This window comes from Suillus paluster (assembly GCF_016628075.1).
Source record: "Suillus paluster strain FC165 chromosome Unknown EDB91scaffold_23, whole genome shotgun sequence".
Taxonomy (NCBI): Eukaryota; Fungi; Basidiomycota; class Agaricomycetes; order Boletales; family Suillaceae; genus Suillus; species Suillus paluster.
This window is the reverse complement of record NW_024537583.1, coordinates 1-246121: the sequence shown is the minus strand read 5'-3', so window position 1 is coordinate 246121 and position 246121 is coordinate 1. Positions and strand designations below refer to the sequence as shown.

The 246121-nt window shown below is 48.5% G+C and overlaps 76 protein-coding genes and 1 non-coding gene across 77 annotated transcripts; 36 read left to right on the top strand and 41 right to left on the bottom strand.

Moving 5' to 3' along the window:
- Positions 1–2800: 2800 nt before the first annotated feature.
- EDB91DRAFT_1052473 (uncharacterized protein) lies at positions 2801–3148 on the bottom strand (the record flags this gene model as incomplete). Its single annotated transcript, XM_041313681.1, has 1 exon — positions 2801–3148. One exon carries the CDS (start codon positions 3146–3148, stop codon positions 2801–2803), a length of 348 nt encoding a protein of 115 aa, XP_041177607.1.
- Positions 3149–5104: 1956 nt separating this feature from the next.
- EDB91DRAFT_1237140 (uncharacterized protein) lies at positions 5105–9023 on the top strand (the record flags this gene model as incomplete). Its single annotated transcript, XM_041321549.1, has 12 exons — positions 5105–5369; positions 5494–5594; positions 5632–6016; positions 6071–6211; positions 6321–6549; positions 6663–6732; positions 6825–6961; positions 7021–7117; positions 7260–7689; positions 7772–7943; positions 8013–8658; positions 8826–9023. 12 exons carry the CDS (start codon positions 5105–5107, stop codon positions 9021–9023), a joined length of 2871 nt encoding a protein of 956 aa, XP_041177606.1.
- A 674-nt stretch (positions 9024–9697) lies between these two features.
- On the top strand, positions 9698–11122 carry EDB91DRAFT_1052476 (uncharacterized protein; the record flags this gene model as incomplete). Its single annotated transcript, XM_041313682.1, has 2 exons — positions 9698–10083; positions 10111–11122. 2 exons carry the CDS (start codon positions 9698–9700, stop codon positions 11120–11122), a joined length of 1398 nt encoding a protein of 465 aa, XP_041177605.1.
- Positions 11123–11800: 678 nt separating this feature from the next.
- Positions 11801–12835, bottom strand: EDB91DRAFT_1130690 (uncharacterized protein). Its single transcript, XM_041318615.1, has 5 exons — positions 12814–12835; positions 12709–12750; positions 12479–12626; positions 12176–12416; positions 11801–12112 (listed from the first exon to the last, which is right to left on the bottom strand). Exons 4-5 carry the CDS (start codon positions 12407–12409, stop codon positions 11957–11959), a joined length of 390 nt encoding a protein of 129 aa, XP_041177604.1. The 5' UTR covers positions 12410–12416; positions 12479–12626; positions 12709–12750; positions 12814–12835; the 3' UTR covers positions 11801–11956.
- Positions 12836–13669: 834 nt separating this feature from the next.
- On the bottom strand, positions 13670–16249 carry EDB91DRAFT_331019 (Alpha/Beta hydrolase protein). Its single transcript, XM_041326882.1, has 5 exons — positions 15894–16249; positions 15664–15843; positions 15513–15614; positions 15372–15460; positions 13670–15318 (listed from the first exon to the last, which is right to left on the bottom strand). The coding sequence occupies exons 1-5, from the start codon at positions 16091–16093 to the stop codon at positions 13850–13852; spliced, it is 2040 nt and encodes a 679-aa protein (XP_041177603.1). The 5' UTR covers positions 16094–16249; the 3' UTR covers positions 13670–13849.
- Positions 16250–17706: 1457 nt separating this feature from the next.
- Positions 17707–19101, top strand: EDB91DRAFT_1130660 (uncharacterized protein). Its single transcript, XM_041318614.1, has 5 exons — positions 17707–18028; positions 18083–18119; positions 18167–18363; positions 18423–18619; positions 18671–19101. The coding sequence occupies exons 3-5, from the start codon at positions 18177–18179 to the stop codon at positions 18911–18913; spliced, it is 627 nt and encodes a 208-aa protein (XP_041177602.1). The 5' UTR covers positions 17707–18028; positions 18083–18119; positions 18167–18176; the 3' UTR covers positions 18914–19101.
- Positions 19102–21988: 2887 nt separating this feature from the next.
- On the top strand, positions 21989–23561 carry EDB91DRAFT_330879 (uncharacterized protein). The gene is made up of 8 exons (XM_041326881.1): positions 21989–22021; positions 22074–22189; positions 22246–22368; positions 22422–22463; positions 22518–22554; positions 22605–22801; positions 22861–23057; positions 23109–23561. Exons 2-8 carry the CDS (start codon positions 22156–22158, stop codon positions 23424–23426), a joined length of 948 nt encoding a protein of 315 aa, XP_041177601.1. The 5' UTR covers positions 21989–22021; positions 22074–22155; the 3' UTR covers positions 23427–23561.
- A 2231-nt stretch (positions 23562–25792) lies between these two features.
- On the top strand, positions 25793–28780 carry EDB91DRAFT_1346809 (Alpha/Beta hydrolase protein). Its single transcript, XM_041325896.1, has 17 exons — positions 25793–26117; positions 26192–26471; positions 26529–26632; positions 26684–26742; positions 26807–26861; positions 26913–27143; positions 27196–27217; positions 27268–27339; positions 27390–27471; positions 27527–27737; positions 27789–27820; positions 27875–28105; positions 28166–28186; positions 28244–28251; positions 28301–28430; positions 28491–28512; positions 28569–28780. The coding sequence occupies exons 2-17, from the start codon at positions 26270–26272 to the stop codon at positions 28617–28619; spliced, it is 1533 nt and encodes a 510-aa protein (XP_041177600.1). The 5' UTR covers positions 25793–26117; positions 26192–26269; the 3' UTR covers positions 28620–28780.
- Positions 28781–28786: 6 nt separating this feature from the next.
- On the top strand, positions 28787–29595 carry EDB91DRAFT_1130614 (6-O-methylguanine DNA methyltransferase). The gene is given in 6 exon segments (XM_041318613.1): positions 28787–28912; positions 28980–29016; positions 29043–29044; positions 29067–29072; positions 29089–29205; positions 29259–29595. 6 exon segments carry the CDS (start codon positions 28801–28803, stop codon positions 29501–29503), a joined length of 519 nt encoding a protein of 172 aa, XP_041177599.1. The 5' UTR covers positions 28787–28800; the 3' UTR covers positions 29504–29595.
- A 727-nt stretch (positions 29596–30322) lies between these two features.
- EDB91DRAFT_1130613 (uncharacterized protein) lies at positions 30323–31318 on the bottom strand. Its single transcript, XM_041318612.1, has 2 exons — positions 30797–31318; positions 30323–30733 (listed from the first exon to the last, which is right to left on the bottom strand). The coding sequence occupies exons 1-2, from the start codon at positions 31274–31276 to the stop codon at positions 30659–30661; spliced, it is 555 nt and encodes a 184-aa protein (XP_041177598.1). The 5' UTR covers positions 31277–31318; the 3' UTR covers positions 30323–30658.
- A 2763-nt stretch (positions 31319–34081) lies between these two features.
- On the bottom strand, positions 34082–35480 carry EDB91DRAFT_1081748 (uncharacterized protein; the record flags this gene model as incomplete). Its single annotated transcript, XM_041315410.1, has 8 exons — positions 34082–34090; positions 34144–34257; positions 34574–34650; positions 34676–34677; positions 34727–35011; positions 35128–35275; positions 35332–35354; positions 35398–35480. 8 exons carry the CDS (start codon positions 35478–35480, stop codon positions 34082–34084), a joined length of 741 nt encoding a protein of 246 aa, XP_041177597.1.
- A 4962-nt stretch (positions 35481–40442) lies between these two features.
- Positions 40443–42572, bottom strand: EDB91DRAFT_1130597 (glycoside hydrolase family 18 protein). The gene is made up of 7 exons (XM_041318611.1): positions 42091–42572; positions 41945–42038; positions 41749–41894; positions 41485–41693; positions 41006–41433; positions 40891–40951; positions 40443–40841 (listed from the first exon to the last, which is right to left on the bottom strand). Exons 1-7 carry the CDS (start codon positions 42345–42347, stop codon positions 40720–40722), a joined length of 1317 nt encoding a protein of 438 aa, XP_041177596.1. The 5' UTR covers positions 42348–42572; the 3' UTR covers positions 40443–40719.
- An 882-nt stretch (positions 42573–43454) lies between these two features.
- EDB91DRAFT_1130594 (uncharacterized protein) lies at positions 43455–44520 on the bottom strand. Its single transcript, XM_041318610.1, has 3 exons — positions 44450–44520; positions 44278–44392; positions 43455–44228 (listed from the first exon to the last, which is right to left on the bottom strand). The coding sequence occupies exons 1-3, from the start codon at positions 44491–44493 to the stop codon at positions 43896–43898; spliced, it is 492 nt and encodes a 163-aa protein (XP_041177595.1). The 5' UTR covers positions 44494–44520; the 3' UTR covers positions 43455–43895.
- Positions 44521–44628: 108 nt separating this feature from the next.
- On the top strand, positions 44629–45647 carry EDB91DRAFT_1052511 (signal recognition particle, SRP19 subunit; the record flags this gene model as incomplete). Its single annotated transcript, XM_041313684.1, has 3 exons — positions 44629–44894; positions 44949–45196; positions 45253–45647. The coding sequence occupies 3 exons, from the start codon at positions 44629–44631 to the stop codon at positions 45645–45647; spliced, it is 909 nt and encodes a 302-aa protein (XP_041177594.1).
- A 1027-nt stretch (positions 45648–46674) lies between these two features.
- EDB91DRAFT_1052552 (uncharacterized protein) lies at positions 46675–47815 on the top strand (the record flags this gene model as incomplete). Its single annotated transcript, XM_041313687.1, has 3 exons — positions 46675–46755; positions 46812–46987; positions 47035–47815. 3 exons carry the CDS (start codon positions 46675–46677, stop codon positions 47813–47815), a joined length of 1038 nt encoding a protein of 345 aa, XP_041177593.1.
- A 904-nt stretch (positions 47816–48719) lies between these two features.
- Positions 48720–49933, bottom strand: EDB91DRAFT_1248016 (kinase-like domain-containing protein; the record flags this gene model as incomplete). The annotated part of the gene is made up of 6 exons (XM_041322879.1): positions 48720–48935; positions 48998–49216; positions 49266–49318; positions 49372–49402; positions 49458–49703; positions 49754–49933. 6 exons carry the CDS (start codon positions 49931–49933, stop codon positions 48720–48722), a joined length of 945 nt encoding a protein of 314 aa, XP_041177592.1.
- Positions 49934–51322: 1389 nt separating this feature from the next.
- On the bottom strand, positions 51323–52516 carry EDB91DRAFT_1248015 (kinase-like domain-containing protein; the record flags this gene model as incomplete). The annotated part of the gene is made up of 6 exons (XM_041322878.1): positions 51323–51538; positions 51585–51800; positions 51850–51917; positions 51971–52001; positions 52059–52307; positions 52358–52516. The coding sequence occupies 6 exons, from the start codon at positions 52514–52516 to the stop codon at positions 51323–51325; spliced, it is 939 nt and encodes a 312-aa protein (XP_041177591.1).
- An 883-nt stretch (positions 52517–53399) lies between these two features.
- On the top strand, positions 53400–54289 carry EDB91DRAFT_1237134 (bucentaur or craniofacial development-domain-containing protein; the record flags this gene model as incomplete). The annotated part of the gene is made up of 4 exons (XM_041321548.1): positions 53400–53472; positions 53526–53613; positions 53672–53800; positions 53851–54289. The coding sequence occupies 4 exons, from the start codon at positions 53400–53402 to the stop codon at positions 54287–54289; spliced, it is 729 nt and encodes a 242-aa protein (XP_041177590.1).
- Positions 54290–54359: 70 nt separating this feature from the next.
- EDB91DRAFT_1130575 (uncharacterized protein) lies at positions 54360–57052 on the bottom strand. Its single transcript, XM_041318609.1, has 6 exons — positions 56671–57052; positions 56429–56605; positions 55473–56377; positions 55043–55423; positions 54619–54995; positions 54360–54562 (listed from the first exon to the last, which is right to left on the bottom strand). The coding sequence occupies exons 1-6, from the start codon at positions 56843–56845 to the stop codon at positions 54499–54501; spliced, it is 2079 nt and encodes a 692-aa protein (XP_041177589.1). The 5' UTR covers positions 56846–57052; the 3' UTR covers positions 54360–54498.
- A 344-nt stretch (positions 57053–57396) lies between these two features.
- EDB91DRAFT_1130572 (S-adenosyl-L-methionine-dependent methyltransferase) lies at positions 57397–58987 on the top strand. Its single transcript, XM_041318608.1, has 6 exons — positions 57397–57737; positions 57795–57916; positions 57971–58319; positions 58371–58470; positions 58566–58638; positions 58686–58987. Exons 1-6 carry the CDS (start codon positions 57688–57690, stop codon positions 58724–58726), a joined length of 735 nt encoding a protein of 244 aa, XP_041177588.1. The 5' UTR covers positions 57397–57687; the 3' UTR covers positions 58727–58987.
- Positions 58988–59778: 791 nt separating this feature from the next.
- Positions 59779–60355, top strand: EDB91DRAFT_1248012 (uncharacterized protein; the record flags this gene model as incomplete). Its single annotated transcript, XM_041322877.1, has 3 exons — positions 59779–59950; positions 60001–60114; positions 60165–60355. 3 exons carry the CDS (start codon positions 59779–59781, stop codon positions 60353–60355), a joined length of 477 nt encoding a protein of 158 aa, XP_041177587.1.
- Positions 60356–64899: 4544 nt separating this feature from the next.
- Positions 64900–66566, bottom strand: EDB91DRAFT_330028 (uncharacterized protein). Its single transcript, XM_041326880.1, has 7 exons — positions 66301–66566; positions 66120–66242; positions 66019–66063; positions 65925–65967; positions 65681–65877; positions 65431–65627; positions 64900–65379 (listed from the first exon to the last, which is right to left on the bottom strand). The coding sequence occupies exons 1-7, from the start codon at positions 66341–66343 to the stop codon at positions 65029–65031; spliced, it is 999 nt and encodes a 332-aa protein (XP_041177586.1). The 5' UTR covers positions 66344–66566; the 3' UTR covers positions 64900–65028.
- Positions 66567–67639: 1073 nt separating this feature from the next.
- Positions 67640–71426, bottom strand: EDB91DRAFT_1130545 (peptidase C19, ubiquitin carboxyl-terminal hydrolase 2). The gene is made up of 5 exons (XM_041318607.1): positions 71076–71426; positions 70775–71019; positions 70610–70724; positions 68097–70559; positions 67640–68036 (listed from the first exon to the last, which is right to left on the bottom strand). Exons 1-5 carry the CDS (start codon positions 71214–71216, stop codon positions 67827–67829), a joined length of 3174 nt encoding a protein of 1057 aa, XP_041177585.1. The 5' UTR covers positions 71217–71426; the 3' UTR covers positions 67640–67826.
- A 4-nt stretch (positions 71427–71430) lies between these two features.
- Positions 71431–72989, bottom strand: EDB91DRAFT_1130544 (pyridoxal phosphate-dependent transferase). Its single transcript, XM_041318606.1, has 3 exons — positions 72362–72989; positions 72050–72309; positions 71431–71994 (listed from the first exon to the last, which is right to left on the bottom strand). The coding sequence occupies exons 1-3, from the start codon at positions 72887–72889 to the stop codon at positions 71541–71543; spliced, it is 1242 nt and encodes a 413-aa protein (XP_041177584.1). The 5' UTR covers positions 72890–72989; the 3' UTR covers positions 71431–71540.
- EDB91DRAFT_1130542 (WD40-repeat-containing domain protein) lies at positions 72986–74374 on the bottom strand. The gene is made up of 5 exons (XM_041318605.1): positions 74311–74374; positions 73842–74255; positions 73698–73786; positions 73307–73645; positions 72986–73257 (listed from the first exon to the last, which is right to left on the bottom strand). The coding sequence occupies exons 1-5, from the start codon at positions 74357–74359 to the stop codon at positions 73081–73083; spliced, it is 1068 nt and encodes a 355-aa protein (XP_041177583.1). The 5' UTR covers positions 74360–74374; the 3' UTR covers positions 72986–73080.
- A 1406-nt stretch (positions 74375–75780) lies between these two features.
- EDB91DRAFT_1248008 (glycoside hydrolase family 5 protein) lies at positions 75781–77387 on the top strand (the record flags this gene model as incomplete). The annotated part of the gene is made up of 9 exons (XM_041322876.1): positions 75781–75898; positions 75952–76020; positions 76069–76286; positions 76337–76434; positions 76484–76586; positions 76646–76725; positions 76778–76948; positions 77000–77175; positions 77230–77387. 9 exons carry the CDS (start codon positions 75781–75783, stop codon positions 77385–77387), a joined length of 1191 nt encoding a protein of 396 aa, XP_041177582.1.
- Positions 77388–78509: 1122 nt separating this feature from the next.
- Positions 78510–78815, top strand: EDB91DRAFT_1052580 (uncharacterized protein; the record flags this gene model as incomplete). The annotated part of the gene is made up of 1 exon (XM_041313689.1): positions 78510–78815. A coding segment is annotated over one exon (306 nt), but the record flags the coding sequence as incomplete, so codon positions are not given.
- Positions 78816–80745: 1930 nt separating this feature from the next.
- On the top strand, positions 80746–81878 carry EDB91DRAFT_1130530 (uncharacterized protein). Its single transcript, XM_041318604.1, has one exon. It carries the CDS (start codon positions 81027–81029, stop codon positions 81636–81638), a length of 612 nt encoding a protein of 203 aa, XP_041177580.1. The 5' UTR covers positions 80746–81026; the 3' UTR covers positions 81639–81878.
- Positions 81879–81890: 12 nt separating this feature from the next.
- On the bottom strand, positions 81891–84041 carry EDB91DRAFT_1237127 (cytochrome P450; the record flags this gene model as incomplete). The annotated part of the gene is made up of 14 exons (XM_041321547.1): positions 81891–82080; positions 82128–82157; positions 82207–82329; positions 82379–82425; positions 82475–82509; positions 82564–82650; positions 82704–82806; positions 82857–82982; positions 83034–83283; positions 83332–83457; positions 83513–83649; positions 83701–83797; positions 83857–83924; positions 83964–84041. 14 exons carry the CDS (start codon positions 84039–84041, stop codon positions 81891–81893), a joined length of 1497 nt encoding a protein of 498 aa, XP_041177579.1.
- A 2108-nt stretch (positions 84042–86149) lies between these two features.
- EDB91DRAFT_1248004 (uncharacterized protein) lies at positions 86150–87033 on the bottom strand (the record flags this gene model as incomplete). The annotated part of the gene is made up of 3 exons (XM_041322875.1): positions 86150–86384; positions 86435–86915; positions 86952–87033. 3 exons carry the CDS (start codon positions 87031–87033, stop codon positions 86150–86152), a joined length of 798 nt encoding a protein of 265 aa, XP_041177578.1.
- A 759-nt stretch (positions 87034–87792) lies between these two features.
- On the top strand, positions 87793–89753 carry EDB91DRAFT_329692 (WD40-repeat-containing domain protein). Its single transcript, XM_041326879.1, has 7 exons — positions 87793–88015; positions 88080–88140; positions 88192–88461; positions 88511–88861; positions 88915–89228; positions 89282–89317; positions 89382–89753. The coding sequence occupies exons 1-7, from the start codon at positions 87912–87914 to the stop codon at positions 89536–89538; spliced, it is 1293 nt and encodes a 430-aa protein (XP_041177577.1). The 5' UTR covers positions 87793–87911; the 3' UTR covers positions 89539–89753.
- Positions 89754–89846: 93 nt separating this feature from the next.
- On the top strand, positions 89847–91471 carry EDB91DRAFT_1280849 (uncharacterized protein; the record flags this gene model as incomplete). The annotated part of the gene is made up of 7 exons (XM_041324729.1): positions 89847–89915; positions 90006–90114; positions 90245–90289; positions 90351–90425; positions 90481–90560; positions 90613–91118; positions 91174–91471. The coding sequence occupies 7 exons, from the start codon at positions 89847–89849 to the stop codon at positions 91307–91309; spliced, it is 1020 nt and encodes a 339-aa protein (XP_041177576.1). The 3' UTR covers positions 91310–91471.
- Positions 91472–92010: 539 nt separating this feature from the next.
- On the bottom strand, positions 92011–92569 carry EDB91DRAFT_1248001 (uncharacterized protein; the record flags this gene model as incomplete). The annotated part of the gene is made up of 3 exons (XM_041322874.1): positions 92011–92307; positions 92357–92449; positions 92486–92569. The coding sequence occupies 3 exons, from the start codon at positions 92567–92569 to the stop codon at positions 92011–92013; spliced, it is 474 nt and encodes a 157-aa protein (XP_041177575.1).
- A 2389-nt stretch (positions 92570–94958) lies between these two features.
- EDB91DRAFT_329604 (uncharacterized protein) lies at positions 94959–95782 on the bottom strand. The gene is made up of 3 exons (XM_041326878.1): positions 95466–95782; positions 95346–95408; positions 94959–95290 (listed from the first exon to the last, which is right to left on the bottom strand). The coding sequence occupies exons 1-3, from the start codon at positions 95625–95627 to the stop codon at positions 94994–94996; spliced, it is 522 nt and encodes a 173-aa protein (XP_041177574.1). The 5' UTR covers positions 95628–95782; the 3' UTR covers positions 94959–94993.
- Positions 95783–96907: 1125 nt separating this feature from the next.
- On the top strand, positions 96908–99554 carry EDB91DRAFT_1130457 (CTP synthase N-terminus-domain-containing protein). The gene is made up of 12 exons (XM_041318603.1): positions 96908–97137; positions 97190–97297; positions 97351–97487; positions 97541–97573; positions 97627–97728; positions 97780–97974; positions 98022–98281; positions 98333–98465; positions 98514–98602; positions 98659–98816; positions 98864–99166; positions 99217–99554. Exons 1-12 carry the CDS (start codon positions 96945–96947, stop codon positions 99471–99473), a joined length of 1968 nt encoding a protein of 655 aa, XP_041177573.1. The 5' UTR covers positions 96908–96944; the 3' UTR covers positions 99474–99554.
- Positions 99555–102333, bottom strand: EDB91DRAFT_1130455 (P-loop containing nucleoside triphosphate hydrolase protein). Its single transcript, XM_041318602.1, has 3 exons — positions 102152–102333; positions 101351–102096; positions 99555–101296 (listed from the first exon to the last, which is right to left on the bottom strand). The coding sequence occupies exons 1-3, from the start codon at positions 102264–102266 to the stop codon at positions 99647–99649; spliced, it is 2511 nt and encodes an 836-aa protein (XP_041177572.1). The 5' UTR covers positions 102267–102333; the 3' UTR covers positions 99555–99646.
- An 85-nt stretch (positions 102334–102418) lies between these two features.
- EDB91DRAFT_1130453 (uncharacterized protein) lies at positions 102419–109029 on the top strand. The gene is made up of 19 exons (XM_041318601.1): positions 102419–102913; positions 102971–103487; positions 103536–103736; positions 103786–103902; positions 103954–104177; positions 104225–104606; positions 104660–104958; positions 105005–105323; positions 105373–105754; positions 105802–106490; positions 106547–106926; positions 106983–107136; positions 107208–107311; positions 107362–107661; positions 107713–107872; positions 107920–108356; positions 108411–108499; positions 108547–108631; positions 108680–109029. The coding sequence occupies exons 1-19, from the start codon at positions 102533–102535 to the stop codon at positions 108734–108736; spliced, it is 5277 nt and encodes a 1758-aa protein (XP_041177571.1). The 5' UTR covers positions 102419–102532; the 3' UTR covers positions 108737–109029.
- Positions 109030–110482: 1453 nt separating this feature from the next.
- On the top strand, positions 110483–110989 carry EDB91DRAFT_1052557 (uncharacterized protein; the record flags this gene model as incomplete). Its single annotated transcript, XM_041313688.1, has 2 exons — positions 110483–110645; positions 110709–110989. The coding sequence occupies 2 exons, from the start codon at positions 110483–110485 to the stop codon at positions 110987–110989; spliced, it is 444 nt and encodes a 147-aa protein (XP_041177570.1).
- Positions 110990–111156: 167 nt separating this feature from the next.
- On the bottom strand, positions 111157–112953 carry EDB91DRAFT_1222299 (platelet-activating factor acetylhydrolase; the record flags this gene model as incomplete). Its single annotated transcript, XM_041320922.1, has 6 exons — positions 112551–112953; positions 112426–112499; positions 112234–112373; positions 111750–112175; positions 111636–111702; positions 111157–111587 (listed from the first exon to the last, which is right to left on the bottom strand). The coding sequence occupies exons 1-6, from the start codon at positions 112838–112840 to the stop codon at positions 111157–111159; spliced, it is 1428 nt and encodes a 475-aa protein (XP_041177569.1). The 5' UTR covers positions 112841–112953.
- Positions 112954–113323: 370 nt separating this feature from the next.
- EDB91DRAFT_1130436 (uncharacterized protein) lies at positions 113324–113727 on the bottom strand (the record flags this gene model as incomplete). The annotated part of the gene is made up of 2 exons (XM_041318600.1): positions 113324–113528; positions 113607–113727. Coding segments are annotated over 2 exons (216 nt in total), but the record flags the coding sequence as incomplete, so codon positions are not given.
- Positions 113728–113733: 6 nt separating this feature from the next.
- EDB91DRAFT_1081724 (uncharacterized protein) lies at positions 113734–114828 on the top strand (the record flags this gene model as incomplete). Its single annotated transcript, XM_041315409.1, has 9 exons — positions 113734–113771; positions 113828–113917; positions 113970–113992; positions 114050–114083; positions 114147–114216; positions 114273–114323; positions 114376–114448; positions 114504–114565; positions 114604–114828. The coding sequence occupies 9 exons, from the start codon at positions 113734–113736 to the stop codon at positions 114826–114828; spliced, it is 666 nt and encodes a 221-aa protein (XP_041177567.1).
- Positions 114829–116849: 2021 nt separating this feature from the next.
- EDB91DRAFT_1081723 (uncharacterized protein) lies at positions 116850–118362 on the top strand (the record flags this gene model as incomplete). The annotated part of the gene is made up of 7 exons (XM_041315408.1): positions 116850–116908; positions 116962–117068; positions 117120–117215; positions 117335–117448; positions 117583–117656; positions 117715–117897; positions 118006–118362. The coding sequence occupies 7 exons, from the start codon at positions 116850–116852 to the stop codon at positions 118360–118362; spliced, it is 990 nt and encodes a 329-aa protein (XP_041177566.1).
- A 3111-nt stretch (positions 118363–121473) lies between these two features.
- Positions 121474–122514, top strand: EDB91DRAFT_329093 (uncharacterized protein). The gene is made up of 2 exons (XM_041326876.1): positions 121474–121549; positions 121598–122514. Exon 2 carries the CDS (start codon positions 121635–121637, stop codon positions 122352–122354), a length of 720 nt encoding a protein of 239 aa, XP_041177565.1. The 5' UTR covers positions 121474–121549; positions 121598–121634; the 3' UTR covers positions 122355–122514.
- EDB91DRAFT_329159 (uncharacterized protein) lies at positions 122495–123348 on the top strand. The gene is made up of 2 exons (XM_041326877.1): positions 122495–122568; positions 122627–123348. The coding sequence occupies exon 2, from the start codon at positions 122733–122735 to the stop codon at positions 123231–123233; it is 501 nt and encodes a 166-aa protein (XP_041177564.1). The 5' UTR covers positions 122495–122568; positions 122627–122732; the 3' UTR covers positions 123234–123348.
- A 199-nt stretch (positions 123349–123547) lies between these two features.
- Positions 123548–126317, bottom strand: EDB91DRAFT_1130412 (cytosine-purine permease). Its single transcript, XM_041318599.1, has 12 exons — positions 126000–126317; positions 125847–125936; positions 125703–125786; positions 125625–125648; positions 125514–125573; positions 125301–125457; positions 125223–125254; positions 124959–125171; positions 124864–124909; positions 124535–124812; positions 124422–124483; positions 123548–124366 (listed from the first exon to the last, which is right to left on the bottom strand). The coding sequence occupies exons 1-12, from the start codon at positions 126155–126157 to the stop codon at positions 124023–124025; spliced, it is 1548 nt and encodes a 515-aa protein (XP_041177563.1). The 5' UTR covers positions 126158–126317; the 3' UTR covers positions 123548–124022.
- A 1801-nt stretch (positions 126318–128118) lies between these two features.
- On the bottom strand, positions 128119–130268 carry EDB91DRAFT_1237120 (purine-cytosine permease; the record flags this gene model as incomplete). The annotated part of the gene is made up of 12 exons (XM_041321546.1): positions 128119–128394; positions 128441–128463; positions 128520–128581; positions 128637–128962; positions 129081–129267; positions 129325–129356; positions 129403–129559; positions 129608–129667; positions 129719–129742; positions 129794–129877; positions 129938–130027; positions 130093–130268. The coding sequence occupies 12 exons, from the start codon at positions 130266–130268 to the stop codon at positions 128119–128121; spliced, it is 1497 nt and encodes a 498-aa protein (XP_041177562.1).
- Positions 130269–131247: 979 nt separating this feature from the next.
- Positions 131248–134408, bottom strand: EDB91DRAFT_1237119 (uncharacterized protein; the record flags this gene model as incomplete). The annotated part of the gene is given in 11 exon segments (XM_041321545.1): positions 131248–131322; positions 131377–131672; positions 131851–131931; positions 132073–132192; positions 132242–132302; positions 132379–132438; positions 132458–132775; positions 132825–133489; positions 133545–133715; positions 133763–133814; positions 133842–134408. The coding sequence occupies 11 exon segments, from the start codon at positions 134406–134408 to the stop codon at positions 131248–131250; spliced, it is 2466 nt and encodes an 821-aa protein (XP_041177561.1).
- Positions 134409–135083: 675 nt separating this feature from the next.
- Positions 135084–136124, bottom strand: EDB91DRAFT_1052491 (Der1-like family-domain-containing protein; the record flags this gene model as incomplete). The annotated part of the gene is made up of 5 exons (XM_041313683.1): positions 135084–135557; positions 135615–135705; positions 135758–135797; positions 135862–135895; positions 135972–136124. The coding sequence occupies 5 exons, from the start codon at positions 136122–136124 to the stop codon at positions 135084–135086; spliced, it is 792 nt and encodes a 263-aa protein (XP_041177560.1).
- A 14495-nt stretch (positions 136125–150619) lies between these two features.
- EDB91DRAFT_1130369 (uncharacterized protein) lies at positions 150620–153115 on the bottom strand. Its single transcript, XM_041318598.1, has 7 exons — positions 152901–153115; positions 152468–152840; positions 152231–152418; positions 152068–152180; positions 151761–152019; positions 151597–151705; positions 150620–151565 (listed from the first exon to the last, which is right to left on the bottom strand). The coding sequence occupies exons 1-7, from the start codon at positions 152947–152949 to the stop codon at positions 150821–150823; spliced, it is 1836 nt and encodes a 611-aa protein (XP_041177559.1). The 5' UTR covers positions 152950–153115; the 3' UTR covers positions 150620–150820.
- A 112-nt stretch (positions 153116–153227) lies between these two features.
- Positions 153228–153494, bottom strand: EDB91DRAFT_1130367 (uncharacterized protein; the record flags this gene model as incomplete). Its single annotated transcript, XM_041318597.1, has 1 exon — positions 153228–153494. A coding segment is annotated over one exon (217 nt), but the record flags the coding sequence as incomplete, so codon positions are not given.
- Positions 153495–153516: 22 nt separating this feature from the next.
- Positions 153517–155911, bottom strand: EDB91DRAFT_328571 (uncharacterized protein). Its single transcript, XM_041326875.1, has 5 exons — positions 155325–155911; positions 155029–155261; positions 154865–154977; positions 154580–154817; positions 153517–154527 (listed from the first exon to the last, which is right to left on the bottom strand). Exons 1-5 carry the CDS (start codon positions 155579–155581, stop codon positions 153626–153628), a joined length of 1743 nt encoding a protein of 580 aa, XP_041177557.1. The 5' UTR covers positions 155582–155911; the 3' UTR covers positions 153517–153625.
- Positions 155912–156577: 666 nt separating this feature from the next.
- EDB91DRAFT_t65 lies at positions 156578–156660 on the top strand. Its single transcript has one exon. It is a non-coding gene; the product is annotated as a tRNA-Asp (tRNA).
- A 356-nt stretch (positions 156661–157016) lies between these two features.
- EDB91DRAFT_1130360 (cyclin-like protein) lies at positions 157017–159539 on the bottom strand. Its single transcript, XM_041318596.1, has 5 exons — positions 159421–159539; positions 158462–159355; positions 157868–158407; positions 157674–157811; positions 157017–157621 (listed from the first exon to the last, which is right to left on the bottom strand). Exons 1-5 carry the CDS (start codon positions 159436–159438, stop codon positions 157472–157474), a joined length of 1740 nt encoding a protein of 579 aa, XP_041177556.1. The 5' UTR covers positions 159439–159539; the 3' UTR covers positions 157017–157471.
- Positions 159540–160262: 723 nt separating this feature from the next.
- Positions 160263–162670, bottom strand: EDB91DRAFT_328447 (uncharacterized protein). Its single transcript, XM_041326873.1, has 5 exons — positions 161593–162670; positions 161478–161543; positions 161137–161427; positions 160907–161083; positions 160263–160856 (listed from the first exon to the last, which is right to left on the bottom strand). Exons 1-5 carry the CDS (start codon positions 162491–162493, stop codon positions 160471–160473), a joined length of 1821 nt encoding a protein of 606 aa, XP_041177555.1. The 5' UTR covers positions 162494–162670; the 3' UTR covers positions 160263–160470.
- A 2966-nt stretch (positions 162671–165636) lies between these two features.
- EDB91DRAFT_328480 (MFS general substrate transporter) lies at positions 165637–168015 on the top strand. Its single transcript, XM_041326874.1, has 13 exons — positions 165637–165771; positions 165830–166037; positions 166093–166116; positions 166168–166192; positions 166247–166302; positions 166369–166390; positions 166438–166760; positions 166810–166873; positions 166926–167052; positions 167110–167241; positions 167293–167401; positions 167450–167637; positions 167687–168015. Exons 2-13 carry the CDS (start codon positions 165838–165840, stop codon positions 167764–167766), a joined length of 1350 nt encoding a protein of 449 aa, XP_041177554.1. The 5' UTR covers positions 165637–165771; positions 165830–165837; the 3' UTR covers positions 167767–168015.
- Positions 168016–168503: 488 nt separating this feature from the next.
- EDB91DRAFT_1081715 (uncharacterized protein) lies at positions 168504–169678 on the bottom strand (the record flags this gene model as incomplete). The annotated part of the gene is made up of 4 exons (XM_041315407.1): positions 168504–168561; positions 168611–168908; positions 169081–169338; positions 169564–169678. The coding sequence occupies 4 exons, from the start codon at positions 169676–169678 to the stop codon at positions 168504–168506; spliced, it is 729 nt and encodes a 242-aa protein (XP_041177553.1).
- A 1569-nt stretch (positions 169679–171247) lies between these two features.
- EDB91DRAFT_1247977 (MFS general substrate transporter) lies at positions 171248–173192 on the top strand (the record flags this gene model as incomplete). Its single annotated transcript, XM_041322873.1, has 12 exons — positions 171248–171447; positions 171509–171532; positions 171587–171611; positions 171664–171719; positions 171786–171807; positions 171855–172177; positions 172227–172290; positions 172341–172467; positions 172535–172666; positions 172719–172827; positions 172876–173063; positions 173113–173192. The coding sequence occupies 12 exons, from the start codon at positions 171248–171250 to the stop codon at positions 173190–173192; spliced, it is 1350 nt and encodes a 449-aa protein (XP_041177552.1).
- A 1197-nt stretch (positions 173193–174389) lies between these two features.
- Positions 174390–175254, top strand: EDB91DRAFT_1247976 (WD40-repeat-containing domain protein; the record flags this gene model as incomplete). The annotated part of the gene is made up of 5 exons (XM_041322872.1): positions 174390–174770; positions 174832–174858; positions 174907–174945; positions 174994–175062; positions 175120–175254. The coding sequence occupies 5 exons, from the start codon at positions 174390–174392 to the stop codon at positions 175252–175254; spliced, it is 651 nt and encodes a 216-aa protein (XP_041177551.1).
- A 1036-nt stretch (positions 175255–176290) lies between these two features.
- Positions 176291–177736, bottom strand: EDB91DRAFT_1052675 (NADP-dependent oxidoreductase domain-containing protein; the record flags this gene model as incomplete). Its single annotated transcript, XM_041313691.1, has 9 exons — positions 176291–176455; positions 176513–176669; positions 176722–176771; positions 176823–177042; positions 177091–177122; positions 177170–177194; positions 177253–177419; positions 177476–177565; positions 177620–177736. The coding sequence occupies 9 exons, from the start codon at positions 177734–177736 to the stop codon at positions 176291–176293; spliced, it is 1023 nt and encodes a 340-aa protein (XP_041177550.1).
- Positions 177737–184655: 6919 nt separating this feature from the next.
- On the bottom strand, positions 184656–188393 carry EDB91DRAFT_1222267 (26S proteasome regulatory complex non-ATPase subcomplex Rpn1 subunit). The gene is made up of 13 exons (XM_041320921.1): positions 188214–188393; positions 188103–188159; positions 187884–188048; positions 187395–187837; positions 187185–187343; positions 186900–187132; positions 186701–186850; positions 186544–186650; positions 186114–186492; positions 185705–186060; positions 185260–185650; positions 185086–185204; positions 184656–185027 (listed from the first exon to the last, which is right to left on the bottom strand). Exons 1-13 carry the CDS (start codon positions 188334–188336, stop codon positions 184827–184829), a joined length of 2883 nt encoding a protein of 960 aa, XP_041177549.1. The 5' UTR covers positions 188337–188393; the 3' UTR covers positions 184656–184826.
- A 2963-nt stretch (positions 188394–191356) lies between these two features.
- On the top strand, positions 191357–192653 carry EDB91DRAFT_327957 (uncharacterized protein). The gene is made up of 4 exons (XM_041326872.1): positions 191357–191649; positions 191708–192102; positions 192152–192275; positions 192326–192653. Exons 1-4 carry the CDS (start codon positions 191521–191523, stop codon positions 192617–192619), a joined length of 942 nt encoding a protein of 313 aa, XP_041177548.1. The 5' UTR covers positions 191357–191520; the 3' UTR covers positions 192620–192653.
- A 5228-nt stretch (positions 192654–197881) lies between these two features.
- EDB91DRAFT_1280734 (S-adenosyl-L-methionine-dependent methyltransferase) lies at positions 197882–201189 on the top strand. The gene is made up of 14 exons (XM_041324728.1): positions 197882–198081; positions 198130–198234; positions 198292–198397; positions 198447–198518; positions 198570–198602; positions 198650–199005; positions 199053–199183; positions 199233–199449; positions 199505–199600; positions 199648–199938; positions 199995–200359; positions 200409–200460; positions 200512–200589; positions 200647–201189. The coding sequence occupies exons 1-14, from the start codon at positions 197936–197938 to the stop codon at positions 200828–200830; spliced, it is 2232 nt and encodes a 743-aa protein (XP_041177547.1). The 5' UTR covers positions 197882–197935; the 3' UTR covers positions 200831–201189.
- Positions 201190–201871: 682 nt separating this feature from the next.
- On the top strand, positions 201872–205557 carry EDB91DRAFT_1222260 (uncharacterized protein). The gene is made up of 4 exons (XM_041320920.1): positions 201872–201999; positions 202049–202445; positions 202507–203277; positions 204629–205557. Exons 2-4 carry the CDS (start codon positions 202288–202290, stop codon positions 205374–205376), a joined length of 1677 nt encoding a protein of 558 aa, XP_041177546.1. The 5' UTR covers positions 201872–201999; positions 202049–202287; the 3' UTR covers positions 205377–205557.
- A 601-nt stretch (positions 205558–206158) lies between these two features.
- Positions 206159–208008, bottom strand: EDB91DRAFT_327735 (P-loop containing nucleoside triphosphate hydrolase protein). Its single transcript, XM_041326871.1, has 4 exons — positions 207736–208008; positions 207441–207687; positions 207001–207391; positions 206159–206944 (listed from the first exon to the last, which is right to left on the bottom strand). The coding sequence occupies exons 2-4, from the start codon at positions 207679–207681 to the stop codon at positions 206167–206169; spliced, it is 1410 nt and encodes a 469-aa protein (XP_041177545.1). The 5' UTR covers positions 207682–207687; positions 207736–208008; the 3' UTR covers positions 206159–206166.
- Positions 208009–209563: 1555 nt separating this feature from the next.
- Positions 209564–210806, bottom strand: EDB91DRAFT_327732 (P-loop containing nucleoside triphosphate hydrolase protein). Its single transcript, XM_041326870.1, has 3 exons — positions 210672–210806; positions 209810–210606; positions 209564–209748 (listed from the first exon to the last, which is right to left on the bottom strand). Exons 1-2 carry the CDS (start codon positions 210680–210682, stop codon positions 209835–209837), a joined length of 783 nt encoding a protein of 260 aa, XP_041177544.1. The 5' UTR covers positions 210683–210806; the 3' UTR covers positions 209564–209748; positions 209810–209834.
- Positions 210807–213076: 2270 nt separating this feature from the next.
- On the bottom strand, positions 213077–214046 carry EDB91DRAFT_1237112 (ribonuclease H-like domain-containing protein; the record flags this gene model as incomplete). The annotated part of the gene is made up of 6 exons (XM_041321544.1): positions 213077–213192; positions 213248–213455; positions 213513–213617; positions 213668–213811; positions 213882–213907; positions 213935–214046. The coding sequence occupies 6 exons, from the start codon at positions 214044–214046 to the stop codon at positions 213077–213079; spliced, it is 711 nt and encodes a 236-aa protein (XP_041177543.1).
- A 1987-nt stretch (positions 214047–216033) lies between these two features.
- EDB91DRAFT_1247965 (uncharacterized protein) lies at positions 216034–217133 on the bottom strand (the record flags this gene model as incomplete). Its single annotated transcript, XM_041322871.1, has 6 exons — positions 216034–216197; positions 216251–216452; positions 216507–216584; positions 216726–216845; positions 216898–216936; positions 216993–217133. The coding sequence occupies 6 exons, from the start codon at positions 217131–217133 to the stop codon at positions 216034–216036; spliced, it is 744 nt and encodes a 247-aa protein (XP_041177542.1).
- A 1816-nt stretch (positions 217134–218949) lies between these two features.
- Positions 218950–219780, top strand: EDB91DRAFT_1280678 (uncharacterized protein). Its single transcript, XM_041324727.1, has 3 exons — positions 218950–219321; positions 219371–219428; positions 219464–219780. Exons 1-3 carry the CDS (start codon positions 219032–219034, stop codon positions 219758–219760), a joined length of 645 nt encoding a protein of 214 aa, XP_041177541.1. The 5' UTR covers positions 218950–219031; the 3' UTR covers positions 219761–219780.
- Positions 219781–219835: 55 nt separating this feature from the next.
- On the top strand, positions 219836–220277 carry EDB91DRAFT_1130256 (uncharacterized protein). Its single transcript, XM_041318595.1, has one exon. It carries the CDS (start codon positions 219898–219900, stop codon positions 220231–220233), a length of 336 nt encoding a protein of 111 aa, XP_041177540.1. The 5' UTR covers positions 219836–219897; the 3' UTR covers positions 220234–220277.
- A 1277-nt stretch (positions 220278–221554) lies between these two features.
- On the top strand, positions 221555–222673 carry EDB91DRAFT_327629 (P-loop containing nucleoside triphosphate hydrolase protein). The gene is made up of 2 exons (XM_041326869.1): positions 221555–221734; positions 221786–222673. Exons 1-2 carry the CDS (start codon positions 221724–221726, stop codon positions 222564–222566), a joined length of 792 nt encoding a protein of 263 aa, XP_041177539.1. The 5' UTR covers positions 221555–221723; the 3' UTR covers positions 222567–222673.
- A 148-nt stretch (positions 222674–222821) lies between these two features.
- Positions 222822–224969, bottom strand: EDB91DRAFT_327619 (P-loop containing nucleoside triphosphate hydrolase protein). The gene is made up of 4 exons (XM_041326868.1): positions 224598–224969; positions 224306–224549; positions 223848–224256; positions 222822–223793 (listed from the first exon to the last, which is right to left on the bottom strand). Exons 1-4 carry the CDS (start codon positions 224604–224606, stop codon positions 223007–223009), a joined length of 1449 nt encoding a protein of 482 aa, XP_041177538.1. The 5' UTR covers positions 224607–224969; the 3' UTR covers positions 222822–223006.
- Positions 224970–225815: 846 nt separating this feature from the next.
- Positions 225816–230180, bottom strand: EDB91DRAFT_1201658 (DNA mismatch repair protein). Its single transcript, XM_041320666.1, has 25 exons — positions 230071–230180; positions 229680–230011; positions 229416–229628; positions 229223–229364; positions 229085–229171; positions 228854–229035; positions 228677–228794; positions 228563–228624; positions 228406–228513; positions 228262–228354; positions 228063–228200; positions 227887–228009; positions 227668–227839; positions 227547–227610; positions 227437–227498; positions 227287–227382; positions 227212–227235; positions 227127–227167; positions 226907–227074; positions 226805–226850; positions 226707–226752; positions 226478–226656; positions 226350–226417; positions 226258–226300; positions 225816–226203 (listed from the first exon to the last, which is right to left on the bottom strand). The coding sequence occupies exons 1-25, from the start codon at positions 230114–230116 to the stop codon at positions 225971–225973; spliced, it is 2886 nt and encodes a 961-aa protein (XP_041177537.1). The 5' UTR covers positions 230117–230180; the 3' UTR covers positions 225816–225970.
- Positions 230181–230279: 99 nt separating this feature from the next.
- EDB91DRAFT_1336260 (CHAT domain-containing protein) lies at positions 230280–233943 on the top strand (the record flags this gene model as incomplete). Its single annotated transcript, XM_041325532.1, has 5 exons — positions 230280–230359; positions 230417–230839; positions 230866–233306; positions 233469–233633; positions 233665–233943. Exons 2-5 carry the CDS (start codon positions 230551–230553, stop codon positions 233941–233943), a joined length of 3174 nt encoding a protein of 1057 aa, XP_041177536.1. The 5' UTR covers positions 230280–230359; positions 230417–230550.
- Positions 233944–234497: 554 nt separating this feature from the next.
- On the top strand, positions 234498–235465 carry EDB91DRAFT_1052742 (polyubiquitin; the record flags this gene model as incomplete). The annotated part of the gene is made up of 2 exons (XM_041313693.1): positions 234498–234601; positions 234652–235465. The coding sequence occupies 2 exons, from the start codon at positions 234498–234500 to the stop codon at positions 235463–235465; spliced, it is 918 nt and encodes a 305-aa protein (XP_041177535.1).
- Positions 235466–235471: 6 nt separating this feature from the next.
- EDB91DRAFT_1130225 (exocyst complex component Sec5-domain-containing protein) lies at positions 235472–238774 on the bottom strand (the record flags this gene model as incomplete). Its single annotated transcript, XM_041318594.1, has 12 exons — positions 235472–236040; positions 236095–236273; positions 236326–236467; positions 236523–236639; positions 236695–237041; positions 237095–237416; positions 237472–237602; positions 237661–237780; positions 237830–237948; positions 238003–238387; positions 238441–238521; positions 238579–238774. The coding sequence occupies 12 exons, from the start codon at positions 238772–238774 to the stop codon at positions 235717–235719; spliced, it is 2463 nt and encodes an 820-aa protein (XP_041177534.1). The 3' UTR covers positions 235472–235716.
- Positions 238579–239255, bottom strand: EDB91DRAFT_1130218 (uncharacterized protein). Its single transcript, XM_041318593.1, has 3 exons — positions 239061–239255; positions 238905–239012; positions 238579–238856 (listed from the first exon to the last, which is right to left on the bottom strand). The coding sequence occupies exons 1-3, from the start codon at positions 239132–239134 to the stop codon at positions 238823–238825; spliced, it is 216 nt and encodes a 71-aa protein (XP_041177533.1). The 5' UTR covers positions 239135–239255; the 3' UTR covers positions 238579–238822.
- A 6314-nt stretch (positions 239256–245569) lies between these two features.
- On the top strand, positions 245570–245978 carry EDB91DRAFT_1016548 (uncharacterized protein; the record flags this gene model as incomplete). The annotated part of the gene is made up of 2 exons (XM_041312492.1): positions 245570–245659; positions 245718–245978. Coding segments are annotated over 2 exons (351 nt in total), but the record flags the coding sequence as incomplete, so codon positions are not given.
- Positions 245979–246121: the final 143 nt, after the last annotated feature.

The window sequence follows — 246121 nt, the reverse complement described above, 5'->3', positions numbered from 1 at the left end:
CATGGGGATGTTTGGATCATGCTGCAACACTTTAGTTGCCATATTAATCTATTATTTGGAAAGGATAGCCCTCACCTGCACCAGCGGCAGTGCCATTTACAGATCGGCTTCCTGTCATGTGCTGTGAGCTTGGGTTCATCATACTGCTTGAAGGCCCACTTTAATTTTGTTGGAGCACGGCCTGATTTGACCTTCATGTCCTCCACTTCTTCGTCTACAGATGTATCACCATCTTTTGTCATAGTATGCTATGGACATGTTAGCAAACCACAAGATGGTATTGTTATACTCATATCACCTTCTTTTTCACTGCTTGTCCCTTTCCAGGCTGTGAATTTCATTTCTGTTAGTAGAAGCATGATTTTATACATAAGTTACCACATCTTCGTCAGTTGAGTCATCAATGTCTGAAGTCAGATGATTCTTTGGAGGCTGGTAGTCATGATCATCCTTGTCACTATCTAGCAAATATTTGAACATACTAACACTATATAAAAGACGTACTTACCTTCTTGTTGTGGCCTCTTAATCCTGAGTATGAGTTTCTTGGAGCTCGTTGTGCCTTTGTTTTGGGCCTCTTTTACTAATTGGGTTTGCATGCTGCTGGCAGCTGCTTTGCTTGTAACAGCAGTCTTCCGAAGTGTTGGAACTCTGATAGAACAACTCTAAGTCAGTGACAGCTCAGCCCAAGTGAACAATGGTAGTATGTTTACACTTTGTAGATTAGATTCAACAATGTCTCTATCCAAGCTTGTAGGAGAGTAAGGCCATCATTTACCTTGATCCTAGGAACTCGAGCAAAGTGTGATGCAAAGCTGTGTGCAAGCTTCAGTCCATACTCGCCACGTACAATGAGCTTCTTTTCTCATCATCATTACATTGAAATGCCCATTCCCATGAGCGATTAAAAGAGTAAAACGGCCCCTCTTCCTCATCAACATCAAAATCACAAAGATGTGTGGCAAGAGGGCTATCCTCTGTTCCTTCTGGCACAGTCAATGGCAGGCCTGTGATTGCATTTGAAGGTCAGCAAGAAGCTGATCAGTGCTGCGGCTGCCAGATATGGCCATGTTTTTGATTTGAAGTGCAAAAGTTGCAGCATGTTTCCGATTCTGCCAAATTTTGGTGTGTGGGAAATTTATAGATAAACTGTACAGTTCAAACTTCACATTGTACGTGGTCAATCTGTCTCTTTGTTCATGTTCCTAGGCCACCAATGTTCAACTGTAGGTATTCAGAATATGGATAAATACAGTGACCATAATGTATTGTATTCATAATGTATTGTAACATATTCACCCATATTCCTCATGACTGGGAATACAGGGCCTGGGTATTATATTCAGAGTATTTGAATATAATCCAAATAATAGTCAATCATATTCAATATTGTGGACAGCACTGGTACCACTTGCTCATAGCTCTCCAACTTGTTGTCTACCAGCAGATTACTACCTGATTCATCAGCGCTATAGCCAAGAGGGACAGATGATTCACCCAATGCAATGTGCTGCAGAAAAATATTCATGGAAACATTGCTAGGATTGAGCTCAACATCTGCCACATGTGTGAAAGGTGGCTCTGCTTCCTTGTCAGCCTTGGGAGTTTTATATTGACCTGTTTTGATACAATCCCAAGTCATGGTGTTGTTTTTCTGCACATCACACAGTGCATGAAGAGCCTCACGACTGGTGAGGCTTGCAAAAGAGAGGTTAAATGCCATACCAGCCTTGCACTGAAAGAATGACTAAGTGTTTCAACATCAGTGAGAAAAATGGGGACAATGTGAGTGAGATACTTGTTTGACTATGTTGGGCTTGTTAATAGCATGGTAACCATTGATGAGCCAGCATAAAGATCTATCATGGAGAGTGGGTAATGTTGTGTCCAGTTGGATGACATGTGCAGCTTTATCTTCCTTCAGTAACAACAATGACTCCATCAGGAAAACATTGAGTCCCTTATCTCATCCTTAACGCAACTTATTTGCCTTTTTTTGCAAAATAAGGAGAATCATGTGAAACTTTTGTTCCTTAGAATAAGCAGAAAATAAGAAGATCCTCGTCCTTAGGACAAGGACCTCATCCTTAAGACAAGGAGATTGACAACTTAAGACAGTTAAGACAGGAAAAGCAGTCAAAAGGTACTATTAGCATGACAGAAAATGAATTAACAAGTAGCTTAAGGAGTGAGTCCAAGGAAAGTAAGTGCAGTGACTATAAATAATAAGGAAGTGCCACCAGTCCAATAATGTGCATAAGAATATTTGAGAGGGGGTATACTGCACAGGTGTCGTCTAAAAGCTGTTGCCAGTCAGTTCAAACATAACTCGTTTGCAACGGAATATAGGTAGTAGAGATTGAGGGGGAATGATATGACAATGATATTATAATCCTGTTGCAACATGTCAGCAATGTAGCCACACCAAAATAATAAAAATAAAAATACAGAATTGAATGTGAGACCGTGGATTGACCGGAGGCAGAGAAGCTTCAACACCAGGCACAGAAAACTCAGATGATGCACCACTGTGGCATGGGCACTTCATAAAAGGAGTTGCCCGTGCAATAATCTCCTTGACTCATGACTGTGGCAACTCCTTCAGCCTTTCCATGTATGTGATTGTGTCTGTCTCCCAGTTCCCAGCAGAGAAGGCAGTTCCAGTATTACTCATCCTGTTTGTTGACTCATTGAACGTGAGTTTGATCTTGTGGTTTTTTTTTGTTGTTGTTGGAGGGAAGCAAATGACTTTTGGACACCAAGATGAGCACATGCTCGGCCTGCAAACATTAGCTACTGCTCAGAAAACATCAACCAGACTCACGGCTGCAGTCATCAATGCAAGTGCAGTCTCGTAACAAGGCATTCCAGACTCCAGGGTGTCAATCTTCTGGTTTCCAGCAATCACGTTTAAATGTGCAGTGAAGATGCACAAGATATACTCTGATAAAAAGGCTCCAGGATGGTCTTCATTGTCAGGGTCCTCATAGACGAAGCATGAATCCTCAAGTTGATTGACAGCGAATTCTTTGTGGGCAGCTTGCGTTTGGTACTCTGGCTTCGAGGCAAAGAAGGCCATCAAAACTGTGATTGCTGTTGAACCAAAGGAGGCCCTCCACTCGTGAATCCTCTGTAATGCCTGAACCATGGGGAGTTAGGTACCATCTCTAAATGTGAAAGGAAGCTCACCAGTTCATAGCTATAATCACCAACTTCAAAATCATGCGGTCTCCAGTTTACACCAGCTATCGTGATTCCGAGGTATATCTCATACAGTGCATTGGAAAGTTCATCCTCTGGGATGGTCCAGGGGTAGCTGGAGTTGCCGACCTAGTACATGAGCGCTGGAATGAGTTTCCCTCTCCAAACCTTGAGGACGTCATTTGGTAGGTGAGCATTCTTAGGCTTTTCTTTCTTCAAGTTGATCGATCCTGCCTTGTTAGTAGAACTTGTGGGAATGGGACTGCTATCCTTGGTCTTTATGCACTTTGTAACTGTTGTGTTATCAGAGACATCTATGAACATCTATCATATGGTGTGGTGTCACTTGGTATCTCACTGGTCAAAAGATAACACTCACAGTTGTCATAGAGCAAACAGCAACCTCCACACCATCACTGTCCTTCATGTTTACATCACCATCATGGATTCCAATGTCCTCATTGTCGCTATTGGCCTCTGGATCATCAAGAATTTCTAGAACCTCTTCAGTGGCAAATCCCATTTTCTCCACATCTGAGTCTGGATCCATGGCTGAGAATGCCTGTTTCCTCCCCTTTTGCGTGCTCTTGACTTTCTGATGCATGTGTACAATGTCCTGGCTCAAGTCATCAGTGGGGACCCCAAAGTTGGTGATTTACTCACTTTCCCACCCCTTCATCTACGAGGCTCATACTCCTCAGGTGTATCATCTAACTCAAAGTCAATTGCATCTCCATGATTCATAACTAGTAAGAAATTTATTTTTAGTGCATGCATGTTGTCTTGACAAGCAAGGCTTACAGGAGGTATGGATGCTACTAGGTGGCGCTGATGGTTTGACCTGAGGCTTCAAGGCAACTTTGTCAGCCCAGTTCTCAATGATGCCTTCGGATGTGTCCAGTTGTTTGGAACTTTGGCTGATTGAGTCAAGCAAGCATATGAAGTCGAAGTAATAGAGTGTGAGTTCTGATAGAAGCAATAGCATCATGGTTCAAAAATAGCAACTTACAGCAATTTGCTGATGTCCCTGCTGACAGTGCTTCCAACACATGTCTCACTGGCGCTCCCATCAGATATGGAGACACCGAAATTCAACACTTTGCAGTTTGCTACAACACTCTCTCTAGATGTGAGTCATAAACCTGCATGCCTTTTCTGCCCTGTAGTACCCTGAGTAGCTGACTTGGTTTGAACAGCTGTGCGAGTCAGTGTCCACTTCAAGTAAGTATGTCTCTTATACTACAAACTACATGGTGTGCTTACTCGGTTTCATATCTCCTGGATGTTCTGTGCTTTGGTTGGGTGCACAAGGCTTCTGAATCGGCCTTGGTCTAACAAGTCTTGGAGGGCCTAAAAGTTGAGCTTGTTGCTGGAGGGCCATTGCATCCTCCTGCATGGCAGTCCTGATATGTGATTTTTCTGCTGCAGCAGCCTTGGTCTCTTTCTGGTCTTGTTTTTGTTTTCTCTCAGCAGCAATCACCTCCTTTGGGTGCTGCTATTGGTTTGCATTGCAAAGCAGGTCTCCGGGATGTTTATCCACATTACTGGCACGGGTTACAGGGCGCTGAGACATAGATGTGAGGGCTTGAATGAATGACAAGAAAAGAGTGTTTGGGCTGTTAGTGAAGAAAGAGTTTGAAAGGTGGGCAGTGTTTCTCATCAGTTTTGAGCTTTATTGCGCTCAATCTGACCCTAGAGCCAATTCACACAGTCTAATGCATTCCGCATTCAACTTGGTCCTTCCAAACTTTAACTTCGTGATATTTACACTGCCTCGTACTAAATATTCTTTGTGTCGATCAAAACTTTCAGTATGGTACCATCCCACTTGCATTCACCACTTCCCCACCCTTGCTTCAATAAAATTGTTTGGCTCTGATGTCAGTTCCCTGGTTGCAGTTGCATGTTCAAGAACAAGGCTGGCCTGACAAAGCGCACACACACGAAGCACCCAGAACTGCTATGCAATCGCCAGTCATATCACCAAGCAGCACCCACTGGCAGAGTCGGTCCAGCCAATCCTGAGCCGAGAGCTGATCATGAACATTGGGATTTTGATGTACCTAACCCTGACGATGAATTTGAAAATCCAGATGGCTTTGCACCAGCTTGCAATCACCAGGATTTTGATGGGCCCAACCCCAATGCCGAAGTTGAGCATCAAAATGGTTTTTAGCCTGAGGGTGGAAGTTGGGTAGAACTGGGACCTCTTTTTCGAGCTTTTCATGCCCATCTCACTGGTAAGCACTGTTGTTGTCAGCAGACGTGTTTGAAACCAAACCCTTCACTCAGGACTTAAATGTGATGCCGAGGGTAATTTTATCGATCAGAATGTGCCTCCACAACCCCAAACTGATGCACCACCAAATGATTGGACCCCATATGAAAACCGAGTCACGTTTGAAACTGCCAAATATTTTTTCCAAGCAGAATCAGACATCTGCAAAACAAATTGACACTCTCCTTGACTTGTGGGCTGCAACATTGATTAAGCACGGTGACGCTCCACTGTTCACAAGTCATCGTGACCTATATGACACAATTGATGCGACACCACTTGGTGATGTTCCATGGGAGACATTCTCCATGTCCTACACTGGCACCAAACCACTGCATGACATACCTCCATGGATGAATGCAACATATGATGTCTGGTTTTGCAACCCTCATCTCCTTTTGCATGGCTTGCTCAGGAACCCTGACTTTGACAGGGAAATGGAATATGTCCCATATCAGGATTACACTCTGGAAGATAAGCGCTGCTTCAAGAACTTTTTCTCAGGCAACTGGGCATCGAACCAAGCTGTACGTGCTTGTACATCTGTCACTGATGTAGAAAACTGATGGCACTGCATGTTATTTACTTAAGATACTATTTCTCAAAACAAAGAGACTCATGGATCGAATTTTATGCTGCTAATCATAGGCAGCAACAAGACAACAGTTTTGGTGGCCACAGGGCACACCGAATACCACCCTCTCTATATGTCAGTAGGCAACATTTTTAACAGTACATGATGTGCACATCGCAATGGTGTGGTTTTGGTGGGCTTTGTCGCCATACCAAAAAGTAAGCTGTTTGTTATGTCTCTGTCCTTACTGACTCACTTTTTATATAGCTACAAAGGAACACGCTGGCGATACAGATTATCGCAACTTTCGATGGCAAATGTTCCATTGCTCGCTTGCCAGAATCTTCAAGGCCATCAAACCATACATGAACACCCCTGACATTGTTTGCTTCCCTGACAGTCATTTTCGCAGAGTCATATATGAACTGGGTCCATACATTGCAGATTATCCAGAGCAGGTCTTGTTGTCTGGGGTAGTCCAGGGATGGTGTCCAAAGTACCTGCTCAATGACAACTGACTTGACTTGATGCTGACTATTATAGGTGCCTTGCTAACCACAGAGACTTAGACGGAGATTGACCGTGCTTGCACTGGTGCAAAAAACACAGAGAACTCCTTGCTGAAGAGCTTGAGTATGGAAAGTTATGGGAGGAATATGGTATTGTTGGTGACCTTATGGTGAGTCTAATTGCTATGATTCGCATCTTAATATCTCACTTTTATTTATTCAGCCCTTTACAAATGATTTCCCTTGAGCAGATATCCATGAGTTGATTTCCCCAGACATTCTGCACCAGATTATTAAAGGCGCTTTCAAGGATCATCTGGTGGATTGGGTGGAGTCTTATCTAAAGAACACACTTAGTACTTTGCATGGCATGCAGGTTATGGATGACATTGACAATAGGTAAGAGACTCCCAGTTTTGTTCATTTCATCACTAATAGTATGTCCTCTATCATCACAGGATAGCAGTCATTGCTCCTTTTGCAGGTTTACAACAATTTCCTGAAGGACATGGATTCAAACAATGGACTGGTGACGACTCAAAAGCATTAATGAAGGTGTGTTACCTTTTCCCTCATTTTTTGTACATCCTCTACTCTAGCTCTAGTCATTCATACCCTGTTACTACTTCCCTTCTTTCTCTTCTCTCTCACTATAAGTCATGCCAGACACCAGGATATAAGCTGACCTACTAATCAGGTCTACCTGCCTGCTATCAGGGGCCATGTCCCCGAAGATGTAGTGCGCACCTTCAGTGCATTCCTCGACTTTTGCTATATTGTCCAGCATGACACACTCACTGAGGACAACCTTCTACAACTTCAGGATACCCTTGATCAGTTCCACCAGTACCAGGAGATATTCAAGACAACTGGTGTCATGCTGTCATTCTCGCTGCCATGGCAGCATTCATTAAACCATTACTCACTCCTTATCCAACTATTTGGGGCCCCCAATGGGCTTTGTTCTTCCATTACAGAGTCAAAGCACGTCAAGGCTGTCAAGGAGCCCTGGCGCCGCTCGAGCCAATACAAAGCACTTGGGCAGATGTTGCTCACAAATCAACATCTCGACAAATTGGTGGCTACACGCACAGATTTCCAGGCACATGGAATGTTTAGGGGCTCATGTCTGTCTGAAGCTTTGCACAAGCTTCAAAGTCATAGGTGATTTCAATATTATTTATTGAAGTATTCTCATATTCTACACAGGTCACATAGACTCTGATGACAATGACAACAATCAAGTGCCTGTTCTCAAAGACAGGTCTGGGTATCTGAATGTCAATGAACCCAAACATAGATCTGCTGAGGGTGAAGTTGGCGAAACAGTTGATGGACCTACAGTGGAGGCTCATGTTGAGCTTGCAGCAACACCTCATGAGTCTGCCCCTACTCTGTTTCAGTCTTACTAGTACTGACTTGGATGCTACTTGTTCATAGGTTGTACAAGGAATGTGCGTGCACTCAGTGACGAGCTTGAGCTCCCCAATTTTCCACAAATGATCCAGCAGTTCCTCCATGATCAAGTGCATGCTGCCAACCCTGACCCTCCTGTGTTTGACCCCACCACAGCACTATTGTTCTTGTGGAAAGTCTCAAATTTCAATTCTACAGCAGCATCATTCTACGCCCCCAGTGACCTTAGCAGCACTGGAGGCATGCGACACGAACATATCTGGGCAGTACCATCTTGGTGTGGAGGTGCTCCACGGCATGATTGTGTCATTGTTAACATGAACACTGGCACTGATCTTATGAATGGCCTTCCAGTTGCACGAGTGCTCTGTTTTTTTTCTTTCAACAATCGCACATCATTTTTTCAATGTGCTGTCGTTCATTGGTTCTCCCATGTCCTTGAAGAACGTGATCCAGACACAGGGATGTATGTTGTTTCACCCTCGACACTTGACGCTGTCGGCACACCAGACATCTCCATAATTCATATTGATTGCATCTTCCATGCAGCACATCTTATTCCAGTATATGGCTCAAACTTCTTGCCTCATGCAATTGCTACACATGACTCCTACAATGTCTTCCGATCTTATTTCATCAACAAATATGCTGATCACCACGCATTTGAGATCACTTGCATGGTGCAACAGGCGGCATTGGCACACTCAAGTGCTTGTCGCCACTTGATCCTGGCAATACAGGTGCATTTTTAAATCTATCTATCTATGTACATTACTTACAGCTATTTTCATGTGTTTTTCAATGCTAACATTTACACTCATTCATGGCGCATGACTATTTTTTTCAGGCTTCACCCCTCATGCACCCTCTTGCACCACCACTGCTCTACCTGCACCTTCCCAACTCTTGTGAAGAGATCTCGTCCGTGGTCCTCCTCAAGATGAAGGAGACTGCTGAGTCCTACTTGAGCTATACCTTCAGCAATGCCACACCCTGTACCATCTGCACATTTGTAATATCTACTCCCCCACCAACTCTCTGTTAAGGTTGTGCTCAAGGGAAGAGTAACTCAGAGGGCTTGGCTTCAGCTTGTGCGCTGCACCCCTTACCTGAGTACATGCCCTTAATTTCTGAGAGGTAGAAGGAAAGTCCAATGGAAGTCCGGGTAAGTCCAGAGATCAGATGCAGGGGGAGTTCGGCGGAACTCCAGAAGGCTAGGAGTGAATAGAGTAAGGCTACTTCGGACAAGTCCGGAGTAAAAACGGAACAGAGATAGACTACCATAAGGTAGAGCCGGAGATGTAGTCTTAAGGAATAACCCTAAGACTCGGAGATTGACAAGAGATCAGACTCAAGTCCAGGGAAGCAGGAATGAGCAGGAACTAAGATGATATTCGAACTGAGGAGTACCAGAGTTTTACAGGAGTTTATATACTGTAGGTATCATGTAAGTAATCAGTCAGCAAAGTAAAAGCTATGCCTGAAGCATATGGAAAGTCTATTAGTAAGTGTATAACGGATTAAAGAAATGAAGTCAGAAATGAAGTGCAGACGGATAGATCAGTAAGCAAAGCAGAATGGTATACAACCAGTAGCCAGAGAGCAGTATTCTAAAAGGAGATAGGTGTGAGTATGGAGATGAAAATGGAGCGCCAGGCGGACAACAGGACAGAGACCCAGGCTTTTGTAGGGGAGATCCAGGATTCCAGGTCCAGAGGTATGGGATATGACACTCTCCCAGTTTTACTACTTCCGGTATACACCCGTGTTCAAGGACTTCTTCGTCCCACCAGCACCACTTCATCCCCCATAGCTGTCCAAGAGGATGAACAACAGCACATTCTGGAATTCATCACTTCTTCATGGTCTGATAATGCACACATGTCCTTATGCATCTCTGGTACACCTGGAACTGGCAAGACCACGCTTGTCAACTCTGTCCTGTGTTTATTGGAGGCGTCTGAGGGCATGTCCAACCGGAGAGTGATATCTATTAATTGCATGGCCTTGACTGGGGTCAATGCCCTCTGGGATCATCTTTGTGAAGAGTTGTCCCACACAAGCACTTCTAAGAATGGTGCAAAACCTTGCAAAGCCAAGGGTAAGTAAGCAGTCGAGAAGGCATTCTCTAGTTCAAATAATAAGTGGTGTGTACTGTCACTACTGCTCATCTCGTTATCTGACCTTGGTACCAGCATTCTCGTGCTTGATGAACTCGATCATATTGTATCTTCAAATCAGACACTTTCATCAATTTTCTCCCTCTCACAACACCTCCCATCCACCCTCTGCATTATCGGGATTGCAAACACGCATACCCTCACATCTTCCTTGGCACAGTTGTCTATTTGTGAAGCTTCCAGCGCCCTCACTCTTCACTTCGGCATGTACTCCTCCCAGCAACTTCTTCAGGTGCTGCAAGCACGTCTGTCACCTCTCTATGATACTCTAGAATGCCCACAAGCAACAGAGCAAGTCAAAAAGTTTCTTCCTACTTCAACCTTGACTCTCCTCATGAAGAAAATTGCATCACAAACTGGTGATGTTCGAGCATTGTTGTTCGAGGTCCTTTGGGGCACAATAGACCTGGCCGTCACAGGTTCAAAGGTCCAAGATGCAGATACAAATCCTCTTGCCACTCCACCTCTCATTGTTAAACCGGATCACATTCTTGCGGCCCTGAAGGTGTATCTACCTTTCACTGGCAGTGGTTGCTCCTCCACTTCCTTGATGCCATCCTCTGCCAGTAGTGAAACCGCGTCCAAGGTCTGTAATCTTGGCCTGCAAGCCAGACTAGCCCTCCTATGCATGCTTCTTGCATCAAAGCGGATGGAGGCAACTTTATTGCTGTCCTTGTCTGCCACCTCGATGCCTACCAAGTCCCCTGTGAAGCGCACAAGCTCTGCATCAGCAAATCACTTTGCCTCTGTGGGCTCTGTACAGCTCTGTACAGAAGGGACCAAGCTATGGCCAGCCATTTTTTGGTGGTGGGAAAAAAAGTGTTTTGCTGATGTGCTGTTTCTCAAAGAACTCCTGGGCTTGATGTCGCACAGCTCCACCGTCACCATCCCCATGCATATACTGTGCATATGGGTGCAAGTAGCACTCTCAATACCCATGGGTTTACCCATGCTAATGCCGTGACACTCGACTTGTCTTGTACTTCCTTAGAACTCCTTAGAAATCACATCCACCTTAAAAACAGTTATTCAAAAGTTCACTAAGTAGAAGAATAATGCCTTGGGCATCCTTAAACATGCTTATCCACCTTACTGAGTTGCCCAAGGAAATTAAGGGCCGAAAAGGGATTCGACGTTTTCCTGATGTCTGTACAGAGATTCACAGAGTGAGGTGCTACTGTGATGAACTGGCTAATTGTACAGCTGTAAGCATGCGCTTACGCTGATTGGACACCGCGCTGCATTTGTCTGTGTTTGGCTGCTGATGTTGATTCATTATATATAACTCATCGCTGATGTACCTGTATCTTATCTCTTACCGTACCGCCGAATCCCATAAGCTCATCCACGTTATCTCTGTCCGATTGCCTGTTAGTGTTTGCCGTCTACTGTGACGGCGTTCCAACAGCGCTGCACAAAGCCGAGTAGTTTACTGATGTGCGTTACTTGACCAGAGGCGGCGATGTGTACAGTGGACGATTATTTCCCCACAAATTGAAGTGGTTTTATTGGTCGCTTTAGTGAGTGGTTTGCACGCAGTGACAAGACAAGGAACACCTATGATCTGCCTCGGTGCTATGCGTATGCTCGTTGCGCTCTCGCCGGTCGCAAGTGTGGAGTGCAACGAAAAACGAAACCTTGCGTGCACGAGACCACGAGCATAGGATTGAGTGATGGCCTATGGAAAGACCACTATCGAAAGTACGCCAAATCAACTGTCTGCGAAATTAGGTTTTCTGCCTAATTTCTAACTCGACCACAATCAATACCAGGCTCTTTGACTCCTAATCCATTTCCTTTACAATAGTCCACTGTTTACCCCACCGACATACCCGTATGAAGCAGTGCAGGCTGGGATGCCAAGGTTGTAAGGGTCATTTCCAGGTTGGCACTTGGAGTTAATTCCCGCATACGGAAAACATATGTCGCTGGGGCCTGATGAAAGTGCCCAATCCTGGAATTTTCCAAACATCGGTGGGTGAGTATGCATGTACTGCTGTGAGAGACAATTACTTACGTTCGGCGGATTGTATGAGCACTCTGTGAATGTTCCCGGATTTGCAACAGAAGGGTAAAAGCACGAGATGGTGTCGCCTGAGCACGTCCAGTAGTTGAGACATGCATCCCCTTGCGATATACTGATACTCTCGTAATCGCAATTAGGGCAGGCCTCGCATTCGGCGTCCACTCCCGTGCTGAGCGCAAAGAGGTTGTAAATGATCAAGGCCGCGGCTAGTACAAGACGAGTCATGTTTGCACTGACGTGTTAATCGTTAGATTTAGCCCCAATTGAAAGCGGATTGCGGTCAGGAAAACATACACGGTGTGGTTGTTTTAATTGCTCACCAATTCTTTGGCTAGGGACAGTCGCTCTTATATGTCGTCAACAAGTTGCTTCAGGCACGATTAGGGATGTTGTGAGATCCCATAAATGTCGCGTTCCGTGTCATATGATCCACGGTGTGGGTCTGTTCGAATGACATTAGTGTGATCACTTTCTTTGCCTACCCATGCACATCATAGTTGTTCACAGTCTTTTTGCTCACCCACCGATTTTGGGGTCAAATTAACACATTGCCTTCACATGAATTTCCAGTGCCCACAAAGTAGATATCCAGCAACCACACAGTCAACGAGCCGACATGAAATACTCACATATACTTGCAACAGGTCAGACTCACCGAAATACATATCGTCTCACAAGTGTGATTAGTTCCTCTTCAAATCAGGAAGGGAGAAGTAATCGTCATCCCGGTCACCCTCGCCGAGTGCGTCCATGTGCATGAGAGTTCGATAAGTAAGAGCTTAGAGTCAACTTGAATGAACTTCAACACGATGGCGGAGGTTGGGCGGAAGTGCAACGCGTGACGCAACTTGATGCCGAGCCAGTACGCTCGTGCCGACCGATAATTTTGATGAATTCTTCTAAGTTTTCACTGATCTGACAGCATCACGGTGCACCGCGGAGGCCTCTTTCTAGAGGTCATGGTATAATGTAGACAGCGTTAGCCGCAGGTATGGATAGGCTACTGTACTTGCCAGCTTCGGGGAGCGTAGCGGATGTGTATCGGAGCCGGTTAGTGTGGAACGGATCTGGTCAGAGTGTAACGGAGCCGGGTGGAGTGGATCGGAGCAATGGGAACAAGTGGAAACTTGTTATGCTAATAGGAGAGATAATATTTCGACTTCCTATCTAGTGCATAATACTCTGTACTTATAGTCTAACTAATACTATGATAACACTGCTAATCCTGAGTGATTCGGGATACCTTTCATCCCGGTATGCGATGTACAATGTTCTGCGCAGTAAAGCACTGCTCCGCGGTGAATGATTTAAATAGGGTTTATAACGCTAATATAGTCCGGATGCCATCCTAGCATCTCCGGAGTTAAACTATCCTACGGATCCGGTTGCTTGTCCGTCGGGGCGGGTTGGAGTTGTCCTGCGGTGTCCCGAACTTGTCGGTGGGTGACCGGAATCCAACACTCATAGGCGCAATTTTACAAATTGTGGCGTGCGCATCATGACCAACAATACGAGGCAAGGTTGCTGACTTGTTCAGCGTTGCATCAGTGCATGCGAGACGATTCCTATTTAACTAATGCAATGGTAAACTAATATGGACATGCGTGTATGTAGATCAATGTACAATGCAATATGCCAGATGAGCTCGAACGTGTGTAAAACCCGCTAGGAAAAAAAGACTGTACAAACCAGCCTCCCCACCCAATAATAAGATGTCGTTATCCCCACTAACATAAACACTACTTTTAAGAGAACGCGATGCACGGCTGGACTCACGACGGTCACCCTCGCTAGCCCAGGCCCGTTGCTAAGCTCTTGTGCGACCTTCTGCACAAGTGTCATGCCCAAAGGCTTCAGCACGCCCTCCCATATCTTTTGACGCCGTCTACCCCCAAATATACCCGCACTCCGCTCACCCGTTTCGCCCTCAGGGCCAAAGACATACACCTTGCCACGAGAAGTGTCCCATGGCCGCTCTCCCTGCGCAAACTCGATCCACCGTTCCTGTATCGCGTCTCGCACATGGGCATACATCATCTCGTCGACAACAGGTTGGGCCCACCCACGGAAACTCCACTCTGGGCCGTAAGAGAACTTGTCGACATCCATGAGCTCAAGCTCGTCAACGGTGTACATCTTGCCTAGGATCTCGCCCACGTCAGCAGAGGTCGATCTTGATGATGGAAGTGATGGGAGCGACTCGTCATCGTCAAAAGCAGTAGGTGAAGACGCAGCTGATAATGCGAGTGAGACGTTGTCGAACAAGTATATTAAGTCTGCGGCGTGGTGCGGCATCCCCCGTGCTGGACCTTCCTGATCAAACACATAACGCCAGACCTGTCGACCAGACCTCTGCTCAGCTTGAACAACACACTCTGTAGGCCATGCTATGCGTGCATCCTCCACGAACTCGAGTAAACGGTCGGTAAGATCGTCCGACAAAGTGTGCGGGGCTATCTCGTATGCATTAAGAAGAGCGGAGGATTTTGTGATCGACTGGCAGATTGCACGAACTCGTCGCACAACAGCGGGAGCAGCCCACTGGTGTGCAGGCTGAGACCAAAGAGAAGAGTCGCACGCGCAGTCACCGATGAGGAGGGGCTGGAGACCAGGAGTGGGTGTAGGGGGGATAGTAGGCATACGGTTACCTAATGGGCGTGGGCTTCGGCTCTTGCTTTTGTCCTTGCGAATGGCAAACCGCAATGAATTCAAACCTCTGTCAAGAGGAGCTCTGGGGGGTTCTTCCGACTCCGAAGGCGGGCAAATGAAATCTTTGAATCCCTTCCTGAAGAAGACACCGTCATCGACGGCCCGGAAGGGGAGATTGACGTTGACAAGTGATTCAGGATCTACAGCACGAAGTTGTGCGACGCAAGAGCTACGCAGTGGAGCCAACGCTCTAGACAGTTGCCATCCAGCTGAATGCAATTCTGGAGGACTGTGCTCGATGATTGCGCTTTGAACGATTGCGCGGGAAAATAGGGGGCAAGTCAAGTTGGCATTGGAGTGCAGATGAGCAACGATGTCTGCTGCTCCCGAGGAATGTCCGAATAGGGTGACATTGGATGGGTCTCCTCCGAAATCTGCAATGTAACGGTTCACCCATTCTAGTGCCTGGCGTTGATCGCGCAAACCTGTGGAATACTACATCAGCGAGAGCGATGTGGGGAATGTAAGATAAACTAACCATAGTTACCCACACCCTCGTCGCCTGCTGCTCGGTTATCATCTGCCAAGTGTGGGCTTGCGGCAACACCAAATACGCCTATGCGAAAGCTAACCGTAGATGAATACCACACTAATGCACGTAAGGCAGAAGGAGACGTACTTGATTGTGACCATTATGATCGGTTTACCAACACGAACACTCTTTCTAACAAGAGCGCCACCATCATAGACCCAACTGGAGCCACAACCACGGTTGCCTCCGCTACTCGCATGAGCGTCTATCACAGGACAGAGCACGAGGCCCGGCTCACCCATGAATCCAGACCATAACTGGAAGTTGCAATTTACTGCGGTGGCCAGCAGGACAGGTAATGTTCAAGTTGAGACACTCAAACTCGTCCTGCTTGAAGACTTGTCTTGGGATATCGCTATCGGAAAGACCAAGGAGTTCCTCTTCAAGACTCTTTTGGTCAGGTTGTGGGCATATTGGGCTGAACGATCACTTTAGCACGTTGAAAAGGCGCAAAAAAAGGGGTCGTACCCATGACGAGTTGCATCAACTGAGGAGGGGTATGAAGTGACTAGTTTCGATTGACGAAACCGAGCTGGTACGCTGGCGTATTTGATTCCGCGGAATTGGTGTATGGGTACATCCGGGGAGGATATTGGATGATCGACGCCTTTGAACGTGGTTCCTAGCGCATTGTGGTGCAGGATAACATGCGAACGATCGAGTATCATGGCAGTTGAGGTAGGGAGGAGAAGGGGATGAAAGGTGGAGATCTTTGGTGGTAGAGGAGTAAACGGAAGATATCCAGTAGGTCGTGTTTCGATCAAGGCTGTTGGCCCACTTGTATACTAACATCATCGATCCTAAACAAATCAACACAGGCAAGAAATCCAAGCGGAAAGCTCAGAAAGGCAGGTCTGGAGATGGAGTCGATCGCCACACGTGATGAGCGGGACAAACCGGGATCAAAACCAGGCTCAATGATTCTGTCAATTGCATGCGAAACTCGAAACCCAAATAGATCAACGCAGGCAGTGCAATGCTCAAAAATGCTCAGAAAGGCAGGTCGGGAGGACTGGTGAGCGGGGCAAACCGGGATTAAAATAAATCTCCCATTGATTTCGCTGTCTGGAACGAGCTTCGAGCCAATCTCCGCGTGATATGATCAAGTCAAGTGAATAGATTTGACGTACAAAGAACTCACGCAAAATGATGGAGCTAGTATGACGCGTGACTCTGGCACTCTGGCGTTGCGCCTTACATTTGTAGCCCTGACCGGCACCACTATGGCTTTCCGTGCACTGCATCCACAACCCAGAGGTACCTCTGCGCATAGCGGAAGAAGTAAGACTTCAGTTCTGCGCGATTAGGGTCGAGATCATGTGTGTTCAAAGGAGTTTCCAATCTGCATCATCGGGTTCAGTAGTTTCAAACGCACCGAAACACCATTAACAAAATCAGCCAATGCAATCGTCAAGAATTTAATGATGACCACTGCAAGAATACATATGTAACGATAGAAAGCAACGAGTCCGACAAGCAAGACTGTTTAATGACTGTTACCACCGTGATCAGCAACAACGCTCTGGCCGGATGGGTCAAGTACGTATCATCAAAAGGCAACACGCAACACTTACCTCAAAGTGCATGCATCATGAGTGTCGGTTCATCGCGGCGAATATAACTGGGAGAAGATTGCTCATATCATGTAATGGTATATCGAGAAGAGCTTTTATTCCATCGATGGGACCAATCGTTTTATTTTGGCAAGCAGTCTCGGATCGATACGATTCCAGGTTCCCACGTTCAGACCCCGTTAGTAGCGCTCATCCAAGGTTCTCGAAATGCCATGCAAGGCCCTGGCAGGGTAGCTTCATAATATTATTGCAGAGTATCCCTGGATGGCACAAGGATGGCGAGACGTTTTCCTCCCACTTCAACGTCGACTCCACACCCCGAACTTCATCCCAGCATGTCATTTAAATCTTCCGATGAGCATTATGATTCTACGCATGTGCACCGTGGTTCAGCAGGTAAGGATAGCTCTGCATATGTTGAAGCTCTGATGAAAGCCCATCTTCAACTGTTTTTTTTTGCTGTAGTCGATGCGTGTAGTCCTAGGAAGCCTTCGTAATCAAGAGGGACATCCTATCCTTCGTGGCAGACATTTTGTGAGACTTTGCCAGTCGGGTCTGTCTGCGTAGCCCTGCAGGCTGCCATCGCAAGCTAGAAATGCCGTGAACAAGTCTGACAAGTCATGAAGACATGTACAAAGGGTCCTCATGCGTCACATATAAGGCCGGCCTTCACGATTTGCATCTACAGCTCACCCTTTCCTTGTCCGCGCGAGGTATCTGATGGTGGCATTATACTATTCCTCGCGACTGAACGGTGAGCTGAAGAAAGTGGTCAGTATATTGTTGTCTTATGTTTATCGTTCTTTGGAAGTCGTGGGGTTGGTGTCACATAGCATTGCCATCCTCTGCACCATCTTCAGGCTTCTTTACAGAGGCTGGATGCGTCACTTCTGGTGGGAAGATACATGGGCGGCATTTGCACTCATCGCAGACGGTAGAATTTTCCTTCTACATTGCCTTTATCAACAAATCGACCACATCTGCTAGTTGTTTGCCTGACATGTATCTGGCTCGACAGAAGGGTAACTTGTGAGTACTTGAGGTCCCACTCTAAGATTGATCACGTGTTCATATCAGTCGAAGCCTGGACCCTCACAGTAGCTTTCACCTCTGTCCTGTGGTACGCATCACACCTCGCTCAGTTACATTTCAATCTCACTGGTCCAGGGCTGCGCGTATGAGCATCATTTTCTCCATCATCCGCGTCGCCAACTACTCAGGCTCCAAGATCCACAAACAGGTCACCTATCTTATTGCAGTTTCCTTCGCGTGCATGTGGGCCGCATCGGTCGCACAGAAGATAATCATCTGTGAATTCCATTCCTGCTACATGGGTGAGTCAGTGGCGGTCACGCTTCTGATCAGTTAGTACCTTTGTGCTTTATTAGGTTGCTATGATCCTCAAATTATGTGTTTTTTGCAGCAGACGTAATCGCGGATGCGTCCCTCGTTGCCGCGCCGCTGTATCTCTGGAAAAACGTAGGGTTCTCGCGTAGCAGAAAAATATTAGTCCTGTCTTCATTCGGCGCATCGCTTCTGATCACTGCCATCACAATACCTCACTCTATACTCCTCCTCGAGGTCCACACCACAACTACGCTCATCTTCGCGCACGTCAAGGTAAGCACGTTCCCGTCCTCTCGCCGCTCTTCAATATCCGATGGAAATCAGACCGCCCTCAGTCTCATCATCTGTAACCTCCTGGTGATCGTTACCTTCGCATACCGCGTATGCTTGAAGGAAACATTCGATCTCGACCAGTCCAGCGGAGTTTTCACGAGCGTCGTCATGGCGCAGATACCTTGTACCACGAACGGCGGGACGTCATTCGCTGAAGAAGTGGAGACAATGCGAATAAAGATGGAAGACACAAGTGTGCTGTACGCTGAAAAGGGCACTGGTGTTGAGAGATAGCCAGAAACATCGAAAGATGGCGAGTAATGATTGATCGCGAGGAAAGTGCCAAACGTGATGGCAGCACACTCATTTTCAACATGATGTCTGTATTATATTAGTTGTGCTTGATATACCCATGCCAGACTTGATCAGGTGCCACCATGAATCAAATTATTTGCTCATATGTACACCTTATAATTATGGGCGAATTCTTTCAAATTAGAGAGGATGATGAAAGTATCAAGCGGAACAAAAAAAAATGAGGCGATGTCGTATCTCACTCAAATTTAAAGGCGACAGCTTCACTGCTTCAGAGATAACCTGGAGGATGATTTCAATCCCATATGACAGAGGCCAGCTGCTCAGCGCTGAGCCGGTCGCGAGAATAGTAATTGGAAATCCACACGGTACTTCCTGTATTATGGTCTGTTTCCACGTCCCCAATACCAATGCAAAACCTTACACAGCGAGGAAACTGACATTTTACCACCTTTTGCCGCCAGTGAAATTACATTCGAAAGGTAATCTAGAGTGCTCTGGAACGCTCTAGGCTAGGTCTGGCATGCTCTAGCCAGGTCTAGATCTGCGTTTGAATGAAATCTTGCAAGAAGCAAAATGTTGAAACCCCCGATGTGTCAAGTATGAACAAATTACCGAACCGATACCAAAGCATACCGGCTGCCTGGCCCAACACCAGACTTCAGATCTTCAGAATAAATGGAGGCTCTTTCCCCTCTTATCACCGACAATGGACCAACAGGACCCCATGTGTCGTGGACAGATGATTTCTCATTCTGGAAGCACTACCCTCACTAATATGGAAAGGGCCAAAGCAACCCCCTATTCCGGAAGTGATGAAGATGTTGACGTTGCGCCGAACAGGACGCGTCACGAGACTGATTTACAGCTGTTTGCATAAAGGATGGCACTGGCGTGAAATTTTCGTTCAATTAGGAAATGTTAGACTTAGTGAAATTTTGCTCGTGTACACTCACATCCCCTGTAATTCATTATCATCATGCCGTTTATAACTATTCCTGCCTACAAAAAACACAAGAGCCTGCTAGAGCATGACAGTGACCTTGATTCCAATGGGTCCGATGAGGACAATATTCGAATGAAAGAACTTTCGGAGGAAGAGGAACCTGACTCTGATGACGACGGCGAAGATGACGAGCTTGAGCAGTCCCAGCCCATGAAGATCCTTACACCACCTCCGACCATGTCCAAAAAGCGAAAGCGTGGAACTAAAATCTGTGACTAATGATCCCTACTACATGGCTCGTCAATAAATCCCAACTCTGATGGATCATACTGAGCCCTGCGTGCAATGAACGCAGCACGGAGAGTCTCGTTGCGTTCCTTGGCAATGCGCTTGAGTTTCTTGTAGCTCACATCAGCACGTTCGAGCTCGCGGAAGATTGTCGTGAAATGGACAGATATGAATTGGTTTGTCGCGAGGAGGTGCATGAGCTCATTCAAAAAATAGTCAGGATTCTGCCTTACAAGGCGAAGCAGGCAATCGATATCTTCATGATCGAGAGCACGCAGACGACCACGCATTGCTGTGTTAGGCTGACGGTCCACGACATCGCCGGTTTCGTGCCAGAGCTTCAAAATCCGAAACCAAGTGCGTCTGGAAAATCCGCAGCAATCTAGGATATCACGAAGGCTTAGAAGGTTCTGTTCATGGAGTCGGATTGCTGCAAGTTTCACGTCACGACTGATCTTGCGAAATCCCATGTTGCGAAGCTGATAATATAAGGGTAGTATGAGCGTACACGAGCAAAATTTCACTAAGTCTAACATTTCCTAATTGAACGAAAATTTCACGCCAGTGCCATCCTTTATGCAAACAGCTGTAAGTAAGTGAAGTGGCCTACATATGCATGGACCTTGATTGATGTGTGTGCAACTCATAGATGCGTTCAAGAAAACCTGGCGTTCGGCAGTCTATTCATTTTTCAAGCTTGATGCTGTCACTGTCCAGTATCACGATGGCCGTCTAGTGCATTTCTTCCCCTGCGGAGCACGCAAGTACAAGTTATCTGTCGGAGGTGTCCGGGACGCCCTAATATTGAACTGCCATCGCATTTAACGATCTCTCGTGATATTCGGTCGTCATTTGAAAAGTGCCAAGGACGCATTGGTATGTAAGCTGTTGCAGGTATGTCGTCGCATGTCTGTGAAGGTCGCTGCGTCACAAGCTGCATAGCCTATCTACGTCATCGACCCGTGCAAATATTTCTGTGTCTTGGCTCGTGGCTCCGCTGTGATCTGGTAGTGCCTGAAAACCTCATTAGGATCGTAAAGTCTCTGAAGAAAAGGAAACGAGAGAATGCGGGTGTCGTGTGAGGGTATTAGACCTATGTAGCGTTATTTCTTGTATGTGTACCCGCGGGTAAATGCAACACCGCGGGTGAACTTCAATACCGTGGGGTTAGCACGGGTAACACCGTACCCGTACCCGTACGGTGTTGATCTTCCGACCCGCGGGTATACCTTTGCTATACCCTAGTGACTCAAGACCGTGCCACCTGTTCAACGACTGTCACCATTATCAGCAAAGTTTCGCCCTAACCGTATGGAGCGTCAAGTACGTACGATCAAAGAGTTAAACGCCTCAAACCACACGAGCGTCGGACGAAGCGGAACTGCGACTTCAATTGGATTCTGTGTTACAGATAACTCCAGGACGAAAACAGTATTTTACAAGAGTTCATCTTAATACGAAGGAACGACTATCGATGCCAGTGTCTGGCAATGACAAGCAACGATGCTTCCATGTTCCCACGACACTCGCAGACTTGCTTCAAGCTTAGCAGAGTTTAGCTTGACCCCTGCTTGGCCATTTGCATCTACTTATCTGAACTTTCCAAATGGGCTTAGTACATTCTACGTTCTAGGATCATCAAGGACCGTCCATCGCACCACTATTCAATCACTATCAGCAAAATGGTGCAGAAGGCCAGGGTAGCTTGCCGCGGAGTATCCCTGAACGTCGAGACTTTTATCGCTCACTCCCCGAAAGCGTACCGCGAAGGTACATGATGCCACTGGAATGTCCGTAATAGTATCAGCAGGGCTGGTCTATTGCATGATCAACCCTGCAAGTCATAGTCGCTGGTTAGACCTAAGACACTCCGTGAACATGTTTCTCATGGAGATATGTACAAAGGGCCGTCCTGCCTCACATATAAGGCCAGTCTTCACAATTTGCGTCTAAAGCTCATCATTTCCATATCTACGCGAGGTATCTGATGGTGGCATTATTCTACTCCTCTCAACTGAGCGGTGAGTTGAAAGTAGCCAGTATATCGTGGTTTTTATGTTTACCATTCTTTGGAAAGTGGTGGGGTCTATAGCGCATAGCATTGGCATCCTCTGCACCATCTTCAGGCTTGTTTATAGAAGCTGGATGCGTCACTTCTTCTGGGAAGATGCATGGGCGGCATTTGCACTGATCGCAGATGGTATGATTTCCCTTGTACGCTGCCTTGATCAGAAAACCGATCAGGTTCCCTAGTTGTCTGCCTGGCATGTATCTGGCTGGACTGGGAGATAAGTTGTGAGTGCTTGACTTCGCATTCTAAGACTGATCGCATGCTCATATCGGCCCAAGCCTGGACCCTCATAGTGGCTTTCACCTCCGCCCTGTGGTACGCACCGCAGTTCACTCAGCTACATTTCTATCTCAGTCCCCGTCCAGGGGCGCGCGCATGAGCATCATTTTCTCCATCATCCACGTCGCCAACCACTCAGGCTCCAAGGTTCATATACGGATCACCTATCTCATTGCAGCATCCTTCGCATGCATGTGGGCCGCGCTGGTCGCCCAGAAGATCAATCGGTGCCAATTCCACGGGTGCCAGATGACTCAGTCGGTGGCGCTCTCGCAGCTGATCAGTCAGTACCTCCTTATGCTTTCTGCGGCTGCGGTGGTTCTCAAATTTGGGATTTTGCAGCGGACATCACTGCAGATGTTTCCCTCGTTGCCACACCATTGTATTTCTGGAAAAACGTAGGACTTTCGCATAGCAGAAAAATCTTGGTCCTATCTGCGTTCGGCGCGTCTCTTTTAATTACCGCCGTCACAATTCCTCACTTTATAACTCTCTCCAAGAACTACACAACCACCTCGCTCATCTTGGAGCACGTCACGGTAAGCATGCTGCCGTCCTTACACTGCTCCGCAAAATCCGACGGAAATTAGGTCGCCCTCAGTCTCGTCATTTGCAACCTCCTGGTGATTGTGACGTCCTTGTACCACGTGTGCTCAAAGGAAACGTTCGATCTTGACCAGTCATTCACATCCAACGGAGTCTTCACGACCATAGTCGTGGCGCAGATGTACAGTAGCACGAACCCCGAGACGTCGGTCTCTGTACAAGTACAAGAGCGGACAACTTCGAGACAGATAACTACAGTGCAGACTGGAGCGACACAGCCGAAGGATGAAGACGCAAATATGCGTCATGCAGAAGAGGGGATTCGTACTGAGGGAGGAGAAACATCGAAAGATGGTGAGTAATGATCGACCGGGACGATGGCAGCCCGCGTTTCCATCTGAATGTGTATATATATTTGTACAAGCGTCAACATACATCATAGGACGTGGTAGAGTACACGCGTTGACGACAGATATATGGTGTCAGGCAAATGTCAGGCGATGGGACCTTGTTCTCGAGGACAACCAGAGAACATAAATAAAGCGAAACAAATGACGTACGTCGCTCCCTTTATTCCCATATTGCACCTGCCACCCATTCCCTGGATAACCGGAACAGTTTTGAGGTATGTATTAAACCTCTTTTTGCTACTGATATCAAAGGCACTCAAAGCGAGGAGGTTTACCTCGTTCCAAACTACACCAGTGATCAAAAAATAGCTGCAACGAAATTCGTCTCCCTTGAGGCATATGAGGACTTGACCGCCGATTACTTACTCAAAGAAAGATGGGGGGAGACATTTCTACCGCTATATCGATACCTGGTTAGTTCGGTGACGGACCGTGCATTATTTCTGTATACCTCAGGGACACAAAGTCTGGGGACGGATGCACAGATGACCTCAACAGAGAACGGCGCCCGAGGTGCTCCCCTATATCTTTGCTGGGAGTACGGGACACCGGGAAGGACACAAGGTGAATATTGTTGTAACATTTCTTTCCCAGCACAACACTTGACGCAAGTCACGATATTGTGTCTATTTTACTGGCTCGAGCACTCATGATTCGATCACGCCCTTGTTGTTGAACCTTCTGCTTGGACGCTCACCAAAAAGAAATCAGGTACGTCATGCTATTCTTCCGTTCGTAATAAGTGCCTGCACGCCCAGTTCCATGGTATCCTTGAGCCATATAACATATTCTTCTCTCGACATCCTCGTGTCATGTCGCGATCAAACATCGACTCATACTCGATAGAGGGGCTGGAAGAAAAGTCAGAAACTGTCGATGTCAAACGACCGTTTGCTCGCACGCGCCCCTCAAACATATTGCGACTTGCAAATTAGAGGGGATGATGAAAGTTATCGAATGATCCAGACGTGTAGCAGAATCCGCTGGAACCATAGCACAAAAGAATTGTTTTGCTAGTCTTGCCTACCCTCGGTCCGCAACCATTCTCGCCCACCATCGGTCTGCAACCATTCTCGCGCAGGCCTGCTCCAAAACCAGCCTCTGGTCCGAAACCAGCCTGGCGTCTGCAACCAGCCTCGTCCGACCTTGGTCTACATTAACTCCTATGCTCTGTCGGGTCCACTGCTTGTTGACTGGTGGTACTATACTAGCATATCGATGAAAGAAGCTCTCATTTCTGAGACCACTGCGTCAATATGAAAGAATCGGATTACGCAAGGAAGGTCCCAACTCTGACACAAAGCTCGCTGTTATATATGCATCATGACCTAAGTACGTTTTAAGCCACTTCAATCAACCACTGGCAAAAGCAGGCTCACCGTTTTGTCTCGTAATCCGTCATGGCAGTCGTGGAACGACACGGAACTCGTACTATTCAGAACAAATCCAGAAAACAAGATTCATAGTTCGGAAACCAGACGTTGTTTGCGTGTCTACATCCGATGATCTATAATCCCGTTCAAATCCTCCCTTTGAGTTTCGAACTTCGAGTAGAGGCACTGACCTACCAGGATGTCCACTCCTACAACTGGGGAAGCCGTCGCGCTTTTACATGCCCATGCCGGTTGTGACTGAACGTATATGCGGGACCTTCAAGCTTTCGCAGGCATCGTCCTGAACACTTGAATAGTCAGCGAGGCTCGCAACAAAGTTGTAGTTATCTCGCCTCCTCAACGACGTTAGCCAGGCAGGGGCAGCCTCCATTCAGATGCAAGCAATCATATGCAGACGGCCGAGGATAACTGACCTCATTCAAAGCACATCGTTGGGCACTCAAGGGAAGAGGATCAGTGTGGCCGTAAAGTCACCAAACCACTGGCAGAAAACTCACAACACGATATATCGTTCCTGACCAGAGCGCCCATACCTTCACAGCTGTATCCTCCCAATATGTATCGGGGAAAGAGCCTCAGGAAGCCGAGGTATTCTTGACTGCTAGTCTGTAACTGAAATGCTTCTCGACCTAGTCAAAGAGCTCTGACGAACCCTTGCTTGCGGGGGTGGCCGGCCGCGGCCCCTTTGTTTGGTGCGTCGGTTCAATACGCAATCCAAAGCCGTCAACATTAACACAAGGTAGTCAAATGGTATTAGAAAACTTCTACGACAGGCTTCCTGTGTACTTACTTTGGAAACGGGAGCAAACCTGGGTATTGTTGTTTGACAGCTCCAAGAACTATTTAGCTACAGGTGGGACTTGAGCAGTGGTACATAGCATGAGTCGGACTTGTCCACACGCTTTAGACTCAGAGATATTCATGGCCAGGTGGTCCGATAGTGGAGAACACATGATAATGCCACTCTTGGACCATTCAGCGCTTTCCTCGGACTCCGGGGTCATTCTGCCAGTCTGCAACTCTTAAACTTGAAAGTTCGTAGGTCTCGCGAGGTTACCAAACCATGATCAGCAGCGCATTAGCTGGGTTGCTCATCGGCCCAACTCGAACAAGTTGGTTTAACCTTAGACTAACACAAGTATCGTGAGTAAAGGAAGCAGGTAGGAGGATCACGGTTAGCGGCCCAAGTTGCCTATCTGATGCCATATCACGAATCACACTCATACACAATAATAAACCATACATTCCGGTACGTTTCCTGCCATGTTACCCCTCGTATGCATATGGTCCAACTGATCGTTAACCACCGCCTGCCGGCATTAGAAGAATAATAAACTCCCGGGATAATTATGCACGACGCCAGAAGATTCGCTATTTTCCCTTCACAAATTGGCTTACTCGATGGTGATGCGTCTTCTCGCCATCTTTGCGGCTCTGCTCGCAGTGGTTGCCGCCAGCGCTCGCAAGATGACCACGCAGGAGGTTAGTGAACGCCAGCTCGAGGCAGCAAAGCGTTGGCAGACCAGCGGTCCTGCGGCTAGAGCTCCGAACGTGAAGCTCAGCAATGTTCAAAACATCACGTTCACGAACCCGAAGGCCTCAGGTGAATAATGTGCTGCAAGCAATCATCTAGTACTATGTCTGATCTATGTTCGTACAGAATTTTACGTCAATGGCAGCTCTCTCCCTCTTGTCGACTTCGATGTCGGTCCTAGCTGGGCAGGTCTTTTACCCATCAGCAACAGTCCTAACGAGACGCGTCAGGTGTGTCCATGCATGAATTGTGCATGTCCTTTCTGAAACCAAGGACCACAGCTCTTTTTCTGGTTTTTCCCTCCCGGTCCTGAAGGGAGTCTCGATGATTTGATTTTTTGGTCCGTCATCGGGATTCAGAACCGGTGTAATATTCGCTGCTGACTTGAAATGTTCTACTTGAAGGACGAATGGTGGCCCTGGCTGTTCCTCCCTCGAAGGTTTGTTGCAAGAGAACGGAGTAAGCCTCCTTCGTTTGATGGCACGACTCATTTGACTGAGAAATATAAAGCCTTTCAGTTGGTCCTTGGGTCAAGCCAAACCAACGGTGAACGAACAAAGCTGGACTAACCTCTCCTCCGTCCTTTGGGTGGAGCAACCTGTTGGCACAGGATTTTCTCAGGGCACCCCAAACATACAGAACGAGGATGATCTCGCTGCCCAACTCGTCGGCTTTATGCAGCAGTTCCTGGAGGTCTTTTCTGAACTAAAAGGCAAGAAACTGTATCTTACTGGTGAAAGTGTAAGTGCCTCTCTTAGAAAGAGTGTTCAAACATCGTGTTAACTGAATCCAGTATGCTGGAACATACGTGCCTTGTGAGTTGGCAATTACATTCTTTGAACATAAGTCTGAAAGACCAATGAAGATATTGCAAACTATATCTACGAGAACCCCACTCTGTTAGACCTCTCATTGCAAGGGATGTGGATCAGTGACCGTAAGTGACGTTTTGAATCACTCCGTGTCGTCTCAATTCACGGCAATCAGCTTCGCTGTCGTGGGACGTGGTGCAAGAGGAAATCCCTGCAGTGGACTTCGTGAACAAATATGATGGTCTCTTCTCTTTTAAGTTTGTTCATTTCACTCGAACCTAGTTCGCAAGTCACTCACTAGGTACGATCCAGTCAAACGTTCATGAACCACCTCGAGAAGAAGGCTGCGAGGTGCAATTACACTGGCTACGTAGATAAGTACGTGACATACCCTCCAACCGGTATTCTTCCGCTGCCAGGAGACTCTGTCGAGTTCGCTAAAGGCTGTGATGTCTGGGACGACATTTTTAATAATGCGCTGATCATCAACCCCGCTTTTAATATCTATCGTATCTGGGACACTGTGAGTCAAAGAGGACCCTCATCAGTAGTATATTAACCTTCTCCACAAAAGTATCCGATTTTATGGGACGTCCTTGGTTTCCCGTACGCCATTCAGTAATCGACTCACTGAGTGGAAGTCGGCTAATACAGATCTAGAGGTTCATTCCCACAGAAACAATCTCCGATCTACTTTAACCGAAAGGAAGTGAAGATGGCTATCCATGCACCTGTTGACACCAAATGGATGGAGTGCTCCAATATCAATGTTTTCCCCAATGGAGATGGCAGCTTGCCGCCCGCCTTCACTGTGTTACCGAATGTCATCGAAAAGAACCAGCGGACTGTCATTGTGCATGGTCTCGCGGACTTTATTCTCATTGCTGAAGGGTATGACTTCGTTCACAAGCCTTGCTCTCGTATATTCTGACACATGGTGCGATGAAATAGAACAAGAATCGTCATTCAAAAGTAAGTGTATTCTTAACTGTGACATGTATCCCTTTAATCAATAGGAATAATTTGCAGTATGACCTGTGAGTGACTCGAAGTGCTGAGGTGCGACAACCACTCATTCCATTGAAGGGAATGGATTACAAGGATTCCAGACGCCTATCGCCAATGACAGCTTCATCGTCGATGGCGTGGGTGCCTACGGGACAATGCACTCAGAGCGGGGACTCACTTATTACGAGGTAGCCTTGAGTGGCCACATGTGAGTCCTCCGCTACGCAATACCGTACACAGTGTTCCGTTTCTCATATGTGTTCTGCAGGATTCCGCAATTTGCGCCAGTAGTAAGTCGACAATTCTTTGATGCAAGTGCAGTCTAACGCAGAGACCGATAATTCAGGTCGCCTTCCAAATTATGCAGTACCTGATGGGCTTCAGAGACACGCCGTAGATAGACACTTGTTTCCAGTGATGTGAGGATCACCATCTAGCCGGCCCTAAACCGAAGTCACGTGTGGGACCATGGTTCCTTTACAACCCCTGTCACGAGAGCTCACGTTCATTCTACTTGTATCACCTTTGTGTTTCACGTATTGTAATAGTACTGTTTTAAAAAAATTCTCTACTGAAGAATGCCTGCCACCAGGACGCAACTGAGGTCAATGAAGGGAGCCATCAATGGACATAAGACAATAACTTTGACGGCTTCCATAGTCCAGGAGGAGATGCAGGACCTATCAGACTGTAAGCGCTGATGCAAATTTGATTCCATAGCCCATGTCATACGGCTCTCATGAAACTGTCTTCACAGGCAAGATGCATTATCCCTTGAGTGAAACCGAATGCAAAACGCGCGACGGCAAGACAAGCATCTTGCGTTGAGATTGTCCAAGATGATCCCTTAGTCCATGGTTCCTGCCAGCGCGTCACACCACATCGGTGGGCAGTATATGATTTCACTAGAACAATTCCTTGTGGTCGTGTTACGACGTACAAGGATATTTGCGTCGCTCTCGGACAAGGATTGCCACGATCAGGTGCGCGTCTAAATATAGTCCCTTTGTCTGCTCTTACCCACTTCATTTCCCAGTTGGTTCTACGCTTCGAAACAATCCGTTTGTTCCGTTTGTACCTTGCCACCGCACCATCGCATCGAATCTGTACATTGGTGGATTCTTCGGTGAGTGGGGCACGGGCGCCAATGCAAGAGGTGGACAGAAGAACACTGGTTTGCAGTGCAATAGAAAGATGGAGATGCTGGCACAGGAGGGCGTTGAGTTCTCTGCAAATGGGTATCTTGCGGATGAGTCTCTATTGTGGGCCGCCAGAGGCTGACCTCTGTGTCACACCACAGTCCGCTGTTAGTATCACCAACTACGTCATGACCCTAGCCTTAGTGGTTACAAGAATATCTATGCATTACTGTTCATATTACCTTTGTGGGGTGCGACTGCAGTCCGAACTGAGCTTTTTCTTGTTGAATGCGATGACCAGTGAAACTGTCTCAATGCATGCTAATCAAGGTGATTCACTCAACTCAGAACAGCGTGCAGTTACACATGCCACTAAATGGGAATTGAGGAGATGCAAGAAAGGCGGTTGGGCTGTTGTGGTGCCAAGTATAAGTATGAGAGCTTGGCCACCGAGCGCCCTCTTCACTTTACATCGTGGAACGTAGCACAAGTGGTAGAGGGCATGCGTTAATGGCAGCTACAAGCTCAGGATTCTTTGTACTGAGGTGCCAGGTGACGGAACCTTGATTGCCGATATTCTTCTTGCGGTAGTGACTGGTAGTGTCCGACACCGACACTGAAGATCATATCCTCACTAACAGTGGGACAACGATTCCGAAACATAAGTGCTCAGAGTCCCCTAACCTCCTTGCACTTTCTTATCCTTACCTGAATCAGATACCATGCAATTGATCCACTATGTTGAAGTCGCTTACGGCGACTCTACCAATTCCCTGGATGACCGGAACAACAGGGCGTCTGCAGCCGTTTGTCATGGCCGCCGGCGCAGACTCGGATACCCACCAGCTCGAACGCCAGGATGTCACTATTCTCTATGACGATGGTACAGGGTGGGGCCTTCCACCCGAAGATGGCACTAGCCCTGAGGCTCCCTGAGGGATGGCTAGAAACATTGAAAGGATGGTAAGCAATGTCCGATCGCGAGAGATTGCGAAACGGATTGGCATTGCGCTTCTTCATCTTACAACACGTACATCACTATTATTGTGTTACTTGCCCTTGTATGCACCCCGCGTTTTCGTATCTCTGCCCAGTAATATTTGAAGCCGCTTCCAGCATCTAAGCCGATTACTGCGGCCTTGTCCTCCGCCCTGTCTGAGTACATTCCCATGCTCGAAGTTAAGGTAACTGCTGGAGGCCTCGAAAAAGGCGAGAATCGAGAGTGGGGGATGACTGCCCTGTGCCGCTATGAATCATCATATATGCCAAGTGTGCTGTATATCCATGCTTGGCTTGTTCACTGGCAGGTACAAGAATGACGACTCTTTGTTACTGATGGTTGAGATGACACTGAAACGTCAAGCAGGTGTTCCTACATGCGCAGGTCAGGTGCTGAGTGGTGAGATTCAGAATCATTCAAATTGGAAATACACACCGTTGCAAGTTTCTGCCCTTCCGATAAAATGACGAGGCAGGACTGCAAACCATTCAAACACCACTGTCTTTCAAGCCAGGAGAGGAGAGCACGATTCCAGAAAGACTTGAATATACAATGGAGTGTATCGTCCCATGGCTTCAGAGCTCGCGAAAGATGGAAGGCCCAGTTTTGACATGCGTACTTGAGAGCGCCGGAAGCTGGTCGACTTCGTTCACGTGCTTTGTTTGCAAAAGCCACAAAGGCATGCATAGCATGGAGGATCCTCATGCTACGACCTTGTGAAGGAGGGTATTCTAAAATTTTCGGAGTGGGACCATTGGAATGATGATGGGGCATTAACGCCAGGATGGCGGGAACCATCAAGACATCTGGCAAGCTCTTGAACTGCTGAATTACTTGGAAGGCTGGCAGTAAAGGCGAATTTGAGATGACCGTGTACTCATTGATGGCTTCCAATGTGCTCGAAACTTCTTCCATTGTCACCCAGACCAACGCCGCAGGAGTCGACTGCCATGCTTGACCGTGGGGCATCTGCAGCCAGTGTCGGCCGCTTTGGCTCTCCAGCCAGCCTCGCCCGTTTGGGGTCTCCAGCCAGTGTCGCCCGCTCTGGGTCTCCAGCCATTCTCGCCCGCTCTGGGTCTCCATCCACGCTCGCCCGTTCTGGGTCTGCAACCACGCCCGCCCTCTCGGGGTCAGCAACCACTCCCGCCCACTCTGGCTCTGCAACCACTCTTTCCCGCTTTGTGTCTCCAGCCACTCTTCCCCGCCCTGTGTCTCCAGCCACTCTCGCCCGTGCATGGTCCGCAACCACTCTTGCCCGTCTGGAGTCTCCATCCAGGCTGGCACAGTCCGGGTCTGCACGCTTGGCCCGTTCCAGGTCTGTGGCCACTCTTGCTCGCCCGGGGTCTGCAGCCACTCCCCCCGCTTCTGGGACTCCAGCCGCCCCCGCCCCCGCCCCTGCTTGGCCTTGAGCCACGCCCGCTCGCCGGGGTCTTTGCGCCGATGTTGCAACAAATCGCGCGAAGGTGAGGCCCTCAGCAGGTGTGCCAAAACCCACGACTTGTCCTGGGTTGCAAGCCAGTCTTTCCCTCCTTGGGTCCGCGACCACGCACGCCCGTCCGGGGTCTCTAGCCAGAATCCCAAAGCTGGATGGCGATCTCCCCGAAGCCACAGTAGACCCGTAAGAACTTGCATTGCCTCCGGTGGCTGGACAATAAAGGATAAGAAGTATCTTAAGTTCTCTGGGTCGTGGAGTTTCGTAGTTCGACTTTGTTTCGTCAATTGGAAGACGGCATGCAACAGGGCTGCACTTTCTGGGATGTCATGCATCATCAAGCGGAACGAGGAAAGAGCAAGTAGGGAGTGGGGTGGTGTCAAACACTGTACTTGAGGGAGGCTGCAGTTTGAGGGATCGGAAACGTAGTCGCGAACGGACGAGTGATAGATATTCACGGGGAGATTACTGTCAGTAGGAATTTCCATGACAGACTGTAGCTGCACCAGTGTCATCTCAACATCCCTGCCCTGACCAGGGCCGAGAAGTTCCGAGATTTGTGAGATAGGTAGCGGGTCCGCAAGGGAGGCAACGATGGACAAATGCAGGTACGCCTGCTTGGGGTCCGCACATGTTGAAAGGATACAGTCATATAATGTGTACACCTCCGTTCCTGGAAGCAGTTCACTTGTTAGTTCGAGCATGAGTTGAAGCCGATCGCGAGGATCACTGTGTCCATCGTCGATAAACTTCATCATCGTAGACGCCACGACAAAACGTCTGCCCGCTCGGCTCGCCAGCCGCGCAAGTTCTTTTGTCGTTGGCCGCGGGAATCTGGAAAAGCGGTTGTGCAATTTGGTGAAGGAATGCTTTAAAAAGATATAGATGTCATTGGCGACATCTGCACTGTCTAACGAAATGATAGCAGCAGCCCCTCTCCCAGATATTTTCACTGGTATCTCGCACACCAGAGGGCGCACAGATTCTTCTTGAGTGGCTTCATCGATATGCGATTCCGAGCGACTCGTGAGTAGGATGTCGATGACGGGAAGATCAGGTTCACGGAGAGCTTGACCCAGGAGGGAGATGAGATCAGCAATCTCGGTTTCGGACATGCATTCATCAAGGGCATCCACTACAAACACCAAAGGCGGACAGTCGCGCAGTCTGAGTCGAAGTCTCCGGAGAGGTGAGAGAAAGAGCGCCTCCATCTGGTCGTGAAGAGACGCATCGGGGTCTAAGAGTGCAGGATCCTCGCGAATAACTCTGATCACTTCCTCCCGGATGCTAGGAAAATTCCTAGCAAGCTGGTAGGCAAGCGTCGCAAAGAAATATCCAGTCGTGCAACGTTTCGTGTGCCTGCGCGAGAAAAAGAAAGATCCCGCGAGCCGCTTTTCCTTGGTAGCTTTTGCTGTCACTGCCAGACCTCTCATCCTTTCGGCTACAGTGAACGCAACAGCAGACTTTCCGACGCCCGCCGTACCGTGCAGCCAAATGAGTCGACTCCCCTGTTCTCGGTTGTCTAACAATTCGTAGATGTGGTTGAGGAGGACTACCCTAGTCCCTTTCAAACATTTGGGATGGGGCTGGCGTTCACGGGAGTCATACGCAGCACCCATGACGGCAATCTGGGACAGCTTCTCCCAAATTCCTTCAGATGATCGATAATCACCGGGAACTGTCAACGATGTCAGAGAGCAAAGAGAGGGAATAAGGGATGGAAATACTGACATTGCTCCATCAATAGAGGCTAATGATAAATATTAAGAGGTAGAATGGGACAACTCGAGGAACTACTAGTTAGTTTAGTTGCACTTCAGGTCAGAAAAGTGGGAACAAGGTTTATCACGAGGGACGACATACAAATTGTTCCTTCTCCAACGTGGTAAAAGTGTAAGCTGAAGGTTGTCTCTCTTGGGGCTAGGTTAATGCGTGAAACGATGATTTGGCGTCAGGCTATCCAGTACGTGTGCAACCTTGAGGTGAGCGGCGAAACGAGCCGTGGAGTGAAGGAGATTGCAAAGTGTAAGAGCTGCTCAAGGTCGGATGGATGTTTCCAAGTTTCAGTGCTATGGAAGGCTCACTGAAGGGTAGTGAAATTGAAACACAGTCAAAGGGTGAGCAGGAGCTCGCCTGGTTATAGAAAGATACAGGAAGACACAGCCAGACAGAAGCGCTGGCGTCCCAGAATATTTACCAGAGAACGCACTGCCTGGGATATGCAGCATGTTCACTTTAATACATACTCCAGCAACATTCCAGCTATAGCCGCTGATCAAATTACGGAATTACAACGACTGCGCAGCATACCGTGTTTGACAAGGTCTGACATGTCCATGGTTTTACATACCGTGTTGACATGTCCGCCGCGCGCGCGTTTTGCCAGGATAACCGCTGAGCGCCGCTGATTCCCGATTTGGTGTTCTCCTTCGATTTGGCGACCCCACTTGGGGAGCGTCATGCACTGGTTCATGAAAAAAAAAAACTGATCTCAATTGGATCTCAATCAGACATTTCAAGCAAATCATATAGTATTCCATGTAGGAGATGTCAATAAGTCACACCAAGTACAACAAATGATGAGTAAATGCGAATATAAGCCTGTAACATGCTATTCCAGACGACTGTCCGCGAGGGACAGAACACTAAGACACAACCAGACAATACGAAACGTGGACGAGCATTTCGAGCGCAGCAGGGCTGTACAATATATGGTGTGCGATAAGTATATGGCGTGAGATGCAGATGAATCAAACATCATGACGAGCCAGCGATAGCACCATTGATGGTGTTCGAGAGAATGTTATAGCCGCTACCCATCTCCCACAGAGAGGGCGTTGTCGTAGATTACCATGACCTGTGTGTTTGGGTTGTAGACATACGACTAGAAAGAAGAAAAGAAAAGGTAACGGTCAGACCAGTCAACACCTCACAGACGAATCACACGCCGCGGCACCGTCTGACTGCAGCAGCCAGTCATTCCGGAGGCGACACTGCCGTCCTCATTCAAGAAACTACCAGCGATGAGGCCCCAGAAGTTGAAGTCGCCAGACGCAGGTTGGTTGATACCGCAAGCATTTGGACTGGCAGCACCCCAGCTATTACCAAAGACGAAGTTGTTGGTGTTAAAGCTGGGGTATGAGGCCAACGTGTCTCTCTGGATAGCTGCAGAAGAGCTGATGGAGTAGCTGTGTTCGTAGCTGGGCACACCATGAACCCTGCGGCAGTCCAGAATTTGACGGGGGAAGTGGCAGAGCCAGTTTACTCAGAAGCTGGAGCACAGGAGTCTTTTAAAGGAGAATAGGGGCCCAAATTCATCAACAAGTCTACTCACCAATGTAATCCAAGATCGCTGGTCAGGTTAGTCGAAGGGACCCCAGTGGTGTCGTTCGATGGACTGACGGGGGTAGCAGCAGAGAGAGATACATCCGGTAACTGCTGCTGGAGCGTAGACAGAAATTTGGCAGTATCCGGAGGTGACTCTGTATTGCAAGAATTTGTGCTACCCGAGTATTCCCAGCGGTCATGATAGCAGTACCATCAGCAGAGGCACTAATAGCTCTGTATACCAAAGTGAGAAGCGTAGTGCATGTTTTCTAGTTACCCGAAGTAAGCCATTCTGTCGAAACCAGTCCAGGAAATATTGGCGACCGTGCAATCGGTGTGCCAGTTGGCAAACCAAGCCATTGCGACAGAGCCATTACCAGGGTTCGCAAGTGTGGAAGTAGACCCCGGGGCAGTAGTAGTTGAAGTACATAGGTGCAGTGGAACTGACGATTTGAGAGAGCAAGTCGTGACAACGAAGGGAGTAACGTGGATGCATTGTATTACACTCGGGGAGCGAAACTGGGCAGTAAGTGCTATGGTATAGCAGGAAAACTATGTCGGGAAATATACGATAATTGGCGTTCGCCTTACATCGTAGGACGTGGTGGAGTACACGCGTTTACGACAGATATATGGTGTCAGGCAAATGTCAGGCGATGGGACCTCGTTCTCGAGGAAGGCTTCAACGACCAGAGGACATAAATAAAGCGAAACAAATGACGTACATCGCTCCTTTCATTCCCATATTGCACTTTCTTATTACCTGCCACCAATTCCCTGGATAACCGGAACATTAACTTTGAGGTATGTATTAAACCTCTTTTTGCTACTGATATCAACGGCAGTCAAAGCGAGGAGGTTTACCTCGTTCCAAACTACACCAGTGATCCAAAAATAGCTGCAACGAAATTCGTTTCCCTTGAGGCATATGAGGACTTGACCGCCGATTACTTATTCAAAGAAAGATGGGGGGAGACCTTTCTACCGCTATATCGATACCTGGTTAGTTCGGTGACGGACCGTGCATTATTTCTGTATACCTCAGGGACACAAAGTCTGGGGACGGATGCACAGATGACCTCAACAGAGAACGGCGCCCGAGGTGCTCCCCTATATCTTTGCTGGGAGTACGGGACACCGGGAAGGACACAAGGTACAACATTTCTTTCCCAGCACAGCACTTGACGTAAGTCACGATATTGTGTCTATTTTACTGGCTCGAGCACCCATGATTCGATCACGCCCTTGTTGTTGAACCTTCTGCTTGGACGCTCACCAAAAAGAAGTCAGGTACGTCATGCAGTTCTTCCGTTCGTAATAAGTGCCTGCACGCCCAGTTCCATGGTATCCTTGAGCCATATAACATATTCTTCTCTCGACATCCTCGTGTCATGTCGCGATCAAACATCGACTCATACTCGATAGAGGGGCTGGAAGGAAAGTCAGAAACTGTCGATGTCAAACGACCGTTTGTTCGCATGCGCCCTTCAAACATGCAAATTAGAGCCTGATGAAAGCAATGCCGTTATCGAATGATCCAGACATGTACCAGAATCCGCTGGAACCATAGCACAATAGGATTGTTTTGCGAGATTGCAGTAAATAACAGAGTAACGTGAAAAACACAAAACACAGCAATAATGAATCAGTGACATCTTGCTTAAAAGTGACGGCTTCGAATTGTCTGAGATGACCTTGGAGCATGGAGATGTTCCTATAGAATAGGTCAGGCGCTGAGTCACGAGAATGATTAGAAATACACACCTGTGCAAGTTTCTGCCCTTCGGATAAAATTATGAGGCAAGACCGCAGACCCTTCAGACACCACTGCCTTTCGAGCCAGGAGAGGAGATTACGATCCCAGAAAGACTTGAATATGTGGTTAAGTGTGTCATCCCATGGATTCGGAGCTCGCGAAAGGTGAAAGGCCCAGTTGTGACATGCGTACTTGAGAGCATCGGAAGATGATTGACGTGCGTCGTTTGCGAAATTTGAAAAGGCCTTCATAACATGAATAACTGGTGGATAACGACCTTGTGGTAATGTGGAGGTGGAAGACTGATGATGATCCTGGTGCCTTAATGCCAGGAACACCGGAAACATCAAAAAATCAGGCAAGCTCTGAAAATGCTGAATGACTTCGAAGGTTGGTAGTTCTGGGACAATTGTGTAATCGCTGATTGATTCGAATGTGGCCGTGAACTCTTCCATCGATACCCAGAGAGCAGCCGCAGGAGTCAACTGCCATGCTTGACCATTAGCCGTCTGCAGCCACTCTCGCCCACTTTGAGTCTGCAGCCACTCTCGTCCGCTCTGAGTCTGCAGCCACTGTCGCCCATCCTGGGTCTGCAGCCACTGTTGCCCGCCCAGGGTTGGCAGCCACTGATGTCCGCCCAGGGTTAGCAGCCACTGTTGCCCGCCCAGGGTTGGCAGCCACTCATGCTCGCCCAGGGTTAGCCATTGTCGTCCACTCCTGGTCTGCAACCAGTCTTGCCCGCCCTCGGTTTGCAACCATTCTTGCCCGGCATGGGTCTCTAACCATCCTTGCCCTGCAAGGGTCTGCAACCAGTCTTGCCCTTGCCCACCCTCGGTCCGCAACCATTCTCGCCCGCCATCGGTCCGCAACCATTTTCGCCCGCCATCGGTCCGCAACCATGCTTTCCCGGAATCGCCATACATCTGCAACCATTCTCGCCCTCCATCGGTCTGCAACCATTCTCGTCCACCATCGGTCTGCAACCAATCTCGCGCAGGCCTGCTCCAAAACCGGCCTTTGATCTGAACCATGCCTGACATCTGCAACCATTCTTGTCCGGCCTTGGTCTTCATCCACTGTGGCCTGCTGTCGTCCCCAACCTGCCCTCTCTCTCTTTCATTCTCCAGAAACCGTCGCTTGTTCTGAGTCTCCTCCTGCTGTCCCCCACTCAGGCTCTCCAGAAAACTTCTCTTGTTATGGGGCTTGAGCGACTCCCGCTTTCCCGCGTCTTGAGCCTGAATGCGCTGCAACGATTGCACCCAGGCCTCCTCCCAGTCCAGCCCCTCTTGTGTCTGCAGCCAGGTGAATCCTTCTCGGGTGAACAGCCAGTCATTCCCTGTTTTTGTCTGCAGCCAGGCAGACCCATCCAGGGTCGTTAGCCAGGAGTGTAAGTCTGCACTGCGATCTCCCCGAAGCCACAACAGACCCATAAGAATATGCAATGGCTCCGGTGGTTGGACGATGAAGGCTAATGAGTCTTTTAAGCTCTGAGGGTCGTGAGCTTGCATAGCTTGGCTCTGCTTCTTCAGTTCTGATAGCGCATCAAGAAGAGCTGTGCTTTCTAGAATATCTTGTATCATCAAGTGAAACGAAGACAGAGCGAGTACGGAGTGGGGTGGTGTGATATGTCGTACTTGAGGGAGGCTGCAATTTGAGGGGTCGGAAATATAATCACGAATGGAGGAATGGTAGATTGTCACAGGGAGACTGTTGTCTGTAGGAATCTCCATTACAGACCGTAGCTGTACCAGTGCTGCCTCGACATCCCTGCCCTGCCCAGGTCCAAGAAGTTCTGAGATTTGTGACATCGGTAGAGGATCTGCAAGAGCAGCAACGACGGACAAGTGCTGGTATGCCCGTTCTGGGTCGCTACATGTCGAGAGGATGCAGTTGTATAACTTGTACACCTCTGTTCCTGGTAGAAGTTTACTCGTTAGTTCTAGCATGAGCTGAAGCCGACCGCGAGGATCATTGTGTCCGTCATCAATAAACTTCATCATTGTAGACGCCACGATAAAACGTCTGCCCGCTCGGCTCGCCAGCCGCGCAAGTTCATCTTTCGTTGGCCGCGGGAACTTGGAACAGCGATTGTGCAGTTTGGTGAATGAATGGTCTAGAAAGATATAGATGTCGTTGTCAACATCTACGCCGTCTAACGAGATGGTGGTAGCAACGCCTTCTCCAGAAATTTTCACTGGTATCTCGCATACCAGCGGGCGCACCGATTCTTCTTGAATGGCTTCACTGATATGCGATTCCGAGCGACTCGTGAGCAGGATGTCAATGACGGGCAAATCAGGATCATGGAGAGCTTGGCCGAGTAGGGAGATGAGATCCGCGACCTCGGTTTTGGATATGCATTCATCAAGGGCATCCACTACAAACGCCAAGGGCGGACAGTCGCGTAGTCTGAGTCGAAGTCTCCGGAGAGGTGAGAGAAAGAGCGCCTCCATCTGGTCGTGAAGAGACGCATCAGGGTCTAGGACTGCAGGATCCTCGCGAATAGCTCTGATCACTTCCTCGCGAACACTAGGAAAATTCCTGGCGAGCTGGTAGGCAAGCGTCGCAAAAAAATATCCAGTCGTGCAGCGTTTCGTGTGCCTGCGCGAGAAAAAGAAGGATCCCGCAAGGCGCTTTTCTTTAGTCTTCTGCCCCGTCATTGTCAGGCCTCTCATCCTTTCAGCTACGGTGAACGCAACAGCGGACTTTCCGACGCCCGCCGTGCCGTGCAACCAAATGAGTCGACTCCCCTGTTCTCGGTTGTCTGATAATTCGTAGATATGGTTGAGAAGGACCACCCTAGTCCCTTGCAGACATTTGGGATGGGGCTGGCGTTCACGGGAATCATACGCAGCACCCATAATGGCAATCTGGGATAACTTCTCCCAAATTCCTTCAGATGATCGAGCATCACCTTGAACTGTTGACGAGGTCAGACAGCCGAGAGAGGGTATAAGGGAAGGATATACTGACATTGGTCAGCCATCGACAAAGATTGAGTGTAAATTGTGACACAAATTGTTATTCGGAATGGACCAACGGACGGAGACTGTGGGAGGTGCTGATATAGTTAGAAATCATGTGATGGATTTGTATCTCGAGGGACGACGTACGAAGACTCGAAGGGTCACTGTAACTTATTTGGCTCTTTTGTTGCCGGGTTAAGTCGTAAATCGACGATGTAGCGTCACGGTGCGTCGGGCTGTCCAGTGAGTGTGTTAGACAGCAATGAGCTGGGCAGCGATGGAGATTGCAAGCTGCTCGAGATTGGATGGACGGTCACTAGTCTCCCCTGGGCAGACCAAATACTAGAAGGAAGACAGTCATTGCTTTTTCATTACCAAAGAACACACTGTGCTGAGCTGCTCTTTGTGCGACTCTCCAAGTCGTGTATTGGGTTGGCTGACGGTGAAAGGACCGCAGGGCACGTTATTCTGTCCCTGCGTAACGATATCTCGCTCCATGACCGCCACCCTCGCGGACCTCTCTCAGCTCAACTTGGATCATCAGGAGGAAAAGGCCAACGTTATGATCGTTTCATAAACTTGAATAAACATCTCAATCCGTTCAGTGATAACATTGACTTCCATAGTTGTTCCATAGCAGATGAGTAATTAAGATACACCAAGTACAACAAATTATGCATGCCGAGCAAGTGATACAAATGCGAACATAAGCCCGTAACATGCGATTCCAGATGACCCCGATTCCAGCGGGCAATCAAAAGAACTCTAAACCAGAGCGGATCGACCGCGCAGTGCTGTACAATATATGGTGTGCGATAAGTATGTGACGTGAGCGTGAGATGCAGATGAATCAATCATCGCGAAGTGAGGATCATGATCATGACGAGCCAGTGATAGCGCCGTTGATAGCGTTCAAAAGAATGTTGTTGTAGTCGCCACCCATCTCCCACAGGGCGAAACCACCCAGACCAGCCTGTTTGATGAAGTTGCCCTTTGCGGCTGTAGGAAGATTAGCTAAAATTCGACTGATGAAGTGGAAAATACGTACTGAAGGATTGAGCGTTATCGTAAGCGACCATGACTTGCGTGTTGGGGTTGTAGACATATGGCTAATAGACAAAAGTCAGACCGTTGAAAAAAAATGACGGACAAATGATACGCACTGTCTGGCTGCAGTTATCGAAGCGGCCAGTCATCCCGGAGGCGACGCTGCCGTCCTGGTTCAAGAAACCGCCAGCAATGAGGCCCCAGAAGTTGAAGTCACCAGAAGCAGGTTGGTTGATACCGCAAGCGTCAGGACCGGCAGCATCCCAGCTGTCACCAAGGACGAAGTTGTTGGTATTAAAGCTGGGGAATGAGACCAACGCGTTGCTCTGGATAGCTACAGAAGAGCTGATGGAGTAGCCGTGTCCGTAGCTGGGCACACCAAGGAGGATCTGCTTGGCAGAGAACCCTGCCGCAGTCCAGAGCTTGACAGCGGAAGTGGCAGAGCCAGTTTGCTCAGAAGCTGGAGCACAGGAGTCATCTAAAGGAGCGTTGGGGCCCACAACCTTGCTGAAAGTGTCGCCGTAAACGTCGTAGTTCATAATCTCTACAACGAATATTAACCGCTGTCATCATGAACATCAACAAGTCTGCTCACCAATGTAATCCAAAACCTGGGCAAAGCTGGTCAGGTCAGTCGAAGGGACCCCGGTAGCATCATTCCATGGCCTGACGGGAGTAGCAGCAGAGAGCGACACATTCGGCATCTGCTGCTTGAGTTCTTGGAGCATGGTCAGGAGATTGGCGGTATCCTGAGGTGATTCTGTATTGCAAGAAAGACCGTTTGTGCTTCCCGGGTATTCCCAGCTGTTAAAAAAATTGTCAACGGCAAGAATAATCATGTCAAATTAAATACACATACTCAAACTCGACACCTTGGAAGCCGTACTTGTTTACCAAGCTGACGACGGAGTTGACGAAAGTCGTACGGTTGCTTGAGGTGGAGATAGACGATGAGAAGTATATTGATCCATCCCAACCACCGATAGTCAACACAGGGAAAACGTTCTGTTGTCTGGTAAGCCAACAATTGACAACGATAAACAATATAATCATACATTTTGCTTTGCGGCAGCAACGAAGGTGGTGGGGCCGCTAGGGCTGCTGTCACTGACGGTGATGATAGCAGTACCATCAGCAGAGGTGATACCTCTGTAAACCAAAGTGAGAAACGTAGTACACGCATTATCAGGGGTGAATTTACCCGAAGTAAGCCATCCTGTTGAAGCCTGTCCAAGCAATGTTGGCGACCGTGTAGTCGGTATGCCAGTTAGCAAACCAAGCCATTGCGACAGAGCCATTACCAGGGTTGGCAGGCGTAGAAGTAGACCCCGTGGGGGTAGCAGTCGAGGTGGGTGTAGTGGCACTGACTGAAGCTGATGATTTGAGAGAACAAGTTGGGGCGGCAGCTGCAAACGGCAGCGCCAGCAACGAAATAGCTATCGGAAGAGTGAATTTCATGATGATCAAAAGTAAAAGATGGACGTCGACAGCGAGTAAAGGAGAGCGGGAGTTGTTCGTAGAAAATCAGTCAATGATTGTAATCAGGACCAAGCCTGGTAGTTAGAAATCAAACGGGAGAGTACAGAAACGAATGGGCAGGTAGACAGGCCTTTTGTATCTGAAGCGAACAACGTGTAAACTGAATTGCCCATGTACAGATCAATGCCGCGGCCACAATTGTTACACGCACTTTTGTTCTTCTTTTGTTGCACATGCCACCTGTGGTCACATTCATGGGCGCTTGGATCAATACCTTTCTCACACTTCTAGACATTGTTCGTTCATTGGTGTAAAGTTGTTGACTTGGTGGGATCCTTGATCGATTAGCAAAAACTTAAACACTAATCAGACTAATGCCAGGTAACCGTTGCACAAAACTAGTACCAGCACTGGATTAATCAACGCTTGCCGTGATCATATCAGGACATGGCACAGTGCCCATCTACTATCTAATGGCAGATGAATGCGCCGGGGCTCCAAGCTTCTTCGCGGGTGCAATGAGCATTGTTGTCTTTCCAGCATGAGAAGCTGATCACCTCCATATAATCGAGTGGTCTAAGGTTCGTGGTGCACACCTGGTTCGATCACATCTCTGAAAAAATCATCATTCACCAGGGTATCAGATGCGCTGAGCAACATTTCAATGGTCAATGATCAGCCTGGAATTCGTCGGTCACCGGGGTCATGTCTCTGCGAAGGTCCGTATTATACCAAGGGGCAACGGCAACGCTTGAGCCTTGGGACCATGGCGTGATCACTTTGGAGCGTGTCCTCTGAGATCAGTCCGTTGAAATACTAACATGTATTATCAGTGATCACTACTAATGCAGTTTCTCAAATCTTTCCACATCGATCATGATGGCAATATCAATAGATCGCATTCACAGGCGGAAATTAGTGTAGGAGGTTTTCGTGTGAAGTCGCAGAGTTGAGGCAGGTCTCATCGCTTTGAATTGAATGAATGGAGCAATCGGTCACTGCAGCCTATGAGGGCAGGTTGTCTTATACCATAATACAACACTTGAGTTATTTCAGCTTATCAACATATTTCATCTCTGTTGGGTACGCTTCGCAATATTGACTCCTTCATCCACACTTTGTAAGAGTCAGGGATATAATTCTCTATATCAAGTTCACATGAGCTATCGTTCGATGTACACAAAAATTATGCAACACGAGACGAACACAAGCCCTGAACGACAGGCTTCAGTACGAACGGTGAGTGAGAAGACCGCTACTGCCCACCAATCGCCAGCATCATTCAATCTCCATCATATAACAGATGAAATCCCGTGACGCATTGCGAACATGTTGCCAAAGATACAGACAAAAAAGGAGCTCGACCGCGAGGACTCCGCACGTCTGACTGTATTGTACCCTGTCCTCTCAGCTACCTGCAGCGATCAACACGTTCGCCGTCCGAGTTCATAACGAACGTTGTGTCTGGCCTTCTGTCGGCTCGAACATGAAACCGAACAGGCCAGAGGCGAAGTCTCAACCAAGATCCTATCCACCACCTCTAACAAGTCCGATTCGTACAGCCAGACGTCTGGCTTGATGCGCTTCTATTCGTCGAGAGCGAAGTAGGGATACACCTATGGCAACAGCAGCGAAAAACAGGTTGCACGCCACGAATTCGTAAAAATCAGCACGCTCTTGTGTGGGAATGCGGCCGCAAGGCTGCCACGCAGGAGTCTCCCCGAGAGCTCCTGAGGCTGCTGAGGGTGTAGATGTGGGGTGTGGGTGATCGGCGGGTATCGTTGGAGGCGGGGTGGAGGTCGTGTTCGAACAGTGCATGAGTTGACGGTTGCCGAATGGATGGCAGAAGGGTTCATGAAGCTGCTAGTCTATCAGTTCTCCGCAGACGCACATATGTCAGAAAACATACAGCGTCTTGTGGGCATGGCTCGCATGCGCCAAATGGGCGGCAAGTGACTGATAGGTTGAGACTCGGGTCAACACGCTGAGCATGAATAATATTCACGACGCATAAAAGCATAAATCTGCAATTCAATTCACAAGTTAGATAGACCATGATATTGGTGCTAAGAAATACCTACAAAATCAGTTTCATGACTATACTCGCCGCCGTCGTAGGTGACATCGTGAAAGCATGAATGTAAGCGGGCGTGAGAAAACCTCTCTTGCTTGCCTCATACCTCGTCGACGCCGTAAGTGAATCTTCTAAACCATTATTTATTTCCCCAGAAGTCAAACTGATTGTTAGGATAAGTTAAATATGTCTCGTCGTACCGCTGTGATCGAAGAATTTGACGATGACACTGACCTCCCGCTCCCATCGCGTCCCCTCAATACTGGGCCGCGTGGGCCCCTACTCGAAGAGATAGGGCGTTCCGACGAAGAGGACAGTGATTCTGAATCAGACGACATGTCTACACCAGGCCAAGCATCACAATCACAAGCCCCATCTCACGCTCCAACCTCGTCTGGTCAATCACAAGGTTCACCATCCAATACTGTCACTGACATCACGCCTTATAAGAAGTACGTTGTTCATGCATCTGTGCTTTTTTCGAATGTAGCCTAAGAATGTACTAGATGGACGTGCATCTACCCGATCTATATTGACGCGAAACGGCCATATGGGACTGGTGAACGCCGGATAGCGCGCGAAAAGAGCGTTTGGTGGCCTTTAAGCAAGGATATCGCCGATGCAACCAGTCGGCTTGGATTAGGAACATTGCACGAAGTGCAGAAGTCGCATCCCAGGGACTGGGAAAACCCTGGTCGTGTGCGCGTGCAATGGAAGAAAGACGGGCGGTTGATGAACCCCGCGATCAAAACGAGTGCGTGAATTCATTTTGCGACACTTAATTCCCTCTAACAACTTAATTATGCTCAGAGAAACAGCTGCTGGAGATGATATCCTTCCAGATCCAGCGGATAAAACAAGATAATATTCCCCGCCCACCGTACGTACTGACACCGCCTTCAGTTTCCACCGCTCCGCCAGCGATCAAGCTTCCTACGTCTACGAAAGGCAAACAGAAGTCCAAAGCAGGTTCTGGTGTAGCCGTACAGCTGTCCAAGTCAAGCCAACAGCGCTTGCCCACACCTCCAGAACCTCTGCCAGCTCTGGCAAGCCGCGTATCTCCTTATTCACCAGCCATACCCACGGGAATGCTCATCGAGACGGTTAAAGCTGGCATGAGTGCACAGGAGTCGGGTGCAGGAGCTGCTCCTGGCCAGCCGGGAGTTCAAAAAGGTAAACGGAAGGTTGTCAGAGTTAGGGGGTGATTAGGGCTCAGGAATAGTGCAAATATCATGTATAAGATACTTGGAAACACGACTCGTTGAACTCCGATAGTGAGCAACGCACTGAACTGTATCTGCCATTTCAAATGGTGAACATTCGGACTCGATCGCAGCCCACTGCTCTGAATACGCCAAGTCAGAACTTTCTGTAGCGATGGCTGTGGGATGACTGATTGGGGGAGCGCAATAAGTAGACATGCTTCATGCTGATCAGCGCTGATCGATTGCAGAGATTACCACGTTGGCCCCGGCCAACCCTGGACCCACAAAAGCGTCTTGGCTTCTTGGCTGCAGGCTGTGCGATGCTGTTCAAACGTTCAAGTTTGACGGAATCGAGTCATGGTCTGGACAATTGAAAGTTTCGCAAATTAACAAATGGAGAATGGCTCGCAAGCATCGCATACCGATATCTTTCTATATCATCGCCTTCCGGTTTCCGGCCCAGCTTCGCCAGCGTGCAAGCATAGCTATAGGTCGGCCGCCTCTCGTAAAGTGCTTCATGTGCTTTGATAGGCGCCTGAGCATATACTGCGGACCTAAGTCCCATGCCCCTATCTACCTCGAGGCAAGTGGATCTCCCGTACCCTCTGCATTCTTGATGGGAACGTGGTTGTAATTTAGGTATTCTAAAAGCCCCTGCGGCGACTGGATGGCACAACACTTATTCCGAAATAGTCAGTTTGCCGAGCCTCTGGTGGACATTGGTCGGCACTGATTAGTACAAAACCAGGATCGTGAATGTTGGTCTTCAAGACCTTCGTCACAGGCAGTAACACAAACACCTTCACTGACATGTTTGTACGATACCTACGAACTGGAATAGCCACGATTGTGCCCCGGCACGCCTCACGCAAAGCATGCTGGTGACTGAATAGAAGGGCGCAGGGGACAACACACATCATGAAAGACGCGTGTGATGATCTGATCGCGCTGGAATTAAACTCAGAGCGTATATCTCGGTGACCCCCCTCAACTTTGAGCATCATTCCCCCTTCTTCCAACTTCCATCATGAACTCCTCGCAGGATCGCGTGGGTCGTGTAATCCATCACAAGGATTATTACTTGCGTGGTGGGGACCTGAATGTGTTGGTGAGTCCCAGAGCGTTCCTTGGTCCGTTCATTCTGATATAGGGCGTACGCTTCAGATCGGGAATTATCACTACCGTGTACACAGTCATTTCTTCTATCGTGAATCGCTAGTATGGCGCCAGATGATAGGAGAGTCTCCCGATGAACATGGCCCAGCCGATGCTGCTCCTTTTAACCTCGAGGACGTGAAAAACGAAGACTTTGAGCGCTTCCTCTGGGTGTTCTACAACCCGTATGTGCCATCTCTGAATTACTGTTCTTACTCACATGTGATTCTAGCATATATTCGCCTTACGATGCACCCACCGAGACATGGTTGAGCATCCTCAACCTCGCTCATCGATGGAGCTTCTGCAACGTCAAAGACCTCGCTATTCGCGAGCTCGAGAAAATCGACATGGAGCCGATCGAGAAGATCGTGGCGTATCACGAATATAAGATCAACAAAATACTCCTTCTCCCTGCATACATCGAGATCTGCAAACGTGAGAAGCCCCTGTCTCTCGCAGAGGGCATGACGCTCGGAATGGAAACCGTCCTCCGCATCGCGGACGCACGTGAGCGTGCTCGGCAGCAAGCTGCGGAGAGCGGCATTCGTTCGCCCACGTTCGAAGATTTTGAGGATGCACAGATGGAAGATATGGTGCGGGAGGTGTTTGGCGTTCCGCCGAGACCAATGTCGCCGAGTCAACACTCTAGAAAATCATCTGGGATGTTCGGCAGTTTCGGCGGTTTCGGCGGGATGTCCCCTCCAAATGGCTCCACTGCTCAGAAAGCCAATGGGGATATGACCTCTGGCTTAAATGGTTCTGGCTTGAATGGTTCCGACCCGGCGTCCCACAAACCACAAGATCCCTTGCACGTATCTACAGGCACTACAGAGCCACTTCCAGCTGATGGTTCGGCAACCAAGGATAATAAGACGCCTCAAGCTCCGCCTAAAGATGAGAAACCGTTGACGCCAGAACCGAATGGGGCGTCTACCCAACAAACTTCGTCCGGGGCTGCCGCTGATGCCAAAGGAGGCGCAAAAGGAGGCGCAGGGGGTAAAGGTGAGTAACTGGCCTATCGCCTTTTTCCTAACTCGTGACCTCGTCATTATAGGGAAAGGCAAATGAGGATTGCTAGGCGGGCCGGTCCTATGCGTAGTGACAGTATGATTTTGTATCGTTGTATCAAGTTTTGACTACGTATCGTGCAGTCAATCGAAGTGGTTCAGCGAGATGGACGGATTCTGCAACGTCTGTGTTAGTTAGTTTTTAGAATCCTGGAGAAAGCTCGATGCTAATAGCTTGTTCTTAACTAACTGTTCTTCACTCATGGCCTACGAATATATGGTTGGTTCAATCACGATGTTCATGTTACTGTAATATATATTCTGTTCATACACAGCGCATCACATGATTTCAGGTCAGAACACATTATTTGTGCTCGTTACTGCTTCAGCTTAGAATTAGCGAGATCTGTTCTATGACCATCTGAGCATGTACTACAGTATCAAACCAGTCTACTCAGAATCCTTACTTTCAGCCAATTGAAGGACATTTTCGCAGTATCACCAGAATAAAGTTTCTGTGGATTGGGAGAATGCTGTAAGCCTGGTGGCTTACGTACACATGACATATGGTTCATCGGATCGTAGGCACGTCTTTTCCTTAGCTTTGTACCTTACCCTCGTCGTCTCGCAATCCAGAAGGGGTTCTGTTTTGTTTCGTGTGTTTCTTCAGTGTTTCTCGTCGTTGGCCACAACTTGTTTCCAAATGCTAAGGGATATGTACAGCACATAGCAAGTTATATGTGTAAGAACCAGTGATGAGGAGAAATAAAATATTTCGTCTATAACCTTAGGTCTGGACTCTTCGTCGGCAATCGTGATCGGTTCCTTTGCCACTTGATCAAGGCAACCGTACAGTGCCAAAGCTTTGTCTGGCAGCAAATGGCATCATCCACTCGATTGCAGCGGGTTAAGCTAGGCTCTGCTCGCTAACAACAAATTGAAGTGCTTCTGCGGCAGAAGGCCGATCGTTGGGTGTCGTAGACCAACAGCGGAGGATAAAATCCCAGCACCGATCTGTGACATAACGACTGGGGGGGCGACGATGAATGATCCCCTGAGACAAGTGAAGCGTGATTGCGCCGTCATTTTTCAGGTAAGACCAAGGCACGTCTCCCGTCAAAACCTGCAGGACAAGTTGGAAAGACATGTTAGCAAAACGACATGTTAGTAAGAAGATACGCCTACTTGAAGCATGATGCTACCAAAGGAGTAAATGTCACTTTGAGTCGTGACCACAGCGGCTGATTCGTCGCCAGAAAAAAATTCAGGAGCTGTCCATCTCAGTGCTCCTGGACGACAGCTGGTCTTAATGAGATACGTCATGCCGGCCAGCTCGCTCAAAGTGCCAGAAAGGCCAAAATCTGTAAGACATGCCGATCCATTATTGTTGATGAGGACATTGTTCTTGCAATTGATCATTATCATGAGAAATGGAATAAATGAAGGATCTTACACCAGTGAGGTCTCCGTGAACGACTGGACTCAAGTACGGGTGTCCGTTATGGACTGAGGGAAACAATTATTTGTTGTTGGGTATCTGCATGCATGTGTTCACTCACGATAGTCGAGGCCCTCGGCGATGTCACGGAGCTTGGGTAAGAGAAAATGAGTTCGAGTATGTAGACTGAGTACTTGAAGTTCTCACCAAACGTAGACGATCACGTAGTTTGAGAGTGTTCTTCTTCTTGAGGAACAACGTCAGAGTGCCGTTGACCATCCACGGAGCGACCGAAGCCACCAACGGGCCAAAGTTCTGTGTAGTACCTATGAGATTCAAGATTTTAGGGTGTTCCAACCTCTTCCAAATCCCGAACTCTCTCCGAAAAATCTCAGAAATTTTAGCCAACTCTGCAGCATTGGTGAATAGTGGTCGAATTGCTTTGACGGCGACCTGCGGATGAGTGATCAGAAACATGGAAGAACTGTGACATCCTTACTAACCTCTACATCCCCCTCTGGTGTGTGGTATGTACATCGATAGATATCGCCGTATGCACCGCCGTCAGTGGGGTATGATTGATGTCGAATGATGACATCAGTTAAGTCTGGGATGGAGATGATCGAGGGAGGTGTTAAGCTCTGGGGGTCGTGGGTTTGCATAGCATGGCTCTGATCGTTCATTCTGCGAGGGCGTCTAAAGGAGATTGATTGTGATACAGCTTGTGAGATGCAATGGAACAACGAAAACATGGGGAGGATTTGTATATTCGAAGGATCACCGTCAGATTTGATTCTTTGTGGTCAGGCTAAAGTGCTGTGATATTTTAAACGGACGATGGGAAATTACTGAATGGTCTAGCGCCCATCCGGTTGCACTCAAGAGGACACGAGGATGCTATACGAGTATGCTTATACCGGCATCGGCTCGTTCCCAACCAATTCCCGACGAAGTTCTAGGGCGCGACAATTAGACATATTGCGGTTCGAATATGGGGTGAAGGAGTCGTGCTCTTACGGTTGTACCGTGACATATACTTGTGTACTTGTAATCGCAACTCGGGATGTATATGACGAACGACGCCTGACCCGAATGATATAGCGCTAGCGCGCCTGGTCAATGTACTAAACAACGCTGAGCGCTGATGCTTGGTCTGTGCAAGCACGGTGATAGTTAGTAATATCCTGTAATATCGTAGTATAAAATACTAAGTAGTACGTCACCAAGACTTCGATCAGGAGTCAGTCGGTAATATCCGTAGTATAAATAAGTAGTATAGTATGGCCACCTAGACATCATTTCGATCAGTAAACCATTCAACAAGATCAAACAACGCCACACAATGTCTCCTCCACGCGACCCAACATCTGCTCCTTCTCTCTGCATACATCGAGATCTGCAAACGTGAGAAGCCCCTGTCTCTCGCAGAGGGCATGACGCTCGCAAAAGGAGGCGCAGGGGGTGAAGGTGAGTAACTGGCCTGTCGCCTTTTTCCTAACTCGTAACCTCGTCATTATAGGGAAAGGCAAATGAGGATTGCTAGGCGGGCCGGTCCTATGCGTAGTGATAGTATGATTTTGTATCGTTGTATCGAGTTTTGACTACGTATTGTGCAGTCAATCGAAGTGGTTCAGCGAGACGGACGGATTCTGCAACGTTTGTGTTAGTTAGTTTTTAGGATCCTGGAGAAAGCTCGATGCTAATAGCTTGTTCTTAACTAACTGTTCTTCATTCATGGCCCACGAATATATAGCTAGTTCAATCACGATGTTCATGTTACATCAAACCAGTCTACTCAGAATCCTTACTTTCAGCCAATTGAAGGATATGTTCGCAGTATCACCAGAATAAAGTTTCGATGGATTGGGAGAATGCTAAGGGATCTGTACAGCACATAGCAGGTTATATATGTAAGAACCCGTGATAAGGAGAAATAAAATGTTTCGTCTATAACCTTATGTCTGGACTCTTCCTCGACAATCGTGATCGGTTCTTTTGACACTCGATCAAGGCACCCGTGCAGTGCCAAAGCTTTGTCTGGCAGCAGATGGCATCCGCTCGATTTCAGCGGGTTAAGCTAGGCTCTGCTCGCTAACAACAAATTGAAGTGCTTCTGCGGCAGAAGGCCGATTGTTGGGTGTCATGGACCAGCAGCGGAGGATAAAATCCCAGCACCGATTTGTGACACAATCACCGGGGGGACGAGGAGGAATGTGCCCCTGAGACACTTGAACCGTGATTACGAGCTCACTGGGCTGGTGGGACCAAGGCACGTCTCCCGTCAAAACCTGCAGGACAAGTTAGAAAGACACGTTAGTAAGAAGATACACATACTTGAAGCATGATGCTACCAAAGGAGTAAATGTCGCTTTGAATGGTTACCGCAGCGGGTGGTTGGGCGTCAGAAACAAGTTCAGGAGCCGCCCATCTCACTGCTCCTGGACGACAGCTCGTCTTAGCGAGATACGACATACCGATCAGCGTCTGCAAAGTGCCAGAAAGGCCAAAATCTGTAAGACATGCCGATCCATTGTTGATGAGGACATTGCTCTTGCAATTCATCATTATCATAAGAAATCGGACAAATGAAGGATCTTACACCAGTAAGGTCTCCGTGAACGACTGGACCAAAGTTGCCTCCGTCCGCAGTGAAACTACACCTATGGACTGAGGGAAACAATTATTTATTGTTGGGTATCTACATACATATGTTCACTCACGATAGTCGAGGCCCTCGGCGATGTCACGGAGCTTGGGTAACAAAAAATGAGCTCGAGTATGTAGACTGAGGTACTTCGAAGTTCTCACCAAACGTAGACGATCACGTAGTTTGAGGGTGTCCCTCTTCTCCTTGAGGAACGATGTCAGAGTGCCGTCAACCATCCACGGAGCGACCGAAGCCACCAACGGGCCAAACTTCTGTGCAGTACCTATGAGATTCAAGATATTGGGGTGTCCCAACCTCTTCCAAATCCCCAGCTCTCTCCGAAGGATCTGAGAAAGCTCAGTCAACTCTGCAGCATTGGTGGATAGTGGTCGAATTGCTTTGATGGCGACCTGCGAGTGAGTGATCAGAAACGTGGAAGAACTGTGACATCCTTGCTAACCTTTACATCACCCTCTGGTGCGTGGTATGTACATTGATAAATATTACCATATGCGCCGCCGTCAATGGGGTATGGGTGATGTCGAGTGATGGCATTAGTTAAGTCTGGGATGAAGATGATCGAGGGAGGTGTTAAGCTCTGGGGGTCGTGGGCTTGCATGGCTTGGCTCTGATTGTTCATTCTGCGAAGGCGTCTAACGAACCTTGATTGTGATACAGCTCGTGAGATGCGATGAAACAACGAAAACATAGGGAGGATTTGTATACTCGAAGGATCACTAGGTCAGATTTGACTCTTTTGTAGCCGGGCTAAGTCTCGTAATGTTTCAAAGTGCGATGGAAATTTGCTGGATGGTGGTTGACAAAAGGACTGAATGGTGCAGCGCCCGAATCTTGTTGCACTTAAGAAGGCACCCGGATGCTGTACGGATTTGAAACATGGGGTGAAGGAGTCGTGCTCTCATGATTGTACAGTGTGACATACTTATGTACTTGTGATCACAACTCGGGATGTACTATCTCCGGCCCGGAGTTGCGAAATGACCCGGAGTTACAAATCACGATGCTAGCACGCTCATATTTCCTTCGCACAATGATTCTAGAGGATGATCAGTAATCCATAGCTTACTGTGTGTATTTTGAAAAATGCACTAGAAGTGCTTGCGGCAGTGAAACACTGCTCAGGACGTGCACTTTCCACGCCAATCCATCGGAGGGAAGCCATCACATGCACTAAAAAATTCAGGAATTTTATCAGTGATTTCCCATTGCCTTGAAGGAGTCGTGCTCTCACAATTGTACCATGACATACTTATGTACTTGTAATCACAACTCGGGATGTATATGACGAACGACGCCTGACCTGAATGATATAGCGTTAGCGCGGCTGGTCGATGTACTGATCCGACGCTTGGTCTGAAGGTGATAGTCAGTTATATCGTATATACATAGTACAAAATTACTATAAATACGTAGACGTCACCAAGACTTCGATCAGTAAATACAACACCTTCAAATTCAACAAACTCAAACAACGCCACACAATGTCTCCTCCACGCGACCCAACATCCGACTCCGAAGACGATGACCCAGACTACGTGCCCCCCGAGCACCAAGGTGCGATGATACATTTTCCTACTAAAACTTGTTGTGTTTACACGATGCATCAGACTCGGATAGTTCTGGAGATGAAGAAGGGAATGATGAGACTACACTGCCGAATGAAGTGAAAGAGCAAGATCTAGCCGAGAAGAAAAAGTAAGGGTTTGTTGAGTTGTCCTATATATATTTCAGATGGACTTACCCTGCTGTATAGGGCGCGGGACACGCTATGGGCTAGTTTCCAGGCGTCTGTCGCCTCGCCACCACCTCCGAAGGTCCAAGAGCCGCCCAGGAAGCCCGTGAAGATCGAAAAACGTTATCTTTTCGCAGGGAAGAACATAGTGTATGTACACCTACTCCCTTTCTTATCCCAGTATGCTTAGTGATGTGAAGAGAAGTGGTTGAAGTCCCTGAGGATTCAGAAGATGCCAAACAGTGGCCACGGTGGCAGCCACCAGAGTCGTCTTCTGTTGCTGCACCAGCACCGGAGTCTTCGTCATCAACCACCGACGTGGGTTTATCAGCATCAATGTCAGCAGGTCCCATGAAGCCTCTGGCACAGAAATCTGCCCTAGGGAAACCCCCGGGACCTCGCAAGCCTCGCACGTCATTAGCAGACATACCGACTCAGAAGGCTAAGAAGATTACTACTCTTGATAAATCTGCAATGGACTGGCGAGCGCATGTCACGTCGAGCGATGTCAAAGACGAGCTTGATGCTAACCGGCGTGGGGGTGGTTACTTAGAAAAGATGGACTTCCTGAAACGAGTCGAGGACAGGAGAGAGGATGCCTTTGAAGCGAGCAAATCTAACAAAAGGCGAAGGACGTGAGACATGAGGACAAGTCGTTATTGTAGTCGTATGGTGTTGTAGGATATATATTTTACTGTAGTAATACAGAAACGTCAAGAGTGGTCAGAACTACCTGATGCTGAGGCAGCAGATCTGAGAGGGACAAGATGGGTTGCAATGATAGGCGCGAGAAACCGCATCGAATTGCAAAGAAGAAAATAGCAAGAGTGAAGGATATTTCAGGTCATTCACGCCCTGCATGTGACCTTGTGCTCCGACCAATGGGACTTTTGGCACCCACCATCGCAATACCTGAAGGAAAATATCTTGTTAATCGTCCGGGTATGACACATGAATGAACTAGTTACCTTGCTTTCTCACAACCACTGCACTTCCTCAGTGCAGCGCTGGGATTGCCGCACCACGAACATCTGTACAATGCCACGGTATTTGGGCTGACTCGTGGATGCGAGCATCTCTGTGGCCGAGTCTCGTCTGTCTCTCCCTGCTCAAGATGGAGGTCGTCAAGCCATGCAGCGAGATCATCTTCAGCTTTCTCCAAGGAGATGGTGTGTTCATCCTTCGTCTCCTCATCAAAGCGTGCCACCAAATCCTTCCACTCTCGTACGGCAGTGGGGTAGCGCTTGACGATGTTTTGCTGGGTCAAACGCAACTGCGTTTTCGGGGGAATAGTGCCAAGGAGTATACTAAACTCCTCGGCATGCCCCAACTTCTTGAGTGCGACCTGTGCTCGGTTGTGGAGACGTCCTTCAAAGCCAAAGTCGGACATACCTGAAGCTCTTGAAGGTCCGCCGGCGTCTCTGGTCCCTTGATGGCAAGCGTGAGGCAGATGTACCAGTAAATCACGTTCTTCATGTGTCTTGCGTCTGGGGGGGCCTCCATAGTGTAAACTTTTGCGTCCTCCATTGCGCTCATAAGGAATGCAACACCCTCGTCATATTTCCTATCTCCAGGACTGGATTCCTGAATGCGGCACACACCGAGATTGCCTGCGAGCTCGACTGCACGGTGCAAGAGCCCAAAGCGTACGAACGGCGTCATCTTCGGGCACTTCAAGCCTTTCTTCGCAGAACGCAAGCCCTCGCAGTGGTCTTTACCCAGCGTGATCACATAGTAGAAGTATGCGAACTTGGGGTTTCGTTGGATACCACGCTTCGCAACTTCGATGGCATCTGGGATACGAGATCTGATAATGAAAAACTTTGCAGGTAATCATGTCCGCGAGATCCTCCTCTCCTGCACGACCCTTTGCACGGATGGCTCTAGCGCAATGCGGCAGCGCGTCGGACCACATGATGAATGGTAGACCAATGTCCCTGTTGATTTCGATTTGTCCCGTACGGGGATCTTGCATCTGGAAACCGCCTTCTGCGATAGAGAACTCGTTTCGGGTGATGAGTTCCGCGAGCTTTAGACCAAGACTGTAAAGATCCTTGTCCTGGGCACACTGCATCATGGCCTTTTGGTTGTCTGCGGTCGAGGCCATGGTAAGAAACGTATCACAGCGCATTGCACCGTAATCCATCAAGATGTCAGTGAGATGGTCAGGGAAACGACGTTCAATTGCTGCCATGAGTTTGTGGGGGTCGAACTGTCTCTGATCCTCCTCCGAAGACAAAGCTTCAAGGCGAAGCAGGCCACCCAGCGCGCTGACACGCACAGTAAGGTCCGCGCTCCGAAGGCAGGCAACTAACAAGTTTTGAAGCGGTGCATGAGCCTTGCACTCACTCCAACAGTGGATAACAGGGTGCGTAAGCAACTCTAGGCCATGATATAAGAGCTGGATGCTAGCGCCAGGCTTGCGCATGAAATCTATCACGATTGGAATCAAAGTGTTAACATTGGCCGCTTTGAGGTATCTGGGAGCCGGTGGGTCTTCCTGGTTGATCGCAGCGCCTATGGCATGAGCCATAGTGGAAATTGCCATCTCTGCAGCCCTGAGATCATCTGGGTTTTCTTGCATGGTCTTGAGTAGGGAAGGGGACTCGAGCGAGATTTCTTTGCGAACATCGACACCTCCATGATGCGTCACGGTCGTAAGTGCGCGGAGAGCAAGATAACGCGTTGAAGGAATCTTGATCAGAGGGGTGATCTTAGACACCAGACCTGCAATATCGTCAGTGCAGTTCGCTGTAACGAAAGGTCGTCAACGTCTACCTTTCTGAAAGAGCTTGTCACGGAGGATGGCATCGGCACACATCTTGGTGTAGATGCCGATAATTGCCCCGGTGATTTTCTCGTTTCTTATATTCGCGACGTAGACATCATCGAGGCTATGATAAACTTCGTTGAAGTTGGCATGGACTTTCTTCAAGCCACTTCGTCTGGAGAGATCTTTGGGAAATAGATGAAGGGCTCGAAACGACACAACAAATATACAGATTACGCTGTGTACTCACCCGGTAACTGAAGAAACTCGCACAACACCTTGACTCTCGTGTTCCATCCTTCTGCTCCCTCGATGTCGTCTACCAACCCACTGAACTCCTCTAAATCTGATGTGACACGTGCTACGGAGTGAACAACTGGCTTTGGCTTTTTCGCCTTAGCCTTTCCACCGCGAGGACCTGGCATTTGTACTGGAATTGTGACAACTGATCCTGATCAAGTGGAGAAAGCCTGCAGTAAGTGCACTTGACAGTGAAGAACCAAGCAGGGAGTTGCACTACTGATGGGGCGATTCGCAACTTGATTCTTGCCTTCAAGGATAGAAAAAGTACCGCCCGCTATGAGTCTAGACGCTTAGGCTAGCGTCCACCTGATTGTCACGGTATCCTCGAACGTAAATGATCCTCATTGAGTATTGATTCAAGCCTTGCTAAATGATCTGCAACATATCCGCGTCGCGTTATTCCATGGCTCGGTGCCCTTCTCTTCGGCTGTACTGAATTCAACCAGCTGCCAGTAGGATACTCAAATGAACTTTCGTAGAAATTTTGCACCGAGTAGGCTGTTCGATAGTCTCCCGGATCCCCTCAGGTTCCCTCCCTAGGCAGACCATACTCAACAGAACCGGAAGAGTATCGTTCCTTTTTTAATATGGCTGTTCGACAGTTTCTGCCAAGTGCAGTGTTTACGTTTTTGTAGTACGTACGTAGGCATCTTCCGAATCAGTGCTAGTGATCACGCGCGTCTGGGACACAGTCACCCTAGGCCAGGCTTCGGTCGGGGATGAACGACCTCCGATTCAAAAATATCCGACTGCGAGCTTTCGTCAGCCTCCTTTGCATACAACTCATGAGCCTCGGCCCTCAAGTGGTTCGTATATTCCGGTGCTGCGCTCCGATCTGGTTTCAGACTTTCGGAGTCAGTTACCGGATCGGACCTCGGCGAGGACTGAACAGCCAATTACGGCACAAGTACGAACTACCACGCTAGACCACGCTGCACACAAAACTTGCGAGTCCATCGTGATAATGCCAGTAAACGGTGGCCAAGCAATCCCTGTGTTCGGAAATTACCATGGGTAAGTGGCTCGTGAAACAAACTTTTCCTTTTGCATCTTTTAATGGAGGATGTATAGATATTACTCTAAGCGTCCATTCACCCGAGATCCGCGATTGGCTTTGCTCGCCACTGAATTCTTCGTGGGTAAGCGAGTTTTGGATGTTGGATGCAATGAAGGCTGGGTGACTTGTGAAATAGGTAGGCTACCCCTTGGCGCGGTTCAAGGATACTCTTTGTTTAGTTCAAAACCAGCACAGTTCCGGGGGGCACGTCAGGTCATTGGAGTTGATATCGATGATACTCTTATAAGAGCTGCCTGGAGGAGAAGGCGCACGGTCTGGAGTCTTCAGTCTCCTGAAGGTGGAAATATCTCTGAGCAGAGTTACCCTCCACCCAAACGACAACGACTCCATGGTGATGCGTCCACTACGGACAATAGTGTTCACAATTATTTCCCTGCATCGTGCGAACACAGCTATGGTCCATTGCCCATACCAGACAGAGGATGCGGTGATTTCCCGCACAACGTCACCTTCCGAACAGCCAATTGGGTGATGGACAATATACCAGAAGATAACAATCAATACGACATCATTTTAGGGTACGTGTCGTGGCTGTTCTTGAGGAGCCCAGTCATATACCGATGTGATAGGTTTTCTATATCAAAATGGATTCATTTAAATAACAAGGACGAAGGACTGAAAGATTTTTTCCATCGAGTTCATCAATGTCTAAAAACGGGCGGTGTTTTCGTCCTTGAGCCGCAACCTTGGGACTCTTACTCCTAAGGCTCGAAGGATGAGCGAGACGCTCAAAGAAAATGCAAAGCATCTTCAGCTACGCCCAGATGGTTTCGGGGAGCTACTGGAAGGAACTCGGATTTTGTCATGGTCAGCGCCTTGGGATCACTGGCGACGGCGGTAAGCTGCACTCAGTAATGGATGGCTGAGTCTTAATGAATCGCTAGGTTTCCGTCGCCCTGTTGACCTCTACTTTAAGCAACGATAAGATAGGAATTCCGTCTTTGCTAAACCGAAAATATACCTGCACTGCTACCATAACCAATGTGGTGCATCTTCACACCCTCAAAACACGTAAATTCACGGTACAGAATGTGATTCGCGGGTCCCGCCTTGCTTTATTGTGTCTATTTGTCTGATGTACGATAAATTTTATGCTTGTGCGCAGGTCAATGCCATTTTTCACAGCTGCCTTCCTGATAGATAAATGGGTAGCAGCACCAAACTTCCTGCGCAGCAGAAGTGCAATTCATCGCCTAAGCACTCTGAACGAACTGTGTACAGTAGTTGCCGGGGATTCCTAAGCTATAGTTGGTGGACAACGGTGGTGGCAGTGCATCCCGGACGTGGCATTCGTACACCCGACCGAGCTTCCACATAGCCTCGCAAGGCAATGCCTCTCTCGTATTTCATTATGAAGGTCCAATGGTATACTGCGAGTTACATATATGGTTCTGCTGCGGGCAAGCACTCGTCATGGACAGGAGGATCCGTGTCACCTGACCGCAATCCCTGTGATTCACTAGTACAGTACCAGCGATGTGTGTACTTTCCCTCTTCCTCTCAAAATATTGATTTTCTCAGTTACCCTGACTGAAAACAGATCAATCCTAACACCCGAGATAACCATCATTGGAATTGGAAGTACTAGTGCTCGAAAGATCGTATTTATCTTAGCTTTGGCGCTCGGATCGGCGGAGCTGAAACGAGCGTCTGTATGCGCGTCTATAAGTATGACTCTGCCGCAAAAAGGCTGTGAGTTTTCAAACCCATTGGCTTGAACTCTATCCCCCGATGGGCCCATCTTAATCTTGGTGTTCGCCATGCGTCAACCGCTTGATCAGCTGATCATGGTCAGGTTGGAAAGATAAAAGATTAAGTAGATGCGGCTGAAAGCTTGCAAATGACCAAAATAGACTATCGATAATAGCGTTACTTGATGCTGATGCACCATGCCGTGAAAAGCCTCGCATACTATAAGTACTAAGCTAAGTTGGAACGAGTAGAGTGCCGAGCAGTCCTCCACTTCTCCTGCGAAGCATGTCTACACCTGGCAGTGACGGGAGACAAACACACACTGGCAGGAGTCGGAAAAAGTTCTTGCAGCGGCTCTACCGTTCGACCGAGGCGGAAGACTTTTCACAACTGAAACAGGCCATCCAAGAAACAACTCAGGAGACTCCCCACACAAGACACGATATTTTGATGAAAGGTCAGTAGATTAAACTCTCGAGAATGAAGAATTTGCTGACTCGAGAGTAGCTGTTGAGATCATTAGACAGCTTGACATAGAGTACCGTTGCCTTCTTGCGGAGCAGGCGGCTCTGACTTCTAATGCCGTCTCTTCCACGCAACATACTGCCTTTGATCCTGCAGGTGAGTTAAGTATTGCTGAATCCCGGAGGACCTTGTTGATCACAGACCAGTGTCACATGTTCCTGCTGAGAGTTGGTTAGTAAACCATGGCCACCAAACGATGCCGATCCATCCACATATGCCTTCTTCGTCAAGTATAGTACACAACATGTATACTGGACAAAACATGGATGATGCTACTACACAGAACATGGACGATGCTACATATGATTATCTTTATTTCACCTACCAACGCGAATAATGTAGCAGACAGCGACAGCTACTCGGACAATGCAGGACTATTTACGCTCCAAACTTCGTTTCTATTTTATCAATTACCACATGGCTTTGAGCCTCTTTAGACCTACGGACGGAGATAGTGATAATTAATTAGGCACGAATGTTATCGATCTGATCGCTCGCGGACTTTCAAAGATATCAGATCTGACCATTGCAAAGTCAATGTTTGACGTTGTCGACAACCTTGATCTTCGCTTTACAGCTTTCTCCGTCAGTACATACATGATCCCGATCCTATCGTTTCCCGTCAATCTGTTCGACGTTCTTTCTACAAGCTAGCAACTTGAATGTGCACAATATCTTTGATAGCCGTAGGACTTCCCCACGCCAGTCTACGCCTACTTGCAGCTCTCAATGCAGGAACTGTGACTCGGAGCAGGCTCGCGCTCGATCGGAGTCTCTGAGAAAGTAAGGACAACCTAATACTAAGTATCACCTTCGGAGATTTGCGCGTCGAGCGCACACGATAATCTCCACGCGGGCGGTGTGAGTCCGTTCCGTGATCATCGTTTCTATGAACCTGACTGCTGAGCTTGGGTGCCTCTTTTGTTTGAAAATGTACTAGTCAACGACTCTCTTCATTCGGCTAGTTTCCCCTGGGCAGACCAGTTTAGAAGGTCAATACAGTTGTAACCCCTCTATCATGAAAATTTTTAACCTTAATAATTTCTTAATTTACGGAACGAACTTTGCGGGCTCATGCTATGCGCCCGTTTACGCATCGGCTCGACTTCTACATAGTTGCATCTCTCGGAAGGCCCCTTTACTTAATCGATTGATCGTTGGGCCATCAGCTTGTTGCTTGACAATCATGAGATTAGCGATTTGCCAGTGGCGATTAAGTGCAGGACGAGGCTCTCCGCCTGAGGCTTTTTGAAGTTTGAGTCAGAACGGGGGTCGTTGTCATACAATCATCTGTACTGTGCGATTCAATATCATACCAACGTGTATCGCGTGTAATGACCATGATTCATAAGTTTGTGCCGAGGGCCTGATTGTAGTAAATTGTACCGTGGACATAACGCGGCACCTGTAAGCCGCCTAAAAGTTCGAATGTCCACCCTTGAGTGGTCTTTGGACAAGAATTGTGTTCATCAAGTGACTTAGAGTCACAGTGTAATGTCTTCAAAAACACAACATCCACTTCAACACGGTACCACAGGAAATCTGTAAGCGCACTCGGGGATGTTTTTTGTTGACAGCCTTGGGCGCCGAGGACGGAACCACTGGTTAGTCTGTGCCACGTTCCGACCGAGACCTCGTTTCCTGAACTGAAAAAATGTCTTTGTCAGCTGTGAGGTCACAGGAGCGGCGGGACGTGGTGCGCTCGGTAGCCTCCGATGGTGACCAGTACGGCACTGGGGAGCGCTCCGTTTGATCAGGCTGACGAATGCATAATATCAATATTAGGAACAATAGCTTGTCTGGTTCACTAGGTTCGGTCACGGGGCTGTGTGGTACATCAGGCCTCAGGTTCGATTGGTCTATATGTAATGACCTACTTCAACCGCCTGGCAGGGACCCCGAGCTAGGCTCACTGTGTGGTTTCATATATCAGAACGGAATGCTCCTGACGCGCTCAACAGGACCCCGCGGTGCTGCCGTTCCTTGCTTCATGTCTTTTGATGAGTTCTATTCCATCGCCAAAGTGATGCAGGTACTTGACTCGCAATATCCGAAGCTAGGTACTCCACCCGTATGACCATTCTGTGGCGAAGTAAAAGCATCACCGTGCGGTTATGGCGACCTTTCCGTGCTTTGGACGGCCTACTCCGATTATGGTCCTTTTTGATGGTCACCCCTGATATCCCCGCCCTCCTACTTGGTTTCTTTGTTGTCATCACTGCCCTTCGAACGGACAAGCATAGGCCTTCTATACCTCCCGGTTCAGTGTCGTTTCCATATGAGTGAACGTGTTATCTATCGAGACCTTGACGTTAACTTACAACTGAATGGCGTGCTAGTACTTAGCCACACTCAATACGTGTGTTCTTCTAGTATTCAATCAATCTTAGTACAGTGAGATTTGGTGGTCTTTCCATTTTGCATTTATGGGTTATAATGATGAATGGTGTCTTGCCAAGTTGCCGACGACTCTACAACCAAACTTTCCGTTCCACGTCCAATGTAGATCAAACGAGCTCGTGAGATGGTTGACGGGTCCTCGACATTACGATTCCCACTTGGCAACGTCAGCTAATTGGTCCTCAACCGCTCGAGACGTCCATTTCGGAGGCGGCGTACTCTGCCACATTAGGCATTGTCGATATCAAGTCGATATAGTCATCCGACCAACAGGAGTTGTCAAGTCAAGGCCTCCTGTCTGGCACATAGCTAGTTCGTAATTGAAGCCAGCTATCATTCCTTCTTTTACATAAAACGCCGCATTCATGAATTTCACAGCATGTCGCAAAACGTCCACATTGTAGTCCCAGTGGATAGATATGAGAACATGCCGAAATATTGCAAGGGGTAGCTATATAAAGGGATGATAAGCTGTTAGTGACGGGGGAACTTGAATGTAATTTCCAAGAACTTGAACGTCAGGCGGAGTTAGTCCTGTCGTGGACTTGAGGGATGAAGTTGATCACTTTGCCCTGAGCATCTTTGGCGTAAGAAATAACCAACGTGGTCGACATGGTCGCAACAGTAGACCGTGGGCTGAGTACAAAATTATGTCTTGGCTCATGATACGGCATGATAGAGCGCCTGAACCTACCTGGACAAATACACCAACCTAAGCCAAAAACGTATCACCCAGGGTCATCGATCACCTGTCAACGTCGACTTACCGTTGACATGAGTCGATATAGACCTTTCTGGGCACAAAGCGAATGCGTCGGTGCACAGCCTGTCATCAGGTCAGTATGTCGAAAGCCGAGTAGAATCTGTGTGACCACGTGTTGCACATGACAGCAGTTTCTGATGCAAGATATTCACTTACCATCTCATATGTACCTGCATGTGTCATCCATGTTAGAAGTGAGAGCTAATGCTAATGTACGAGCCTCAATCGCGGGTAACGAGACTGAGGTGTGCGGACAGCGAGCTAATACCTTAAATATGTAGCAGTAATGAAGGGGAGATAAAAATATCGCAGTGACCTTTAATGATAGGATCGGCATTCTAAGGTGGATGCCTTGTAGCACCGACCCCCGTTGCCTGCATAGCCTGATCGAGGCGCCTGCATACTTACCTTGATCTCAGTCCTACTGACCGATTATGTAACTGTGTCACTCAAATCGTTCATCGTTCACTTTGCGCGAGTGCCTAAGATTTGATGAAGGATGTGAAATCAAATAGGAAGGGGAGTGATGGTTGGAAGGTGAGTGTGGGTTATGTACCGAGGAGGAGGCAGTAAGGAGGTTACGAGGGTTGAGTCTGGTTGAGTACCTTTCGTAGTTTGGTAGGGAGTAGGACCACGTGTGCACGCATGGTCTGGGGCTGGCACTTGGAGCCTCGATTTGCAAGGTGAAGGAGGATACATGTTGAGACGTGGACTGGCTGAGTCTTATGTAGCTTGCGCCGGGAACTCAAGAGAAACGAGATCAGATCAAAACAAACCACTGACGAATCTGACGACGAGAGGAAGCTAGGTAGAACTGGTATGTACGTGGGACAACTGCACGTGGGCCTAACGTGGGCTTACAAATATCTTGCAAAGATCAATTACAGCTCTTTTATGTAAGTAAGTTAGTCCATTGATTCTCATTGATGATGATTACTAGGCGCCGCGGTGTGCCGCAGGGGATCAGGTGGTGCGTGTTTATTTTTCGTGTTAATTTTTCAAAGTTCATCATTGGCTCACGCTCTACTGGTGGCATGCCCGGGACGCCATGACATGAGGGCCTGTTCACGTACAATGACAGGCTCGCTGCCATAGTGGCATGTGGCTGGGAAGGACGCTTGCCTGCCCGAATGGGAGCGCCGTCGAGTGCATGTCAGTTTCCCGGAGTCTTGCAACTAATCAGGATATTCTTAATGATCACCAACAGACACCTCCGCCAGGGTCGACGTGGTGTGCGCGATGACGCAGTACGTCAATTACGCAAATGTGTTTTTACTGCATCTGAGAGAGCCTCTCTTTACGTTGACAATTTGAAGCTTTCCCTAGCTTTCGCTAACCTTAAGCGAACGCTCTCATTGGTGGAGAGGACGAGAAATCCCAGTTCGACCGACACCATACCAAACAGGGATCGTTCAACGATCGTTTTTCGACGGGCCCAAACTCTGATGTGGACTGCAGCTCCATGCAGCTCCTGCAGTCATGTTGCAGGCACTGTACTGTTTGCAGAAATTGATGGCTGTGGTGGTCCTGGTGGACGACAAGCGGCCGTCTGCTGTGTATGGCGCATCTGTTCTTCGTGCTAGTCGTATTGTTGCCTTGCGCTGCTTGTTCCTGACTTGTTCGATGGGTACATGTAATATAGTTGGGCGTCCCTTGCCTTGCCTTGCTTCTCTGTCCCACACATGTTTCGCTGTCTACTGAGTACGAAAGGGAATCAAAGACCCCTTTAGTGATATCGATAGTTGGTTTTTTGATGTTTGTCATTGAGATGGTATACGGGCGGTGCCCTACAACGATACAGTGTGTACACATACGTACATGTAATAAGGTGAAAAAACGCGCTGTCATCATGCTTGGCGACTTCCTTCCAGATCGATCGTTGTTCGTGAATCGCCATCCTTCAATGTTTCCGGCCATCCCTCAGTGTTAGTGCCCTCTTCAGCATTCAGCATGCTTGCGTCTTCCATCTTCGGTTTCATCGCTTCACTCTGCACCGTCGTTATCTGTCTCGATGTTGCCCCTTCTTGTTCAGAGAGTGACGTCCTAGTGTACGTGCTCATGGGGAACTGCATTATGACGCTCGAGAAGATCCCGGGGCATGTGAACGATTGGTCGAGATCAACAGTTTCCTTCGAGAACACGCGATACACGAAGGTAACGATCACCAAGAGGTTGCAGATGACGAGACTGAGGGCGGCCTATGTTTCATCAGGTGTTGCAGAGGGATGCGAGGAACGGAGCGTGCTCACCTTGACATGTGCAAAGATGAGCGTAGTTTCTGATAAGGGGTGGAAAAGGATCACAGAGTGAGGGATTGTGATGCCGGTGATTAGAAGCGATGCGCCGAATGAGGACAGGACCAATATTTTTCTGCTACGCGAGAGTCCCACATTTTTCCAGAGCTGCAGTGGCGCAGCGACGAGCAAACAATCCGAGATGACGTCCGCTGTAGGAACACATAACTTGAGGATCATATCAGGCACAAAAAGAACTACTGACTGATCAGTTGTGAGAGTGCCACGGGCTCGGCCATCTGGCACGCCTGGACAGCGCAGACGTAGATTTTCTGCGCGAGCAGGGCGACCCACATACACGCAAAGGACACCGCGATGAGATGAGTGATCCATTTGTGGATCTTGTGGCCCGAATGGTTGGCAACTCGGATGATGGAAAAAATGATGCTCATGCGCGCAGCCCTGGAACAGTGAGTTAGGAATGAAACTGAGTAAGCTGTGATGCGCACCACAGAACGCAGGTTAAAGCCACTGCGAAGGCCCAGGTTGGGACTGATATGAACGTGAGGTAAATCTTGGAGGTCGACGTCAAGTGGTACTAACAACTTATTGTCGATGGGTTGATCCACATGTATGCCAGGCAAAAAACTGGGGTTAACAGTGGTTGGTTTGCTGAGCAATGTAACGTTCAAGGAAGATCCTACCGTCTGATATCAGCGAAAACGCAGCCCATGCATCTTCCCACCAGACGCGGCGCGTCCAACCTCTGTAAACAAGCCTGAAGATGGTGGAGACTATAGCAATGCCGTGGGATACCGACCCCGCGACTTTCCAAAGGATGATGATAAACAAAAGAGTACAACATGATAGCCACTTTCAACTCACCGGCCAGTCGAGGGTGGTTGTATGCCAATACTGTGAATACCATTGTTATCTGATAACTCTTGTGGACTTGAAGGAAAGGGTGAGTTTTATACCCAAACGTTAAAGATCACACGGAAGCATTCCTTGTACATGTTTCCGAGATTATTTGATTTTCAGACGCGTCCACGGCATTTATAGCCAGTGACGACGACCTGCAGGGCTACGCAGACTGATTGATTGGCAAGTCTCACAAAATGTATGGGGCCTGTTGGGATGTCATGTCAATCAGTAACCGCAGCGCGCTTTCTCTCGCACCCTTAGCCCTAGCAGAACACACTGTGTGACACGTAGGTTCGAACTTATGCAAACCATGCGAAGAGTCATACTTACCTTCATGGTACCCAGTTTGTTGATCAAAGGTCAGAAGATGTGACAGGACTGAACTTCAGGGTGCCTGCCATAGTCAATATTGCAAATCAATATACTTACCATCAAGGCAACATCAAGGGATATGCTAGCCAAGCTCGTAAGCTACCCTGGCCTTAAGTCGGTTACCACAACTGCTGGTTCGGACAGTCAATGTCACTGGCTGCCTGAAGCGAACTCCGCTCGGTATTTGGCGCGTTACGAGCCCATCTTTTCTGCAAGGTATCGAAACTCCGCCGCGGCAGACTCGCCGAGTAGTGACAAACAGCTGCTCTGTCACACCTCAACAAAAATCTCAAATTTGATGATTCAACTTTATAGTAGCTTAGAATATGTGTAGAATGATATGTGGTGAGATATCTAGGATATTTAAATTGTACGAGCTATTGCAAACTGTCCGAACCAGTGGTTGACCGAAGTTGTGGTAACCAATAGTATGACCACTTTCCGAACCTGCGTTCAAGGGTGCATCCTCCCGTTTGCAGTCATGCAAAGGGTCAAGTGACAAGCAGTTTACGAGTGTTCGTATCCCTGAACTAGCGAACGTCGGAACAATGACAGTCAGTCTTAGCAAGTGGGAACTTAAACCCGTACTACTAAGGGCGTTTTTGCTAAGGATTTTTTGAAATTTTCACAATGTAAAAATGGTGCTCCACTTGATGCAGTATGTGGAAATTAGACTGGTGACCAGCCCGTCTAATGTCGATGGCTCGCCTCATTAGACGGGCTGGTCACCGGCCCAGTGTTCGCGTCGGGTTGGGAGGGGTGGATCATCGTGGATGATAGGAAAGCAAGGAGAGGATAATTTGGCAGTACCCGAATGCGGCGATTACCGGGAGCGCCAGCACAGCTTTGCAGACGAGAATCCGTTTGTGTTCGACAAAGCCCTCCCCCACTAACGTGGGAGTCGGGGACCGAATTCAGGCCTAATTTCATCAGCAAAAACCTTGCTTGCTCAATCGAAAACAAGGGAGTGAACGCACACGCAAAATCTACATATAAATTTCAAGTCCAAGCTATACAGCTCTGATAAAACAAGGCCACCCTAGTGCTTATGGGAAAGCAAAAAGGATAAAGATACGTGAAAAACGACGAGGTGAACGGAATATGCCGAGTCCAATTTATATCCTCTCGTACATGCAGATGTATGCCTTGCTCTTTAAGACCTCGTCCAAAGAGGATAGCCGCACTGTGGTATCGCTAATATATGCCCAGTCACGATGTGGTCGATCCGTGTGCGACAAGTTCTCGGATTCAGTTACCGATGACGTTTGTTCATCCTCCTTCGTGGCCGAAGGGAGGGCTGTATATGCGATATAGTGACCACCAAGCTACGGATTCAGTGATGAGATGTGAACTCTATGGTTTAGTGGTTGAAGTGCAGTTCTCACCATGTTCCCAATATGTACGACGACGGCATATAGCCTGTACATGCACCGTTCGGGACGTTTAGTTCGACCGCGAACGTGCCCCACCTTGGCATCCGCATACTGTTCCCGCTTTGGTGCCAAGTATGGCGCAATGTCGAGGTATTCTGGGAATGATACGTAATCCTCGAGCTTCTTGAAACTGGAGGAGAAGGACATGATGGGAACTTTCGACATTTGTTGAAAACGTTTTAGGTGAATGACGAGAATCGGCGGGGGAGTGGCAATGAGATATCGTTTATACGCGGCTCGCATGACCACTTTCTTGGACAGAGGGACACCCGTGGAATCAGGCATCCCTGAAAGCTGTTTCAGCGGTGCGTGAGGTGTTGGAGATACTGTGAGGTTCTCGTGGGAGACGTTTGGTGATACTACCGGTGATGCAGCAGTAGAAGAAACATCCGAGTAAGCAGATAAATTAGCAGATGTCCCACTTTCCTCGTCAGAACAGCCCTCGCTCTCCATTATATTAGTGGGATGTTTCTCCTTGTCACGCTTTGGTGTGGGAGCGTGCAAAGACGCCTGGGATGACATGGAACTGGTAGACGAGGCTGTGGCAATGGGCCTGGCTGTCTTGATAGACATCGGCGACTCCGGACCGGTGGTAGATATCGATGGAATAGGAAGACCACCGTATGTCGCAGGACGAGGTGTTGATGTAGAGGGTAAACGATCATCGTTCATCAGCTCCAAGGAAGGCGGTAGAGGTTTAATACTACAATGTGAATCGTAAGAGGTAAGAAGAGCTGTATCACCCGAGAGTGATCTTGGGGTATCATGGCTATCAGGAGTATCGTGAAAGGAAGTGACAGAACTTGAGGAAGAAATCAAAAACCTGAGACGATCGGTATGATTCAGCATTGGTAGATGGGCGCTCCCATTTGGCAGTTGGGTGTGTATGGGCTGATCATCGTCAGTCGAGCTCTCGTTTTCATCGTCACTATCAGTGCAAGAATCGGACTCCTGATTTTGTCCGCTCGACTTGGGTTCATAAAGGCCATTGGCAATCTTCCAACAGCGATGACACTTGACCATGTTCTCCCCGTCGAGAACCTCGACTGAGGTAAATAATCTCAAACACTCTTCCAGACCGCCAAGCTGAGGGATCTTCAGAAACATATTTTGAGTGGTATAAGGGCCCGCATTAGACTGATCCTTCGTCTGCTTGAAGATAGAAAATGGACTTGCAGCTCCTCCTGGACTGATATCGGCTAGGATATCGCGCAAATAAGCTGCTTCTTCAGCACTCATTTTTGGGGTTCTGGGAACTTTCGGACGTTTGCTTGTTACGGAGGGAGTAGGTGGTCGGGAGATGAGAGGAAAACGAGGTGTGGAGGAGGCTGAGGGTGAAGGGGAGGACCTTTGCACTGGCGACCAAGACCGCTTAACTGCAGCTAGTTGTGCCTGCAACATGTCGTTGACGGCGCTAAGAGATGTCGGTTCTCGATCGATATTCACGTCAGGAGAGTCAACAGGTTGGACGGTGGGTACTGTGGTATGGAGAGATGGAGACCGGGGGTAGGTATCGCCGTCCTTTGCATTACGCTGATGCAATGCGTCTTTTTTCGCTTTCTTCACTTCTTTCGAGCGACGTCGATCCTCCCTGGATTGCTTGGTGAGTCCAACTGACACGCTAATTCTTCGCCCAAGCTTTGACCAGCTTTCCGACTTCTCTCTTTTCTCGCGACCATCGCCTAAAGAAGGTTCGCTAATCTCTATATGTTCCCGTCCTTTATGTGGGGTTTCAGCTTCTAGTGTCTCGCTAATACGGAAGTCAGGAGTTGCAGCAGGTGAATTGTCAGATTCCGGTGGGTGATGTTCGATGTGTAGTTCGAGCTGGGGTAGGGGTGCGTCTGTTCCGGTGGTAATTTCATGGTTGGTATCGTGGTCCGCGTGTATCTCCACCACAGCAGCCACTTCGACGTCCGCCACGTCAATGCTACGTCGTCTATGAGGATCTACGACTTCTTGGTTCTCCAACGTCGAATCTCTATGTGGAGTAGCCGGGACTGAAGAAGATCGCTGCATAGGAATGACGCTGAGCGCCGTTCCGGATATATTGCGCAGTTTCTTAGCGAGTTGCTTCAGCTTGTCCCGCTTGCGTTCGCGCGCATAGTCCTCAGCCTTTATGCTTAAGCTGAGGTCGTTGAAGTCCTCGTATGTATGGGAAACGTGTTTGCAAGCCTGACACACGAGGATGCTGGCCAACTTACCCCCGAAAAGCATGTCAACAAACGGCGCTAACGTGTCTTCCTCTGGGAGCGATGGATCAGAGTTCGGCGCGCTGACAACCTGTCCCAGTGGTGAATGACCGATATTCGCACGACCATGAGTGTCAGTGTTAGGCGACGCGTGTGCCTTCACAGGAGATGTGCGTTTTCTCTTTTTTCCCTTGATAGAAGCAGAAGGCTGCCGCTTTTTGATGATCTACGATACGTCAACGAGTGAAAATGGGTTATGATCTTACTGCCACTCACGTCAACCTCCTCCATCTGCATTGCATCAAGGAGGTGTCTCAGGAATTCATGCGCATCTTGCTGGCGAAAGTCCAGATATTGGTCGTATTTCTGCCCAAGGGATGCTAAAAGCTCTCTGACGTCAAACGATGAGTAATGATTCTATTTCACTGGTCCAACGCTTACTTGGGCTTCAGATAATTTCTCTGTCGGTCATCTTGCATGGCCCACGCCTGCCGCAAGAGGGTCACAAACCGATCACCGATGTATAATCCCGCGGTCCAAGGGCGTTCGTAGGGACCTGCTAGACCATGGCCATTCGTCAACTCAGGTGATCGGTGAGACGCCACTGGGATTAATGCGGACAGGTGGACGGCGGGAGGGATATCCTGGAATAGGACAAGATGAGACAGATATTGCGTAGCGATCAGCTATATAGCAAGTCATCAGGACCATATTCTTCGTTCAAATTCAAAGATGGACTCACACCCTGTAACACAGAGTTCATGAAACATGTATTACCATGGTTTAACAATCCCGGCGGTAGTAGTGCGTTCTTCTCTCGTTCTTCTCGCGCTCTCCGGGCTCGGTAGATCTCCTGAGGGGTCAGAGGCTTTTGCTTCGCCATTCTAGATGACTCGTTCTAAGTGAGACTCGAGGAAAATAACGGCGAAGTCCAGCGCGCTTGGTAATGAGATTTAAGTCAAACGGAGAGCTGCGCCAACGGGCAATTTGATAGAAATGATCCTCAGCATGCAAATGAAAAGGACAGATAGATCAGGTCAATGAAGCAGCTGCGCCGTAGTGTGGTAGTACCGCGGCGCCGGCCATACTGAAGTTACCCGCGAGATGCTATTGACACGTAAGAACACATCTTTATTTGGCAAGCAAACCCCCCCAGAAGAGGTCGACTCTGATCTAGTAACGTTTACAGAATCATCGCCTCGCACAGCTAATAGTCATTCAAAGCACTCTGCATTTGTCGAAGCAGTGTCACGTTCTCCTCGGCAGTCCCAATAGTGATTCTCAAACATCCATCGCATCCAGCCTCTTTACCTCTGAACCTCACTACAACTCCTTTCTTCTCGGCCAGCTCTGTATAAATCGCGTTTGCCCGAGCGTTGTCAGGAAGTCTGGTTTCTTTATTGAGGATGGGGACAATTAAGAAGTTTGCATCGTTGCCGCCAATGGCGTCTCCTACACCGAGGGCAGAAAGACGAGAGAGAGACTTTTGCAGCTGTTTCCGTGACTCTACGAGCGTTTGGCATTTCAAATGCATGTTTTGAATTGCCTCCTCACTCAGCGCAGCGAGCGCTAACTGAGCGGATGGAGTGGAAATATTGTATGGGGCTTTTGTGTTTGTGAGCACTTGAATTAACGGCGGCTGTGCAAGGGCGATACCGAGCCTGAAGGGAATCGTTCACATAAGATCCAAGTACGTACCGGTGAACACGTACTCACCTAATTGCAGCTAGGCCAAAGCTTTTGCTCAGAGTTTGCATTACGCACAAATTGGCATAGTCTTGGATCAGGGATACAGCGCTGGCACCCTCACCAGAAAAGTCGATATACGCTTCATCAACAACCACGATACCTTTGAATGGCTCGTAGTCCAATATTGCTTTGACAGCTGCCAGACTAATCAGGGTACCCGTTGGGTTCCCTGGTGAGCAGAGAAAAATGAGCTTGATAGAAGGGTCCGCCAAGACAGCTGCTTTTATCTATAACACGCCGTTTGACCACTTGATAAACCATGGAAAATGAGACACTCACATTATCAACTAGCAAGCTAAATCGACCGTGTTCTCCACCCTCCCCTTCGCTGCCGCTCAGATTGAGGTTACAGCGAACTAACCCAATATCGTTCACTTGCGCGCAGACGGAATACATTCCGTAAGTGGGCGGGGTGATCAGAATCTTCTCGTTTACAGGTGCAACGCAAACCCGCATCAAGAGATCAATGACCTCGTCAGATCCGACGCCCAGAAATACATGATCATTTCCGGGTAGCGATCTTAGAGATGCGATGCGAGATTTTATCCCGCCATGAGAGGGATCGGGATATCGGTTTAAGTCAGCGTCTAGCGTCGACGAAATCTCCTGCTGAATCTGGTTGGACGATCTGGGGATAGAGTGTCCAAGAGCGTTTTCATTTGCATCGAGGAGGATTCCCTCTTGGTAGTCATCGCGTGCACATCGGTAAGGATGGAGAGCGAGGATGTTTGGCCGAATGACTTTTTCGATATCAAAGTGCGCGGGTTTTATTGGAGTGGTAGAGGGGGCCAGCCCAAGGATCGGCATGGTGAAGAGGTGATATGGAAACGGAAATGTTCTGAAAAAATGAACGCTGTGGACCTACTTACTTTGGCTTGACTGACCGAGTCATTCTGTAACGAGGTTCGCACAGAAATCATAGTATACGTAAAATATCCAGTGTCATGTATATACATTGATAGAACTTGCATGAATGAAACAGAAGCACTGTAGTAGATCTAAGATGGCACTACCCTCCAAACTTTGACTGAGCCATCATCACCAGCAGTAGCCAACAGATCTGCATGATCTGGGCGAGGGCACCAAGAGACCGAATTGACATCACCGACACCGTGAGCTCCAGATATGCTTGCGAGTAATTTCGCAGTCAGAGGATCCTTGATGTGCTGTGTTTCCTGAGAAGGCTTCAGTCTCGATGCAACACAAAATGAGCATGAAACATACATTCATTTCCCAGACATTAATTTTACCATCACCACCAGTGGTCGCGAGCCATCCAAGATTCTCACTCGCCCCTTTCCCAACTCCCCAGCTGATCGAGTAAATACTTCGTTCGTGTCCCCTCAGCTCCAAGACGGACCGCCATTTATGCTCTTCTACTCTCTTCCATATCCTGATCGTAAGATCATCAGAGGACGAGGCGAGATAACTCTCTCGTGGTGACCAGGTAAGGGACCAAACAGTTGACTTGTGGCCAGAGAGGGTCGAGAAACAAAACCAATCTTCCGAAGGATCGTCTACGTAGAGCTTTATGGTATCGTCGTACGAAGCGGATGCAAGTATCTGTCCTGAACCCCTGTCAGTCGCACACGTATTTCAATGGCAGGCATTTGACCTCTTCCGAAGGATGCCATGCAACGCATTTCACGTCCTGGCTATGTTCCATGAGTACGCCCATACACTCAAAATCTGCATCCGGTTTAACTGATCGGATCGGACCATTGAGCAATGCGGTAAGGTGAGAACAAGAAATACTCACCCTCCCAAATCCATACAGTCTTATCTCTGCTGCAGCTCGCTAGCAGCGTGCCTGAACTCGAATACCCAACGCTCTTGCATTCTGTTTCATGACCTTCTAGCAAAGTCACACACTCCCAATCACCCGTAGTTTCTCCTGCATCCTCGGAGTCCGAAGCATCCTCTCGCTCCCATATTCCGACATTCGAGTCAAATGATCCTGTGGCAAGCGTTTTGCCTGATGGTGCCCATGCGATGCTGCGTACGGTTTTCGTATGTCCCGTGGGGATAGTTCTCACATGCGAAAAGGACAGATCTCTGCTTCCGTGGTCGGATGGACGGTAACTGTACATTCGCACAGATTTGTCTGCAGAGCATGATGCTAGCAGAGGCTTGGTCGGATTCCATGCCACCTGCCAAGCACGTTCATCGTGCCCTGTGTTAAAATATCGTTCAGCGCGGTGTAAATTACTGTTCTGAATCAGCACTACCTGGAAGATCTGAAACGAGTTCAAGCTTGCAGGGTAGATCGACGTCCATCGCACCGCTTGGCTTGGCTGACACATCAGTTTGTGTCGTACTATGTTGGCTTATATAAGCGTCAAACTTTGACAACCCCCACACGGTGACCCTCGGTAAGCTTTAAGTTTCACAAATTTCACCAGTGACCAAACTATATCAACGCGGCAGCCTGGGTCTGTTCACTCTGCCCGCAGGCTTACTCGCGAACTCATTCGCCGGATTCAGTGCGGTCTGCCAGATCTGGAGCTTTGCACACCAATCACGAACGGGCCGAAGCTGTCGTGGTCACTAAGCCTATAATATCAAGGTCAGCTCTCCATCTCGAATCCAACCATTCGCTTCCGAGTGCAACATAAATACATCCCGGTTATGTGCATCACCCCTACAAAGTCAACTGCTTGTTCGATTGTTGTCTCCAAGGGAGTGTCGACAGTGGCATTGGTGACCCCGGTCCTAATCAGAGAACAAAACAACTTACCAATGACAGCGGGATCGACGGACAGGTGGTACTACCGTGGATGATTTGATCGATCATCCACCGAATGTATCGCAATAACCAAAGGGGTTTGTTTGTGTCGTTGTTCTGAACTTGTGTCGTGAACTTCAGTTTAGATCTCAGCCGCATGGCCGAGCGCATCACGCGTAACTGCGTGGCCAGCATGATACGGAATTTTTCAAAATATATATGGTAAGTACTATGTATCATGTGGGGGGGGGGACACAACTCGCATGGAGTTTCATGCATAATTGCGTGTGCTAGAGTCGGAACACGAACCCTTGAGAAACGCGAACCGATTGGACTAACTAACAGAAGCAATACGAGGACAACGAGTAAATGACTATTCAGAAACTTCGTGCGTGCTATTTCGGGTTGCTTATTTTCTAATTCAGGAGTGTGGATAGATTAGAGTTTCGTTTTCTCCTCGCCCGTGTTCGGATATGAACATCTCAGTTCATCAGAGTTGACTCAATTATTAACAACAGGCAGTTAGGTTTTCTCTAAAATATTCTACCCACCCAATGGCGTTTAAAGCGGAAGTAAATGCCCACTATCGTGGAAAGCATAAACCTTCGCTACCATGATCTATCGAACTATCCTGGGCCAACTCCCGACAAAGAAGCGATGTTTTGCCGCTCGCATGATATTCACGTGATTGCGTCGACAGCCCAATATTTTATCGCAGCAGTTTGGAGGACCACAGGCCAATAATATCTGTAGCTTCTACATCGCGGACTACAGTCTTCTGAGAATAGCGCCGGCTCAATGGTTTCGTGAAGAATTCCCGCGAACTTCGGCTACGGCTCAGAAGTCATCATGCGGGCTGTCCCTGGCGAAGCGTTGTACGGGAAATATTTTTAACATTTTAACCCAGGGTCTAACACATACATAAGATAGGACATGCGCTGAACCACCAAGTAGACTGCTTTTTCCGCGTGAAATGGCCATCAAATTTTTGTATCACTTTGTCATCGCTACTCTCAGCACCGCGACGGTCGCTGTCAATGCTCAGACATTTGCACCGCTCCGGTTTGCAGGTGTGAATATTGCAGGTTTTGGTGAGTGTTATACCGCTACCTTTACTCGTCATATGTAGACTCCTGTTCCACAGACTTCGGTTGTGGTATAGATGGCACCTGCATCATCTCACAGACTGTTCCCCCTGTCTACCAACTGTCCGGTAAGATTTATCATGGATGACCCTCTCATACTCTTACATACCTACCAGGCGTTGATGGTTTGGGTCAAATGCAACACTTTGTCCAGAATGATGGCTACAATGTTTTCCGTCTCCCTGTTGGCTGGCAGTACCTCACGTACAACCAGATGACTGGTGTCTTGAATGAGACTCAGTTTGCCAACTATAACATGCTGGTGTCTGACTGCCTGAGCACTGGCGCTCTCTGTGAGATTGATATCCACAACTACGCCAGGTACGACGGAGAGGTTAATGACTGTGCTCCTGCTATTACGAACGACGTTCAATCCGATAACAGATAATCGGACAAGGTGGCCCGAGCAACGAAATCTTCGCTGAGCTCTGGTACAACATTGCCTCGTACTGGAAGAATGAACCGAACGTCATCTTTGGGGTGTATGTGATGGCCGCTGCGAATAGGGACCACTGACTTATTGACTTTCAGTATGAATGAACCTCATGATATCCCAGTGAGTCACTCGCAAAATTCTCCAAGAGACGATGTTAACGTTGCCGAACGTAGGACATCTACACTTGGGCAGAGTCTGGTATGAGTCATCTCTTGATGGATATTTTCCCTGCTGACAATGTGATTTCACGATTATAGTTCAGGTATGCGCTCTTTGTTCCCAGACTTCAAATATTGCTCATAATTCTGGGGAATAAGTGCGCGGTCACGGCCATTCGGTCAGTATGTTCGACTATTTCTGCGTGGTCTCTCAACTAAAAATCTGTTTAGGGAAACTGGTGCTACCACCCAGATGATTCTCCTCCCCGGCAACAACTATACCTCTGCGCAGACTTTCGTTTCCAGCGGTTCTGCTGAGGCCCTTGGCATGGTGCGCAACCCCGACGGCACAATCACCAACCTCATTATGGATGTCCACAAGTACCTCGACTACGACAACTCGTTAGTGGAATCATTTTCTTGCCTATGCCTCCGCTAATCCTTACCACTCAGTGGCACCCACGCTCCATGCGTGACCAACAACATCGAAGACGCATGGTACCCTCTGTCCACCTGGCTCCGTGAAAATGGCCGTCAGGCCCTCAATACTGAGACTGGTGGTGGGAACGTCGACTCTTGTGTTGGCTACATATCACAGCAGATTGGCTACCAGGCTGCTAACTCTGATGGTACGTTTTCCCATTGCCGTGCTCTGACAAAAGTCAATGTGTTGTCCTTTGTAGTCATCCTTGGCTACCTTGGCTGGTCAGCTGGCTCCTTCGCCGCAGACTATGTACTGTCCCAGGTGCCCTACTACAACGGCACTGGCTGGAATGACACACTCTTGGTCTCGATGGCCATGTCGCCCATGACCAACATGCTCGTTGCATCCGTTGCATGAGCTTGTTGTATGGTACATTAACTAACAATAGCATGTAACTGTAATAATGACCGAGTTAACCTCGGTCGAAGGAACGTCTTTCCATGTAACATCCGCATGTAAAGTAATTGACGCTAGATGAACGATTTTTATAACGGTCTGCATGCTCACAAGTCGTTCCCATTAGTGCTCTCTTTACAACCTGCGTCTGTGATGCGGACCATCGACGGATAATTAGTGACAGGTCCTATGCAATCTGATCGATGTAAGCGAACGACGGAATGGTGAACATAAACTGCTTTGCAAGGATGACTCTGGATGCGTTTTGTTCATCCGCCTCATGAGCTCCTCGCATTTCGCGCTGTGAATCCATATGATAAGCCGAAATCTCGGAACTCCAACATTGATCTTCAGGTGAGTTCCGTTCGTACTTGCATTATCCGCTTCTGCGCTGATCTCGAATTGTGACTCAGGGATCGTCAATCTCGGTTGGACATGCACATGATGCGACCTTCGAAGTGTAGCTGAAACTGGTCTCAAACACTCTACGCACGTTGCCTGAAACGCGTGCATATCCGATATTGGGCTTTGGCACCCCAACCCTTGGTCTCGGGTCTGGACTCTGAAGCAGACATTTCTTTGCAGCGCAAGTCAGTACCACAGGTGCAATCTGTCTCATACATTTGGCTCTGTACATGACGGAACTATCTTCGAAATCCACCATGACGTGAAAACAAAACGTCCTAGAAGTTCCAGTTGAAGTGTTTGCGAGGACGTAAATTCCTGGATGACACTGAGAGATCTGAAACAACTCTGCTTGGATTTCATGTGTCTCATACGTAGGTTTATGAGATCTTTCATCCTGGGCACATCTCCGCTATGGAGCACCACATTACCCACAGTGAGTTTGCGTAACGCCGGGGTTTCGAATCTGACTAGATTGTGATATGGAAATTCGTATACGCGTGCGAATGGATTGAGCATCAAGCATTCCGAGTCCAGAAGAGGAGCGAAACCAGAAACGCAGAGTTCACAAGGTAGGGTGGTTGCAGTGATGATAAATGTGCGGGCGTGGACCAGATGTCTCATTGCTAGCTCTGTGTCGGGATCATCAAAATCACATTGACCCTTCCTCATGCTGAATTCGCAATCTTATCAGCGTGTCATACCGCTGTCGGCGATGAGGAGACACCCGATGAGGTTATCCACCTCGCTGCTGGTTTGCAGTTCTCAGGGTTCAAGAGCGTCATTGGAACACTGGTTGTCGATGATGCTGTCGCACAACATGTTGTCGAAGCTTTCTACGAGAAGATGTTCAAGGATTCGAATGAGGATGTCTATGTCATGGACTGTACGAAGGCAGCCTCTGCACTCAACCATGCTGCATACGCTGCCAAAAGGACAGTACCGCTCGAGCAGAGGATTGTTTTCATTCATATCGGTGTGTAGTTCCATGTCGTATTGCTTTCATCTAGTATAATTTTACTCGCCGTTGATATTGGATCTGCCTTTTCCATCCTCGTTGTACTTCAAGTTGTTGGAATCACCCCGATACTACTCTTGTGGTCGTTGTCCATTCTATCTATGGTTAGAGTCTTCGTTAAATTCATTCATTGCTCAAGTTAACGGCGATTCCGAAGCTTCATCTCGAAATTTCTTCTTTTGAGTCCTACGCTACGAGTACATTTAACTATTTTCTTCAACTGCCAATCTAGAAGCATAGCTAATCCAACACACCCGCACAGTCATGCACCATAGCGTTATCAATTCCGAGTGCGTACATCCACATTAACATGTATATGGCGGGCACCAAAAGGGTTTTCTCTTTCATCGAGGGGCAGTTAACTACCGATTACTCGGTGCTCGTGACAAAGAACAGGGCTTAGTCGGGTCTCCTTATGTCGGATGCCACTGAGTCACTGATCACCAATCATATGAACCTTTGTACTGAAAGCCCGGAGTCAGGATGATCAAGATTGAAGTTTGATCAGTATTGGTTAAGAGAAGGAGTGACAAACCCTAACCCTAGTTTAGGTGCCAGAACGCAACGATAGTAAGTCGTGGAGGATGGACACCGAGTGGAAGCCCGTAATGGCCAATACGCATCAAAAGTAGGGAACACCGGCTGTCCCAGGTTTGGACAGCGGAAAAAAATGTGTGGGTAACGACAAATTTCATCTGCATAGGCGAGACCTGAGGTGTTCTGCGCAGGATGAGATCTGACATGGTACTTGTCGAAAAGGCATTGATCCAGAGGTCGAGATTTGGCATGGGATGATCTTGGCTTCATCTGTCGTGCAATAGACCAGATCTACGAAAAATATGAGCTCTATGCACAGCAATCGACGCACCGGTCTCTCCATGGAACGCGGCACCATTATATTCCCTTCGCGCTCAGCCTTCCCGACTGTCCAAACTCCACGTTCAGGCTCACTCGCGATCTTAACTTTTACGAACACTCTGTCGATGAAGTCAGCGCCTTGGGCTTGCAAAATGAGACTTCCGTGCTTTGCATGGACCGGGAGGAGACCCTCGCGCTTTTAGGCACATACAATCTTACTGTTTTGAAGGGGTCCGTTTCTGTGCTCGGCGTTAGTCTCCTCTAACCAGACCATGACAGAAAGAAGAGAGTCATTATATTATGACTCGGCGTGACGTTGTCTGCCTCGAAGGTTACTCACCGTATCTTCGCTCCTCGTTCCGCTCCCATTCCCGTTTTACGATGCATTGTGTCAGACGACTCAAGCGTGCATTCCCTTCCTCCTCGCGTCAGAACTATTCATGGCGGGGCTGTAGTAGCGATTCAATTGCTCGATACTGGCTCGGTCGAATGACTCGGATGCGCGTGTCGTGTCTTCGATGGGGTTTGTGATCTTTCGCGTTAGCAGCGATGTTCATTGGAGGTCATACGGCCTGGCGTGAACTTGGTACGTGCGCATTTTCAAATGTACGGAAGCTCGTTGATCACGTTTGACGGTCCTGCCATGCAGGTGACACACCACAAAGGACGTGCTACCGTTCGTGCTGCCCGAATCATGGAGTATTGCCCTGAGCGCTGCAGAGATGCCACCATCCTAAGCAGACCCCACACCGCTTTCTGTATATGTCGTCAAGGGTCCGAAAAAGTCTGGAAAGAGTAGGTTTTCTCGGACGCTCTTGAACAGGCCTCTGGCAAGGTAAGTTTTCAGTTTTGCGTAGATTGATACCGGCGTTAATGGATTTCAACGTGTCGCATATCTCGAATGCGATGTAGAGCAATCCGAATTTACACCTGGGGGTTTGGTTGTTCTAAATGTTCTCAACAGCACAACATTAATATTAATTACATAATATTTGGTGAGTTGTAACTTCTGTCTCAACATAGAACCCTCGATGCATTCTTGCATATTAGGCCCACTTTTCACCCATCCGACTCTCCCATACCGAGCGCACTACGTTGGCGCAACCTCACCGCGGTGCAGTCCGGCACGCTATCTCGCAGCTATCCAAGCGCTCCTCGGACGTACGAACTCGCCGAGGTTCAAACTTTCCTCCCTGGTGACGAGTCAACCGATATGCGGGCCACTGATATTATCCTCCTGGTGGTCAATACTATGGGATGAACGAAGGGTCTTGGTGCTGAATTGAACGCCAAGATCGAGGAACTTGCTGAGCCTACTCATGTCTTCGAGATCATCGGTCCTGAAGAGAAAGGATGGCCAACCACTTTGCCAACCTATGATGCTTTTTACAACCAATCTGCCCCAAGCAAGGCGTTCCAATACACCCTTGCAGCAATATCGCCAAAGCTTAACGAGTACAGATTTTAACGCCGTCGACCAGCGCAACTTAAGCATCTTATCTTACTTCCACGCTATATACCCATCTAATACACCGCCCCCATCAACTCCATTTCGTCAAACAACAGCGACTAAATGGGACACCTCTCACCCTCTTTGTGCCTGGTATCCGTATGAAGTATACTGGAGCCAGGCATTCGACCAGGTCATCCTGATCGGCGCAGGATACGAGGACGTGATCCCCTCGGAGATCTCCAACGTCTTGAACCGCACGATTGTTGGTCTTGTCGAATGCGAGCCAGGGACCGAAGACCCAGTATATCCCAACCCCTCCGACGCCGAGAATTGCCCTACACCCAAGCCACACATCCGCCCGTACCCTCAAACACCACTTGCCATGGTCTTGCTCTCATTCGCGCTATCTCGCCTACTTCATCGTACACGCACATCCTCACCCCGGTTCCACCCGCTATTCTTGCGCGTTGTCGGATGATCGTCAAGGGCGAGTTGGATCTGCCTATCTGGGGAATGCTCGATTTTACAGACGCGAATGAAGGGGTTGCAGGTGCAAAGAAGGGTCGGGCGCCATATTCGCGATGGCAAGAGTGAAGGCTTAGGTGGGGAGCGGAGAAGAGTAGGAGGAACCACATGCGGAAAGCTCAGATGTGATAGGTCAACAAACGAAATGTACACTACGTCTATGATACACCATAATTCACAATCGTGACAAGCCTGGTGTTCTTCGTTATGCAACCTCAGGATAATCATGCATCATGCGCCTGAGCTCCGTTTCTGGAATTCTCGCCTCAAACTCAATTGCGCATGGCCGTCCTACTACGTCCCCGTTCATGTACCCCATGTCATCCAACGGCTGCGTAGGATCCAGAGCGAGCCGGAAGGCCCAGAGAATAAGGACAAAGTTGATAAATATCGATCTGTCTTGGTCGAAGTGAAAACGAAGTGCGTGGAAGGATATTTCTACCTGTTCGCGACATGTTGACCGGGGCATACACTAGAAAGAATGTCATTCAAAGAATCAACAACTGAAAGACGGGGCTTACCGCCGACCAAACCCGTAGGCAAAAAACTTCAAATCGTCTCTCAGGTGACCTTGGTCGTCAATCCAACGTTCAGGCTTGAACGCGTGAGGCTCAGGGTAGACTTCTGGATCTCGAGAGATGGACCTAAGACAATAATCGTTATGTACTTCGCGACTTGAATTACAACGCTTACCAATGGTTGCCGAATACGATAGTCCCAGCTGGAATACAATATTTCTCCTGATGCCAGATCATCATTTGTACGATGTATTTCGGCGATATTACTTGCCCAAATCACTTCTTTGGTTGTTTGGTGAGCGAATCCTGCAGGGTGAACATTATTAACTTCAGATACAAAACCATGACGAAAATACCTACCACCGGAAGCCACGGGCCTCCATCTCAAAGCTTCAGAAATGAAGGCTTGCAGGCGAGGGAGGGATTGTTGGTCGGCGAAGGTCGGCGCTTTAGTGGAGAAATAGTTGAATCCATAGAATTGCATTAGGGAACCGAGCTACCTCGGTGCCTTCCGATGACAGCATCGAGCTCTGTCTGAACTTTTGCCTGCTCCTCGGGGAAACATGCAGCAGCTATGAACACCGTGCATATTGACGCAGAAGTCTGGTCCCTGATATGAGCCACACATGTTCGGAGACAACAGAACACCTCACCGTTGTGGATCCAGCTCCAAAAAAGGCACCAGCAAGGAAGGCCATCTCAGCCTCTGACAAACCATAGAGATGACCACTTTCTAGCATATATCTCGCGAACGAAGGGCCGATGTCCACATCGCTCTGCTGCGGAACAACTCAGAGGTTGTACATGAAGATTGGCAACCCAACGCATACCATTTGCCCTTTCACGCGGTTCATATAACCAGCATTGAGTTTCATGTTCCTCTCAAACCCCCGTCTTAAGTCCCGGCCATACCAAGGAAGGTATTGGAGCCAAGGGATCGAATCCACTAGGTAAGCACCAGGGCGGATGATTTTAATAATCATCTTGATGAGTTCATTAACCTCAATAACTCCGGGATCAGTCGCAGACGTGGACGTATTCTTCCCGTATGCAACTTTCATAACTATCGTCGCAGCATAACTTCAAAACGCCTGTGAGCAATGTACTATCATATGCGAAAATGCTTACGTTGTCACATGGTTCTGGAAGTTGTATGGGTCATCAAGGATGTCAAGGACAGTGTGCTTCGCGTGCGACATCTGCAGGGGCTGATAAGCCTCAGCTGCTTTAGGCTGGAGGTGCGTATGAAGTGCTCTGCATCACGTTGAACAGGAAGATAAGATGGGGGAAAGTATCGCGGATCACTAACCTACGCATACGACGAAACCTTTCCCCAAAGGGTGCAAAGCCGATGCTGAATCCGCCGCTAAAAATTTCTCCAGCAGCAACCATGCGAGGGCGATCAGCTAGCGATTTGCCCTGGTTCTCCATGATATCTACCGCGGCCTGCAACCGAATATTGAGCCTGGATATGACAACTCTGGCGGAGTTACTGACTTTGTAACGTCCGATAATAACGATGTTCACATGTCCTAACCGAATGGTGATCAGAGGACCGTACTTATTAATCCATCCCTCTACGGTGAGAAATGGGCTTATCAACGATAGGACACAATCAGTATCAAAAGCGATGAGTTAAGTGTGAAACTTTACTTGCGAGGCGGAATGATGTGCCCAAAAAATCTCCAAGTGGGAGGGGACGGTGGGAGAGGCAGGCCACTCTGTGATTTCGGAAGGTAAACCCAAGCAATTGCACCTACTATTACACCAAGACAAGCTGCAGCACCAAGGACAAGTTGCGTGTTGTCAGAAATGCACAAGTTGTGCAGCTGCGGCATGGTTAATGGAAGGAGCGCAAGGGAGAGTTCAAGTATGGAACACATCCTAAGTTTAAGTGATGGATGGCTCTTTATCATGTACGTACCACATGCCAATCGTAGCTGGCCACCTTTACCCGGGGTGTGTATATGACACTGCTGACCTGCGATGGTTCATTCGACCAATAAAGTGGCAAGAGAAGTCCAAATTAGATAGCACCTCTGACGGTAATAACATACACCCAATGATGCCAACTTGATGCCGACGGAGACCTGGGCAATTCATTTTGCAATCCTACTTACTTCAAATTTCTCATTCTATTCCATTGGTGCCACGTCTTCCGGGACTCTGCGAGCCACGACATACGCAGAAGTATTTTTGAATGGCAATTCCTTCGGCAGAACCGGCGGAAATTGAAGGATAACTCTTCTGCTGTACTTCGCTAGGGGAGAACAATAGGTTTATAAGTTCAATCAGGAAACAACTATTGACATACTAGTGCACTGCGGGTAAAGAGAGTAAGTACTTACTTAGCAAGCCTCCGGTATCCCTAGTCTCCCCTAGGCAGACCAAATAGAATGAAGATCATAGTCGTTCCTTTAATCCTTCTGCTGGACATGACCGTGGGAGTCGGAGTCTTCAAAGCAAAGATGGGACCAGGAGTACTAGCGCTGCACCAAGTCCAGACCACGGTTGAGTCATAACACAAACCTAAGGACAAAGTCCTGTAATTTATAAAAGCTTGTAAAAGGTGCTGGCTTACCTCGGACTTCTTTAAACCTCTCCACGGAGCCACGTGCAACAGATATGGTTGCAACTGGGTCCTTGGAACTTCTGTGGCTGCCCGAAGTTCACATTGGACCCACTGGTTCACTTATAGACGTACGTCGTCGTATTCGTGCACCATTACTCTGACATGCCAATATATCCAACAAGTGGGAGGTGTGATCGATGATAAAAACGCGCATATTTGCAGTCAAATTGAGAACCATGCACTGGGTAGGGAGTCCTACACACTTGTCGCAAAGGCTATGGACGTTGGCGCTTCTCGTGAACACACGAGATGGTGACGTTGCGCGCCCAGTTTCTAATGTGCCGTCGGGACGGGTCTAGCTTACATGGGTAACAAAGGTACTGTTGCTATATGTTTCCGCGCTTCAAATGGAGGGAGCAAAGCTGGAGAGGTTTTCACGCATGAGATTTACGATTTCTTGGACTTGTGTCCCGAACAAACGCTTTTCCAGGTGCGTGTTATTCACCTTAACGTGCACGAACCTAAGCTCGCTCAACGGATGGTGGATTATGATCACAATATTGTTAGTTCTCTTCTCTGCCCTACACTCCCATCATCTCCTTCCTCTTCCCCAAATACCATGTGACACCTGTTCTTCCTCGGCGACCTCAACTTCCGTATAACGATACCCCCCATCACGTCCGCATGTGCAGGCTTCCAACTCCACGAGGTTCTTGCGACGTTGAAGGACGACGCATCTCGTGAGCAGCTGAGGGATGTTGAGCGTGTGAACTAGCGGAGGAAGGGGTCGGCTTTCATCAGTTTGCGAGAGGGTCCATTCCGGATCTTCCAATGTATGGTATGTCATTTTTCTCTATCATTTTGTCCTAGTATTTACACAGAATTGCCAGCTCAAAACGGACGCCATCTTGGACGTATAGGGTGATGTACGCGACGCATACTGATCTACCCGAGAAGTTCAATATCATTAAGATTTTGTGCGCGAGAACATGTAAGTTCTCCTATCAGCACTACATGCAACTCGCATTATAGTAATCGGTGCCATATCACATCAAGAGTACATCACTCCAATACGATCACTCCATCCGGACCTTTGTTGTCCAGCTACCACTTCCAAAGTTTGCTGTATTTTGGCGACCACGGCCGACGTACATGGAGTACTTCCTCGTCTGGCAAGAGGCGTCGCTCACGAGCGCGAACCGATATCGTTACAGTGCTGGGTGAGCCATAATTAGTACAGATAAGTACAAACTAGTTCAGAGCTAGCTCAGAGCGGTTACAATGATCTCGTGCCAGATGTAAGTAACATATGATTTCTAGGGCTTCGCTTGGCTGCTTTTTTGAGTGCCCTTTTTCTACTTCGTCCAGATAGATTCAAAATCCATCCGAATCGGTGTAATTGACACCCATACGTATAGCAGCTTGCTTCAGGCTCTCTAAAGCATCCCCGCGTTCGCTGACGCACCTTACCAGCTTCAAGGACGGCAGATTCAAGCCCATTCTGCCCCTTTGTTCGAACGTCTTCGTCAAATCGGTGATGTCTCCGCGCCACCATGCATGCTTTCTGCGTTGCTTGAATTTCAGCTCTTCAAACGGAGTTCCAACAGCTCTTCGATTTTGAATTAATTGCTGGGCCTAATCGCCGTTATGATTGCCGACAGAGTTGAATCACGTATGCTCAGAGAACGCAGCGCAGACATCATCTGCCCGATGAGCTTTTGGCGGAACCACAATTCTCCTGCACTGGATTGCACGGTCGCATCCGTCACGCTGTCAAGCCAAAGTACCTTGCAGATGGATGCCACGTCATCAGGTGTGACGCGTCCCCATTGAGGTACTGCGTAATGGAAGACCAGGTGCCAATTCGGGTTCCAGCACGCGTTGCCGCCCTGGTTACAAAATGCATTGGTGTCCAGGGCGGACTCCATCTCGGCCAGCCGTATGACCAGTGACGGCAAGCGATAATTAGATTTGTGTCGTATGCTGATGAAGAGTCGGTGTAGGCGTTGCAGATACGCTTCTACCTCTGCCGCATTCTGTGCGCGTAGTGCAGAGACAGTAGCAAGGAGACCAGGAAATTCGATTATTGTCGGGAAGCTGCAACCGAGTGTGAATGCCTTCACATGGGCGCTCTTATACGCTGAAGCACATTAGAGCAATTGGATGCGAACCCCACTAGCTTGATGCTGGTCAATGAGGGCAAGGTTATGACGAGCAAGGAGGTTGCAGTCAAATGAGCAACACATGCTTTCAGACATAGTAAAAGCTTTGATGCTGGATTGGTGGGGGGTAAGGATACAGAATATTTGCTCCAGAGGCTCCGTTGGCAAGGACCTGAGAGCAAGGACATTCGATTCGAATAAATCACAGTGAGGCTTGTTTGGAGAGTGCGAGTCTCTTCGAGAAATTCCACTTTTTGATGGCAGGGGGGATCTAGACGCGGCAGACGTCCTCGCGTTTTTGCCCTGCTTTTCGAGGGTAGTCTCAATTCTGCTAATAGGGACCTATTTAACTGACACTCAATTTCAGACAAGAAGAACAGATGTGCTTGTCCAGAACTGTGCCTTGAATCTGCGTAGACTGAAACTCGATTTAAATGCGCGAGGTAAGACAGCAAGAATATGCCCTTTTTCAAAGTCACCTCTCCAAATCATACACTGGACGCTAGTGATTCTATATTACATCGAAGTGCTTCTCCTTCAGGTCATCTGATTCATGGATTGACGCGCTTATGAGTGCGTGGCAAGGTTGAATGTACACCTACTTCTGAATCCGTAGGCTACATATACTGCGCACTTTGGCGTCAGACTACTAGTACGCGGCGGCGCTGTACGCCATGTTCTTTGAGTCGATAAAAATTCCTACGTCATCCAAAAACTCCAGTCACATTTACTTGTACTTATAACATAAAATTCCCTCTCGTTATAGTACACATAATATCCACCCGGCGCCGAGCTCCGAGCTCACTAGGGGTCGGCAGGACGGTTGTTTGTCTTTGTTGAATCCTAAAGCTTTGTGCCACAAGCTTTTTTGGACACCAACACTTGAATGGCAAGTTGAACAATATTACTGCTACATCAGCGCGTAATTGAATTCCTCCACCCCACTCGACTTTTGCGACTGACTTGGGAGAACCATGATACAAACTGGTCTCATTCAGAGCGCGCACAATGATCTTATGACAGACGTAGCCTATGATTTCTACGGGCTTCGCTTGGCTACTTGCAGTCTCGATCAGAGGTATGCCTTGCTCCTATTATTATTACAAGCGTTTTCTACGGAGTGGCTTACCCTGATTTCACAGAATCAAAGTTTGGCAACTCAATGAGAGTAATGGAAATTGGAACGTCGAAGACGACTGGAAGGCGAGCAGATCGGAAGACGCGTATTTGCGCTTATCAACCAGTTCATGCTAGGCTCACGACGCTACCGTCTCCAAAATAAGCTGGGCTCACCCAGAATTTGGGACCATACTCGCATCAGCCTCTTTTGACCGTACGGTCAAGATTTGGGAGCAAACCAGCTTTACATCCACAACTGACTCCCAACCGAATGGTGCTAACGCCGGGTCCTCCCAGGCTGCTTCCTGTGGTTCGTCAAGATGGATGGAAAGAGCTGTATTGGTGGATGCAAGAGGCACCATCCGTGCAGTCGAATTTGCCCCTCATCATTTTGGGTTGAAGTTGGTACGTCAGTCGTTCATCCCAGTTGGAGATTTATGAGAGCTTTTACAAGGCAACTGTCTCTTCCGATAATAACGTTCGCGTCTACGAGTGCTTGGAACAATCATCGCTAGCCACATGGCAGCTTTCAGAGGAAGTCGATGTCTCAACGCTCCCATCTGTATCACTATCGTCGTCGTACTCTGTGGCGTTTGCGACACCCACACAAACGAGCGCCACTCTTGAGGGTGCATCTGCAACCCTTGTCGCTCAAGCTTTGCAACAATCGCAGAACCCAGCCCCTCAGGGACGACCCGGGATGGGCAATCGAGAAGCAGATGGGGGGTGGTGCATATCATGGTGTAAGGATAGATATTGGGGGGAGATCATCGCGGCTGGTTGTGGGATATCTGGTGCCATCAAAGTATTGCCACAATGTGTATTTTCGCCGTGTTGCTCACTCACCCGGAAATACAGATCATACAACTATCACCCTCTCGTCGACCTACGACTCTCCTCACTTTAGACCCATCTCCTTCACCAGCGGGGTTGCCTGCTGAGGCAGGAACCTTACCTGCAGGCGACGGAGATACTCCAACACCATTTGCGATTACGTCGGTGGCGTGGGCGCCCTCATGTGGGCGATCGTATCACCTTATAGCCACTGGAGGTCGTGATGGACACGTCAGGATATGGCGAGTTAAGCCTGCAGAAGAAGAACCCGACATCGAAGGAGAAGGCGGCGATCCTAAATGGTCGGCAGCAATAGTAGCAGATTTCGACCATCACAAGTATGTGTAATACACACCTCCTCGTGGCTTTATTCCTAATTAGATGCATGCAGGTCGGCAGTTGGTCGTGTTGAGTGGAATATCACAGGGTTTGTTTTTGTCTCCAGATATAAGTAATATGCTGCATAGCTAATACGAACCGAAATCTCCCAGGACCGTATTGTCTTCCGCTGGGAACGATGGTCGTGTACGATTGTGGAAAGCAACCATTGGTAATGTCTGGAGACCTGCTGGGAGCATTGGGGTCGAGCAATCGGAAGATGCTCAAGATGCTGATATCAGGATGGACGAAAATGCAGTTGCTGAATAGGTCGTTTGTATATAGTGCTCGGCAGGCTATTGATGCTCTTTTACTAATCTTGCCCACCATGATATTCCTTTCCGGTGAACGCAAGGTGAACGAACCAGGTGATGAGTCCACACGGCAAGCCGCGCGGACCGAGTTGAAGCGTTCATACACGCTCTAACTTCTCATGATGTTTTTGTAGTCCAATTAGATTTCAACATTTCTCTGGCGTCCAGTTATCTTGAAACTCGAGTAGTAGCAGAGACCAACGACAGGCTGAAATGTCTTCATCAGGGTCAATGGCAACTCTCTCTGCACTCACCCAGCGACTGATGTCTGTCGCATCTCATCTCCACAGTGAACGATTCAAAGTTGTTGTATGTCGCAACCTCGGACCTGATGTTATGTCCCTTCTTGAGGCAAGACCAGAGTTAGATGCAAGTTAATTTCCAGTTACTCAGTGATGGTGAAGCTCACTATTAGAGGTGTAGTTGGTTATCTGGCCGGAAGACAGAGCCTGTGAGCGGTCATGGTTGATGGAGAATATACCTGGTGCGACCGGGGTGATTGTGATGCTCACGGATAAGGTGCGGTCACTGTGTGATGTTCGAGGAGTCGTAGTAGATTCACTGATGACTTTCTTACTAGGTTAATGCAGAGCTGCTAGACAAGGGTACGTATGCGACATGTACTATCTCTAGCTAAGTACTGATAGGTATGTGTCTGATAGCTGGACCTTCTTTGAAGGTAGTATCCACCATGTCCGTTGGGTATGGTACGTTTGCTGTTCGAGATCGCCTCGATGCCGTTTGCTTTGATTTAATTACGATCCGCAGAACACATTGACCTCAAAGCAGTAGCGCAACGTGGTCTGAAAGTGGGATATACTCCCGACGTCCTGACAGATGCAGGTGGGCAAGGGACCTGAACCAACAAATACAAGCAGGTTAACTTCATGACATGCAGTTGCTGATCTGTCGGTCATGCTCGCTCTCATGGCTGGCCGCAATGGCGGCGTCGGCGTGGATCTTGTGCAAAAGGGACAGGTTAGGAATTTGCATGTCTGGGGCGTCTCTTGTGCTGAATGAGTTATGTCAGTGGCCCAATTTCTCGTGGGCCCCTTTTAGCCTATGCGGACCTCAACTCAGTACCACAGCCGCGTCCCCCACAAGGAAAATCGGGTTCCTAGGCTTTGGACGCATCGCACAAGTAACGCTCGCTCGTTTAGTTCCCTTTGGCATCACGCACTGTTTATATTCCTCAAACCCATCCTCACCTCCAAACCACGCTCGGGATGCTGCGCTCGCAAAACAACACAACCTCCAAGCTGTCTCAAAGGTCGACATCGATGAACTTTCGCGGGAGAGCGACGTTCTCTTTATACTTGCTCCTGGAGGAAGCGACACGTATCACGTCGTGGACGAGAGGCTACTTAGGAAGATGAAAAGGACGAGTATCCTTGTGAATGCGAGTCGCGGGACGTTGGTCGATTCAGACGCTCTGGCGAAGGCTTTGAGAGAAGGATGGATATGGGGTGCTGGGCTGGATGTTGTTGAAGGAGAACCTAATGTCGCCATTGATCATCCTCTTGTCAAAGAGCCGAGGTTAGTGTTACCATTATCTGATTTTATCGTCTCAGCAATGATGTGTGCGATGCAGATGTGTAATAGTGCCTCATGTCGCAAGTGCTACGCTAGAAACTCGACGAGAAATGGCAACTCGTGCGGCACAGAATCTGATTGCGGCGATACTGGGAGGGGAGATGCCTGCTCAGGTGAATATGGCCAATGTATAGTAATAGTCGGTTGCAAGCTGGTCAAATTATTGTTATCCACTTTTCATCGGTGTCTACAAATGATTCAGGGGATTTTGCCCACGCGAAGTCATCCTATGTGACTTGGAGATGTATCCTACAGTACGATAGAATCGCAATGTGTGCTGTGTTCTGGACTTTAAATTATACACCCCCCTCTGGATTCGGGCCAAGCTGGAGTCCGAGGCGCCCGGTACACGAGTTGAGAGCACGGGCCAATATCTGAGCTTTCTACCATGTCGCGCGGACTTCATGGCATCGTAGAGATGGCTTTGTATCACAAATTACAATCGCAGAATTTGCGGGCACTTGAGACGCATCTGGTCTGCCTGCATACACCTATACTTTTCTGACTACTGCAGCTCTTGCTGCCCCGACAACAGTCGCAGAAGGCGTCAATGTCGAACTTGAGAATGAAAGACACTGAACAAACTAGCGGTCGGGGTAGATGTCGGGGTGAAATTTGCTCCTGCGTGCGGTTGGCACTGTGGAAAAGGCGAAAGCATAGTACCTTGGACAATTGTCCATGGGGGAACGGTAAGCGCTGAACGTTGAACGTTCAATACTTGCAGCAGTATTCAAAGAAATAGTGAGCATGACAAGGAAACAATCTCCATGATAATGAGATCCTTCCAAGTGAACCGTTCTTTTGGTAACTCTCTAAAGGGTACACAGTAAAGCGTTTAGTATGAGTAGCAAGCACCCAAATCCTTCCAGTAATCGGCATAGCTGCTAGGGTTATAACTCTGCGCAGACTTGATACAGATCCAGAGGTGACCATTGTAAATCACCCAGGAGCCCCCAGAGTAAGCAGTGTCCTTGTTCCACTGAGGAACATAATTGCAATACACCTCTTTGCTATAGAGTGGGTAGCAATACCCGTACTGAGTCCACCCATCGGAAGACTCGGGAGAGCCACTGGGAGTCTGTTTAGCGGTCCACAGTTGATTGTTATAAATCACCTGGGAGCCATCGCTGTACTGTACCAGAGATTGAGCAGAGGAAGACCATGAAATGAGTAACACTCACTACAGTGTTGGCCATCCAAGGCTTGTAGCCGTTGCACGAAACTTGAGTGGTTGAGCCAGTGGAAGAGGCCCGGGCCTTAATATGCTGAGATTTCTATGTTGACGTAGTCAAAAAAAAGCGACGACATACCTTGACATTGTCCCTAGGGACTGCGCCCGTCGCAGCGAAAGTAGCAGCGAAGACGAGTACGACATTGATGAGTTTCGAGTACATGACGATTCAAGAGAAGAGTTAAAAGGCTAGCAGCGTCCTTTAAATGCTAGCAAAGAACAGAGGGGCCTTAGCAGAGGGGCCTCATCGGAATACTGAGTAGATTGCGGCAGACCTCTTGGCATGGCGTTATGAAGTCCGACTCAATTCAGTTCAATAAAATGAATGCGCTACACCCATATGTCAGTGGTGGCAACCCTGCCATAATCTACGTGTAAATGGTTCGTGCATCAAGAATGGAAGGCACCAAACCATCGTGTAGTCTCATGTAGCCAATGAATTCAATGTCTTGAGGGACGTGCACGGTAGATATGTCGGCTTGGCCTCGTTCCGCGACAGATAGTCTTAAAGGCCAGGCACTGGAAAAAAAAGTGCTCTCAACGGGGGAGGCGTGCCGCGAATGGTGAAATCGGATGTGCCGGAATCGCGCATAATTGCACGGCAGCAGGGAAACTAGATGCCCACATGTACGGGAATTCAGCCATGTGATGACTACTAGCGCTGATTCCCAGGCGTTAGTATCTGCGCGGGATAAAACCAGGGTTCAGAATAGTAAGCACGTTCAAGGGTGGTAAAGGAAGAGGTATTACAACCACGAGTTTAAACAGCTCCGTAGCAAATGTAACTCGCGAGGGGAGCCGTTTGGGGAGACACCTGATATCAATAGAACAGCGCGCATGTTTTCAATTGTAATCTGTGATTCTAAAGACTTACTTGAGCGCAGGCGTGAATGAAGCATCTTAGAGCGTGCGAAAATTACGCCACTTCGGCACAAGGCAAGAAGAACACTTGTATATAAGTAACTTTAAGTCGACTTGTTGCCTTCACGCTGTTTGGACTCTCGAGGTCAAACTAGTAATTAGGCTTATCCTCGAACCGGAGTGCTGTACAAATATAGGAGTATGCAGTCAGAGTGAGTCCGAGGCAGTCCTAGTCCCCTAGAACTAGAGATCGATCCTGCTGCAGTGTTTCACTCACGGCCTTCGAGGACATATTAGTAGGCTGACCCCTCGAGCCTGATCGAATGCTGTATAGATATAGGAGTATGCAGTCAGAGAGGTGAGTCCGAGGCAGTACTAGAACAAGTGATCGATCCGGCTGTGCACCGCCTCCTTGGAACGGCAGTAGTCGCTCATCATGGGGGTCGTCCTCTTTTTCATCAGGGTGCAGTCGTGTACTGAATCAAGTTGCTATTAGTATCATTGTTATTGGAATGAAGCCTGTGAGCTCATTTTCATTGAACCGCTCATAGTCAACCCCCAGGAAATAGCATCGATCTTATATTGACAGCCTTGTATCTGACAACTGGTGTTCTCTACCATGTCCGCTGGATATTGTACGTTTGCTGTTATAGGTTGCCTGTTCTAAGTTGCCTCTGCCTCATTCGCTTGATTTAATCTCAATCCGCAGAGCACATTGACCTTAAATCAGCAGCGCAATAATGTGGCCTGAAAGTAGGATATACTCCTGACACCCCCTAGGATATATGGTTCAATCCGTTTATCTTGACTCGTCATGACGGTGTAGTCGGTGGCCCGAAATGGAGGCATCGGTGTGGGTCTTGTACAAAGGGCCAGCTTAGTGATTCGGATTCTTGGGGATGTCTCTTGTACTGAAAAATTGTACGTCAGTGATCCAATCTCTCGTGGGTGTGCGGGTTACAACTCAGTACCACAGCCGCTAGTCTGAGCGCGCCTGCATCCGTTCTGTATCAGGTCAGTGCCAACTTTACTATCTCAGCTACCATATTTTCTATGCATATGTGTGATAGTGCCTCATGTTGCAAGCGCTGCGCTGAAAACTCGATGAGAAATGGCAACTCGTGCGGCGTAGAATCTGATGGCGGCAATGGGAGGGGAGATGCCTGCTCAGGTCAACATGTCCAATGTATCGTAACAGTCGGTTGCAAACTGGTTAAATTGATATCCTCTCCTCATCGTTGTTCACAGACGATTCAGGGGAGTGACATTTTGCCCGGAAGTCATCCTGTCCGACTTGAAGATATATTGCAGCGATATAATAACAGTGCTGTGTCCTGCTTTTTGAACTCTGGAGTGACCTGGCTTGAGCCTCGAGCTCATGAAACCAGGCCCTCTGAGAGTGCACAGCGGACTTTTTGAGGGCTAAGACTACGCTAACGGCTTTCTAATGATATGTTTGAACGTCAGTATTTGAGCCCGACCCTTGAAGGATGTTGGGAACACTTGATTTCCGTTTCGCGGATGAACCATATGTCTTTCCCAAAGGTCAATGTTTGCAAGCAATATCCAGTAAATAACACGCGAAATAAACAAGTTACAAGGGACAGAATCACATCGAATGACAAGAACACAAGCAAGCTAGTCAAATGTCCATAGAAAAGTCCTTCCAAGCGAACCGTTCCTTTGGTAATAAGGAGTACAAACAAGATAAGGATAAGTAAAGCGATTAGCAATGACCCAAATCCTTCCACATTCCGGAGGCGTCACCGGGCGAGTTAGTCGACGACCACTGTACAGAGATCCAGAGGTGATCATTGAAAGTCACCTTGCTGTTCTCAGAGTACTGTTTGTCCTTGCTCCAAGCGGAATAGGGAGTGCAATCGACGTTGTTCTTAATCGGTGTGATGCAAGGCCCGTTCAGCGTCCATTCGTCGGCGGAAGTATCGGGAACTTTGCTCCAACTCCATTGTTTAGCAGTCCACAGTTGGTTGTTAGAAATAACAGGCGGAGCGCCAACAGCATACTGTGCCGGAGATGTGAGCGGAAGAAATTCACAAAATGACTCGAGTAACACTCACTGCAACATTGGGCTGCCAAGGCTGGAAGCCATCGCACGAGACAGGTGCCCGAGCCATAAGATGCTGATGACGGTTAAGATTTCCATGTCGACGTACTAGTCAAGGAAAGTGACGACATACCTTGTCATTAGGGACTGCGCCAGTCGGAGCCAAAGAGTCAGCGAAGACGAGTGCGACACTGATGAGTTTGGAGTACATGATGTTTTGATGTGAAGAGTTATGGAGAAATATGGTAGACATTTTAGACCTTTTATTCACCAGCAAACAACAGAGGGGTCTCATCCTGGAGCCGGAAGCTGTGTGTGTAGCGGAACTCTGAGAGAGTCTCGGCGACTCAATTCGGTTGACTTCTGTGAATGCGCTGCAGCGAATTGAATGTACTAGCCCCTATGATCAATCGAATGCTGTACTCACCACTGAGTTACTGGGGCAATTTGAATTCAACCCCACAACTTAGATCCGCTCACTCATCGGTGGTGGGCAACGGGCTCGAACAAGCGGTTTACATGTAGGATCAGAAGAAAAGATGCTGTCAGCACTGGGTAGAATCTCGCGTGTTGAACTTGTTGACGCGCTCACTTGATTAGGAACGCACTTATTTGAGTTTTGACCAGTGACTCGCTCACGAACTCCGCTTGGCTTGAAATTCATATATTCATACACTGCAGCGGACAGACAGGGACAGACTTACGTCGCTGAGTCCAATACATGATCGAATCGAATGCTGTGCCCGACAAACTCAACTGCTGTTCCCTATGCCTCTGGACCAACAGCACTCGGAACGCACCGGACGTCCTCTATATTCACGCAACAGGCGTCAGGCCCTACTAAGACCGGCAGTGGGAATTTGACCATATGTCACAGCAGATCAAGTACTTACTGAGACCAAGCTGCTGACTTTGGAGTCTGATGGTATATCACTGTGCCCTGACACTAGTTGACGTCCCCTAGTCATAAAGATGGCACGTTGGCTGGTCTGCTGGCTCACACTATGTCACTACTGTCTGAGGTGCCCTACCACAACGACTAGCGCAGGAATGACGCACTTCTGGTCTCGAAGGCCATACCGCGACCCACATGCTCGTGAGTCGGTATCCGTCGCACGCGGTGCTTTATTAGAAGGAACGGCTATCTTCGTTCAAGTCGTACATAAAATTGTAGGCGGGTGTTTAGCTAACCACAAATTCTGTGATCCAACTTCGACTGTTGCTTTGTGACGAATAGATCTAATGCAAGGGCATCGTGAGGTTGGGCTGTGTCCGAGTGGTTAGCTCGGGCTGGACGCTGATGGATTGAGCCGCTGGGTGGGCGGGCAAACAAACAGCGATTTTGCGTGATGCCATGCAAAAAATTGATCTGGATTGCATTAACAGTTAGCGAAAAGGTAAAGATCAGGCGTCTCGCTCAGTCACTGGACGCGTGGTGCTGAATCTCCGGCAGGCTCCGAAACGGCACCTTGTTCATTAAATAATTAAATATCTCATTCGAATGTTCGAATGTAATGTGGAAATTACAATCCAATTGTGGCGGGACCTGCTGATTTCCAAGTCGATCTGTCCGTACCGGTGTATCTTAATCTCCAGTTCCCATGTACGTCCGATGTTTCAGGGGAATGAGCTATATTGTTTGGACTTATTTGTGTTGATCACGACTCAAAATTTCGACGCGTTCCGCTCGCGGTCTTTCGCGAGCTCCTCATATCTGCTTGCCACCTGCCTAATTGCTGCAGCGATGACGAAATACATCCTCGTTTCCGGAGGTGTTGTTAGTGGGATCGGGAAGGGTGTTATCGGTGCGACACAGCGATTTTGACGCTGTACTAGGTTGTTTATGATCACCCCCAGCCTCCTCAACGGGCCTGCTCTTGAAAACTGCAGGCCTCAAGGTCACAGCTATCAAGATAGATCCTTATATGAATATAGATGCAGGTACTATGCGACCGACAGAACATGGTGAGATCTGAGCGCGAGGATCCCTCCGCAAACTTCTAAGATTTGTCCATCAGGTGAAGTCTATGTTCTCAATGATGGGGGTGAGGTAGATCTAGACTTGGGCAATTATGAAAGATATCTGGACGTCACACTATCCAAAGACAATAACATTACTACGGGTAAGATCTATCGCGAAGTTATTGACAGGGAGGTGAGTTTCATATTATCTTACAGCTTTTGACTGGAGTTTATGATGATGAACAGCGGAGAGGGGAGTACCTTGGAAAAACGGTCCAAGTACGTCTATGACAAATTTTACGTACCTCACTACTCTTAATCCTTGTGGCTAGATCGTGCCACACGTAACGAATGCGATCCAAGATTGGATACAACGTGTTTCAAAAGTGCCAGTGGATGAATCAGGCGAGGAACCTGATGTATGTATTGTAGAGGTGAGAATCAACATGCAACACTTTTTGTCACGATATTGACTTTTTTTTGAGCTTGGCGGCACTGTCGGAGACATCGAGTCGGCGCCGTTCATAGAGGCAATGCGCCAGTTCCAATTTCGCGTTGGACACGATAATTTCGCATTAATTCATGTCTCGCTTGTTCCCGATATGCATGGCGAGCAGAAGACGAAGCCAACTCAAACTACTGTGCATGCACTACGTGGGCTTGGTTTACTACCCGACCTAGTAAGTGGAGTGTTGTTTTCAAATGGCACACCTGACGTTGTCTGGAGATTGCATGCCGGTTATTGGGTCATAAACCCCTCGAACCCTCTACCAAGGACAAAATCTCAATGTTCTGTCACGTTGCGTCGGAGCAGGTGATAGGTGTCCATGATGTCTCATCTGTCTATCACGTCCCTCTGCTCTTGCAATCACAACAAATTATCGATTATCTCCGCAAGCGGCTCAATCTCGCAAATTTGAACATTACAGAGGAGTGGATTTCCAAAGGGCTATCTTTGGAAGCGAGTTGGAAAGGCATGACGAAAGGGTATTACCATTTATCTCCCTTTATCTTCCTTTCTCATTGCTCATTGTCTAGGCAAGAGCGCCTCTTCGATGAGGTCAAAATTGTTCTTGTCGGGAAGTACACCGACCTGAAAGACTCGTACATGTCTGTTGTAAAAGCTCTTGAACATTCTGCATTCCGCATTCGCAGAAAACTCACTATTCAGGTTGGATTGGTTTCCCGAGAATAAAAAACTCTTGCTGATGATGCGTAGTGGGTTGAATCATCGGACCTGGAGCCTTTGACACAGGAGTCTGATCCTGCCAAATACCACGATGCATGGCGAGCAGTCGTTGGTGCTGGGTGAGTGGTGGTCATACATATGATCAGGAGATCGCTTTGTACTCAGATCAGGAAAGCGGTATTCTGGTTCCAGGTGGCTTCGGGAAGCGCGGCACGGAGGGCATGATTTTGGCTATCAAGTGGGCACGAGAGCAGAAAATTCCTTTCCTTGGAATCTGCCTGGGCTTCCAGATGGCTGTGGTCGAATGGGCACGTAGCGTGCTCGGCATACCCGGTTTGTTCCATTTCCTCGTTAGCCGTTACTTCTCTTATCTTCCACAGATGCTCAATCGACCGAGTTCGTTCCCGACACTCCAAATGCTTTTGTCATCTTCATGCCAGAGATCTCACGCACTCATATGGGTGGAACAATGCGCCTTGGTCTTCGACCCACTGTATTCGACCGTAATTTTGAGACTTGGTCCAAGGCTCGCAAGTTATATGGTGGCACTGAAAAAATGTGGGAGAGGCATCGTCACCGATATGAAGTCAACCCAGAACAGGTGCAGCGTCTGCAGGAGAGCGGTCTTTCATTCGTTGGCAAGGATGAAAAAGGGGAGAGAATGCAGATCCTTGAACTCAAAGGTATTGTCATGTGCCATCGATCTGAAGACTATAGAGATTCATCATTGCAGATCACCCGTTTTTCATGGGTTTGCAAGCTCATCCCGAATTGTGCTCGAGACCGCTCAATCCTTCACCGCCCTTCTTAGGCTTCATTGCAGCGTCTTGTGGACAATCCGATCTTGAGGAACAGATCCAGGAGCAACTAAAATCCTTCCGCCCACCTCACCCCGAACACTCGATGGTTAGTGAAGAGGTACTGAGGACAAGTACGGAGGAACATCCGATTGCCAATGGCGTCGGAACTATGACTCCACCAACCGACTAAAAAATTAGTAAAGACATACATGTTGTCACCCATAAATTACTATATGCCCAGAGTGGAATCAATGCCATTGCAAACGTTCTATGGATGATATTAATAAGTGCAAATGTAAGCTAACGAACGTTGAGTGATGTATTGTATGCGGTCTACATTAGTTTTGTGCCACGCCCCATCCTTCACCGACTCCCGAACCCGCGTGAACTATTCTCGCGGCGGGGAACATCACGGACCCACTCTCTCGGTGGCCTAGACTTATCCCTCCCGTAGCGTGCACCGCGGGATTCTTCAACGTCACCAGAAGGGTCACTATCACGCATCCACTCTCTGCGTGGCTTGGGCTTATCCTGCCCATAGCGTGCACCACGATACTCCTCACCAGACCGGTCACTGTCACGTCCCCACTCTCTTCGTGGCTTGGGCTTCTCCCTCTCATAACGTGCACCACGATACTCGTCGACGTTGTCAGAACGGTCATTATCACGATCCCACTCTTTACGAGGCTTGGGCTCCCCTCTCCCATAACGTGCACCACGGTACTCGTCAGTGTTGCCAGAGCGGTCATTGACATCTGACTGCTCGTCCCGGCGGAAGATTCCTCTGGGGTTCTCGAAAGACCGTTTGTTCTGCTTGCTCCTCGTGTCCCATGAATTCACAGGTCTCGCAGAAGACCTAGACTCCTGGTACGCTTTGCCGAAGTGCTTCGTGCGCCCGTCGTTAAGGCCCATCCTCTGCAGGAAGCCGTCGCTGACGTGCGGAGGCTTAGATAGGCCGCATGCATCCGTTGCCCAACTTCTGCATCCAGCGAGGATATTACCCTTCTGAACTCGCAGCTCAGGAGACTTGGGAATGTAATAGCCAAGTAAGGAAGCGAAAGTCTCCTTGACGGCTTCTTCGTCGATATGTTGTAGTAGCGTCGCGATTGTGCTGTGGATTTCTTCTGAGGAAAGACGCGGTGAAAGTGGCGCATCATACATCTTGGGTGCGCCCCGGATTGGTCGACCCCTGGTGTCCTGTGGCTTGATTGGTACATCCTTGAATACAGCGTGAGGATCGGCGTCATACTGAGCTGCGAGGTCTCGGACTTGGCGGGCGAGTTCATCTGAAGTGACTGGCTTGAGCGGAACTTCGTTGAGTTGCCAGCTCAAAAAGCCGATTTCCCAAGGCAGAAGAACCAGGTCCCCACGTCCAACCGTAGAGCCCTGGCGACCAGTTCGTCCGACACGATGGATGTACTGTTCCGTAGCAGCGGGAATGCCGAGCTGAATGACCCGCGTCACCCCTGGATAGTCCACGCCTCGTGCAGAGACGTCGGAGCTGACGAGAATCGATGCCCCGGACTTGTCAGCGCGGAAAGCATCGGAGGCGGCTATGCGTGAGTCCTGTGCGCGCTTGGAGTGAATCTCGTACACCTTAGTGTTCGCCCCAGCAGGCAATACCGTTTTTGAGAGCTCGCGAGTGAGTGTCGCGAAAAGCTGCGTCATGCGTGTCGTGGGGAGGAACAACAAGACCTTGCTCTTGCCTGGGTTTGTAAGCTGGTCGTGTGCGAGGAGACGAAGGAGGTGGGGGATCTGTTGAGACGCGTTGGAGAGGACGGTGTGATATTGGGGGACGTGTGCATGGACTGGGGACTCAGTTTCAGGGACCACATCGATGAATTTGTGGTCCTCAGCAAGTACCGTCTGTGCGATCTGGCGAACGGTCCGAGAAAGTGTCGCTGAGAAGAGGAATGTCTGCCTCTCAGGTTTAGGCGGCAAATAACTCATGATAGCATCAATGTCGTCCCGGAAGCCCATATCGAGAAGCATATCTGCCTCGTCAAATATCACCTAGCCAAATTTTGGTAAGCAAGGGGACAATGTGGAACACGCGGGATGGCAGACCATTTTACACTTCCCGATACTCTTCGCTACCTCAGGCTCCGATTGCAACAAATCGCGAAGTCGCCCGGGGGTAGCTACGACAATATCCCTCCGCCCTTTCATGAAGTCACGCATCTGCATTCGCTTGCTTGCTCCGCCAAAGAACAGTCTGACCTCAAAATCCTTGTGATGATGCGTCAACTGGATGGCAGTGTTGGCAATTTGCGTAGCGAGCTCTCGCGTGGGGCTGATAATAAGGGTACCGACATGTTCCCTAGCAAACTGTCTCTTGGCTTGCGCCTCAAGATGGTGGTCTGAAGCTAGGCCTGCATCGTGAACCGCTTGCTTACCCCAAGCGTGGATAGCATTCACGCGAGCCTCGATTGCCGGTATTAGGAACGCAAAAGTCTTCCCGGTACCAGTTTTGGCCTTGACCAAAAGATCTCGCGGGCGTTTCGGGACTTCATTAGATGGGTCGGGAGGGTGAGCAAGCTCTGGGAGAAGCTTTGCGACTTCCGCTTGGACGGGGGTCATCGTTTTGAATTGGTAGGGCTTGTCGATGATAGCACGGAGCGTCGGGGAGGATATCATGCCTTTAGTTGACTCCCATAATGGTGGTTCGAGAGCAAGGTTACCAGCTGTGATACCTGTAGATGCTGGAGCGTCCGCGATACTGTCTTGCTGCGTGACAGAAGATGAAGGAGAAGCTGCGGGCGCTGTGGCAGTAGATTCATACTTCCGTGAATGAACACGGAGAATGGAAACGCCTGGGAAGTAACAATTATTGCAACCGCATCTGGGCTAGATATGGGATGAACATACCTGCGCGTTTTCTGCTGAATGTCACAAACTCATGACTTTGCCTAAGAAAGGGCTGTGAACGAAAGCATACTCTACTTGAGGCTGTCGTTACTCGAGCGAGCAGACTGCACGTCATGTACGAGCTATGAACCTCAAAATAGAGGGATCACGACGTGACAAATTAATGGTAAGTCGAAGGAAGTTTTTAAGAACCGCACTTTGCCTTTTTTTTCTAAAAAGGAAATCAAAGGCTTTAGGATTCAATAAGTACAAACAACCACTAGTATACCCTACCACCACTTCCATCACATCTTAGTAATCGCAACCGATTATTATCGCTCAGCGCTGCACGCTGCTCTTGTAGCTCTTGTTAGCTTTTAAATACACATTTATTCGCTTACGATGCCGAAGAACCAGAAGTCCTCGGCATCTTCGGGTACACGGAAGAAGAATGCTCGCAAGGCAGCTGTAGCTGTATCCCCGGAAGTCCCAGTCATCCCGAAGCAGAAGAAACAGAAAGGACAGAAGAAAGAGCCCAGGAAGAAAGTTTACATACTTCCATCCAAGCCAGCCCCACCACAGCCCGATCCGCTCGATACTCTCGGCCTTATACATAGACTACCACCGGAACTTGTCATCATTCTTCGATCCTTGGGAAAGAAGGATCCAGTCACTAAGGGACGGGCTCTGGAAGAACTTCAGTCAAAGTGGATCGACGAAAGTTCGAGGAAAGGGGATGAGAGCGTGGAATGCGATGCACTTGTCACGATGCTACCAGTTTGGGTGCGTTATTTGGCCATCATGCATCATGGTTCATATCTTGACGTTCACTGCATCTAGTTTCATAGGGCTCCTGTATTCTTCACACATCCCGTTCGCCGGATCCGCCTCTTGGCTGCTGCACTCCATTTCTCATACCTACGCATCCGTGCAGTCCGGGATGCCGCCACCTTCTTTTTGAGAGAGACTGTAACATCTGAGCAAATCGAGGCTCTTATGGGTACATGGTGCATGCTCGCTCACGATGCTGACCGTCAGGTATCTCTGCAGGGACAGAAGTCCTGGTCTAGTATCATCTCCTCTTCAGGTGCAGATGGAGAAACACTGGTAAACGTCGAAATGCTGGCCTCTATCATGGAGTTTCTTCAAAGGACTCTTTTGGACCCTCCAGGAGTGTATCTTAACCTTAACCCTGCTGCACCAGTCGCAGCTCCCACTCCGGGCATCAAGAAGCCCGGCGGGAGATTCATTCCGACGGCCCCTATGGAGGAATCTAACAAGGCGGATGAAGAAAGTGATCTTGACAGGAATGCTCGTCTTCGTTTCGGTGCACTGAGCGCTTTCCGCTGGCTCTTTGGTAAGCTAGGACAAAATAATGCTTATAGTTCTCCTCATAGTCCTATAGATGCTCGCCTCGCATCAAAGATCACGTCTCTCGACGATCTATCTGGGCTGCTATCTAACCCACTGTTGTGGACGTCATTGTATTGCGGTGAGAATGCGCCTTGGATTCCCGACCCTGAAATCCATGGTCTCGGGCATGGGCAACCTCAAGTACGCCAAGCCACGTGGGCATTATTGTCTGTACTGCTGCAGCGTTACAAAGGTGGTCTGAGAACATTTTTTGTTTGTTTGTGGCGCTAATTAGTATCCAGGCGCTATTGAACCATTTATTCCTATATTAAGTGTTGCTATACTTCGCTCTGCATGGGTTGAAACGGACCCGGGAGTAAGAAACACTTTGTTCCAACCCGTCTTACTTTTTCTCAAAGGTAAATCGATTTTAATAGTCTTGGCGTCAACCGTTGCCAATGTTTTTCCAGAGTTTCCAAACGCGTGGACTCTTGAAGCGGCATATGATCCAGATAAACACGAAGATGGCGATGAGTCGGACTCGGATAGCGAGGAGCGTGAGACTACAACTCGCAAGGAAAAGTCTTTTGAGGCATATCGCGAGTTTCTTCAATTCCTTGAGCTTGGATGTGCTGGATCACCTGTCGATGGGTATCCTACCGTCCTCGTTGTTTTATCGACGATTCCATCTTCCGTATGTCCTTTACTGCAATATCTTGCCGTTAGTAATCCGTCTAGCAGGTTATTGCAGCTTCCTCTAGGACGGGGATGCCCCTCGACGATTTCTTCACTTCGTTCTGGGCAGCGATCGACGGCCGTGCACTGAGTTCTTTAGAGAGGAAGGTGCCTTCTGCCTCATTCCTTTCGTCTCTCCTGGAATGTGTGGTGTTCTTTTTGAGAAGACTGTCGAGTGGGTCCCAGGACCATGGAGCGTTATCCGGGTCTGTCTCAGATATCCTGGAGCCAAATAGCACACGCCGACAAGACGTGGTAGACGAACTTGTCAGATCTCAATTTACGCGTATTTGGGAAGAACTTAAAGCAAGGCGCCTAAGAACCGACGAGAATGATGCGGGGAAATTGATAGCTAGTTCGCTGCTCTCTCTACATCGCATGAACGCTGGTGAGTATACTACGCCCACCGCCATTTTGATCTAATACGTGTCTCCTTCACAGATCTTTTCAAAACTGCCTGGGATACTGTTTCCACTGCGATCCTTTCTCAAGATGACGAGAGTCTATCTCTTACGCCTACGGTGCTCCGGACGTTCGTGGACACTTTCCAAACCGAAGACCTTCCCGCAGAGGTTACACGCACTCTGATAGGCAAGTATGTGCAGGAAACTGTGGGGAAGTGCGAGACGGTCCTTGCCTCTGACGCGGCCAGTGCTGAAGTTTCGAAGAAAATCGGTGTTGTGATCACGCTTATGGAGACGTTCGGATCCCATCTATTCCAGCACTCCGACTTTGCTGTGGTATGTAACATTTCCCCGCTTACGTACCGTTCTTAACTGTTGGCAGAGAATGGACAACATGTTCGTTCACCATGCGCTCCGTATTTTGCAAGCTTCTCCGCAGGCAATTTCTGCATTCATGTCGTGTCGGAATGACGAGGATCGTTGTTTGGAGCTATGGCATGTTTTACTGGTCGATATTTCCCAACAGATCGACACCTTGTCGTCACTGCTGGACGTGATTAACACTGACAAATGTCCCAAATATCTACGACCCGAGGACGACGAGTTAGATAGCGTCATAGAGCACCTGTTTCTTGAGGTGTTAAACGGAGATGTACCGACTTCTCGCCGCGATTTGGTAAAGAGACTCATCCAAGCGCAAAGTGAGCCCGCCTTTGGTCTCGGTGTGCCCAATTTACTATTGAACATTAGGCTTTTTCCTCTCCGAGAATGGGCAAGATATCTTGTTCCAAACGCTGGTATCGTCATTATCGTCCACCGTAGACGATATTCTGTACACAGCGAATACGCCGTTCACTGGGTTATCCACTGTTATAGAGTTCACGCGCATCATGCTCAGCAAGAACCATGAACTCACTGGTGACTCACTGGCATCTGTTCTCCCAAACGTTTTCATTGCAGGCTATCTGCTTCCGGTGACGTTTCCCACTTTGGAAACACCTACAATCGATGCTGCACGAGGAGTTTGGGACCTTTGGGTTTCGAAGGCCGATACTGGACTACAGAGCGTCCTGAGTGGCCTAATTAAAGAGAGGTTGAAAGATCTTCTCCAAGATTGCTCTACCTCCACGCGGTCAGTGCGCCTTCACATATTTTGTTGCGTTTCTAAAACGTATTCAGACCAGAAGATATTCTAACAGTTATAAGTCATAAACCGAGAGGCATGGACATCACCCCACTTGCAGACGTCTTCCCCACTCAAGGCGAATTCAAAACAATGATCGACTCGCTTCCGTCAGACCCACCAGACCCCAGTCTCGCATTCATCGAGTCCATCATCCCGGCCACCTCGGAGTTTGAGAACTCAACCATCTCTGGTCTGGAATTCGATTCAAGGGGCTATTCACCATATATCAGGGCTACGTCTGCCCTCCTGGCGTACTTGGGTGAAAACCGGAGCATCGCTAAGGAGAACATGTGGGCACTTCGACATCTACTAATACTCGGTCAATATGCGAACGATCTTCTAAGTGTCCCAGCGACACCAAGTGGATTGTTTGGCCCAGATGTATCGCGGTCAGAATTACGCAGACTGCTTGGGAAGATTCACCAACTATCCACTTACCTCCTGTCCACGGGCGACGATAGTCTTCATAGTCAGGTTGTCAGCGCTTGCACAGTTACTCGCGCAACAACTTCATCAGGTGCTTTGGTATCTTTTGTCGTGGACGTTGTCAATCACGCCAGAAGGGAGGATACCGTCAGAGATGCACTAGTATTGCGCTCAGTGTTGAAGCACCTATTCGCGAGCGCTAGCAAAGCAGATTCTGACCAATGGTTGAATCTGGCACGTAGCCTGGAAAAGACAGGTGAGCCACATTTGGATGATGTTGTGGACGATGTCAACTCAATGAAACACCTATAGCGCCGCAAACCACGTTGGCCATCCTTGCCAGTATCACTGAATTTGCCCCAGAACCATTGAGAATGGACCGTTACCGCAACGAGATTGCTTCAGACATCCTGGGTGTACCTGCGAGCAGGGTAAACACGACAGGAGTCGTCCTACTCCGTCGTCTTGCAGGGACAGCCCCTGATTCTGAATCGGACGTGGTGTTCTTGCCACAACAGCGTGCCATCAATGTCGTGAAAACCTGTCAAGCTTGGGTTTCTTCTGACGAAGATATTGATGAAGAAGTGGAGAGCATGATGACACTCTTGTTCATCCATCTTGCCCCAATCTTGCAGAACGTCGCTGGGAACCACTGGGAGTTTATCTTTGATGTACTCGAGAACAACCTAGAGGTATGTCAACCAAGAATAACAATTCGCCACACTCACCGCTAAGTTACACCAACTAGAATTGCTCCTTTGCCGATAGCGCAACATTGACAATGTTAGGGATATCCCTGCGTCTGATCCTTGCAATTCAAGATTTGGTTCTGACCAACAAGTCACTGCGTGCAAGCTGGGACAAGAGGAAAGAATCTATCCTGGCGCTTGTGAAGAACCTTGGTATCCACCAAGCTTGGTCAGTCCCAGCTCAGACAAGCGGACAGCGACACAGAAAACTGAAGTTGTTGCAGATAACACCGATCGTTCCGTGCCACGTTCTCTGTGCAGGGAACTGGCACTTTCAGTTATGCAAGAGTTGCCTGACGCATTGGTGGACGAGAAAACCCTGCCTGAGGTAATGTTTTAAATGATGTTTGAGCGCCTATGCTGATACCTTATGTCTAGATGTGCCATCTCCTCACTGATCCTTCCTACGAAGTTCAACGCATGGGGTACAGCCTCCTGCACAAAGCAGCTCGAAAGCGAACCGAACATTTTGTCATCGAATCTGCTGTTGACGCAGAAGACACTGTCAGCGCAGAACTACCTGCAGAACTTCTTGCGATTCTGCAATCGAGTCTCACTCTAGCGGAGGGACTTCATGATTCTGAATCAGACGCCGTCGAGATCGATGCATCAGAACTGCACAAAGTCTCTGGGTATCTACTAGCATGGATGATCATGTTCGATTTATTCATTGAAGCGGCGAGTGCTGGGTTATCTTCATAAGACTCTTTTAACTAACGCGCCATCCAGTCTATCAAAGTCAGGTCAAAGTACTTCAATCAAATGAGGAGCCTGGGTATCATCGGAGATTTCTTCATTCCCAATATTTTCGATGTCCTGGGTCTGTTCAGTGGAAAGAAGAAGCCGTTCAAACTCGATATCTGGGCTGTTGATGATTTTTACATTGACCGTCAGTGGTTCTGTCTTTTATCATGTTTTCGCACTAACTTTCCTCAGACTTTGAGCCCGAAAGCGTCCTCGGCCTGCGACTACTAGCTGCTCATATCTATCACCGAGCGCTTCTAACAGTTCCAGCATTAATACGTACCTGGATCTCAGACTGTTCAGACAGACAGCTACTATCGCGCGTGGTGGACTACACCGCTTCATACTTCTCACCAGGCATTATCAGAGCCGAGCTTGCACAAGTCCGGCTGGCTGATCCATCGTCAGAGCTCCACACAACTGAGAATCTCACTGTCAAAGTGTCACCAAGCGCTGGGGAGGTCACGGCATCATACACGGTTGATGATCAAGTGCTGGAATTGTCTCTAAGATTGCCAAACGACTGGCCATTACACCGACTGGACATTCGTGATACGAAGATGGTCGGCGTATCCGAAGATAGATGGAGAGCTTGGGTGCTGGGAGTACAGCAGATTGTTTGGCAACAAGTGAGCGATATATAGTAATGATTAATGTTGGCCCCTTTGACGTGTCACGCACAGAATGGTCGGATTGTCGATGGCCTAACTTTATTCACGAAAAATGTCACCCTCCATTTTGCCGGTCAAGTGGAGTGTGCAATCTGCTACTCGTACGCAAATCCCTTGTATGGTTGTATTGGTCTTTACTTTGCCGCAGGATTATCAGTGTCATGGACAGCAGCCTCCCACGAAAGCCTTGCAAGACCTGTAAGAACCCTTTCCATGCAAGCTGCTTGTACAAAGTGAGTATCAGAAACTTGACCCCTCTAACGATCTAAATTGGTCTTCAGTGGTTCAAAAGCAGTCATTCATCAAGCTGCCCGCTTTGCCGGTCTGATATGCTGTGAAAGACCGTGTCTATCCTAATGCTAGAATTACAATTGGTTCTGATCAAGTGACAACTGCGCAAAAGCACTTGGTTTGGTAAATGACTTCTGCCGGTACAAACCGATCCGCCTTTATGTGTATCAATAGCCCCTGCCAGTATTAGTGCAGCCTGTCAGAAGTGACGGAAGTAAATACTATCATTCCCACCAATATGAAAGGGTACCTAATATGAAAAATGTTCATAGCACTTCAATGCCATGGTCGGCCGGCGCTGAAAAAATTCAAGTATATATAGAGTGCCTATATAGATGCCGTATTGTATAAGTAGAATAAAAATTTCTTGGATGTTGTAGCTACGAGAGATGAAATGGTGGTAATTTTTGCAACCTTGGTCGAACACAAATTACCCAGATCCCAAAGATCCTGCAAAGGTATTCGTAAAGTTTTACCTGGAGCACAACAAATACCTTCTATAGATGTCAGAACACCAGTTCGATAGAGGTTATACTCTTGCATTGAGGTGCTATAGTGGTAGTATTAACGACATGTACAGAAGCGTGACACCAGACAGGGGGGAGATGCATATGTAATTCAATCTCCTCCTCATCTGTGGCACGGCACACGCGGCATCGGGTCTACACTCCGCACAACTTCGACTGGTTTGCAAGCTGCGGAGAGCGAAAGCTGAGTGCGCCGATACTCTGCCGAGGTGTGACAAGCTGTGACCAAATTTTGCAGATTAGAGGAAGACCCTGAATTTTCTCGGGTTTGCTCCGACACTACAACACAAAATCTTAAAAATCAGTAAAAATCAGAGCTATGTAGAAGGGATATGAATCTACAATGTTACAAAGTTTCAAAAGAAAATGTGGAGTGGCATTGAGGAGCTACAAAAGTTTTGCTAAAAGTTTTGCAGAACTGTGGGATTGATAACATCCAATTGGCTTGTTAGTTTTCGGCGGAGCTCCAGAGTCCACGGCCCACGGGTTGGTCAAATTCCCATATAATTAGAGCGAAGGTTTGGTTCTTATTCAGTTTGAACTATACCAGGCCATACCACTGCAAGCTAGACCTATTTACGCTAATCAAAGGAGGGGAAGAAGAAGAAAGGTCACTCTTTTCGGCGATTTGTGACGTTTGAGTTTTAGTAAACCGGTGAGTAAGTCGGATGACTCACGAGTCGATAGGAATTCCGATAAGCACCGAAACTTTGCACTCGAGTTCAACCACCAACAAGGTTAGCAGTGATGACATTGATGGTGACGCACACTAATAATCATTTGGAAGCCCGTGGAACCAGGGGATATGTGTGGCTGTTTGGAGTCTCATCTCCTTTCTCGCCAACTCGGTCCATGGAACGATCTTTGCACTTCGATAGAGCCAAAAATCCAGAGAACACCATCAATGGCATACGACTATAGTCACCTTGGGCTCTTATCTTTATTATCTGGATGCCTGTTCTAGTCTCATAATTGAGATAAAGAACAAGTCCCGTGCCCGAGCCGAAGCGCTCTTGTGACGCTTGGGCCTTGGCTTCTGGCCTTGCTGCTTCCATAAATAGGACTCCGATCATAAAGTGGCCCTCTATTTGAAACCTCACCGCTTTGAGGTCATTTCCTCGTGGTCGGAGCATGTAGGGACATAGCGTCTTCGGTGACCTATAAAAGATTTGTTTGCTCATCCAACCATGAGTTCATCGCGCCCCCCCTCTCGATACGCCCGTGGATTCAGCTTAATTCACCCGTCTGTTGCATTCTCCTTCGTCCATGGCTGCTGCCACCCTCGCATACAATGTCGATAAGCACATTCGGCAGTCAGCATCTTCGATATCATTTGCCACTCCGTCAATTTTGACGCAGGCATGGCATCTTGAAACGGATCCACGTTTCGCGTTCGCGCGTATAAAGGGTGATATCTGTCTGGTTCAATGTGGGTTGTCAGCACCGTAATACCTGACCACCGACTGATCGCCATTACCTACGATCTGCATAGTGCATCCAATCAAATCCGAAACGTCACGAGAGTCTCTAGGGATTCTCGTGTTTCGACATGAATTTGTGTCCATCTTCCAGTACTCGCATGACCTACGTGTGTCCCCTGAGGACATTCGTATTCTCGAGCTTCTTGACGAAGACCGGATACGCTATGAAGAAGACAGTGGGACTGTATTCTTGGCAAAAGATCTTATGGCTCAACTTCGAAGGATAATTGATGCAAGTAATATGATTAGATGGCGGAGGGGAAGACTCGGGCCCAGAAGACGGTCAAATTAGGTTGACACAGGAGACTCATCGTTTGAACCATTCATACAGTAGATATCACGTGCACTATCATATTTATGGGCTTCCTAGTATTGTGTTGTAATACTCTATGTACCATCATGACAATTGTACTCGCATCGGTGACAAATTTAGATGCTTGTTTTAACCTCATAATAGAATTAGCTTGATGTAGGTTGGACCTTGATTAATTCTCCAAGATTGCGAAGCCCTCCAGACACCACGACACGGCTGTCCACGCGCCGGACTTCTTCCCATGCATCTTCAGTGCCGCTCTCCAGAAACTTTACAACAGTATCGATTGTCAAACCAATTATGTGTAGTGGGTCTGCCGCAAGTCCTACAAGCCGATTGATGCAATCCGGAAGGATCAAAAACACATCACTGAATGCCGGGTGTGTCGCACCAGCTTTAAGGAAAATCAGGATCAGCGACATCAGGATGTCTTTATACGTACGCAAAAGGAATGTGTGCCAGGAAGATGCCGTTGTGGCGACCTCCTGCAGTACGGTAAATTCGGCTCCGAGTGAGAACTCTTCTGAATTGATGGTCAGCAGGGGACTAGATATTTGTCCTTTCCAAGGCGTAAGTCCTGAAAAGCGATCAGCTGATTGACGAGGAATTTATCATACTCAATCACGTTGTGTGGCAGGGTCAAAGACAATTACATGGGAGAAATGGAAGCTGCCGGAAGCGGCGGCAGCTAACTGCACTGTGTTAAAAAAAACTATGAGAAAAGTAAATCTGGACTCACAGCCAAGCTACCGCCGAACGAATGTCCAGTCATGATAGGGTTTGAGGGGTCTATGCAAGTCCAAGGCGTCCAATCCCAGGCCCCTCTGGAGAAGCGAGTCTGTGGTACTTGTTCACTTTGAGAAATGCGATAGACGGCCCGGATAACGTGTTCTAACTCTGCTTTACGAACTTCCAGCTGAACATGCCGAAGTGTGGTATCATTTTTCGGTTGTTCCTCTAGATCTACCCAGCTTGTATGTGTGAGCAATACTAGAACGGACATCTGCAGGTGCTTAGCGTACTGTAAGTCTGACCAATCCAGCCAGTAAAAGTCTCGCTCGATTCCGCCTTCGGCAGTAATACGAGAGCTGGGGCCAGTACCATCTCGGTGTTCAATTGCAACTACGACGTAGCCACGCGAGGCCATCTCACCACAAAAAGCGGACTGCATTATTAGATGAGGATTTGACACAAGGTATTCTATGTCTCAACATCTCACTCACATACATCAGGCGTGAGCAGCCAACGCCGTGACTGAATATGATGACTGGCCATTTGCTCACAGATGGCGGTGGTGACATCAATGGCGCATTCTCGATCGCGGGGAAAGCCGTACCCCAGATAGCTGCAGCAGCAGTTAGATCTGTAACAAACCCGAGTGAGCCGAAAATAGTGTGAATATGTTACAGACAGACACGCTATTGCTCGATAAATACAGTTGGGTGTGCGTTTGGCCATCTTGAGGAAGCCATCAATTGTCTGACGCAATCTGCTCAAAATCAGGTATCTATCAAAATCCAACACAGGTTTAAATGCGAGCCTCGGAAACCAAACAGCTTGACGGCTTGTGTCATGAGGTGACGTTGCAGGGTAGAACAGAGTGAACATCACGGTGTCAATCGTAAGACCTGCCTCCGCGTCTGGCATAGATATATGCTTGAAGTTCCCAAAAGATTGCTTGGGTATCGACAATTCAACATCGTGAACTCCTACTGGATATTGACCACTGTAACTCGGCAAAGTTCTAGAGAACAGTGCACCCAAGGGTGAACGCTTAGAATAGGATGAGACGTAAGGTGTCGAACTCGATTGTTCCAGTGAGGAAGACATGATGGGTTTCGAGAGGAAATTGGTACCAGTGCTAACTTAAAACGATGTCATCGATATCCTCAGTGGGTCATGCATCATGCATCATGACTTGGATGGGGTAAAGTGGGGTAAGTTCAGCAGTTCGTGGGAACGTTTGGAGACTGAAGTGTAATTTTGAACTTGATCTACTACCTATCGCATCACAACCGGTGTCAATGCTCACTATGTACTACGTAGGAGCTTGCAACGTTGATGTTCAGCGTAGACATCATTACCGGAGTAGCCATCTTGATCTAGCTGAGCAGAGTCCCACTTCGTAAGAATTATTGATGACGCTGGTCCCTGTTCTGGTTCAACACTCTAACTTGAAGATATGTTTCTCATTCCTACTAGCCAAACTCGTATGGACAGGTATAGACCCAGGCTTGACAGTAATCCCATTCAGGTGAAGATTGTTGTCCCATTCATTCCATTACTTTCGGTGACCCCAGGCAGCATGGGATCCCAAAAGGATTGAGGAACAGGAACGGTGAGGAACGCCAAGGATGCGGCGTCAACAGGAGGGGGCCACGAAAGACATTATGCACCTGACGTGACGGGGTGTCAACGGCTGAACGGTAGCCACGAGCTTCCGGCGGAGAGGTACGGAGAAAAGAGAAAAGGGTCGGGAGGAGCTGCCACTGGCTATACAGCAAAAATTCGCGAGCAGGTACGATCTTCTAGGCTGGCAGTGCGCGGATCCCCACGGTACGTGATAGAGGGCTTTAGGTCTGATACGAAGGCACAGAAAGGTCCTATATCGCAACCCAAGGAAGCAGATACAGCCGAGTCTGTGACCTGAGTATATAAAAGACCTTGCTGAACCTCTTAACCTCTTAACTCGAATCTTCTCAATCCACACTCGATCTCAAGCAATGTCAAGCACCTTCGTCAGAAACTTGACCTTTCAGGCGTGAGTGTCTCTGCGCTATTGCGCTCCTCATCACTTTTTACCCTACCGTCTCGCAGCGAAGATCTTGGCAAGGTGTCGACACTTGTACTCACTTTCCATTGCGACACGGACGGCATCTACCAAAAAACATTCCCTTTAGTTTGGAGGTCAGGACCCCCGCTTTCGCCCCGATAACTTTCTAACCTTGCAATATTCCAGGGCCATCACATGTGGGAAGGAGGGTGGGTGTTATCATATCCTTCCCCGATTGCGAACTTACCTATCACTCCTCGTCCCAGGCCGGTACACCATGTTCACGACCTACACGAACCAGTAAGTTTATATCTTCAAAGGACACAAGTCATGCTCATAACCACGGATTCGTTCAACCTATAGATTTGCTTTCTCCAAAGTACAGGTCGAGGATGGGGAAATCGTTGACGCTGGAACTTACGTCCGGATCAACGTGAGAGACTCTCATCTACTCTGCGGTTCCTAACATGAACGCAAGACATCATGCAGAACGGCGAAACAACCACCCTAACCCAGACGGATGACGGGTTCCGGTTTTCTGTAAGCCTGGCTTGTGTTTATCTTCTCGACAGCTCACGAATGCCTCGTGTAGGACCCGGAGCCTGGAGTTCATGGTTATCTAGAGGCCTGTAACGAGACTGGAGTTGTTCAGGACATTGCAATCAGTTTGTGACCATCATTTTCTTCGTTTTTTTTCCGCCTCAGCGTTTCTAACCCCAGGTATTATGATCCCGGGAGACTCGGTGCCTAAGCCGGTGCTCTATTTCAAGGACGTCGAGTATGTCATCTTTCCTTTATTTTTGGTACAGGGAACTTACAGTACAAAACAGAGACTTGCCGTGGCGTCACGGCTATCACTCCGATCCTGCGCGCCTACATAACCTCGAATTATCAAGAGACCGCAACCGTGCAATGTGGTATCACCACCGATCCGATCTGGGAGCAAGATCTTTCCGACCTTCCTGAGACCACCATCTTGACCCTCAAACGGGACCTGGCCACTGGACGTTACACAATCACCCAGGAACTTAGTGCACTCGAATAATTTTTGTCTGTATTTCAAGGTGCTCCTTCGTTTCGTAGCATCCTCATAGAGCCCCAACAGCCTGACTCGGTTACTTGTAAGCTCGCAACGGATGTACCGCGTTGAGTTGACTGATGCCTCCATATCTTTGGAATACTGCATTGCATTGAAGAAGATTCAATGCGATTTCTATAATGCGCTCGTCTCCAGACTTCTATAGGTCTGTCCAGATAATATTACGTCAACAACGATATGCTATACATATCTAGAAAGCAGCGGGCGCTGCCACCGGACTGTGGCGGTGACGGCCTGTACTTAACGTGAACACGCGATGAACACGCGCTGATTTTTATTCGCTGCAACAGTAGACTCCGAAACACTTAGCCTTCTACTAGGCAGTCCAGATCAAAGGAAGACGACCATTCCTTCGTATTACGGTAAGCAAAGAACAGGACACACTTGTCATTGAGCAGCGTCTCGCAGAAAAAGGTGGGATTGAGGACTCGTCATTAATGTCGCAGCCGGAGTTATGGGCAAGTTGCGTCGATGTTTATTGGCATGCATGTGTGTATACATCACATTCCTGATTCTTACTACTGCCTTTTACTATTTACAGGCGCAAAACGTGTATTCTCGCTGCCGCCTGCTTATACCGTATTGCTTTTGAATGACATGCCTCGTGTCCAAGCTTCTACTAGCAGTGCTGTACAAACACGTTCTTTTCGTCGGGAAAGGGACAGACACAATACAGCATTTCGACACTTCGTCATAGTAGTCAGCTAACTATAATTCACGCGATTACTATGCAAGAGGTGTGCGATCGGTGAGTTCCAGACCCCACCTGGCACAGAAGCATAGTTATAAGTTGTCTGCATGTCAGAATTATTCAAGAAGAGTGTTAGACTTTCGTCCTGCAAGAGCTATGATTCATTTTGAATGGGGTGCATAATAACGGTTCCTGTTCAGAGGAAAGGGAGTGCACCACCAGCAGGGAGGTGATTATGTACATAAGTACATGCACGCATCGCGTCTCATCGATTTATTAAACACGTGCTGTTGAAAAAATACAGGGCAACCAGTCGAAGACATTAGGATATCGAGAACTATCTTAGTATATACCTATACTTGTTAATCACCTCCCCCAACTCACGGAAAGATTTCACGAAGATTTGCAATTCAATGAAGGTGTTCAGGATATAACGGAGGCTTACGGTGAGGCGTTTCGGATTTCTCCGTTGCTGTACAGCAGGTCACCTCGGCTCTGGTACATTGCCCCGTTCAACGTCTTCAACTGCCTTCAACATTAACCTTATCTTGGTAACCTTGATCGACTGTTCTGGCAACAACATCGTAATACCCCATACTCGCATGACACTACTGCCACGCGCAGAGCATTTCATCAAGGACAACTAAGTATTTGAATTATGCACGGATCAGACAGGTGAGCATATGGGTGCCCCAGGGTTATTACGAACTTTGCTGCCAGTGACAGTTCTCCGCATCATGTCTAGACTCTGCACTACGATGCAGCCCTGAAGAGCCAGGAACCAAGTGATAGAACACCATATGAATAGCACTCACCACTAGCCAGAAACACTGCGAGGATATGCAAACCTCACAGTTTTCCACGAGCTCGGTGATAACTTGCTACATGATCGACCCGTGCCTTCTTCGAACATCACCACCATTCCTCGTGCTGAGTTGAGTCGTCCTTGTGGGAATGGCGGTAGGGTTTTGGAACGGGAGACTTGCGCGCCGATGGCGGTTGCATAATCCCGACGAGAACTTACCACACGGTGCACAGCAGTTGCACTTGGATGATCGATTTGCTTCGATTTCAAGTTGTTGCATTATCGTCACTGCCTTGGCCCTTGACCCGTGGCGTCGAGTGCTCGATTTGGAATATACATAGTTGTCCTACACAGCTGCCATTAATATAGATTAGAGTATTTGATCTATATAACGTAGCTAGTATCGTTCCGAGTCTTAACCGTATGGTATGTACTGCCTTCAAGTCGCTTATCCCTTCGTCCGTTTACACCATGTTCAGCCTCTATATAGAACCATCCAGATTCGAGATCAAGTCGGACCGCTCTTACCCGTGCGTGGTTGTACCGTCTTAAAACTCAGTGCATCCCAAGTTCTTCCTCTCAGAAATGACCCTCTTGCTGCTTACCTTCCTCATCCTCCACCTTACACCTTACACCTTGCCTTATCCATGTTAAATATGTGTCGTGCCGAATACGTGTTGGCTCTGGAAGGTATATGCACTTCCAATCATCCTCCCTCCATTGCTCACATCAATCCCGTAGTCATCACTGGCAAAAACCTCGCTGTTCCATCTGGCCGCACCCCCACTGGTCTCTATGTCCTTGTCACCACCCCCTATGGTTACTGGAACACCGCCAGTTAATGGCCCCAAGGGCTGACTGCAGTGTTTCGTGGAATGAGACCCTCAACATACGTGGGCGCCCCCTCATGTTCCCCCGATGTTTCATGCCCTTTTTCTCCAGCACCTCGAAAACAGTCCACCTTGAGATTCGCGCTACATTTGAGTGTGAACCAATGCTCGGTCGAGGCGAGCTTGTAGGTACCGTTGAGATGAGTTTAAAAGAATTGCTCGCACATGATGAACAATTTGGTGAGTCCTCGCATTTTTTGACGTTGTCATCCCTGATAGCCGCTCAGAAGTGTCACTGCCGGCTGTTAATTCTCAGTGTACATCCCTTGTGTTGAAAGCACGGCGTGTAAAAATAGCTGCACACCGTGACCTAGGATTAACCAGCATTCCGGGACCCGAACACGGACAACCAGCACCACCGGCTCCAAACATTTCATTGAACAACAAAGTATGTGCCCTACTCCTTGAGCCGCATCGCAGCCAAGAAATCTTATAAAATTTATCAGACCCGGTCGCGGGCAAGAAACGTTGTCATCTTCGGCGAAAGCGGTTCAGGGAAGAGTTCAGTCATCAACGCAATCGCACAAAAAAAGCTCGCGAAGACATCTGGCGATGCTGCTGGATGCACTTCCCGCCATCAGCGCTATAAAGTGAACATTTCCGGCCAGGAATACGCTCTGTTTGACACCGTAGGTTTCGATGAAGGGACTGAAGGGACGGTTCCAGCAGCACAGGCGAAAAAGGGCTTGAAAGGGCTTACTGGCTAAGCTCACGAGCCCTGGATCAGGATGGTATAGATCTTTTGGTGTATTGCGTACAAAGCACCAGAGCCCGTCGTGCCCTTGTTCGAAACTACAACCTATGTGTACTCCACGATCTGCCGGAAGAAGGTTCCGATTGTCGTCGTCGTCACGGGATTGGAGAACGAGCCAGTTATAGGCAACTGGTGGAATACCTACGGGAAGGAATTCGAAAGTCTTGGGATGCCTTTCAAAGACCATGCATGCGTCACAACGCTTGTTGAAGACACGGGCGCCTCGGACGACTTGATTCATCGCATCGCAGAGTCCCGCAAAGGTTCTGCGCAGACTCATTGTAGAGAATTGCTCGGAGTAGGCGGTTGCCGACAGCTTGTTCAGATAGCCTTGCTGTGAGCGGTGATAACATGCTCGTGCTCATGCTCACGCTCATTTTATTTATCGGTCTCGGATCCCCCATGCCATAGGGTAAATTATGCATTACTTTTATATGCGTCTTCGAGTTCCTCTTTTCTCTTCGCGCCCCACCTCTCTCTTAGGGCACGGATAAACACTCAATATTTACTCAATGCCTGTATCACGTAGAACCATATATTTTTAGTTTACCATGTCTTATATTCCACCCGCCCCATCACAAAAATTCACCACAAGACGTCACATGCATTTTTCTCAGACCAGTTTCAAATTGCGGTAACTCCGCGTTCATAGCATCATGCTGGATTACAAGCCAGTTCGAGAATTTTTAGGACGGAATCTCCAAATGACATGCTGACAGCCGTGTTTAATGAATGATCGACGCTGGAAAGCACCGGAAACCACTCAGTGGACCTGCTCAGTGCTGCTTCCCGTCGTTGCAAGCATGTTAACCGAGGGTGGCTGCCTCCTCGCCCACTGCGCCTTGCAGGGCCATTACTTACGTGAATCTGGTTCACCTTCGCGCGTCCTCATCCTTGTATCCTCGTTCCCGCCCGCGCTATTGCTCAGCGCTTAAGTCTTGCTACACGCTCGCTTCATTCTCTCCCCACCTCTTAGTCATTTCCACCACTCATTTCCGCCCATACCGGCGCCCCGCCACCTCAGCACTGTAAACGGCTATCCTGAGGAAGCAGATGTCGAGTTTGGGCGTGACGTTGTTAATGTGTAGTACTAGTTACATCAGTAGGTGATTTGTCCTCCTTCCTGCCGCTAAACACATACCCGCCATGCAGATGCCTACGAAGCCAGAGACGGGGAAGGTCATCACCATATGAGACACAACGCACTCGCCATCAGGCAGTGTCTCACAGAACAGGGCGCTCGTTGATGCCGTACTATTGTATACTCAGATGCGAGATCTTGATTTTGACATTTTCGTGTATTGGCAGGTATGTACTGTCTATGCATCACTGTTTACAGGCGCAAAACATGCATCTCGTTGCTGAATGTCATGCCCGTTCACTGATGCTCCGCCGTACTGTGCGAATAACACGTTCTTTTTGTTAAGCAAAGGGACAGATACATATATAATACCAACTTGTCCGGCGCTTAGTACCACGGTCACCAACTGTAATCTAGTGTGCGGCTACATAATTTGCTGTGTGTATCTTCTGCCAGTGAATGCCTCGTTTACTTCATGTGGCTTTGCACCTTGGACCCCTTACCTCAAGGTAATCTCGACTTCACCTTCCGGTTACAACATAGTACCCGGCTCCCCATAAAGTTTTAACTCAGTAACGCGTGTGCGAATGTCATGGAAGTCATTGATTTCTTAATGCTTTGACTCAGTTAGAGAGCGATATGATTCGATTTCTGGATGATACCGTCATCACAAAGATGTACGAGGATCTCTAGCTCGCAATTCTCCAAAGAAAGTTCAAGAAACACACTGCTTCGAGGGTGCATTGCAGATTTGACTTGCTTCTAGCACAGAGCAGTGTATAGAGACAGGACCTCTCGAGACGGCTATCGACATCCCGTCACAAGCGACAACTCTCTAGGAAGGCAAATGAATGTGGCACAAGTGCGGGCACGTGTTCAAATCATCGCTTCCCGCCATCTTTTGTTGCCTCACAACTTTGCTTGGACCTTCGCTGGCGTTGGGCCAGGTAAAACTGGAATGGGAAAATAGTTTTACCGTTCTTCAACCATGATGCATGATGTATGACATCGATCATGATCGAATGGATGTTCAATGAGGGAACGAAAACAAGGTTGCCGCCGCGCGGATATTGAATTATACGCGGATCAGCAAAATCATGGGTGTGGTGCTGTATGATCCCGTCAGGGACGAGACGGTGAAGTGGTGCCCCACTCCAACGGGCGTGATGCTGTATAATGGGTGTCGCGTCAGGGAAGAGACGGTGGTAATGCTGTAAGTATGATGGGCATCCTGTCACAGAAGACTTGACGGGTGTAATGCTGTATAACGGGTGTTCCGTTGGCGAAGAGGTTCATCACGAAATGTGCTTTGTCCGCATCGATATGTCTGGAGTCTGGAGCTGTCTGCAAGAGACAGGAACCAGGTTATAGCAATCTCTACTAGCTAAAAACATTGCAAGAACAGTGAAACCTCATAGTTTTCGTTTTCCACTGGACTTACTACATGGTCCTTCTCCAACATTTCATCCGGGTGCGATCTCGGAGGGTCGTGTGGGAGATAGAGAGCAGAAAGCTGCCACTTGGTGCGAGTTTGTTTCAGCCAATGAGAAAATGGGAACGTGGTCGAGTTTGTTTCCACGGAAGTAATTTAATATTATGTTTATGTCGGTGCCTGATCGCTATTAAATTAAATATTGTCTCGCCAAACCTACTGAAACAAATTTGCAGGTAAGTAATACGTATGACTTGCATGGTGTATTCACAAGGTGACATCATCAATTTACAAATCCATGCGGGGCACAAGGCTCACGCCGCAGACCACGCTCAGCTCACCTCCCAATGATATCCATAAAACTGCCCGACTAGTACTTTCCTGATCATGCAACTTGCGCCACTTGTCTCTCGATGAAGCAACCTCACACCTTTACATCCACCGTGTCAAATATTTCGAGTCGTGCCAGTGGCGAATATGGTTTAGAACTGGAAGGTATATACACCTCTCGCCATCGTTCCCCTTTAATTCCTCACATTCCCGCATGCATACAGTAATTGCTGGCAGAAACCTCGCCATTCCCTCTAACCGTATGCCCGCTGGCCTTTATGTCCTGGTCTCCACCCCATGCGGTCAGTGGAACACCGCCATAAAGGCTGCTAATGGCCGATTACAGTGTTTCTTGGAACGAGACACTCATCATACGTGGGCGCCCCCGGTACTTCATACCCTTCTTCTCGAGAGCAATCCGCTTCGAAATTCGCGCCTCATTTGAGTGCGAACCAATACTCGGTCGAGGCGAGCTTGTGGGTACACTTGAGACAACTTTACAAGAATTGCTCGCACACAAGCAGTCACCGTTCGGTGAGCCCTCACATTCCGCAAATATTGTCATTCCCTGATAGCGGTTCAGAAATATCACCAGCGTCGGCTGTTAATAATCAGTGCCCATCTCTTGTGTTGAAAGCACGGCGTACAAACATAGCGCAGCGCCCTGTGGGCAGTACTGTACAGGTACACCATACCCCATAACCTTATGCTCACCACTAAATACAGTCAAAGTATTCTCATATTAACAGCGAGATCGGTCGCGCCACTGATGTGGCAAGGGATTTATACGCTCTCTTCTGGAAGAGCAACATTCCCAGGTGATCTCGATTATGCCATTCGAGCCTTCCAAGCAGTGCTTGAAAAATGTCCCCATGGTTCTCCAGAGCACGCCGCAGCCCTCTCCAACCTTGCCTATGCCATTCTATGTGGCTGTACCAAGAACATTCCAACCGACATTGACCATGCCATTTCCCTCTTCCGCTCTGCGCTCGAATTTTGTCCCCGAGAGCACCCCGATCACCCATTATACATCTTCAACCTCTGCCGTGCTCTCCAAAAGCGTTACATCATGGATCAGAAGGACCATGCCGTCCTCCATGAGGCTGTGGAGCTTTACCACTCTCTACTGCCGCTTTGTGCGGAGGGCAGCTATATTTACCGAGTAGCCCTCGAGAATACCGGCGTCCTATACGTCATCGAGCAGTGCAATACTCTTCCTAGAGATCCCTCAAACGAGAGCGTATCGCTTCGGCGAACTGTTCTCGAACTTTGTCCACCACAGCATCAACAACGGGCTTGCTCGCTGTACATGCTTGCCGGAGACCTCTACGCGTGCTTTGAACAAACCGGCAATGTCGATCATTTATATGAGGCTGTTCATCTGTCACGTGAACTGGCTGTACCATATCCTGCTGACGATCACCTTGACTTCCTCATCACCTTATCTAACGCTGCTCAAGCTCCGCTTCGATCATCACAGCAATCCTAGTGACCTGTATGAGAGCATATCGCTTGAGGTTATCCACCGAGAGGCACTCGACCTCCGCTCTAGGAGCTCGTCTTCTTCGAGCCAACCCAGTGATTACCGGCACAGTGGGGCGTTTTCTGAAGCTGCACACCGTGACCTAGGATTAACCAGCATTCCGGGACCCGAACACGGACAACCAGCACCACCGGTTCTAAACGTTTCATTGAACAACAAAGTATGTGCCCTACTCCTTGAACCGCATCGCAGCCAAGAAATCTTATAAAATTTATCAGACCCGGTCGCGGGCAAGAAACGTTGTCATCTTCGGCGAAAGCGGTTCAGGGAAGAGTTCAGTCATCAACGCAATCGCACAAAAACAGCTCGCGAAGACATCTGTCGATGCCTACTGGATGCACCTTCCGCCATCAAAGCTATAAAGTGAACATTTCCGGCCAGGAATACGCTCTGTTTGACACCGTAGGTTTCGATGAAGGGACTGAAGGGACGGTCCCAGCAGCACAGGCAAAAAAGGGCTTGAATGGCTTACTAGCTAAGCTCACGAGCCCTGTATCGGATGGTATCGACCTTTTGGTATACTGTGTGCAGAGCACCAGAGCCCGTCATGCCCTTCTTCGACACTACAACCATGTGTACTCCACGATCTGCCGGAAGAAGGTTCCGATTGTCGTCGTCGTCACGGGATTGGAGGATGAACCAATTATGGAGAACTGGTGGAATACCTACGGGCAGGAATTCGAAAGTCTTGGGATGCTTTTCAAAGACCATGCATGCGTCACAACGCTTGTTGAAGACCCGGGCACCCCGGTCGACTTTATTCATCGCATCGCAGAGTCCCGCAAGGTTCTCCGCAACCTTATTGTCAAGAATTGCTCGGAGTAGGCGGTTGATGACAGCTCATTCGGATAGTCTTTCGCTGTGAGCATGCTCGTGCTTATTTTATTAATAGTAATGTATCAGTCTCATAACATTGACGTGGACTTTCGAGGATCTTCCATAGGGTAAATTATGCATTACCTTTAAGTATACTATCGCATGCGGCAGTGCACACACACCTCCTCTTTCCTCTTCGTGCCCCACCTCTCTCAGGGCACGGACAAATACTTAATATATGTATCATGTAGAACCATATATACAGTTTACCATATCTTGTACTTCATCCGCCCCATCGCAATTCATCTTGCTCCTCAGGTTCAAGCCAGGTTATACTTCCGTCCTCCATAGTCTAGAGACGAGCCTCGGAAACCAAACAGCTCGTGTCTCACGAGGTTACCATAGAGTAAGTAAGTTTCTGAGTAACATCACCTTAGTGTTAACCGTAGCGCTAGAACCTGCCCCCGCGTCCGGCATAGTACAACAACCTGTCACGATTCTGAATTCCTACGACCCAGTACGACCCCCGCAGGATTTTAGAGAGCAGTGCTCCCGAACGTTGGATCCACGAGACGTGACTTGGAGGTTGAACTCCCCTGTCCCAGCAAGGCATAATGAGATTTGAGAGGCATATCTAGCGCAGGACGATGGCGTTCTCGATGTGACTGGGGTTAAGATGTTTACCGATGCGATTGAGAATTCATCTGGTCATGAGAACGATTTCGAGCATTGACCTGATATGTACTTGCTGTCCATCATAGAACTCTAGCATCAAAACCTTCGGAGAATCTGAAGCGACTAATAAACCTCTGATTTACTCATCGCCTTTTTGTACCACATCCCCTCGAAACTCCTCGCCAACGCGTAAGTGATAGCTCCCACCACAAACCCTACGAACACACCAACGTCTCCACTGCCCTGCCTCGCCACGGGTCCTACATACCAAGCTTGTGACATGAATGGAACAAGTGCTCCACCGGCGCATACGAAGGCCACAACCGCTGGAATACCGCTAGGTAAGAGAGCATACGAAGCCCAAGTCGTGATGGGATATTGATCCTCAGAAAACGAGGCTCGTCGGAATAATACGTGTTCTGTGAGGATTATCGCAGCAAAGATTGATGACCAGTAGCCAACGATGTCTGAGGGATCAGCTTGTTGGCGCTAATCATAGATACCGATATTTGAGACTCGTACCAAGTACGTCAACAACGGTGGTGTAAAACCTTTTCGCACCAACAACGGCCATTGGTATGAGACTTGAAGGCAAATCGTGAGCATCGCTGAGGTTCGCACTCGATAACACTCACATTCCTTCTGAGATGAGGATATACACCCATCTAGGCACCGCACCAAACCGCGTAGCTATTGCCATGAAACTGTTGCTGAACGTATACATCGTTGGTGCGCAGGCGCTGGGTATGCTGAGAGCAACCAAAGCAGTCAGGACTTTTCCGAATACGCCAGTAGGTAACAACACGCTGTAAAACAAGCCACCGACGGAAGAGCTGTTGTCAAACCCTGCGTTCCAAGCAGGCACGCTCGGAGCTGCGGCTGCGAATGCAGCACCTAGAGCTTGGCCAGTCACCTGTTCAAAAGAATGTTAATATGCCACTAATGACTGTGTATATGGGCTTACACTAGCGGTGAAAAACGCAAGATACGTGTAGATAAAAATCCTCGTACTATAGGGATGTTAGAGAGACCCTGCAGCGATGGTCAGAGGAGGCTCACGAAGAAGCATCAGGGCTATGGTACACGCCATAGTCGGGGATCATGGGACACCAGCCGATAATATTAGACGCAATTAAGGACGTAAAAGAGATGATATTGGCAGGTGTTACTGGAGGAACGGGAGCTAATTGGTTTTCGCGTAGTTGCGGATAACCGACACCCAGCATGGTGATAAAGGCAACTACATTTGGAATCCACGCAATACTTTCGTACCTATGAATTCGGTCAGAATTCTGTATAATGCAAATATTTGACTGATCCCACCAATGAATAACACGGTATCCACAAAAAGTGACCTTTGAAGCCTGTCATTTTGGTGCAGCACGAGTAATTGCAACATACCATAAGAGATATGATACTGATGATGACAATTCCGAGAGTATCGTCAAGTTGAGGAGACAAGCTTGCTATCGTTTGTCCACCAATGATGCAGTTTAAGATAAGGAATCCTTCCAAGGAGAAAACATTCAGGACGGCTGGTATGATCGCACCAAAATACCTTGACGGACATCAGCAAACGACACTGCAATCGAACAACAAGGAAAGATCACCCACCCCCACGAGAACCTTGCTTGTACCATAGCTCGCATTCCAAGCTTTGGCCCGAAAACAGCACTAGCACACTATAAGATCCCCAACGCCTACAGAAGAATAAGTAAATCTCACAAGAAAGCAGGCAACAAACACGATCTAGCTGATAGTCATTCACCGCAAATCGAGATCTCATGAGCTATTGCAACTTACACCAGGTTAACGATCACGATGATGATTATAGAGTCGCGAACTCCCAAGGAAAAAAATGCAGGTCCAGCAGTACCAGTGCCGAATCTGCAGGTGCCAAGTCATTCAGCGGAAAGCACTAAGGTCGATACTGAACTGAAGACGCACGCCAAGATATTCATGTTAGAAGAGAACCAGACGAAAAACATTTGGTACCAGCGAGTCTCGAGGCGTTCCTCCGCTGGCACTGGAGTGATGCTAATTCAAGTACCAGGTAGGAATGTTACAAACTGGAATATCACATCAATACCTCTCACTCACCCATGCGTTTCAATCCCATACCGAGAAAGCAGCAAAGTGGTACGTCTGAGAAATCCGTGATTGTCCGGTAGATTACTCGCGTGCTCGTCTGAAAACAAATCGGGTGTCGAATAGTAGTTGGACTCGGCCTGCTTCCGGTCCACAGGGTCGGGCTGCATTGGTGCAATAATTGACCTAATGTTTCTTTTTTTTTTTCAGTTTGGTAAAACAGCGTCAGTGCCAGTTGCAATCGGGTTCATATCGCTGAATTGAAACGACGTTCGACCTCGGGTTAAATACCATAAGTGGGACCCGAAACTTTCCAAATTACCACATAGATAATCTAGAACATCATGCATCATGATTAATCGAATCAAGCGCCTCGATCTTAGACTCGTAACCAGTCTGACTATATCCGTCAATTTAAGATGGTGAGAATTTTTTTGAGTATACGCCAGGCTGGTCACGAGCTTACCTCGATCTGCCTCGCTCAGCTTGGGCCCTGGATTTTTTACATATTATCAAACTTATCACTACGATGTCGATGATGCCTTGAACGTCTGAACGCTTATACATGTAACCATGTAGCCTAGGATGGCTTCATAGACATGCTTAACCTGCTAAGGAGTAGAAAGAAGACAGCAATCGATGAACATCGTCACCGTTGGTTCCCATCATGATGCCAGTGAGTGCGCAAAGTTCAGATCTGCGAACGACCCAACGCTCACAATAGCGAAAACAACTGCGCATTGAATATTGAACAACGGAATTACGCATTGCACGCATCTCGATATTACCTTCAAGGAATGTACCTCCAATCAAACCGCCCTCATAAGCTTTCAGCGGTATCTGCAACAAAAATTGCGCACAGGATGAGACTCATGCAGGAATCGCAAGAATCACCTTTAACGCTGCTGCAACCACCGCATCTCGACTTGCAAGGGAAAATGGGCCATAGGCAAGTGTTCCCTGCCATGTAAAGATGCGTGCTGTTTATAGTTGTACTATTGGTTACCACTCACTCGTGCAGTCCCACATTTCGTGCATCCTCCAAAACCACACTTTTCCTACTACAAATCTTCAAACTACTATGTCCATTTGAAATAATAATACACAAGAACATCTTACGAGCTTAGACGGATGCATTCGGACAAGAAACAAGAGAGATAAATGTTTGCTTGTGACAAAGGCTTTTGTCACTTCCATTGTCACCTGCCGTCCGATGCCGTAGCGGAGTTTCAACTCAGACACGTTGGTGGCAACGCGTCTGGACGTGTCTACTTGCCGCACGGATGGCGCGCACTCGAGTCGGTGGGAAGCGGAAAGGTCCCCGAGATCCCACCAAAGAGGCTCGCATTCAAGCCGCCATCCAGGAGCTCGTATCGCACGCATTCACAACAGCATCACGACGAGGACATTTGATAGTCCCTTCACATCATACAAACGGAAAGAAGATCTCGAAGCACTTGCCGGAGCACTCGGACTCTCGAGAGACGGAAAAATCGCTGATCTTGCTGCACGGATCAAAGCTCACTTGAAAGATCCTGACACTCGCACAGCCCTTGCAGATAATCCTCGATTTTCGGCGCTATATGGTTCAAAACGACGCACTGGCAGGCCTGTTGCCGTTGCTGTTGCCGTTGCCAACCCAACTTCGAATGAAAACTCAACACCTTCAGCAAGTACTCCTCTCCCCACGGCAGCCAACAATATGTTCTACCTGCAGCCACCATTTTTTCCGCAAATGCAAGGATCTCTCCCCATTCCTTATCCGAACCACCTACATCATGTTGGCCCCGCTGTACTCTCAACAACCGCTCCTGTCATATCTACATCATCACAGCCATTGCTGTCCGGGCATCCTAATAGTCTCCCTTTTCATTACTCCGGCAACTCGCAATACATATTCAATTAGATTACTACATACTAGCCACTGGTACACTCGTACATATCTTCCTAATATCTAATCCACAGCGTGTCGAGCGGACTGCGAAATCGGACAGTGTGACTATTCCGTGACTTTCCGTGACATTTGCGTGACTGCACGAAATGTGGGACTGCACGAGTGAGTGGTAACCAATAGTACAACGACTTGTATCATCATCTCTCGATATCAAACACTCAAAAGCATTAGGGACTACTAGCAAGCATCTGATTTACTCATCTTCTTATTGTGCCACATCTTCTCGAAACTTCTCGTCAACGCATAGGTGATAGCCCCCACCACAAACCCAACATACACCCCAACGTCCCCGCTTCCATGCCTCGCCACTGGACCTACATACCAAGCTTGTGACATGAATGGAACAAGAGCTCCACAGGCGCACACGAAAGCCACGACCGCTGGGATACCGTTAGGTAAGAGAGCATATGAGGACCAAGTCATGATGGGATACTGATCCTCAGAAAACTGAGGCTCGTCGAAATAACAGATGTTCAGTGAGGATGATGGCAGAAAATACTGATGACCAATATCCAATGATGTCTAAGGAACCAGCATGTTAGCACTAATAACAAGATATCGATGTTTGAGACTCGTACTAAGGATGTCAACAAACGTAGTATAAAACCTTTTGGCACCAACAATGGCCACCGGTATCAGACTTGAATGCGAATTATGAGCGTCAATGAGGTACACATCCACCGGAAGACACTCACATTCCTTCCGAGATGAGAATATACACCCATCTGGGCACCGCAGCGAACCACGTGGCGACAGCCATGAAGCTGGTGCTGAACGTATACATCGTCGGTGCACAGGCGCTGGGTATGCTGAGGGCAACCAGGGCAGTCAGGAGTTTTCCAAATGCGCCGGTAGGTAGCAACACGCTGTATAACAAGCCACCAACGGAAGAGCTGTTGTTAAATCCTGTATTCCAAGCAGGCACGTTAGGAGCTGCGGCTGCGAATGCAGCACCGAGGGTGTGGGCGGTCACCTTTTCAAGAATGTTACGACGACGCTGATAACAGTATGGGGACTTACACTAGCGGTGAAAAACGCAAGATACGTGTAGATAAAAATTCTCGCACTATAAATATGTTAAGGAGAGCCCGTGCATGATACGAGGAAGCTCACGAGGAAGCAGCAGGGCTGTGGTATACACCATAGTCAGGGGTCATGGGACACCAACTGAGAATGCTGGAAGCGAGAATGGACGCAAAAGAGATAACCTCAGCGGCAGTTGCTGGAGAGACGGGAACCGATTGGTTGTCACGTAGTTGTGGGTAACCGACACCGAGCATAGTAATAAAAGCGACTACATTTGGGATCCAGGCGATACTTTCGTACCTATGAATCAAAAGTCGATCAGAAATCTTCGGAGAGTGCGTGGTTAAGTGATCCCACCAGTGAATAATGCGGTATCCACAGAAAGTTACCTTCGAAACTTGTTATTTTGGTGCAACACCAACAAGTCTGACATACCACAAGAGATATGATACCAATGATGACAATACCAAGAGTATCGTCAAGGTGAGAAGACAGGCTAGCTAGTGTTTGTCCACCGACGATGCAGTTCAAGATCAGGAAACCTTGCATGGAGAAGACATTCAAGACGGTCGGTATGATGGCACCGAAATACCTTGATGTTCGTCAGCGAATGATGATGACAATCAAAAACAGAACACACCCCCACGAGAACCTTGCTTGTACCATAGCTCGCGTGCCGAGCTTTGGCCCGAAAACAGCGCTGTACGCTATGAGCCCCCGGAAATGTTCAAAGAAAAATGGTAAAGCTCACAAGAACGCAGGCAATAAGCAAACCCTAGTTATCATTAGCCCCAGCTCAATATGGGTATGAATCAAATGCACTTACACCAGATCAACGATGACAATGATGATTATAGAGTCATTCGCTCCCAGGGCAAAAAATGCAGGTCCCACAGTACCAGTGCTGAATCTGCAGGTGTTAAGTGGTTCAGTGGAAAGTACGAGGATCGGGACGGAACTCAGGACGTACGTTAAGATATTCATGTTAGCAGAAAACCAAACGAAAAACATTTGGTACCATCGAGTCTCGAGACGTTCCTCCGCTGGCACCGGCGCGATCCTGATCCAAGTACATGCCAGTCAAAATGCTTCAGACAGATATCACAGCGCCACCATCTCACTCACCCATGCGTTTCGATTCCATACCGAGCAAGTAACAGTGTGGTACGTCTCAGGAATCCGGTATGATAGCGGTTGTCTTCCAGATCATTCCCCGCAGGCTTATCCGAGGCCAAATCGGGCGTAGAACTGGAGTTGGACTCTGCTTGCTTCCGCTCGACTGTCACGTCAGACTGCGGCATTGCTTGAGCAGTAATTGACCTGAAAAGTTTCAGTTTGGATGACCACGTCGTGAGAACGCCAACTGGGCGTCGTGTTGAAGCGACCAGGTCTCGATCTCGGAGCATGCCTAAATAGGATCCGAATTATAAAAACATCATCCATCTGAGGCTCAAAGCGCCTAGCGGCCATCATGTCGCCATCTTGCCATCGTATCAAAGCCTGTAACCTCAGTTCTCCCAAAAGAACGTTAGAACTGTAACCCAGAGACGCAGGGAGTAAACTTAGAATAGGGTCAAGCTCTATAGGATGGTGATGCTTATGTAGGTGTGTAATGCATGAATGAACGTCATGGGCTCCGACGGAGACAAGCAGACCCTAGGTACTGACTAAGCTACTACGTACTAGGGAGGGGAGGTTCTAAGTACATGTGCCAAAGTCGATAGCTTCATAGATATGCTTAACCTAGAAGTCAGACACGCGCCAGATACACACGATTGTTTTGAAAATACCTACGCGCGAGTACTCCGGGATCAGCGAGGGGGGCCCTAGGTCATAATGCCTGTTTCTGTAAGTAAGTTCTAATATGATACACGTATGATATTTCAGACCGTTCGGGGATATCCCCGCACCGAAACAAAATTCCGAAGTCTCTTCCACCTGCCAATTGAACTTCACTGAGAAAAACACTTTAAATGTTTACATACCAAAGTCTCCCTTTGGAAGGTGCGACCTGTCATCCTCAAGATGTGCAGTCTGCACCTGGCGAGCCTCGCCTGCGATTACCGCCCTTGCCCCGCAAAAACATGATGATGAGGCGTCCATCGTGTTCAACTGCCTCCCACAGCGCTTGCAGCCACGCGTCTTCAGCCTCTAATGAGTCTGACGTCCACCTCATTGTTGTCCTGCTCCTTTACCAAGGCCGCAGCGACACGGTCACGGTCATTAATTGCCGCAATCGTCTCCTCCGTGACGCTCGTCAGCTCCATCAGCGATTCTACCCTAACAGTCAATTGACAGCCTTCGGACGACCTGAATGAACGGGGACTCACTCTCGATGCTTAACGTGACAAGCATCTGAAAAGACAATCAACCTGATTCATCGAAAACAAAAAAGGAATACCAACTCACCTGTCTGGTACCCTTATCCCTCAAAAGATTCATTTTCACACTCTCCTTCATACCCCCCGCGCCAAGTACATCGTCCAGGAGCGCCTTCAGCCGCTCATTCACGTAGGCGTTCGTACCTTTGCCATTATTTCCCAGATACCGCATGTACTCCTGGAACGAACGCGTCTCGTTTAAGACATGCCGCGGGAGCGTCTCGAGCAAGTCCTGTGCCCGTAGATTTGGATCTGGTGCGTTCATTTCTGTGTCTTGTGGCTGCTTGCTGCCCTCACCGCCTTCGTCCTCCTGCTCAGAAAACACTGTCGTGCGTAGTCGAAGCCCTGAAGACGGCGCCAAAGGAATGATAGGGTTGGAAGCGGACATTTGGAGAGGCTGGAGTCAGCGATTCAGTCTGGATCTGGGTCGGGATTTGAGCTTGAGGGAGAGGCTGAGATAGGGACCGGGAGGTCCTCGTGGTATACGTCTTCTTCATGCGACTGCGGTACAGCGTGACGGCTCGCTCGAAAGAGTCGCTTTGGAGCATACCCTTGTAGCGCTCGGAGTAAGCCTCGGAGGCGACTGCAATGGAAACATTCCATTGATGGTACAGGCGTTGGAATATGTTGCAAGTATCAGAATAACGAAGAAACACACATTAGGGAGGAAAGCAAAAAGAAGATATCAGCGAAGGGGAGTCACCAAGAGAGGGCAAACACGTACCAGAGATCAATACAGTCACAGTCGCGACGCCGAGCAGGGCCCACACAACGAACACAGACCGACCTGCAGGCGTCCTGGGTGCAAGATCACCATATCCGATCGTTGTGAAAGCCACAAAACCTAAACAAGTTCAAACCATCATTACATCAAAAGGGCACGAAAAACGCACAGAAATATATAGACGAGCCATATGACCAGCCTTCGGTTTTACTGAATATTGCCGCGCCAACCTATGTTTGTCAGATCGCTCGGTAACATGTTGGAAATGAAGCAGGAAGCGAGAGAAGCAACACCGCCCCAACTCACCATCCAGAACACAACAAACAATGCCCACGAAAAAGACGAGCGCACCCAAAGAGCGTTCTTCTCCAGTGCTCGCAACCACGGAGTCGTATTCTGTGTTAATATCGTCGCTGCTGGAGGTCGTCGCAAGCGTCGCAGAGCTCTCAACGTTATGTCCGCCTCCACCTGCGCCGCCAATGCTCAAGCCACGTCTAGCATTCGAAGCAGAGTCTTCGCTAGGACGTTTAACACCGTCCATAGCAGCCTGCGGTCCACTTTGTCCGGAAAATTCAATCGCAAATCTCGTTAGGAGCGCTGCCATGGCGCCAACCCGCTGATGTGTTAGTGGCCGAAGTGTCCCATGTCGCACATTTATCCCATATACTGGATGCGGGACAGACATATATTTGCTTGCAATCATCTTGTCACGGTAATCAGTATCATATCAAGAAGGCAAATACGAACATTACCTCCAAGTCATCAGCATTGCTGTCGTCGTCATTCTGCATCTGCGCTTCGTAAAACTCTGGTGGGAGCAACGCATCAAGTGGAACGCCTGCCTCCATTGCTGCTGCTTCCAATTGATCGTGTGTGAGCGCCTCGAGGTTCAGACGCATTCCCCGCGAATAATCCAAGGGACGCGGAATCCTTTCGGCAGCGTTGAAAAACCTTCTCTTCACCTTGGCCCAAAGCGAGTCTGATTGTTTTGAACGATGTTTCCGAACCCACACCTTTGCACCTTTGTCTCGCAGTTTCCATATAACCGCTGAACGCCATCGCCTTTCAGCATTTTTTCGTCTCCGTGATGCACGCCGTCGTTCTCGAATTTCCTGCAAGCGTCGTAGATAACCGACGTGCAGCCCTTCCCTCACTGTTTCCCCTACCATGCCCACCACCACGGCAAGGTTCACAATACCAAAGAAGGCGTAAAAGCAGATAAATACTCTCGATCCAGGGGAAGTAGGCACAATGTCGCCAAAGCCGATAGTCTCGATTGATGTGACAGTGAAATAAAGCCCGTTAATGAAGCTGAGAGAAAGCATGAATGAATTTATCATAGAGCCGAGTGCGATGTAGGTGAATAGGATGATGAGGATGATCACCAGTGTGCGCTGCTTGCGGGTGAGGCCACTGCCTGTGTCATGTTAAGAGTGGTGAGTGAAGCGAATAATAGGAGATGGGGAACATACCGCTTGTCTTGAAGTCTGGCGTGCGAATGAAGTCGATGATAAGGGACACATTTGTGATGACAGATGCAACGGTGGAGCAGACAGTGATCCAGAAAGCTTCACCGTAGGTGAACCCGTCGTCGAATCGGTGGCTCACGCCAAAGATGGTGAGAGCGACAATATTGATTATATCTATACCATATGTCAATACACGTCTTTGCTCGAACCAAGGCACAAACCGTGTATGGACAAAAATATGATACATAAAATTGTCGTCGCCATGACCCACTTCTCAAGAAACCTTAAGATGATACATACATTAGCGATGACAGCGCAAGTCATGCTAAATGCGAGGCCAGTATCCAGTAGAGCGGGGTTAGGACGAGTTTGGATGGTATCATAATCCTCGGTGCGGATGTACCAGTACCCAGTGAGCCCTGGGATCTCGAGCAAGATCGAGAATGGTATCACAATGCCAGATATAAGGGGAGTGCACCGGTAGTTTGGTACGAAGCACAAGACATCTGATGATGGCGGAAACATGAATGTCTTTGCCCGAGCCAACAACGACGGGCGCTCTTCAGGAGAATCGGGCAGCTGTAGTGGGTCGGTCGGTGGGCCTAAGTCAGACTCATTTGGCGGTGAGCCGTCTTCATCGTCGTCAACGTCTATGTCCAGGTGCGCTTCCTGAACTAGGTTTCTCCCCTCGCCCTCGCCCTCGCCCTCGTCCGCGTCGTCTCCTTCGTTATTGTCAACGCGAGTGCTTGAGTTCCTATTTCCATTGGAAGTTTCACTGAGGGCTCCTGGACCCTTCTCTGGGTCAGATACACTTGTCCTGGTAGATGTGAATGCAAAGACGAGGGCTATCAGGGTCTGTAAGGCCATGGGTGATGCATGAAGTAAGGGGGCGACAAGAATGCTGTAGTATCATATGTACTGGGCTCCATACCCTCGTTGTTCTTGTGTAAGCAACGCAAAAGGCTTACCGCCGGCATAGTCGGACCCGCTGGGTTCGAATACGTCATCAACATTGATCCGGGGCTTGGGGCTTTGTAAGCAAACGTCCTGCAAGTGGGACAAACCTGTCGGTATCAGTGAACGTAGAAGCATAAGTATATACTATAAATTGAAAAAATATGGCTCGTCAGACACAGGATAGCTAGTGACTGATGTTGGCTGTATGCGTGGCGGCAGCGCTTACCCTAAACCTCTATTCGGAGTGATGTGATCCACACTGAACCCTGCATTGGACTATTTCTTGACAGTGGAGACCGAGGTGATAAGTCCGTGGTGGTCATGAACGTAGGTCCAGAATCTTGAATGAGAACAATCCCCTGTCTTCTCCCCATGGCAGGAGCTCGAGTGAGTGTGGTGTTGACTGTCAAATCATGTAAGAATTTCCAATAGAAAAGAACATGTAACAACCAAGTTACAGCGATGGACCATTATCAATATTTCTTGACGCCCCCTCCGGGAGGAACGATGACGACACAACATATCACTGTACTGTACGTATATATGTCAAAAATGGTCAACAATTTAACTGAAGCTTCCCACAAACTACGAGTCCCCCAATCTCGTCCCAGACCCCCAACTATGTCCCGTCACCCGCCCCGACGCAGCAGCCTCCTCAGCACGCTGCCTCGGCGCAAACGCCTGTACGCCACCCCTCCTGCTCCCTGCACGCCCATGCTCTTCACGCTCGCCAAACCAGCTCTTCAGCCACGCGGGAGCACGTCCCCACCCCGCGTATATCCCCTGCTCGACACCGCCCGTGCCAATGCCAGACCCCCAGATTAGCCACCACCACGCGTGTCCAACGAGCATGCCGCTCACTCCCTGCGCGGCGGCAGTTTTCCCGCCCATGAGGAGGTCCATGCCCAAGAGTGCGTATGGGAAGTATGCGACAGGGATTGTAATGAGCCCCATGACGCTTGTTAGCGCGCCTGGCGGTGATAGCGAACACATCAAGTAGGTAAGAGTGTGAAACAAGGCGCGGCTATGTGAGTATGATTGGAGTGGACGGTTGATGCCCTGCAAATGAACAATGCAGATGAGGTTATGGACGGCACAAGTGAGATATGAACGTACGATCAGAGCAAGGCTAGCAAGAAAGAGCTGCCAGGCATAATCAGAGGAACGGCGCTCGTAGTGAGTTGACTCAAGAGTGTTCGAGTTGCGACTTTAAACCACGGATCGTTGGATTCCGAGTCTCAATGAAGGGGGGAACTTACTAGAGCATGACCATTTCAAAAATATAATTCAGGTTCATACCTGAAATGAAAAATGAGCTCGTATCGCTTCACGTAGTCTAAATTATATTGTTCACGATACTTACTTCCGAGGAATAAACTGGTGTACAATCTCCAGACCTACATATATGACAAGCACCGTTAGGCTCAAATGGATGATTCATAAATAAAGGAAGAAAATAACGATGGGACACACCTCCCACTTGCTAATAACAGCTTGGGATATGAAAATCAGTCTGTATGGCGAGACGAGATTCATGATGGCTGAGAGGGTGACGCCGAGAGACGAGCTAACTAGAAAGCGCGTCACTGGCGGTATTTTTCGAAGCTCAGCGAGAATGTCAGCCATCGTAAGGGATGCGAAGTATATAAGGTACGTTGGACCAAATGACGAGGTCCACAGGCAAACCACAGGATAAAGCTTAAGGACCAACTGGTTGGAACCAGGAGTCGACGTGTCAATCCTTGCTGACTAATCAAGGTTCAACATTAGATTACTCGTTGAATCTCAGCTCGCTACTCACTGCGGAGTACTTAATCCACCCTCTATTCGTAGAAAACGTTAACCTTTTGATTACCTTCAGCAAGTCGGACAAGTGGGCTGAAAATCTAAAGTGCCTACTATTTTACCGGATCCACCTTTCACATTCGTGACGCAGCCAATCAGCTGCCTCGGGACCCGCATGTAGGTGACTCGAAATTTTGTGATACAAACACCCTCCGGCTGTAAGATTTCTCCCCACGATGATGGGCTTTATGTTACTGTCATGGCATTCCATGTTCCATACCTAAGCCCATTCAGCTTGATTAGCCCTTGTTCAGGACTCATCAGCAAACTGCTTTGCTTCTGTGGGTTCTGTACAGAACCCAGAGTCTCACAGAGTTCCACAGTGCAAAGTGTTTTGCTGTCACGAATCCCAAATACAAACCATTTTTCATTTCTCGGTTTTCCTTCGGCTACTTCCAGTACCCGAGCCGGTCACGTGACTTCTCGTCATAGGTCACCCGTTGCTTCTCTGATTGGCTCCCCTACTCCACGGGCTAGAACAATCTCGCTCCCTAAAGAAGAACCGGTCGGATCTTGGGTTTCTATTTAGTAACCGTCTTACTCAGTCGCTTATATATCATGATGTCATACTTACTCATCCGCAGTATCAGTACGACTCTTTTCTTATTGGCTGATTTCTTTCGTACCCAGATATCTCCGACTCAATGTTATGTATAAGAGTAGGGTAGTTAGCGTAAGAGCTCCTTAGACTTAACCTCTTCGTTTCTACTGTTGTAGTGACCTAGACGTTCACGCTCAAATCTATCCTGTTGCTCATCGTCATCTCTGACCGAGTCCTAGTGGTTGTGCACTCACCTTCAACATTATTGTTGGACGTCGGTCATAACATTAGGTTAAGTCTACTCTACCACTCCGACTCGAACTTTGTCTTGGATGTTACCGTTCTCGACGAACTTCACCTGTGCTGTTCTGCTTGAGAATATTCTCGTGGATCACATTTTTTGTCAAATCATTATTTCCCCGACGCACTTTAGTATCTCAATTTCTTTACGTTAGTCTTTAGTAGAAGTCAGCCAGGCCCTCATCTTACTACGAGCCGCCAGTTGATAAGGATCAGTGACACTTAGGTCCTGTTTCCGTACATCTGCAGTTCGGCCCCAAACCCTGCCAACTGTACGCTACCTACTTGCTTTCTATGTAACAGAATGGCACTTGCGGGTCTTACAAACCCTAGTACAATTACCTAAGAACTTAGGGTGCTAAAAGTAGACCCGAAGTTCACCGCGTCTTCGCGAACTCCTCTCGAGTTCTTTTAGGTTGATGAACCGCTACACACGTTGTTCGCACCTCTGTCATCATTGCCCCGCCATACAGATCCCGCCTAGTCGCGGCTAGAGAACTCCATCTTCACACTGTTTCCTGTCTGGATACCTCTTGCAGATTCTTCCATGTCCGAGAATCTAGGAGAGCCTGGGATGCACGTTTCCGAAGATACGGAAATAGCGATGGCACCAGCAGCTGTGCAACCAGTAGAGACTCCGGACAGAGCGAGCATCCTCTACCCAACGCCGTTGGCATGGCACAACTCATTGGGCCCAGCACCTGCAGAATCATCCACCACCCCAACCGCAGGCCCTTCTGTACCCTTTGGCATCTCAGGGCCGGGAGAGACTACCATCACCCACAAGAGCATTTCGGACGCAATCCAAGCCGTCGTCGAACAAGAAAGAAGGTACACCAGGCAGTTCATAGACGATCTGCAGAAGGAGATCGACGAGCTGCAAGCAGGCCTGGTGCACGCGGACAACGAGATCGACTACCTGAAGATCAGGACGAGAGATCTGGAAAACTCCTTGACTGTGGCGGAGAGCCACATCTCGGTTTTGCAGAACTCACCTACGATGAAGATCCCAGGCGCTACATCTGGGACCTCAGGTTCTGATCTGAAGATGGCAAAACCGATGGACTTCACAGGCGAAAAGAACTCCATTGACATTGACACGTTCCTCACCCAGCTCGCCATCTACTTTACCGGTTACCCAGGCGCGACAGAGCAGCAGAAATGCACCTGTCTTGTTTCCTTTTGTCGCGGAGCAGCAGCCAAATGGGCAGAAAGCATTACCCCCATGGTGCTCAGCGGTCATCCTGGGTTCTACAACAGCATCGTCAAGGACATGAGGGTCATGTGGACCGTCGTTAACAAAGAGGAGAAGGCAGCAAGAGAGTTGGAAACTCTCCGACAAGGCACTCGTACCGTCGGAGAGTATATCTCCCTTTTCTGTCAGAAGCTCGCCTTCTGTCATTTCTCTGACTATGAACTAATGCGCAAACTCCGTCATGGTTTAGACCAACGGGTCAAAAACTACTTGGCCAGCATCCACCCCAACAGGAAAGACACCCTGGAGGGATTGATCAGGGAGGCGCTCCTAGTTGGGCAGAACTTAGAAGAGCTTGATGATGAGAGGAAGATGAGCTTCGCTCAGCAACAACCTTGGCGAGGCTCCGCTGTTCCACCTGCACCAGCTGGAGCACCCAAGACCACGTCTCAGGGAGGAAACACGATGGATGTGGACGCAACCAGAGCAGGAGGCAGACCCCGCGCGCAGGGGCAGCCATTCAAATGCTATCGCTGCGGAGAAGAAGGGCATATGGCCCGTAACTGCACAGGAAAGCCACTCGACACCAAGGGCAAAGGACCAGCTGTCCGCGCCGGCAAGGTGGAAGAAGTTCCAGCGGTGAAAGCACTCACCCTGGAAGATATTAACCGCATCATCAATGAGAGGATTTGCCTCTCCAGTATGTACAACCCAGCGAAGAAAGAGGAGCAGAAGGGTTTTTAGGGAGATCGAAGTCGACTGCTGGACTTAGATCGAAGAAATCGTTTTTCCATTCTCGGTGACTTGGCAATCATGTTTGCAGAAGTATCAGAAGTTTGTTCTGGAAATAAACGAGACCATTTCTACTTGCCAGTTACGTTGGAAGGGAAACACAAGAAAGCAGCTGTCAATGCTCTAGTGGATTGTGGAGCAACGAACCTTTTCCTCAGCAAAAAATTCGTAGAAAAAAATCAAGTTCAGATTAAGCAGTTGTTGCGACCAATGTTGATTCGTAACATTGACGAAACAGACAATTCCACCGGACCAATTAGCATTACGCAGACTTGAAGCTTACCATAGGGGATCATGAGGAAGAAGTAGCCTTTCTGGTCACAGACCTAGGATCCGATGATGTTATCATTGGAATAGATTGGCTGTGATTCCACAATCCCAGTATCGATTGGAATGCAGGGAAGGTGGCATTAGACCGTTGCCCGGTTAAATGTCAAGAAGCCAAGGTCAAGGACAAGAAGACCAAGGCGAAGAAGCGAATAGCCATGAACTGTTCGATCCTTCCGGCATTGCCCGATTTGATACCGACAGAAGATGACGAAGATGAGGATATCGAGGAAGCCTCTATCCATCATCAGGTTCAGTCGAACAGCTTCAGCTCTAAAATGCACGGACATGTGGGTACTATACCTGCCAGGCTTGAGGATGAAGAACAATCGGACCTTGCTACTACTGTTGGTCAGAAGGTGCAGATTGAGGAAGTCGAGGATGAGGATTCATCACGGAACATGTGGATCAGGTACAAGAGCTCTGTAGCATCAGAGTTAGCGCAGCAGGAGGAGAAGAAGAAGGAAAAGAAGCCCATAGAAGAAATGGTGCCGGACTGGCTCCATGACTATCTTAAGGTCTTCTCCGAAGAAGAGTCTACTCGATTCCCCGAGTCTAAGAAGTGGGATCACAAGGTAGACCTCAAGGATCCTACTGACCTTCCCCCCAATGCGAAAGCATATCCCCTGTCCCCCTGCCGAAAATGACGCATGTGAGAAGTGGTTGAAGCAGGAATATGATTTGGGACGACTGAGGGATAGCGAATCCCCAGTAGCAGCTCCTTTCTTCTTTGTTGCTAAGAAGGACGGAAAGCTCAGACCCGTCATGGACTATTGGAGGTTGAATGAGAAAACCATCCGAAATGCATACCCTCTCCCTCGCTCTCAGGACCTTATCGATCGTCTCTCCGGTGCAAAGCTCTTTTCGAAAATGGACGTTCGATGGGGCTATAATAATATCAGAATGAGAGAAGGAGACCAGTGGAAGGCCGCCTTCAAAACTCCTTTTGGACATCACGAACCAGTTGTAATGTACTTCGGCATGACAAACTCCCCAGCTACCTTCCAAACTATAATGGACCAAATCTTCCAAGATCTAAAGGAAGGCAAGGTCGTTGTAGTCTACATCGACGACATCTTGGTTTTCACCAATGGTGATGTAGAAAAACATCGGAAGGTGGTGTGCGAGGTATTACAAAGGTTGCAGGACAATGATCTCTACCTCAAACCGGAGAAGTGTTCTTTTGAGAAGAAGGAAGTGGAGTTTCTCGGTTTGATCGTCAAAGATGGACACGTCTCTATGGATCCGGTCAAGGTTAAAGGAGTTCAGGAATGGCCCACTCCTACCTGTGTCAAGGACATTCAACGATTCATGGGATTTGCGAACTTTTATCGTCGATTCATTCTCGGTTTCTCGAACATTGCCAGACCCATGAATGAACTCATCAGAAAGGATGTACCATGGGAATGGACGGACAAGCAAGAGAAGGCTTTCAAAACCGTGAAGGACAGTTTCACTTCCACACCAGTGCTAGTCATGCCAGATGCAAATAAAAAACAAAAGATAGAGAGTGACGCATCTGACTACGCTACTGGTGGTGTACTTTCTCAATTGGAAGAAGACAGACTATGGCACCCAGTGGCCTTTTTCAGCAAATCGATGCAAGATGCAGAGCGTAATTACGACATTCACGACAAAGAACTTTTAGCCATCATCCGCGCATTGGAGGAGTGGAGGCATTATGTGCAGGGCACACCTCATCTGGTAGAGATCTGGACAGACCATAAAAACCTTGAGTACTTCATGACGAGCCAGAAGTTAACTCATAGACAGGCAAGATGGTCCTTGTTCCTTGCAGAGTACAACTTCACTCTGCACCACAAACCAGGAAAGGTCAACGACACTGCTGACGCTCTGTCCAGGAGGCCAGACCACAGAGGGGGGGTAGAAAACGACAATTCTGATCACGTGCTTCTGAAACCCGAGTTTTTTCATATCAAAGCCGCAAAAAGAGGTCAGATTCTGATAGAAGGAGAGCATTCGCTGTTGAAGCGTATCAGAAACTGCACCGATTTAGATCCAGAAGTCCGAAATGCTATCGAAACTCTGAAGAAGGCCCCTGTGCAGTTGAGAAGAGGATTGGAAGAGTGGAATACGGAGGATGGACTCATTTTATTCCGAGGATTGGTTTACGTACCCAATAATAAGGAAATACGTCACTCGGTGCTAGAGATCTTCCATGACTCGCCCGCAGCAGGACATATGGGACTGTGCCAAGACTCTTGAACTTGTCTCGTGGAACTATTGGTGGCCTCAGATGCAGAAATGGGTCAATGACTACATAAATGGGTGTGATCGATGCAAGCAAACGAAGGTGCTACCGTCAAAACCCCACGGACCTTTGAAGCCGAATGAGGTTCCAGAAGGGCCATGGCAAACCATTAGCTGTGACCTCATCACCAATCTACCCATCTCCCAGGGCAAGGACAGTATCTTGGTAGTCGTTGATCGTTTCACGAAGCAAGTGCATCTTGCTCCGACCACCAAGGATGTTGATTCTAAGGGAGTTGCGGACTTATTTCTCAATCACGTATGGAAATTACATGGGACACCGAAGAAGGTGATCTCAGATAGGGGAACACAGTTTGTGTCCAAATTCATGCAGGAAGTCTCGAAACGACTAGGAACCAAGTGGTCCATGTCAACAGCATATCACCCACAGACTGACGGACAGACGGAACGAGTCAATCAAGAAGTCGAACAGTACCTCCGACTCTTCACATCCTACCGTCAGAATGATTGGGTTTCTTGGCTTCCAATTGCTGAATTCATGCATAACAACTCAGTAACCTGTCACTGGACATTCCCCATTCAAATGTGTCTACGGATATAATCCCGAGTTTATGATTTCCCCTAATTCTTCCAACACGATTCCCCATGCCGACCAAAGAGTAGCTGAGATGAAGGAGGCACAAGAAGAGACGAAAGCAATGCTGGAAATAGCGAACGATCGAATGAAGCGCTTTTATGATCATAAAGTAAAAGATGCACCAGAATTCAAACCAGGCAACAAGGTATGGTTAGACGCGACAAACATCAAACAACGCCGTCCGAGCCAAAAATTGTCCGACTGCCGTCTGGGACCATTCGAAATCGAAGAGAAGACTGGCGAGCTAAACTACAAGTTGAAGCTCCTGGTTAAATATCGCGTCCACCCAGTTTTCCATGTATCGTTACTCACCCCACATCAAACCTCTCAACTCATTGATCGCCCACCTCTAACGCGCCCGCCACCGGATATTGTTGATCAAGTCCCAGAATATGAAGCAGAGCAAATATTGCAAAGCCGCCTATACAGGCGCAAGTTGCAGTATTTAGTAAAATGGAAAGGATATGCAGAATCAGAAGCAACATGGCAGTCAGAAGAAGATGTGAAGAACGCGCCACTCATTGTAGCCGACTTTTATGCAGAAAACCCAAATGCGGTTAAATCGGCGCGAATCTCCGCCTCAATTCTGACGACCCCTGACTTCCTCGAATGGAGACAGAACAATATACGACCCTCTTACATTTGCGAGGACGCTCATCCTAGAAAGGGGGTAATGTCACAAATCCCAAATACGAACCATTTTTCATTTCTCGGTTTTCCTTTGGCTACTTCCAGTACCCGAGCTGGTCACATGACTTCTTGTCATAGGTCACCCGTTGCTTCTCCGATTGGCTCCCCTCCACGGGCTAGAACAATCTCGCTCCCTAAAGAAGAACCGGTCGGATCTTGGGTTTCTATTTAGTAACCGTCTTACTCAGTCGCTTATATATCATGATGTCATACTTACTCATCCGCAGTATCGTACGACTCTTTTCTTATTGGCTGATTTCTTTCGTACCCAGATATCTCTGACTCAATGTTATGTATAAGAGTAGGGTAGTTAGCGTAAGAGCTCCTTAGACTTAACCTCTTCGTTTCTACTGTTGTAGTGACCTAGACGTTCACGCTCAAATCTATCCTGTTGCTCATCGTCATCTCTGACCGAGTCCTAGTGGTTGTGCACTCACCTTCAACATTATTGTTGGACGTTGGTCATAACATTTGCTGATGGAGTCTTGATGTGAAGTATCCAATAAACCTATACAATGGAGTGGGCTATGCCCGAAGACTCTGCTATCGAATAACAACCAAGACCTAGAGACCTGCTACTGCCCCCGACGACTCTGACAATGCTATGCTCAGCTAACTCCAACCCAAACACCGCCAAACTCTCTCTTCCTCTCACCCTCTGCCTAGGGGTCCCCTACTCCATGTGCCCCCCTTTAAAACAGCAACGACCGCATCGACATTGGAACTCCTCTGGCGTCTCATTCATTGCACTCTGCGTTTCCTTTGTCCTCCTCTTCTATGTCTCTTTCTTCCTCCTCTTCATCTCCTTTTCTTCTGCCGTTCTCTTCGTCTTCTTCGTCTTCTTCTTCGTCCCTGTCTTCTAGATCGTTTTCTTGGTTTTCTTCGTCCGGTTCTTCATCTGTTTGTTCTTTTCCTATCTCTTCTTCCTGGTTTTTCTGTGCTTCTCTCTCTCTCTGCTCATTTGCCAGCTCTGTGCCTTCTCTTGGTATAAACGCTCTTAATCTTCTCGCATGGAATTCTCCAGGCATTGGTTCCCCTTGGGTTGCTTCTAGACGGTATGAGTTCCTTAGTTGTTCAGTGATGTGATGCAGTGGTGACAATTTGGGGAGTATCTTTCTTCTTGCTTCAAGCGTGTTATGTGCACCGCTGTAGAAGAATTGAATGAGCTGTCCTTTTTCAAAGATCACTTCCCTTGGCAAGCGTTGTGGGTACAACAAGTGCAGCGGATGGTAAATCGATCTACTACACAGTTGGGTCTTTGCTGCCTGCTGCCTCGCTTGGAAACAAGCACGTTTGACCCTTAAGGGGATTGCTACTGGGGAAACACTAGTCTCTGTCTAAAGCGACCCAATAGGATGAAGGATTCGCAAAAGCGGATGAAACGGATAGGATGCAAAACGTACGGATTCGTCGGATGGAGCGGATGGCACTTGCAGATCGGATGGGATGCGAATCAAAGTCAAAGGGAGTTCATTAAAGGTTAGATGGATAGTGGGTATAGGTCAAAGCGATCTTCTGGTAGGGTGCAGGAAAAGTGGGAGGAAGTTACATGAAGTAAGTATTTTTCGAAACCCTCCATGCTTATAGGGTACAGTATTTTCAAGGAACATAGATACATAGGTAGCGAGTCTAGACCGTGCCATAAGCTATCCGAAAAATACTGGAGTGTGAGAGGATATGTCTGTGTTCAGTCAGTAACAAGAAAATGCATGTGAGTACGTACCAATGAGGTAGAATGGACGTGGACAGGACAGATGTGGCGGATGCGCAAGCTATAGGGGGAGATCCGAAGGTATCCGCATGTCATCCGAAAAGCGGATGGGTATCGGATGGAATGGATAGGTGTCGGATGGACATTGGATGGATGCCTGATGCATCGGAAAAGTGGTGGATACAAGCCTAGCGTAGGGATACTCCCTACAGCATGCTAGTACGCGTTTATTGAACACTGCTTTTCGCTTGATGGCGTGTTACACTGTGGCTTCGTACCCGTCTAGACGTTGTTGTGCAATGTATGCCATGTGTATGTTGGCGTCTGACGATCGTGTCACTGACGTGCTGTTAGCCAAGTCTGTTTTAGGTGTATTGATTACCATTCCCAATAGCAGTTCCTTCGGCGAGAATTTCAAGGCGGGTAATATTTGATAGTTCAAAGCTGTGACTGCCTCATCAAGGTAGTCAGGCCAAGTGCCTGGTAAGGTGTCCCATGATATTGCTTCATAATTGTCTTCGCCCAGATTTGGTGCGCAACGTCTTTTGAGCACGTGCAGCAAGATCTTGTTCATTCCTTCTACAAGCCCATTGATCCATGGTGAGTAGGCTGCCACTACATGAGTTTTACATGACCACTTAGCGCAATAGTTTCGGACTTCTGCGTTGTTGAAGTGCTTTCCTCCATCGGACATAAATGTCTCTGATGGCATGAAGTTTTTGAAGATCTGTGATAGACTATCGACCATTGTCCGTGCGGTTCCTGAGTTTCTATACTTGAAGACCCATACGTGTTGTGAGAAGGTGTCGAGGTACATGCCTAGCGTGTGGTAACCTCGTCCTTGTGGGAGCATCAGGTAGTCGCCGACCAACAGTTCGAATGGGTGTCTGCGTGTTATGGGTTCTAATAGTGAGTGCAAGTGTTGTGAACCAAAATTTTTGCACTTAGCGCAATCTGTTATAGCTTCCATAATTGATGCATCGAGTTTTGCACTGTGTATTCGGTCTGTGAGTGCTATCTTGATCGCGTCTCGTCCCCAGTGTCTGTTTTGTTCATGCTGTTTAACTGCTAGTTGCCTTGCTTCCTCTCATGTGATGCACTCTGTCTTGCTTCACGCTTAAACTGTCGTCCCTCCCCGTAACTTCCATAGTTTCCCGTCTTTGATGAGATACTCGGATGCTCAGTGGCGTGCTTTCTTTTGGTCTCGCAGTGGTTTATTTGAACTGATTTGCACTATTGACTCTATGACTTCTAAAAAAACAGGTTCGTTAGCAAAATGTTCTTGAAGATTCCTTACCATTTGTTCATCTATTGACGTTATCAATAGTATGTCGTTAATCAAACCTGTTGCTGCCTCCCAGTCTTTGCTTACTGTCCATGCACTGCCATCTTCTAGCCCATCATCTCGGGGTTGGCCTTCCCATTGCCTGTTGAGACCATCCGCTATGACGTTCAATTTGCCTGGGACATGACGCACATCGACTATGTTGTGTGCAATGATTCCATCTCTCCATCACGCATGTGCCGCATTGAGGTGGTCGTTAAGTAGTACGTCTTGTAACGCTTGACAGTTGGTCTCGATTTCCACTGGAAATCCCCAGACTACGTCTGAGAATTTGTCTAATCCAAACTTCAGGGCCGCAAACTCCAGCAGGAACAGTTTGTATTTCTGCTCCATGCTTGATGTTTGTTTGGATGCAAATGCAATGGGTAGCAGTTGCTCTACCCACTTCCCAGATGGTCTCTGCATGCATATTCACTGGGACAGTACTACTGCTAAGCCTTCTTGACAGCCATCTGATGTCACCACGAACGGTGAGCCATCATACTTGGGTGCTTGCAAGATTGGTTGCGATACTAATGCTGCCTTCAAGTCTAGGAATGCCTTTGTTTGCTCCTGCATCCATCAACCATCTAATTTGAAGTCTCGTAAGGTGCATCGATATGTGTTCTTGGTGTATGGGTGCGTTAATGGTGCTTCTTTCACTAGGTTGTGTAGTGGTCCTTCACACTTCACGTATCCTAGTACAAGGTCTCTAAAATGGCTAGTCAGTCCTAGGAATGATTCTGAATTGAGTGCGTCTGCTGGCTGTTTCCAGTTTACGATGGCTGTTAGTTTTTCTAGGTCCGGCTGAACTCCTAATGGTCCTATTGTTGCTCCTGCGAAGGTCGTTTCTGTCATGAAGAGGCGGCACTTTGTGGGTGATAGGGATAGTCTCCATTCTCGACAATGCTGAAAGATTTGTTCTAACTTTTCTAGCATTTCCTTGAACGTGTCTCCTGCGCTTCCCCCGTTGTCCACAAAAAGTTCCATGGTCATATCAGCAATTAGATTGTGCAGATGGGTGGCCGTCATCTCACAGAATGTTGTAGGCACTCCTGTGAGTCCCATTGGCATACATTTATACCAAAAATAACCCCAGCCTTCCACATAGAAGGCCGTATATGGTCTGGATTCCTCTGGAACTTCGACAGTGTAGAATCCCGATGCGAAGTCGAATACTGATACGTACTTGTGTCCACTTAGCCTTAATTGCTTAGCCTGTATGTCTCCTTGCGGCATTGGTGCAATGATGGTGTGTCTGTTGACCTCATTGAAATTTTGGCAGATTCTCCACTTCTGTGGTTTTGCCGTTTGGGTTTCCAGTTGCGCTTCTTGGACTTCTCACTCAGGTAGTGTGAAGGCTGGGGGTTGTCCTTGCTGTGCATACTGCTCGTTGACCTTGTATTGCAGTTCTTCTAATGTGAGTCCGCCTTGTTCGTGTGCCTTCTGTGCTAATACTGTGGTGGCGCAACACTTGACCCGTTCTGCTGGGGCCTTCTCTATTATTCCTGCGGCGAGCATTTCGTCAATTTGTCCATGTAAGAATTGAGTTTGTGGTGGTGTGAGGGCTCGCTGATGGACTCGTAGATTGAATGTGGTGCCTTCTGGAATGTTCAGACAGTGCTCTGCTCCTGGGACCAGTAGGACTTCCAATAATGAGCATGCAAATATGTTGGCATACTGTGAGATGAGCTTCTTGACCATTTCGTGTTCTTCAGGACTGAGGTCATCACCAAGCTGTACTGCTTTTATGATGTGGGCTACTCTTCTTGGGTTCATTGGGTCTGACACCCTCGTAAAGATTTATGCTTCGTTGTCTAGGAAATTTGCTGATGCGATGCCTTGTTGTGTTTCGGTCTTGTCAATCATTTTCGCTTCTGTAGGTGTGGCTTGGTTCTGGTTTTGGATGGTTGTTGAACCTCCGTTCCCTGTTATATAGACTGTGTCGGTTTCATATTCATGTATAGCCTTAAATGCCTGTAACATCGGTTTCCCGAATAGAAACTTCCATCCTCCTCCACTGTCGAAAACTTCGAATTCTCCTTCCATTCGGACGCCTGCTATATCAACTTCGCCTTTCCATGTCGCTTTTGACAGGACGAGAGTACCATTGGCCATACGCAGTCGTTTGGTCGACTCCTCCCAATTTCCTAAGCGGTGCTTTACTTTGTTGAAGACCATTGCGCACATAGCACTGACCATTGCTCCTTCGTCAAAGAGTGCTTTGACTTGTACGACTTCTCCTTGTGGTCCTGCAAATGAGATGTGTTGCAGGAAGGGCTGGCAATTGTGATGGTCCTCTCCACTTCCCGTCAAATACAGGTCAACAATATCCAATTGCTCGCTGGCAGATTGTATAACGACACAATTTGTGCATCCGACGGGGAAAGTAAGCTGGTCCTCGTGTGGCTCCTCCTTACACACGAGGACTGATTGTCCTGCTAACTGAGGTACTATATGTTCGTGGGTCGTTCGGTTGTCCTCTACACCAACGACCCATTCCCTTTTCCCTGATCTACCATCTCGTCTATGACAAAATTGATTTGTGGGGCTATAGCTCTATTGAATGTACCGAGGATTCATGTGCAATTGCTGTGCCACATACTCTCGTTCTTCAGCAATTGGGCGTCCGGTGGTAGAGGGCACATTGGTCCGATATGCCCGTGCATACCACATCTAAAACATTCGCCCGAGCAGATTTGTGCCGTCCCTGGTGTTAGCGGGAATGGTGTGCTCTCTGTGCACCTAGCGCCTTCTCCCCACTTCGCTGTCCACTGCCTCAATTGCTCCCTATATGCCTCATGTCCTGCGTCCATCTCTACATTATGCTGCAGTTCGTTGATGCGAGCCTGCATTGCATCTCTCTCTTCCTGTGTAGGAGGTTGTCCTTGAGGGCATTGGTTGACGGACATTTGGTTAGCTGCGACATAGTGTACTGGTCGCCTCAATGCTGGGTTACTGGGTGCCATGTTTCCGACTGTCCTCACAGTTACTGCTGTTCTCACTGGTGAGACATTGTTCCCAATTGATGTCTGCTGCATCTGTAGTCTAAGGACTTCCACCGGGTCCTGACGACTCTCCATTTGTGCGATACAGGCATTCTGGGCTCTCTCTACTTCTTTCCTTTCCTTTGCCCGTTTCGCCTTTTCTTGTAAGGTGTCCACGTTAATGTTCAAGATTTCGTTCAGGAAGGTGGTCCAATCTGCTGGTGCCACCGTCATTAAGTCTCGTAGTGCTCACGGAAGTGCTTCGCGGTCTGGTTGGATTAGGACCGGTATGCTCTCCACTCCTGCATCTTTCACGAGAGCTGCTAACTTGTTGTGAAAGTGAACATGCGCCCAAGTTGTGATTCCTGCTACTGTGATGCATTCCCCGACTTCCTCTTCCTTGAAGCATACCTCAAGCAACTCTTTCTGGTACTCTCTTTGGGTTTTCCTTGCCACAACTATCGCTGGCCATTTTGTCAAAAAGGCAGCTTTTGCCGTTGCCCATGTACTCTTCTCTTGAGTACCTAGGTTCGTCCACCACACATCTGCATCTGAGCCCTGCAGAGATAAACATATTGAACAGTAAGATCTTTGTCGCCTCATCTGTGATATGGTTGATGACTATGTATCCTTCGAAACTCCATATGAAGTTTGCCAAGTTCTCGTCGTCTCGTCCATGGAACACTGGTGGTGGGTTACCTGCGGGTGCTGACATTGGCTGATTGCTCCTCTGTGTCTGTTTAGGTGCGATAGCTGGTTTTGCTCTGGGCTTGGCTGGCGTTACCACTGATTGTACTGGTGGTATGTACAGGAGGACTAGGTGGTTGCGCTGATGGGAAAGGGAGGTTGTTCAATTCTGCTGGGGTGGGTGGTTGCTGTGCCAGTTGTCCCACTGGAAGACTGGTAAGAGTATTGCGGATGGCTCTGGTGCTTCTGGTAGCGAATCTTCATCATCATCTCTTAAGTACTTGCTAACTTCCTGTTCCAAGTTGTCACTGGTTCTCCAGTTCTTCCTCGTCTGTGGTAAGCTGCCGTTCATCTGCCTCCGGTGTGTCAAGAGGCGATGAGGCTGATGATGTGTCGCTAGAGCCTCCAGCTCCCGAGAGGGATTTGGATATAAACCAGCCTCCTGGTCCCCTAGGTGGTAATGTCTTTTTCTTAGCCAGTTTGTCTGAAGGAACTTGGTCATCGTTAGTATAACTTTTCGGTTCAGGAATAAGAAGGCTATGCTTTGCAACGTGTTCTCCTTGTGTTTCTTGACTCTTTTGCGCTTGTCTAGTTGGATCATCTACACGTGTACTCCACGGGGCTCCGAATTTCTGCATTTGGACTCTAAACTCTGGGCTCTGAACTCTAGACTCTGGGCTCGAAGAACGAAGAAGGGGGGTTGACCAAGTTAAAAACTTGGTCGAGACGAACTCACTCTGTTCACCAGTTGGAGTGGGCTATGCCCAAAGACTCTGCTATCGAATGACAACCAAGACCTAGAGACCTGCTACTGCCCCCGACGACTCTGACAACGCTACGCTCGGCTAACTCCAACCCAAACACCGCCAAACTCTCTCTTCCTCTCACCCTCTGCCTAGGGGTCCCCTACTCCAACAAGTAGCTATAATAATATGCTATAGTATGTAACATTGAATTGAAATTTACACTACGAATGGCTACGACAACCCTCTGGCATCACCACAATAAAACTCGATTGAACACATGAATATTTCGGAGAAACGAATAATCATAATTACTGCACGACGAGCAAGTGGTCCATAGTATCTCTTTCGCGCTGGCCTTCTGCAGCCACTTTGTTGGTCCAGGTATCCCCAACATATATAGGCTTCCCCATGCGCATGGCAGTGAAGTATCGGTTAGGAAGCTCTTCTCCCTCGGCAAACACCTTGATAGACGGCTGTGCGAATGGGGCGAGGAGATCGCGTTCCTCAGATGACATCCTGCGGAGATCAGCGATATCTGACATTTTGACAAATGTTGGTTGGCGAGCTTCGTCTGACAGGTAGTGGATTGGCGTTGATCGCATAAGACGGCACTTCTGCATTGGAATGATTGATAGATTAGCATCGCCTTCAAAATATGTGATACGAGTCTGTTTGGGAGACAACCATGGCACCCAGTCCAAGTCAGATTCATCCATGTCTTCAGTCTGCTTCTCCCATCGGTTCTTCTCGGATTCATGCTCCCATGGCTCTGATGGATCGGGCTTGACATGGAGGCGCAGATTGATGCGATTTTCCAGTTTTCGATAGTATGTTGAAAAGTCCGGGATAGCATCCTGACCCGTGTAGAGGGATAATAAAAGCGGTTCGGAGGACATGGAAGTAATGTGACCTTCGTGTGTCAAGTCTGCAGGAGCAGCCGCAAATTTGATCTCTTTGCATGGAGAATGAGAGAGTGCATGAGAGGCTGCGAATTGCGGGTGGTGCATGAAGGGGGCGGAAGGGACCAACGTCTTGATGAACCAGTGTGAATGGCTGCGATCGATTCTTGAGCTCCTGAGGATACCATTCGACGGTACTCGGACCAGTTGGTAATGCACACAGCCGCACAGGTGTGTCCGTCCGATTCGTATATCCTGACCGATGAACAGTAGCTGTGATATTCACGGACGAGTCTAGAAAGCAGGGAATCAGATAACTAAACTGAGATTTCCGTTCTACTGAACATACTTTGATAAACATGAGCTCCATCGGGAAAAGATACTTCAATGGTGTAGTTGCTCCTCAGCATGTCCGCCAATGGCTCCAATAGCTTCATGTTGGAACCAGGGCCTGCGCGTGCCAGAGATACGTTAACATCGGGTGCTTCCTTTTCGGTCAAGCGGTAGAATGGAGTGAACGCTGTTATTCCTGCAGGAATTTCCGAGGTGGTGCCATTGCTAAACTTGATTTCGACAAAGTATTCGTAAATCGATTCACTGGATATTGTCTGTAACGATATTCAGCACAAGACTAAATCGATAAAGAATGTTCTTACATCAGGACTTCTCCAGGAAGGCATTCCACTTGAGCGATAGTCTAATCCTGGTGGGTAGTTGGTATTTGGCACCAGAATTCCGAATCGAGTCGTGAAGCTTCTTGACAATGGATCTGTGCTCAACATCGAACTCTGAGTCTACTCGAGAATTCTCAATCCATACCTGCCACCTCTGCACCAGACAAGGGAGCCTTAATCTCAAAGGCAATCCGTTCTTCTTCATGTACAGACCACAAGTCCTGATTCTGGACAGAGTTCTGGAAGGGGAGCGGGACCTGGATCAGATCGCGGTTAGACTCCATAGAATTATATTTGAATTTTGGTCCTTTCGGAATCGGCGCATCTTCCCGCCTGTGAAGGATGTGCAGTCAAGAACATGAGATAAACAAAACTAGCTCACCTCAACTTCCAGAATATCCTTTCTTTGTAACGCAAGCCCAGCGCATAGCTCTCGGCATCAGGACACGGTCCATTGAGTTTGATCTTGATATCCCCCGCGATAACATCGCCGGGCATCATATCAGGTGCTCTCACCCAGGCATGTGCCCGGCACTGGGACGGTGCATAACTTGGCTTTAAAGATTCTGTAAAGGGGTCAGTGAATGGAACAGTTCTAGTAGCCAAGGCAAGCGCGAGGGATAGCCAGTTCCGCATTGCTGGATAATAGTGTGTGAGATAGAAGAGGTCGTCGAGTCCAAATTCTCCTGCCTTTGCACTCAATGACAGCATCTCTTTGAGAGGACGCGTGAGGAAAGGTACGAGAATATCTTTAGCTGTGAGTATCATTAATCATGGATTAGTGCTTTCAACATGCAGCTACGCGACATGAAGACACCAGTAAAACACCGGGGTGACTTGCTCCCACACGGCCGCAGTAAACATGCTTCAGTCAAACATATGGCTATCATGGGGAGGCGGTGAAGCCACAGAAAGACGTCGATGAATACCTCGCTCAAGAGTCGAAGGCGGTCCTCCTGGTCCTGACCCCTCTAGTTTTGCAGCAAGTCCAGAAACAGGTGCGATATATCCCAAGAGTATGATACCATTTTTAGGATACTATTTATGTAATATCAGTGGAAATGGACGAAATTCCGTGGGAAGGTGTAGACTGGCCTGTCAATGTCATCGCTGTTAGATCACTTGTAAGGCACCACTGGCGTCAAGAACGTAGTGGTCCGCTCGCGGCGACGTACTAGATGTGATGATTGGGTTACAGCGAAGCGCGACCGATGCTTTCGTCGCCCGTTGTCCAAATTTTCACAGAGGGTTGCGCGAGTGGAGCAATTAGCATCTTGTAACGGAGCTCTGGAGACTGGGATGCTAAGAGTCGATCAAAACTGATTGGCGCGCGCCGGACGACATCGTCGATCGTCATGCTCATCGAAAAGCGTATTGAAGCGATTAACACCAGGTGACCAAACCACATACAGTAAACAGGTGTACATGTTATTCGGATTAAAGAGATTCTACTGGAATTCGAGAGACATGCATAAGTATCTGAGTCTTGATGGGCACACAAGATGGACTGTGATATGATGTATATAAGGGGAATTGACGATTACTGCACCACGAGCAAGCGGTCCATAGTATCTCTCTCATGTTGGCCTTCAGTAGCCAATACTTTGTGAAGCCATGTGTCTCCAACGTATATGGGCCGTTGCATGTTACTGACGGTGGAGTATCTACTAGGAAGTTCTTCTCCCTCAGCAAATACCTTTAGAGACGGCTGTGCAAGTGGAGCGATGAGATCGCGTTCCTCGGGCGACATCAGACGAAGGTCAGCGATGTCTGACGATTTGACAAATGCTGGTTGGCGAGCTTCGTCTGACAGGTAGTGGACTGGCGTTGATTGCGCAGGACGCTGCTTCTCCATTGAAACGATTGATAGATTGGCGTCGCCGGAAAGGTATCGGTGACGAGTTTGTTTGGGAGGCAACCATGGCACCCAGTCAAATTCAGTTTCATCCAGCCCTGCAGTCTGCCGCTCCCATTGTGACTGCTCCGTGTCATACTTCCATGGTTCTGATGGATCGGCCTTGACAAGGATATTGACATTGAAACGATGTCCCAGTGTCTGATAGTACTTTGAAAAGTTGGGAACAACATCGTCACGCACGTGGAGGGATAGTGATAGAGGTTCGGAGGACGTGGAAGATATGTGGCCTTCATGAGTCAAGTCTGAAGACGCTGCGGCAAATTTGATGTCTGTGCATGAAGGTTGGTAGAACGGAGGGTAGCCTCCAAACATTGGCAAATACTGCATGGAGGGGGCAATGGAGGGAACCAACGCCTTGATGAACTGGAGTGAGAATGGCCCCTTTGGTCGGTGCTTGAGCTCCTGAGGATGCCATTCGATGGTACCCGGACCGCTCAGAGGAGATACACACAGCTTCACAGGAGTGTCTGTCCGATTCGTATATCCTGTCCGATGAACAACGGCAGTGATGTTTTCGGACGAGTCTAGAAAGCAGGAAATCAGACAGGCTAATATTTCCATTCTGCTGGAACACACTTTGATGAACACGAGCTCCGAATACTTCAATCGTGTAGTTGCTCCTCAAGCTGTCCACCAATGGCCCCATGTTGAAACCGGGACCTGACTGTCCCAGGGATATGTTAGTGCTGGGTGCTTCATTCTTGGTCGAGTAGAACGGAGTGAAGGCTGTTATCCCTGCAGGTACCTCTAAAGTGGTGCCATCGCTAAACCTGATTTCGACAAAGTACTCGTAAATCGATTCGCTGGATATTACCTGTAACTACATTGAGCACAAGGAAAATTAATAGAGGCTGTTCTTACATCGAAGTCTCCTCTGTACGGCATCCCACCTTGACGGCAATCTAATCCTGGAGGGTAATTTGTATTTGGAACCAGAATTCCGAATCGAGTCGTGAAGTTTGTTGACAAAGTATCTGTTCTCAACGTTAAACTCTGACTCATACTGTAGAATTATTAACACATACCTGTCCCATCTGCACCAACCAGAAGAGTCTTGATCTCAAAGGCAACCCGTTCTTCCTCGTGAACAGACCACAAGGCCTTCTGGACAGAGTTCTGGAAGGCCTTCCATTCCACCACATTGTAGTCCGGGTGCTGGGAAGGCGTCTGAATTCGAAGAAACACCTTACGAATGGAGTCAATAATTTTGTACTTGAAGTTGGATCCTAGTCCCCTAGGAATCCACGCATCGTGCCGTCTGTGAGGCATGTTCATTAAACTTGGGTCGAGGACGTGAGAGAAACTTGTGACACCAACTCACCTCAACTTCCAGAAGACCCTTTCCTTGTAGCGCAACCCTAGTGTATAGCTCTCGGCGGCATCCGTGCATGGTCCTTGGAGTTTAATCTTGACGTCGCCTGCGATGACATCGCCGGGAACCATGTCAGGTGCTCTCACCCAGGCATGTGCTTGACACTGGTATGGTGCAAACCCCGGCTTCTTGAATCCTAGAGAGGGGTTAGTGAACACAACAACACTAGCTGCGAGGACAAGCACGAGAAGTAGCCAACGCAGCATTGCTAGTACAGTATATCAAGATAATATTGAGGGGAAGAAATCGTGTCCAAAATGCTCTGCCTTTGTAGTCAATGATGTACAGCGTCTCTTTGAAGCGGTGCCTGAGGAGAAACATATCTATAGAATTCATCATGGATCGGTGCTGGTTGCAATTGCGGCGTACGACGTGAAGACCGGCAAGACACCGGGGTGACATGCTCCCACATCACTTCAGTAAACATACTTCAGGCAATTGGCTGTCATTTGATGAGGCGGTGAAGCCGCAGGATCTTTTGTCATCACTGAGAAATACCTTGGCTAAAAAGGTTGTCCTCCTGGTCCCGACTCCTCCAGTTGCCGAACGTCAGGAAACGGGCTTCTGGATATGTCATTTCGTAGTTATCCCAGAGCTTGCAAGTCGCCAGCTATAGCCAGGCTCTGTGCCGAAGAGAGCATATCCAATGTCCCTTCAACGTCGCAAAGACTCATTCGACGGGCGCATCGATGGCGGATAACACACGCCGAAGAGGCCATTATTAGGACGCTATTGACCAGGTACCAAAAGCTGTAGACAGGCCATCACGAAAGCGTACACTATCATCCCACCAGTGACGCAAAATCACCTGTCAGTTGCAAGGCATGAGACCGAACGGACAGCAGTCCGCTTTACAAATAGAATACTGACCGGCTCAATTAGTCAGACATAGCCTCCCCCACTCTCCCAGGAATGGCAGCAAGACCTTTTAGCCTAGATCTCCTCGAAGGAGGTGGGATTGAGTGTAGCAACTGACCCCTTCCGTCAGGCTATAAGTCGAGCAATTAGTTGATCTCGTTGCCTGGTTGGTATAGACTTGTAACGGGCTCTGAGATGCCAAGAGAATCGATAAAACTGATTTAGCGCGCCAGCCGACGAAAGTTTTCATGGATTTGATTCATGGTTCACAAGCATTGTAGAGCTTTGGAGATCTAAAACCTAGCCGAACTGTCTTTGTGGGATATTATTTCAACCATCACAGGTCTCTGGTAGTATATCGGATAGTACACCCGCCTGTCATTCATTCTGACCGCGGGAGAGCGGGGTTCGATTCCCCGCCAGAGAGTTTTTGCTTCCCTGACTATGGACAACAGCATGTAGGTGATTCGTTTTTCTTGTGCCAGAAGTATATCTCGCGATGCGGGGAGCAGTGTAATTCATAGGTTTCACATCCTCACAACAGCACAATGATGATGACACTGCTTTCTTTTTCCTACAAATTATACAGAAAGTATCTCACCACCCAAGGAATAACAAGTTATCAAAAACGCGTCGAATAAAAACGACGGCGAACAAAGGTCCTAGTAATTGTGGTGAACGAAGCGGATAACATGATGATGACGGTATGCGGGTGTAGCTGAACGGGATATGCACGGGTGACGCGAAATGAACAGAGCGATGACCAGTAAAACAGCGTGATGCAAGCGAGAACAGGGCAAGCAACAATGGAGGGGGGGTATCCGGACGGGTACTGGTGCATTTGCGCGAATCGACAAATCGAGTACGGGCAGACAGCGAGCGAGATGTGTAGAGCACTGAGATGGCAGCGTGATAGCGACAAATCAAGCGCAGAGCATGAGGCATAGATGTGGCGCATAAACAGGCGGACGAGTGTGGGGGGGAAAGGTATTTGATAATCATAAGATTGACACATAAACAACAAAATGAAAGAACAAAAAAACGAAGTTGGCGTTGATGGATGGTGTGATGGTTGAGTTGCACAGAATTAAGGTCATGATGCTCGTGGGATGAATATGATGCACGCGGGGATAGATGGTGTGGGTGTCCGAGGAATGGATATGCGTTTTCAGTGAGTGATAGCCGTGATGATGAAGAATAATAAAAGAACGGGTGGGAGACCATGCGCGTCGTCGACCCTATGAGTTTTCATCCTCACCGTCCATGCCTGCTAGCCGCTCCCTTTCTGCCTGATTCTTCACACGAATGGCTGGCAACACGGCTGCGAGAGACACCTGCTCGCCTTCTTCCCACCGTTCCAGAGCCCACTCTCGTACCAGTATGCTCACCTGCATGATAGCTTAATTAGCAACTACACATGTGCAGCTCATTAAGACGCACCTTCATGAACCGCTTGCCAGCGTATTTCTTGTAAAATGATTCGTGACGGATGGGTTTGAGGATATAGTTCAGCATCAGGTTGGCGGTCGGAATGATGGAACTTTCCGCATACGACGAGTAGTGCGCATGATTAGCAGACTAAAATCCGACAATGTTATCAACGTGATCGAGATGCGGTAATACACACAACGTACCCATTTATCATTGCCAAGAATGAGGCGTCCCAGCCAGGTCGCAGCAGCAGCGACTAGCGAAGGTGGAGTGGCCAGCAACCGCCACTCCAGTGTGCCCACCTCCAATAGATACTTCCCCATCGTCCTTGATTTTACATCGTAATCATCCGCCTTGCTTATACGCCGCAGAAAGTGCATCGGGTTCGGATAGCTCAAGTTCCAGTCAATCGTCTTCAGGACGTACCGCTCTGCAAGAAGAATCTCGGATTCGGTGTACGATGAGTCCGCGCAGTGAAGGAAGTGCGAGACGGATGGTGCGACAATCTCTTCGACCTTGGAAGCAACGAAGAGGCACGTAATGCCCACGAGCTGGAGTTTAGCGAGGGAGACTACGCGTGCCGACAAGAATCTATCGATGATGTTCACGCAGAGAAACAGAGTCTCAGGCAGCAATCGGAATCGGGCGTGTACTTGCACTAGCCAATCGAGAAGGATCCCGCGCATGGACCAGGCCAACTCTTTTTGCGACGCCATGTATTCCGGATTGGGAAGTGTTATGAGCTGAGGGTGGCACGTTAATTCAGACAAGATGACAAACGATTCGAGGACTCGCACCTCGGTCTGCTTCATGTACTTGAAGATTTCGACAACATACTCGCTGACCATCAATGGATCATCGGCATCCTCAGCATCGAGATCGTCCCACTCGTCACCGTCGGGATCAGCTTCTGGCGTCACATTGACATCGAGTACAGCCGCCACTTCTGCCTCGTGCTGGGCTTGCTCGTCTACATCGGTCTCTGGAGCGTCAGAAGACGTCCGCCGCTTCTTAAAGACACGATCTTCTTGAACATCGTCATGCGTCTCAGCCTTTAAGACGAGATGTGAAGAGGTTCGTCGAGCAGTCTGAACACGTTGGACCTCATGAGTGATCACCTGCTGGGTGTTTGCGCCCGACCTGCGGGTTGAAACGCGTCGCAAGGGCTCCGGAGCCGGTGGGTGATCATCCACGGCCATCGCATCTTCATCATTGACCGTGGGATCGTCCTTGACATCTTTCAACGGTTTTACCTCTGGGACTATCGCAGACCTAGTAGTGCGACGAGTGGTAGTCTGTCTTAAGGGGACGGTGGGCTTCGCCTTGATCACTACACCATCAAACGTTTCCTTGGCTGGTGCGGCAACTTCCTTGCCTTTGCCCTTTCCATCCTTAGCAACTGTGGCAGCGGCCTTATTCTTGTTGATGTTCTTGGTTGTGACTTCGCCAAGAGCCTCGCGCTTACGCTTGCCCTGAAGAGCAGGGTCGACTTTGTTCTCATCGTTGGCCCCGACTTTTGCGCGAGAGGCGGCGGTAGCGCCTAAGGCCCTAGATTGGAGCGTGGCAGTAGGAGCAGGAATAGCGGACGTAGATGGGGGCTTCACACGAGAGGCGATACGAGATGGGCGGGCGTTGGCATTTTCGCTGTCCTTCTGGACCGCCGTACGGCTAACCCGCGTCACACGGCGAGTCTGTAACATCGATCAGCAACAAGTCCGCCGCGATCAAGGAAAAATCTGAAAAGTAGGGGACTTACGGGTAAGTTTGAAGACATGAGCTATCTAATTGACGCAGAAGGTACTCTATCTGTGCGTGCAGTAGATGGATAAAATAGAAAACGAAGAGCGAACGAAAGATGAGAGGAACTACTTGAACTATTCCAGAAATGGCCATTTTAAATTTCAACCATCCACACATAATACAAACAAACAAACGCGTCCGCGTTTCGTCACGTGACAAATGCCATTGTTCACGCGCGCGAGGGCGCTAGCCTTTGGACGCAGTCCATTAACGTTTATTATCAGTGGATGGGCTGCGCCAGCTTGATTGTGGTCGAATAGAAATCACTCTGGGGACGGAGACCACCGTGGCGTTTCGCCTCGCGGGTCCCGCATGGCGTGCACAGTTATGTGATCGGTTGTCACAGATTCCCATCAGTGCGCTGGCGTACATAAGAGATAACTAATCTGCGCTGATGGCCCCTTGCTTAGACTTATCTAGGTATTAAATATCATTCTCAAATACGAGTATCATTTGTCGCAAAAAAGAGTGATTTAATTCATAACAATTCCAATATATACAGCAACGAGGAGGCGGAATACACGATCCGCCTAAACGCCATCACTAGAAGATTCCAGTCCGAGAGATCCGCACGTCCAAGAGAAACATAACCGCCCGTAGAGTTTCCCGTGCCCTAAAAGGGCAATCTTGGAAGCAGAATACAGGCAGCGACAAAACCCCAGGAAATACATCACCTCATCAGGATCCCTGAGGGAAGGCGTCGCAGCGGAATGATGCAACCGAAACCAGGACCACCGCAGTCCAAAGGAAAAGCTTGTAACTAAAACGCAAATCCTGCAACCGAATCGCGAACACTGAAACCGAGACGCAGACATGAAACGGAAAAGAAGGATAGGGAAAAAAGGGAAGAAGGAAAGAAGGAAAAGAAAGAGGAAAGGAGAGAAGGATAGGGGGAAAAGGAGAAAAGGAGAGAAGGAAAGAAGGAAAAGGGAGAAAGAAGGAGAAAGAAGAACTCTGCAAACGAGACGCACTGAAACTGAAACGCGAGCTCTGAAAACTTGATGCATCAAGAGTCTTCGTGCTTACGACGAGTCTTTGGTATCGCGTCGTCCTGATCCAGACCTAGCTTCCGTTTCACAATTGATTCCTCGAGAGGGATAACGACGGAGCTGGCGGATAGCCAGGAGGGACGAGCGATGGGTATACCGAGACCACGACGATTAATGACTGGCCGCTGACAGACATCAGACTGGATACTGGGATATGCGGAAATCGCATCCGCGAGAGGTGAGTTCGGCTCAACGTCGAATGCAAAATATGTGCATTCTGCGTTGAAACGCGGAACCCAAGAGGGCATCGTGAAAGGGGGAGAAGGGGGAGGAGAGAGCGGAGGAGAGCGTGGTGAGGATGGGACTGATGTATGCGGCGTATCGACCTCGCAAGGCAGCGATACTACAAAAACAGTTAACCATCAAGAATGCCAGAAACCGACAAAAGCTTACAGTCAAAGTCATCTGTTGATGCCATCGAGTAGCAGGAGGCCGAGGAAGCGATAGACTCATCGTCAGAGTCATCTTCAAAGACCGAATTACAGCTCTGAGCAGCCGAGGAAACTTTAGATACGGCTGGAGGAACCTCGGGCTCTTCTGCTTCCTCTTGAATGACTGAGATGGCGATTCCTTAACAGGCAGTCGAGTCAGCGCCAACCAAAACAAAGAGATAATCGACCTACCAATCCTCTTCTCCACTTTAGTCAGCTCCGCCCTCATCTCCACATACTGGCGGAAGTATTTCTTGTTCTCGTCCTCCAGCTTGTTGGAGGCTCGGTTGGCTGCTTCGACCTGATCCCAGAGGCGTGTGCGTTGGGAGAGGAGCCGCTTGATGTCATCCCGCAACTCTGCGTTTTCGTCCGCACGACGATGCAAAGCTGCACACTGATCTCTGAGACCTACGACCTCAGTATACGCAAGCGTGAGGCGTTCCCTCATTGCGATACTCTGGTCCTCACTTAAGGAATCGGTAGCTAGAACGTCATCAGCAAGGACAGTTGCGGTGGAACAAGATAACACGTACTGCTCGAGGCATTACCATGGAGTATGACTTTCCCGTCCGGAGATATGATCTTCAGCTCTGGAATACCTGTTCGGAGAGTCAAAAGACGGCGAGGAAGATGACGAACGAGCCTTACCTGCAGCCGCCCTCTTCAACTTCCGGAGCTCCTTCTTAGCTCCTTCCAACTCCTTCTTTGTCCGGATGAGCGTTCCTTGCAACACTTCGACTTCTTCATCATGTTCGGTCTGCAAGTCAGATGAGTCCTTCCTATCTGCTGTGAGTTCGTCGCGCTCGGCCCTCAGATTCGCGACCTCGAAACGAAGCGCAGTATTCGCAGATTGCAGAGAGGATAACATAGACCTTTGGGAGCACATCTTGGCAGTGGCATCCCGGCACATAGAGTCAGCCTCATCGCGACGGACCTGCTCGATTTCCAGGTCACGCGTAAGTCGGTCCATGTTGTTAGCCAAAGTCACGTTCTCGACCACAAACTCATCGATTTCAGCGTGCGCGGAGTCAAGAGCGTCCTGCACGCGCAGGAGCTGCTTCAGAAGAGCGGCATTCTCGTTCCACGCATCGGAGAACAGTGCGTGGACGTGGTGACGAGGGCCGATCGGGGTCTGATGTAGACTTGGGTTAATAACCGAACAGCTGATACTCCACTGCAAACGAGGCTCAGGGAGGAGACCGGGGCCATCCAGAGACGCTTCTAGGACGGCCGGAGACGATGCAGACGATGGAAAGCGTGACGGTATGGAGACTAAAGTACATGTGGCTGGCATAGAAGCAGCCTTGGAGGGGAAAGCTGCCTCCTCCGCTGCCTGAAGCATGATGACCGAAGTGGGATCCTCAACAGTCGGGGGGTTGCAGAGGCAGTTGTAGACATCGAATGCCAGCCCAGCGGTGATGACGAACAAGTAGAGCAGGATCAAGATAACAACCTTGAGAGTCGAAAGGACGAGGACGAGCGTGGAGAACGCGGAGGAGCGAGAAGGAAAGCAAGGACGGCAAACATAACACTGGTTGTCGGAAGACATAGTGATAGATAGATAATCGTCTGTATATGCGTGTATGCAAATATGCGGACGATGAGAGTGAGCAAGAAAGATGTCCACTGGCGTTTCAGCTCTCGGGAGCGGGTTTTTATATCCTGGGGGCTGACATCTAAAGTCAGTCTATGCCAGCCTCATACTCACCATCGTTTCAACAGATTTCGAACCGGCCTGCAATACTTATTTTGAATGCGGCTGACAAGATAAGCTAATTAGCACTCAGCCACATTAAAGCAAGACTCAGCGGGTTGAAAAAAAAGAGCAAAGTTGGAGATCTTGCCGTGCAGCATGTAGATGAGAACGACCGACCAGCAACGCGAGTCTGAGGCGTTTGTTTGGATCAGAAGCTGTTGCCAAACAAACCAAGTCCATGGCTGCCTAGCACCTTGTCTCTCATTAGTACTCTAGTATTAGCTATAGTACTTACTGTTCAGCGCTGCAACGTTGTAATAGTCGAACAATATCTTGAAGTTCGTTGAAAAGTTCAATTTGTTTTTCAAGCTATTCTTCGATCGGTTATCTTTTTTTTGCTTATGTCTTCTCCATCTTTGATGCATCTATTTTCCACATGCCTTTGCCACTCCGCGTCGTTGTTCCCTTTCCGCGTCGCTTTCCGAGATGATTGAGCTGATAATCGGCGTGATGGGCACGAGAACACAGCCGATTTTTCTCTGCAAATGCGCTCTTCAAGAATTAGTCTTGCAGTTCTGTTGTCGTATTAGCCGCGACCCATATAGCGCGCAGTACGAGCACCAATGTAAGTTTGGTAAATGAACCTGATATCCAGGGTGAGACAACTCTGACGTTCATTGTTGCTCCGCAGGTGACAGTGTATGAGCAACGCGGAGAAGCGTTGAATCTCATTCGTCGCCTTGAAGACTCAGTCTGGTTTGGTTTTCAGGTTCGGCAACTTCAATTGCCTTGTGTACCAGCTGGAGTGGTAAAGTTCACGAAGTGAGCATGGCTTACTACGTCTTCCCTGAAAGCAACCGCGCTCATCTATGAATTATGGTGAGTCGCCCATCTTGAGGAAGTATTTTTCTTCTATTGTATTTCTCTGATACAAAGTTCCACGTTAGGACTTACCTCTTCATTCTGCAATGTATCGCACAGAAGAGTGGCCCTTGGAAGTGAATCTCCGCTACATGTACGTCAGTAACGTCATCCATCTACTTCCCAAAGTCAGGACATAATATTGCATCGCATAGTGTATGCATACTAAGTTTCACTAACTCCTGCTCAGGTCCCACTGTGAGCTTCTCTCGTGTGAGGCCATCTTGCACTGGTTCGAGAGGGTTTAAGGTGACCTTCAAGTTGATTTATACACTTCCGTGGCTCGACAACATATTCTAGAATCCAGAATGACAGACACCTTGCTTTCACTCTATAATGCGACTGACCCGTCGAACTTGATGGCGTTGATTGGTCCAGTGAGATGTGACTTTTACTCCAGGCTGATACTGTCACATGCGCGATAATTGCCATGCCAGTGCTTTCTATTCACACAAGTAAGGACGTTCATGGTTCATGCAGACATTCGGTCAGTTTCACCTTCATTATCCAACTCCCTTTTCCAACTCCCTTTTAATTTCCCTTCTCTTAGCTCGAGCACAATTTGTCAACCAACTTCCCGGCTCTCTAGAAGCGCGCGGAAATGCACTTTCTCGGGTTTCTGTGGACCAAATGGCCTTTCAGCCGCACTGGAAGAATTTACCGATCAATTGGGCGTCAAATGGAACAGATTCATGGTTTTCGCACGTTTTGCATGCGCCCTTTTTCATCTGTAGGCGCTTATCCTCGGCTGTCAAAATCCCTATCTACATGTCAACTCTGTGTGACATGGGATTACCGATGGCTTCTTTTGGTACTGCCTGGTCGAATGCCCAGCAATGCGATTCCCCGGAAGGCGCTGTGAGCTCATCTCCAAACCTCAATCATCGTTTGACCCTGCATGCATCACAGGATACAAGTTCTGTCTTTGCAATTGCAATTCCTGCGTTCATGCACAGCCCTCCTAATCTGACATGGTGACTCGATCTCTTTCAGCAGGAGTTCTGACCCTCATCTATGCTGCTGTCGATATAGTGTCACTCGCTATTGTGGCTGATTCAACTCTAAATAATAATATCACCCTACTACCATCTATTTTCAACATTCATCTCTTCGAACTCATCTCACGAGCTACGCTGGGCAGAGGATGTCAGTTCGCCGGAGATTTCCCGCTTACGCACTCCTGATTGAAGACCACCTGTGTTCATGCTTTCGCTGCTTATGCGTAGGTAATCGTTTTGACATCGTGTTTCCTTTCCGCGGAATGTGTGAAAGACCGTCGAAGAAGTGTTACGACCAAACCTTGATCAGAATACCTTATTTTCCGCCATCAAGCTGCCATCTTCTTTTTCCGGCCCGTGTTGATACGAAGTACTCGTCGCAACATCCATGCAGGCGAAGGCGGGCACGAGTGGTGTAAGTATACATACATGTCAAGTTACTTTTTTTTCTTACCTGTGTAATTTGCAGCTGGAATTCAGACACGCAAGAATTCGAACTAGCGCTCCCACCAACATGGCCTTAACTCATCGTTACCTAAACAAGAAAGAAGGAACCTCTTTGCCAGGTTAGCCCTACGTCCCTGGCCATGCCCTGACTCCATTACATGCATGGACGTCGAGACGACACTGACCTGCCGAGAATATACAATTCCGTGAATCAATATCTCGGTGCAAGTGGAACTTCATCAGGCCTACAATGTGAAGTGCTACTTCGCTAGGTCTCAGATCTTCTGAATTCTGATTGCTCACTTGCCGATTTCAGATCCTGACGCGTTTCAGAATGATGCAGATGGCACTTTCTCCGTACTTGGATATGGCAGGGGCCGGGCCAACTATGAACAGCTCAGGGGTTCCAGACCTTCTAACTACGTACCACCGCCGCCGCCATCAACGGCCCGGGGTCTCAGAATTCATGTGCGGCATTTCATTTGAATCCAGATCACTATTGGTTGCATAGATACACTTCAAGTGCGCTAGTCTGCCTGATTTGCATCCAGTCCATTACTATTTTTGGCGCGTGGATTTTGCACCTTATGTACTTACTGACATCATATTACGATCTGCTAGCTGTTGGAGTCTTAGGTTAGGTTTGACCCATATGGGTGGACGAATACTGGCTCTCGGCGAGACTTTGAAAATATCTCCACGAAGCAAGAAGCCAGAGAATACATCTATACATAATGTAGGCAAAATGACTTGGACATACCAGTTGTCGCTCAGTTTCCCCCCACTCTTTATTGATTCTGACATCTTCTTTGTGCATCGTCAGGACACGCTATGTTCGAGAAGTACCGAAGTGCAGAGGCTTTGAAGGGCACAGACTTTGCGCCTGAAGCCTTGTCTTCCGATGGGTATAAGACAAGAGCAGCCCCTCCAGGCCACCAGGAAATACTAAATGGACGGCCTTCTGAGAGGGCTGTCATACATCTTGGTGATGCACCAGATGGAGGACTGACTGCATGGCTGGTCGTTGTTGCGTGAGTATTAGGTTGCATGTTTAATTCTTTGAATTGGTCGCTGACGTCTTCGTAGTGCCAATTTGCTTCTATTTTCTACGTGAGTTTTCTCAGTTTCTTCCCCTCAGTTAAGCTCAAGACATTCCACTAGATTTGGTTTATCTAATGCATGGGGTGTAAGTAAGGTTGGTCACTATGTATTCGCAGATCATGCAAATCCCCGCTTTCAGGTCTTCCAAGCGTATTACGAGGAAAATTTACTACGTCACACTTCCCCTTCAACAATGTAAGGTGCTGGATTTGTTTGATGGAACCTTGTAACTGATCTATCCTATATTTTTACATTCTCCAGAGCATGGATCGGTTCTACGCAGGTATGACTAATTCTCAGTAGACTTCTGTAGCTAACCAGTCCTGCTAGTACGCGCTCATCTACCTTCCAGCGCTTGCGACGGGACGACTGTTTGACCTGGGATACTTCAAGATACCGTGCTTCACCTGTAGCTGCGTCATTGTTGTGTGCACCTTCCTCATCGCGGAATGCACACAGTACTGGCAGTTCTTTCTCGTACAAGGTCTCGTTTTTGGAATGTGTTGCGGAATCATAGTTGGCCCCGCGCTTGTCGTCGTCTCGCATTGGTTCCACAAGAAACGTGGCCTTGCTTTGTCGCTTACTGCCATTGGGGCGTCGTGTGGCAGCACCGTGTTCCCTGTAACGGCACAAAAATTGATTCCGTTGATCGGGTTCGTTCGACCGATCATAGACAATCTATGTTCGCTTATACGCCTTCAGATTTAAATGGACCGTCCGTGTATTTGGGTTTATTCTGATCGCTACTCTAGGAGTGGGCAACATAGTATGTCATCAGCACCTGTGGATGACTCTTTCACCAATGTATTTTCCCGAAGTTACTAAAACGGCGGCTTCCGCCCGTCAATGTTCATGGGGGACTCTTTAATCTCAAAGTATTCCGCAACATGGCATATTCCATATATTGCATTTCTGGAATAATGGTATTTTGGGGACTTTATACAGGTATGTTCGTGACAATTACCACGGTGGCTTTCTGATATTCTGAATTGGTTCCGCCAGAACTAACATATATCTCCGTGAGCGCCATTGCAATTGGCGTTTCCAAAGACTTTTCATTCTATATTCTCGCGATCGCCAATGCCTCATCTACGTTTGGACGTGTGACGTCTGGCCTAATGGCAGATAAAGTCGGTATGTCTCAATATCAGTGGACTAAAGGAAGATAGCTTGATACTCTGACAGGCGCACTCAACACCATGGCAGCTTTCACTGCTGCTGCTGGAATTGCAACATTTGCCTGGCCATTTGCTAGAAATGAAACCCAGCTCATTGTAATATCCTCCATCTACGGGTATGTGCGGCACGTGTTCATGACTGGCTGCCAACTTACTCCATCCAGCTTCTCCACAGGAGGATATGTATCTCTATTCACTATAGTTGCCGTGGAAATGGGAAAGATTGAAGACGCTGGGCGCCGAGTGGGAATGTTCATGTCCATTTCTGCCTTTGGAGCCATTGCAGGTCCTCCAATATCAGGCGCCATCAGTACTGCATCAGGAGGGTTTGTCGAAGCCGGTTATTATGCAGGTACGTTTGCTATTTGTACAGTCTTTGCGTGAGTGTTGATCTTTTCCAGGTAGCATCATTATGTGTGCTGTGGTATTGCTACTTTGGGCGCGATACCTGCACCTCGAAAGTCTACAGGAGAAGTGTTGATGATCCATTCAGTAAAACGAATGACTCAGCCGTGTTATGGAACAAAGGTTCCTTTACAAAAAGGGACCATCGGCATAATTTATAGATGGTGCAGAGCACAACCGACGATACTACGTGACATATTTAGTGTACTTATATGCAACTCACAAGGCAGTACAGTGGCTCACAAGCTTACTATGTAGGGACTACTATTATTCAAGGACCTACTTAGCCACTGAGTACTGAACGGCGGAGTACTAGATAATTCTGGGCGAAGTATATGTAAGTAGTCAGATCAAGACTTCCGAGTCCTCCGAGTCTGCAGATCACTTATCCATGGATCGTAATTCGCATCGTCCACGACAGCGTGACTGGTGAAACAACCTGCGAGCCCCCAGTGGAACTCGCCGTCAAATATGTCTAGAACAGCATTATGATATAATCGAGATTCAGGGAAGCACGAAGTCTTTGAGGGTATGTATATACCAGCTGAAGTTTCACACAAGTGCGGCACAACTCGAAGCCATTGATTCCCACTCTCTGACCCAGTTCTCAGTAGACTTACGCAGTCGGCATTACTGATTGGCACGGTCAAATGACACACACGAAGTGACGATAGTACATTACCATCGGGAATAAACTATTACATTGTAGGCTCACTGCTCATGCTCTGCAGTAAATCATGAACACTGCAGCCAAATATTGGTAAACGGCACATGTATGTCCCCTCGGCTAGAATGAATGCAAGAGACCTCTGCTTAGGCGAGGCCCACGGGAAGATAAAGCTTCTGCTTCTGCTTCTGCTTCCCCTTCTTCCTTTTCCACCAGACATATCTTCAACCTTTCTGAGAACACAAGCACTGACGGTCGGAGAAGTTTCCCAGAGAATGTCTCGAAGGGACCGATTCCCTTTAACCCTTTCGAGTGAGAGTTACAAGACGAGGGTAATTCTGGGAATGCAGCAGATATAAGCGATGGCGGTGGCATACTTTTCTTCGCGGCAGCGCCTTGCTGTAGTGCAGAGGGGCTGGTACCGATGTCGACACCCATAAAGTAGAAAACCAGACGTCCACAGGATGTTCCGCCGATGTTAGTTGGAGTGGGAGCGGAAGAGGTCGATGCAACGCCACCCCACACCTGTGACGGAGATTGGGAAGAAGACCCTGTGGCAGTAGCGTGTTTCAAGTTTAAGACGGAACCAGATACCATACAGGCAAAGCCAGATACCGTTCCTAGGTTACGATGTTTGGCGCCTCGGAAATGCCGGAGGTACTAGCACAGTAGACGGAGTCCCGACTCTTGGTTCGTGGGAGTAGCAGCCATCCGTCTACTGACTGTCGGGGATCTCGCCATCAGATTCACCGCAATACAAACACGAGTCAGAACACCTCAATTTCAAATCCGTTCCGAGAGACGAGCAGATAAGACTTCTCTTCTTCGTCAAACAATTCGACGACAGCATTGACGCTCCCTGCTGTATCAGAATGTTCCATATAGTTGGGAGATCACAGGCCGTCGATCCGTTGACGCGAAACCCGCGGATGACAGCTTTGGCAGCGACGATTACGGTGGCGGAGTTCGGTGCAACGAACGCTACATGATGCCTATGATGAAGTGAGAATAAATTCATGGGGTCCGGGTTCGACACTATCCTTACTAAGCTACGGTAGGATAAAACCTTCCCCGTTACGTTGTGGATATGACGATCTTCGTTCTGTGGCGGCAACGTGTGAAGTTGTTGTTCCCTATCCCCTCTTCGTCTTCGTGTCTTACGAGGTCATATTTGTGCTATGGACTTCGACCTGAGGCCTGATGTACCGTGAGAACGATTGTAGATGCGAATACCACACATTTTGAGCCCGACAGGCGGCTTGCAAAATGTCTCGATTAAAATGTTGCTCCTAAAATGAGGGATCACAACGAGTAAATACATAGCGGCCTATCAGTACGAAGCAGCAATCAACAGACAATATTGAAAAAAAAAAAACTGACTGTTGATCTCGTTACTTGTATATCTCCCGCTTGTATACAGTCCGTCATCACTGAAGAGGATTCTCGGCAGAACCGTGGCGGATGTATGACAACTTCTACTTATCATTTTTTCAGCACCTGCTTGTGAGAGTGATGCGGCACTGACTCTGGTGCCGAGTAATAAGACTGTAACTCTAGTCTTCCCTAGACAGACCATAGACGAATGAAGAGCTGAACACAAGCTGAACATGCAACTTGAGCAGCTGAGTTTGAATTCCAGTTGTTGTCGCCCGACTCGAGTTTGTTCTATCTAAACGAACGTTTATGTAGATTTGACGTCCGACAGCGTCAGATACCCAGACCCTATTTTCGTGTAACGATGAACGCTTCTCGGGATCGATATGACCTCGCTGACTACTATGAGTCCTTCGACTATGGAAATCGCTTGCAAGGACATCAGTGAGCGCTCAGTACTGTGTAATATTTGTGCCCACACCACACCACCTTCACGTGCAGTTTGATATCGCCTCATCCAGTCGCAGTGTAGTCACACTGATTCTGAATCACCCAAAGATGAGCGTCTCGGTAAGTATACATACATGTCAAGTTAAGTACTTATTCTTGGTTTTTTATCAGTGTAATTGTCACTGGAATTCCATCAGTGTGACGACACGAAATATTTCGAGAGGGGACTTGCTACTCCACCGACATAACCTCGGGCTCCGAACATATCTCACTCGGCGTTGCTCAATACCTAAACCAGAAAGAAAGAGATATCTCATGTCCTGAATTTACACTCACCTAACTAGCCCTAAGACCTTAGCCACGCCCTCGCTCTATTGGACATCGAGACGACGCCGACCTGCAGGCTGCATCGAGAATCCACAACTCCGCGAATCAATGTCTCGGTGCAAATTGAGCATCAGGGTTATACTGCGACGTTAGGTCTTAGATCCCGTAGCACCGCTGATCACTGACTTGCCGATTTCAAATCCTGGTGCTTTTCAGAATAAATGCAGATGTACATGATCCGCACTTGGACACAGGGGGCGCCTCAACGTTTAACCATCAACGGCTCGGGCCCTAGGGGTGAACGAAAGGCCGATAACCCGAGGTCCCGGACTTTTTGACCACCACCACCATTGCATCATCATTAACAGCTCGTGGTCCCAGAAACTCATGTTCGGCATTTCATTTGAATTCAGATCACTCTTGATTCGATGTGCAACTCCAAGTGCGCTAGTCTACTAGTTCCGCTTAGTCCCGTTGCGGTCAACTGATTTGCGTCAAGTCCATTACTATTTTTTGTGCGTGTATTTTGCGCGTTGCCGTAGTTTCGACCCATATGAGTGGTCGAACGGAATACTGGCTCTCAGCGAGATTTGAAGATAGCTCCAGGAAGCACCAAGCGGGATGATTATTCATCTTTACAAAATGTGGGCAGAATGACTTGGACATGCCAGTAGTCGCACTGTTTCCCCCCACTCTTTATTGATTCTGACCTCTTCTTTGTGTATTGGCAGGAGAAGCTATGTCTGAGAAGTACCGAAGTATGGAGGCTTCGACGGGCACTGATTTTATGTCTGAAGCCTTGTCTCACGGCGGGTGTAAGACAAGAGCAGCCCCTCCAGACGACCAGAAAACACCGAATGAACAGGCTCCCGAGAAGCCTGTCATACATCTTGGTGAAGCACCAGATGGAGGGTTGACTGCGTGGCTGGTTGTTGTTGCGTGAGTACTTGGCTACATTTAATACTTCTTTGAAATAGTCGCTGATGTCTTCACATTACAGTGCCAGTTTGATTTTATTTTCTACGTGAGCTTTCTCAGTTTCTTCCCCCTGTTCAATAAACTCGAGACATTTCACCAGAGTTGGTTTATCCAACGCATGGGGCGTACGTAAGGTTTGTTGATGTATTTCCAGATCTTACAATTCTCCCCTTTCAGTTCTTCCAAGCGTATTACGAGGAAAAATTACTACGTCACATTTCCCCTTCAACGATGTAAGGTGCTGGATTTGTTTGATGCAATATTGTAACTGATCTATCCTACATTTTTACATTCTCCAGAGCATGGATCGGTTCTACGCAGGTATGGCTAATTCTCAGTAAACCTACGTAGCTCACCTCTCTTACTAGTACGCGCTAGTATACCTTCCAGCGCTTGTGACAGGACGACTGTTTGACCTAGGATACTTCAAGATACCATGCTTCGCCTGTAGCTGCGCCATTGTTGTGTGCACCTTCCTCATCGCGGAATGCACACAATACTGGCAGTTCTTTCTCGTACAAGGTCTCGTTTTTGGAATATGTTGTGGTATCATGGTCGGCCCCGCGCTTGTCGTCGTCTCGCATTGGTTCTACAAGAAACGTGGCCTTGCTTTGTCGCTCACTGCCATTGGGGCTTCGTGCGGCAGCACAATGTTCCCTGTAATGGCACAAAATTTGATTCCATTAATCGGGTTCGTTCGGCAGATCATAGATAACTCATCCCCGCTTATATACTTTCAGATTCAAATGGACCGTCCGTGTATTTGGATTTATTCTGATTGCTACCCTAGGGGTGAGCAACACAGTATGTCGTCAGCACCTGTGACGACTCTTCACTAACGTATTATCCCGAAGTTGCTAAAACGACGGCTTCCACCCGCCAATGTTCGTGGAGGGCTCTTCAATCTCGAAGTATTCCGCAACACGGCATATTCCATATTTTGCATTTCAGGGATAATGGTATTTTTAGGACTTTATACAGGTATGTTCGTAATAATCACTGACAATTGTCTCTGTCATTTTCTGATATTCTGAATTGGCTTCGCTAGAGCTAACATATATCTCTGTGAGCGCCGTCGCAATGGGTGTCTCCAAAGACTATTCATTCTATATTCTTGCGATTGCCAATGCTTCATCTATATTTGGACGTCTGACGGCTGGCCTGATTGGAGACAAAGTTGGTATGTCTCGATTTCGATACCTGTCGACTAAAGGAACTTGATGTTTTGACAGGCGCACTCAACACCATGGCAGCTTTCACTGCTGTAGCGGGAATTGTCACTTTCACCTGGCCATTTGCTAAAAATGAAACCCAACTCATTGTAATATCCTCCATCTACGGGTATGATCGGCATTTGTTCATAACCAGCTGCCAACTCACCGCATCTAGCTTCTCTACAGGAGGATATGTATCTCTATTCACTGTAGTTGCCGTGGCAATGGGAGAGATCGAAGACTCGGGGCGCCGAGTGGGAATGTTCATGTCCCTTGCTGCATTTGGAGCCATTGCAGGTCCTCCAATATCAGGCGCCATCAGTACTGCATCAGGAGGGTTTGTCGAAGCCGGTTATTATGCAGGTACGTTTATCATTTGCGCGGCCTTTGCGTGCGCGTTGATCTTTTCCAGGTAGCATCATTATGTGTGCTGTGGTATTGCTACTTTGGGCGCGATACCTGCACCTCGAAAGTCTACAGGAGAAGTGTTGATGATACATTCAGTAAAACGAATGAAGCGCTGTGTTATAGAACAAGGGTTCCGTTGCAAAAATAGTTTATCGGCATAAATTATGGATAGCGCCGAGCACAAACGACGACGCTACGTGTCCTCAGGCTGTTTAGTGTGCCGTGAAGGCGATTGCAGATACGAATATGAGAATTTTTGAGCCCGACAGCCGCCTTTGGGACAAGGGGGTGTCAGCATGTAAAACCAGATATATATGCACATACCACATCATCTTTCCGTGCATTCCCCGAACGTACAGTTGGCGATCACCCCATCCAGTCAGTGTAACCACGCTGTGATTTTGAATTGGCGTGTCCTCCATCATCAATGGTATCAACGATTCATAGTCATTGTGCGGGATCATATGTCAGGAATGTACATCAAGGAACTTCACAGTCGTCTGAGGCCCTCACTGTGACCACTGACTAGTCTCAAGGTACTCAGGTCAAAGTTTAAAACAAGTAAAACCATCATGAACCCAATTGCAAAATATTTGGTTCAGACCACTGGCCTCTGTTTCGGCCGCGTTTACCACGCCTGCTTGATGGAGAAGTCTGAGTAGCCGTTGCTGTAGAGTCTAGAAAAACTATAATGATGGGCCCGGGAAGATTCGGAGATCTGTCTGCACGTGACCAACGCTGGTTCGAGCACAGCAATTATTGTTTTACAGCAAGTTTTACAGCTTTACATCGTTCCAGAATTCGAAGAGGACAGTGGATCCGAGACACTGACACAGATAGCATCATTCATAGGGCGCAAGGCAGCCATGATGTATCAACACGTGTAGAGGCGATGCAGATTCGTGCAGGCATACAATGCATACTGTGCGTGTTGGAAAGTTGGGAACGTGGGAGGGGCACCCCAAACTAGGCACCCCTATATGCCGCCCATGCTGATCGGATGGGTGTCTTATAGCACGGGCGGTCGATTGCCAGTAGACTCCCCAAGAGACCCCAACAATGGAACGAGCAAGATTGAGAAGATCAAGACGACTGAGAACTACCGAAGACCAACCACGTCGGACTGCTATCCCTCCGCCAGCACGGCCTACTCCCACCCACCCCAGAGAGACAAACGTAATACGATTGCCAGAAGGGAGTGGTCTAGGGAGGTTTCCCCTAGACGTAGGAGGACCTGGTGATGCAGTGACAAGCGTGTGTTGGTCAAGAAATGGAGAACAAATGTTCTCGGGTTCTCGAGATGGGACGATCCGGGTCTGGTCGTCAGGGACCGGGGTCCAAGTCGCTCTCCTCCAGGGACACACCAACACAGTCCACGCTATCGCAATCTCTTTTGATGGCCGTTTCATCGCAAGCGCGTCGTCTGACTGTACCGTTCGCCTATGGAGCGTACGTACTTATGAAGCAGTCAGCCCACCCTTTGAGCACGCCGATGAACTCTATTGCGTCACATTTTCTCCTGATCGCAAGCGTGTCGCATGTGGCGGGAAAGACACCAAGGTGTACCTGTGGGATATCGAGCCATACACTAAACCAGAGGCTGGTATCACCGATACCTGTGAAGAAGCTCCGGAGTTGCCGTTGGCCCCCTCAGACGAAGATGTAAGAGCTACTTGCACTATGCGCTTAATTGTTTGAAGTAGCTGACGCGGCATTATTTTAGATTCTTAACGAACTCTTGATACAGGAGGTAGAACATCGTATTGCTTATATCTTCAATACTCATAACCACCTACAGGTTGCTGGCTTCCTTCCCCCGCTGGCGCTTCAGAATGGAGTATGTCTATCGTACCATAGCGTAATATTTCTGATTTGACTCTCGCAGGTTCCACCCGACCTGAATGTTCCTTCGGCATTTAATTGGCACAGCGAAGAGATCAACGATCCCCCTGAGGTGAGTGCCAGCGTATGGTCCAAATGTCGAACGCTTAAAATATCATCGTCTTAATAGGGTGCACCGAGGAAATTAATTCACCCCGTCGAGTCTTCCGAAATCGTTCCTAGCCCGTCACCTCCCTCATCCAAGCGTAGTTTCTTGGACAGGCTACCACTATTTCGTCGTCGAAATGATATCGGTAGTTTTTAGCGAATTCGTAGGTGCATCCATGGCACTATGTAAGCAATTGTTCAAGATATCCAGATTCCCGATGAAAACTTATTTCTTTGCTGTAAGATACAGAAATAGGTCCATGGGGGCTGTACCCACAGACAGACCAACTAGTTGTATTGCAGTGTCGTATTGCAAAATTCAAGTTCAAGTTCTGTATCGATGGCATTTTGTGTCAGTTCCACTGGTTACTCTTCCCTACCATGCCTTCCTGTTGCTTAAAGAATCATTGACACGATATTTAGTCGATTTTCCCCTTGTCTTGCATTGAATTGAAAACGGGTTGGTTTATTCGCAACACGCACGTCTGCATCGTAGCGCTCTATGTACATCATTCACCCAAATTCCTCAAGCAGGGGAACTTCATTGTATTCCTCTCACCTTCACCGTAATCAAACAGACATGGTGTTGCAGGTTAACGGAAATCAATGTACGCAAGCTTACGATTTAGCACTACCTCTCTATCATCATCGTGACAGCGCTTGGCCGTGCCAGTCCCCGGTTCCTGTTTGAATCAAACTGTCCTACATATCAGACTAAAGATGCTGTGATATGGCTTCTTGCTGCTGGTGCGTACGATTCGGATGTAAGTACTGAGTATATTTACAGTCATAAGAATGTCATCACCGGTGCACAGGGAGCATATCGTCTCGACCTCGTTCCTCGGCCAGCCGATATACTCTCCGCGACAATTTAAATGTTCAAGGTACTGTAATTGATAGTGAACACTGAATTATATCATAAAGACTCTCTCGCTTTCCATCTCATGGAGCGCAAATTTACTTTGTATTTCAGCAACAGGAGCTTGCCCATAAACAATTCCTGTCCAACAATTTCCCGCGGTTCAGTGTACAGGTACCTGAACGTTTGTGTCTGACAAAACCCTCCTTCACTAAAGTGGGAGACAGGGATTCAATGTTGCGACGGTTTCATACATGCTACATCACTTCAAGTATATACACATGCAACCGACATACAGGCACAGAATGTATGTGGCTTGAATTCATGGTGGAGTTCATGTGCTCTTCGGAAGTGGCGTCTCTGCATATAGTGACTTCATAAATGCTGGAGGGTAGCGTTCCCCAACCACCCAATCCGCCTTCTCTGCAATCATACGCACTTCCTGGACTGATTCGGGACTCAACGAAACCTTGATGGCACCAAGGTTCTCCCCGAGATACTGTCGAAGTGAAAGCTATGAATGCCTGGGGTTGTGTGCGAGAACGTGACCACTGACCTTGATCTTCTTTGTACCGGGAATGGGGATGACGTCGTCACCTTGAGCAAGAAGCCACGCCAAAGCCACTTGACCAGCAGTTGCGTTGTATTGCTCGCCTATTCTCTTCAGGTTATCTGCCAGCTTCAATATGTTCGGGAAGTTCTCCTTCGAGTATCTACAAAGTACGGCTCAGGTGAGTCCTCACTAGGCATTGAAATGACGTGTACCTGGGAACCATCCGCCTGAAATCATCAGCTTCGAAGTCGTCTGGAGATTTCTTTTCATGCGATAAGTATCCAAATAATTTCTGTCTGTCTGTCGTACTTACATACTGTCCCGTGATCAAACCACGCCCAAGAGGCGAATAGGCAACAATTTTGATTCCAATCTCACGAGCCGTGTTTAGGATGTCAAGTTTTGGGTCCTCGATGTCAAGTGTGAAAGGTGAATATTCCACTTGGACAGCGGCGATAGGGTGAACTTTGTGAGCGCGGCGCAGGGTGGCTGCAGTGCATTCTGACAGCCCGAGATACTTTACTTTCCCCTGCCTGTCCAGCAATGAGCTAGAGTCAAGATTCCAGGAGACGTTTGCTTACTTGACAAGCTCTGCCATAGCGCCCACAGTTTCCTAACCGGTTTTAGAAATCTTCAAAAAGTCTAGAAAAAGACACATACTTCGATTGGTGTTTCGGGATCAGGTCTGCATGAGGACGATAATGAGGTTTTTGAGGATAATAATTTCGGCATTCTGGACATACCTGTGCAAGTAGTAAAGCTGGACCTGGTCAACACCAAGCAACTTCTGTGATTTTGCAAACGACTCGTGGACATTTTTGGGGGATCCGTCGACCCCTCGACCAGATCCATCGGTGACAGCACCGAATTTCGTGGCAAGGAAAATTTTGCTTCGCTTCTCGGGGTTCAGCTTGAACCTGCGCTCATAGTTTGTGAAGGGCTCTTTCTGTTGCAGCGCAATACGACGTACCATTTGCCAATGAGCTCTTCACTGTCCCCGTAGACATTGGCAGTGTCCCAGAAGGTGCAGCCAAGTTCGTACGCTTTATCTAAGACCTAAAAAGGGACAGTCAGCCACCAGTAACTTATAGCAGGGCGCTCCCGTTTCACCTTGAAGCGCTCTTCATCTGGTTCAGTCTGACCGTAGTATGCTGATATGCCCATGGCACCAAAGCCGATGGCGGAGACATCGTCAGTACCAATTTTGCGGGTGGAATACTCGACCATGATGTTAGATATAGCTAAGGTGGTTAATGGATGTTGGAACTCGAGAAGGCAATGTCTTTATATACCCCAATCCCCTATATACAGTGACTAAGAGTGACAATGATAAGTGCTAAGCTGACGCAATTGATATGATATCACTGTACCAATTTGGACCAATTTCCCCCGTCTTGCGACAGAACTCTTGCTTGCTAATCTGCAGTGTGTAACTGAGTCTTACAAAGTCGTTTTATTTTGCTCTACTTACGTGCCGTGCATCCCCCTAAACGCCGCAATGGCATGCCACCGGAATTAAGTCCTCTGACCCGAGAAACTTGTGACGTGAGATCCAGAATTTCATGCTCGACCGCATGTCACATGTCTCTCCAGGCCGGCAACTCAATTATAGTTTGCGAAACTGGACGTCTGAGGACTGCAGTTGGGACGAGGACATTCGATATGGTATGCTCATCGGGTTTAAGCGCTAAGCGAGCAGCTTCCTCGGCCATTAATAATTGAATGCAGTCCGAACTTGGTTTCCAGGAAGTTGACCGCAGCGAACCTTGAGAATGAAGTGTTGAATTTTGCATGCCGTGCGGCAGGCATTGCAGCCTCGTAGAAAATGCTAATGTACGAAACACTCACCAAATCGCCAACACATGGTTTTTGGTGAGACAAAAGTTTGCTATTTATACTTATTAGTGATGCGATAGTAGAGCTTCTCTCGGTTGTGCGTCGAACACTTGAAGGATCCAGAATTTTGGTAGGTGGCACAGAAATACTCGTTGCGAAAGTAGAGCACTGCCAGTACGCCGGGAACTTTTGAGAATGGGAGATGGCATGCATGCAAGTGAAAAGGTATGGCAGCCCATGGCCACTGCCAGTGGTGGACATCGCAAAACGTCTTGCAAAACACGTGTCAATATTCGCTGACCTGCCTCCGAAACAGGAAAGTATGAACGACGGTGAGTAGGCTGGATCCTGGGACCTGCATGCTTCCAATCCGTGGATTCAGCGCAGCCTTTATAGTACTAGTGATCATGGTGGAGTCACAGTTGAGTCCTAGTGCCATTGGACTTGCAAATTATTGTAACCAAAGAACTTCTCCCACTGGGAGTGGCTTTTCGCAAGGGACTTGAATGCAACGAAATGTTGCAAGACAACTTCCCTGTACTCCGGTGCCTTCATGCACTGTGGGAAGGGGAGCCGATTAATGTCAGTGGTATAAAACGTTGAAAGTCAATAGCGAGAGCCACTGAAACAAATAAGTTAGCATAATGAATGGACGGCCAATGAATCCCCCGAAAACTGGTTCACTTCAGTGGTCCAATTTGCTCGTTTTCGATGGCACGGTCCACTGAACTTGATAGGCTATGTGTAAGTCCAGTGGTGCCGCCTTGGATAGTAAGTGGCTCTTCCGCAGACATTCATCGGTTGATTCCCAATGAAATTCATCGGTATGACCATTGAATGCTTTCCTCTGCATACTTCACACAGCTCACAATACTACGGCCCAAGAAGCCCTGAATAACATTACCTACACCCATCGTCATTGATTTCTAGCTCCCTCGATTGCATCTCATGCATACACCATGGTCTAGGATGATCATATCACAACTATCTTGATAGAAGATATCAACATTCAGCGGCCACTAGCAGTACAATCCTCCAGTTGAAGGATATATCCGAGCCTTTCTGACACATACGATAGAAACCTGTCGTCAACCTAGAATCGACGAGTGGCTTTGCTCGTATGTTCTGGATCGACAAACAAGTATCGTGCTTATCGTGCAAGGATACAAGACGCTCTCGAATGCACAACTTATACGTGTCTACTTTGAAGGAATTATGGAGTATCCGCATATGTTAAAGTACAAACAGAAACTTCCCAGAGATCCCCGGTGTTGAAAAAAATACATACAGCTACAATATTTCTAGAGTCCTTACTCTGGCCATCATGCTGTGAACAGAAGCCACATCGTTCACCTGTGCAGTGATATCACAATCTGATGCGATCCTCTTGTATTCTCCGCCGCGCTGTTGCGCTAGCAAAAATGCACCGAACAGCTGCCCAAGGCGAACCATCAATCGCAAGGCTCGTAGATGAGGGTTTGAATCATCCAGTTCATGTTCCACCGGGGAACCGCCGGGGGCGTCGTCTAATAGAGACTCCGACTCAGACCAATCTGCAAAGCTTTCTGCATCATCTGCGAAGGCAGGCAGCTCTGCGAAGTCAGGCAGCTCGAGGAGACGGCGGTCCCATGGACGGACAAGTAAGAATCTCTGTTGAGAGGGCCTTGCATGCGAGAACTGAATCAGCTTCTCTTCGCTGGTGATCAGCAGCTTGCGAAGCCCGTCTGCCTTGACTCCATACGTGAACCGTGTCTCGTGGGCGGGGCCACGCATCCGTCTGAGTTCCGTGACACGGAATGCAATGCAAGGCAGATGCAGTCTGCGGTCCGCGAAGCGAGGAGCGCTCATATTTTCAAGCTGATCATAAAGGTTCGAAGCCAACTCGACGGCCACGGTATTGCGCAGCGAAGAGACCCCTGTCTGCATTTCGTCTTCAGACAAAGATGGGAGGGCGCACGGCGGAGTTGCGTATGAGGAGATGTCGGCTGGAAGACAACTGTTGAACGGGGATGGTCGTCCTACCCAGTTGAGGGCAGTAATGTCGCCCGACTGAGCCACAATCTTCTCCAGAAGCCGCCCGAGCGCATTCTGCTTATTCTCGCCATAATGGATAGGAAGTCGGACGTCGAAGATCCCAAACAATGAATATGCAATGTCTTCTGGCCTAGTGGTGACGCGCGCAGACACCCATTGGAGTTTCTCTCGAGCGTCTGTCATCCCCGGTTCGAAGGCGATGAGTGTCCGTGCATCTATGCCCGTCGCATGCTCCAACTCATCTATGATCTCCATAGACTCCTTGTGGTTAGTGGATTCATCGTTGAGATATGGAGTCCAATCTTGTTGGTAGAAGCGAATGACTTTGGGTGCCAGGAACTCCGGGACGGTCCATCCTCGGGTGTTCCAAGCGCTATTTGCCAGTGCGCCAGACGTGGATGAAGGCGGAACATCCGACAGGTAGACAACCGTGAGCGTTGAATTGCGATACCAGGCAAACATTGAGTCGAGTGATGTTTGGACTTCGACATTGTTCGTCTGGTCAATGCAACACGAATCCACCCATGCCCAGTGATACTTCGCCTTACGCGCAAGTTTGCAGAATGATTGCAACTTCACGAGAGCGCCAGCTAGCTTCACGAGAGCGCCAGCTGGCTTCAACTCGTACACGACCTTGTCCTTGATGTCGTGCAGCAATACCTCGATCCCTTCCCACCTATGCGATAGCATAGCGCACCGGAAGTACATCTTCACCGCTTCTGTGATGCACTCCGTTCGGAGGTGAGAGTGCTTCATAATTGATAACAGAAGTTTCTTGTACTCTGTGCTCATCTGGAAGGCGCTTATCTGTGCTTCTCTATTGCACAAGAGCCCGGAAGTGGTGTTGAGTAGACGATGCGGGGCCATATCAAGTCGAACATCGATGACCTTTCGAATAGTAAGTTCTGCATCAGATTGACTGAGATATTGCTCGCGTAGCTCTGAGGAAAGAGTTAAGAATCTTGATGGATGCGTGACTTAGGGGCTTACTTTGTATTTGCTCGTCAGTAGCACTGTCCAATTTCAAGATCATCATTTCGAAGGCCTCGATAGCTTCATCGTAGCGTAGTGCACCATGAAGTGCTGCATGTTTCACCTCATATCCAACATGAGACGAAGGGTTGAGTTCAATGACCTATGCATCACAGAAGTGAACATTGGCTAGAAATGGTAGATGTCATCGCACCTTTTGCGCGTCGAGAAGCGCATTTTTCCATAGCAATTTCCCCGAGTTGGCCTTGCTGCGGTTTGCAAAGACGGTCTCGCTTGCGGAATTCAGGTCCACTGCTACGGAGTATGAGCTAATGGCCCTGTCGTAATCTCTTTCAACGAGGGCCGCCTCTCCGTTGGCAAAAGCGAGCGCGCTGCATTCTTTTTTGAAACCTGAATGAAATGCGGGTGAGGATTGCAGCCATCAGAACATTACAGACTCCAAACTTGCCGTTAGACCATTCAAGGCAGCTGGCCTTTGTGCTTTTGTCGCACATATCCATCATGTGTCGGTAAGATTCCGCAGCTTCGACATATCTGCCTGCCTGCCCGACGGAGTGCATCGCACTGATTCCGGCGAGCATTTTGCCACAATGACTTCAGGTCCCATCCAAAGAGCTGCACAAAACACAGAGTTCGACGTGAGAAGTATGTTCAAATGAATCATATCAACGTACCACCACCAAGTCCTTATAAGTAGAATCAATGGCAGCTGTAGGTGAGAAGGTGGTAGCGTTGACGGCGGCAGTGAAGTGGTTAGCAGCTTCGTCGTGAAGCGCGCTATTCGAAGCATTGATTCCGAGTTGAACACATAGATATGCCTGATGTACGAAATTCAGAAAAAATGTGTGATGCGTGAAACTTGGGCTTGATTACAATACTCACTTCCACGACACGACAAGCAAGAGTATCATTGTTCGGAAAAGTAGTAGCTAGCTTCCGGACGCGGAGAATTGCCTCTTCATATTGATTTGCATTGAAAATAGTGATGGCCTGGAAACCGTAATGAAGCATGGAGTATGTAAGGAAAATTTAACATACCTTGATCAAGAGAAGGAAATGAATAATCTGTGAATCTTGGTTCGTGAACATGAATGCGAGGTCAAATGCTGCCCTCGCGTCCGAAACCCGCCCTGTTCCGCATAGGGCGATACCCTCGGAGATATAACCTGTCAAGGAGGGCTGGATGGCAACAGACTATTTTATAACAGTTAGTGTTTTGTAAGGGAGGGATGGTGGATCAGTCTATCTCACTCTGATTGCATCATCAAGTGCATGGTCCCAGTTGTGTATTCGTGACCTAACGAAGGAACGATTGGCATACGAGGTGTAGTTGTTTGCATCGGCGTCGATTTCTTGTGTGAATAGCTCTTCGGCAGTAGACAAGTCCCCCGTCATGCATGCATTGCGGGCGGTCACGTTGACGGCGAGAATCTGTGACATCAAGCAGGTTCAATTTGTGATATCAGAATCAAGAATGAAAACATGCCTCTGAATTTAGGCCCTTGGGTACTTCCCACTCCGAGATCTTGTTAGTATAACCTCCACTGAGGATATGCTTGCCGTCCATGGAGAAAGTGGCACACAATGGCGTGGCCGAGTGCTCGAAGATCCCGATGGTTCGTTGATCTGAAAACCGCCACATACGGACATGTTTGTCTTCACATGCGGAAATAAAATGAGTCCCCGAGGGATGAACGACAATGGCCCAGATCCTGCCATGAGTGTGGCCCGTCCAGGGGTCACCAACTTGCTTCCAAGTGGATGCATCCCACACCCGTATGGTCCGATCATTTTCATCGCCCCCGGAGAGAAGGCGTGTGCCATCGAGCGTCCACGCGAGCGACAAGTTCCAATGTATGTGACCCTTGAACTTTGCAACGCATTTCCTCGTGCCTGTATTATAAATTGCGATCACGTCGGTGGTTCCAATCGCAAGAAGTTCGCCAGACGGCGAATACCGAACGCAATGGACTCCCCAATCACTAGGAGTAAACTGGATTGGAGTTCCTTGCATCTGCCATGTTTCTGTGCACCACAATTTCGTCGTCGCATCTGCTGAACCGCTGGCCAGCATTGTACCATTGGGAGAAAAGTCTAGCGACTGGATATAATTGGAGTGGGCTGTGATGCGTTGGGTGAGAGGCCTCCCAGTTTCTCCGTGCCAGGCGATGAGCCCTCCGTTCACGTCAGCGCTTGCTATAATTTGCCCATCTTGTGATATCGCCAATGTCCGCACCCAACCGCGATGCCCCTCCATCTTCTTCAACACTTCACCTGTCTTCAAGTCCCATAGACGAACCGTCTGGTCTGCCTGAGCCAGTGACCATACGTCGTCTATCAGGGAAAACTGCTACAGCCCATATGGTGTCTGTACGATCTTTAAACCGTCGAAGGGCTGTGGTGCTTGGACTCGGAATGAGCTGCGACATGTTACTAGAGGTTGATGGTGCTGAGCTCGGTTGAGGTAAACCTGTTCGGAGGGATTGTGGGTGTCTTTTTGTTGCAGGGACGCCTGTACTGCACCTATACTTCCCACATCCCCGACTCCCACGATTAGTGGGAGCTGAGGGTTTTGTCAGACGCAAACGTCCCACTCGTCCGCACCGCAAGCCGTGGGTAGCATTTTGACGTGGTCATGACAGTTCTTGACAGGGATTACAAAGGGGTTGTACCGTTTTCGGCTCACCAAGTTGAGCTCAGCATATAATGATAATAAAGGTTTGTTCACTCGCACCCGTTTCTTGCTGGACTCTTCGAACTTGATACCAGACCTATCCAACATGAGACCATCAATATCATCATGCACGAACAAGAAGCATTAAGACAGACCGAGAACAATACAGCGCTTTCGATAGCGAAGGGATGGGAGACGCGAAGTAAATCTATAAATTAAACAGGATGAATCGTCCAAAAGGCTGACCGCCGAGTATGCATGATCATATCTTGAAAAAAAACAGCGCATATGTACCGGAGATTTGCTAGTCTCCCGTAGTCAGACCATATAGAAGGAAGACAGTACTTCGTTCCTTCTTTATTATGCCGGAGATCCAGTCCACATCGAGCCTGCGTAGTAGTCGCCAAGGCACCCAAGCACAACATCCGAGCGAAGGCCAAACACGCTTGCGATCGACATGAATTACTTTGGCTTCTGCTACTGCGTTTCAGATCCGAACGGTGGACCTTTCATGCTTTGCAATGAGGGACAGAATGTCCTGCGACGACGACTGTCATGCTTATCATAATCGTGCAAGATAAGACACTCGAAGATACATAAAATCCCTAACCACAAATATCATGAGTCATGATCGCAGAAGCGTATCAGCTCAACAACGACCGGCGACATCGCATTGGGAAATGACGTGGAGTCGAGGATACGTTCCATTTGGTCATAAAACAAGTGTTACTATCCCGTGTTTCAAGTTTTCACGTACAACGACACATCATATACCTACACCTATACCTGCATCGTATCCTCCTTCTCCCACCCAGGATTCTTCTGTAATATAACAAAGCCCTCTAGAACATGCGCATACGGGATGAATTCCTCCGTCGCCAACTCCGCGCGCTCTGTCGTCCCCAGCCGTACAGGTGTCTGATGCGTCTGGAAACCTGATATCGTGCGTGGCTTGCCTGCTTGGCCAACGACGTCCACAGCCTATGTGACACAATAGATAAGCTACGGGTGATATGTAAGAGGAAAAACGTGGACTCACCTGACCGACGCGAACCGTGACAGGCTTGGTCTCGAGGTTCTCATCGAGCGTGATGAGGAAGCGAGGGTACATAGCAGTCACGAGGAAGTATAGCATCCAGTGGTACTTATCAAGTACAACTAAGAGCGGTCATCAGAACTCGCTTACATGAATCAGAAAGAGAGTGCGACTCACAGGCTTTAGCATCCGTAAACGCCATGATCGTCGCCAGTAAACCCGCAATAGCTGGTCGGCTCATGATGTTCCTGTCCGAGAAGAAAGGGTTGATCCCAATCGTGCCCTTACCCATGTGCACGAGACCTTGAGCGATGCGGACCATGAACAAACAGTCGGGCTCCTTGTAGTAGTATCCCGCGAGCTGACGGAGCATCTGTGCGAGCCGTGCATTGTTAGTTCCCGCGCCGACGAGGCCCATTGCAAAGATGGCGTTGAGTGCGACCGCGAGGTCGTGGTCGTGGCTGTATTTTGAGAGCGTGTCGAGGACGGGAAGCTGTGGATTTGAGGCGCTGATGAGGCCGAGAGCCAGGGGAACGGATTTGCGGATGATGGGGTCGCCATAGTGCATCTGAGAACGATACCCGTTAGTATGATGACTGGACGTTGTTTCCACAAGACATACCAGGTGGTTGAACTGTCTCATGGACATCTCAGCACCAATATCCTCTCCCATGGCGATCATCGCAATACCAAGAACGGCGAACGATTGGAATGTGTCGTCAGGTTTCTTCTCTTCGTCTTCTTTCTTCTCATCCTTGTTCTCATCCTTCTTCGCCTCCGCGCTCTCAGCCTGCTCCTTCTCCTTCTCCTTGAGGGCATCAAGGTGCTCGCCACACAAGTGCAGCAATCTCTGGACCCGCAGGACATTCCCCGTGGCAACAAATGAGCATACCTCCACAAGAATCTGCGCCTGCCTCGAGATAGGGTGCTGAATAGCCTTCAGCGTCTCAAGCGTTGCATCCGAAGCATCTTGCAAGCCTGCAACTCCAACTCAACACATCTCCCAGCCCAAGCAGCCTATAAAAACGCACCAACATAGAGAAGCGCCAACCCCAAAGCCATGAAGCGTCCCCACTTCTCATCTAGTGCCTTATCATCCCTCTCCATGAGCGTCTGCAAGATCGTGCTCGTAATCTCCCCGTTTCCGCTGCCCACGAACACGAACCCCAATGCGAGAGCGCTGAGCGCAGCGATCTCCATCGACACGCCGTCGTCCGCGACCGCAGGAAGGAGGAGTGCGAGTAAGTCCTCGCGGTGAGAGCCTGCATATGCTACCCCAAGGCCCATGATTGCGGCGATTTTGAGCGGGACAGATTTGTTTTCTACGTGTTCGGCTAGTAGAGCGAGTGCGGCGTCTGCTTCTGTACGTACGCCTGCGTTTAGCAAGCCTGTAGCGAAAAATGCACCAGCCTAGATGGTTCAATAGGCATGGGTGGGTGACACGGGAGAGGTGATAAATACCTTGATCCACTCTTCAGGGGAGTATGTATATCTGTCGATATGGCTGAGACCGACATCTGTGTCCCAGAGGAGTCCGAGTCCAAGACTGGCCGCAGCGCTCATCATGCCTAGAAATGTTCATCAGTATACAAGCTTCACGAACCGATAAGATAGTCACCATGATCTTTGTTCTTGTACACCCAGCTGTTGCCCTCTTCGGCTTCCACCATCAATTTATCATTACCAAAGCCAGCGTTAACGAACGCGTTGACGAATGTGCCTGCAAGATTAGCACGAGCCGAGTCAACATTGGCGGACAGCCCTGATCCTGATCATCATTCAGAAAGAAATAAAGACCTCCACAAAGTGGAACGCACTCGTAGTTTCTAGATGACTCTTGTAGACATCCTCGAGGCTCTTCGGATCTGCAACACCCACTTCTTTTCCGAACTCCTTGAAATGTCTACTGAGCTGTGTGTTACTTAAACATTCTAGAATGTCTTCTGGCAGTTCATCTTCTGCGTCTGCGTCTTCTGAAGCAGGCGGTTTCAGCCATTCAATAGGAATTTGTGCACGTGCAAGAAGGAAAGCGAGTTGCTTCTTCATTATCCTGACCAGATGTGAGTAAATGTCGCGATTGGTGCGGATGTGACGCGACTTACGGGTTACCTGAGGCGTTGAAGTCTTGTCGGATGAGCTCAGCGTCGTTCAGGCGGATCGCGACGCTGAGGGCTTCGGGGAATTTGGAGAATCGGAGGTAGATCTTGTGTATCGTGCGCAAGAAGGTAACATCGTCAGGAGGAGGGAGGAGCATGACACATCTACAAAACAAAGGTGAGACACGATAGTAATAAGTGAGAAGGTAAACGCACCGATCCATATAAGCGCACACACGACCGAACGTGTTCGCGTCCACGAGACTTGCTATCCGGTCAACAATCTCGAGCTCCACGAACAAGTCTACAGCATCTGGTTCGGCATTGTGCCCCAAGAAGAATGTGGCGCATTCTAAACCGAGGTTGTGTAAGTCTTCGATAGTGCCAGGGACCGGATCAGGCTTCGATTTAGGCGTGTCTGAATCAGCCTCCGGTGCCGGTGGGGGGACTACTTCTTCACCGTCTTGGCGGATAGTGTACTCCTCTCCTAGTTCAGCGGCAAGATGACGAACGTATTCGTGTCCCCAAGAGCCTGGTTCAGAGATTTTGGATGTAGGAGGGAGGAGAGATGCGGACAGAAGGCGGTAGCGGAGAGTTCCTCGTGGTTCGGTATCGGAGTAGGTCATGGCGAGAACAGAGAGAATATCGGCGAATAGACTCTGCGTGGTTATAAGCCAACGTCATACAGAAATGCATTGCTCGTACCTTGTTTTCAGATGCAGGCCATGTTTCAAACAGGGTCTGCAGGCCGGGATAATGTGGGCGTAGGAACTTGAGTGGTTTGGGAACGGATGTCATGGACGACGTTGACGTTCTTATAAGTGTCCGAAGCGTCTCAAGAGCAGGACGATAGAGGTCTGTATTTAATTCCTGTAGCCAATTCAGTTACTTGCTTGTTCTAACTTGATCCATCAGTGCCCTTACCTTTAACCGTTCAATGAGCATCTCCAGCTCAGATTTGAGCTGTGCATCTTCTTCCGACTTGAAAATAAAGGTCAAGCTAATGCTGATTTTGCGCTAAGTTCATGTACGCACTAGTTCCTCCTCCTCGTCCTTGACACCATTGGCCTTGGTGTCTGGTTTCTTGTCTTCCTCTTTCTTCTTCTCTTTTGGATCCTTTGATGGAACTGCAATCTCGGCTGCTGGTCTTTCTGCCATGGCTCGTGGATGTCGCTAAAGTAAAGCTGGCTATTTGGCAAACCAATAAGTCTCGACGCGCGTCGGGGATGTGTCACGCTCCCTACAGATGTCACATATGTCCTGTTTTGGAAGCACGTGACATTACCAGTGACGGGCTGCCATCACGCTCGTGTGTGCTCGCTGTCTACAGGAGGGCCTGGTCCACCCGCACGGACAAATTTCTTGTTTCTGGATGCTTGGTTCACCTGTCCGGACAAATTGGCCTCGGAGGGGCCGAGGCCTGGTTTTTCAGGATGACCGGGACCAGGCCTTCCCACCTATATTCGGGGGTCCTAGCAGGAGGTTATCAACTGTTATCAACCTATTTTTTTCTTAACAAGTCTGCTAGTATGGGTCTCTCATACGGGGAAATTGGTCCAAGAAGGGTGACCGGTGATTACTAGCCATCGTAGATAACTGTCCGAAGGGTTATCAGGAGAAAGTTGTGGTCAGTTATCCACCGGCGGATCTAGGCGCTGCCGAGTTTCGCGGTTTCTGGTGTGCTTCGTAAAAATCTCATTGAATCACAAGCAGATCTATTATTGTAGACTCTACATCAGCCTCTACAGCCCCTACATGGTCTAGTCTACCTCAGTGAGAACCCTCTCTTGCAGGAAAGTGATTACTGGCGGAAAGGTTATGGTGTTCCTTGGTAGTTCTTTAGAGGGTGCCAAATCCTTGTCGGCGATTCACCTGCTCGCGACTGCAGAGTGGTGAGTTGAGCCAAGTGAACGTCGAGCCAGTCCGCTCGTCAGCCATCGAATTAGGTACAAGCGAGAGAACGCAAACAGCGAGTTTCTAGACAGTTGATGATCAGCTTCGAGACAATGCAATTGTGGGTCTGACATACTGCAAGTGGCTGGGCATTACTAGATCGGTCTTTGTCCAGATAACTGCACCCACTCGGCAGTTGGCACTAATGGGCTCTGACTTTCAACACGATCACTTAAGGATTCCCTGGCCATGGCAGTGCAAACTGTAAGAAAACAAGTTGTCCGGGGAGGACGACGACGGTCAGAAGCAAGGTATATTCAACTGTGGGCATGAGTAAAACACATTGTGCATGATTACGTAAGTAGTACTACTGAAGGCGAGGTTCGTTTTCCAACACGAACACGGTCACGTAGCGTCAAATTGATTGTGTCCAGTTTTACACGCATGTTCGAATACTCAGGCCTTCCAGCGAGGCGCAGCCCAGGTAGTGGCACATTCATATTTGGTTCCAGCACACCGAACAATCATCTTTTATGGGTTACTTTTGAGGTATGTATTGACGGAGACAAGATCCATTCTGTTGGCAATGCCTTGAGACAGAGTCGTAAATCAACTAATTGACCCTTGGTTCCATGTTCACTGATCAAAATGAGGAGGATAGATAACTTGAAGTTCATCATATTTTGGTCATTTGGCGAGTCAATGTTCAACCAAACAAACATTATCTTGATGTTCGTTTCGAGCGGATCGCGAGCTTGCGAGCGTTGACGCGTGAAACCGTGCCTTTGTAAGCGATCGCATGTAGATTCGCCATATGTGTGCTTCGATCACATTGAAGCACACATCAGACGCTGCCCCAGTCAAAAGGATTCAACTTGAGAATCGGCGCCTCAATTCTTTCTGCTTCTCTGCGCCCATCTCCTTTTGCCTGTTGCCCTCCCAATTTTTTCGCACCCTCCCACCTCCCTTCTGTAACTTCTAGTGTGTTTTGGTTTGAATCAGTGTTTCCTTTGGACCCCTCGGTCTGGTACGCACTGTTCGGAGTCTACACGCTCTGAAGGTTTGTGTTACGTCGATCCCAAAGCACTCCGAGCACGAGCTGCTTCCGTCGCACTTCGCGGGATCAACGCGCATTGCTCAGACCCCTGCCTTCCTGCACTGGTCTGGTAAAGCCAGACCTTCCCACACACAAAACGAATTAAAAACATATAGTCTTCACTTTGATTCGTTTATACAAATCCGAAGCTCATTTCCAATATCGTTTCCCCTCCCGATATCATATGTCCTGTCTTTCTCTCTGAATTCAATATTCGGTCGCGCGTGAGAATTCCTCATTGTAACACACAATCACTAGCATCGCAAAATAGTTTCCGACCGCAGAGTCGTCTTCACTCTCGCACCTCTAAACGTTCTCTACGAATATTAAATTCTCATCTGCTACCTACTCATCTACTCAAAGACTCGCGTCCATACAAAGGTGTCCCGTACACTGGATCCTTGTTTGAGCCCGTACGTACATAGATCTGCAGTGTTCGGGATTTAAGCTTTTTAAGTATATCTTATCTAATCGTAGCGGCGCGAGCGCCAATCCCCGACTCGGCCGACACTGAATTGTAATTATGAAGGGCGCCAGGGCCCAGGGGACAAAATTTTCAGCGATTTCAATCAAGGATTCCAAAGTTTCGTTTCGCTTCTTACAATCACTGCGTAATGTACATTCGACTCAAACCCAAATTACCAACGAAAATAGAAAACTTTTCTTTCCAGCGGGCCAATCCCATCAATGTTTGCTCCCAACAAGATCAGTACTCTGTCACTTGCATACATGATGAAAAGGGGGGCCATAATAGACCATGATATGCAAGGCGGACAACAGTTACTCCATCTGTGCAGTCTCTAGATTTTACTCAATAATGCAGTTACTCGTTAAACGACTATTGATTTGCGACTCTCCTTTTCCATCCCGGTTTTCGATTCTCCCTTTGCCATCTTCCTTCATCTTCCGCCTTGCACACTATGGTCTCCTTGCTATCATGTCTCAGATTCCTTGTCAAGGTAACACCGTTTTACGAGTTATCTACGTTATCCACCTAGATATTCACCAGTGGATAACTAGGTGAATTTCCGCGGAACACTATCGCAAGTAAAACGGTATTAAGAACATGATGTTCACACAATAACGCCAGCAACATCGAAGGACCTCCATTCTCACTCACGATCAATGACGAAAGACGATTCAACGGTATAAACACCATCATTACCATGCACGGACAAAACGCCACGAATCCCTGGTATCATGCCACGTACACTTGATCATATCAAGATGAACCTCCGAGTCTACCGTAACTTAAATACCGAAAAGCTAGCACGTCCCGTCAACAAACAGTAGGAAAGACGATCCCCGCACCTTCTATACCCCAGTCGCGAACTGGGAGATTCTTTTAACAACATGGGTATACCCACAGTTTCAACCTTCGTTGACGGTGTCATGATCCGCCCCATCATCGTGGCGGTAAACAGCCTTGTGCTCTCTTCTCTCATGTCGTTCGTGATCGCTGGACGGCTTGACTGGAGGCCGGTAAGCCCACTTTTTGTGAATCAGTCAGTCTTACATATCTTAATTGAATGCTGCAAAGATCGCAGTATGCACGACATCCGACATCCTTGCTGTTGGTGTTGACCACTTGAAGGATAAAGAAGACGACATTCGCGCTGGCGGTGCGGCTGTCGTGAAGCGCTTCGCCCCTCTGGCTTATGTTGCCCGTATTTTTCTGGCGTTGAATGCATTGCTGCTCGTGATCGCTTTATCTCAATGTCCACCAAAAATGTCAATCATCACTGTAATTTTTACTGCGCCTGCTTTTCTGTGGGCAACGCCGCTCCAACCTCGGCGGATTGGTGGACTAATCAAGAAATTCATATTTGCGAAGCATGATAAAGACAGGGAAAGTGCTTCACCGATATCTAGCAAACCATTCATCATCAAACGAGTTCCTGGCATGAAGGCTATATTCAACGGCATCATCCGAGGGTATGTGCTATTGAACCATGACGGTTTATTGTTTTTGACTTGGGGACAGTTGTGGGATATTCTTCGTCGTTCAATCAGCGCTGCAGTTCTCGCAAAAGTCAAACCAGGATACATCTCCATGGACGATCATGGGAACTGTCATCTGGTCGACGGTCAATCGCACTTGTCATTCTGTAAGGCCACCTTCTGCCCGAGATTGCACTCCCAACTTAATATCTCCTAGATAATGACGGACGTGCGTGACTTTGACGACGACTTCAAAGCTGGAGTTCCGACCATACCCGTCCTTCTCGGGTCCCCATTTAAAACTCGGATACTCTTGACTATCGTTCAAACAGCCATCATGATGGCCTATCTCGGAAACCCATACATTTTGACGAGTTCCTGTTTTGCGATCGCTCTGGCTTGGATCCTAGGGAAAGATTCCCCGAAGGTGTCCTTCTTCCTCAGTATCCACTCGCAGTCGATGTTCATTGTCATGTACGCTGTCGTACAAAGTGGTTTTCTTTTAATTTAGATCATTGCTATACATAGGGTCGCATCTCTCTTCGAAGTTCAGACCCTAACCCTAGACTCGGTTTTCCTTATGTATCTTCGGGACATCCCTTCACACACCGGCGGTTTGGGAGTTTTTCGCTATGCAAGATTTGTTTCGAAATGTCATTGATGAATTTAGCATTTTCACTATACATTTCGACATGATAAAAATAAGAAATTTAGATGAGTGGCAAAATCCTGGGCAAAATTGTACACTTTATGCATCATTTTTACACTGTAAAAGAAAGTCATTTAACCAACAGCAAGATTTGAAGAAAAATGCCAGCATTATTTATTTATTTATGTACTAAATCTCTATTCCAGCTCGTATCCGCCTGGTTGCCATGTATTACAAATGGTTTTCGCACTATCTCTCTACGGCCCAAAGTGGCAGTTGGTGGTGTAGACGCCACTTGCAGTTACAACCCTCGCGAGCCTGGTTTCAGTATGTGCCATTACCCACGTAGTACCCAATTACATCACTTGGAAGGAGTATCTGCCAACATGTTACGGTATTTTGCGTACACTTGACCATAGGACCGGCATGATACTCAAATCCCGCCTTTCACAGTGCAGAGTTTGATAAAGTACATGAGACCTCGAGCTTAACCTACCTCCATAAAGAGAAGGACTGGTCCCGCCAAGCCAACAAACACCTGGCGCACGCCCCCTTAGCCAGCCAGTGAACTGGGAGAGTACAACATGGCTGCACCCACAATTTCAACCTTCGTTGACGCTGTGATCCTGCGGCCGCTCGTGGCGATAAAACTTGTGCTCACTTCCCTCATGTCCTAGTACGTGATCGTTGAACGGCTTGACTGGCGGTCGGTAAGCCCTCTGTTTGTGAATTCCAAGCCTTACACTGAATAGTGCAAAGATCACTGTATGTTGTCACATGCGACATCCTTGCTGACCACCTTAAGGATTAAGAAATCGCCATTGGCGCTTGCGGGGCAGCGTAAAGCGCTTCGCTCCTCTGTTTTACCTTGCCCGTATTTTTCTGGCGTGGGACACATCGCTGCTTGCGATCGCTTTATCTTAATGTCCGCCGAAAACGACAATCGTGACCGCAGTTTTTACTGCCCCTGCTTTTCTGTGGGCGATGCCGTTAGAACCTCGGCGGATTGGCGTGCTATGATCAAGAAGGGGAATGCGATTCGCCGATATCTAGTGATCTACTCATCATAAAACTAGTCTCTGGCATGAAGGCTATACACAACAGCACCATCCAAGGGTATGCGTTATCACATCCTGACCGATTATTGCCTTTGACTTGGGGAAAGTTATGAGATTCTTTTCGTCGTCATTCACTCAGCGCTGCAGCTATCGTGGAAGTCAGGCCAGAACGTTCATCCATGGGTGATCATTGAGACTATCATCTGGTGAATGGTCAATCGCACGTGCCATTCTGTAATTCTTTCTGCCTATCATTGAACTCCCGACTCAACTTCTCCCAAAGATTATGACGGACGTGCGTGACTTTAACGAGGACGAGAAAGCTGGAGTGGATATTTTGACTGTTGTTCAAGCAGCCATTACGACGGCCTTTCTCAGCAACCCGTACCTTTTAGGGAGTTCCTGCTTCACGATCGTTCTTGTGTAGATCCTACATAGGCAAAGATTACCCGAAGGTGTACTTTAAAGCTTCCTCATTTTAATATGAATTCCTAACAATACATTTTTATGAACTGACTAATATCAGCTTTCATTCACAGCTCACAGTCATTAATATTGTTCACCGTTATGTGCACTGTCATCAAAAGTAGTTCTCTATAGGGTTGCGCCTGTTTCGAACGATCATTTTTGCTTTGACACGATGTTCAGACAGAACCGTCCTTATCTTTACCGGAGTTTGAATATCCACGCTTCACTTCATCGTCAGTGCCACTGGTCTCCCTCAGGCACACTGAAGTCTTGCTCACAAAGGAGTCCCAAGTGTAGTTCAGCCTGAACTTTCTTGAAAGGACAGCATGAACCAACGCTTGGCATCGTCTACTTTACACGACCGCCCTCTTTCCGCGGTTACATTCAAGCTCATCTTACTGCGTGGATAGTCGACACAATCTCTGGCTAGTTGGGTCTGAATCAGGTGTGCTAATGGCCCCTGACCCCGGGCAAAGACTCTGCCTAATGGCTACCAAACTATCCCAATGCATATACATTTGTAGTTTACAGGTCTACATGCATTGAGATAGTCGCTAGCCACGAGCGATGGTAGCTGAGCGCTAGTCGTTCGGCTAAATGTACCTATCAGTCGCACATGAACCATTTACACTCTCTGGAGATAGGCGGGGAATCCTAAACAGCGCGGGTAGGAGCAGGCTCCCCTGATGAGAGATTTCCGTCGGCTCGAAACCTCTGCTAATCCGTCTCCCCTGGTATCGGTCTCCCCTAGCCGACAGAACCATATCCTCGGAGACGGCTGACTGCAGCGGGTGCAAAGGATGTGGTCTCCCCAACGACGCTCGCTTGGACGCTGCAGCTGTCCATGGTTGCCAGCTAATGCCTGCTGAGTTAGTGCTTGACTGCTTATCTATAAGAGGTTTCAAACTATTCAACTACTAGTACCAACCAGTAAGTACCTCCAGAAACAGTCGCGTCACAGCACACGCTGCAGTTGCCACGTGTGCTAATGGTGCCTGGCCCTGGGGCAAACACTCCGAGTCCGTCTCGTAGCTAGAACCACTCTGTGAGTCTGTGTTTTTCGGTTTGAATATATGGAGTAATTCGCTAGCCATGGATGAAGGCAGCCGAGCGCCGATCGTTTGGCTAAACGATCAGTCGTGCAAGGACCACGAGTCCAAGCCCGTTGTGCCTTCGGCACAGGAAGCAAGCAGAGCACTTTGTGCTCTGCTGGAGGCACCTTTGGTACCTTGCCTCACTGTATCTACATATTATTTACTTATATCAAATCAATAATTTCTTACATCTTACATTTACAAAATATTATATACTTTTGTGTTAGTTGTGGGATGTTGCACAAATAGTGAGACTGAAGTTTATGTGGGACACTGCCTTGCCATCCCGTTAATCCGTCTCTCCTATCTAACAGAGCCCTATCGCAAACGCTGCAGTCAGCCGTCTTCTAGGAAGGATCTGGTCTGCTCAGCGACGCTCGCTTGGACGCTGCGGCTGTTCGCTGTAACAGTTGTTGGCTAATGCCTGCTGAGTCTAGTTCTTGGCTTCTAGAAGAGGTTTTCCTAACTCCCAGTACCGACCCAGTAAGTACCTCCAGAATTTAGAAACACACCTCACCGCTGATGGCTATTTAGCACCTACCCGCAGTCGCCACGTCCAGAAGAGATCCGGATAGCATGCAACGACGGGTTAGCATTGACAATGATTATCGAGTCTCAAACCAGGGTATAGGAACAAATACAATCTGCTCTTCTAGTGAAACGAGCGACGACGAGCTAGACGGGATCGGAGTTCCTTTCCGCCGTCAGTTCGAGAAAGCCGCCGTCTCGCGCGAACGAGTCGCCAAAGTTGGGGTGTAAGAGGAGACATAAAAGTGAGACAATTTCTGGCTCTTCTTCTGGCAGGATCCTGCTGCATATAGAAGAAGCACCAAATGCGTTCGCCGGGGTGAACCAAATCCCTGAGATCCAAACCACGGGTTCAACAACACAATCCAAAAGCTTCCTGAGGAGCTGGCAATCTTCTGTAATTAAAGTTGATGACCAGAAGAACTAGAACGCTGTGCTCGGGCCTGGAACTCGGAGGAGCTCGGAGATCTCGACAGGATCGTGGGCGCTTACGACTCATCGGAGTCATAATTCATCGCAGTTGTACTCGCTTGCAACGACTGCCATCTGCTGCCGCCTTCTGGAGGTTAGAAAGTAACGGGGGTAGAGAAAACGGGAAGTGGATGTATGAGGCGATATTGACCCATTGCATGGTCAGTTGTCGGATCTGCGGGAATTGACTAGTGCTCATCTCGTGCGTTACGAAGGCGAAAGCTGAGCTGCTTTTGCCCTCGTGACGCGTGATGCCAGTGCAGCTCGATGGCCTCATCAAGGTCAGACTGAACGCCCCGCTGGCTTCGGGGGATCCGGTCATATCCGGTTTTTGAAAGCTTTGGTGATGAACTTGCGACTCGGCAGGTGGTAACTGTGGCTTTGGTCGATATTCTTAATTCAAACTTGTTCATGATTTCTTGGAATGGTTTTCAAATCGGCAGACCTTCCTAGCAATCGTGAACGGGTCTTGTTCACTTTTTCCGAGGTGAAGGAGAATGGGATGGAATTCTAGAGTGACTACCAATGTTTGAAGATGGCGCCTATGAATGCAATGGTACTTAAAGCATCGACAAGCACCATACTCCATGGGCAGGACTGAAAACGTCACCGGAGGTGAGAAGATAGACCAAGTGGCGTAATGAAGAAGAGACTTGGTTGGGTCCAAAATCTGAGATCAGACGGCGGTAGGCGATGATAGTCCATCTTTCGCAAGGCAGTCGAAATGGCTCAGATGCGCTTCTCGACAAGGGCGAAGTTCGAGGGAGGATCTGTGGGTCTTGAAGGTGCAAGTACTATTAGAATACTATAGGTACTAGTATTGCTAATTGCCGCCACCTAGTGCCAAAAAGCATCAGCCAGGATAACCACTTCACGTACGATCACTCACCAGAGCTGGACGGAGGCTGGTCATACTGGGGGTTTGTCTGTGCTTCAAATATCTAACTCGAAGACAATATTAATGATGGAGATCACATAAAGCTACGCCCAATTTCTGACAGCTTGGCAGTAGCCAAAGGTTCTTCTCGTTCAGGTTGTTTCCCAATCAACGTAACTGGCAATAACGGAGGGAGCCCTTGGCCACATCGAGCGTAATGAGTTGAGCGGCTGTGTGTGTTGTTGCAGTCAAACCCTTCATTGAATCATCTGAGTGTCATCGCCAGTGCGCTGCAGTGTACTTCAAGTTATCGAGGTTCGAACCAAGACAGAACGCTTCAAATGTAACCCTAACCCTAGACTTGGTTTTCCTTATCTTTACAACTTTCGAAGATCAAAGTCACGAATAAGGTTTTGCATAGTCCGACCGCACCGCTGAAGAACAGGACGCTGGTAGAGGATCTTGTTGCGTTTCTACCCCAAGGACGCTATCTATCGTTGACGGAGAAACACAGAAGAAACACAGGAGAGTCATGACTCGGTCAAAGGTCTGTGGTAAGAACTTCTGTCTCGAGCCATGCTCATGCGCAGAAATGGGTGATTTCCACTATGTATACTCCATTTCTTAGAAACGACAGCGAGGAGGTCGAGCAGGAAAATCGCGCGACGACGACGATCGCGGTATGCTGGAAAAGAGCGACATGAAAAACGAGCGCTTCAGCTCATATTACAAGGCTCAGCACATCATTCCTGAGGAGGAATGGGATCAATTCATGGAGGCATTGAGACGTCCCTTACCTACCACATTCCGCATTGCGGGAAGTCGAGAGTGTGTGTTGTGTCCCTTCCGTACCAACTTTATTAACGGAAGCGTTAGGATCGCTCATGCTCTCAATGATGCCATCAAGAAAACTTATGTGCCGTTGTTGAGCGATGTTGTTTTTGAGGGTGAAGTTGTACCGCCTCCGTCTCGGATTCCTTGGTGCGGCACTTTTCTTGTGTATGTGCGATATGTGCGACTGACACTGCGCTTGACCAGGTATCCAGAAGACTTGGCCTGGCAATTCAATGTTTCCAAGAAAGTTCTGAGGAAGCAACAAGCATTCAAAAAATTCCACTCTTTCCTTGTACATGAGACTGAAGTCGTATGTGATCCTTTACCTCAATTTGCTCAGTCTATGATGCATGCAACAGGGTAATATATCAAGACAGGAGGCAGTCAGTATGCTTCCACCACTGTTCCTCGATGTGCAGCCACACCATAAGGTAAATTCCGCCTTCTTTATACTGTTCGGAGTGTTAACCATGGCTCGGCAGGTCGTTGACATGTGTGCGGCTCCTGGCTCAAAGGTAAACCATTTCGCAGCGCCATTACGTCCGTCCTTGATGAACCTTAGACAGCACAACTCCTGGAAGCTCTGCATTCGCAGGACACTGCGACAGCAACATCCATTCCTCCAGGACTTTTGATAGCGAACGATAGCGACAGCAGGCGGGCGCACCTCCTCATCCACCAGTCTGCGCGTCTTCCCAGTCCGGCTTTCATGGTCACGAATCTGGATGCATCGATTTTCCCTGTGCTAAGACTTCCCGTAACGACCGCGGATCCTCGCCGTGGCGTCAAAAAATCTCCGAATCAACTCCTATTTGATCGCATTCTATGCGATGTGCCCTGCAGTGGTGACGGTACGCTACGAAAGAATATTGGGATATGGAAGCGGTGGCAGCCTATGGACGGGAATGGCCTACACAGGTCCGTTTCGCACATGCGCTCATTGCTCGCCAGCTCATTTTTAACAGCCTCCAAACCCGCATTCTACAGCGGGCCATGCGCATGTTGGAGCCCGACGGTCGTATTGTTTATTCGACTTGCTCACTAAACCCCGTCGAAAACGAAGCAGTCATAGCAGCTGCTTTGAATTCTAATCCTGGTGAGGACTGTTACGAGCGACTATTAGAGTATGCTGAACCATTGGATAGATTTCCAGCTGATCGATGTCTCTGCGCAGTTGCCGGAGCTAATCAGACGACCAGGCATAAGTTCATGGGCACCTACCGTGAATCGCACAATAAATACTACCTTCGACACCTGGGCTGCATACGATGAAACCCTGTCGGAGGAACAACGGGCAGACAGCAAGATATCGGAGACCCACTGGCCTCCTGCTAACGCAGAGTCCCTGAAGTTACAGCATTGGTAGGTTTCACTGCTAGTTTAATTACAGCGTTCACTGACCGCGAAATTTTGAAAGTATGCGAATATATCCCCACCTTCAGGATACGGGTGGATTCTTTGTTGCTGTACTCGAAAGAAAGCCGCGAAAAAGTGGTCATGCCAGTGTTGCAGCGTACGTTCTAGTGCCGTCTTCTCAACTGATGTCTCACGCTTTCTCAGGAAAAGAGATGCGGAGGAAGCTGACATCGCTGTCCCGGAAGCCAAAAAGGTTAAGCTTGACCTCACTGGTCTAGCAGAACTCCAACAGAGTACTTCGTCCCTGCCTACACCAATGTCTGAGGACGACAGTTCACATCCATTGGTGTCGGACACTATCGAGGTAGATGCGCCGGCTTCCTCAGATGCAAAGAAAGACACATTCAAGGGTAAGGCCAAGCTTTCGGACCCATCGTTCAAGGAGATGCCCTACACATTCCTCGAACACAATGATTCAACCTTAATATCCTGCATGTTAGTGTTTCCACATCATCGCCGTGATCGTGGATCACCAACTCATATCATTGCAGAGATCAGCTTCATCTTACGGCCAACTTCCCGTTGTCGAACGTCCTTGTCCGCAATCCGGCAGGCGACGCCGTACGATCCTTCTATCTCACCAACGACCTCGTGAAAGCTGTCATTCTGAACAACGACTACACTCGTATGCGCCTGATGACGAGCGGGACAAAAGTCATCACCAAACAAGAGGCAGGACGTGGCCTCGAAGCACAATTCCGTGTCCTTGGTGAAGGCTTGCCGGTCGTCCTTCCGTACATCGATCCGAGCGTGATAATGGACGCTGAGTTTGCGACTTTGAGGACTCTTTTGATCACGTATTATCCACTCTGCGCGTCTTTTTCGGACCCATTCCGGACGGCCATTGAGAATAGAAGTATGGTTCTTGCAATAACCAGTTGAAATTTGCTGATGTCGGATTGCAGGTCCTGGAAGTCATATCGTCCGGTTCCCAGCTGGTCAGTCGAATGACTCCACGTAGGTATTTTTTACATTATTGCATACATCTGCCTGACGTCAACTGTACAGGCTGTCACACGACCTCCTTCTACCTTTGTGGAAGTCCAATGTTTCTGTAACTCTCATGATCGACAAGAAGGCAAAAAGGTTCGTCTGACATGTTTTACTGTGCAATTTCCCTGTGTAACCCATCGACCGTCGTAGCGCCCTCAGTTTGCGACTCTTCGGTGAAGACATAACAACTGCTGCGCGTAACGGTGGAAAGAAGGGGCCTCAGGCCTCCCAGCTAGCACAAAATACAGGCGATGTAGCCCCAGATGAAGGCGCCGAGAACGAAGCTGAAGATGTAAATTTAGAAGATGAGGGTGACGATGTAGCAGAGCAGTGACACTTGTAGCAATTTTTTTGTGCGTTAATTCCTGACGTCATATCCGGGCTAATCCATGGCTAATTGATGTATGCCTCCCACGGCAAGTCCGTATCGCAGATATGCCAGTGTAACGAAGAATCATATACTTAAACCACGACATGGACTTGAGGCCTCCTTGCTGTCAATCGTCATTTCGCACCTTCCTGTCATCCTTACAATTTGGTGATCGCCACAGACACCGCCTCTGCTATTTTACGCAAAAGCTGCATGGGGAGTTGCAGGGACTCTGCGTTATCTGTGACGCTTGTTGTCTAACTCAATGTATCCCTGAATGTGTGACTCATGAGACTCGTATTGGGTTTTGACGATCTTCCAACAGGTGGCTACCGACCAATTCCTCGAATTTCACGATCAACACAAGTTTGCCTCGAGTTGATTTATGAAAATGACGCTCGAGAATTTGACGGATGCTGATTGTAAAGCATGCGACCCAACTGGTGTGAGTCGACTCTGGGTGCGGTGCGACAGACCTAACGTAGACTGCACAATATGTAAAGTCTAGGGGATAGTCTGCCAAGTATACAGCCGAATTCTCACCGCTGCAGCTAGGTCAACTTCAGCTAGCATGATCGGCACGTTGTACTCACGAGCTCGTACCCTTGCACAATATTTGCCTTTCTACATGTATGGAACGTGCTGAATCCATGTGACTTCGTCGATTTTACATGTGGTGTCAGGGCGTACCACCTCCTGTTCTAATGAATCAGGGCTCACGCCATCCAAAAACCCCAAACACGCAGGTGAAAACGTACATTTCGCTTTCTTGTCTCGTCTAGTCATCTTTGCAATGTCGCGGCCTGCTGAGAGAGGACCATCGTTTCGTGTGAGTGGTTCCCGACCCCTCTTCAGCATAAGTTTAACCCGAAATCAGCGGTCTATTCCACGTCGGAATGCTGCTGGTTCCACCGATACTGGAGTTAAGGAACCTTCACGTCGCACAGATACATCATGCAATGTTCTCATTTTTGGACAAGCTGGAGCTGGCAAAAGCTCCTTGGTCAATTTGATCGCCAGGAAAAAAATAGCGCAGACATCCCCCAATGCTAGGGGATGTACAACTGAGACCAATACGTACGACATTCTGATTCAGAATGAGTCGTTAAAGGTAAAGCTTTTCGATACGCCCGGTCGGTCCAGTTCGCCGCTATTCGTGGCTGTTACTGAACTAGATCTCAGGCCTTGATCAGGACTCTGAAAGTGCAGTCCCAGATGAGAAAGCTCGACTACTCTTGGAGAACCTCATTCGAACTCTGACAGAACAAGGTGGCATTCAACTCATCGTGTACTGTGTGCGGGGTGCCACAAGAGCGGCGACTCAGGCACTCCGCGGCCACTACGACTTTATTCGCTCCAAAGTCGAGAAGCTAGTTCCAATTGTCCTTGTCGTCACAGGTTTGGATTGCCGTGAACCAGAAATGGAAGATTGGTGGAGGGTTAACGAGACATACATCTCAAACCTCGGGATGAACTTTGCTGGTCACGCGTGTGTCACCACGGCGAATGCAAAATCTCAGCTGGGGGAGCGCCGCAACCAATCATACCATACTGTCTGTAACCTCATCAAGCAGACAAGGTATGTATAATTCAGATGGGTTATTTGTACTGTATTTTGCCAACTTGAAGATCCGCTTTAGCACGAGTGCAACCCGTAGCAACACTCATAAAAATGTCATCCTCTTTGGGCAGGCGGGGTCAGGCAAAAGCTCACTCATCAACCTCATGGCGGGAAAGGACGAAGCAGACACATCACCCGATATGAAACCCCACCGGGCTATAAGCTCGGCAGAATATGACATCGAATTCGATGGGGAGTCTTACAAGGTGTTCGAAACCATCGGACTCGAGGAACCACAGCTGGGGCTCCCACAGTACCTCGAAACTGTCAGGAGTGCCTGTGAGCTTATCCAGAATTTGGAGAGCCAAGGCGGTATTGATCTACTTCTGTTCTGCATGCGCGCAGGCAGACTCACTGCCACGCTTCAGAGCAATTACCGACTCTTTCACGAATTCCTCTGCGACAAACAGGTTCCCATTGTTATAGCGATCACGCACCTCGAAGAAGAGGAGGGTCGGCTGAATGCCTGGTGGGAGAGAAACGAGGAAGTCTTCCTTGAACAGGACGTCCGTGTCGATGGTCATGCTTGCGTCGTTGCCGCTGATCGGCATGACAAATACCCACTTCAGTATAAAGAATCGCGCGTCAAGATCCGCAACCTTGTCAAGAAGTTTACTGTCGAGAGGAAGTCGACATTGTCAAGAGGAGACCATTTCGTGAGGTTTATGTTGAAGCTGAAGAACCTACTACTTCCAGGTGGAGTGAATAGGAAGCATATTGTCTCTTACCTTACCACCCGTTGTGGTGTGCCTCGAGATGCTGCAAGAGAAGTGGCTGAAATGATCAAGAAGTCGAAATAGGTACTTCCCGTGTTAAATCACTTGTGCTCAGATCCGTACCCACACGACCTACTTACATACAATTGTCGCTACGGTTGTTATATTATCGTATCGGCGCAGGGCGCCCATCCATGACTCATTCTTTTTTTCGTGTGACGCCAGATTCAGCACGCCGACAGTCTTAGTGATGTTCCGGCCCGGCTTGGCCTGAAAGCCGCGACTTTGGGCTGGCTTCAGACGGCTTTGGCTTTTAAGAACTGCAGGCCGGGCTAAAGAATTCAGCTACTTAACATGATAGGCACGTTGTATTCACGAACTCGCTGGTAGCCACGCTACATAATATTTGCCTTTCTCACATGTATGGCACATACCGAATCCAATCGTCTTGGTCGATTTTACATGTTGTGTCAGGGCGTACTGGCTCCTGTTCTAGGGCTGACGCCACTCAAAACCCTCAAACACGTATATCAAAACGCACCTTTCGCCTTTTGTCTCAAGTTAAATCCTCTTTGCGATGTCGCGGCCTGCTGAGGGAGGACCATTGATTCGTGTAAGTGGTGCCCGGCCCCTCTTCAGCATAAGTTTAACTCGAAATCAGCTGCCCATCCCACTTCGAAGTGCTGCTGGCACAACCTATACCGGAGTCGAGGCTTTACATCGCACAGACACATCATACAATGTTGTCATTGTTGGACAAGCTGGAGCCGGTAAAAGCTCCTTGGTCAATTTGATCGCCAAGACGGAAACGGCGCAGACATCCTGCGAGGCTACGGGATGTACAACTGAAACCAAAGCGTACGACATTCTAATTCAGAATGATTCGTTGAAGGTAAAGCTTTTCGATACGCCCGGTCGGTCCGGTTCGTCGCTATTTGTAGCTGTTACTGAACTAGATCGCAGGCCTTGATGAGGGTTGTGAAGGTGCAGTCCCCGATGAGGAAGCTCGACGACTCTTGAAGAAACTCCTTCGAACTCTGAAGGAACAAGGTGGCATCCAACTCATCATGTACTGTGTGCGGGGTGAGAGAGGGGCGACTCAGGCACTCCGCGGTCACTACGACTTCATCCGCTCCCGAGTTAAGATGCCAGTTCCAATTGTCCTTGTCGTCACAGGTTTGGAATACCGTGAACCAGACATGGAAGAATGGTGGAGGGTTAACAAGCGAAGCATCTCAAACCTCGGGATGAGCTTTGCTGGCCACGTTTGTGTCACCACAGCAACATTCGACGAGAATGCAGGATCCCACCTTATGGAGCGCCGCAATCAGTCATACCATACTGTCTGCAACCTCATCAAGCAGATGAGGTACGTAAAATTCAGATAGGTTCTTTGTGCCGTATTTTGCCAACATCGACGAGTAGCACCAAGCGTAAGAATGTCGTCCTCTTCGGGCAGACAGGAGCAGGGAAAAGCTCGCTTATCAACCTCATGGCGGGAAAGGGTGTTGCAGGTACATCCAACGATATGAAAGGCTGCACTATGCGCTCGGAAGAATATGACATCGAATTCGGTGGCGAGTCTTACAAGGTGTTCGATACCATCGGACTCGAGGAACCACAGCTGGGACTCACACAGTACCTCGAAGCTGTCGAGAATGCCTATAAGCTCATCCAGAATTTGGAGAGACAAGGCGGCATTGATTTGCTTCTGTTCTGCATGCGCGCAGGCAGACTCACTGCTACGCTCCAGAACAATTACTGGCTGTTTCACGAATTCCTCTGCGAGAAGAAGGTTCCAATTGTTGTAGCGATCACGCACCTCGAAGAAGAGGAGGGTGTGCTGGATGCCTGGTGGGAGAGAAACGAAGGAATCTTCCTCGAACAGGGTGTCCATGTCGCTGGTCATGCGTGCATCATCGCCGCTGATCGGCATGGCAAATACTCAGACCTGTATGAAGAATCGCGCGTCACGATCCGCAATCTTGTCAAGAAGTTTGCCGGGGGGCCAGAGTGGACAGGAGGAAACAACCTGTTCGTGTCGTTGATGCGTAAGCTGAAGGAGCTACTTATAGGTCCGGTGAATCCGAGGAAGGATACCGTCCCCCGCCTCACCAAGCGTTGTGGTATGTCTCGAGAAGCCGCAACACAATTGGCTGATATGATCAAGTAAGGGGTGGCTACCTGACTTCCCGTGTTTAAATTGGATAACTCGTGCTCATCCTACCTGCCTACATACACCTCCATACTATCTACATGCAGTGTGTGGTGCCACTCTTCGTCGGAGAATGCAAATCATTGTAGCGCTTCAGAGATGTTGTGGAGTTAACTGTCTGATCCAATTTGAACGTTGTTCCGTACGGACTCGACTGGTGTTAAGCGACACTGACAAGGCTTACTATCCTCCGGACCCCTGCGCGAGAACCATCAGACGCCGAACGTCAAACTCAGTACATGGAAACTTGAGGGTGGGCAGCTATTTTGAATAGCTCAATGCTCAGTACGATCGTGTTGCTAACCCATTTATCGCATTTTACTTAATACATATCACACATCTGGCGTGTGCTTTCTTTGAACAGTTTTGCATTCAACTCGCGAGCCTTGCGACGAAAACGTGGGTTGGGAGTGTGACACTGCTTAGTGCTCGAGCTCAGGGTGTCCGCGAGAAAGATTTGACGAGTCCGGCGTTCCCGCTTGAGAGTTCGAGTTCGTCGCTGGCTAAAGAGATGTATATAACAAGTCCCTGTACGCAGAAAAACAAGTGCTGTAGTACTATCTTCCCCACAGCTCAAGGGTGCAGAGAACCAGACGTCTATCATAATTACAGGGCTCATGTGGGAACTGAGACACAGCCGCGTACTAGTAGTAGAGCGGAAGGTTTGAGACAGGCTCAAACTGCGTCGTTCGCGACGATGCTGAGCACTACACGGCCCATTAGATCTGTATAAATATAGGAATCACGCTCAACTGGTACAAATACACCGGGAGCCAAGCAGCTCCTTCGCGTCTATGATATCAACCAACCGGGCGGCGACATCTCGAGACATACCGTAAGACATGAGGCGAATGATGATATCCGTCCTCGCATGCAATGTCCTTGCAAATAGCTCCTTCAACTTACGCCCCTTGTTTTCTCCTACCCTTGCTTGGTTCTGCCCGTTGGCACTACACTCCTTGACAAGTTTGTGGATCGTGACGCGCGATTCTTCATACAGGTCTGGGTATTTTCCATGCCGATCAGCGGTGATGATGCACGCATGACCAGCGGCACCGTCATCCTGTGTGAGGAATGTTTCCTTGTGTCTCTCCCACCAGGCTTCCATCGCACCCTCCTCTTCTTCGAGGTGTGTGATCGCTACAACAACGGGAGCTTTCTTCTTGCAGAGGAATTCGTGAAACAGCCGGTAATTGTTCTCAACCGTAGCAGTGAGTCTGCCTCCGGGCATACAGAACAAAAACAGATCAATGCCGCCTTGTCTCTCCAAATTCCGGATGAGCTTGTAGACATTCTTGACGGTTTTAAGGTACTGTGAGAGTCCCGGCTGTGGTTCCTCGAGTCCGATGGTATCGAACACCTTATAAGAGTCGCCACCGAATTCGATGTCATATTCTGCCGAGTGCATAGTGTGGCGTTTCGCGTCATTGGACGTGACTGCTACGTCCTTTCCCGCCATGAGGTTGATAAGTGAGCTTTTCCCTGCTCCTGTCTGCCCGAAGAGGACGACTTTTTTACGCTTGGTCCTACTCATCAATGTTGTCAAAATACGGCGCAAAGAACCTATCTGAATTCTACGTACATTGACTGCTTGATGAGGCTGCAGATAGCATCGTATGATTGGTTGCGGCGCTCCGCGAGGTGAGATCCTGGATTCTTATCGGGCGCCGTGGTGACACATGCGTGGCCAGCAAAACTCATCCCGAGGCTTCGCTCATTAACCCTCCACCATTCTTCCATGTCTGGTTCATAGTTCTCCAAACCTGTGACGACGAGGACAATTGGAACTTGTTTCGTAACTTGGGAGTGGATGAACTCGTAGTTACGGCGGAGTGCCGAAATCGCTCTCTCACCCCGCACGCAGTACATGACGAGATGAATGCCGCCTTGATCCATCAGAGTTCGAAGGAGGTTCTTCACGAGTCGTCGAGCTTCCTCATCGGGGACTGCACCTCTAGGACCCTCATCAAGACCTGCAATCCAGTTCAGTAACAGCCACGAAGAGCGGCGAACTGAACCTACCGGCCGTATCGAAAAGCTTTACCTTTAACGTGTTGTCCTGAATCATAATGTCATATCCATTGGTCTCAGTTGTACATCCCCTAGCGTCGTGGGATGTCTGCGCCATTGTCGTTCTAGCGATCAAATTGATCAAGGAGCTTTTACCAGCTCCAGCTTCTCCGAAAATGACAACATTGCATGATGTGTCTGGGCGATGTTCCTCGACTCCAGTATCGGTGGAACCAGCAGGATGTAGACCCATAGGCGGCTTATTTCGGGTTAAGTTTGTGCTGAAGAAGGGCCGAGTACCACTTACACGTATCAATGGTCTTCCCTTAGCAGGCCCTGAGATTGCAAAGATGAATCGACTCGAGACAAGAAAGCGAAAGCTACGTCGTGTTCGGGGTGTTTGAGTGGTGTTAGTTCTCCTTCATGCATATGTATCCCCCGATTATTTAAATCAGGAGTCCGTACTACGTCCAGACACCAGATGTAAAAAATCGACCAGGCCGCATGGATTCAGCATGTTCCACCCATGTGAGCATTTAGAAAGGCTGGTGCATGAGTCCGAAGGCTGTACAAGATTAAATTTGATATAGCCTTCATTGACCTTCACGGGCATGCGCAGGACCCTGCTTCTTAGCAGCAGGTCAACCATGACCTAGGTGCAGCTTGAGTGTAGCAGTCGCTATCAACTAACACCTTGCAGCTGAATTGCGGTCTGCGCAGTGACATGATCCGTCAGATTAATGACATTGATGTGGGCCGACCACTCAGCTCGTTGAAGGGTATGCGGTTCCAGGCTGTTACGATTCCGAGATAGATCGGCTCCCGAACGGGGGGGAAACGCAAGTCCGCCGCCCTCGTGCATGTCTCTTTGCTCCTCACCGCCCTGGAAGAAGTCCACTGGCTACTCTCGGTTCTGCCAAATTCACGGCGTCGCCCCACTACCTCTGCAAACTACTATCACGCCGCCGCCATCACCCATGTACTCGACATTGACATCCTCCGCCCAGGGTCCACATTTCCACCACGCTCCTGCACCACCTTCACCCATGAAACAGCCCGTAGAGCTCGCCGCTGCTCACAGGGAATTCTGCACTTGGGCCCCAAACCCTCCCCGCCTTTCCACTACTGAATGAGTACTAATGGACAGCCTCAATTGGACTGCCACCCTCCTTGCGAATGAACGTGCTTCGTGGGGCGGCGCTTGATCCTCAATGCGGAAGTTCGATGTGTACTATATAGTGTAGTACACCCTTCACTGTTTTTTTGTCATGTAATTCTCTTGCCCAATGAGACTAAAACTGCAAACGACTGGTGCGAGTAGATACTTGAAGTAGGTGCGAGATGGAACTGGGAGGGAAAAGAAAACCTTCACGGTATCCAGGAACCAGAACAGAGAAGACCCAGTGCAAAGTCTGCAGAGTCCAGACAGATGGGAATTGATCGATCCAGGCTGTTGGTTGGAGCCGATATCGCGGGAGACGTAGGCACGGGCGGAAAAGGACAAAGGATGGGAGGGCGTCTCTGAAATGGCCGGTCTTGGTACAAGTCTAAAGAGACTTCAGGTCTTTGGTCTTGGTACAGGTGGCGATGCTCTCGGAGATTGAAGACGCCGGCGTCCCCCGAGCATGGCTGACCATTACACACCCGCCTTTCCCGCCAGTCACATCTCTCCCGCCAGTCACATCACGCCTCCACCCGCCGCCGCCGCCGCCAGGCGCTGCATCTCAACGCACGGGCCATGGACATCACGTCCCTCTTTGCTGCCATGCAGCAACAGGGTATTTGAGTAGCTCATGCATGGTTCGAGCGGCGTCTAAATCGAGGATGCCATTGGCATCACCTCCAGTGGCGGGCGGGCACAGAATAGCATTCCTGACAGCTGGCGGGCGGCGGGCAGCACAGAGGCGGGATGAAGGGTACTATTAATATCCTCCCTTAGGTGAGCTGCAGTGGTTCAACTCCGCTTGAAGTCGCCGAGCTCGCCGAGGGGTACCTAGACTTTGTACCGAGACGTCTGCTTAGACTTGTACCCAGACCGGCCAGAACTCTGACATTCACAAGGATGGATATAGGCACATGTTATTGAGGGTTGGCGCCAAATTTCGTACGCTGGCTGCAATGGAATGGGACTCCTCTCGTCATGCCGTTGTTACGTTACGCTGCACGTACTTCTCGAACTCTATTTGATGGACTACACAGACTCTGTGAGATGTACACGAAAAAGAACGAGTCAGGGATGGACGCCCCGCGCCGGTACGATAATATAACAACCGTTGTGGACAGTTCTCCGACCATAGCGAGAATTGTATGTAAGTTAGGACTATACGTATGACGTGTGGGTAAGCATAAAGTCGATGACCGGATGAGCACAAGTTACATACTTAACACGGAAAGTCAAGTAGCCACCTATTTCGACTTCTTGATCATATCAGCCACTTGTGTTGCAGCTTCTCGAGACACACCACAACGCTTGGTGAGGTAAGGGACAATATCCCTCCTAGTCACTCGACCTGGAAGTAATAGCTTCTTCAGCTTCGACATAAACCTCACGACCAGGTTGTCTCCTGTTGGCAATGGTCGTTTCCCGTCGATAATACTAAACTTTTTGACAAGGTTGCGGATTTTGACGTGCGATTCTTTATATTGGAGGGGGTATTTGTTATTCCGATCAGCGGCAACGACGCAAGCATGGCCATCGACACGGACATCCTGTTCAAGGAAGATTTCCTCGTTTCTCTCCCACCAGGCATCCAGCCGGCCCTCCTCCTCTGATTGTTCAACGTGCGTGATCGCTATAACAATGGGAACCTTTTTCTCGCAGAGGAATTCGTGAAAGAGCAGGTAATTGCTCTGAAGCGTAGCAGTGAGTCTGCCTGCTTTCATGCAGAACAGAAGCAGATCAATGCCGCCTTGTCTCTCCAAATTCCGGATAAGCTCACAGGCATTCTTGACAGTTTCAAGGTACTGTGGGAGTCCTAGCTGTGGTTCCTCGAGTCCGACAGTATCGAACACCTTGTAAGACTCGCCGCCGAATTCAATGTCATATTCTGCCCAGCTCAAAGTGCAGCGTTTCATGTCGTTGGATGTGTGCGTTACGCGCTTTCCCGCCATGAGGTTGATAAGTGAGCTTTTGCCTGCTCCTGTCTGCCCAAAGACGACAACATTTTTATGCGTGTTGCTATGTACCCATTCAAGTTATTGTTGGCAAAATACGGCACAAAGAGCCTATTAAATTCTACGTACCTTGCAGTCATTTAGTAGCAGGGATGTTCTGTATCGTACTATGTAGCGTCTTACCGCAGTTCTTATAGAGACATACGAGCGCTGAGGTGCCGATCCTTCAAATGCTTCCACATCAGTCGTATACTGAACCATCGGCATCCGCAAGATTCTTGAGCGTCATCCCATAAATCAACTCGAGGCAAACTCGTGTTGATCGCACAATTCCGAGTAATTGATCGGTACTAGTACGTAGCTACCTCTTGCGTGGTCTGTGACGATCTTACCGAAGATATGACTTGTGGAAGGTGACAGGAAGGTGCGAAACAGGGGCAAGGGCTGACAGCCACGCCTGAGACTCAAGATTATGTCGTGGCCAATCTTCTCGTGAGGCGCACTTAATGTCACTCTCACCCTGAGTATCCCAATTTGTACAAGTAACATTACTTATTCTAATAGCCTGCAGGCTGAAGCCCAAAGTAGAGTGTGGTACTTACATGAGTGACATGTGGAGAAGCGGTTCAGTTGCGCAGTCCGACTCTTTTTCTTCGTCTAAGCCCGAAATAAACATAAAGGTGCATCACACAGTATTCATAATTGCCAGGGGTACGTTCTCCGGAGATCACAAACAGTAGTACTAGTGTAAGAGCTTGATCAAACGGTTGCACCTCCGGATGTAGACAGATGCCCTAGACATTGCGTGCGGTTAACGAGACTCTAGGGTAACTTGGGGAAATGATTTAATATTTATTCTTCTCCAAACGGTCATGGTGTGGCACTGCCTTTTTCAAGAGCAAACGTTAGCGCTCCGCAGTCTCATTCGGAAATGCACCCCTAACCCCCACTAATTTGAATACAGTTAAATACCGTGTACATTACATTCTGAATCACAGCGATGACCTACACGATTCAACAGACTGGTGAGGTGGGGACGCCTGGGCAGGCGGCAAGCGCTTGAATGCCTGACAAAGTAAAAATTGAAAACACAAGGGACCTGGGTTTTGATCTTATGATCGAGTTTGCTCCACAATTTGATATCGAAAGTGTTTGGGCTTCGAACGTAGCAGCCAATGAAGGCGAGCGGAGCGGAGTTACCACTGTGTACGATGCAGCAAAAATGGCGAGGATAGCAAGGAGATAAAACAGCAGGAAATCAGGAAGACGTGAGTAGAATCTCATGTTCTGTGCGTGGTCTGAACTCTTCGGGACATCGCCGCAGTTCAGTCAGCTGAGCCTCGGGTGACACACTGTCCATCATAACATCTTCACTCGTCAGTTAAAGACTCGGAGGCCCACTTTTTCAGTAACTCCTCATTTAGATGCCTTCCTCGGCGATTGCAATCCTCTTAACTTACGATGTGCATTTGATCAGAGACACAAAGGTAAACTATTTCAAGTTTGAAATTGACTCGTGTCGACCTGTGTACAGTTTCGGCAGGATAGGACTCAACGCGCGTAGTGCGGTGCAACGCCTTTCGCTTGCCCCTACGCATCATCCAGCAACTTGAGGACATCGTCAGGAAGTGGTCCACCCTCACTATCAGCAATGTAATGTGGTCAGAGAATAGCAGTCACAAAAAAAGGCAAGGTACCCACTTTTCCTTCAGATTATTCTTGAGCTGGTCAACGTTGCTGGCACCTAGTGCTGCCACGGCTCGGCTTGGCTTAGCTTGGCTCAGCTCCACATGGCTTGGTGAGCTAATGGCTTGCACCAAACAAATTGGGACGTGGCTTACAAACAGCTTTCAGTGGTTCAGCTCGGCTACACAGCGAGCCAGCAGCTCATGACAAAAAAGGAAGTACAATGACAACTAGGCGTGGTTTGACTGCTGCTCTTGCAGTAACATAGTGATGAATGTAGATATATCCTCAGGAACTTGACCCTCCTCAACTATACAGGCCTCCATCACTTTTAACTCCACAGAACGAGAAGTTCCTGCTGTAAAATTGAGCCCCGACCCTCGTCTCGATGAGAATTTGAGCATTTGCAATGCCTCCATGAGTTCAGGGCTAATTGAACTCCGACGTATAGACATAGTTTCTTTACCAGAAGAAAACACACGCTCGCATGGCACAGCTGAACCTTGAATTGGAAGAATATCCATTGCAAGAGCAAAGATGGTTGGATAGCGTTCCCGATTTTCCTGAAAGTAATAAGTTCAGACTCGAGAGTTGATAAGTTGGTACAAAGAAGTAATCACGAACCTGCCAGTAAGTCAATGGATTGGATCCAACTTGCATATCGAGAATGTACACCTCAACTTCGGCTTCCAGTGACCGCATTCTGGGTTGCTGACGTAATCTAGCAGAACCAAGGATGTCGTCTGCCCACAAGTTATCTGTAGCTGGTAGGGGTGTTGCTGGTGTAGCTATAGAAGTAGTAGGGCTATAGTAAGGGCATAGCTGTTGATCATGAATCAACTTGTGGCCTATAGTAACAAGTCAACAATAAGACAAACCTCGTTGATGAAGAGGTCCTTCATCAACTGCACTTTCTCCGGTGCATGGTGACTGAACCAGTCGAGCTTGATTGCAGGATTGATTGCTTACATAAACATTGATTAACATTAAAAACAAGACACAAGCATAGTCTCACTTACCCATAGCAAGGATGTATGCAGGAACAGAATCAGTACGAGCCGTGTACACAGCAAGCTTGTTGAGACCAGGCTCGATGATTGAACTGAGGTCAGCACAATCTTCAGCCTGTTTTTCCCATGCCGATGACATGGCCTTGAAGGATGGGATAGCGTAAGATAGTGTTGGGGTCTTCTCAGCAGAGAGCCGCTGTTGAAAAGCATGAGGGACCTTCAAATAATGTCTGTGTTACACTTAGATACACTTATAGTGACAAGGGATACATACCACGAGTATCTTTTGAAAGACCTCAAGTGCATCCCACTCGGAGTCACTAAGGTTGTACTTGCGAAGTTCTGGAAATTCATTGCTTGACAGGAACTTCCTGATAGCCTGATCACAAATTAGTCTTGGCAATATTATATATCATAAACAGATTAAACTTCTTGTAAGGTAATTGCTCGCTCAACCATCAACAGTGTTGATGACCATCGAATATCAATGTCTCGAAGTAACTGAAGGTCCTTCTTCTCCAAAGCCTTGAGGATGGCCGAGAAGTATTGCCGTCGAATAGAAGAAGCTCGAATCTGTATCGAGCATCAGTCAGAGGATGACACAAAAGACCCTTGCACTTACCCCTCAAATGAGAGAATGGACAGTAGCAATAGGATCCCGCTTGATGGCTTCAAACAATGTGCATGCCGGTGTGCCATTGGGTACATAGTCTTCTGCATCTTCCTTTGCGAAGTCAATGTTTGTAATAGCCTTTAGTACTGCTTTGCAAGCCAGATTGACGATGTGCGGAAAGCAGCTGTGAGACATTGAGTAACAAGACAGTATATATTCAAGTAGATGTACCGAATATGCCTTTTCTCTTTATCAAAATTTATACCCCTACATCGAAGTTCATCCTCAAGATGACAAAGCAGTGTGTCATTATTGGAAGTGTTATCGAGAGTTACCCAACCAATCTTGTAGGCATTGCAATTAGCTATGATAGACATACTTGTTACTCATGTCTGCTTACCTTATGTGTGATTGTGAGTCGGTCGAGAATATGTAAGAATGTTGCAGCTAGGTGCTCACCATCATGCTGTCCAGGAATCCAATGGAAACCAATGAGATCAGCACAGTAACTTTAACATGTATTCTATGCCATTTGAGTTTTCAGAGGGCACAGTTTCAATCCAATGTGAAGTTACTCCCATGAATGGGGTCAAGTTGATATCAGACCAAACATCAGTTGTGAATGAGATCTTGCCGAGTGAATCCTTCACAAAGATTAGAAAGACACCTAAAGTAAAGTTCGTGACCTACTTGCATAGCATCCGCTAGCTGATCGAGGTAACCTTCATAAACTTCCATGACTCGTTTCTGAATGGTCGTGCGGTGAGGTATATCAGCATCCCGTAACTCCTCACGCAACATAAGAAAGAGTGCACGAAGTTTTGGACTCTCAATAACATTCAAAGACTTAAAGAAATATTGTCAGACAAGTACCAGACACCAATACAAGAAGACTAACCAAGTCTTCAGATACAATAAACTCGACTATGGCGTCAACAAATGCTTCCTTACAAAATGGCACACGTGGCTGTTCATTGCTGGTCATTGTTGTATGGCGTTGATTATGGTGGCTCCGATATCCTGCAACGGCTTTCTGTGCCTCTTTGGCTGTGATCGGGATGCGAAGTTGATCACATCCTGAGATCCATGCTTCGGTGTGTTGTTCGTACAGATGGCGACGCAGAACACCCGTGCCTGTTTTCAGACTGAACTTAGCACACGGCCCAGACTTGGCTGCTGATGCCACGTGTTGCTGTCTGCACGAAGCATATAAGTAAATGTATCAGCGACTTCGCATAAAAGTACTTACTTGCAAAATAGGCAACAATGCTTGCCATCTTCCTCCACAAAGAAAGACCATACATCATTAGCTTTTGAACGCTTCAAATTACCTGTGGGGCTAGACCACACTGCTGACAAACATTGACGTGATTGAGAGTGAGGGCCAGCACGTGGAGTTGTCATGATTGGAGTTGCTGACGAGTGTATGGGGTGGGGTGCACGTTCCGGAGTTTGCATTTGAGGATCCAATGCAAATGCAACCCTTGCCCTGGTAGGCAATTGAGGTGGTGTATGAGGGTTGTCGGCTCGCACATCACCTAATGGCACATCTGACGAGGGGGGAGGTTGGTGGTGACGGCGGGTTGGAGATGCATGGTGAGAGTCAACATCAAGGACTTCGACAACTTTGGTCTGTCTGTTCCGACGGGGAAGCTTTGTTGAAGTTGCATATTGCGCTATAGCATCTGAAAAATCTGCAACAATTAGAATCAATGGATAGTACATCAGCCCTGATTGAACAGGCATACCTTCGAAGACTTCAACAGCAAATGTAGTTTGCAGTGCTCCATGAGGCAGAATGTGCTGCATATCTTTCTTTGAGCGAGCACGTTTGGGAGGCATGACTTAGTGGACAGATGAGGTCATGGCAGAACGAGCTTTATATCTGTATACGATACATGATCCGCGAATACAACACACACCACGACAATGAAAACTTACGAGATGCCGGAGCTTCACCAGGTAAAATCGAGGCAATGTCCCATACAACCCACACTGAACACGTCACAAGTAGAGCTCGGCAGCCACACAGATTACATGTTCAGCTGCAACAGCACAAGGCAGTAGACGTTTGCAGTATAGTGCCGCTAATGAGCAAGGTCCGAATAACACGTAAAAAAAAAAAAAAAGCCCTACAGAGTGATACCATTCCTGGACCAGGTCTTTTCTTTTGATCTGGCGATCACGCCAGTACAGATAAATGACTTTTGCTAAGCGCAGTAGTTGTGCAGGTTGTGGCACCCACATCAGCACTGCAAATGGGGCAAACACAGATGGTGGTAATGGGGAGGAGAATGTTTCTTGATAGTCGGTTAACGGAGGAAATGTCATGCCAGACTCGAGTCCCTGTGACAAAAATGTCAGTCACATTCTTCCCAGTGCATTTGACCGCATCTCACCTTTAGCACCATCAGCACCGATCATCCACTTCGTATCAAAAGTCTCTGATATACCGTTCTTTGCGAGAACAGCAGTAACACCCTGGTCAGACTGCTCGAATGATAGCAGTTCGGTACCCATCTCCACAGAGCAAGAGAACTTCTCTAGGTGACGTCGCAGAATCACATCTAGGAACTGTTGACCCATTACCTTGGTGAGGTGCTAGATAATAAAGTTATCATTGTGAAAGCTTGAGAAAAGGGTGACTCTATGCACGAATGGTACCGCTGGGGTAGGATCCATATGCAGGATCACCGAAGTTTCGGCCAAAGGTTCCAATGTCCCAGGTTTGTACTGAATGGATGAGAGGTGTTAGTTTCCCCCGATCATTAACTTCTGGGACATTCAGGAAGTTGAAGAGTTCGAAGGGAGCGTGGCTATATCACATGTTAAATTGAACGTAGGGTGATATGACAAGTGGGTGTATGAGCATACCCAGATTCTGGGACCACGCTGTCCGATCCGAGGATTTGGGTCTTTATCAATGATGCAAACTCGGACGCCATTTTGAACGAGCAACAACACTGCTACTAGACCTGCTGGCCCAGCACCTACCTAAGAAGAGGAATCCAGTCGAGGTAACTTCTATCATAGGTAGGTCACTTACGATTAGGACCGGAGGATGAATGTTGTTCATATGTAAAGGCTGATGAGTTTAGAGGAATCAGCGGAACATCGTGGTGGCAAGATTAATAAACTCACAATGTGCTCGGCTCTGTGAGTTGCTGCAGTAGAGGGAAAGAGAGAAGTCGAACTTGAGAGTGGAGGCAAAGATGTCGAGGTGGCGGTAGTATCAATGGCTGGAGGAGTAAAATCGAAAATGGCCCTGCTGGAAGGATGCATTGTGTCGAGACCGTGCCACAGAGCCTTCACAGTACTAGTGTCGACGCATACATGCCTCTTTTTGGAACCGAGCCACGGCTGAAGCTGAGCAAAGCTTGAACGAGTTGGTTGTCTTTGACTTAGTTCAACCGATGAGCTGGTAGTTGACAGCTCAAGTCAGAGCGGCTAACTCCGGGCTTGGCTTGAATGGCTAGCGGCTCTGAGCCAAGCCATGGCAACACTACCCGACAATGATGAAGTTCAGCAACCCCTTACCCCTTTAGGGCTATGTCCACGGGCACTCCTCGGTCGCTTTCAACTCAACACCATCAAAGCAACCAAACCTCAACGACCCCCGACACTCAAAGGAAAACATGTTTTGCTCATCTGACATCACCACAAACCGCCAGTTCAACCTGGTAGACTTGTTGATGGTAGTCTGAAATTGGGTGACTTCCCGTAAGAATTTACAGAAACAAGCTTGTCTGTGAAAGTTTGATCGCTCGACATCGGCTAATTTACGGACAGAATCTGTAAACCGTAAGAACTCAGCAAGACGATGGACTGGGAACAACATCAATGATCCGGACGACAATTCCGGGAGCAAGCATCAGCAAATCACTTTGCCTCTGTGGGCTCTGTACAGCTCTGTACAGAAGGGACCAAGCTGTGGCCAGCCATTTTTTGGTGGTGGGAAAAAAAGTGTTTTGCTGATGGAGCCATCTAAACAGAGTAAGAAAATTGCCCTAATCAGACATTTAGTGCACTCCAACAATTTTACAGAAATATACAGAGGGGTAGCTACCCCTCCACAGGTTGGCAGATGTACAGACGAGTGCGAGAGCAACCGTTTGACAGGCATTGATAGCTACCTTCCAAATCCAGCGTGGCTATTCGGCTAAGGCATGAGGATTAACAGAAATTTGTCTGTAAAACCTTACGGGAAGTCACCCATTGACCCTGTCATTCATAGCAAATTAGCACGCTAACTTAGCTGGCCTAAATTCCCCAAGCCCTGGCCCCCTAGCACTGCACAAGCGTAGCCTGAGCGCACTGAACTGCTTGTTCCCCGTGAGTTGAGCGGTCGTTTGTACTTTATTGTGCGTTGAGCGTGTCGATTTTTTAAAAATCCCGACTCGGATGAAGCCAGCAAGGATGCAAATCTGGAAGACAATGACACAAGCCTCAAGGAGATTTTCGAATTCTTATAAGGCAACAAGAAATTAGAAGAGGTGAGTAGAGAGTGTAGCCGCGCATTTTGCTCTGTGCGTGGTTGAAATGCGTAGTTGAACTTTTCACCAGCTGAGCCACGGGCGCCAGTGACATCATCATCATCATGACTCGGAGACGTCTTTATCATCAGCTGAAGACTCGGCAGCCCTTTATGTCAGTAACTCCTCGATGATTTGACTACTCTCCTTGTTGACTTCATCCAAGTCTGGTTGTTTTCTTGCTCAACAAAGCCAGTATGTCAGATTTCAGACAACAGAATGTTTTGACGGTCAGCAGTCACAAATCTTCTAGCCCATCAGCTCTCCTATTTGTGAGCTAAAAAACAGTTGGCATATATTATAGAACAATTCTGCACATGCCAAGGTCTGACTTTGACACATTTTAAGGAAAGTTGGTCTGTTGCGCAACACAGATAACAATGCTTTAGTTTTACATCCAAAAGTTTCAAAGAAACTCAGATGCACCCGCTTCAACCCTGTATAAGAGCGTGATATCCCACGAGATATCTCCATGAACTTGCTCTCGCGCAGCGCAGACGCATCCTCTTGGTTCACATGAGCTACAACATGAAGGTTTTATCTGCTTTGAATTCTGACCTTGGTGAGAGATTTTGGACCGTTACAATTGACTATTAGAGCTACGATTATGGACCATGGTGACCCATGATATAGATGTCCAGCTGATCAATGTTTCTGTGTAGTTACCGGGGCATGAGTTCTTGGGCACCCAGCGTCAATCGCTCAATAAATAACCTGGGCTGCCAACCCTGTCAGAAGAACAACAAGCAGATAGCAAGATGTCGGGGACCCACTGGCCGTCTGTTAATGCGGAGTCCCTGCAATTACAGCACTGGTAGGGTTTACCTCGTGCTAGTTAACTTACTGACTGCGAGGTTTGGCAAGCATAGCAAATATATCCTGGACACAGGTGGATTTTTTGTTGCCGTAATCGAAAGAAGTCATGCCAGTGTTGCAGTGTAGGTTGCAGTGCCATGTTTTCTACAGATAGTTCTTACACATTTTCAGGGAAGGGGATGCGGAATTAATGTCCCGGAAGCCAAAAAGGCTAAGCTTGACCCTGGCAGTCCGCAAGAGCCCCAATATAACTTTGCTGTCTAGATCACACAGATAGAAAAGTTATATCGCGGTGCTGCGCCCCCAGCGAAGTACTTCATCCTCGGCTATGCCAATGTCCGACAGTCCGAGAACGGTAGTTCACGTCCATTGGTGTCGGACACACCATCGAGGCAGATGTGCTTGCTGCCTCCGAAGAAAGTTACATTAAAGGGTGAAACCAAGCTTTCGGATTCGTCGTTCAAGGAAATGCTTTATAACTTCCTCGGACCCAATGATCTTACCCCAGTGATATCCTGCATGTTCGCGTTTCACATCATCGCCGTGGTCGTTGAACTCTAATCTATATCATTACAAAGATCAGGTTCATCTTATGACCAGCTTCCCGTTGCTGATCCGCAACCCAGAAGGCGAAGCAGTACAGTCTTTCTATTTCACCAACGACCTCGTGAAAGGTCATTCTAAATGACTACTCTTGCATGCGCGTGATGACGAACGGGACAAATCTCATCACCAAACAAGATGCAGGACGAGGGCTCGACGCGCAATTTCTTGTTCTTGGTGAAGGCTTGTCGGTCGTCCTTTTATACATCAATCTGAGCGTGACATTGGATGCTGAGTTTGCAACTCTGAGGACTCTTTTAATCACGTATTGTCCGCTCTGTGCATCTTTTTCGGCCCCATTTCGGTGGATCATCGAAAGCAGAAGTATGACTCCTGCAACACCTATTAAACAGACTTGCTCACTTTGTGTTGCAGGCCCTGGAAGTCACATTGTTCGATTCCCAGTTAGTCAGTCGAACGATTCGACGTAGGTGTATTATTCATGGATGGATGCATCTAGCTGACGTCCTCAGGCTGTCACACGACCTTCTCCTGCCTTGTGGAAGTCCAGTGTTTTTGTAACTCTCATGGTCGACAAGAAGGCAATTTGACATGCTTTATTATGCAATATCCTGGGTAATCCATTTGCGACTCTTCATAATAACTGCTGCACGTCATAGCGGAAAGAAGGTGCCTCAGGCCTCCCAGCAATCACAAAGTGCAAGCGATGTAGCTCCATATGAAAGCTCCGAGAACGAGGACGAGGACGCAAACCTCGGAAGCTGAAGGTGGCAATGAAGCAGAACACTTTATATTTGTGCTTCCCACGGTAAGCCCGTATCGAAGATGGGCAGTGTCATGAATTCGAAGAATCATATGCTCTACTTCGCTGTGTGAGTACGTATCAGTTGGGTGTAATGGTGCCTTGTGTTTTCAATTTACACCTTCAAAACACATGTCAGGAATTCAAGCGCTTGTTGCCTGCTCTAACACTCATCAGTCCGTTTCCCGTGATCAGGCGATGTCAATTGACTGAGTCTGTTGAATCGTAGGTGATAATAACTGATCGTTGCGATTCAGAATGTACCGTACACGGATAGTTAGTGGGAAGGACAAGATTCAATGCCTTTCCGAATGAGACTGCGGAGCGCTAAATTTTGTTCATGAAAAAGGCGGTGCATCGATGGCATCGTCTCGCCTGGAGGGGAAAACCTAGGGAATGATCTGCAAAGCACCAAATTTAGGTGTGCATCGAGAAGGTGCAGCAAGTGCCGATCCAGTTCTTTGGCGCTGTGCTTGCCTCGCCACTCGCTCTTACACTGGCACACACTTTTCTCGACCTTCGGAGAATGGATCCCTTCGCATACGAGCAATATTAATTATAAATTTATAATATCCAAACTGTTCATTTCTGGCTCAGACGACGAACTCCGACAATACTCCGACTGCGCGACTGAATTGCTTCTATGTTGCCACCCTCATGTAAGAACTACCACACTCTACTTTGAGCTCCGGCCTGCAGGTGATCGAAATTGCTTGTACAAACTAGGTTACTAAAGGTAGGCGTAATCTTGGGGCTTCTTAGCTGTCAGCTGTCCCATACCTCCTATTTTGCATCTTTCTATCAACCATATCTTCGGTACGCGCGATTGCCACAGAGATCGCCTGCTGTTTTGCAGGTTGCCTTACCTTATCTGTCCTGTTACTCATTGTATCCCTGACAGAATGCGTGAATCGTGAAATTCGTATTTGGTTTTGACGCTCGAGAAACCTCTTCCAACAGGCGGCTACCGATTAATTCTCGAATTGCGCCATTAACACTTTTTAGGATGATGCTCGATATTCTGGCGGATTGTGCAATATCGACCGATGGGGGAGCACCGGAAGGATGGGTTCAAGTAACGTGGTCAGCATTCGTTTATCTTTAAAAGAACTGTGGCAATATGCTATATAGTTCTGTAAAGAACATCCCTCCTACTAAATGGCTACAAGGTACGTAGAATTCAGATAGACTCTTTGCTGTATTTTGCCAACATTGATCAGTAGCGACAAGCAAAAAAATATCGTACTCTTCGGGCAGAGCGGAGCAGGCAAAAGCTCACTCATCAACCTCATGGCGGGAGAGCACGTAGCAGTCACATCCCCCGACATGAGACGTTGCACTATGCGCTCAGAATCATATAACGTCGAATTTGGCGGCGAGTCTTACAAGGTGTTCGATACCATTGGACTCGAGGAACCACAGATGGGACTCCCACAGTACCTCGAAGCTGTCGAGAATGCCTACAAGCTCATCCAGGATTTGGAGAGACAAGGGGGCATTGATTTGCTTCTGTTCTGCATGCGCGCAGGCAGAGTTACTGCCACACTTCAGAGCAATTATCGGCTCTTTTACGAATTCCTCTGCGAGAAGAAGGTTCCCATTGTTATAGCGATCACACACCTTGAGCAAGAGGCGACTCAGGACAGTGCAATGGACGACTGGTGGAAGAGAAACGAAGAAGTCTTCCATCAACATCAAATCCATGTCGCTGGTCATGCGTGCGTCACCACTGTTGATAGGCGTGGCAGTTACACACGCCTGTATAAAGAATCGCGCGACACGATCCACGATGTAATCAAGAAGTTTACTGCCAACGGGCAGAAGGAAGCATGGATAGGAGGAAACAACCTGTTCGTGTCGTTGATGCGTAAGCTGAAGGAGCTACTTGTGGGGAATTTGCGTCCGAGGAAGGATATCGTCCCTCGCCTCACTAAGCGTTGCGGTATCTCTCGAGAAGTTGCAACGAAATTGGCCGATATGATCAAGAAAGAATCTACTTAACTTCCCGTGTTCAATAACTTGTGCTCTTCCGGTTGTAGACTTTGTTCTTCATACGTCATACATAATTCTACTTACAATAATATTATGCATGCTTAAGTACTCCGACACCATGTCTGGGCAGCCTCTGTAAATGTCTTGTCGAGGTTCTATTTATAAGTTCTTGTACGCAGATATCGAACAATTATTAAAAGAAGCCTGGAGCAGCACAGCTTAGAGGTGCGGAGGGTCTAGTCTATCACTGATAGTTAACTTACAGGGCTTGTGTGGGAGGCTGGGAGCCAGGAACACGCCGGCATAGAGCTAGGAGCGGTTTGAGACAAGCTCAGAACCACGCTGAGCACCACACACGGGCACATTGGATTTGTATAAATATAAGAAGTATGGTACTCAATGAAATCCACTTCACCGACAATAAAATGCACATGATCGAACACAGGAAGTCAAGTACTAGTAGCTACTTCTACCGCGTCCCTCTTGATCATATCAGCTAACTGTTCTGCGACTTCTCGAGACATACCGCAATTCTTGGTGAGGCGAGGGACGATATCCTTCCTCGGACGTAAATTCCCCACAAGTAGCTCCTTCAGCTTACGCATCAACGACACGAACAGGTTGTTTCCTCCTATCCATGATTTCTTCAGTCCGTTGGCAGTAAACTTCTTGATTACGTCGTGGATCGTGTCGCGCGATTCTTTATACAGGCGTGGGTAACTGCCACCCCCATCAGCGGTGGTGATGCACGCATGACCAGGAAAATGGATCTTCTCTTCAAGGAAGGCTCTCTCGTTTCGCTTCCACCAGTCATCCATTCCACTGTCTTCATCTTCAAGGTGCGTGACCACTATAACGATGGGAACCTTCTTTTCACAGAGGAATTCATGAAAGAGCCGGTAATTGCTCTGAAGCGTAGCAGTGACTCTGCCTGCGCGCATACAGAACAGAACCAGATCGATGCCGCCCTGTCGCTCCAAACTTTGGACGAGCTTATAGGCATCCAAGACAGTTTCAAGGTACTGTGCGAGTCCCAGCTGTGGTTCCTCGAGTCCAGCGGTATCGAATACATTATAAGACTCGCCATCAAATTCGATGGTATAGTCTTGCCAGTGCGTCGTGCAGCGTTGCGCATCAGGAGATGTGACTGCTATGTCCTGACCCGCCATGAGGTTGACGAGTGAGCTCTTCCCTGTCCCCGTCTCCCCAAAGACTATGATATTTTTATGCTTGGTCCTAATCATCAATGTTGAAAAAATATGGCACGAACAACACCTGAAGACTACGTACCTTGTAATCGTCTGCTTGATGAGGTTGCAGACAACGTGGTATGACTGGTTGCGGCGCTCCATGAGCTCAGATCCTGCATTCTCCTGGATTGTCGCCGTGGTGACACATGCATGGCCAGCAAAGGTCATCCCAAGGTTCGAGATGCTTCGCTCGTTATCCCTCCACCATTTTTCCATGTCTGGTTCATAGTTTTCCAAACCTGTGACGACAAGGACAATCGGAACTTTCTTCTTAACTTGAGAGCGGATTAACGTGTAGTTACGGGAGAGTGCCCAAGTCACTCTCTCACCCCGTACACAGTACATGATGAGATGAATGCCACCTTGCTTCATCAAAGTTCGAAGGAGCTTCTTCAAAACTTGTCGAGCTTTCTTATCGGGGACTGCACCTCCAGAGCCCTCATCAAGACCTGCGATATCATTCAGTAATAGCCACGAAAAGCAGCGAACAGGACCGACCGGCTGTATCGAATAGCTTTACCTTCAACGTCTCGTTCCGAATCAAAATGTCGTACGCGTTGGTTTCAGTTGTACATCCTCTAGCATCACGGGAAGTCTGCGCCGTATCCGTCCCAGCGATCAAATTGACCAAGGAGCTTTTACCAGCTCCAGCTTCTCCGAAAATGACAACATTGTAATCGGATGTGTCTTTCCTGACGGCAATGTAGTTGGAACTGGAAACAATTGTCTCTGCGGTGTGGGACTAATTTGAGGTTAACCTTATGTTGAGGAATAGCCAAACACCACTCACAGTCGACATTGTAAAGATGCCTCAACTCGAGACACGAAAGTGAAAGGTACTAGTACGTCTCGACTTGCGTGCTCGCGCATGTATCTCCCGGTTCTTTAAAACAAGAGACCGTACATCGAGATACCAGATACACAAGACATATAGATTCAGCATGTTCCATGGACCATACATGTGAGATAGAAAGGCGCTAGGATCGTAGTGAGCGAGTACCATGCTGCCTATGCAACAGGGCTGTGTATTGCAATTTGCAGGGCCCTTCTTAGGGACTAGGCTAAGCCGGAAATTGAACCCTCATGGGTAGAACCATTGCGCGGCCACTCAGCTCGCTTCCTGCTTTCATCTCTCTTAGGTATTCCTCACCAATATGTATTGCTCCTGGGCACTGTATCCTTCAGCGCTCTGTAATTGCCGGTTCCCATTAGTCACAGTCACTCCGGGACGCGCCATGCGTTCACCCCACTTCAGCCCCCTCTTCCGTGCAGGATGACAGTGCAATTATCCTACCAGTTGACGTCAGGATAATATTGCTAATTGCCACCAACAGCTTGGTCGGCGGTAGCCAAGTGTTGTTCTCCTTGTTTGCCATTGAACAATGAAAAGAACCCTTGGCTAAATCAAGAGCAATGGGTAGAGCGGCCAACGGAGTCGTCGTCATTGCTAAAATGATCGGCAACAGTAAGGCGAATGTGGTTTATATTCGCACCTATTAAAGATTTCTTAAAATGATTTTCGAGACCTGGTCACTTCTTCCAACATCAGCAAAAGCGGCTGAAATTTCGCTCAGTTTAAGTGTTAGAAATCAATTCAGTTCACCTGAGACTATACCAAACAGGGAATGTCAGGGATCGTAAAACGATAGTTTTTCGACGGGTCCAAACATTGATGTGGACCGAGTGGTGCAATAACTCCAATAAGGAAGGGGCTTGTTTGGGTCCTTTGCCAGTATTAGACGACAGCAGGCGGTGATACTGCATCTCTCACGAGGCGGTCGTATGCGCTTCTCGATAAGGGCGAAGTCCGAGGGAGGATCCATGGGGAGATCCGAGAGCCATACTGAAAGCGCGGGTATTGATAGCAAAATATAGTACTGAGACTTATCTCCGCTTGGCTAGCGCGAGAAGTCACGTGATTAGGTCGCGCGTCTCGATCGGGGTCGAATCCCGGCGGCTGAGAAAAGGAGTAGGCGCGCGCGTCGAGTAAAACTCGTGCGTAACTGGCTGTAGCTACGTAACTTGCCTAAATACGCAGCCGCCGATGAGGGCGGCGGAGGCAAATCTGGAAGATGATGGTGACGATGATGCAGAGCAATGTGATTACATATGTACGATACAGCAATAATAGCGAGGATAGCAAGGAGATAAGACAGCAAGAAATCAGAAAGACGTGAGTAGAGACTGTACCCACGCATTATGTTCTATGCGTGGTCTGAACTCCTCGACACATCGTCGCAGTTCAGTCAGCTGAGCCTCGGGCGACACATCATCCATCATGACATCTTCGTCGTCAGCTGAGGACTCGGAAGCCCACTTCTTCAGTAACTCCTCGATAATTTGGATGCCCTCCTCGGTGACTTCATCTGAATGCTCGGGTTCTGATTGTTGTCCTGCTCAGCAAAAGTCAGCATGATTAGTTTCTGACAAATAGAGCTTTTGATGATTACCAGTCGCAAAATCTTCTAGTTCATCAGCTTTCCGTTTTGCGAGCTAGAGCATGGTCAACAGGCATTATAAGATGATTATATCCAGGACTGACTTTGACCACATTTTCAGGGAAGTTGGCCAGTTGCGCAACGTGGATACCGAAGCTTTGGTCCGAAACACCTTCATTCAAAAGTGTCAGATATTTCTAAAGAGGTCTATGATTTGGAAAATGAAACACACCTGGTTCAACCTTGTACAAGAGCGTGATATCCCTCTCGCGTGGCGCAGACGCATCCTCTTGATTGACATGAGCTACAACATGAAGGTTTTTCACGTGCGGAAGCTCCTGGTCGAGGGCAGTCAACTCGTGAAAGTGAGTAGCAAACAAGCAGAACGCGCGGATGTGGGACGCGATATGCCTTTGAGTGCCGTCAGATACCATCCCAGGAAAGAAAACTAGCACTCCTACTCGGATATGGACCATGCGAGGCCAAATCCGTCATACGTCGACGTTCCTGGAAATTAAATATCATCATAATCTGCGCCTTCGTCCGACAGAAAACATACCGCGGCCGAGCTCATCGATGATAATCAGAGAATCTTGGGTGGCAGACTAAACAGTGAACGGCGGTCAGACTAAGGAAGGATCTGTTGTAGATATGCCCTTACTCGGAGAATCGACGCAGTCTCAAGCATCTCGGCCATAAATGTCGAGACACCCTTCAATTGACTGTCACCTGCACCCACCCTACACAGCACGGAATCGAAGATCGGCAAGGTTGCCTCCGAGCAAGGCACGAAACATCCAGTCTGTGCCATGAGAGCAATGACTCCAACCTGTGCAAGATAGGTTAAGAATGACGTTCCCGAACGAGAATAGCAGATGCACCTGACGGATATACGTGCTCTTTCCGCCCATGTTTGGGCCGGCTTTTGATAGGTTAGCCATGTCAGAAAAGATAGGGCTGACCTACTGATGATCTGGAATTCGCCCTCGCCTACAAAGCGGCACGTGAGATATGTAACGGCGACGGTGTGATCAACCTTACCCTTCACCATCTCTACATCGTTCGGAATGAAGCTAATATCGTCTTGAACTTCGAGGCAAGGATGCCGTGCATCGCGCAATATTAAGCCGCTAGTGCCTGGTAATGCATTGTTGGTCAATTTATGCCTCGAGCCCGGCCTTCAAGACTTGCCTTTCTCCAAAACCTTTGGTTTCACGTATGGCTCGGGAGCGTTTACAGAAACGTGAGCGAAACTGAACGATCGTTACGGCATGCTCAACACCTCCGGTCACTGTGCTCACCTGAGGATCACATCTAAATGTGCGATGACGTGGTCAAGATTCTCTAGTACAGGTGTATATGTTGCTGTAGGAAGAAAAATGCATCTGTGAATGGCGAAGTATCATGAAAGGAAAACCCTACACGCGATGCTCACAACTTCCTTCACAAGCCCGCTCTGCGTGCGCTGATATTCATGTGTTACCTCTTGATGATCCGTTGAAAATCCTTTCAGCTTCTTGGTCGTGAAGTAGACCCCGCTCTTGACAGTCCCGAGTTCGGTGTACTTGCTATTCCGCATGATGACTTTGGCGTCCTGATGGGTTTGTGAGTTCATGACATGTCAGAACACGGCACGCATACATTCTTCGTCAACCTGAAACAGTAACCGTAGGTCTGAGAGTTTTCAAGGTGCAACTTCTTGTCGAGGTCAAGCCCGAGATCCTTGCCTGCAGTACGATGCTCGGCATCAAGACCATCACGAATCTAAGGAAATGTCAGCCCTGTTCGCCAGAAGTCTGATAGATGCAAGGACGAACCTCTACAAGTTTGTCTGCCAGAGTCTGGAGACGCTCATCATAGTCAGGCTTGATTGCATAATTATGATTTTCGAGCTCTGCAAGATCGAGCGTTGACTCGACCATCTCGCCATATTTAACGAGGTTATCATTAATAGCCTGGTAGCACAATGTGTTAAAAAAGCGTACAGCATAACCCGATGAAATCACAACGGCGCACCTGGAAAGGCTTGATATAAACCTCGTCGATAAGCTCCTTGTGTTCTTCGTGCTCGTACTGGAGACCCTCGAGAGCCTCAAGCAAACCAGGCAGCTAGGCGGGTAAAGTAAGTATCACTGATGGTTGAGAACCGAACCGAAGTACCTTGAGGACGACTTGATATGCCCGCACAACATCCTCAAGGGACGCGATAGATTTCTTGAATCGCTTGCTTAGCCGATGGAGATCAGGCATCAGTTTCAAGTAGTCATCCTGTGGAACAAAAATGAGTGAGACCCTTGGAAGATGGTATCATACTGACCTGCAGCGTTCTCCGTTTAGATGCGTCATCTACGAATGTCTCCACGAGGTCTTGCCGTTTACCTGCAAGGTCAAGGTTTTTATTCTGCGAAGTAAAGTAGAAAAATGGGCATACATATTTCGTGCAGATTTATCAAAGGTTGCTTGAGCCATGTCCCGAGGAGCCTCGTGCCCTGAGCGGTCTTGCATTTATTGAGTAGACCAAGGAGTGTTGCGTTCTTATTGATACTTCCCTACGAGGTGACGGTTCGCAGGTGAGACATCAATTTGAAATAATAATCGAATGACTGACAGCACTCCCAGGGGCATCGATGAGATTCAGTGCACGCAATGCACTAGCATCCAAGCGCATATATCGTGCCAGATCGTGTGTCCGTAACTTGTATGCACCATGATTGGATGGATCAGAAAGGAGAGAGAGATAGCTGATCAAGGCAGCGAGAGCAGACGGGGCTGAAGGCAGGGAGAGCTCAGCTGAAATGCTGTTGAGTGTTGTCAATGCAGTTCAAAGATTAAAACCCACGAATCGGTGCAGCAGACTCTGAATCTGTTTCCGAATCAATTGTTAGCTTTTTGACATCGTCTACTACATTTTTCGCAGTAAATTCGCCTGAGCGACTGGGATTAGTTGGCTTAAGAGACTGCATAGAGGTTGGCTTACTTGGTTTACGTTCGGTCACAACAACGCCGCACCTCTCGAAAACGGCTTTTAGCTTGCTCAGGTCGAGGTCGCGGTCTGTCGTCCCCGACGCTGTTCCGGTTGGAATAATAGCTTCTTTGACTGAGAGTTGTATGACAAGAGACTATTCCGGTATGAGGAGATGGCCGTGACAGTCTGAAACTGAGAAACCTACTTCAAGGTTCGAGAACAGATCGTTGTCGACGAAATCAGCAACTCCAAACTCCCTCACACTTGTGTCCGCAAAGGCAATGCCGACAGACTTGGTCTTAGCTTTGTTCGTCGCCGAAGATGATGATATTTTGACAGCTAAAACGATAGGTGCCGACGTAACGTCAGAGCTAACAAAGAGGAGATCTTCGACAGCTTGCAGGTTTCCAGGAGACGCCTTTTTAAATGATTAAATTACAGCCATGAAGACAAGACGTTGCTTGCTCACCTCTTTTTCCAAAACAAACTTGGAGGCCTTCCTTCCCTGCCCTGGTGCGGGCACCCAAATCTCCACGCGCAGCTGTTTAGATGTAAGAGCATCCCGCAAAAGGGAGTGAGCCAGAGTATGGCTCAGCGTAACACTAGGAAGACCACCAGCCTTGCCTCCAGCACCTAGGTACTTGAGGACGGAGTTAGTGCGAAAAACGTGTGTGGCGACGTAGTGGGCATCTTGCCCGTGGACAGAGTAATAGTCCGTGCGATCGAAGAGGCGGATCGTTCCAGTTTCAGGTGATTTCTTTGGGAGTTTTGAGAAGAATGTAACGAAGCCAGGGTCAGAGGCTAGTTCCAGGTCAGAGTTAAAATAACGTCCGTCATTGAGCCTGACATCGGAAACTCACTCAGTTCATGACCTGCATCCTTTTCTTTGCCATACATGAGAGCCATGATAAGTACTAAGTAGTCTCTGACCAAAGGTTGTCAAGAAGACTCAAGAGAGAAGCGAAAGATCGCGTCGCGTCGCGTAATTATGCAATTGCTCCCGAATATGATGGGATCAAACAGAAGTTCATGCTCGGTTAAGTACTTCAGTCCTGTTGAATGTTGAGCGCTGAGTTGTTGACAAGTCCTAGGTTGCGTATTTCCCTCGCAAGTCCCAAGTGTCACAGGGCTTGTATTTCTGCTCATTCCGTGCGTATTCAGCGTGATCTCACTGTATCGTATACTCATTAGCGAGACGTTTAATAGCGAGATGGGACAGTTGCTATGTTGCTCCAATAAAATGGCAGACGATGCAGAGGAGCGTCGAGCAGCTTTACAGCGCTGACCCCCTGGCCATCCTCGACGGTCCACTTCTCTCAGTAATTTTGCCATAAGCCTTTATGACAGATTCCAGCAGCAGGGTGTTCTTTCCGACCTTGATGAGTCCATTGAACTCGATCGAGCTGCACTGGGGCTCCGCCCCCCTGGCCATCCTTATTGATCAACATCACTCAACGATCTTGCCATCAGCCTTTGAGTCAGATTCAGGCGGCGGGGCGTCCTGTCTGACCTCGATGAGGCTATTGCGCTCGATCGAGCTGCACTGGAGCTCCGCCCCCCTGGTCATCCTCGTCGAGACCAGTCTCTCAACAACCTTTCCCTCGGCATTTATAAGAGATTTGAGCAGCAGTGCGTCCTGTCTGACCTTGATGAAGCCATTGAGCTCGATCGAGCTGCACTGGAGCTCCGCCCCCCTGGCGATTCTGATCGATCGACATCTCTCAACAGCCTTGCCGTCAGCCTTCGTGACAGATTCGAGCAGCGGGGCGTCCTATTTGACCTCGATGAGGCGATCGGGCTCCATCGAGCCGCACTAGAACTCCGTTCCCCTGACCATCCTCGTCGAGACGAGTCTCTCAACAACCTTGCCATCAGCCTTGGAAACGGATTTGGGCAGCGCAGCGTCCTGAATGACCTTTATGAGGCCATTGAGCTCCATCAGGCTGCACTGGAGCTCCGTCCCCCTGGCCATTCTGATCGAGACGATTCTCTCAACAACCTTGCCGTCAGCCTTGGAGACAGGTACGAGCAGCGGGGGGTCCTGTCTGACCTTGATAAAGCCATCGAGCTCCATCAGGCTGCACTAGAACTCCGTCCCCCTGGCAATTTGTGTCGATCCGCGTCTCTCAGCAACCTTGCCATGAGCCTTGGAGACAGATTCGAGCAGCGGGGGGTCCTGTCTGACCTTGATGAGGCCATCGAGCTCAATCGAGCTGCACTGGGGCTCTGTCCTCCTGGCCACTCCCTTCGATCCGCGTCTCTCAACAACCTTTCCAAAACCCTTCAGGCCAGATTCGAGCAGTTGGGCATCCTGCCTGACCTTAATGAGTCCATTGAGCTCGATAGAGCCGCACTGGAGCTTCGTCCTCCTGGGCATTTAGATCGATCCGACTCTCTCAATAACCTTGCTATCAACCTTGCATCCAGATTCAAGCAGCGGGGGGTCCTATCTGACCTCGATGAAGCTATTGAGTTCCATCGAGCTGCACTGGAGCTCTGTCCCCCAGGCCATTCTTTTCGATCCCGTTATCTTAACAACCTTGCTATCTGCCTTCAAGAAAGATTCGAGCAGTTGGGTCTATCACCTGACTTGGACGAGTCCTTTAGGCTTTATTTGCAACTATCTGAAGTATCCCATGCAGTCTCTCTTAGTGATCTTGTGACTGTCAAGTCATGGGTCACCCATGCCGAGCGGCTCCATCATGGCTCTGCATTGACCGCCTACCAAACCACATTAAGCTTCCTCGATCAGCACGTTGCCGCTCTATCTTCCTCCTCACGCCATTTCGACGTGATCAGGGAGACTACATCATCCCTTGCAATGGATGTTTTGTCGTACTGTGTTCGTCATGGTTCTTTCGCGACTGCTGTAGAACTGGTGGAACAAGGCCGTGCAGTATTCTGGACCCAGCTGGCACGCTTCCGCACACCACTGGATGAACTTTTCGTGTCAGGTGACACCGGCGCAGCCTTGGCGGCAGAGTTCCAGCAGCTCAGCTTCCGCCTTCGCGCCGTGCTTGATGTGCCTGCTGAAGACCAGTCCCCACAAATCCGACAATTAACTATGCAATGGAACGATGTCATCTCACGCATCCGCACGTTACCTAGCTTCTCTCGTTTTCTCCTGCCTCCGCTATTCCCTGATCTCCAGAAAGCGGCAGAAGATGGTCCGGTCATCATTGTCAACGCAAGCAAATACAGCTGTGATGCCTTGATTATCACAAGTGCCCGAGATCCCATTCATGTTCCACTTTATATCACACAACTCGAAGTCTCCGAGTTGTCCTCCGAGTTCCAGTCCCTCGCAGAGAGTTTTGGTTCTTCTGATCATCAACTTCAATTATACGAGATTATCAGCATCCTCCGCAAGCTTTGGGATGATGTTGTTGGTCCCGTGGTTCAAGTCCTCAGGGAGTTGATTCACCCCGGTTCACGCATCTGGTGGTGTCCCACCGCTGAGTTTACGCTGCTCCCTCTACATGCAGCGGGGCCCTATGAGAAGAAGATCCAGAATGTGTCTCAGTTTTACATCTCCTCTTACACCCCAACTTTGGCGACACTGATTCGGGCGAGACAGCAGCTTTCTCGAGATGCATCCATGCAACGTTTTGTTGCCATTGGCAAAGCAAACCCGGACAAAGGGAAGGAACTCCGATGTGTCGCTCCCGAGCTAGCCGTCGATGCATTAAGACACAATCAGTGGATTCACCTGGCTTGCCATGGAGTGCCAAATCGAAAACGCCCATTTGAATCTTCCTTCGCAATGCGCGACGGGCCTTTAACGATCAAGGAGATCATCCGATCCCACTGGCAGAACCCGGAGTTTGCATTCTTATCGGCGTGCCACACTACCGTGGGCGATGCGTCCAACCTCGATGAGGTCATCCATCTCGCTGCGATAATGCAATTCTCCGGATTTCGCAGTGTGATAGGTTCTATGTGGTCTGTCGACGACGAGGTTGCACGCCAGATTGCATCTGCTTTCTATGACAATCTGGTTGATGGTTCAGGGAGATTGGACTGCAAGCGCGCTGCGGCAGCATTGCACAAGGCCGTGAAGTCGTTGCGCAAGAAGATTCCATTAGAACAGCAGATCGTATTTGTTCACATAGGTGTCTAGTTTGAGATGGTTTTGCTGCATTTTCTGTCCATAATCCTGGCTGCATGTCTCGTCTTGTCTACTCCTTCAATTTTACATAGTTTACCTCTAGGATTTGTACATTCATTTCCCATCTTGGGCCTCGAAAACATCTCGTAGCGGCGATGGACGAGAAATGGCAGTAGAGCAGAGGAAGTAATGTGGTATTTTATTGCGCTCAATTACCCTGCCTTCCATCACCGGACGTACTTAGCAGAGATGTGTGGAGTCTATAAGGGCACGCGAAAACGTAGACAAACGCAGGTGGACGAAGCTCGGGAAATGGTTATAGAATTAGCAACACAGGTCTATCAAGCCCGAGCGAATGCATGCAGATATGACAATTGTTAATCTCGAGCAACTCACCATTAATATTGTCATCCCCGAGAATCCTCTGGGCTTCCAAACTATCGCTGTGCAGCATCTGCTCGCCACCCTTGAACGTCAAACCGCATGCTCACCTGTCATTGCATGTTATCACTTCGACATATGGCGACTGCAGGGTGTACTAAAACAGCTATCGGCGGCGACGTGTGGGGGTACTGAGAGTGGAACACACGTCTCCTGGAAGCAGTCAAGTAACAGCAAGTACTAGACTGAATCTAATAACTGCGGAAAGAACGCTGTCGCGTAATGTAGCTGTTCTTTGTGTTTTTTTTTCTCGCCGTGCTAAGGGCTTTGTTAAAGCAAAGATCGGAGGCTCCTATGCTCATAATCAGCTGGGACCAAAAAACATGCCGGCGTTCTCACCTTCGTGAACAAGCCTTCCTAATGAACCAGTCCTGCCCATCGGACAGAGCATTATTTATAGCCGTTGCTGCGAACCTCTTGCTCAGCATTTGTGATGGAAGTCAGCGCCAAGCATGCGGCGATCTATTTAGACACAGCCCTACGCCTCCAGAAGGATCCAGCAAGATCATGATGCTTACTGAGCCTCTGGGCAAGTGGCGTTGTGGCTGGCGCTTGCTGTGGCCGGATGTTTAAACTCCGCCACATTCCAGTATATAAATACCCCGTTATCTAGGCCTTCCCCAGATTCGTACCTCCTCGCAAACCACTCCTCTACATTCTCTAATATTACTGCACGTCCTTCGCGTATGTTTTGTTCCCTCATCTCTATCTGTATGTCAGGCTAACGGCGGGCACAGAATGCAGATTTTTGTTAAGACGCTCACCGGCAAGACCATCACTCTTGAGGTCGAGTCCTCTGATACCATCGATAACGTCAAGGCCAAGATCCAAGACAAGGAAGGGTACGTATACTTTTAAGTTTGTGCCACTTATGACTGACGATCGTCTGCAGTATCCCACCCGACCAGCAACGTCTCATCTTCGCTGGAAAGCAGCTCGAAGATGGTCGGACCCTCTCTGATTACAATATCCAGAAGGAGTCTACCCTTCACTTGGTCCTGCGTCTCCGTGGAGGCATGCAGATCTTCGTAAAGACCCTCACGGGCAAGACGATCACGTTGGAGGTAGAGTCTTCGGACACCATCGATAACGTGAAGGCGAAGATCCAGGACAAGGAGGGTATCCCCCCTGACCAGCAACGCCTCATCTTTGCTGGCAAGCAACTCGAGGATGGTCGGACGCTCTCCGACTACAACATCCAGAAGGAGTCCACCCTCCATCTCGTCCTCCGTCTTCGCGGCGGTATGCAGATATTCGTCAAGACCCTGACGGGCAAGACTATCACATTGGAAGTCGAGTCGTCTGACACCATCGACAACGTGAAGGCGAAGATCCAGGACAAGGAGGGTATCCCTCCTGACCAACAGCGCCTCATCTTTGCCGGGAAGCAGCTCGAAGACGGTCGCACTCTTTCCGACTACAACATTCAGAAGGAGTCTACCCTCCATCTCGTTCTTCGTCTCCGTGGTGGTATGCAGATCTTCGTCAAGACCCTCACGGGTAAGACGATCACTTTGGAGGTGGAGTCATCCGACACCATCGACAATGTCAAGGCGAAGATTCAGGACAAGGAGGGTATCCCGCCGGATCAGCAGCGGTTGATCTTTGCCGGAAAGCAGTTGGAGGATGGTCGCACCTTGTCTGACTATAATATTCAGAAGGAGAGCACCCTTCATCTCGTCTTACGTCTTCGTGGTGGTCTTTAGTAGCGCTGGATGTTGATGTCGCATACCTATCATTCGTTGTATCATTACCTGCACGTCGTTATCCATAGTCCTGCAAAGATGTTCTTTGTTCGCCCGAACATGTCCGCTCTAAGTTCTGACTGGTCCCTAAGTACGGTATTAGTAAGCTTGTCGCACTGGCACAAAACTATCCATCTTCAAGTGCCTCAGAACTCGGGGACTTAGTGGGGTTGTTGATGCCTGATTTCGAACCTGAATCAGAGCAATTACATTCATGAAGCTGTACTCCTATCACTTCTACCCTCCCGATCCTTCCGTCTCTCCTTCCCCCGTTCCCTACCCTCGTCTCTCTCCTTCTTCCCCTTCCCACTCCTCTCCTTGGGCACCCTAAAACACATGAACTCAATCCCAGTCGCACGCCGACTCTCCGCCAGCGTTCTCTTCACACTATCTAGATTCCCTTGCAAATTCTCATCTCCCGCCCGTCGCGCATACGCCTGAGAGATCTTATTGTACAACTCCGAAAGCGTCTTCGCAGCTGGTGGAGACACGTAGCGCGCAAGCGTTTGGTGCATGAACTCGATCTCTAGCGTAGCCTGTGAATGGCATCTTAAACGACAAAGTAACATGCGAAGGAGAACGTGACATACGCGAAGCATACCGCCCATACCGAACCGCTTGACTTGTTTGAACGAGAGTAGTGCTTCTTCAGCGGCGTTTTCTACAAGCGCATGCATCCCGCGTTCGAGTAGATTCTCTGCGACGCGGCTAATTTGTGCGTGGATCTCGACGAGGCCCATTAAAGCCTTGTACATATATGTTCGTATTTCTTACGTTGGATGTTAGAGCGGGCAGCAACAAGTGGAACGAGACAAGCTCACCTGTGGGTTGGGGCGTCTCGTACCAATCCATGTTTTTGTCAAGAATGCCTTCTCGCAAGATGGTTGCGATGACAGCAGCCTTGGGCTTGACATATCCATCGAAGAGCGTCTTGTCCAGCGCAGTCACTGCTTTCATTAGTGCCTACACCATTATTTGAGCGTGCAATGTAACGTAAGTAGCAAAGCAGTAGGCTTACCCTTCTATCATCCTCAACTGATACTCCGAGCGCATTCTCCAACTGAGACAACATACCGGGTATCAACGATGCTGTTAAATTTGAGAAATTCGATATCACAAGGAGAAGCCTCGCATTCTTGATGCATGGCTGTCTCAGTGCCAGAATCGACAAGCAGAAAAAAACCACCCACCGAGTCGCGCAGGTCGATCAACTCCTGCTTTCCTTCTCGTTCAGGTGCTCCGCTGCCTACACCTGGTGGCACTTCCTCCGCGACAAGTACCACCATCCCATCCAGAATTGCATATATTGCGTCTAAAAATGCCTTCGTGATCTTCGTGGTGAATACCGGTGGTACAGCATTCTGCTGCGTAACCCGCAGTACGCCTGATCCGCTGTCCCCCGAAAGACCGCCCGCGATTTTGAATGCCGACGTTGCGAGGTGGCGCATGAATGATTCGAGATAAGTGAGGTAGAGTGTTGTGGAAGGGGTGGAAAGATCAGGCGTGAATGATTCGAGTGCGTACATGTAGTTGGCGTCTAGGATAGTGAGTGTATAAATGCATGAGGGGCAGTATAATGTTAGCGCATACCTCGCACCCAAGATTTCACTAGTACATCCTCAAAACGCCACCGCACGCTCTCCACCAGTCCTTTCACCAGACCGCCTTCGCCGAGTTCCAACGCGCCGATCTCTGTCACGCAATCTTGTACCTCACTAAGGATCTTGGTCAGCCAGTGAGCCGTCGTTAGCGAATTCGAGTGAGATGGGAGATGTAGGGGAGAATTGGGGGTCGAGGACTTCGATAGGATGTCGGAAAGAATAAAGAATTCCGAGAGAAGACTGATGTAGAGCTTGATGATGTCGAGTGCCATTTGCCTGCATTGGGAGGCACTGCGCCTCGAGGACGATGTCTAGCGGAAAAAGTGGACGTCAGATAGATGTCATGGCCGCACGAATGATACGAACTCGTTTAAACTTTCCCTCCAAGAAGCTCTTTGCAATTTTCCAGAAGTTTGGAAGCGAAGAGATCATAACCTCAGACACGTTTTTCATCATGTCCCAGATACCCTGCCAGACTTCATGACCGCCTGCTTGCGCTGAGTATGACACAATACGAATGAGTAACAAAGTTTGACTAGAGGGATGTTGGCTCACCAATCACGGCCTCAGACGCTTTGCTCTCCAGCGCTACAATACATACCTGGAGTTGCGCACCAAGGATCTGTCTGAGTGCATGCGGAGGCGACAGATCAGGGGTCGTGCGAGACTTTATGCCTGTGATGCATGTCAGTTGAAAGCACCCAACAGAGCGAGAGGAACGCGCCATCAATGTTTGAAACACCAGTCCTGTAGGCAGCGCTCATCCGATCCATGATGTACTTATGCTGACTATCAAAGTAGGTCCATATTGGGTCTTCAGGCGTATTTAATTCCAGGAGAATCCTAGTCAGTGCTGCTTCAGAACGAGAACGTGAGCAATAACGAGTGAACGCGTACTCAATCCCTCTCTCCATTTCCTCGACGCTCCTTCCTGGTTCTTGCAATCGTGACAAAAGTAGCGCCTTCATTTCTCCCATCACCTTTTCAACGTTTGCCCACACCTTGTCCAATATCCTCTTCTGTCGCGCCGTGGAGCTGGCATTAGCACCTGCCTCGACGGGAAGGAGCTGGCCCGGGCGAGAATCGAGTAGAAACTTGCCCTTGTTGTACTGACGCATTGCAGCCTCATACCTTCCAGCCTCGATGGATTCCACGAGAAATCCAGGCAGGCTGAAGAAGAACTTGGAGCGCTCAAAGACGCCGAGCGTAGTGCGCAGCTTTTGAGCTTTGGCGCTGTTCTCGAGGACAGGGAGGAAGACCTGATTAGCCTTCACGGCTGAGCCTGTTTCGGAGTGCATCAAATACAGGATTAAGAGGAGTGATACTGGGACGAACGTTTTAAGCAGTCTACGAGCGGTCTGCTAGCAAACTCCGCCGTGTCGCTCAGTAATCCCTCGCGCATCTCCGCATATAACGCTACGGGCACGCACCAGTTATTTTGGAACAAGCACAGATGAATAGCACGTAACGCACCATCAGTAGAAGCCTTGACGGCAACGAACCGATCAAAGTTATCCTCTACAAGGACACGGACGGCCTCTGAACGGGCATCGATAGATGACTGAAGATGGTTAATGCCTGCTGCGAGATCTTGGTAGGTTGCATTTGGGTGTACAGCAGATAGAAAGGCTTTGGGATCGAATGATTTGGAAGAGATGAGCACAGACATCTCTAGAACCGCATGAACAACCCAAATCCTAGCTGAAGACGGACGTGATCACGCACTGGATTCTGGGTCTAAATTCGTCAGACTGCGAACGTTGTTAACATTAAATGGCGGGCTCTATGACGGTACATACTCAATGACGCCGCCGAGGCCCAGGGGGTCACCTTCTCCATCGTTGGATTGGGAGGTAAGCAGGTCAGAAAGAGGATCTTCCAGGTCGTGGTCTACCTCTTCCCATTTCCTATGAAACGGTGAATTGTGCGTTTAGGCAGTGATTTCTACCACATACGTTGGGTTCTGGGATGATAACTTGTAGGCCTTGAGAAGGGAGGCCTCGTCGGCCGTGAAGTTGATCTTACCCATCAGGACAGGCAGAGATGGAGAAGCAGCTCCCGCTATTTCAGGAAATATACCGCGAAGGGTATACAGAGGTGCACAGTGTGCAAGTAAGATGTGCACTACCTGGAGTCCTGGAGTCGACCTAGTAGTAGGTACTCAGCACCGAGCATACGGTAACTAAAAAGGAAAATGACATAATAGTACTTATAGTATGACATATTTAATCAAGTACTGTAACTCGTTACTCGTCGGTGATGTTCACTGGGAATCAGCGCTCAGCGCTCAGCTACTGCAGGAGGGGATTACAATTGCAAGGTGGTTTGCATCATAATAATTACAACAAGTGAAACGTGTTGGAATCCGACGAGACGAAGGAAACGGAAGACGGACCGTAGAAGATGAGAGTGAAACAGTACGAGCGCAACCAGTGAGTACGACGAGCGTTGACGTCAGCCGAGGCTCGTTGATATTGGAATGTCTATCTCTAAGTAACGGACAATTTACTTATCACTTACTTATCTATCCTATCCGTACTATAAAGGACCGAACAAGTCGTTAGAACATCTCAGGTCTTTTCATAGAGCCTGAGATGTAAGTCTCATATATTTTTCGCGTTATTCTAAAGAGCTAACATACCATTAGATATTTATTCTACTAGGTACTTTACCTGCTCTTACTAGAGGTCTTTTCGTAGAGCCTGAGATATATTTATTCTACTAGCTCCCGCTTTGTGCGCCGCTCGCCTGAACTCACTTTAGGTTATGAGCCCTGACACGGCCATGGAATCTTTGCTCCCCAGCACCACTTCTACGCTATTCAACATCCCCAAGCTAGCTGAAGACGGCAGCAATTGGATTACCTACAAGGAAAGGATGTTGACTGCGATCAGTGCTAGAGGTATGATGTGACATGCAGACAGCTGTGCCACAAGACCAGTACGATATAGTAACGACCCGATGACAAGCACCGTCAAGAAGCCAGATGGCTCGACACCTACGCCAGCGGAGATTGAGGAGATAGAGAAGAAAATAGATGAATATTTGCAGAAGGACTCACTTGTGAAGCAGCAAATCTTCAGCACGATCACCAATTGTCTCTTACTGCATGTTCAGAAGCTCGAAGATGCCTCGAAGATTTGGAAGGAAATCTGCAATATCCATGAGGGTAAGACCAAGTTGGTCCAGATTGACCTCTGCTGCAGGCTGCAGGACTTAAGGTGCGAAGAGAATGGTGACGTTAAAGCCCATTTCTCATAACTCCTGAGACTGCGCGAATCCCTGGCAGGCATGGGCTTGGCGATAGAGGATCGCGATTTCCACGCAATCCTACTTGGCTCGCTCCCCGAATCCTATAGACCCCTCCTATCCTCCATTAATGCCGCTGCAAAGATCACGCAGAAGGCACTCACCCCCAATGAACTTATCACAGTCATCAGCGAGGAATACGAGCATTGTCTCCTCACAGACCGTCGAACCTCCAAGAAAGGGTCAAACGCGGCACTGATGGCCAAGAACGGACCTGGAAAGGGCCGTAAGCCCTCAGGAATGAACCAAGCCGGCGCAGACATAACATGTTTCAACTGCGAATGCAAAGGACACTATAAAAGTGACTGTTGGAGACCTGGAGGGGGCAAAGAGGGCCAAGGGCTGAATCAGCAACGCCAGAAGAAAGGTAGCTGTTCGCCTAAGGAGGGAGCTAATGCAGCAACCTCTGAACCTACCCCACCAGAGAACTTCGCGTTTGGAACATCCAACCTGGCTAGCATAGCCAAGGAACTGAACATCCCTGTAGAACGACGCAGTGCCATCATTGATTCAGGCGCCACATCTCACTTCTGCCCGGATCGGTCCAAATTTGTCAACTATGTCCCCATAGAGGCACAGGACGTGGATACGGCCGATGGATCCACCATTAGTGCTATAGGCAAGGGAGACGTCGTGTTGGACTTACCAAACGGCAGAGACCGCACTCGGGTGACTCTCAAGGACGCGTTGTATAGTCCCAAGATGGCCTTCACGCTCATCTCAACTAACAGGATCACTGTGGGAGGTTTAGCCATCCACTTTGAGGACAAGATGTACAATATTTTATCACCTGCCCCCAAGTGTAGCGTTATTGCCACAATTCCCCAGATCGTGGGTCTCTATAGCATCGCTGGACGGCATCAGCACCACGCTAACATCACACGAGCAAAACTTACCGTCTATGAGCTGCACTGCATGCTGGGACATGTCTCTCAAACTGCGGTTCTAGAGGCAGTAAGAAAGGGCCTGATTGACGGCGTTGACCTAGACCCGAACTCCAAGCTGGAGTTCTGCAACACGTGCGCTAAGGCTAAAGCGATGCATAAGCCATTCCCAAAGGATTCTGAAAGCCGAGCGAAGACGTATGGTGAGGTCATCCACATGGACCTATGGGGTCGAGCCAGAACCGAGAGCCTAGGTGGTAGCCTTTATTATATGACCTTTACCGATGACTTTACTCGACAGAATAAGGTCAGCTTCCTTGCACACAAGAGCGATGCGCTAGAGACGTTCAAGGCATATGAAGCCTGGTTGCTGCGGCAACGCAATGGGATGCACGTCAAGACCCTCAGGTCTGACTGCGGAGGAGAATACTTGAGTCGAGAATTCGACAAGTACCTGAAGGAAGAGGGGATTCAGCAGCAGTTAATGGTGCGTGACTCACCACAACAAAACGGAGTGGCCGAATGCCTCAACCGCACGCTTGTAGAGCTAGTGCGTGCTATGATCCTTGCCCATGATCTCCCGAACTTCCTCTGGACAGAGGTAGTTAACTATGCCACTTGGCTAAAGAATCGCTTACCTTTGCATGCTATTCCTGACCACACCCCTTTTGACTTTGTCCAAGGACGATGTCCATCACTCTCACAGGCCCACGAATTCGGCTGTACCGTGTTCGTTCACGTAACGACAGGAGGGAAACTGGACGCTAGGGCCAAGGAAGGACTGTTTGTTGGGGTGGATGAGGAGAGCAAGGCCTATCGAGTATACTGGCCGGGTAAGAGGCGAGTGTTGGTTGAAAGAAACGTTAGCTTCAGCCCGGTGAGTGTGACTGTGGCAGCGGACGTACTGGACGAGGGGGAGTCCAGAACGCCACCAGCAGCTCCTACCAACAGTAACGTCCAGAACGTCATGCCCCAACCACCCTCCACACCGCCCAAAGTGCCTCAACAACTCAAACCGCCGCCAGCGCCCAGAGCGACCTGCTCGTGACCTCTGCCTGGATACTACACCACCCTGCACCAGGGGGAGAGTGCATCCTTGGTCTTCCACCCTGCAGAAGCAGACCTAGTGGATGAATACGCTGCAGCCGCAGTAGAACCCAAACCAACTCTCCAACAAGCCCTCAATGGCCCAGACACGGTCGAATGGCAAGAAGAGATAAGTCAGTTGGAGAAGCTGGGAACATGGGAAATAGTAGACGCACCTCCCCGTTGTAGGGAGTATCCCTATGCTAGGCTTGTATCCACCACTTTTCCGATGCATCAGGCATCCATCCGATGTCCATCCGACACCTATCCACTCCATCCGATACCCATCCGCTTTTTGGATGACATGCAGATACCTTCGGATCTCCCCCTATAGCTTGCGCATCCGCCGCATCCGTCCTGTCCACGTCCATTCTACCTCATTGGTACGTACTCACACGCATTTTCTTGTTACTGACTGAACACAGACATATCCTCTCACACTCCAGTATTTTTCGGATAGCTTATGGCATGGTCTAGGCTCGCTACCTATGTATCTATGTTCCTTGAAAATACTGTACCCTATAAGCATGGAGGGTTTCAAAAAATACTTACTTCATGTAACTTCCTCCCACTTTTCCTGCACCCTACCAGAAGATCGCTTTGACCTATACCCACTATCCATCTAACCTTTAATGAACTCCCTTTGACTTTGATTCGCATCCCGTCCGATCCGCAAGTGCCATCCGCTCCATCCGACGAATCTGTACATTTCGCATCCTATCCGTTTCATCCGCTTTTGCGGATCCTTCATCCTATAGGGTCGCTTTAGACAGAGACTAGTGTTTCCCCAGTAGCAATCCCCTTAAGGGTCGAACATGCTTGTTTCCAAGCGAGGCAGCAGGCAGCAAAGACCCAACTGTGTAGTTGATTGACTTCACTCCGCTGCACTTGTTGTACCCACACCGTGCTAACCTTATACCCTGCCATTACGTCCTGGCGACGAAGAGAGGTCCCGGAGGCAAGAAGTTGAAGCTGCGAGCACGGTTGGTGGCTAACGGGCAGTGTCAGCAATATGGCGTTGATTATTTCGACACTTTTGCGCCCACATCCAATATGTCAACAATCCGCACTGTCCTTACAATGGCCGCCCAGCAGGATTGGGAAATCCACCAAGTTGATATAAAGAGTGCTTACCTCTATGCGGACATTAAAGAGGAGATCTTCATGCGGGTGCCACCAGGGTACTTGAAGGACGGAGATGAGAGAAAGGTGTTGAAGTTGAAATGGAGTTTGCCGGGGTTGAAGCAAGCCGGGTTTGAATGGGCGGAAGAGTTAGCCGGGGTATTCATGAAGATAGGATTCACATGCTCACAAGTCGACCAAGCAGTGTACTTCAAGTGTTCCCCGACCCAGCACATGGTCGTCACTGTATTGGTGGATGACATGGTGGTCACGTCTAACCATATCAGCCATATCGAGCGCTTCAAAGCCCAACTCCACGATCATTTCAAGATATCGGACCTGGGAGAACTTAATTGGCTTCTAGGACTTAAGGTCGAACGCGACCGTGAGGCACAGACCATCACCCTTTCTCAATGAGCGTATATCGACACTATCCTTGAATGGTTCTACCTTACCGATGCAAAATCCGCACAAATGCCTATGGACGTAGGAACTGTCCTGTCAGCCGACCAGTGCCCCGCGACACACACCGAACACAAAGCCATGCAAGACGTACCTTACCAGCGGGCCATAGGGTCCCTGATGTACGCTGCAACCAGTACTCACCCCGATATTGCATTCTCAGTAGCTACGTTGTCTCAATTCATGCACAACCCTGGACGAGTGCACTGGGAAGCCAACAAACGCGTTTTTCGGTACCTTAAAGGTACAGCCAATCTTGGACTCACCCTAGGAGGCACAGATGCTGGGATCGAAGCGTACGTTGACGCGGACTGGGCGTCCCAGCTGCACAGACACTTGATGTCGGGCTATGTTGTTATGCTAAACGGAGGAACCGTAGCATGGAGCGCGCGCAAACAGCCGCTGATAGCACTGTCAACCGCAGAAGCTGAGTATATCGCGCTCACAACGGTAGCACAAGAAGTGCTCTACTTACAGTTACTCCTTGATGAACTCTATGGACCAGTTGAACTTCCCACCCCTGTATATTGCGATAACCAAGCTGCAATAGCTCTCGCGTCAAACAACAAGTTTCATTCGCATACCAAGCATATCGACTTATGATACCACTTCGTCCGTGTGCATGTCAAGAACGGCACATTCGCACTCGAGTACTGCCCGACGGAAGATAACATCTCAGATGCCTTTACCAAAGCATTACCCCATCCCCGCCTCCAGAAGCTACACGCTCAGATGAGCTTAGAGCCTTGTGCTCGAGGGGGAGTGTTGGAATCTGATGAGATGAAGGAAACGAAAGACGGACCATAGAAGATGAGAGTGAAACAGTATGAGCGCAACCAGTGAGTACAACGAGGCGACGCGTTGACGTCAGCCGAGGCTCATTGATATTGGAATGTCTATCTCTAAGTAACGGACAATTTACTTATCACTTACTTATCTATCCTATCTGTACTATAAAGGACCGAACAAGTCGTTAGAACATCTCAGGTCTTTTCATAGAGCCTGAGATGTAAGTCTCATATATTTTTCGCATTATTCTAAAGAGCTAACATACCATTAGATATTTATTCTACTAGGTACTTTACCCACTCTTACTAGAGGTCTTTTCATAGAGCCTGAGATATATTTATTCTACTAGCTCCCGCTTTGTGCGCCGCTCGCCTGAACTCACTTTAAAACGAACCTGAAGTTGTTGTGTTTCTAAAGGTAAGTAGGTATCACCTCACATGTCTGTTACATGCACGTGATCGCGAAGTGCCATCAGCCTTCTTCCAGCCTTCTTCCTTCTACCAGCCTTGCAGGAGTTCTGCAAAAGGCTTGCCCAGCGATGAAATCACTTCAAATTTCCTCGATTCATAGCCTCACTCTCCTTTCTAACGCACCTTATTACATAAGAAATGTTAGACTCTGAATCAGGCGAGCGCACTGTTCAGAGTGCTCTTCCTCAAGGGCAGCTGGAAATGTAGGTCCTTCAACCCAAATCTGCATATGGAGTATAATGTTTGCTATACAGTACCAAATCCTTGTTGCACCAAATTCGGGATGAGCTCAAGCAGCCATGTACTGCCAAGAAACCACCCCCTTTGGATGATTTAGATGGCTTCTGGGATGCATACAATCAGGAAGCGGAAGAGTTCGACAGAGCGTTCATTGAGAGATATACCTCGGATTTAGACAATGGTCTAATTTTCGTAAGCTTTTCTGACCCATATGATGCACCCTCTTCTGTTGAGTAAGTATATTCTTCAGGCAGGTCTTTTTTTAGCTGTCAGTACCACTTTCTTAGGGATAATGCACCCTAACCTAAGCCCTGCTCCCACTGACACAACAAATGCCTTATTGATGATGATATACTCTCAACTCAATAACACCACGTTCCCAGGGCAAGTCTTTAGTTTTCCCTCATGGGATGGTCCCATTTGGGTTACTATTTGGACACAGGCTCTCCTCTATGCCAGTCTATCTGTCAGCCTTCTAGCTGCTCTTGGAGCCGTATTGGGGAAGCAGTGGCTGAGGGACTACCGAGACAATTCATCAGGACCTCGTGAAACTCATCACAAAAGGCGACAGCTAAAAGTCAACGGACTCAAAACTTGGCACTTCGAAGCAGTCCTTCATGCTATACCTGCATTTCTACAGATTTCTCTGTTGCT

Excerpts from the sequence above, each read along its gene's own strand:
- EDB91DRAFT_1130613 (XM_041318612.1), bottom strand. The coding sequence starts at position 31,276 with ATGGAAGAAGTTTCGAGCACATTGGAAGCCATCAATGAGTACACGGTC. Across the intron at positions 30,734-30,796 it reads AAGGGCAGAAACTTGCAACG|GAACACCTGCTTGACGTTTC; the intron begins GTGTGTATTTCC and ends CTGCGCATGTAG.
- EDB91DRAFT_327735 (XM_041326871.1), bottom strand. The coding sequence starts at position 207,681 with ATGGGTCTACATCCTGCTGGTTCCACCGATACTGGAGTCGAGGAACAT. Across the intron at positions 207,392-207,440 it reads AAAGCTTTTCGATACGGCCG|GTCTTGATGAGGGTCCTAGA; the intron begins GTAGGTTCAGTT and ends ACTGGATTGCAG. Across the intron at positions 206,945-207,000 it reads AGCCTCATCAAGCAGTCAAT|GACCAAGCGTAAAAAAGTCG; the intron begins GTACGTAGAATT and ends ATTGATGAGTAG.
- EDB91DRAFT_330879 (XM_041326881.1), top strand. The coding sequence starts at position 22,156 with ATGGTGGCATTATTCTACTCCTCTCAACTGAGCG. Across the intron at positions 22,802-22,860 it reads GGCGCTCTCGCAGCTGATCA|CGGACATCACTGCAGATGTT; the intron begins GTCAGTACCTCC and ends GGGATTTTGCAG. Across the intron at positions 23,058-23,108 it reads TCATCTTGGAGCACGTCACG|GTCGCCCTCAGTCTCGTCAT; the intron begins GTAAGCATGCTG and ends GACGGAAATTAG.
- EDB91DRAFT_1130542 (XM_041318605.1), bottom strand. The coding sequence starts at position 74,359 with ATGGACGTCGATCTACCCTGCAAGCTTGAACTCGTTTCAGATCTTCCA. Across the intron at positions 74,256-74,310 it reads ACTCGTTTCAGATCTTCCAG|GGCACGATGAACGTGCTTGG; the intron begins GTAGTGCTGATT and ends ATTTTAACACAG. Across the intron at positions 73,787-73,841 it reads GACTGTATGGATTTGGGAGG|TTAAACCGGATGCAGATTTT; the intron begins GTGAGTATTTCT and ends CGATCCGATCAG.
- EDB91DRAFT_331019 (XM_041326882.1), bottom strand. The coding sequence starts at position 16,093 with ATGATACTCGATCGTTCGCATGTTATCCTGCACCACAATGCGCTAGGA. Across the intron at positions 15,844-15,893 it reads GTTGATGCAACTCGTCATGG|CCCAATATGCCCACAACCTG; the intron begins GTACGACCCCTT and ends GTGATCGTTCAG. Across the intron at positions 15,319-15,371 it reads CGAGGGTGTGGGTAACTATG|GTTTGCGCGATCAACGCCAG; the intron begins GTTAGTTTATCT and ends AGTATTCCACAG.
- EDB91DRAFT_1130660 (XM_041318614.1), top strand. The coding sequence starts at position 18,177 with ATGAGCATCATTTTCTCCATCATCCGCGTCGCCAACTACTCAGGCTCC. Across the intron at positions 18,364-18,422 it reads GGCGGTCACGCTTCTGATCA|CAGACGTAATCGCGGATGCG; the intron begins GTTAGTACCTTT and ends TGTTTTTTGCAG. Across the intron at positions 18,620-18,670 it reads TCATCTTCGCGCACGTCAAG|ACCGCCCTCAGTCTCATCAT; the intron begins GTAAGCACGTTC and ends GATGGAAATCAG.
- EDB91DRAFT_1130457 (XM_041318603.1), top strand. The coding sequence starts at position 96,945 with ATGTTTCAGGGGAATGAGCTATATTGTTTGGACTTATTTGTGTTGATC. Across the intron at positions 97,574-97,626 it reads ACCTTGGAAAAACGGTCCAA|ATCGTGCCACACGTAACGAA; the intron begins GTACGTCTATGA and ends CCTTGTGGCTAG. Across the intron at positions 97,729-97,779 it reads CTGATGTATGTATTGTAGAG|CTTGGCGGCACTGTCGGAGA; the intron begins GTGAGAATCAAC and ends CTTTTTTTTGAG.
- EDB91DRAFT_329604 (XM_041326878.1), bottom strand. The coding sequence starts at position 95,627 with ATGAGACCCCTCTGTTGTTTGCTGGTGAATAAAAGGTCTAAAATGTCT. Across the intron at positions 95,409-95,465 it reads GCGCAGTCCCTAATGACAAG|CATCTTATGGCTCGGGCACC; the intron begins GTATGTCGTCAC and ends AACCGTCATCAG. Across the intron at positions 95,291-95,345 it reads CTTGGCAGCCCAATGTTGCA|TATGCTGTTGGCGCTCCGCC; the intron begins GTGAGTGTTACT and ends TCTCCGGCACAG.
- EDB91DRAFT_328447 (XM_041326873.1), bottom strand. The coding sequence starts at position 162,493 with ATGTCTTCCGACAACCAGTGTTATGTTTGCCGTCCTTGCTTTCCTTCT. Across the intron at positions 161,544-161,592 it reads GTTGAAGAGGGCGGCTGCAG|GTATTCCAGAGCTGAAGATC; the intron begins GTAAGGCTCGTT and ends CTCTCCGAACAG. Across the intron at positions 160,857-160,906 it reads ATCAACAGATGACTTTGACT|TATCGCTGCCTTGCGAGGTC; the intron begins GTAAGCTTTTGT and ends CTGTTTTTGTAG.
- EDB91DRAFT_328571 (XM_041326875.1), bottom strand. The coding sequence starts at position 155,581 with ATGCTGCGTTGGCTACTTCTCGTGCTTGTCCTCGCAGCTAGTGTTGTT. Across the intron at positions 155,262-155,324 it reads AGGGTCTTCTGGAAGTTGAG|ACGGCACGATGCGTGGATTC; the intron begins GTGAGTTGGTGT and ends CATGCCTCACAG. Across the intron at positions 154,818-154,864 it reads CGTACAGAGGAGACTTCGAT|GTAATATCCAGCGAATCGAT; the intron begins GTAAGAACAGCC and ends ATGTAGTTACAG.
- EDB91DRAFT_1130545 (XM_041318607.1), bottom strand. The coding sequence starts at position 71,216 with ATGGCGAAGCAAAAGCCTCTGACCCCTCAGGAGATCTACCGAGCCCGG. Across the intron at positions 70,725-70,774 it reads AGAAATTATCTGAAGCCCAA|AGAGCTTTTAGCATCCCTTG; the intron begins GTAAGCGTTGGA and ends GTTTGACGTCAG. Across the intron at positions 68,037-68,096 it reads TCGTACATATTGGGAACATG|CTTGGTGGTCACTATATCGC; the intron begins GTGAGAACTGCA and ends CTGAATCCGTAG.
- EDB91DRAFT_1130572 (XM_041318608.1), top strand. The coding sequence starts at position 57,688 with ATGCCAGTAAACGGTGGCCAAGCAATCCCTGTGTTCGGAAATTACCAT. Across the intron at positions 57,738-57,794 it reads GTGTTCGGAAATTACCATGG|ATATTACTCTAAGCGTCCAT; the intron begins GTAAGTGGCTCG and ends GAGGATGTATAG. Across the intron at positions 58,639-58,685 it reads TGGGATCACTGGCGACGGCG|GTTTCCGTCGCCCTGTTGAC; the intron begins GTAAGCTGCACT and ends ATGAATCGCTAG.
- EDB91DRAFT_329159 (XM_041326877.1), top strand. The coding sequence starts at position 122,733 with ATGCCTACTGGATGCACCTTCCGCCATCAAAGCTATAAAGTGAACATT.
- EDB91DRAFT_1130256 (XM_041318595.1), top strand. The coding sequence starts at position 219,898 with ATGCGCGTGATGACGAACGGGACAAATCTCATCACCAAACAAGATGCA.
- EDB91DRAFT_1130597 (XM_041318611.1), bottom strand. The coding sequence starts at position 42,347 with ATGAAATTCACTCTTCCGATAGCTATTTCGTTGCTGGCGCTGCCGTTT. Across the intron at positions 41,895-41,944 it reads TTGCTGCCGCAAAGCAAAAT|AACGTTTTCCCTGTGTTGAC; the intron begins GTATGATTATAT and ends ACCAGACAACAG. Across the intron at positions 41,694-41,748 it reads TTCCAAGGTGTCGAGTTTGA|CTGGGAATACCCGGGAAGCA; the intron begins GTATGTGTATTT and ends TTTTTTTAACAG.
- EDB91DRAFT_329692 (XM_041326879.1), top strand. The coding sequence starts at position 87,912 with ATGATACAAACTGGTCTCATTCAGAGCGCGCACAATGATCTTATGACA. Across the intron at positions 88,141-88,191 it reads ACGTCGAAGACGACTGGAAG|GCTCACGACGCTACCGTCTC; the intron begins GCGAGCAGATCG and ends AGTTCATGCTAG. Across the intron at positions 88,462-88,510 it reads ATCATTTTGGGTTGAAGTTG|GCAACTGTCTCTTCCGATAA; the intron begins GTACGTCAGTCG and ends AGCTTTTACAAG.
- EDB91DRAFT_1130369 (XM_041318598.1), bottom strand. The coding sequence starts at position 152,949 with ATGTTTACTGCGGCCGTGTGGGAGCAAGTCACCCCGGTGTTTTACTGG. Across the intron at positions 152,841-152,900 it reads CACCCCGGTGTTTTACTGGT|CTAAAGATATTCTCGTACCT; the intron begins GTCTTCATGTCG and ends TGATACTCACAG. Across the intron at positions 152,181-152,230 it reads GTCTGGTGCAGAGGTGGCAG|ATCCATTGTCAAGAAGCTTC; the intron begins GTATGGATTGAG and ends TGTTGAGCACAG.
- EDB91DRAFT_329093 (XM_041326876.1), top strand. The coding sequence starts at position 121,635 with ATGTGGCAAGGGATTTATACGCTCTCTTCTGGAAGAGCAACATTCCCA.
- EDB91DRAFT_1130544 (XM_041318606.1), bottom strand. The coding sequence starts at position 72,889 with ATGCCGATCCTTGGGCTGGCCCCCTCTACCACTCCAATAAAACCCGCG. Across the intron at positions 72,310-72,361 it reads TTAGCTTGCTAGTTGATAAT|ATAAAAGCAGCTGTCTTGGC; the intron begins GTGAGTGTCTCA and ends GGCGTGTTATAG. Across the intron at positions 71,995-72,049 it reads TTTGGCCTAGCTGCAATTAG|GCTCGGTATCGCCCTTGCAC; the intron begins GTGAGTACGTGT and ends GATTCCCTTCAG.
- EDB91DRAFT_330028 (XM_041326880.1), bottom strand. The coding sequence starts at position 66,343 with ATGGTATTCACAGTATTGGCATACAACCACCCTCGACTGGCCG. Across the intron at positions 65,878-65,924 it reads GCTTTAACCTGCGTTCTGTG|GGCTGCGCGCATGAGCATCA; the intron begins GTGCGCATCACA and ends TCACTGTTCCAG. Across the intron at positions 65,628-65,680 it reads GGCACTCTCACAACTGATCA|CGGACGTCATCTCGGATTGT; the intron begins GTCAGTAGTTCT and ends GTGTTCCTACAG.
- EDB91DRAFT_1130575 (XM_041318609.1), bottom strand. The coding sequence starts at position 56,845 with ATGCCAGGTCCTCGCGGTGGAAAGGCTAAGGCGAAAAAGCCAAAGCCA. Across the intron at positions 56,606-56,670 it reads CGAGTTTCTTCAGTTACCGG|ATCTCTCCAGACGAAGTGGC; the intron begins GTGAGTACACAG and ends TATTTCCCAAAG. Across the intron at positions 54,996-55,042 it reads CGGACCTTCAAGAGCTTCAG|GTCGCACTCAAGAAGTTGGG; the intron begins GTATGTCCGACT and ends AACCGAGCACAG.
- EDB91DRAFT_327957 (XM_041326872.1), top strand. The coding sequence starts at position 191,521 with ATGGGTATACCCACAGTTTCAACCTTCGTTGACGGTGTCATGATCCGC. Across the intron at positions 191,650-191,707 it reads GACGGCTTGACTGGAGGCCG|ATCGCAGTATGCACGACATC; the intron begins GTAAGCCCACTT and ends AATGCTGCAAAG. Across the intron at positions 192,276-192,325 it reads TCAATCGCACTTGTCATTCT|ATAATGACGGACGTGCGTGA; the intron begins GTAAGGCCACCT and ends AATATCTCCTAG.
- EDB91DRAFT_1130360 (XM_041318596.1), bottom strand. Across the intron at positions 158,408-158,461 it reads AGTACATGAAGCAGACCGAG|CTCATAACACTTCCCAATCC; the intron begins GTGCGAGTCCTC and ends TGCCACCCTCAG. Across the intron at positions 157,622-157,673 it reads CTGGCAAGCGGTTCATGAAG|GTGAGCATACTGGTACGAGA; the intron begins GTGCGTCTTAAT and ends GCTATCATGCAG.
- EDB91DRAFT_1130614 (XM_041318613.1), top strand. The coding sequence starts at position 28,801 with ATGCCTGCCACCAGGACGCAACTGAGGTCAATGAAGGGAGCCATCAAT. Across the intron at positions 28,913-28,979 it reads GATGCAGGACCTATCAGACT|GCAAGATGCATTATCCCTTG; the intron begins GTAAGCGCTGAT and ends CTGTCTTCACAG. Across the intron at positions 29,206-29,258 it reads ACAAGGATTGCCACGATCAG|TTGGTTCTACGCTTCGAAAC; the intron begins GTGCGCGTCTAA and ends TTCATTTCCCAG.
- EDB91DRAFT_1130530 (XM_041318604.1), top strand. The coding sequence starts at position 81,027 with ATGTCTTCGAGATCATCGGTCCTGAAGAGAAAGGATGGCCAACCACTT.
- EDB91DRAFT_1130453 (XM_041318601.1), top strand. The coding sequence starts at position 102,533 with ATGCCGAAGAACCAGAAGTCCTCGGCATCTTCGGGTACACGGAAGAAG. Across the intron at positions 104,178-104,224 it reads TATCGACGATTCCATCTTCC|GTTATTGCAGCTTCCTCTAG; the intron begins GTATGTCCTTTA and ends TCCGTCTAGCAG. Across the intron at positions 107,662-107,712 it reads TCGATTTATTCATTGAAGCG|TCTATCAAAGTCAGGTCAAA; the intron begins GCGAGTGCTGGG and ends CGCGCCATCCAG.
- EDB91DRAFT_1280678 (XM_041324727.1), top strand. The coding sequence starts at position 219,032 with ATGTTTCTGTGTAGTTACCGGGGCATGAGTTCTTGGGCACCCAGCGTC. Across the intron at positions 219,322-219,370 it reads AGTCATGCCAGTGTTGCAGT|GGAAGGGGATGCGGAATTAA; the intron begins GTAGGTTGCAGT and ends ACACATTTTCAG. Across the intron at positions 219,429-219,463 it reads GGCTAAGCTTGACCCTGGCA|ATCACACAGATAGAAAAGTT; the intron begins GTCCGCAAGAGC and ends TTTGCTGTCTAG.
- EDB91DRAFT_1130455 (XM_041318602.1), bottom strand. The coding sequence starts at position 102,266 with ATGACGTGCAGTCTGCTCGCTCGAGTAACGACAGCCTCAAGTAGAGTA. Across the intron at positions 102,097-102,151 it reads ATTCAGCAGAAAACGCGCAG|GCGTTTCCATTCTCCGTGTT; the intron begins GTATGTTCATCC and ends GTTACTTCCCAG. Across the intron at positions 101,297-101,350 it reads GTATCGGGAAGTGTAAAATG|GTGATATTTGACGAGGCAGA; the intron begins GTCTGCCATCCC and ends AAATTTGGCTAG.
- EDB91DRAFT_1130412 (XM_041318599.1), bottom strand. The coding sequence starts at position 126,157 with ATGCAGCCCGACCCTGTGGACCGGAAGCAGGCCGAGTCCAACTACTAT. Across the intron at positions 125,574-125,624 it reads TGTTTGTTGCCTGCTTTCTT|TGCTGTTTTCGGGCCAAAGC; the intron begins GTGAGATTTACT and ends ATAGTGTGCTAG. Across the intron at positions 124,367-124,421 it reads CACCGTTGTTGACGTACTTG|ACATCGTTGGCTACTGGTCA; the intron begins GTACGAGTCTCA and ends CTGATCCCTCAG.
- EDB91DRAFT_327619 (XM_041326868.1), bottom strand. Across the intron at positions 224,257-224,305 it reads AAAGCTATTCGATACAGCCG|GTCTTGATGAGGGCTCTGGA; the intron begins GTCGGTCCTGTT and ends ATGATATCGCAG. Across the intron at positions 223,794-223,847 it reads ATCAAGCAGACGATTACAAG|GACCAAGCATAAAAATATCA; the intron begins GTACGTAGTCTT and ends ATTGATGATTAG.
- EDB91DRAFT_1130690 (XM_041318615.1), bottom strand. The coding sequence starts at position 12,409 with ATGACTCGTCTTGTACTAGCCGCGGCCTTGATCATTTACAACCTCTTT. Across the intron at positions 12,113-12,175 it reads GCTCATACAATCCGCCGAAC|GATTGGGCACTTTCATCAGG; the intron begins GTAAGTAATTGT and ends GGAAAATTCCAG.
- EDB91DRAFT_1201658 (XM_041320666.1), bottom strand. The coding sequence starts at position 230,116 with ATGGCTCTCATGTATGGCAAAGAAAAGGATGCAGGTCATGAACTGA. Across the intron at positions 228,795-228,853 it reads TCGATGCCCCTGGGAGTGCT|GGAAGTATCAATAAGAACGC; the intron begins GTCAGTCATTCG and ends GTCACCTCGTAG. Across the intron at positions 228,514-228,562 it reads CTAAACGGAGAACGCTGCAG|GATGACTACTTGAAACTGAT; the intron begins GTCAGTATGATA and ends TTTGTTCCACAG.
- EDB91DRAFT_1346809 (XM_041325896.1), top strand. The coding sequence starts at position 26,270 with ATGGTGATGCGTCTTCTCGCCATCTTTGCGGCTCTGCTCGCAGTGGTT. Across the intron at positions 27,472-27,526 it reads GATGGTCTCTTCTCTTTTAA|TCAAACGTTCATGAACCACC; the intron begins GTTTGTTCATTT and ends GGTACGATCCAG. Across the intron at positions 28,431-28,490 it reads GTAGCCTTGAGTGGCCACAT|GATTCCGCAATTTGCGCCAG; the intron begins GTGAGTCCTCCG and ends TGTGTTCTGCAG.
- EDB91DRAFT_1222267 (XM_041320921.1), bottom strand. The coding sequence starts at position 188,336 with ATGGCAGAAAGACCAGCAGCCGAGATTGCAGTTCCATCAAAGGATCCA. Across the intron at positions 187,344-187,394 it reads GTGTGCGCTTATATGGATCG|ATGTGTCATGCTCCTCCCTC; the intron begins GTGCGTTTACCT and ends TTTGTTTTGTAG. Across the intron at positions 185,028-185,085 it reads TCACGGTTCGCGTCGGTCAG|GCTGTGGACGTCGTTGGCCA; the intron begins GTGAGTCCACGT and ends TGTGTCACATAG.
- EDB91DRAFT_1130594 (XM_041318610.1), bottom strand. The coding sequence starts at position 44,493 with ATGTCACCTACGACGGCGGCGAGTATAGTCATGAAACTGATTTT. Across the intron at positions 44,393-44,449 it reads ATAGTCATGAAACTGATTTT|ATTTATGCTTTTATGCGTCG; the intron begins GTAGGTATTTCT and ends ATTGAATTGCAG. Across the intron at positions 44,229-44,277 it reads AGCCATGCCCACAAGACGCT|CTTCATGAACCCTTCTGCCA; the intron begins GTATGTTTTCTG and ends ATAGACTAGCAG.
- EDB91DRAFT_1280734 (XM_041324728.1), top strand. The coding sequence starts at position 197,936 with ATGCTGGAAAAGAGCGACATGAAAAACGAGCGCTTCAGCTCATATTAC. Across the intron at positions 198,398-198,446 it reads TTGTACATGAGACTGAAGTC|GGTAATATATCAAGACAGGA; the intron begins GTATGTGATCCT and ends TGCATGCAACAG. Across the intron at positions 199,450-199,504 it reads TCCCTGAAGTTACAGCATTG|TATGCGAATATATCCCCACC; the intron begins GTAGGTTTCACT and ends AAATTTTGAAAG.
- EDB91DRAFT_328480 (XM_041326874.1), top strand. The coding sequence starts at position 165,838 with ATGTTCGAGAAGTACCGAAGTGCAGAGGCTTTGAAGGGCACAGACTTT. Across the intron at positions 166,117-166,167 it reads AATTTGCTTCTATTTTCTAC|ATTTGGTTTATCTAATGCAT; the intron begins GTGAGTTTTCTC and ends ACATTCCACTAG. Across the intron at positions 167,638-167,686 it reads CGAAGCCGGTTATTATGCAG|GTAGCATCATTATGTGTGCT; the intron begins GTACGTTTGCTA and ends GATCTTTTCCAG.
- EDB91DRAFT_1130218 (XM_041318593.1), bottom strand. The coding sequence starts at position 239,134 with ATGGGTAAGATCAACTTCACGGCCGACGAGGCCTCCCTTCTCAAGGCC. Across the intron at positions 239,013-239,060 it reads TTATCATCCCAGAACCCAAC|GAAATGGGAAGAGGTAGACC; the intron begins GTATGTGGTAGA and ends ACCGTTTCATAG. Across the intron at positions 238,857-238,904 it reads GGCCTCGGCGGCGTCATTGA|TCTGACGAATTTAGACCCAG; the intron begins GTATGTACCGTC and ends CAACGTTCGCAG.
- EDB91DRAFT_1222260 (XM_041320920.1), top strand. The coding sequence starts at position 202,288 with ATGGAAGATTGGTGGAGGGTTAACGAGACATACATCTCAAACCTCGGG. Across the intron at positions 202,446-202,506 it reads AACCTCATCAAGCAGACAAG|CACGAGTGCAACCCGTAGCA; the intron begins GTATGTATAATT and ends GATCCGCTTTAG. Across the intron at positions 203,278-204,628 it reads GTGGCTGAAATGATCAAGAA|CACCAAGCGTAAGAATGTCG; the intron begins GTCGAAATAGGT and ends ATCGACGAGTAG.